Source organism: Lygodium microphyllum, chromosome 9, assembly GCF_053477565.2.
Source record: "Lygodium microphyllum isolate KBCC chromosome 9, Lygodium_microphyllum_v1.1.10, whole genome shotgun sequence".
Lineage (NCBI taxonomy): Eukaryota > Viridiplantae > Streptophyta > Polypodiopsida > Schizaeales > Lygodiaceae > Lygodium > Lygodium microphyllum.
Window position 1 is genome coordinate 48,711,240 of NC_141143.1, and position 288,358 is coordinate 48,999,597.

The window sequence follows — 288,358 nt, forward strand, 5'->3', positions numbered from 1 at the left end:
GAGCCTGGAGGAGCCTTTGCTGCGATGGAAGCTTCTTGTGGCCAATCGAGGTGATACCTCTCCTTTACGAGTACCTTTCTTTCCTGTATATGTGTATTTGTACTTGTCGAGGGGATATATTTTGTTGGGGACCGGCAACCAAGGCATGAAGTCCCAAGTTTAGGCTAAGTATGTTTGAGGGAGGTCGGAGTAGTCCTTGCCTCCTGTAAAGACATTGTCAGGCATCGAAAGACGTGTTTTGGAAGAAAGTCCCAGTGACCCTGTTCTGCTAGCTTGCTAGACAGCCGTTCTAGGAGTTCTTGTTAGTAGTGAGGCAGTTAGAGAAGCCTGCCAAAAGATAATAATGATGATGCCAAGAAACCCTGAACATCCTAAAAGATGAATATAAATACGAAGGTGTGTAAAAAGGGGTTCTAACCCCTATCAAAGAAAAGAAAAGGAATGAAAATGTATAGGCAATTGATCATTGCCTTGCGAAGGCCTGGTAGGTCCCTGGGGACGAGTCAGACCCAGGGCCGATACCTTGTCTTCCTAGGGGTGGCTTCTTGCTGGAAAAAAAAAAAAAAACTAATAACAAAACAAGGAAGGTTGGAGCGAGAATAAAAGTGAGCATTAGAAAAGGATTAAGTGTCGCCTTGCGAGGGCTTGGTATGTTCTTGGGTGCCGAGACAGGTCCTGAGGCCGATGCCCTGTTCTCCTTGGGTCACTACGCTCAGCTCCCTCCTTTTAACATGCCCAAGTATGTTAATAAAATAAAAACCCTAAAAGAAGAAATGTACTGAAAGAAAATACTCCTTGATCAGGCTATAGGAGTCCTCGCCTTGTAGGAGCTCCTAGTTGTGTTGTCTTTAGTTGGTAGGTAGTTCAGACCACCACTTAGGGTGACCTCTTTGATAGGTTTTTTAGTTTGGCTGTGTTGGAGCAGTTGGTTAGTCACTCGCTTTGGATCTTCTATTAGATGATGCTAGGCCTACTCCTTGTGGATGTCATGCCTTGGTTCTGTCTAGGGGTAGGGGGAGCATTGTGCTAAGTTTTATCGCATATTTGTTTTGTATCAGCTTGATGCTTCTTTGGTTGTTTACGTGCAGATATGTTCGTGGATTCGACGGGTTGAGTCGCCCTATCCCGTGGTCGCCAATGAGAGTGGAATTTTGATGCCGGGAATTGCTTAAAAATAGCTAAAAATTATGAATATCAAGGGAAAAATATCCAATGTCAAAGGCGGCGGCTCGACCTAGGCCGATTTTAAGCGTCAAAGTGCTCTAAGGACGCCCAGGCAACACTTGCAGATTTTTAGTAATTTTTCCATGCGCATGTGGCAGTCAGTGGAGCTGTCAGTCAGTGCGGGATGCCGAGACGAGCTCACAGAAATTTTCAGATCGGGATTCGGACACCGTGTGCGAGAGAGGCGGGAAAAGGGCCAAAAGGCCGGTCAAAATTTGGGAGGTGCCCAAAAAAGAGAAGTGAAGGGGTGCCTTTGTGAAGGGGCACCCCCCCTTCCAAAAAAAAACACGATTTAGGAGGGGGGCGGTGGCTGCAGCAGGCCGTCGCGAGAAAAACGCCCCCCCCCCCCCCAAAATGGAGATGATGGCTTGAAAGCAAGCCATGAAACAAATGGCAGCAGGCAACTACTCTCACTCCGCGCTCCGCATCGCTCTGTTCCGTGCAGTCAATGGTAGCCTGTAGAGGGAGAGAGAAAATTAGTCTTTCTCTCTCCTCCCTCACTCTCCTCTAAGGGGGAGTTCATGTGGGAAGAGAAAGGAAGAAGAAAGAATGGTGGAGGCTTGTCCGGTATCGATTGGATTGCTTCACAGGCTGGAGATGGTGACGTGTGATCATCATGAGCATGAAGTGCTGCTGATTTTCAGATTTGCAGCCATGGACATGAAACCCGAAACACGCAAATAAGCGGTAATTCAAATTTTTCAAAGGAAATTTGAGATTTCATGGCTTTTGATTGATAAAATGTTGTTCATGTGGGCCAAAATTTGTTTATGTTACTGTTTTCCATGAGTATTTGTTGATCATAATCAGAAAATCAGAAAAACATGCATCTTATGTCTCAAACTAATACACTAAAACACGTAAAATGTGGAAAATCAAGGGAAAATGATGTTTTTGGGCATAAAAATGGAGGAATAAATAGGAACACCAACTAAAATTTCATTTTTGTTGCAAGAAGGAACTAAGGGCTATAGCCCATAACCTATTTTGAATTTTTAGTAATAAAATAATGCAAAAAATAAGGGAAAATACAAGGAAAATAGAGAAAAACCACAAAAAATAGGGAAAAGATGCATTTTGGGTGCGAAAAATTAATGAAAATTAAGAACAATGTTCATGAATCTTTGGTGGGACTGAAGCATGAGGATTTGCCTCAGTTCAGCCCCACTTTCTTGTTCTAGTGTGTCTTTTTCCACTTTTTACACATAAAATGATGGCAAAATGCCTTATAAATCTATGCAACAATGCAACATTTGATCGATGGGAGGGTAGAGTGGTTAAAATGTGTCTAAATGCGGAGTAAAATGATGAAATGATTGCTGGTTTTTTTTTGCGTGCCATATAGGTCGGTGAATAATTATAGAATGAGAACCTAGTAGCACGAGGGTTCCCTCGGTGCTAGGTTCGTGCAACGCCGCATAAGAACGGTAGTTGAAAATCATTAAAAGGAGGTTTTCCACATGTGCACAATATTGATTTTATAATTGTTTGAGCACTTGGCATCCACAATATTCATAAATCATGGAAATATTTAAAGGTATCAGAAATCCTGGATGCACAGCAATTGCTTTCATTAGGACCTTGACCCACGTCGAGTGAGAGACAGGACACCCTAAGCCATAGGCTAGTCGTGGGGTCTGGGGGAAAGGGAAGTAAGGACAATGGTACATTCCTGTATATGATTAAATGGTACCTTGAGTGGATTTTGTGTGAAATGTTTATATGTTGAGCGATGCACCGAGGGGCCAATCCCCAAAGTGTAGGAGAGTCGCAGAGGGGTGGCAGCACTCAGCCGTTGGAGGACCCCCTATGTTTGTGCTTCGTGCCATTAGGCAATGTGTAAGGGACTCCCTCTGAGGAGTAGTGGGTGAGAGAAGAGTGGACTACAAGCAACGTAATACAAACGCAAGATATTTAGGAAGGCAATATATGGGTCATCAACGCTCCTGGCCGCAAGGCCGTGGGGTTGTTGAGCGCGTGAGATAGAGGTCCGGCTAGTGCATGAGCCAGTGCCGGCCCGTTCTAGGTTCCGTCAAGGGCCAAATGGCCAAGCGGTCCAAGGGCCGATTTTGGGAGTCGGCCCAAAATCGCGATCACTCGGACGAGCCGAGCACGACGCATTTTTTTCGTCGGACTTCAAAAAATTTGTTACGCCGATCGATGGAGGCCATCCTATTGGTCCAACAGCTCTAGATCCAACCTACTCATGTAGTTGAAGGTGTGGAATTACCTGGGCTTGGCAAATAACTCCTGGATGGCAAGATCAAAACCGATCCACTCAATGAAGCTTCCTTCCTCTCTCTTGCTCTCCTGAAACCCTACAATGCACAATGTGGCCTTTCTTGCCACTCTTGGCCCCTTATTACCTTGTCCAGGCCTGCATTCACCTTAATCTTGCTTCCCTTACTAACATTTAACCCAAAATCTCATTTCTTGCCCTTCTTTTTCCTATTTCAGCCTATTATACAACAATAGAAAACCCTACTGTTTGCTCCAACGTTTTTCTCCTATCCTTTCTAAATGCAAGGAAAAATTATAAGGAAAATACCTACACTACTCCATCATGCTTTCCCAAGTCCAAAACAACAAAAACCTACTTGATAAGGAGATCGAATACCTCTTCAAACTCCCTCGCTTCCTACCTATCTACCGCAAGCACCAGCTCGATTCGAAGTGCGCATGTGCTCAAGGCTTGAATCTATTGGTCCCAACAACCGAACCAATATGTGGGAGCTTTCGCTCAACTGCCAAGACCCACAGACCGCTTATTGCTTTAAGTATTCCAAGCCAAGCACTAATGGCTACCTCTCACATAGCCGACGCGCCATTCATATCTATGGGTGTAGTGAGATTACCTCCATGCCGATCAAGTTACCTCCTCCTCCCGTGCACTCTGGTAGCTCTACCATCCAAGTGCAAGCTTCAAGCAAGCTCCATCCTCAAGCTCCACGCTCCAAGTTCCATAGTTGCAAGCAAGAGAAGAGAAGAGAAGAAGAGAGGAGAAGATGGAGAGCTTCTCCCCCCCTGTAATGTCCCCCCCCCCACGTGACCCCCGTACTTTCCCCCCCATGAGAACACCCCCTTCAAAATTTCTTAAATTTTTTTGAAATTTTTTTAATCCCTCCCTCTCTCCCCGCCGACAGCACGTCAGGGAGAGAGAGAGAGGGAGTGAAGTGTGTGTGATGGGGGGGCATGAAACCCCCCCAGATGGCGGGGAGCGCCGACTCCTTTCCCCCTTACCACCTCCCTCTCTTCCATATAAGGCAAACCCCCCCCCCCCTCGTGAGACATCGCCCCCTCCTACCTTGACGGTATAGGCCCCCCCTTGCCGAGGAGTCCAACGCGCCACCCTCATGCCCTATCATAACGCCATCTTCCTAGTCAAAACCCTACCTTGCCACGCTATCATCACCACCATCATCATCATCTTCTTCACACCTGCCCTGCAGCTGTAATAAAAAAAAGGGAGAAGGATGCCATTCAAATTAGCAGACAGAGGAGAGAAGAAGCTAAGGAAGCTTCTTAGAAGCTTCCAAAGAAGCTTCTATTGAAGCTCCCCTACACCAAGTTCACCCGTAGTTTTCGGGTTTTTCACAAATTGTGTTTCTCAAGGTCTATTTCCCGCGAAGAAGGAGATCTTGGCCTATTCGTAGATTTTTAAGGAGTCCAAGGGAGAGTTTTTGATGGCCCCTAAGTGAAGAATGAGAGGTGCACATGCAGGTGTTGCCACACGCCCCACTAGGGTAGTCAACACATCAAACGATGATGCCCAGCAAAGAAGAAGAGGGAGAGAGAGAGTAGGAGAAGGAGAGAAGAAAAGAAGAAGAGAAGGAGAGAGAGAAGAGGAAGAGGAGAGGGAGAGAAGAAGAGAAGGAGAGAGAGAAGAGAGAGGGAGAAGAAGAAGAGAAGAAGGAGAAGAAGAGAAAAATAAGTAGAAGAGGAAGAGGAGAGGGAGAGAAGAAGAGAAGGAGAGAGAGAAGAGGAAGAGGAGAGGGAAAGAAGAAGAGAAGGAGAGAGAGAAGAGAGAGAAGAAGAAGAGGAAGAAGGAGAAGAAGAGAGAGAGAGGGGGAAGAGAGAGAGAGAGAAGAAGAAGAAGAAGAAGAAGAAGAAGAAGAACAACAACAACAACAACAAGGAGAAGAAGAGAGAGAGAGAGAAGAGAGAGAGAAGGAGAAGGAGAAGAGAAGAAGAAGAGGAAGAAGAAGAAGGAGAAGAAGAGAGAGAGAGAGAAGAGGGAGAGAAGAAAGAGAAGGAGAAGAAGAGAAGAAGAAGTAGAGAAAGAAGGGAAACAAATTGGGGAGAGGGTGAATGAAGAAGAAAAGTTATTCATGTTGAAGTTACATTGTTTGGCCTTAGATTCCTTGCAAACCCACATACCACTTCCTTCTGCGAAGGCAAGAGTGGTCGATTTACCTCAAGGATTGCAAGACCGGGAATGCACAAGGATGGCACCCAAGAGGCGAGTTACAAGAAGCACAAGTGCTGAAGTTGCAAATGGGGCTAGGAACATATCCAATGCAAGCGGAGACATGAATACTACCAACCCTCCAGCAACTATAGCTCATATCCAAGTTGTACCAAGATTTAGATTCTTCTCACACATCTTGAATTCTTAAATAGAGGTAGAGTTGCATGTTTTTGCCATTAAAGGGCTTAGGATGGGTTGATCTTCTACCCTAAATAGGTAGCCCTGATTAATAAAGGTCAAGGTGAAACCACTTAGTTCATTTAAAGGATCTAGAAGGATTTTTTTCAATCAACCTTGCAAAGCCCTAACCCAAGGGGGATAGCAAACTTTAGGATAGTTGATTTATGCTAAGCATGTTGCTTGGAACTGTTGAAATGGTTTTAATGAGGGTTGATCTTGTTAAAGACGGATTGTTGATCCAAGTTATGATTGGTTGTTTGAAAAGGGTAACTCCAAGTGAATGTCGACTGGTTGTGTTGGTAAGAAGAGAAAATCTTACTAAGGATAGGTGGATCATAAGCAAGGTGATTGCTTGATGTGGTTTTGGATGCTAATCCAAGTTGTTTGTGATTGATTTTTGCATGGCCAGATTTGAGATGATTGATTGCCATGGAAACAAAAGGGATGTTTTCCTTAGTAAATGTTATTAAGCTAGTTGCTTCAGCTATGGTTGATTTCCTAAAGGGATAATTAAGGAAGGATGGCTCTAGCTACCCCCCACAAACCGCCAAACCCTAACCAAGGAGGTTATGAATCTGCGCCGGGAATGTGGACTGAACCCACCGCGAGAGGTCTCTCCTTGGAAATTACTTGGCGTAGGAGGATGCTTGGGTGCCAGTGGGGGCTTTGGCTGTAAATCCCAATGCCTCCAGGCCCTACACAAGTGTTCTACATGACTCGAGATGGGATCTCGAGGCCTTGATACTAGTTGCAAGGCGCAATCTTGGTAGGATAAACCTTTAGGTTTTTATTTTTGGGGTACGGAAGGATTTTTTTGCGAAGGCAAAATGAACACTTAATTCTCCTATATGGGCAGGAGACAAACATTAATCTGAAGATAAAACAAGGAAGTGTTTAATCTTGTTTAATCTTGTTTTCGTGTCAATGCCCTGAAGTACGTAAAGGAACTTGTGATTAACATGTTAATTAAGAAAGCTGCTTTTATTTGTCAAACATAATGTGGTTAGATAATTAGATAACTAAAACAACCATCGAGGGAATCGTGGTGGATGTGACCAATGGGTCTATCCTATGGAAGGGTGGTATCAGTTAGCCGAGAGCTTTCCTCAAAGGAAATGTTAACGAGAAATGTTAGGAAAAGTCAGAAGATGACCTTAGACAATGTTGGTTAGAACCCTGATTCATACCATTTTAGGGGACCAAAATGGGACTATGCCCTACGGGTAGAGAGGTCAAGCGATGCATCCCTCTCGGTTCCCATTCTCTTTGAACCAAGTGCGGTATGAGTCTACTTTGCCCAGTTGTGTCTGCGCAAAGTGGAGCAGTTGTAGACCGACGCTAGAAGGCTGTTAGGAAGACCCAATTTACAAGGAACCCGGACTTCAGGTCGATCCTAGTGGAAACAGCTGGATAAGTTCTGTTGTGAGACAGACTCGAGAGACCCTAGTTGGCAAACCCCATGTCATTCCTTGGGAGTGCCGGGCAGCATCTTCTAGATATATCTTTCGCTGGATTGCTAAGACGTGTTTTGTAATTTGAGGAGAATGTTGAAGGGGGGCGTTCTCATGGGGAGAAAGTACAGGGGTCATTGGGGGGGGGGGGGGGGGGGGGAACATTACATCCTCTCCCCCTTAGAGAAATCGAGATGTCCTCATCTCAAATGCGCTTAGGGTTCATTGATGACAAGTTATCATTGGGTTCAAGAACGTGTGGGTTAGGACCCATCACGCTTCTACTGTGCAACTCTGTTCATGTAGCATAGCTCTTAGCTTAAGCAGTTTTGCTTTGATACCAATTGTGACATGCCCGCTTCTCAAATCACGGGGAACGTATTAGCAGTCCATCGAGAGATATATCTAGAAGATGCCGCCCGACACTCCCAAGGAATGACACGGGGTTTGCCAACTAGGGTCTCTCGAGTCTGCCCGGCAACGGAACTTATCCGGCCATTCCCACTAGGATCGACCTGAAGTCCGAGCTCCTTGTAATTGGGTCTTTCTAACAGCCTTCTAGTGTCGGTCTACAACTACTCCACTTTGAGCAGACACAACTGGGCCAAAGCAGACTCATATCGCACTTGGTTCAAAGAGAATGGAAAATGAGAGGGATGCATCGCTCGACCTCTCTGTCCGTAGGGCATACTCCCATTTCGGTCCCCTAAAATGGTATGAATTAGCAGGGTTCTAACCAACATTGTCTAAGGTCATCGTCTAACTCTTCCTAACATTTCTCGTTAACATTTCCTTTGAGGAAAGCTCTCGACTAACCGAGACCGCCCTTCCGTAGGATAGATCCATTGGTCACATCCACCACGCTTCCCTCAAGGGTTGTTTTAGTTATCTAATTACCTAACCACATTATGTTTGACAGATAAAAGCAACTTTCTTAATTAACCCGTTAATCATAGGTTCCTTTATGTAATTTAGGGCACTGACACGAAAACAAGATCAAACACTTCCTTATCTTATCTTCAGATTAATGTTTGTCTCCCATCCATATAGGGGAATTAAGTGTTCCTTTCTGCCTCTGCAAAAAAATCATTTCGTACCCCAAAAATAAAAACCCAAAGGTTTATCCTACCAAGATTCCACCTTGTAACTAGTATCAAGGCCTCGAGATCCCATCTCGAGTCACGTAGAATACTTGTGTAGGGCCCAGATGCATTGGGATTTACGACTAGAGCCCCCACTGGCACCCAAGCGTCCCCTACACCAAGTAATTTCCACGGAGAGACTTCTCGCAGCAGGTTCGGTCCACATAACCGACGCGGATTCATAACCCCCTTGGTTAGGGTTTGGCAGTTCGCGGGGGATAGCTAGTGCCATCCTTCCTTAATTATCCCTTTAGGAAATCAGCCATAGCTGAAGCAACTAGCTTAATAACATTTACTAGGGAAAACATCCCTTTTGTTTCCATGGCAATTAGTCATCTCAGACCTGGCCATGCAATCATCAATCACAAACAACTTGGATTAGCATCCAAAACCACATCAAGCAATCACCTTGCTTATGATCCACCTATCCTTAGTAAGATTCTCTCCTCTTACCAACACAACCAGTCGACATTCACTTGGAATTACCATTTTCAAACAACCAATCATAACTTGGATCAACAATATGTCTTTAACAAGATCAACCCTCGTTAAAACCATTTCAACAGTTCCAAGCAACATGCTTAGCATAAATCAACTACCCTAAAGTTCGCTCTCCCCCTTGGGTTAGGGCTTCACAAGGTCAATTTAACAAATTCCTTCTAGATCCTTTAAATGAACTAAGTGGTTTCACCTTGACCTTTATTAATCAAGGCTACCTATTTAGGGTAGAAGATTATTAACCCCAAGTCAAGATGGTGAAAAAATGAAGGAAAAAGCAAAAGGAAGATGGAAAAAAAGGAAAGACATGTAGGTGGCCTCTAAAGATGAACAGGGGAAAAAAGCGCAACTTTAAATAAAACGGTGCCTCAAAAAACTCAGAAAGCTCTTGTAAAAGAGTGCTAGGCTCCCTCCTCTGCCAATTGTAAAATATTAGATGGGTGTAGGCTAGAGGAACAAGGCTAGAAGAGGGAAATGAAAAAAGGACCTTGCCACAATGGCCGGTCATGTAAAAAGGAGATGGGCACCCATGCGGTTTTAGGGTTTGTATATATAAAGTTCAAAAAGTGAATAAGAGATCATTCTTTGGTGTGTGGCAACAAGAGTCTTCTTCTTCTTCTCTCCTTCTCATCTTCTTTCTTGTGTGTGCTCTTGAGAGAGGGAGTGTGAGAGTGTGAGGGAGTGAGTGTGTGAGAGTGAGGGATCAAGAGGGTGAAGCTCTTCACCAGCTCCCCTTCTCTTTTTCTCTTCTCTTCTCTCTTCTTGCGAGTGCGGCTATGGAGGATGGAGCTTGGAGGTGGAGGAGGCTTGAGGATGCTTGAACTTGCATCTAGAATCGTGGAGCTACCGGCATGTGTGAGAGAGGAGGCAACTCATATCGGCACTAAGGTAAGCTCACTACACTCGTAGGATTGACGGCGCGTCAGCTAGGTGAGAGATAGCCATTAGAGCTCGCTTGGAACCCTTGAAACAATAAGCGGTCCATGGGTCTTGGCGGTTGAGTGAAAGCTCCCACATTTTGGTTCCGTTTTTTCTGGGACCAACGGATTCAAGCTTAAGCACTTGCTCGCCTCATATCGAGCATCGAAGTAAGGGATTTATCCCCGAAACGGAACTTGAAATAGGTAGAAAGTTTGGCTGTTTTTTATCTTCAAAACAAGTAAGTATTTTGGGTTATTTCATTTGTTTGATGATTAGGAAACATGGAGAAATCATTTTAGTGTTTTGCTTTCGATTCTTGTTGCATTTAGAGTAGGATAGGATTAGGAAATTACACCGGAGAAAGGTAGGGTTTACTGTTGCAAAACAAGGCAAAAATCATGCAAAAATGGCAAAAAGCTCGCTTGTGATGCCTTAGATCTGCAAGTGAGTGATTGGGGGCATCAACATCATACTCGGGAAGGGGTATAAGAGCCAAGAGGCCAAGAAAGGACTCATTTGCAACCATTTCACAGAGAGAGAGAGAGAGAGAGAGAGCTATTGCCCGATTTGATTCAAGCACCAACACGAGCCCACCACTCTATCCAGGTATATGAATCCCTTCTTTTATCCCCTTAGCTAGGATCAGAAGGTTTGTGCCTGATACGATTGAGTAAATCACAAGAGACGATCGAAATCAAACTCGCACTATTGATGTGCACCGCACTCGGCCTGTTCGAATGGTCACTTCTGGGCCGAGTCCCAGAATCAGCCGTCGGCCCCTTGCCATTCGGCCCATTCGGCCAAAACCCTAATCAGCCCACTCGGCCCGTCCGAGTCTACCATTTAGACCGTGGACAAATTCAGCCCTCTACCACGTGTCAAACTTGACCCTCGGCCCAATTGCCTCGGCCCGTCCGAGCAACCTTGTCCGAATCGACCACTCGGCCCATCCAAGCCAACCTGTCCGAGTGACTTCGTCCAAGTCTGCTCCTCAGCCTATTCGAGTCCTGATGGGACCTAAAATGGGCCGGCACTGGCTATAGCACTAGCCGGACCTCATGCTCATGACACACAAACACCCTCACGGCCTCACGGACCAAGAGCGTCAATCTAATACTAAAGGACACTTCCCTAAAGCTTAATCTATGCGTTTATAGTTTATAGTCCAACGTTTCCCTTTTTATAAACTCCTCAAAGAGAGAACCCTTACACATTGGCAATGCATCACACACATGGAGGTAACCTCTCAGTAGAAACACCGCAGCCCCACTAGAGCTCTCCTACATCACAGGGATTAGCCCTTTGATGCACTGCTAAACATATAAAACAAACGAACACAAACTCCTCTCTTTTATATTTCTTGTATTTCTAGGAGATATACCATGTGTTCTTACTTAACAGCCCCTTAGGAAATCGACCCTCTATCCTATGGCAAGGGATAATCTCACACTCTCAATCGTGGGTCAAATTCCTAAGAAAACAATTGCTATGTAGTCCAGGAGATTTTCCTTTGATAACATGAACCATGCATAGTGCATAATGTAAATGGTTTACTATACAAACAGAAGAAAATCAGCATTGTGCATCGTGCGAAACCAATCTTTTCATGATTTCCATGCTAACGTTTATGTACTGAAACAAGGAGAGACACCAAGCCTTACACTCATGCTGCCTTTTCCTTTATTTTAAAACAATGGCCTATAGACATGATGCAACACATAAATCAAATTTTAATTTATATTTTGAAGCTCAGCCTCCCCTCTCACCCTACCGTTTAATGTTTTGCATTCGTTGATAGGTGAAAAGATCATTTTATGTGTATTTCTTTATACAAAAAGCGATAAACATGGACAGAAACATAGAAACGAGGGTAAACCGAGGCCAACCTTGTGTTTTACCTTCATTATACATTGCACAAACACACATGTAATTTTTTGGAATTTTCCTTTTACTGTTTCCTAAATTTCTCCCATTTAAACCCATTTTCCACCATTTTTTGGTATTTTTCCTCTATTTTCTTCAATAAAAATGACTAGAAATTAAGATTGATTGTGGGCCGTGGCCCTTAGGTTCTTTGACAATAAAATTTCAAGTTTTGTTGATGTTATGTCTCATATTTCCCATTTATTTTGCAAAAAAACCCCATTTTACCCCTTAAACGCATGTTTTATAGGTTTTATACCATTAATTTTAGCCATATCACTTATGATTTTCTGATTTTCTGATCATAAACTGATAGAACTCATAGAAAACAACATCATGATGCATAATCAGCCCATGGAAACAAGGTTTCATCAATCAAATAGCATAAAAACTCATTTTTTCTTCATAAAAATTGAATTACCACTTAGGTTTCATGTCTCGGGATCTCGGTTTTGCTATGGGACTACAGTCAGCCCATATTCAATGTCCAACATCTTCACAATCAGCAATCTTCATGTCTACACCGATCCAGAAGCAATTCGATTTCAATCGGACAAGCTTTCCTTCACCATTCTTCATTTTCTTCTTGCACACAAGAACAACCCCTTAGGGGAGAGAGAGGGAGGAGAGAGAAATACTAGATCTGGTTCTTCTCATTCCCACAGCCATTTCACGGGCAAAGATAGGGGATAAAACCGGCAAAGAGGGAGAAGATCAGGGGTATCATCGGTTGGATAGGGTGTTTGTAACCTGCCATCACCCCCATCATGAGAGAGGGCGCAAATTTCATCGTGATTTGGTGCCTCCATCTCCACCTTCTTCATCTTCTCTCTCCACATTTTTTGCTTCATAAGGTGCATAAAATTTTTGGCGGTGGGGGAGGTCCAAACTCAAACGGCATGCCCAATTTTGGCCTCCCAAGTGTCCACCTTTTCATATCTTGAACATTTTGTGGCCATTTCCCCATCCTGGCTCTGATTCGAGCTCTAAAAAATCCTGGGCATTCGGCTTGACATCCCGCACTCCCTAAAAACTCTTGACAACCCACACGACATTTTGAAGAATTATCAAAAATCAACAAGTGTTGCTCGAGCGCCTTTTAAAAGTCGTATTTCACTTGGTGCTCACAAGGATACTTGTCAACAGTTGTAAGCAGTGATGGCAGAAGACTTTGATCTCCAGCACAAAGGTTCCATCTTCTTGCTCAATCACTTTGTATCCTTTTCTCTACCAGATAAGTTTCCCCTGATGGTATCTCTGCTCCAGATATGGGTGCTCCAAATAAGGAATTAACCGACCCATCAACCAGCTTTAAGCTCTTTTGCAGGTCTCAAATCATCCCCAGCATGGACCTGCAATGCATTTTTCCCATGTTAGCATACTCAGAAATAATAAGGTTTAATCTTATTAAGATTAACCTTATTTTTAAACTCTAGTCCCTCTGCAGATCAGCTAGTAAAGCTGTAGACCTATTTTTCCCTATCCTGACAATCTTGTAGGGGCCATCCCATCTAGGTTCCAGCTTCCCTGGAAACAGCTTCCTACGTGCATCGTAGTACAGAACTAATTGCCATTTTTTAAAGGTATACTTCTTCTCTCTAAGGTCGTGCAATTGCTTCATCCGACATTTAGCTATCTCCTGGTGTAATAAGCTCTGCAACTTCAGTTCATCCAGATGGGCTATGGTCATAAAACGTTCAAAGAGCGAATCCTCATCTCCCAAAGAATGGTTAATTTCAAATCATATGGTTGGCAACTCAATTTCGAGGGGTAGCACACACTCTTCCCCATAAACTAATTTAAATGGAGTATGGCCGATAGCTCGCTTGAACGTTATATTGTACGCCCATACTGCCACATACAACTTCCTATCCCAGTCTCGTTTCTTCTCAGAGACTATTTTAGACAAGATCCCCACAAGCTACTTATTAGTACTTTCGACTTGTCCGTTTGCTTGCGGATCATAAGGGGTCATTTTATTATGCTTGATTTGCCAAGCTTCAGTCAAGCTTTTAATCATTTTATTCAAAAAATGGGTTCCACGGTCTGACACTAATTCCTTCGGTGGACTGAAACGACAGATAACCTGCTCTAAAAGAAAACTTGCAGTCTCTTTTGCATTTTTATGCCTCGTCACCCGCACTTTTGACCATTTTGTAAAATAATCAGTTGCTACTATAATGTGTCTCTTCCGGGTAGTAGACGACGGGGTGATAGGACCCACAAAATCAATGCCCCACTTCTCAAATGGAAGGATAGCCATGATAGGTGTAAGTGGGCGTTTCCTATTCTCTCTCATGTCATGTCTTTGACAGGTATCACATCTCTTAACATACTCAAAAGAATCTTGGAATATGGACGGCCACCAATATCCATCTCATAAAGCTTTCTGCGCCATCAACCGTCTAGCGAAGTGTCCTCCACATGCAGAGTCATGGCACTCTTCCAAGATGAAAGGAACCTCGTCAAGCATCACACATCGGCGGTAGATATCATCAACACCCTATTGATATAGTGTTCTTGCGATCAAGGAAAACTTCAAAGCTTGTTGTTTGATTTTCCTCTTTTTTGATTTTGACAAACTAGCTCTAGTCTCTCCTATTGATAGATAATGCGTAATAGCAACATACCAAGATGGGATAGAAGTTGTATCGATTTTAAACATTTCTTCAATATCATTTCCTTCAGCCAAAGTCTCTTTCGGCTCCCCGAAATCCACAAGGCATTCCACAATTCCTTGCAACCTCGGTGGCTTACTCTTAATCTCATAATCGAACTCCTGCAAAGTGATTAACCACTTTGCCAAACGATCAGGCGGCTGTAGCTTGTTCATAAGCAATCTAAGCCCTTCCGCCTTCGTATAGAAAATTACCTTCTCATAGAGGATGTAGTGCCTGAATTTTTTAGTCCCAAAGACCATTGCAAGACACAACTTCTCCATGTAGGTATAGTTAATTTCTAATATGCCCAATTTTCGACTAGCAAAAGCTATCGGATGATACCACTTTTCCTCCCAGATTTGGGCTAAACAGCAGCTGATACTATGCATGGTGGCTGTTGAATATATGTAAAATACCTCGCCTCTTTTAGGTGCTTTTAAAACTGGTGCTTTTACTAGCTCCTGTTTCATATCCTCAAAAGCTACCTTACAAGGATTGCTCCATTCAAATAGACAACTAAAGGATAATAAATTCGTTAGTGGCAACATCCTTTCTGCCAAGGCATTTATAAACCTACCCTATCGATGACAAAAGCCTGTGTACCTCTTTCGGAGTGCGTGGTGGACTCATAGCAACTATGATCTTGATCTTTTTAGGGTCAGTGGCTATTCCTACTGAAGTGACCACATGGCCTAGCAATAGCCCATAAGGTACTCCAAAGACACACTTTCGTGGGTTAAGAGCGATACAAAATTGTCTGCAGCGCTCAAAGCACTTTCTTAAGATAATCAACATCCTTTCTCTTACAGTGGCTGCCCCCAGGTCATCGATAAATACTTTCAACTCATTTGGGGAGATGTCACCAAAGGTCTTGTCTGTTGTTCATTGCCATGATCCAGGTGCATTGCACAAACCAAAGGCCATCACATGGTACATAAAAGTACCAAAGACAATAATAAAAGTCATTTTCAACTTGTCCTCTTTTGCAATTGCCATCTGATTGTATCCTGCAAAGCAATCCATAAAAGAATATATTTTCCTACCCGCTAATTGATCCAAAATCTGGTCAATAAATGGCAACGGGTAGTAATCCTTAACCATCTTCTTATTCAACTCTCTAAAATCTACATAGAGTCGGATCTGGTTTTTTTTCTTCTTCTTGATGACAACTAGTGAACACCATTCTGTGTGTTGTACAAGGAAGATTAAACCAGCTTTTCTTAACTTCTGTAGCTCCTCAAACAACCCGTCCCTCAATTCAAAAGGCATACGTTTTACCTTCTGACGCATAGGATGACTGCCTTCTTTTACAGGAATAGTATGAACAGCCAGGCTGGGAGGAATGCCTCTCAGCTCATCATAACTCCAAGCAAAGATGTCGCGGAATTCTTGAATCAAGGACACATAGTCCTCCCTTTCTGCTAAACTGAGCATGAAACCTAATTTAATCGGCCGTGAATCATTCGGCGTGCCAAGGTCTAACTCAATCACATCCGCTTCTCTTATCCTATCTTGTGGCTCTATCGGCTCATTTAGAGTTATCTGATAAATATCCTCTGTAGTGGACCCCTCTTTAGATTCATCATTGGATGATGTCTCACTACCAGATGGATCATCTGTTGTTTCTAAAGTATAGGATAAATGAGCTCTCTCACTCTAAGGAGACTCAGGGTAAGCATCGACTATTACTCGATTAGCACCTCTACCTAGAACCACTCGACCGGCGGGTATATTGACTTGACAGTCTATTCATAAGATCCAAGGCCTACCTAGCAAGACTTGATAGCTAGAACGTCCTGCGAATCTTATCACCCTAAAGTCCAAGAAGCATTCTACACTTGCCACTGTACTGTAACATGGACCTTAGTAATGCAACCTTTTGATTGCCTTAGACTATCATCAGCCATTCTAAGAAGGGTGGAGCTATCTTTTTGGATGCCTAGACCCAGCCTCTCCATCAACTCTGAACTCATGATATTGACGGAGGACTCAATGTCTACAATAGCATGTTCCACTAATATTCCATCTACATATGCCAGAACCCTAGGGAAATTCTTTTCAGCATGATCAAACCAATCTTCCCCTACTCGTGCTATGCCCAAAGGTTCTACAATATACCCAATATGCAGGATCTTCTTAAATTCCTTACGTACTCCTGGAGATAATTTGATCAACTGTAGAAGGTTTACGTCTGGTTTGACTTCGCAAAGAGAACTTGCTAAATCAAAATCATGACAGGTAGACAAAGCTCTCTTTTCTCGCCAATCCATTCTTTCTTTTGGTCTCGGGACCGGCTTTGGTGCTTCTTTTTTAGCTCTTGCCTTCTTTCTTGGCACTTCCTCATCCTTCTTAGGATCGACTTTTTTGTCAACCGGCCTTAGAGGTCAACCTTCCACGCCAGGATTCTGGACTTGCATCCCCTTATCCCCTTGTTTAGGGTTTCCCTCAACCGGTTTTTCCTTATCTTTATCACCCTCTTTAGCCTTTTGGCCTCTTGTCACGGCTCTTAGGTTAGAGGTTTTAGTGTCATTGACTCGTACACCCTCAATAAGGCTGACTCCATTGCCTTGTGGCAGCTCCTCTATAGTGGTCTTTCCCCTTTGCAGTATTTGTCTTGGTACATCATTTTGCTGTAGGTTATTACCTTGCGCTCTATGATTAACTGGACTTGGCTGTTTACTCCCTTGTTGGACGGAACTAATCTTACTCCAATAGGTAGCGGCTAAATGGCCCGACTTCCCACAAATATTACATTTAACATTTGGGCAGTTTCTAGGGAAATGTTGTCCCCCACACCACTTACATCTGAATCTTGAGGGTCCACCCTCTTCAGGGCGTCGACTCCCTATTAGATTCTGTTGCTTCTTCAAGAAATTGACATCAACAGCTATTTGCTGATATTGTTCAGAAATCATGTCAGTGTAGTGTTTCATCATATCCTTAACTTCGCCAAGGACATTAGATGTACTCGACTCATAGCCTCGATCATCTACCCATCGTTCCATTGGCCTAACAATTTGATTGGGCATTGGTTGTTGACTCACAGTAACAACATTAGGGTTCGAAACTTGGCCTCCAACATTTGGTGGAGCCAACTGACTTGCCATATGCATTGTCACATTGGGAGGAGTTGGTAGCAAAGGTACATTATGAACCATGCTTCCTCTCCCATTAGGGCTAGTCATAGGCATCCCTTGACTTCCATTCGTTAATGATAGATTGCCTCCAGGTACTAAACCTGCATTAACATTTATTCGAGAGGAGTAGGCCGTTTGTAATCGTGCTTCTACTCCTTCTGCCCGTGCAATGGCGGTGTCGTTATCAGTCAAAGCCACACTGCTCAATTGTACTTGAATATTGAAATCCAATCCATGCAAGAAGTATTACAATTGGGCAGCCGGTGGAATAGAAATGTAAGTTTGTAACTTACGAAACACTTCCTTAAGCTTCTTAGCATAGGCTTTCACATTCTCATGGGGGTCTTGGCGTGTTACATTCAAGACACGCAACCAATATTGGCCACCTCTTTCAGGGGCATACTCTCCTCGGAAAGCTGCATAAAATTGATCGATTGTGGTTATGGTTCCAAACTCTATGTTGTGATACCATACCGCAACCCTTTCTTTTAATGTCATGTTGAAGAACATCATAAGATGTCCCTCATCTTGGATGCGATAATTAAACATTAGTCTTTGGAATTCACAAATGTGAAACTCCGCATCTTATTCGGTTAACCCATTAAAAATGGGCAAAGGAACTCCTAAAGCTGGCAAATCCGGCGTCCCTGCAGGAATTTCAATGGGTTGTGCCATGGCGACAATCGGATTAGCAATGGGAGTTTGAACTGATGGAATCACACCCCCACTTGAAGTGGGCAGACTTGGTGGAAGAGAGGAAGAACTTGCGCTTCCTCCTGCACCTAACAAACTATTTGCAACAGTTGGGTCAGTAAGACCACTGCCTCCTATGCATATCGGGCTACTCCTTTGAGGAGAATAACGACTTACGATCTCTAACCGCCGTCTAGCCCTCTCAACATGTTCTGTTTTTTGTATTTCAGCTTGATGGTCCTTGTTAGAGAACATAAACCAACTTTCTTTTGGTCCCCAGAAACCCTAAATTTGAGAACCACCACGTATTGGTAGCTCCCGGCAGACGCACCACTGATGGGACCTGAAATGGGCCGGCACTGGCTATAGCACTAGCCGGATCTCATGCTCATGACACACAAAACACCCTCACGGCCTCGCGGACTAGGAGCGTCAATCTAATGCTAAAGGAAAAACTGCCCTAAAGCTTAATCTATGCGTTTATAGTTTATAGTCCAACGTTTTCCTATTTTATAAACTCCTCAAAGGGAGAACCCTTACACATTGGCAATGCCGCGATCACACACATGGAGGCAACCTCTTGGTAAAAACACCGCAGCCCCACTACAGCTCTCCTACATTGCAGAGATTAGCCCTTTGATGCACTGCTAAACATATAAAACAAACGAACACAAAATCCTCTCTTTTATATTTCTTGTATTTATAGGAGATATACCATGTGTCCTTACTTAACACTCCCTTAGGAAACCGATTCTCTATCCTACGGCACAAGGGATAACCTCACACTCTCAATCGTGGGTCAAATTCCTAAGAAAACAATTGTTATGCAATCGAGGAGATTTTCTTTTGATACCATGAACCATGCATAGTGCATAATGTGAGTGGTTTAGTGCACAAACAGAAGAAAATCAGCATTGTGCATCGTGCGACACCAATCTTTTCATGATTTCCATGCTAACGTTTATGTAGTGAAACGAGGAGAGACACCGAGCCTTACACTCATGCTGCCTTTTCCTTTATTTTAAAACAACGGCCTATAGGCATGATACAACACATAAATCAGATTTTAATTCATATTTTGACGCTCAACCTCCTCTCTCACCCTACCGTTTAATGTTTTGCATTCGTTGATAGGTGAAAATGTCGTTTTATGTGTATTTCTTTATACACAAAGCGATAAACACGGACATAAACATAGAAACGAGTGTAAACCGAGGCCAACCTCGTGCTTTAAATTCATTATACATTGCACAAACACACATGTAATTTTTTGGAATTTTCCTTTTACCGTTTCCTAATTTTCTCCCATTGAAAACCCATTTTCCACCATTTTTTGGTATTTTTCCTCTATTTTCTTCAATAAAAATTACTAGAAATTAAGATTGATTGTGGGCTGTGGCCCTTAGGTTCTTTGATAGTAAAATTTCAGGTTTTGTTGATGTTATGTCTCATATTTCCTATTTATTTTGCAAAAAAAACCCATTTTACCCCTTAAACGCATGTTTTACGAGTTTTATACCATTAATTTCAGCCATATCACTTATGATTTTCTGATTTTATGATCATAAAATGATAAAACTCATAGAAAACAACATCATGATGCGTAATCAGCCCATGGGAACAAGGTTTCATCAATCAAATATTATAAAAACTCATTTTTCTTTCATAAAAATTGAATTACCGCTTAGGTCTCATGTCTCGGGATCTCGGTTTTGCTATGGGGCTGTAGGTTAGCCCACATTCAATGTCCAACATCTTCACAATCAGCAATCTTCATGTCTACACCAATCCGAAAGCAATCCGGTTCCAACCGGACAAGCTTTCCTTCACCATTCTTCATTTTTCTCTTGCACTTCTGCATGACCTATCATGTGGTTTGATGCACCTGAGTCAACATACCATACATCGTTGCTTTCTTATGTACTTGTCACAGAATTGTTCATGTGCTGCACCATAAACAGATGCTCATTTCTGTCATCACCCTGTCTACTAGAGGATGCATAATTTCCTTGTTGCAGTTTTCCATTCATGATGTCATTCTGCTTTTTATAGCAGTCTTTAGCCATATGACCCATTTTACCACAATAGTAGCATTCAACATTACTGTTTGCATTTTGGCCTCTTTGCCATCCACCACGACCTCTTTGGCTCCCCCTGCCTCTAGAGTTACCACGTCCTCCTCCATAGGACTGGTTTTCTTGAGTTTGCTGCATATTCTGATTTCTACCACGGCCTCCATATCGGCCTCCTCTACCTCTGCCTCTACCTCTTCCAGCATTGGAGTAGAAGACAGCTTCTTTTGAAGTTCCTCCTGAAGAAGATGCACCACCATTTCTCTGCTCCTCAGAAATTAGAAGAGCAATCAGCTCCTCAAAATCAGGAAATCTTTCACGAACTGAAATGGATGTCCGAAACTGTGCATAATCCTTTCCTAGACCATTCAAGGTCACAGAAACTAAATCATCATCTTCCACTGGTGACCCAATGGAAGCAAGTGCATCTGCAATCTTCTTCACCTTCATGTGGTAGTCGTTGATGCTCATATTTTCTCTTTGCACATTGTGTAACTCTTGCTTGAGCTGCATTTTCCTGGCTTGCGTATTTGTGCTATACATTTTTGACAAAGTATCCCATGCCTCCTTTGGCGTACTTGCATCCTGAATATGCACAATCATAGAGTCTGAAATGCTGATAGACAGCCAATACATAACTTTCCTGGCTCTCTCATGCCATGCTTTAAATGCCTGCATTTGCTGTTGATTGGGAACATCAGGAAGAACTGGTTCTTCTTCATTTCCTGCAACAAATTCCCAATATCCTTTTCCCATAAGGAAACTCGTCATTCTAAACTTCCATGCTTGGAAATTGTTCTTGTCAAGCTTTTCAGTGACAATCTGTGAAAGAGAATCAGATGCCATTACAGAAGACTGCAAAAAATTCTGTCACTGCAAAAACCACAGCTTCACCCTCACAAGGGAAAATCTGCAAAACTGGCGAAAGTGGTATTTGACCACACAGTCACTTCCTAGTGACAATTTTGCATCAACAGGCAACAGGGATGATTCTGTAACTCCCAATGTCTCTGCGCACAAGCATACAAAGCAATTTTTACAGTAACTATTCACCGACCTGTAGAACAGTGGCTGCACAGCATAAAACTGGGCCTTTTCCTGAGTGCATGCGGAAAACTTCCGCCTCCAAAACAGGCCCCGAAATGGCCTCAAATAAAAAAAACAAGGTCGCCAAGGGCTAACACTACGAGCTTGGCTTGCTTTCTTGAGCTTCTTACCACGAACAAGGCTCTGATACCATGTCAAGATTGTGGGAGAGAAGGAAGGAGTCTCGCTTGAAGCTTTCTTGCTTGCACAATGGGGGAAGACACACAAGGGTGGAGGCTGAAAACAGTTTTCCTCTTCTTAGTTGTGTAAGCCAAAAGAACTCTAGTACAAAGAAATAGAAGAACCCTATATATGGGTCTCAAACCAAACTCAACTAACTAAGGTGGCATACTAACTGAGCCACGAACTAAAGTAGATAAGGATAGCTATCATGTAGCTATTATTCATGGGCGGTGTACCAACCGCGTCTGCAACTGACAAGTCGGTGACATAAATACACAACGGTCACCCTGGCATATCACGAGTGGAGCTCGATATCTCAACATGCCCTGTTCTCCTTGGGTCACTACGCTCAGCTCCCTCCTTTTTACATACCCGAGTATGGAAAATAAAAACCCTAAAAGAAGCAATGTGTTAAAGAACATACTTCTTGATCAGGCTATAGGAGTCCTCGTCTAGTAGGAGCTCCTGGTTGTGTTGTCCTTAGTTAGGTAGGTAGTTCAGACCACCACTTAGGCCAACCTCTTTGATAGTTCTCTTTAGTTTGGTCGTGTTGCAGTAGTTGGTTAGTGACTAGCTTTGGACCTTCTATCAGATTATGCTAGGCCTACTCCTTGTGGATGTCATGCCTTGGTTCTGTCAGGGAGTAGGGTGAGCATTGTGCTGTGTTTAGTATGTATCTACTTTGTATCAGCTTGATGCTTCCTTTGGTTATTTTGTGCAGATCTAATGTGGGATTCGACGGGCTGAGTCGCCCTATCCCGTGGTTGCCAATGAGAGCGGAATTTTGGTGCCGATAAGTGCTTAAAAATAGCTAAAAATTACAAATATCAAGGGAAAAATATTCAACGTCAAAGCCAGCGGCTCGATCTAGGACGATTTTAAGCGCCAAAGTGCTTTAAAGGCGCCTGAGTGACACTTGTTGATTTTTCATAATTCTTTAGACTGTCGTGAGGGTTGATAAGAGTTACTAGCCAATGCGGGATGTCGAGTCGGATGCCCAGGATTTTTCAGCGCTCAATTCGAAGTCCGGACGGGGAAGGAGCCAAGAAACCGGTCAAGATTTGAAGAGGTGGACCAAAGTTTGGCCAAGTGGTCATGACCTTTGGGGGGGACATGCAACTTTTAATGTAGCATGACATTTCACATGAAGAAGGAGAGGAAAAAATGTGGAGGAGGCATGGAGGAAGATGGCGCCGAAAAATGCGCTTCATGGCATGGAGAGGGTGATGGCTGGCTGTGAGCAACCATGCCAATTGACATTGGGTCTTCAATTCCCCCTGGATGCTGACTCTATCGCCGTGCTTCGCTCCTCCAATGGCGGTCTCTATGAAGAACTCTGATTTCAGTCTTTCTCGCTCCTCCCTCTCTCTCTTCTAAGGGCAGATTCATGTGGTGAAGAAGAAGAAGAAGAATGGATGACGAATGCTTGTCCAATGAAGACTGGATTGCTCCGTGGTTCAAGAGGAATGAAGATTGCTGATTGTGGACTGTCATGAGCATTAATGGTGGCTGGAAATCAATCCCGAGATATGGCAAATAAAAACCCGCAACCTGCAAAGAACGGTAATCTCATTTTTACAAAGGAAATTGATGTTTTATGCAATTTACTTCATGAATACTTGTTTCCATGGGATGATTATGCATTATAATGTTGTTTGCAATGTCTTCCAACTGTTTGAAATCAGAAAATCAGAAAATCACAAGTGTTGTGATTGAAATTAATAGTGTAAAACCCGTAAAACACGCTAAATATAGGAAAATTGGGTGTTTTTGAGATATAAATGGAAAATATAATAAGACATACCAACTAAATTTGTGTTTTTGCTGCAAATGAATCTAAGGGCCACAGCCCACAACTCATTTTGTATTTTTAGTCATTTAATATTGCAAAAAATACAAGAAAAATAGAAAAAATTGGGTAAAAATAGGGAAAAAATAAATTTTGAGTGTCGAAAATTAAGGAAAAATAAGAACCATGTTTGTAGATGTATGGGGGGTCTGAAGTATGAGCTTTAGCCTCAGTTCAGCCCTACCTTTATGTTTTAGTGAGTTTTTATTACTTTTCATACAATAAAAATGTGGGAAATGAACCCTAAACCTATGCACCATGCATAATCTAAACGGGTGAGGGGGTAGAGTGTATAAAAGGTGTTTAAATGCTGAAGGAAGTGATGAAAAGATTGCTGGTTTTTATGCATACCATTTAGGTTGGTCGATAATTTCAAATTAAGAACCTAGTAGCACGAGGGTTTCTCGGTGCTAGGTTCATGCAACACCGCATACGAGCGATAGTCAAAATCATTGAAAGAATGCTTTTGTACTAAACACAAATGCTGATTTTCTTAATTATTTGAGCATGTGGGCATTCACAATTTGCATGAATCATAAAGAAATTTAAAAGGTATCAGACAATATCTCCTAGATGCATGGCAATTGCTTTCTAGAGGAATATGACCAACGTTGAGTGAGTAAAGTTGTCCAAGCTGTAGGCTAGGCGTTGGGTCTAGGGGAAAGTAAAGTGAGGAATGGTACATTCCTGGATACGATCAATTGGTACCTTGAGTGGAAATATGTATGATATTGTGATATATATGTTTTGCGACGCATCGAGGGGCCAATCCCCAAGGTGTAGAAGAGTCGCAGTGAGGTAGCAGCAGTCAACCGTGGGAGGACCTCCTATGTTTGTACTTCGTGCTATTGGGCAATGTGCTGGGACTCACTCTGAGGAGTGTTAATTGGGTTAGAGTTGGACTGCAAGACGTGATACAAATGCAAGATGTTTAGGAAGATGATGTATGTGTCATCCACGCTCCTGGCCGCGAGGCCGTGGGGTTGTTGAGCGCATGATAGAGGTCCGGCTAGTGCATGAGTCAGTGCCGGCCCATTTTAGGTCCCATCAGTGTTCAAGCTATGACAAATTCAAAGATTTGACCACATGTCCCAAACTTATGGAGAATTCCCATATTCCCCAATATGGTATTCAAGGAGGGTATAATTCAATCATGGTGATTGTGGATATGCTGACAAAGGTCACTCATCTTATCTGAGTCAAGACCAACTACAAAGCTTCAGATATTGCCTTTAGGCTTCATGGATTGCCTAAATGGGTCGTTAGTGACTGCAACTCTCTGTCTATGTCACATTTTTGGAGAAGCCTATTTGAAGCAATTGGAATCCAACTTTGCTTTACATAGCTTACTATCCCCAAATTGATGAACACAATATTAATGAGTTTGGGAATCTCCCAATTCCCATTTTTTGAATACTAAAAGGTGGCACCTGGATAACATGCCCATAAGTTTCTCAAAACCATATGATGTGACCTATCAATGAAAAGCACTTGAAAAATGGAATCTATTGAGCTATAGAGCCCTCGATTAGAAGTTATAGTGTTCAAGTTATAACAAATGCAAAGATTTGACCACGTGTCCCAAACTTATGGAAAATTCCAATATTCTCCAATATGGTGTTGATGGTTTAAAAAAGTGGGTTAATAAGGTCATTGAAGATATACTGAGAGCTTACTATTCCAGAGAACCGACAAGGTGGATACAGTATTTGCCCTTAGCAGAATTTTCCTACAATGTGTCATATCACCAGAGTATTCAAATGACTCCATTTCAAGCATTGTATGGGCAAGATTATTTGACACAACTGAATTTGTATGATCCAACCCTAAAGGTTGAGGCTTCTAAGAAAATGCTAGAAGACATGGATGAGCAAGTCAAATCTTTTAGACAAGACATCTAAGCTGCCAAAGACCATTAGAAAGCTTATGCTGATCTAGGACGGTAAGACCATATCTTCCAAGAGGGAGACCTGGTTTTCATCCATGTATGCCCAAAGAAGAGTCTCTATCATTGGGAAAATTTAAAAAGTTGAGTCCAAGGTATTGTGGACCATACAAGTTCTCAAATGCCTAGGAGCTAATGCCTACAAATTGCAACTTCTTGATCACGTGAAAGTCCACAATGTATTTCATATTAGTGTTCTGAAAGCTTATGTGGCAAATCAAGATCATATTCTTGATGACCATCAAATTGTAATACCTAGTCAAGGAGTCCTTCAACTCTAGCTTGATTAGAATCTAGATGTAAAAGAGAGAGTATCTTATCCCGTAGTTAAAGACTATCTTGAGGAGAATGCCACCTGGATAGAAGAGACAGCTCTAGAAAAAATAGTTTTCCCAATTCTTTTTCAAGATGACGACATCTTGACTCCTCTAAGGAGGAGAGGATGTAATATTCCTGCCACAATGCTTCATATAAAGAAACAAATACAAGCTTGAGGCGTTTTAAAAAATTACTCATTGAGCTATCACATAAGTGATCATACATCATTTTTTTAACATCGAGTCTTGCATTAAATCAATTTCGCAATTCGACACAAGAAGATGTCTCAATGTTCCCAGTCAACAAAAATAAAAGATGCCTCATAAATAATATTATGATGGCTTGATCATAAATTTTCCCGCATTATATTAGATTTAGCATTCCCGATTCCATTTAATGCATCAAAGATCGCATTGATTTCATAACAGCAAAACAAATTGCAAAAGCCTTAATTGGTAGACAAAGAATGCACAAGAACGAGCATAATATTGAGTAAGTTAAGTATTAAAGAGTATGGCATGACTTTATAAACTAGATAAGTCATGAGGTAACATGGCCAAGAACTACCAAATGAAGTCATTTTGAAAAAAAATATATGTTTTTAAAAAAATAAGCCAAAATTCTTGACGTTTTTAATGCTTGGAGGGAGAGAAAGCATAAAATAATCATCCCCATGCCATCAACCAACATGTAGGAAATCAAAATGCATTTTTAATAAATCTCACTTGGCTCTTGACAAGTAGCCAAAAGAATGAGTCGACTGCATATTCCCCCTCATGCCTATAAATACACCCCTTCTCCTTCACAAAGAAAGCAAGAAGGAAGACCTACTGATGATGGAAAATTTTCTCTACTTCTCTTATCCATTGAAGCTTTGAGCTTGAAAGAGGAAAACACCCCCCTTCTACCTCATTTTCATTTTCTCTACTCCCTGCTATGGCTTCGTCCCATACAACCATACCGCTAAGCGAAACATTGGTGAAATTTTTCTAGACAACCAACAACTCTCCTTGAACTACTACGTCAATTTCACCTGACATCCATGGCTCTGCGTGGTCGTAGAAATTCAAAAGGCCCTTTTGAATCAAGGGAAGCAAGGAATGTGGCCGATGGAGAAAATGGTGCAATAGGAATTGATAAAATCCCCGTTACTGCAAAACTGATAGAGGTAGCATCTCCTCGGTTTGGAAAAACTTAATGTTTTATAGGCTTATTGCTATATTTGGCTTGAAACTATTATAAACACATTCTAAAGAAAATGCATATGAATTGTCACTTAGGAAAATAAGCTAAGTAATATAATAATTAACTATTCAGTGAAAAGACACTTTCACTTGGAAAATGATTATATGCCTATCATTAAGAAAATATCATAATTATGATTTATTTTTGTGGTATTTATTGTCATTTTATTAATGACGCATGCGATCAAAACAATAGAAACAATGTAGACGGTGTTAGGAAAGGGAGTATTTTATAAAAAATTTCTAAAAGTGATTATCTCTATTTCATTTTTCTAATGATAAATAGATGCATATGAGTTTTATAATAATTTATAGAAAATAATTTGGATAATATTAGTTAATAATCAATGCACTAAATCAACAAAAAAATACATAGAAAAATATATACTAGACGCACATAAATTAGATGCATAGTAATATAATTCGATGTCTAAAAGATGAAAAAAAATTACACTTATAATTTTTACATTGCCTAGAATAAAGTTTTCAGAAAAACAATCAGCATTGCACTTAGGGCATAGCTAAATGAAAATTGATCTTTCTAGATAATGTTGAAAGTTCATCATACATTGTTGATTAAACCATAGAATATTAATAGAATAAAATAAACATTATTTTTCTACTAAAACACACACAATGTTAATATTAATGATTATATTAGCGAGAGCATCAATATCATGAGTTGGCCCATGTATGAATCAACATGAAAACCTAACCTAAAATATCAAGAATGTTGAAGCAAAAATACTTATGAAATACTTGACAACCTAAAACTATTAGTATCAAGAAATTAAATAAATATCGAAAGTCTATATGACTTATTGGACATTGACAAGAATTTGTCGATACAAATTCTAAAGTCTAAAAAAACTTGGAGAAGCATTTGAAATACTACTAAGTGTAAGTTAGCGCAAGGAAACAACCATGAATTGCCTACCATAGGTATAAATGTCCATATTATCTTTTAGGATGAAAATACTAAATTTTTCATAAGGGTAAAATAGACTTAAGATTCGTGAAATAACTTGCGGATCCCAAAAAAGAGTTGCAAGTAGGAAGTGTAACCCTAAGAATAAGGTCAGACCCTAACAAAGAAACCCTAGATTTGGGTGGGGCTGCTTCCTATGCTAAAAAAAACTTGTTGCTGTTACTTTTTTATTTGTGCATGCATTGATGGTTGCATAGGAAATATTGATTGTGCTTGCATTAGTTAGATTTGATTGTAAATATCTAATCAGGATAATAAGAGGAAAGATCATGCTATGCCTCTCCCACGGCTAGACGCAGAACCCTGCTCCAAGGGGGATTGTTTTGTACCATCGTGAGGGGCTTGGGCTCTGGCCGTAAATATCTAAATCACTTCTAGGAACTGCATGACCCTCACACAAATCAAGATGGGATCCTTGAGTCCTTAGTACTAGTGAAGGATGGAAATCTTGGAGCCTTCGAAGTCGAAGGGTTGAAGGCCATTTTCTTTTTGCTCCCACACTATGAGCTCCGTACTTGAATCCACTAGGAAGCAATCCGCTTGTGGTGGAATGGGCGCTTTAGGGGTGATTGTTGGTTGGGCTTTTAATCTTCTATTTTCCTGCTCCAATATTCTCACCCTTTTCTTATTGAGTTCTATTTTTCTCTCGGTAGTGGTGTCTCTACTTCTTGTTGTATTTTTTGTGTGGAGAGGGAGGTCGCAGTAGTAGTTTCTCTTCTTGCTATCCCAATTCAAACACTGGCCCAACTTTTGGGAGTGGCATCTGCCTTTCAGCTTCTCTTCTAGGCTCTTCTGGCTCTACTTCCTTGGGTCCTACAGCTTGCAATTGGACATGCAGCATGTGTCTAGGAGTCCTGCAAGCAATCTCTGGCTTTTTCTTTAGAGATTCAATGGCCTCCTCCTCCTTTGACTATGTGACATCCATTATAGTGCTAAGGAAGGCATGTTATTGGGCTTCTAGTATTATCTATGCAGCTTCGGCCACCTTACTCTCCACAAACACCCTACTTCCTTCTACAAGGGCCAAGCGGTTTGCTAGGTCTTTCGCCCTTCTCTCACTCTTCATCACTTATTCGTTAGCCTTTTGTTGCATCTCCTTTAGGCTCTAATCATGTCTTTGTACTAGGGCCACTATGGTCGGTTCTTATGCTTTCCACTTTTTAGTTATTGTCTCATTCTCCTTCTTCAAGTATTCGATCTCTCTCTCTCTAACCTCCATTGCTCTTCCATTTCCATCGATAGCCTATTTATCGTTTCATCTATTTGTTTTTTATGCTCCTCCCCTCCTAGGGTTTTCACTGCTTCTTCTGTTGCAAGTTGATCCATGGCTTGTTGGATCTTGTCCATTTTCCTTGTTAGTTCTTCATTCTGCACTATGAGGAGTTTGTATTGCCTTGCAGGCTAATAAGTTCCTGATGCTCTTCCTCAAGCTCCTTTCACCACTTATCTTATTCTCCTTCTATAGCCTTGAGCTCTACTTTTAGCTCACTTATTTCATTCTAGTAGCATGCCACTTGGTGTGTTTTTTGAAGTTGAAAGATTGCCATATCCTCCTTTTCAACTTCGAGCTTAGCAACAATGATTTTCTTTTCTTCTTTTTCCTTCTTGAGTTGAGACAGGAGTTTCTTGACATAGTCACCATAATGTGTAGATGACGATGGCATTGTAGGAGTAGTCGTTTTGTGGATGCTTCTATTTTTTGTCTTTTGGGGTCTTATTTGGACTCCGCATTCGCAGTAGCTCTTCTTTTTGTTCCAATAACAAGGGTTCCTCCACTTCCACCTTGAACTATGTCTCTATCAATCAAAAACTGCACCTAGGCCACAAGGTTGCTGGCATCCATTGTGGTAGTAGAGCCTTGGGTGGGTTTAGAGGCTACGGTGGTGGGCACTAGGACAGGTGGGATGGGGTTAATTAGACCCTTTCCCTTGCCCTCTGCTATTGGAGGTGGTATTTTGTTGGGTGCTTGGGAGCTTGTGCTTAGGTTTTCTTCTTTGTGAGGGCTCATGGGTGCCAGCTCTTCTTGCCTTAAAGAATGCTCCACTGATGAGAGGAAAATGGCTAGGGTTATGTCTTCTTCTTCCTTCCTCTTGAGCTCCTTGGCCTCTCACTCCACTTTTCTACTCCTAATGCCAGGAGGCATATTCCACGGTGGATTTCGTGAGGTTTTTCGGTGGATTACGTAAAACTATTTATTTTCGAAGACGCGTACACAAGGTGGATTCCTTGTGTGAGAAGCTGAGGGGACGCCTGTCCTTTTCAGGCATCACATTAATTTAATGTGCACATGGCTGATTCCACAGCGACTGATTCCGCAAAATACATATCAAATTAATGGATGTTTATGAGTTTAGAGTGTGCACTCAAATTAAATTAAGGTTAGGATAGTGTTCCAACCTATTTTAATGATTTGTAGCTAAACATTGCTAGGTATTCACTATTGTTTGTTTGCTTTATTTATAAAGAAATGTGAATGCTTCAATTGATGTGCAGAGCAGGTAGCGGTGGCTTTGGGTAGCACTAGGCATTACCGCAAGTCCAAGCATAAATTTTATAGTTATGATTAGTTATCTTAAGTATAATATATAATATTACATATTTATATGATATTATATTATTCAAATTATTACTCTATTTATAAGTTATAAGTTTAAACTTATTTAGTAATAAAGATTAATTTAATGTGCACGTGGGTGATTCCAAAAAATACATATCAAATTAAAGGACATTTATGAGTTTAGAGTGTGCATTCGAATTAAATTAAGGTTAGGACAATGTTTCAACCTATTTTAATTATTTGTAGCTAAAGACTGCTAGGTATTCATTATTGTTTGTTTATTTTATTTGTAACAATTGTGAATGCTTCAGATGATGTGTAGAGTAGGTAGTGGTGGCTTTGGGTAGCACTAGGCGCTAGCATAAGTCCAAACGTAAATTTCATCATTATGATTAGTTATCTTAAGTATAATATATCATATTATGTATTTATATGATATTATATTATTAAAATTATTACTCTATTTGTAAGTTATAAGTTTAAACTTCTTTAGTAATAATTAGATCATTGTCCTTAGTACTATTAATTTATTTATTTTTAATTTAGATTATTTTAGAATATGAGATTTAAAATATAATTTTATTGAAATAAGATTTCTTAATGTGGTTAAGTTTTAGAAGGTTTTTCTATCTTTCTTAATAAAAGCAACAACATCACGCGCAGAATAAGAGAATAGTGTGAAAACTGATTTTTTCATTTGTTCCTCATCGAAAATCAAAATTCAAAGCTTCAAGAGTCGTTTTGGAGGTTTGACTCTTAAAACTTTGTATTTCAATTGATATTTATACTTTCTTTATAATTATATGTAAGATATGAATGCAAATATCCATGAAAAACTATAATATATAATTAAGGATGGCAAACCATGGCTTTTGCCATGGGGGAGGTTAGGCCGAATCGTGTGTTTTTCTCTTGTCTTTCTCAATCTATTGAGTTATTCAAATCCTCTTATGTATTATAATGTTGTTTGTATTTAATAGTTGAGATGTTTGATTTGCTAGATTTTTCACGTGTTCCGCTTCGTAACATTAGTATCAGAGCTTGTCTACGCTCCGAGTTTTCAATTGTATGATATCAATGTATAAAGGCGAATACCGTGGAACAATCGCAATCTACAAGAAAAATCACTACATATGAATATTGCAGCTGCATTTCTTGTGTTTTGGACAACCTTATATCCACAGTTGATTGACTCAAATTTGATCCAATTTGTTCTTCTCTGAATTTGGATTATAGCATGGACTTGGCTATGCAAACATGATGTTATAGCCAAAAATCTTTTGAAGTTTATTTCATAGTAAATCATAGCCTTGTTTTATTTTATAAAAGTTTCAATTTTAAGCATGTTAAGTCTTTATTTATTTAGCATGCTATATAAAAGAGGCACTTGAAAGTAGTCTAGCTATTGCATATGCTTCACCATAAAAATCCTCTCGAAAAACTATTTTTTAGGTAATGTAACTTTTTATGGTTCATATTTTGAGGATGGTGTAAAAACAAAATTTTTAGCCCTCAGAAAGATCTACAATTATTATTACACATATTTTATAAATTATGAATATTTAAAGAATTATTTGAGTCCTAAAGTGACCCTGGATGCAAATTTTATAGTAGTATGCAAAAAGCTGTATAATAGCTAACTTTGAGCCATATTTTTATGACCTTACCTTCAGATTTGGTAATCCATCATAAGGACATGAATTGTAGACCTTTTTGCTATCTACAACTCTCTAGTTATCATCATGAGCTAATTCTCTACAAAGAAAGTTATTTATCTTGAAAGTAGGTCTCACAATTTAGTGAATTTTGTAAATTTCAATCTATACAAACATCTAATTTCCTAGTAGGATAGCTTTTAATCCATTTGGAATTTGAGTATACTCCCAAAAGAAAAATTTTTAGCTTGTTCAAAGATATAAAACTTATACTAGACATGGTTTTGTCTAAATATGTATATATTAAAAGATAATCATATCCAAAGATGCCATAGAACTTGAATATTACTATTTTTAGCTAAGAGACTAGTATTTTATCCAACTTTAGCCTTATCTTTAATATGTTTCTTTTTAAATTTTAGTCTTAGTCATTAGTAAATGTTTTGTAAAATTTCTTATAAGCTCCAAATCTCTAGTTATAGACTAACTTGATTCACTAACTAAATTTTAGTCTTAGTCATTAGTTATTGTTTTTATTCAAACTAGGCCTTCAATATGATTCTCGCTAATTTTTTACGATTATAGTATTCCTTTAATGTTGTTATCTTTTGATTTGATAAACATTGAGACTAACAAATTTTTCTTAAAAGTACTTTGGAAATTCTTCAACTTCCTAATTTTGTTGTGAATTCATGCTTTTTAGTAAAGATAGAGATCTCCAATCAAGGTAAGATAGGTAAGTCTTTTACTTTTTTTTCTAGAATTCTTAGGTAAATTTTTACTTACTACTAAACTAGAATAACAATTTTATTTGTTATTGTCAATGCTTTGAGTATGAGACCTAGCATTCATAATCTTTCTATCTAATCTTTTGACTCTCTTACTCCCATGAAAGACATCTACGGCACTAACACTAGTTTTTTCAATCTTATTAGAATCAATTTTTTGCTAATAATTAGAATCCGATTGATTCATTGTCCTATACTAGATACTTGCTATAAAAAAAAAAAAAAACTCATTCAGTTGAAGACGTGCAACGGATGACTGCCCGTGCCCTTAGTGCTTACCCTACACTGCTAGCTCCACAGCTGCTAATAGCAATTGATGATAATTTCTATCCCATCTCGAGGGTATGATACCAGGAGACATATTCCATGGTGGATTATGTGAGGTTTTCTGGTGGATTCCATAAAACTATTTATTCATCTTCCACACAAAGTCGTTTAGGTTCACCTCATTGAAGGACTTGGAAATGATGCTTTTCAACATTAGCACCTTGATTATGCTCATCATTGCATTGTACCTTTGGTTGGAGAACAAGGAGTGCACCATTTTTGCTTATAGTTTGACTTCGGGGTCAAGGATGTCAGCTAGGCCGATGCCATCATTGGTGTGGACCATCACCTTATCCATTCCCAACATGTTGTACGTGTCCCTTTTTTGTCATCTTTCAACTTTGTTGGGTAGGCCTTGTGCTCTTTGCACCAACTCGGGACTTAACTCGATTTCCACTTGGCCAGCTTCATTCTCTTGACGCAGGGTGATGGTGTCACGGTCCCTATTGAAGGTCCGGATGAATTTTAAGAACTTCTCGTAGTCCACGGCTTGGCCCACCTTCTCCACATACTTCTGTAGCAGCTTACACTACTCACGAGTCGCTTGATGATTGGCTCCTCCATGACTGTGTCTTTCAAATTTAGGATGTGTCTGAATTTGAATTGGGTGTAGGCCCTTGTGTCCACTGAGAGGCCATACTTAGCCAGCTCTTCCTCCGAGAATGGCAGCTTGCTGGTTTTCTCATGTCCTGTCATTGTAGGTGCCTGCTATCATGAAGCCATAGCCCACCATTAGTATTATTTACATAATTTTTGTGAAAAGACGCATAGGAAATGGAAGAAATGCTTATGAAATTTAAAATTCTTAATTATATAAAGAGAATTTTTCTTTAAACAGTGCATGCATTTCACAAAACTTTTAGCACTTGTTCTTAATCATGAGTTCATTTTTATACATTCTTTTCCATTTTGAAAGTTGATTGAGGTTTTCGAGTTTGTTTTTATGGTCCACACCTTTTATCATTCACATCCTCCCCCCTTAGAGATGAGAAGAATCCTTCCTAGGATTAGAGGTTGAAGGGGAAAGACTATTCAGCATGTGCTCACTTGTATTTCACTTTTGCATGAGCCAAGCATAAAAGTGTGGGTTGTACTCCATTTGAGCATAATGGTCCATGTCAATAGGTTGGATGCTTACGTGGGTAAGGTAAGTGGGAACATCCATGAGGAAATCATCGGAGTCCATTCGGTTGGCAATTTATAGCTCCTCTTCAGTCAATGTGCAATCTAAGTAGGGGTGAGTCATGATGTGCTCTTCAAGGGGCTGGTTGCAAATGATGATCAATACCCTATAGGAGGTTGGTGCTATGTAAGTTGGGTTGTATTTCGAGGTCTTGATTACATGTCTCTGCTCAAGGTTGGTCATAATTTGGTAGCCCTCTTGCTCCCATTGAATTAAGATAGCATACCATTTTTGCAAGAAAGAGGAGTTGTTGTCAGTAAGCCATTTCAACTCCTCAACTTCTTGGTCGGTGGCAAGGAACATGCCCTTGTTGTTGTAGGATATAATGAGGTGTTGCTTGCGTGCATGTTCATGGGAAATTTTGAAGTCTACCGATTTCTCAACTTCTTGGGGAGCCTTCATGAATACAAATTCTGATTCTTTCCATGAGCAAGGCAGTGTGTGTACCTCCGTTGCTAAATGTTCAAATAAGAGACCTAGGTCTAATCGATCATAGCTTTTGGCAAGTGTGGGGAATGTGACATCCAAGTATCGAAGGCAACCAACTAAGTCATCCCCTATATTTTTGGAGAAGTTTGCGGCCAAAGTAAGAATCGATTCTCGTTTGTAAGAGGGTTTAAGGCCTTGAGATGTTGACGTTGTGCTACTAGCTATCTATGAGGCTTGAGTAGCACTAATAGTGCTAGGTTGGGTTAGTTTGGAGTTAGTAAGTTGTAGTTTTGGTTGATAGGCTCGTTTTTTTAGGTTCTGTAGGTTTAACAGTGTTGAGCTCTATGGGCTTCATAGCTTGAGTTTTTTGCAGTCATAGTGCATGATCCATTGTGCAACTCTATATAGTCAACTTTGAGGGTGGCGTTTGAATAATGCTGCTAGCCAATTGAGCTTTAGGCACTCATATCCAGGCATTGCCCTTGTAATAGCCTTGCGCTTGCAATAAGGTCTTGGGGACCCATCGCAGGTTGATTGTTTGTCGGTGCCTATAGTTTCTTCTTTGCCTTCTAGGTCTCATGTAAGAGTTCCTAGACTTGCAAGGTCGTAATTGCATGCTCCTAGGCATCAGTCCTTGATGTTTAGGCACCCACTTGAACTATGGTTTAGGGGCTTTAGCTTTGATCTCTGTAGTGTGTTGATTGTGTGACATGGTGGGTTGTCTCGACCCCCCTCCTTAGACTTGGTGGTGGGTTTCTCTATCAGTGGCCTCACAAGCTTTGATGGAGCTACACTGCCCTTGCTAAAAGCTATGACTATGCATACATTGCCGATAGCAAGGTGAATATGCTATGACTTGTAATGGACACTACAATGTGCTTGCTTTTTAAATGAGCATCCTAATAGTGATTCCTGACCAACATCTTTTGTTTTTGGAAAAATGTAAAAGATTAAGAATATGTTTTTAGACTGGATAGAGGTACGACTTTGCACTTTTCTAAAAGGGCATACAATCGGCCCTAAAAAGGACCGAGTTTAGCGTTGGTGAGTTGTACTTGTGGTGGGCGGCCAATTTGAGTCCAAAAATCACGAGTTAAGATATTAAAATAAACTCCCTCATCGATTAATGCATCAAAGGCATGTGTCTATTGGGCAGTAACCGTTATGTGCATAGGTAAGTGGGTGCTACTACCTCTTCATCTTTCTCCTCAATTTCTATTATTGTGGCAACTCGAACTTTCATAGGGGACTCTAGCATGGGAGGCTCGTGTAGTGGATGTGTAGGGGGTTAGTACTTCTTTATGCAGCTCCTGTTGAAGAAGCCTATACCCTCTCCATCTAGGGTCTCAAGCTCTACATTGTCGGTTTGACTAAAAGTGCGAACTCAAAAAGGCCCTAATCCTCTAAAGTTCATCTTCTATTTGTGGCCTTTTATTGAGTACAACAACACTAAATCACCCTATTCAAATTCTCACTATTTGATGTGCTTGTCAAACCAACTCTTGTGATGTGCCTTTTCACTAAATTAGGTCATTGGTGGCTAGAAGTTGAAACTTTGATAAGTGTTCTAGCTTGATTAGGCAGTTAGTCCATGCCTCCTTTCCATCCCATCTTTCCTGGGTGGCTACTCTCAAGCTCAGGACAAGAACTCTACAAGTAGGATGGCCTTAGTCCCGTAGGTTAACTTGAAGGGAGCCTATCCTACCACTATTTTATAGATTGTTTGATAGGCCCATAAGGTTGCCATTAGATTGTTGTTGTCCCAATCACTATGCGCGACAAAGAGCACTTTGGTTAGGACGTTCACTAAGGTCTTATTAGTAGACTCATCCTGACCATTTGGTTGAGGGTAGTAGGGTGAGTATTTTTTATGGATGATTAGAAAGGTTGACATGAGAGGTGAGCGATCACTTCATTGATGAAGTGTGTGCCTTAATCACTAACTACTTCAATGGGGTAGCCAAATCATGAGATCACTTGCTTCCAAAGGAGCTTAGTAGTAGTTCTAGCATCATTTTTCATTGTGGTTTGTGCTTTTGCCCATTTTGTGACATATTTGGTAGCGATGATGATATACTTGGCATGTGAATATTGTGCCGATAGGACTAATCAACCCAATGAAGTCAATTCCCCATTTGTCGAATGGTTGTCTAGCAATGTTTGGACTTAGCTACATTTTTTCCTTACGAATGGGTACCTTGGTCCATTGGCACTCGTCACAATGCTTTACAAATCCTACTCCATCTCGAAAAAGAGTACATTCTTTGACACCATGTGCCCTAGGATGCATCGGTGCTTCACCAATAAGTGGCACTTCAAGGGGCGCAACGAGAGATGATACAATCTATATCTTTCAAATACTTCTTGGAGCTTATCTAGGTGTTCCTTTCAATTAGAGTGAATGCATAGATCATCAACAAATACCTCTAACTCTCTCCTTAGCATGTCCTTGAAAATGGCACACATGAGCCTTTCGAATGTGGCTAGTGCATTCGTCAAGCAGAGGGCATGACTATGTAGGCAAAAGTGGCCCACTTGATAGCAAAAGCGGTGATGAATGAAAGATTTAAAATCCATAAAATTTTTGGCATATCATTCCCTAATGGAGGTGAATGCCTATAGACAAGTCAAATATATAGGAAAATGTATATGTAGATATGGTGTAATTACTCTTGTAGAGATTAAATTAAAAAAATTGGAGAGCACACATTGTGTGCCTAGTTCATTGAAGGTTACAAAATAATTATTAGGTGATATTTATTTTACTTTTTGTTGGGAGATTTTATCATTGGCAGCTTCATAGAAACCCTTATGTCTTTGACTAGTTTCCCTAAGGAACTTCTGAGTAAATTGGGAAAGGAATATTACAATTAGCATTACTCAAGTGTTGTGGATAGTGGCTACTCTCTATTCTATTGGTCAAGTAATTTAGCGACTGATGAATCTGTTGCAGTTAGCATTATCTTGGCACATCACTTGGCAACCAACTGATATAATCTATTAGCTATACAAATAATAATCATATAATGTAAATGAATAAATAGAAAGAATAATACTAAGTCCACCCATGTAGAAAATCACAACTAGCAACAAATTATTCTTTTATGCTAGACCACGTGATGCCTTGAGGATTTTACCTATAACATATCATCCATATCTGTGGGAGCTTTCACTCAACCGCCAAGACCCACGGACTGCTTATTGTTTCAAGCGTTCCAAGCCGATCACTAATGGCTACCTCTCACATAGCCAACGCGCCATCCATATCTATGGGTGTAGTGAGCTTACCTCCATGCCAATCGAGTTACCTCCTCTCTCGTGCACTTCGGTAGCTCCACGATACAAGTGCAAGCTTCAAGCAAGCTCCATCCTCAAGCTCCACGCTCCAAGCTCCATCACCACGAGCAAGACAAGAGAAGAGAAGAGAAGAGAAGAAGAGAGGAGAAGATGGAGAGCTTCTCCTCCCCGGTCCCTCAACCTCACACACTCACTCCCTCACACTCTCACACTCCCTCTCTCAAGCACAAGCTCAAGCAAGCAAGAAGAAGAAGAAGAAGAAGAAGAAGAGGAGAGCCACTTTTGGCCACACACAAGAATGAGCTTCTCATTCACTTTTCAACTTTATATATAAAACCCTAAATCCATTTTGGGCAATCATTCCCTTATCCCCTTTTTTACATTGCCGGCCGTGGCCTAGGCCCTTTTTCCCATTGTCCTCTTATCTTCCTAGCTTCCTTCCTACCGCCTATCTACCTTTACAAATTGCACGGATGAGAGCCCGGCGCTCCTTAAATTAAATCATGATGAGCTTGCTCTCTTTTACAAAAGTATTGAATTGCGCTTTTCCTTGTGCGCCTTTTTTCCTTAATTAGGACTTTTCTGTGCTTCTTGTGTCTCTAGATTTTTCTTGGCACGCCTTCGCCTTCCATTTTACTTTGCCTTGGCTTTTGTCTTCTACTTTAGCTTTTCTAGATTTTCCACCTTATTCGTCTGACGATTAACATTATCTCCCTCCTAGACGAGTGCCAGTCCCATGGCACTCACCGTCGTAGGTAGCAGGCTTTTGCAAGCACCGAAGACGTGAGTGGCAAGGGCGCCTGTGGTTACCGTGGAGAAGTGTTGGTGGTGGTGTAGAGGACAGTCCTTGGGGGACATGTTGGTGGCCTAGGTGGCTGGTGGAAGGGTTGTTGGAGGTGGTGGTAGGGTTGTTCTTTGTTGGGGATTGCACTGATGGCCAGCACAAGTGTTGGCTTGTTGGAGATTCTGCACATGATGATTCTTTGCGGGCTTGTAGGATGATAAAGGGTCGATAAAGAGCAAACAACACTTTCGTTGGAGTTTTCAATACATGCAATTTGAAAACCTCTCATAAGTGGTCTCTCCCTAGGGGTAGTGCTAGTCTTCTCTATTGTGCACAAGACATAGTTCAATTAGTTTGGGAGACAGGTCGAACTCTAAGCAAGCTGAGAGTATTGTCCTGAACTTGAGGACCGAAACTGTGTATATATTTTGGTGCAGATATTATGTGAGTGCTCGTGTATACTTAGATATTACGTAGTTAGAAGACCATAGGCTGGTTTCTCGTAACAATGTGTGGATGAAGCAAAGTTGTCCATGTTGAGAAGAAGTACATGTGAAGGTGTATGAGACATCCTTTGCATTGTGATTACACGACGTAGCATAATTGAATATAGGGACACCACACTTTCGATAGCTGGGAGCTATGGGACTTGCTTGATGAGGACGATGTATTTTAATGGCCATTCATGTGGTGTGCTTACCCCAATTGATTGCAATGGTATTAAGGCAGAGTGTAAGAGGGAATCGTGCGAATGGGTCAGGGTGACAGGTCTAACCATAGGCAAGACAAGCTCCCTAGGTATGTCCTGCCCTTGAAGTGCCCTGAACAATTGTGGGTAATGCTAAAGGCTAGGGGACTAGGGACAGAGCCATCCGACCAAGGTCACTGGACGTACCTAATTTGAGGACCCCTAGGTGTTGTGCTGTGATCGTGGGTGCTTTATATCTTTTTGTTCTTTTCTTTTCTTATATTTTCTTTTCTTTTCTTTTTTCATTTCCTTTTCTTGTTCTTTTTTTTTGGGACTTGCCTCACTACAAGATATAGGCCTTATACCGACGTTTAAAGCGATGAAAATGCAAATAACAAAATTTACGCTCGTCGTCGCAAAAAGCGTCGTTATTGGCGACACCATAGAAGAGTCGGTATTACCGTCGGTATCAACATCAGTATTTGCGATGCTGATACCGATGCCAATATCAACACTGATAGTGATGGTTTGCGACGTACATAACGACGCCAATAACGACGCGAGCTATAAAATTTGCGACGCTAATAGCGACGGTAACAGGAAAAAAAAATTTGCAAACAAAAACAATGTATACTGAAATCATAAAACTGATACATGAAATAAATACATGATCGCATAAAAAGCGATTGGTACAATCATGACAGGATATCACTAATACATAGAAAATGTCTACATAGATCAGGCGACTCAAAAATAAAGGTGTGTGAGCTCCAAGGTCCAAGGGCGAGCTACAAATCCTTGTTCCCCGAAAGCTCGTTCCGTTGCAAAGGAGCATCGAACGGACTCTACAGAAAAAGAAACAACATATCAGTCCACCATAAAATAATGCATTCAAATATCTCATGGTAACTACGGACAAGAAAGATGAGTGACTTACAGGGCCGCCGCGTCTATAAAATCGGTCGATTAATGCAGTGAGACCGTGCTTCTCTGCATATCGAGTCTCAAGGCCAGTTGGATCGCGATTTGTAATGGAGTGCTGCAAAGAAAATAAAAATGCTAACTGTTAGAAACATAATTGTCAGTACAAAGAATATTTCAAAAAAATAAACAAGCAAAACAAAAGAAAAACTTACAAAATCCTCCAAATATGTCATGTGGCCGCCACTCCCAAGATGATGGACCACTCCGATCTTGAGTCGTGCCCTCACCACCTCGCGCTGCTAACTCCAACGTCCTGGAGAATCTGTAGCCTCCTCCCTCAATCGGTGCCAGTTGTCTGCATCTAACCACTCGGGCTTTGCAGCCCCACTCTTGATTGCCTTGCATGCGTCGGATCGTCTATGTGACATGTATGCACGCATGCAATCCATCATCCAGCCTATAGAGAATCTATCTATTGCGGCTTGCACCGGAAACTCCTCGTGCAAGGATGCTACTATGTAGTCCTTGCTCCCCTCCGATATGTTCTTCCAATTATCCAAGAGGTTGTGCCAAAAAACTTATTGGCAAAACTCTCTCATGAGAGCCATCACCCTCCTCCCCTCATCATTCATGATGATGGCTCCTGACCTACTATCGACTAGATATCCATAACCCCCTGGAGTTTTCCTAAGATGGGTCCTCTCCCATGTACGTCCACGCTCCTGGGCATATCCAGGAAACCCTTGTGCATCCGATGTACCAACAGGGGTAATATCTCTCGAAGTGGCACCCACATGGGTGCCGCCTCCTGACGGCTGCGCAAAAGCCGGAGTAACTGGAGTAGACGTCCCCACAGGTGTGACAAATCCTGGAGGTGACGCAGCTCCAGCTGAACGACGAGATGGAGACATCGCATCCGTGTCTCCACAGCATCCACCTGAGCTTGAGGCACGCTCCCTGGAAGGGCCACGAGAGCGAGGAGTCGCACTTATATCCCGTGTCGACCACGGGCTCACTGCCTCTGTATCTATGCATCATCCCCCTGATCCCGATGCACTCCCTCCCTCTAGCCCAAGTCGTGAGCATCGAGCTCATTTGCTCGAAGCCGAAGCATCTGATTGCACTGAAGCAGATCTAGTAGAGTGCCCTGACGAAGACCGAGACTGCTATCTCTCTGAATCTGGTGATTTGGTTTGGAGACATGTGTGCGAAGATGTCCTGTAACTCCTCATCTCTCATTCCTCGACTCATCCTGAAAATGTCACTTGCGCAGACAAAAAATGATTTTAGAATAATCAATTTAAATCATACAAAGCACAGTAATATAAATCATTTAAAAAAAATCTCACTTTAAATGCATATCTTATGTACCCTTATAAGCGATTGGTCAACGAATTGAGTAAGTGGATGCTCCAAGTATGAAGTATCCTATGGTCCCATGTTAATCTCCTGACACAACTCCGCATACACTGGAAGGTCGATAGACATGTCACCACAAAAGAACGAGTCCGCCTCGTTCTCAAAGAATTCTTGGACTCTTGTATTTCCATCATTGTTAGTCAATCCTGGCTCCAAGCTTTCGACGGCCTCCACCCCTTGCAATATCAACCCCTCTATTTGCATATTATCTTCATCTATGCTCGGAACATCGCTTTGATCATATACTCTCGCACTTCGGGGTGTTGAATGTATAAGATACCAACCTTCGAGGTTGTCGGGGGTTAGGATAGAAGATTACTTGTTTACAAACACGTATAAGAGAGTTCAAACCATTATGACATAAATCATGTCGTAATACAATTAGCAAGCAAATGAGTCTATGGCGCACCTATTCACAATGGGCCGGAAACACAAGCGTGTCGTGCAAATCCGTCCATTTTTTTTCGGAATCTATTTCGAGAAATCCAGATAGACCCCCTCGAACTGTTGCTCTAGCTCCTCCAAGTACCACTTTGAACCACTACACATCGAATAGTATCATGGAGAAGCTATGCTAATCCACCGTAATAATACTTTGCAAGTTCCCAAAATGCTCCATCTCATCCACAACCGTGTTTGGATCCGTTGCTCGTCGCCGGCTCTCTTGCTCAAACCTTGCCATGACACCACAGTCCATTGTGGAGCGCATTTTGTCAATATGCTCCACGCAAAAATGCCATCCGCGCAACCACGCTGCACTATATATTTTGTACTGTACATTGAAACACTCAAATTAGATGTCTTATATAAAATTTAGATACGACAGATTCTAAACCCCTCATCACCTTTGGACTACATCCCCTCGAGAATTCCCACTCCTCCATTGAGACCTCTGTCCCTTCGCGAGACACTGTGGTCAAGGCTCCATGCAGCCATCGCATTGACATAAGCCGCGGCATCTCCTCCATGCCTTCAGGATATCGAATCGGTCGATGACGCGTACTACGTCGGAATTCAGCTCACGCTTCCTCTCGATCTTGCCTAGCGATCTGATACTTGGCGAGCCATGTCTCCATAGAGGCATGGTGCAACATACAAAAGCGATTCACCTTCTCTTCCATTGAGACATCCATTCTTTTTTCTACCCCATTTTCAACCACCACATCTCTAGTCAGTCTATCATCGTCCTTCAGCGACCATAGCATTTCATTGTCTGGTTCCACCATTGGTAGCCATTGTGAAATATGCACTAGCACCTCAAACACCAACCAACCTTCGACCATGCTACCTTCTGGCCGAGCTCGTTGTCGCACAAAGCCTTTCAGGGTTTTCATGAAGCACTCCAAGAAGAACATCCATTGCGTATAGACAGGTCCAGCAATCTCCACTTCATCCATAAGATGCACAAGAAGGTGGATTTGTATCATGAGCATGCTGGTGGGCGGGTATTTCTCAAAGAGACAGACTATCTCCACTGCTCCCTGCCTCGCGGATTCAATAGAGGACATCTTAATCTCCTTCTGTGAGATCCATTGCACCAAAGACGACAACTTGTAAATGGCCCTGCGTATTTCTGGAGTAAGACATCCTGTGATCGCGATCAATAGTACAAACTGCTACAAATGAGAAAGCATTATGAATAATGGCTACATTCCAAATAGCAAAATTTCCACGCTAATTACAATCCATTCGTAGTACAAACCTGACATATCTTATGCCAGTCATGGGATTTTAGCCCTGATAATTGGTCATCTTTAGAAAATGCGAACCTGAGAGAACACATCATACCCATCGAAGTGCAGATAGACTTGATTACTTGCTTCACAATGTGCTCTTATTTAGTGGATAAAACCCAAGGAGCGCGAGGAAGCTGCACGCGACCATCAGCACTTGACAAAGCACCTCCATCTTACCTACCTCCTTCAAATCCATTCGTGCCCCTATAGTGTCTCTCTTTCCTATAATGTGATCCCATAATAAGCTACCCACATTCTTGAAAATATGCATGGGATCCAATAAGTGATTGACTAGTAAGTGAGTCCAATATGGCAACTCGTAGAAAACTGAGAACCATCGCATTCCATTTGGATGTGATTCCACGTGGACCATTTTCAGCTCATACCAGCTTGCGGCGTTCATACGTGTTGGAGGTCGTCCAAGGAAACCTTCCCTGAGTTCATAATCCTCTGACAAGAAAGCAGCGTGTCCTTGATATACCATCTTCTTCATGGTTCGTGACCTTCAGGAGTCCAACTATTGCCCACACAATGGACATGCATGATAACTTGAGGTAACCAGACCTGTTCCAACACCAGGACCTAGTGAATACTTGGTTGAACGAGATAAAATATAGATATTACTAGTGAGAATGGAGGCCTGCTCACCTGAGCACTCTCCCAATCCCAGAAAGTCATGCATCGTCCACATGAGAATAGCTCGAATATTGGCTGACTGCCGACCATCGCGCCTGCTCATATCTTGCACGGTGACCCCCTGCTCCCACAAAATCTTAAGCTCGTCGACTAATGGATGAAGATACACCTCCATATTTTTTACTTTGTAGTGGCCTGGGACGAGCAAGCTAAGGATGAGATGTCCTTTCTTCGTAGAAAGCCATGGTGGGATATTGTAATTGACAAGGATTATAGGCCACACATTGTAAGAAGTTGAACTCAGACCGAATGCGTTCACGCCATCCATTGCAAGACCGAGCCGAAGATTCCTTGGCTCTCGGGCAAAGCCTGGGAAGGTTGAGTCAATGTGGCTCCATGCGTGCAAATCCACTGATATTCGTTGAACTCCATCCGTGGACTTATTCTGTGCATGCCATGTTGTCAAGCTTGCCATGCCGGACGCACAAAACATGTGGTTTATGTGGGGGATGAGCGGAAAGTGTCTGAGAACTTTTTGAGGGATGGTTTGCCCTTGCAAGTCCTATAGATACCTGTGAGCACCACACTTTGGACATGTCTCCATAGTCTCCTATTCTCCTCGAAACAATATGCAATCGTTGATACATGCATGGATGTTATTGTAGTCCATGCTAAGCTTCCGTAAAACATGTCGTGCGCATCATCACGAGACTCAGGCATGGTATTTGTAGATGGTAATATATGATATTTCAATAACCTGAAAAAAATCATAAAACACCTTGAAAGAGGACAAATGTTTGTAATAATAGTGCCGAAAAGAAAAATCAATGAAGCGTATGTACAAGGTACCTGAACAACTCGGTCACACTCCTATCGCTCCACCCATATTTTGCTTGCACACTTAAGAGTGCAAGCAGTGTCTTCAGCCAAGATACTCGGCACCCATCATATAATGGTATGGATGCTTCCTCTCTAAGCGGATTAGAAGTCTCAACATCCATGGGAATCAATGCATCGATCATTGCCTCCATCTCAGGCTCTAAGATTGTAGATAGGTCTGGAAGGTTGCCTATCTCCTCTGGCATTGACGGTATAGATTGGCCTTGCAAGTGGTGGATTGGCTCCTGCACTCCATCCATCGCACACCTACATACTCTTCTAATTGGCCGCAAAGGGTGCACTCCCCCTTGGGACGAGACATCACCTCCCTGGATAAAAATTTTGCCAACAAGACCCAATCTTATTGTATATGGTATTCAATTTGCTTCAAATTACCGTTTGCTGAAAATCCGCAATCGCCTGATCAATGATCTTAGATTGAAACTCGCCAACTTGCCGTATGTGTTCTATAGACAATCGGTGTTTTCATCTAATTGCCAACTTACATTAAGACCAAGGACATGGGACATGCTAATTAAGATACGCCTCGTGATCTTGAACAACAGGACCTTCTTCGTTTTCCATTTTGTCTACGTTACAAGAAACAATTTGTTTTTGTTATCATTCTTTTCTTTTCTTAGATTGTTATCCTCTCCTTCCATCTCTCTCTTTTTCTATGACCTAGCATATAGTATCATAGAGCACTAGTATTTAGTACCTAGTACTCAGTACCTAACACATAATATTTCATTTTCTCTCTTCCTCTCCCTCTCTCATTTCCTCTCCCTCCCTCGCCCTCACCCTCTCTTTCTCTCTTTCCCTATTAGGTTTAATGATATTTCTCTTTTTATCTCTCCTCTCTCTCTCTCATTTTCTTTTTCTCTCTCCTCTCTCTCTCTCTCATTTCCTCTCCCTCCCTCACCCTCACCCTCTCTTTCTCTCTTTTCCTATTAGGTTTAATGATATTTTTCTTTTTCTGTCTCCTCTCTCTCTCATTCCTTTTCTCTCTCCTCTCCCTCTCATTCCTCTCCCTCCCTCTCTCTTTTTCTCTCTCCTCTCTCTCTCTCATTCCTCTCCCTCCCTTGCCCTCTCTCATTCCTTTTTCTCTCTCCTCTCCCTCTCTCATTTCCTCTCCCTCCCTCGCCCCTCACCCTCTCTTTCTCTCTTTCCCTATTAGGTATAATGATATTTCTCTTTTTCTCTCTCCTCTCTCTCTCATTTTCTTTTCTCTCTCTACTCTCCCTCTCATTCCTCTCCCTCCCTCTCTCTTTTTCTCTCTCCTCTCTCTCTCATTCCTTTTTCTCTCTCCTCTCCCTCTCTCATTTCCTTTTCTCTCTCCTCTCCCTCTCATTCCTCTCCCTCCCTCTCTCTTTTTCTCTCTCCTCTCTCTCTCATTTCTCTCCCTCCCTTGCCCTCTCTCATTCCTTTTTCTCTCTCCTCTCCCTCTCTCATTTCCTTTTTCTCTCTCCTCTCCCTCCCTCGCCCTCACCCTCTCTTTCTCTCTTTCCCTATTGGGTTTAATGGTTCTTCTCTCTTTTTCTCTCTCCTCTCTCTCTCTCATTTCATTTTCGCTCTTCCTCTCCCTCTCTCATTTCCTCTCCCTCTCTCACCCTCACCCTCTCTTTCTATCTCTCTTTCCCTATTAGGTTTAATGATTTTTCTCTCTTTTTCTCTCTCCTCTCTCTCTCATTTTTTCTTCTCTCTCCTCTCCCTCTCTCATTTACCTTTCTTTCTTTCTCTCCCTCTCTCATTTCTTGTCCCTTCTTCACGCCGACCCTCTCTTTTTCTCTTTCTCTATTATTTTTAATAATTTTTTCTATTTTTCTCTCTCCTCTCCCTCTCATTTTTTTCTCTCTTCTTCTCCCTCTCTCATTTCCTCTCCTTCCCTCGCCCTCACCCTCACCCATACCCTCTCTTGCTCTATTTGCCTATTATATTTAACATCTTATCTCTTTTTCTCTCTCCTCTCATTCTCTCTTTTTTCTCTCTCTCCTCTCCCTCTCTCATTTCCTTTTTCTCTCTTCCTCTCATTCTCTCATTTCTTCTCCCTCCCTCTCCCTCTCTCATTTCCCTATTATGTTTTCGTCTCTCCCCCCTCTCCCTCTCCCTCTCCCTCATTTCTTCTCCCTCTCACATTATATACAAATTATATAAAAATTAAATAAATAAGAGAGAGAATACACTCTCCCTCTCTCTCGTTCTCTCATTTCATCCCCCTCCCTCTTTCATTTCCTCCCTCTCACTCTCCCTTCCTCCCCCTCTCCCTCCCTCCCCCATTTCCTCCCTCCCCCTCTCTTTCTCTCTCATTTCCTCTCCCCTCTCAATATATATACACAAATTATAAAAGCAAAAGGGAGAGGGAGAGAGAGAATGCACTCTCCCTCCCTCTCCCTCTCCCTCTCTTTCTCTTTTCCCTCTCTCGTTTCCTCCCCCCTCCCTCTCCCTCTCCCTCTCTTTCTCTTTCTCTTTCTCTTTCTCTCCCTCTCTCTCGTTCTCTCATTTCATCCCCCTCACTCTTCCATTTCCTCCCTCTCCCTCCCTCCCCCTCCCTCTCGCTCTCCCTCTCTTTCTCTCTCATTTCCTCTCCCTCTCTCAATATATATACACAAATTATAAAAGCAAAAGGGAGAGGGAGAGAGAGAATGCACTCTCCCTCCCTCTCCCTCTCCCTCTCTTTCTCTTTTCCCTCTCTCGTTTCCTCCCCCCTCCCTCTCCCTCTCCCTCTCCCTCTCCCTCTCTTTCTCTTTCTCTTTCTCTCCCTCTCTCTCGTTCTCTCATTTCATCCCCCTCCCTCTTCCATTTCCTCCCTCTCCCTCCCTCCCCCTCCCTCTCGCTCTCCCTCTCTTTCTCTCTCATTTCCTCTCCCTCTCTCAATATATATACACAAATTATAAAAGCAAAAGTTAGAGGGAGAGAGAGAATGCACTCTCCCTCCCTCTCCCTCTCATTTCCTCCCTCTCCCTCTTCCTCTTCCTCTCTTTCTCTTTCTCTTTCTCTCCCTCTCTCATTTTCCCCCTCCCTCTCCCTCTCTTTCTCTTTCTCTTTCTCTTTCTCTTTCTCTCCCTCTCCCTTTCTCTTTCTCTCCCTCCCTATCCCTCTCCCTCTCTTTCTCTCTCATTTCCTCTCCTAAACAAGCAAAAGAGAGAGAATTAAACCCTAAACAAGCAAAAGAAGGAGAGAATGGACTCACCGATGAGATATGGCGAGGGTTTGGTGGCTCCTCTTCGCGATGAAGGCTTCTAATACCATATTGGGGAATATGGGAATTTCCCATAAGTTTGGGACACGTGGTCAAATATTTTTATTTGCCATAACTTGAACATTATGACTCCAAATCGAGCGCTCTATAGCTCAATAGATTCCGTTTTTCAAGCGCTTTCTAATGATAGGTCATATCATATGGTTTTGAGAAACTTATGGGCATGTTACCCGGGTGCCACCTTTTTAGTATTCAAAAAATGGGAATTGGGAGATTCCCAAACTCACTACTATTCTATTTTCTCCTCTCCTTCGTGAACGACGGCTGCGGCGGCGGCGGCGGCAAGCCTTCTTCCTCTCCCTCTCTCACTCTCCCTCTTAAAACAATCGATGAAAATGCACGAAATGAACCCGCACTCGGTTTCAGCCTGTTTTTTTTTCCCTGTGGAGCGTCGCTATTTGCGTCGCAAATAGCGACGCCGCTACCTGCGTCGCTACCCGCCGTCGCTATAGGTTTATTTCCTTGTAGTGCCTGAGTACAACCATTGCAATATGTTGAGGCTATCTGCCTTTCAATGGGTTGGAGATGTCAAGCTTCGAAGGCTCAGGAAATGGATATTAGAGTGATGATTGTACCCTAGCCTTGTTGTTTAGAGAAGCAATCAATGAGATGGGGAGATACACTTGAGATGTTGCAACCCTCTTTGGAATGTGCGATTTTGGTACAATTGAGGTAACAACTGCCGGGAGTGTTCGATGTAAAGTGTAACCCAGATAGAGATAGTGGTTATGATCATGCTTTGAGCCATGAGATGTGAGTGATCAGCCAAGGTGCTTTTTTCTTTGGGCAGTGTGGCTTTGTCGTGGCTCTTCGTGGGGTTGGCAGTCTTGCGATGTCTTGGGTATTGAATGCTTTCGCACAAAGATTTCTATCATCTTGCATCCACTTGTCACTTCATGAGAGTACATGCAAGTTGCATGCATCAAGTACAATGAACAGATGCAATCATGTCAAGATATTACTTTATCGAAATCCTATGATGCTTATTGTGATGCATATTCTGGTGCTTGTTAAAGACATGTCATATATTAGCAATAAGTAAGGACAGTGTATACAAGTGGGGAGTCTTCCCCTTTAACCTTTTAAAGACAAAAAGTTATGGCAGGATGGCCTTGTTAAGCTGCTTATATATCATAGGGACTACTCTATTTGCATGAGGCGGGGCGAGTCCGGGTGGTCAGGCAACTGAGGCTCTGCTCTGGTGAGGGGCTCCTATGAGGTTGGGTAGGGAAGATGTCAGCCGGGACCTGAATGGTGTAGTCCCTGACCGCAACTGTTTCCAGAATGCTTTTGAACAAGGCATCAAATTCTTCCTTGTCTCGAGTTGTCCTCTCCTCTTTCAAGCACCTAGTGCTCGAGCATCTGGTGGGGGCCCGCATGACCGGTGTTGCTACGCCCCATGTGCTCCCTTGAGCTTCTATTCCCCTGGCCTGGGGATTTTTTGGCCTACGTCCAAGGTGGTGTTGCTTGGGGCCTCGTTTCTTTGCATACCTTTTAAGGGTAGGTACATAGCGTTCGGGCAGAGGAGCTTGTGCTACATTCTCCCTTCGACGGCGGATAGTGTCCTTGCAAGCCAGCTGCACTGGGTGTTCCATGTTGCCTACCGTAGAGGGACCTACAAAATGTGAACCAAGGATTAGGCCTTGAGGCATGATAAAACTATTTGCATGGAAGGGATTATACAGTGGGTTATCAAGAGCATATGATGAGGAGGGGAGAGGTGAGGCATGCAATGTTTGTTGTAGAGAGATGGCCCCCATGATGATGTCCATTTCGCCTCTAGCCATTAGCAGATCTTGGCTTATGCTAAGTTTCATGGACTGGTTGTCATGGAGTGGAGCAAGGCTCATCCCTGGAAGGATAGACTGAAAAAGGGAAAAGATGTATAGAAAGAGACGGTGCCCCATCTACACCATCAAAGATGTTGGTTAGAGCTTCATATAGCGATAATGAGGGTTGCATGCCCTCCTCCTGTAGGTGGGAATGGTCACACGACTTCTCAATGTGTGGTGAGAGGAGGACCTAAGGAGCTCAGCTTGTCAAACCCAACTCTTCTCCCTGCGCTTGACTATGATTGCTTGTGTGTGTTGATCTTATCTATACAGGGTCACAAAAGTCATTGTTTATTTATATACATATTTACGAATCCATGTCACTTCACGAGGATAAAAACCAAATTGTAGAACTTGGGATTGTACTGGAGTGTGGCACATGCATCTAATACTCATGGTAGCATTCTTAATAACATCAGGTATTTTGCAACGTCAAGTATCATGGTACCTTGTCCGAGTCTGCTTGCAACATGTAGCTCCTCCTCAATGAGAACCTTATCAGCCAGAGAGTTCTCTTGGTTAGTTCCAGCTAAATCCATACCCCGAATGGCAATTAGCACTCGAAAGGAAGTTGGTGCCACATAGGTTGGGTCTCTTTGAGACCGCCATTTGGCCAATCGCTCCTCTGAGACTGTCATAATCTGGGCTCCTAGTTCAGCCATTGCAACGCGGCTTTCAAACCAACATTTTTCAAATTGACGTCGACCCTCTGATTGTCGCTTTAGCTACTCTATCTCTAAGAGATTTTGTTGGCAGAGCATATCATTGAATGTTACAGTTAAGCATAGCTCGTCGGCTTCCTCGTCAGAGGTAAGTCACATGCATTCATGCAAGAGCCTGTCATAGTGCTCGTTAAGATGTTCTTACTCTTCCTAGGATAGGGAAAATGGCAAGTATTCTCCAAGCTGCTCCTTAGGGAATTCACCCATATCTGCAAGGACGTAGACACGTGCGAACACCTTGAGCTTAACATCCAACTCAGTTAAGCATTCTATGACACTTCTATGTTCAACGAGGGCTTGCTCGGTTGCTATCTCATGCAAGGTTCTAGGAGTTTGCCTAGGCTTTAGCATAGCTGGGGGCTCAGGCCTAAATGAGCAAGATTAGTCAACACTAGGATTTCTTATGCTCTCGGGGTTTCCATGTTTCTCTTGAGGATTTTTTATTGCCTCATGGTTCTCCTTGGATGTGACTGGTATAAATTTGTCACCCTGTTGTGATAGCATTGTATCCACTCTTGATTGGTCAATGCGAGTTCTATTGTCGGTGGATTGAGTGTTGCAAGCAACCGTTGATGGTAATGGCTGCTTTGATTTTTCAAAGCACACGGATGTGTATGAGGTTTCCTGGCTATTAGGAGAGACATCAAAGGGTTCATTGGTGGATGGACTCGATGCTTTATTCCTCAGCTCTCCAGTGCTCTTGGTCTCAATGTTCTTGGGGTCCACAACCACTTGTAACTACTGTTGTCACTGTTTTCTTCTCTTTTTCTTGGTCAGTGAAGGTGAATCTCTCAACGACTCAGGTCCCTGGACTAGATCAACCGTTGATGTGCTTGGTTGGGCCTCAGCATTCTCTTTCTCTAGTGTGTCCTCATGGGACATAGTTGTGGCTTGCTAAATAGCCTCGCTAGGTTGTGAGGGTACAACTGCCTCCCTTTTTGGAGAGTCTAGCTCTTCAGCCAATTCCCTTTTGTTTAACTCCTCCAACCTAGGCTTTAAGAACTTTGGAAATGTTGGAGTTGTCAAGGACACTGGTTGCGGCACCTCCTCCCCAGGTAAACAGCTAAGGACACGTTCCACAAGGGGCGTTGTCACAGCCAAGGGCTGTGACTTTTGTGATCCCTGATTGGAAGTAGTAGCAGCTATTTCAATGGATTGGCTACTGCTAGTAGATTGCAGTGTCAAGTCCTTAGGGCGATTGGAAGTAGTCGTGTCTTTTGTTGCCCTTTGAGCATTCACTTTTGTAGATCGAGCATGAGTTGATCTAGTCACATTAGGTTGCACATGCATATCCTTAGACCGAGAGCTAAGGGTGGTATCATGTCCTGCCTCTTGGATATTTGGATAGGTAGAGATTGGGATTGAGTAGCCGCACTTGACGACTGTTGTGCTTCCTGTGTCCGTTTAGGGGAAGAGGGTGTAGGAGACTTGAGACTCCTAATAAGTGGCTTTGACACTGGCTGGGAGATTTGCTCGTGGCTATTAGATGATTTTGCTATTTGCTTTGTTGAGCATTTAACCTTGCCACGAGCAATGTTGTGCCTATGATTCTTGTTATCCTCTTGGAAAATCAAAGGCTTTTTGGGCACTAATGGCTTTTGCATATCCTCAAGGATTACATCTGATATCTGCTTGTCAAGCATGCTAGGCTGAGGATCTACTCTTTGAGTGGTCCCGTTTGGTTTCTTGATTTCTATTGTGAGGGCCTCGGTCACTCCATTGTTTTTGACTCAAGACTTGGGTTTTTGTTTAGATCTCCTCCTACTCTTCTTTACTCTTAATGCGATCTGACCTTCAATCAATAAAGGAGGTTTAGCAGGGGGTTTTGGCACCCAAATCCATCAGTTACATGCGTAATACCCTTGAGCACGTAGCAATGCTTTGGATATCCATCGCGGTGCTGTGTTGACTCTCCATCGATGCCTTCGTCTATAAGGCTTGGGCTTCTTTTGGGGTCTTCTATTATATTTGTATGTCCAAAGCCCATCCTTGGCATTGTCTCTTGACCTTCTTGTTTTAGGCATGGCATCACTCACTGGTTCTCATTGTTCTACCTCTGCTTGTATCAACTCTTCCAAAAAGTCATTGCTCTCATTAGTAGGCTTGGCTGTTATGTCAACACCTTCCTTGCTTTTTCCGCAAGGTTCGATGAGGTCACCCTTGTTGCTAAAGGTTGTGACTATCCTCACACCCGGTAGTGTCAGGTGTATCCTCTGTGCTACATAGTCGGTCTCACACTTGGTCGCCCTTTTGAAGGGTCTTCCTAGGAGGGTTTCCTTCCCGTAATTAGCACTATTTGGAGGAACATGAAATAGGATAGGCAAGCATTTAGTTTCAATTGTAACAAGGATATTGCACTTCCCCTTGGGTGCTTGTGGGTGGCCCCCATAAGGGCTAAGAGTTGCATTAGTCGGTGTGAGCTCTAGTTGGCCTAGTAGGGTCCATGATTCGTAGGTCAAGATATTAAAATTTGCTCCTTCATCAATCGGAGCATTGATAGTATGCTCTCTTTTCACGCTGAGTTTGACCCTAAGATAAGCACGTGGTACCATGTCTTCGTCTTTCGGGTCTTGGCATATAAATTTAAGCCTTCTAACAAATGCCCTTGAGTCCCCAACTGCACGACCAGATGTGGATTCTCCACTGATATCTTGCATCACCTGTGCAGTGCTATTCAAGGTTCATCTATCGTTAGGACTGTCGTATCTAGTCATTCAAGGTTCATCTATCGTTAGGACTGTCGTATCTAGTCATTCAAGATTTATCTATCGTTAGGACTGTGCAGTGCTATTCAAGGTTCATCTATCGTTAGGACTGTCGTATCTAGTCATTCTCGCTATTGTAGCTTGATGTCATTGTTTTCTGCTTTGACTAGATGCAATCCGAATGCAACACACATGTGTTTTTGCAGGGTGGCCTTTTTGCTCTTGTTGGCTAGATTGGCCCATTGAGGTTCTAGGGTCTCTATTTGTCTCTGTTTGAGTACGAGCTTTTAGTTGCTCTTTTGCAAGTGAGAATCCATGCTCATGTAGAGCCATTACTACACTAGGGTCTGTTTTGAAGGACTTGTTACAGCGCACGTTTTCTCTCCAATCTACTCGGGGGAGGTGAGGAGGGGATAGAGCCCCCTCTGCGAGGGTCTGGGGGGGCAGTCCCCCCTGGCTCACAGGGCCGTTACGGTAAATGCCATACGTGATTTAAAAGACCGTTTATAGCCAAATTTTGAACTACTTGCTCTAAGTTTCAGTCCAATGATCGATCTATGATATGGTTTTGGCTCTATATGGTCTCTTGGTCTATTTCACTGTCTTCAAGTTAAAATTTGAAAAAATCTAGATTCGGCCCAACATGTCCAAATTGCAGGGGCCGAGTACCCAATTCGGCCTGTCCGAGGGCCTAGTAGAAGGGTCAAATGTAACTGGTCCGAATGTCAAATTCGGCTAGTCAAAATCTAGTTGTTCGAGGGCCGAGTCAGGTGGGCCAGTCAAAATCTAGTTGTTCGAGGGCCGAGTCAGGTGGGCCAGTCAAGTTGGCCGAGGCTGAATTTCAAAGTTGGTCCGAATGCTCAATTCGGACGGGCCGAGCAGTGGGTGTCCAAGTCAAGTGGGTAGGGCTAGGGCCAAATTTTCAAGCGGTTCGAGGGCTGATTCTAGGACTTGGCCCAAAATCTCCGTCACTCGGACACATCGAGCGTGGCACGTTTTTTTGCCGGACTTCACGAAATTCGCCACGCTGAGCATTGTCGACTCGAGATCCAACCTACTCATGTAGGGGAAGGTGTAGAATTACCTGGGCTGGGCAAATAACTCCCAGATGGCCTGATCGAAGCGGATCTATGCGACAAAGCTTTCTCCCTCTCTCCTGCTTTCCTGAAACCCTGCAATGCATAATGTGGCCTTTCTTGCCACTCCTAGCCCCTTATCACCCTGCCCAAGTATATACTCACCTTAGTCTTGCCTCCCTTACTAACATTTAACCCAAATTTTCATTTTTAGCCCTTCTTTTTCCTATTTCAGCCTGTTATACAGCAACAGAAAACCCTACTGTTTGCTCCAATGTTTTACTCCTATCCTTCCTAAATGTAAGAAAAAATCATAAGGAAAATATCTACCCTACTCTATCATACTTTCCCAAGTCCAAAACAACAAAAATCTACTTGCTAAGGAGATTGAATACCTCTTCAAACTCCCTCTCTTCCTACCTATCTACCTCAAGCACTGGTTCAGGAAAAACCCTACTCCAATGCTTGATTCGAAGCGCACAAGCGCTCAAGGATTGAATCCGTTTGTCCCGACAATAGAACCAAAATGTGGGAGCTTTCACTGAACTGCCAAGACCCATGGATCGCTTATTGTTTCAAGCGTTTCAAGCTGAGCACTAATGGCTACCTCTCAAATAGCCGACGCGCCATCCATATCCACGGGTGTAGTGAGCTTACCTCCATGCCGATCGAGTTACCTCCTCTCTCGGGCACTCCGGTAGCTCCATGATCCAAGTGCAAGCTCCATGCTCCAAGCTCCATCGCCATGAGTAAGACAAGAGGAGAAGAGAAGAGAAGAAGAGAGGAGATGGAGAGCTTCTCCTCCCCGGTCCCTCACCCTCACACACTCACTCCCTCACACTCTCACACTCCCTCTCTCAAGCACAAGCTCAAGCAAGCAAGAACAAGAAGAAGAAGAAGAAGAAGAAGAGAGCCACTTTTGGCCACACACAAGAATGAGCTTCTCATTCACTTTTCAACTTTATATACAAAACCCTAAATCCCTTTTGGGCGGTCATCCCCTTATCCCCTTTTTTACATGGCCGACCTAGGCCCTTTTTCCCATTGTCCTCCTATCTTCCTAGCTTCCTTCCTACCGCCCATCTACCTTTACAAATTGCACACCCGATGCTCCTTAAATTAAATCATGATGCGCTTGCTCTCTTTTACAAAAGTATTGAATTGCGCTTTTCCTTATGCACCTTTTTCCCTTATTTAGGACTTTTCTGTGCTTCTTGTGTTTCTAGATTTTTCTTGCCGCACCTTCGTCTTCCGTTTCACTTTGCCTTGGCCTTTGTCTTCTACTTTAGCTTTTCCAAAATTTCTACCTTATTCATCTGACGATTAACAATATCATTTATATTTAAAGTATATTTTAAAAAATCATTCTCTTACATGTTATAAGGCTAAAAAAACCCCTTATCCTCATGAAACTCGCAATTTTTCTTCCAACTATAATGAACAAACATTCATGTAAAAAAATTCTATGAGCTTTACTAAATAACACTTTTTGAGGTGCATCCCCTTAGGGAATGCTCATTATAATATGCTAATAGAGCATATAGCTTGTCCTACAGGTTAGGGAAATATTAACCAAAACATCCTCATAGAGTAGATTACCTTAGCAAATCAAATGATGAGCCCAGAGTACTCAAGTAATGCTCATTGTCATCATGCTTGTGTAGTTAACTTGGGAAGTTACTTTAGGGAAAGTAGCTAAAGCCATTAGGGTTTTTGTGAGCATCCCAATAATGAAAACCTCCCCAAAATAAAAATAAATATCACCTACTAATCAAATTTGTTAACATTGAATGATAGAACACTTGGGATTCTCCATGTCCTAGGGTAAAAATTATTGTAGCACACTTGCAAATTGTAGCGGAAAAGATGGATTTGATTTCAACAATCCTTAGTATTTACCTAGACATAAGTATTCAATTTGAAAATATTACCCAAAAGTATTATCCCTTGTAGGGAAAGTAATAATTTAGCAACATATACAAGGAGCTCAAACTCAGCTAATATAGTTATCCATCATAAGTAAGATTTTTCTTGTGTAGCCACAAATTTAAATGAACATCCTATAAACCATTCTAGAAGTACTAGATGTTTTTACCACTAAACGTAGATTCATTTAACAAGGGTGCACTTTTGCATGCAAGAGCATTACCCTTTTTTTTTTAGAGAGAGAGACAGAGACAGAGAGAGAGAGAGAGAGAGAGAGAGAGAGCTCTTCTTTCTTAAAAAGCAAGATATTCACACATTTCAAGGCTAACTCAACCACTTAACTGAAGTTAATAGTGGGTACGTTTTTTGAGACACCATTGCATAAGCACATGCCACCCCAGAAGGCAATGCTAATAAACCTTCATATTATTCAAGGTTTAGGGAGGATTTTTTGATCGATATGCTTACAAAACAGTGAATTGTTGTGTAATATCCCGAAGGCACACGTGAACTGCCTCAATAAAAATGAAATTGGATAAATGAAATTTTTTTAATTCCCCTTATCCCCCAACCGACTGACGAGTTGGAGGGGGAGGGGAATAGAAGGAGTGATTAAGCTCCTTGGTGGAGCTTGGAGTGAGGGAGAGGCATGCATGATGCCACGCAGGGGAGGGAGGATCCCCCTCCCCTCCCCTATTTAAATCAAGGGGGTGCAGGCTGGGAGAAAACGACTGAGACGGGGTTGCCATGGAACAAAAGAAGACATTGTCACCACCATGAAGTAGAGAGAGAGGGTGGTCGTGAAGGAGAGAGGGAGGAGCTAAGCTGGACGCTGGGAAACGAGACACGCCAGCAGTCACCTCTGAGCTGCCGTAGCAATCCGACCCCCTGCCCATATTCACGCCACCAGCAGCTTGAAGTGCAGTCTGCCCTGCCGTCAACACGTCGCCAACTGTCGCCTGGATCGCAAGCTGCCGCCATCAACATCCCTTTTCTTCCACGTGGCGAATTCACCCTCTAGAAGCTTTGGAAGCTTCTTGGGAAGCTTCCAAAGCCCTTAGGTAGCCCCCTTTTACCCCCATGTCCTAAAAACCCCCAAGGCCCCCCTTCTTATGTTTTTTTTTGAAACCTCACACCCCCCCCCCCCCCCGGGTTTTTAAAAACCCTTAAGGCCCCTTTCACCCTCGTGCTAAAACCCCTTACCTTCACTTTGGAGTCACTCCCCCCTAGAGCACGAAGGCCTTAAGGGTCTTATTACTTTTTCCCCCGTGTATAATCCCTAAAAGCCCCTTTCCCCTAGTTCAAACCCACCTTACCCCCCCCGTATCTTAAACAAAAAACCCCCTAGGGCCCCTTCCTGTGGGATTGGAGATTTTCCCCCATAAAAGGATTTTTTACCATAAAGGTCTTATCTTCCCAGTTTTTATTTCCCCCTTAGGGCCCTTGCTCATTATAACCCTCGGACTACCCCCTTATATCTTCTCCTAAGGCCTCCTTAGGCCCCCTTTTCCAATAACCTTTAAGGCTACTTTCCCCCCCCCCCCCCCCCCCTTGGAGTTCCTCCCTTAGAATTCTATAAGGCCCTTTTCCCCCCAAGAGAATTTTTCCTTAGCCTTTCCTTCAAACTCGCAAAATACCTTGAAGTTTTGTTCTTCTTCCCCCACTTGTTAAAGGGAAGAGAGTGCTGAGTGTTTTTTTTTAAAAACACCTTCCTTTCACGCTCTAAAGCCTCGAGGAAGCCTTCTAAAACTACTTTCGACGGAAACGGTGCAAGGGAGCGACGGTGGAGTTTCGAAAGAAGTGTAAAGCTGCTTCCACGTTCGACGGACTACAATTGCAATGCCTCCTAAGAAAGTCCAAGGCGTAGCCGTGGGAGGGTCATCTCCCGGTATCCATGTGGATATATCACCCCAAAACCAGGTTTTTCTTCTTGACTTTAATTCGGTTTTAAGTCGATCATGCAAAGAGAAATTGTTAGGGATAGGATATATTGGTCCGAGTTATTTGTAATGAAGGAGTCTAGCTTATTTGAATGATTGATAATGTATAGAACTTAGTTTCCTTCAAATTGCATCAAGCATTATAAATTACGAGCAAGATTATCCATTTACTATAGTAGTATATTTTAGTTAAATCCTACAGGTATAGAAATTATATCTTGCACCATTAGTCTTATTCCTTCGCAACGAATCATTGTAAATGATTAAATTCATGAAAGGTTTCTTTCGTTGCTCAAATTACTAGGGAGTTATCATTGCTAATTGCACATCTTAGCAAGGGAAATGTTTGTTATTTGGCATGAGTTCATCTACAAGGAAAAAGGAAGTTTAAATTGAACTGTATTGGCTGAAAATGAAATTGTCACAAGGATAGCAAAACTGTGACAAGACGATTAATATTACCTTCCAAAAGTTATCCAAACCAATCTAAACATAGAAATATTCATACCCTAAACACTTGACTACTTTCCTTATTGTAGGGTCAAAAAAAAAATTCGTAAAGATAAAGAACTAGGGCTGTCCCCAAGATCCTTAAATAGAAACCCTAGGCCTGACATACGTCAGCTTAAAGGATCTAAAACGGATTATTCCATCGCAGGACTTGCGCAGCAAGTACGAAATCATTTAGTCTTGTGATTGATTCATAAGGAGAAAGGGTAAAAACCCTCAATAAGGATGGCAGATCCCTACGCAAGTTATCTTGCAAAAGGACGTATTTTTGGATATCCTTCTAAATAAGGAAAGTTGTAAACCGAAAACTAGCATATCTAAGGAACTTAAGGGTTGACCAAGTTGGGTTAATAAGGTACGCCCTACACCGGAATCTAAAGGATCTTGCCAAATTACAAGACACCTTGGGAACGAGTGCTGATACACTCAAAATGAAAGAACACTTCCTTAGCAGTTTGCCAAACAACACGGTTGATTAATGAAAATGTTTGTGCTTGCTAGAGATTTTAGCGCTCTGTTTGAATTATGAATTACAAATTAAATGAGTACCTATACTTCAGGTTAAAGGCCTGAAGGAAGAGACAGTTCAGTTACCCCCGACTACCTGCCTAACCCTAACCAAGGGGGTTGTTCACCGCGCCGGGAACGTGGACCGAACCCGCTGCGAGAGGTCTCTCCGTTGAGCTCTACTTGGAGTAGGAGGATGCTTGGGTGCCAAGGGGGGCTCTGGCCATAAATCCCTCGCCTTCCGGGTCCTGCACAAGAGGCTAACGTGACTCGGGATTGGATCTCGAGGCCCGCATACTAGTTTACGGGCGGAAGCTTGGAATAGTGATCCCTAGGGATTACTGGATAGCAACCTTCGGGCGGATTATGGACAAGCCTACGGGCGGAACTCCTTGTATTTCAAAGATAAAATGATGAAATGCTTAAAAAAAAAAGAGAACTTGCTTGATATTGTTTTTCTATGTCATGTGATAAGATTACGTGAAGAAACCAGTGCTTAACAAGATTAATTAAAGAAGCTGATTGTTATATGTCAAATTAATGTGTTAGATAATTACATAACTAAAACAAACCGAGGAAAGTGCGGAGGATGGGCCATGGATCCGTCCTATGGTTGGGTGGTCCCGATTAGCCGGGAACTTTTCTCAAAAATCTCGAAGAACAGCGGGATGATCATCATCATCAAAACGAATAACGAGAGCGATGACCTAGAGTTACATCTTACCCGATTTACATTGTTTTAGGGGAACGGAATGGGACTATGCCTTATGGCAGAGAGGTTGAGCCTTGCATCCCTCTCATTTCCCATTCTCCTTGAACCAAGTGCAGCGTGAATCCGCTTCAGACCTGGTGTTTCTGCATAAAGTAGTTCGCTCGGGTCTGACGCTAGTTGCTGTTAGCTAATGATCAATCAGGAAAACCCTAATTCCGATCGATCCTAAGTGGGAATGGCCAGGATACTTCCGCTACGTGGCAGACGCGGGAAGACCTAGATCGCAAAACCCATAACATTCCATGGGAGTGCCGGGCGGAGTTTTCTAGACATCCTTTCCGATGGACTGCTAAGACGTGTCCTAGATGATACTAGTGGACATGTTACAGTTGGTATCAGAGCCGACCAACAACGGAATTGTTTTTATGAGATCTCAATAAAATGAAGTAAACAAATTGTTGTTGTCCAAACATTTTCTCATCTTCAATGCTGTCTTGCAGAATTATGAAGCGTGGAACAAGTTTTTGGTATTTCGGGTCATGTTTATGACTGCAATGCATTCTCCCCTTTATAGACAAAGAATTGGGATGATGAACATCCTGGAGCAGATTTATAATCCATCACCTTTATACATAGAACGAAGATGGACGGGGTCTTCAGGAATCTACTATATAGCCGCCCACCAGTTTGCTTATCTACAGACCAACCTAAAGAGGATCAAGTGGTTGGAAGACTTGAAAGTCGTGAAGCTATTCATTTTTGTGGAAGCTCACGTAAATTCAACTTTAGATATTCAAGGTCGGAGGGTTGAAATGAACTCATATGTATATGAGGAAGTAACCCGTGTAATCCCAGCCGACAGGATTTAAGTGTTGGGCCGCCATGAGAAGTATGGATTCCAACGGAAAGGGTATCCTGAACTTCCAATGAATTATCGATTCCTAAAGATCCATGACCCAAAACCCTAATATTACACAGTTCCTGTAGACAAATGCAATACAACATTGTTCTCCCCAAACTGAATGTAATGATTGGCTTATCATCACATGAAACGTTGTATAAGGCTATGCCCATGTAAATACAAATAAAGTCATCTTTTTATCAATATCTGGCTGTGCATAAGAGTTGTTAAAAAAGTTAAGTAGCTACATTGTTTACGAGATAGCTAAACAAAAAATGAAAGATAAGCTAACGTCGATTATCATATAATAACGTTAAGAAAACTTTTATCCAGGCACAACCCCAGGTACAGGTTCCAAATTCGCCTCCTACATCAAGTACTGCTGTGACCCAGGAGAAGAAGTTCCTCCTCAAGTAGATAAAGCCACCCGAGTTTGACGAGAGAGGCAAATTCGTCCAGGCTGATGCTAAAATTTGGATTGAATCCATGGAGGATTACTTTGAAGCAGCTAGTACTGCACCTACCAATCAGGCCATGCTCACCAAGTTAAAGCTCACCGGCGAAGCCAGACTTTGGTGGAAGCAATGGTGCAAGGATCAAGGGATTTCAGAGGGGTCCATTACCTGGGAGAAGTTGAAGAAAGCCGTGCAGGGAAGATATTTACCAGTTGCATATCGTACGCAGAAAATAAATGAGTTCTACGAGCTAAAACAGCTAGGACTCACTCTTGACGCATACTACTCTAAATTCGTCTCACTTTTAAAGTATGTGCCACAGATGGACATGACGCAACAGGTGTCGAAATTTTGTGCGGGCTTAAATCCACCCGTAAATACCCGTCTCGAATCTATGCGTCCATCAGATCTTCAGGATGCACTTATTAGAGCGGTGCCTATAATTCAGGAGGTGCAAGCTAGACCAAGGGGTAACAAAACTTGGTCCTATAGTGACCCGAACAGAGGAGCATTCAGACCTCAAATGAAGAGAGTTCAAGGTCATAATCAGGGACAAAGGAAGAAAGGAAGGATAAATAACGTTAAGACCAAGCACCTCTAGAGATAAACAAGTATTATATGTTGGCAAGATGGACCAGCTTTTAAGTGATTTTTGTGAAGGGACCAGACACACTGAGAAGTTCTGCCATGCCAAAAAAAGGTCCCAAAAATCCTATCTTGTTGTAGTTAAAGAAGAAGAAGACCATGGAGCAAAGGAAGAAGAAGAAGAAGAAGACCACCAAGGAAGCCTCATTAGTCATTCTATTCTGATAGATTGTTTTAGCCTTGTAATGTCTAAAGCCCAAATTCCTTTATCATAAGCTTGTAAACTTCTCATGTAGCCATGTACTACAGCCTTTGTATACTTTGTGAGGCCCCTGTTACAGCCTCTGGATAACCACCATATTTGTGGTACCCACACTTAGCCTTTTTTGTGATGCCTTTGGTGTTTTGCCATGTCTATGGTGTGCCCACACTTTGTAGGTGTTGCTCTCACTAAAGCCTCTATATACTTTGTATCTCTAGTTGTGATCGAGGAGGGGTGTTGAGATTTGCAATCACACCTATTGTAGCCTCTTTGGATAAGGTAGTTCTGGGATGAGGACATACAGACTATAGTAATCCCATAGGCATAGAGGAAAAGAGTGTCACCTACCCAACTCTATTTAACATTGTATTTGCTTGTTATTTTCATATGAGATGAATATAATGTCATTGTCATGTCTCTCCTTAGTATAGTATACATGATGATTGTCATTTACTCTTGAATCAAGGTTCTTGGTCTCTATCATGTTAGTATCTTCATGTTTCTAGTCAAGGTCTAAGAGCCACCATAAATGGCATGCTCTAGATCTTGTGTTTTTGACAAGAGTTTGGTCAAACCTTAGGCCCAAGCCCGAGGTTTTGTCCCACACTTGATGACTAAATTCGTGTATAGAGAAAGTGCAGTGAGTATGACTTAGAGAGACAGGTGTGACCTCCCAAGGTGTGTCCTACCCTTGATGTGCCCTAAGCATGAAGTGGAGGCAAAAGGGCTAGGGATTTAGGAATGAAGCTAGCTAAACATAGCCACCAAAGGTGCCTAACTTGAGGACCCCTATGTGCATTGATTATGACACTCATCAAGTGAGGTGTGTTTTCTTGCTTTCTATTTTATCTTCTTTTCCTTCCGTATTCTTCTCTTTGTACTTTTTCTTATCCTTTCCTTTCTTTCTTTCTTTTTTCTTTTTATCCCCTTCCTTTTTCCATTTTTTTATTTTTATTTTTCTCTTTTTTTTGAATGAACAAACTTAATAAGTGAGAGCAGAATTTAGGTGACGGGAAGTGCTTAAAAATAGCTAAAAATTATGAATATCAAGGGAAAAATATTCACCGTCAAAGGCGGCGGCTCGATCTAGGACGATTTTAAGCGCCAAAGTGCTTTAAAGGCGCCCGAGCGACACTTGGTGATTTTTCATAATTTTTCAGAGAGTCGTGCGGGTTGACACAAGCTACTGGCCAATGCGGGATGCTAAGCCGGACGCCCAGGATTTTTCAGAGCTCGATTCCGAGTCCGGACGGGGAGATGGCCAAGAAACCGGTCAAGATGCGAAGAGGTGGACAAAATTTGGCCAAAATGAGTAAGTGACTCTTGGGAGCCCAAGATTAAAAGTCACATGAAATGTTAGATGCAAAATCGTGGTGAGAGAAAGGAGGAGGAGATGGCGCCATCACGTCCGAAAAATGCGCCCTCAATGTTGATCATCTCATCTCCAGCCTGCAAACAACCCCCCCCAATCATCATTGCCCTTCATTCCCCTCTGTATCTTGACTCTATCGCCGCCCTTCGCTCGCGCAATGATGCCCTCTTTGGAGAATTCTGATTTCAGTCTTTCTCTCTCCTCCCTCTCTCTCTTCTAAAGGCAAGATCATGTGGGGAGAAGGAGGAAGAAGAAAGAATGATGGAGGCTTGTCCGGCATGGACCGGATTGCTCCACGGGCTGAGAATGGTGATTTGTGATGTTGCTGGACATGAAGTGTTGCTGTTTTCCAAATCTACAGCCATGGAAAAAAAACCCGAAACACGCGTTTAAGCGGTAAACCAAAAAATTACAAAGAAAATTTAGTGTTTTATGCTTTTGATTGATGGAATGCCGTTCATATGGACTAAGATTTGATTATGTTGCTGATTCTTCTGAGTTCTTACTGTTTATAACCAGAAATTATGAAAACCATGCATTTCATGGCTCGAAATAATGTCAAGAAACCCGAAAACGCATGAAAAAGGGGGAAAAACAAGGGTTTTGGGCATATAAATGGGGAAAATCGTCGATACACATCAACTAATCTTTCAATTTTGTTGCAAATGAACTAAGGGCCACAGCCCACAAACTGGTTTTCATTTTCAGCAATTTAAAAAATACAAGAAAATGAAGAAAATGGGGGAAAATGATAAAAAAAACCATGAAAAATAGGGGAAAAATACATTTGGGGCTACGAAAAATATAGAAAAATAGGGTTTATGTTTGTTGATGTAAAACAAGATTGGGGCATGAAGTTATGCTTCAGTTCAGCCTTGTTTATATGTTTTAGTGCGTGTTTCCTTCTTTTCTACACATAAAATGACAAGGAAACCCTAAAAGAAATGAATGCAGTGATGCACTATCAACGGGGGAGGGTAGAGTTGTGGAAAAAATGGTTAAATGCCACTGAGCATGAGGAATAATTTTCTGATTTTATATGCATCGCATCTAGGACGGAATAATAATGATAAAAATTAAAACCTAGTAGCACGAAGATCACTTCGGTGCTAGGTGTTGCAGCGAAGCACAAAGCGGTTAGAAAGAAAAGCATGAAAGAGATGTTTTTGCACTTGCACGCTGCTGGTTTTTAAAATGTTTGAGCACTAGGCATATACCTCTTTGCATGATCATTTAGAGGAAATTAAAAGTATCAGAGTTAGCTCCTGGATATGCATAGCAATTGTTTTCAGTAGGCCTTTGACCCACCGTTGAGAGCGTGAGGTTCCTATGCTGTAGGATAGACGAGGGTTATAGGGGACAACAAGTGAGGAAATGGTACATTCCTGGATACGTTTATTTGGTACCTTGAGTGACGTTTGTGCGAAATGTCTAAATGTTGAGCGGCGCATTGAGGGGCCAATCCCCAAGGTGTAGGAGAGTCGCAGAGGGTTGACGGCATTCAGCCGTAGGAGGAACCCCATGTGTATGTGATTCGAGCCTTTTGGCCATGTGAAAGGGACTCCCTCTGAGGAGCAATATTGGGTTAGGATCTGTTGGACTACAACATATTACAAACGCAATGTTTAGGAAGGCAGAGATTTTGATAGACGCTCCTGGCCGCGAGGCCGAGGGGTTGTCTTGCGCGTAGTGACGAGGTCCGGCTAGTGCATGAGCCAGTGCCGGCCCGTTTTTAGGTCCATCAGTGGTGCGTCTGCCGGGAGCTGCTTAAAAGTGGCGGTTCTCGAATCCTGGTTGTTTAAGGACCAACTAGCAGTTTATGCCAAGGGATACTGAGATTGATCCGTTATTTATTGATAAGCATCGTCTAGCAGAAATCCAAAAGCAAGAAAGAGACGAAAGAGCTAGGCGACGTGCTGAAATTTTTAGGAGATATTCCCCTAAGCGTAGCGGTGCTGAACCCTTACGAGGGAGTGGATCTAGTGGTCTTAGTACCACGAGCAATAAGTTAGGAGAAGGTGGAAGCTCTAGTGCTCCCCTTCCTTCTATAAGCCAGTCCACGTCAAGTACGGGAGGTGTAACCCCACCGGTCCCTATTCCTAGTGCAAATCCAATCCTCGTCATGGCGCAGCCTATTGCAATTCCAGCAGGAACGACGGATTTGCCGGCTCTAGGTTACCCGCTACCCATTTTTAATGGGCTAGTTGAGGAAGATGCGGAACTCCACATTAGGGAGTTTCAAAACCTGATGTTTAACTGTCGCATTCAAGAAGAAGGGCATTTAATGATGTTCTTCAACATGACTCTCAAAGGAAGAGCCGCTATATGGTATCATGGTTTAGAAGCCGGAACTATATTGAACATTGATGCATTTTATGGAGCTTTTCGAAGGGAGTTTGCCCCTGAAAGGGGTGGGCAGTATTGGTTGCGTGTACTCAATGTGACCCGCCAAGATCCACACGAGGATATTCGTGCTTATGCGAAGAAGATAAAAGAGGTCTTCCGTAAGTTGGACACCTCTATTCCTATCCCCGCAGCTGCCCAATTGCAATATTTCCTACATGGTTTGGACTTTAATATCCAATTGCAGTTGAGTAGTGTCCCCTTGGGGGATATAGATACTGCCATTACACGAGCACAAGAGGTGGAATCCCGACTACAAGCAGCCTATGCTTCTCGAGGCAATTCGAATATGGGTTTAGTATTGGGAAACAATATGGCAATAGCCAATGGCAGTAGTGGCCAAGGGATAGCGATGGCTAATCCTAATGGGAGAGGGAACATGATACAGAATGTCCCTTTATTACCAGCTCCCCCTAGCATGTCGATGCCGACGGGCAGTCAAATGGCTCCGAATGGTGGAGGCCAGGCGGTCAATTCTAATACCATGCCTGTGACTCAACAGCCTGTGCCTAATCGAATTGTTAGGCCGATTGAACGACATGGTAATGACCAAGGCTATGAGTCGAGTTCTTCCAATGTTCTTGGCGAGGTTAAGGACATGATGAAGCATTATACCGACATGATTACGGAGCAGTATCGACAAATAGCTGTTGATGTCAACTTCCTTAAAAAACAACAAAATTTGATAGGAAGTAGATACCCAGAGGAGGGTGCACCGTCGAGGTTTAGTTGCAAATGGTGTGGCGGGCAGCACTATCCAAGAAATTGCCCAAATGTTAAGTGCGACATTTGTGGAAAATCCGGCCATCTAGCAGCTACTTGCTGGAGTAAGATCAGTTCTCTCCAGCGTGGTAGTCGGCAACCAGGGCCTGTTAATCATCGTGCCCAAGGAAATGATTCCCAGCCAGAAAATGGGCCTAAACAAATACTTCAACGACCAAAGACTACAGTGGAGGAGCTACCAAGTGGTAGTGGGGTTAGTTTGATTGAGGCTGTACGCGTTAACGATGCTGAAACCTCTAATTTGCGAGCTGTCCTTACAAGAGGTAAAAAGGGTAGAGAAGCCGACATGGATAAGCCTGTCGACGGAAACCCTAAACAAGGCGACAAAGGAACGCAAGTTTTGGATCCTGCCCTAGAAGGGGGACCTTTGAAGCCCGTAGAGAGTAAAGCCGATAAGGAAGCACCAAAGAAGAAGGTGAAAGTTAAGAAAGAGGCAATAAAGCCAGCTCAGCGACCTAAAGAGCGGATGATTTGGCGTGAAAAGCGAGCTCTTTCGAACTATCATGAATTCGATTTGGCGGGCTCTCTTTGCGAAGTCAAGCCGGATGTGAACCTTTTGCAGCTTATTAAGCTTTCCCCAGGAGTACGCAAGGAATTTAGAAAGATCCTACGTACCGGGTATATCGTAGAACCTTTGGGTATTGCGCGAGTTGGTGATGACTGGTTTGAGCATGCTGAGAAGCATTGCCCAAGGGTTGCAGCCTATGTCGATGGGATATTAGTAGATTATGCCATTGTCGACATGGGATCATCTGTTAACATTATGAGTTCTGAACTGATGGAAAGGTTAGGTCTTGCAATTCAGAAAGATACCTCCACAATTCTCAGAATGGCAGATGACAGTTTGAGACAGCCGGAAGGCTGCATTACTAAGGTCCATGTCACTGTTGCAAATGTAGAATGCATGTTGGACTTTAGGGTGATTCGTTTTGCAGGGCGGCCAAGTTACCAAGTATTACTTGGACGACCTTGGATCTTGCAAGCGGATTGCCAAGTGGATATACCCGCCGGTCGATTAATATTTGGCAGAGGTGCCCAGCGTGTGGTGGTTGATGCTTATCCTGAGTCCCCGCAGAGTGAGAGAGCTCCTCTATCTTCTACAGAATTGGAGACATTAGAAGATTTATCTGCTAGTGAGACATCATCGAGTGATGAGTCCAAAGAGGGATCCACCACGGAGGACATCTATCATATCACTTTGAACGAGCCGATAGAGGCCCCAGATCGTATAAGAGATGCAGATGTTATCGAGCTAGACCTTGGTACGCTTGATGATTCGCGGCCAATCAAATTAGGCTCTATGCTCAGCTCAGCAGAAAGGGAGGACTATGTGGCCTTGATCCAGGAGTTCCGTGATATTTTTGCCTGGAGTTATGATGAGTTGAGAGGCATCCCTCCGAGTCTTGCTGTTCATACAATTCCGTTGAAAGAGGGCAGTCGTCCTGTACAGCAGAAAGTAAGGCGTATGCCTTTCGAATTGAGGGACGGGCTGTTTGAGGAGTTGCAGAAGCTTCGAAAAGCGGGTTTGATTTTTCCTGTACAACACACGGAATGGTGTTCGCCAGTTGTGATTAGAAAGAAGAAGAATAATCAGATCCGTTTATGTGTAGACTTTAGGGAGCTGAATAAGCAGACAGTTAAGGACTACTACCCATTGCCATTTATTGACCAGATTTTGGATCAATTAGCGGGTAGGGAGATATATTCGTTTATGGATTGCTTTGCAGGATATAACCAAATGGCAATTGCAGAAGAGGACAAGTTGAAAACAACTTTTATCACTGTATTTGGCACTTTTGCTTACCACGTGATGGCTTTTGGTTTATGCAATGCGCCTGGTTCGTGGCAACGAACAGCCGATAAGACATTCGGTGACATATCCCCTGAAGAGTTGAGGGTGTTTATTGATGACTTAGGGGCCGCCACCGTGAGAGAAAGGCAGTTGATCATTTTGAGAAAATGCTTTGAGCGCTGTAGACAATTTTGCATCGCCCTAAACCCACGGAAGTGTGCTTTTGGAGTACCTTATGGGCTATTGCTGGGCCATGTGGTCAGTTCGGTAGGAATTGCGACAGACCCTGAGAAGGTCAAAGTTATAGTTGCCATGGGTCCACCACGCACTCCGAAAGAAGTTCATAGCTTTCTGTCTTCGGTTGGTTACTACCGTAGATTCATTAACGCCTTAGCAGAAAGAACGTTGCCACTTACAAATTTATTGTCCTTTAGCTGTTCATTTGTATGGGGTGACCCTTGTAAGGTAGCATTCGAGGATGTGAAACAAGAGCTAGCAAGAGCGCCCATTTTAAAAGCACCTAAAAGAGGTGAGGTGTTCTATATATTTTCGGCAGCCACCATGTATAGTATCAGCTGCTGTTTAGCCCAAATTTGGGAAGAGAAGTGGTACCACCCGATTGCTTTTGCTAGTCGAAAGCTGGGGGTATCCGAAATCAATTACACCTACATGGAGAAGCTGTGTCTAGCGATGGTCTTTGGGACCAAGAAATTCAGGCATTACATTATCTATGAGAAAGTCGTACTTTATACGAAGGCGGAGGGACTTCGACTATTGATGAACAAGTTACAGCCGCCTGATCGTTTAGCGAAGTGGTTGATCACTTTGCAGGAATTTGATTATGAAATCAAGAGTAAGCCACCAAGGTTGCAAGGCATCGTGGAATGTCTAGTGGACTTTGGGGAGCCGAAAGAATCTGTGGCTGAAGGTAGTGACATGGAGATGATATTTAAAATAGATACGGCATCTATTCCCTCTTGGTATGCTGCAATAACGCATTATTTATCAACGGGAGAGGCGGGATCCGAGTTATCTAAGGCTGAGAAACGGAAAATTAAGCAGCAAGCGTTAAAGTTTGCCTTGATCGCAGGTACATTATATCGGCAAGGGGTTGATGATATCTATCGCCGATGTGTGACGCCTGACGAGGTGCCATTCATTTTGGAAGAGTGCCATGATTTTGCTTCCGGTGGCCATTTTGCTGGACGGCTTACAGCACAGAAAGCTTTGAGAGCAGGTTATTGGTGGCCTGCCATCTTCCAGGATGCGTTTGCGTATGTTAAGAGATGCGATATTTGCCAACGACATGATAGTCGAGAGAATAGGAAACGACCACTCACCCCTATTATGGCGATACTTCCATTTGAGAAGTGGGGAATAGACTTTGTGGGTCCTATTACTCCGTCATCGACTACGCAAAAGCGGTACATCATTGTAGCAACTGACTACTTCACAAAGTGGTCAGAAGCACGTGCAACAAGGAAAGATGATGCTAAAGAAACTGCTAGTTTCCTTTTAGAGCAGATAATATGCCGGTTTGGTCCTCCGAAAGAATTAGTGTCGGACCGCGGAACCCATTTCCTGAATAAGGTGATCAAAGGTTTGACAGAGTTGTGGAACATCAAGCATAACAAGACAACCCCATATAATCCGCAAGCCAATGGGCAAGTCGAAAGCACCAACAAGCAGCTTGTGGGCATCCTGTCCAAAATTGTGTCGGAAAAGAAACGGGATTGGGATAAAAAGTTATACGTGGCAGTGTGGGCTTATAATACGACCTTCAAACGAGCCACTGGCCATACCCCGTTCAAGTTAGTATATGGGGAGGAGTGTGTCTTGCCTCTAGAAATTGAGCTGCCGACTATTCGGTTTGCCATCAATCATTCTTTGAGCGATGAAGACGCTCTTTTTGAGCGCTTGACGACACTGGCACATTTAGATGAGCTTAAGTTGCAGAGCTTATTGCACCAAGAAGTGGCGAAGCGCCGAATGAAGAAGCTACACGACCTCAAAGCCAAGAAATACACCTTCAAGAAAGGACAGCTTGTTCTGTATTATGACGCACGACGAGAATTATTCCCAGGCAAGCTAGAACCCAAATGGGATGGGCCCTATAGGATCGTTAGAATAGGAAAGAATAAATCTACAGTGTTGTTAGCTGACCTTGAGGGGATAGAATTTAAAAATAAGGTTAATCTTAATAAGATTAAACCTTATTACTTCTGATTGCACTAATGCTATGACTGCCTTGCAGGTCTAGGCAAGATTGATCAAACATCTGCAAGGAAATCGTGATAGAGGTTGATGGGTCGTCTGATCCCTTATTTAGAACACCCATATTTGGAACAGAGGTATCATCAGGGAAAGCTCATTTGGTGGAGCAAAGGATACAAGGTGATTGAGCAAGAAGGCGGGACATTTATTTGGGAAATCAAGGTCTTCTGCCATCACTGCCTACAACTTTTGACGAGCCTCCCTGTTGAATTCAATGATGATGGAGGGATGGAGCCTACAGTCCACCCATTGAATATGTTGAATTTCGATTACCATAATTACGAGTAGAGTTCCGGATGGCGGGATGTGTAAACCCTTTATGGACGTATACCTTGTACTTTGATGGGGCGTCCAGGGGTGCATGCAAAAAAGGAAGTGTAGGAGTTGTCATCCGCGACCCCCGACGACACGTTGTCATGAAGTTAGCTGCTTATCTCGGGGCGAATTTTACCAATAATATGGCAGAATACAAAGCCCTAATTATGGGTTTGAATATTGCAAAGAAGGGTGGTATCTGCCAGTTGTTGGTGAAAGGGGACTCTCAGTTGGTTTTAAATCAACTCAATGGGACGTACATGGTGCGGAACCCGATCCTTTGTATGTACCATCATACTGCCATAGCCCTGCTAGACGAATTCGATAGAGTGTCTTTTCAGCTGATTCCACGGAATTGGAATCAGTTTGCCGATTCATTGGCTAATCTTGCGTATGAAGAGGACCTCTTCTTTAATTGTGGCCCTTGTCCCGATATATCTATTGATGGTGAGACAGGACCTGGTCGTTTGTGGGGTATGCTTTCTGAACATGCCCTCTTTGGCAGACGATGGTTGATTTGGGTGATGCAGAGGGTAAGCGAGACTCATCTACCTTTATTATCTCAGACCCATAGACTGATTCGACGACATGTGATGCGAACACCTCTTGCGATATACGCAGGAGGGATAGGTCATAATTTAATGCACCTAGTTTAGGGCTACAAGCCCTGTTCCCCTGGGAATAGTATGCTTTGATGTCTATCATGGTTGTTTCCAGGTGGATGTTCTGCATAGTATTGTTTTATTTCATTAGGCCACGAGGGCCGATTTAGTTTTGTAGCAAAGTCATGTCTGATTTCATTAGGCCAAGAGGGCCATTTCCCTGTCTAGTGCGGGTGCGTTTAATTGGGTTTTTGTTTAGTGTTGTGCTGGACAGGTTTCGCGGGTTGTGGAATTTTGTGGAGCCTGGAGGAGCCTTTGCTGCGATGGAAGCTTCTTGTGGCCACTCCAGGTGATATTTCTCCTTTACGGGTACCTTTCTTTCCTGTTATATGTGTATTTGCACTTGTCGAGGGGATCTATTTTTTTGGGGACCGGCAACCAAGGCATGAAGTCCCAGGTTTAGGGTAAGTATGTTTGAGGGAGGTCGGAGTAGTCATTGCCTCCTGTAAAGACATTGTTAGGCATTGAAAGACCTGTTTTAGAAGGAAGTCCTAGTGGCCCTGTCCTGCTAACCTGCTAGGCAGCCGTTCTAGGAGTTCTTGTTAGTAGTGAGGCAGTTAGAGAAGCCTGCTAGAAGATAATAATAATGATGTCAAGAAATCCTGACTATCCTAAAAGATGACTATCAATGCAAAGGTGTGTAAAAAGGGGTTCTAACCCCTATCAACGAAGAGGAAAAAAATGAAAATATATAAGCCGTTGCTCATTGCCTTGCGAGGGCTTGGTAGGTTCCTGGGGACGAGTCAGACCCGGGGCCGATACCTTGTCTTCCTAGGGGTGGCTTCTTACTGGAAAAATAATATCGAAACAAGGAAGGTTGGAGCGAAAATAAAAGTGAGTGTTAGAAAAGGATTAAGTGTCGCTTTGCGAGGGCTTGGTAGGTTCTTGGGTGCCGAGACAGGTCCTGAGACCGATGCCCTGTTCTCCTTGGGTCACTACGCTCAGCTCCCTCCTTTTTACATGCCCAAGTATGTTCATCCAATAAAAATCCTAAAAGAAGACATGTACTGAATGAAAATATTCCTTGATCAGGCTATAGGAGTCCTCGCCTTGTAGGAGCTCCTAGTTGTGTTGTCTTTAGTTGGTAAGTAGTTCGGACTACCACTTAGGGCAACCTCTTTGGCAGTTCTTTTTCGTTTGGCTGTGTTGGAGCAGCTGGTTAGTGACTCGCTTCGGATCTTCTATTAGATGGTGCTCGGCCTATTCCTTGTGGATATCATGCTTTGGTTCTGTCCAGGGGTAGGGGAAGCATTGTGCTGAGTTTTATTATATATTTGTTTTGTATCAGTTTGATGCTTCGTTGGTAGTTTATGTGCAGATATGTTCGTGGATTCGACGGGCTGAGTCGCTCTATCCCGTGGTCGCCAATGAGAGCGGAATTTAGGTGACGGGAAGTGCTTAAAAATAGCTAAAAATTATGAATATCAAGGGAAAAATATTCACCGTCAAAGGCGGCGGCTCGATCTAGGACGATTTTAAGCGCCAAAGTGCTTTAAAGGCGCCCGAGCGACACTTGGTGATTTTTCATAATTTTTCAGACAGTCGTGCGGGTTGACACAAGCTATTGGCCAATGCGGGATGCTAAGCCGGACGCCCAGGATTTTTCAGAGCTCGATTCCGAGTCCGGACAGGGAAATGGCCAAGAAACCGGTCAAGATGCGAAGAGGTGGACAAAATTTGGCCAAAATGAGTAAGTGACTCTTGGGAGCCCAAGATTAAAAGTCACATGAAATGTTAGATGCAAAATCGTGGTGAGAGAAAGGAGGAGGAGATGGCGCCATCACGTCCGAAAAATGCGCCCTCAATGTTGATCATCTCATCTCCAGCCTGCAAACAACCCCCCCCAATCATCATTGCCCTTCATTCCCCTCTGTATCCTGACTCTATCGCCGCCCTTCGCTCGCGCAATGATGCCCTCTTTGGAGAATTCTGATTTCAGTCTTTCTCTCTCCTCCCTCTCTCTCTTCTAAAGGCAAGATCATGTGGGGAGAAGGAGGAAGAAGAAAGAATGATGGAGGCTTGTCCGGCATGGACCGGATTGCTCCACAGGCTGAGAATGGTGATTTGTGATGTTGCTGGACATGAAGTGTTGCTGTTTTCCAAATCTACAGCCATGGAAAAAAAACTCGAAACACGCGTTTAAGCGGTAAACCAAAAAATTACAAAGAAAATTTAGTGTTTTATGCTTTTGATTGATGGAATGCCGTTCATATGGACTAAGATTTGATTATGCTACTGATTCTTCTGAGTTCTTACTGTTTATAACCAGAAATTATGAAAACCATGCATTTCATGGCTCGAAATAATGTCAAGAAACCCGAAAACGCATGAAAAAGGGGGAAAAACAAGGGTTTTGGGCATATAAATGGGGAAAATCGTCGATACACATCAACTAATCTTTCAATTTTGTTGCAAATGAACTAAGGGCCACAGCCCACAAACTAGTTTTCATTTTCAGCAATTTAAAAAATACAAGAAAATGAAGAAAATGAGGGAAAATGATAAAAAAAACCATGAAAAATAGGGGAAAAATACATTTGGGGCTACGAAAAATATAGAAAAATAGGGTTTATGTTTGTTGATGTAAAACAAGATTGGGGCATGAAGTTATGCTTCAGTTCAGCCTTGTTTATATGTTTTAGTGTGTGTTTCCTTCTTTTCTACACATAAAATGACAAGGAAACCCTAAAAGAAATGAATGCAGTGATGCACTATCAACGGGGGAGGGTAGAGTTGTGGAAAAAATGGTTAAATGCCACTGAGCATGAGGAATAATTTGCTGATTTTATATGCATCGCATCTAGGACGGAATAATAATGATAAAAATTAAAACCTAGTAGCACGAAGATCACTTCGGTGCTAGGTGTTGCAGCGAAGCACAAAGCGGTTAGAAAGAAAAGCATGAAAGAGATGTTTTTGCACTTGCACGCTGCTGGTTTTTAAAATGTTTGAGCACTAGGCATATACCTCTTTGCATGATCATTTAGAGGAAATTAAAAGTATCAGAGTTAGCTCCTGGATATGCATAGCAATTGTTTTCAGTAGGCCTTTGACCCACCGTTGAGAGCGTGAGGTTCCTATGCTGTAGGATAGACGAGGGTTATAGGGGACAGCAAGTGAGGAAATGGTACATTCCTGGATACGTTTATTTGGTACCTTGAGTGACGTTTGTGCGAAATGTCTAAATGTTGAGCGGCGCATTGAGGGGCCAATCCCCAAGGTGTAGGAGAGTCGCAGAGGGTTGACGGCATTCAGCCGTAGGAGGAACCCCATGTGTATGTGATTCGAGCCTTTTGGCCATGTGAAAGGGACTCCCTCTGAGGAGCAATATTGGGTTAGGATCTGTTGGACTACAACATATTACAAACGCAATGTTTAGGAAGGCAGAGATTTTGATAGACGCTCCTGGCCGCGAGGCCGAGGGGTTGTCTTGCGCGTAGTGACGAGGTCCGGCTAGTGCATGAGCCAGTGCCGGCCCGTTTTTAGGTCCATCAATAAGGGAGAATGCTAAGAGGCATCCCATTGTGGAGGAGCAAGTGCCAAGCTATGTGGTGGTTTGAGGGCTTTACTGAGGAATGCCCTACTTTGCAGATACCTCCTTAAGCTACTTTTTACATTGAGTGGAGTAGATGATAAAAATGGATGGTTACACCTGGTGAATTTACTATCACTCATGTCCTTTAAGATGTTCATGAAAAATGTTGGTAGGAGGGTGGCTTTCATCATGAGGCACACCATTGCACTGCTATAAATCCCAACATTGAGGTAAAAAAAGAGGTTCTTATGGCCACCTAGTGAGGTGCCTCCTTCAATCCTCTAGTCATCTCCTTCCTAGACTAGCTAAGAGCTTGATGACATCCTCCACCACCCTAGGAGATAGTACTCTATCCAATGAGCAAGGGTAGGTGAAAGAGAACTCAAAGGGGCTGCGGTTCTCCCATTTCTTCCACACCGCAAGTTCATGGCCCGAGTTGATGGGATCACACTCCTCACTTTGAGGGATGGCTGCTTGGGGAACTTGCAGTGTCCTAGCTTGAAACTTTCTACGAGCCCATTGTACTTACTCCCTATGCATGTGCCTTTCCTCCACCATTTGTTCAGGTGGCCTTGATTCCTCCCCTTGCTTGTTTGGTTGCTCTTCTGGTGGCATAGGGGGGTTTCATTCCTGCATTAGCTTCTCCTCTTGATGATCTACTTTGAAATCATGTCCTTCCTCTTGAACCTGCTCTAACGGCTCCTATTGTAGTGGTTGTATTGGTTTCTCTGGATCCTCAAGCCCTAAAAAAGTGAGCTCTTGTGTGTTCAAGCCAATTGAGAGTAGGTGAGTGCTTGCTCTTCTAGTCCCAAATTGGTGCTAGTCTGAGGTGCCCTCCATGTAGTCCATGCTATAGAGCCCTCCTTCTCAACTCTAATTTTCTCCCAATTTACTCTTCCATCTCTTCTCCTCCTAGTTGTGTGGCATTCAACACTACTTTTGTAATAATCCCCCCCCACATATCATAGGACCCCCCTAAAAAAATAAATAAAATTACTTGATTTTTTTTAACTTTCCCCTATCAATGCCGCCAAGCTGGTGAGAGAGAGGGAAAGTAGGAGATGACGTCAAGGAGTTGAAGAGGATGACGACAACGATGTTGATAATGGAGACAATGATGATAAGGATGGGGAGGAGGGGCACATGTGTGCCACCTCCCTCTCTCTCCCCCCCCCCCACTATCTATTCCCCCCCCCTCCCAAATGCAAGCTGCATGGCAACGGGCCAATCTAGCCACCCATATGGAGGGTAAGGAGAGAGGCTCCATCATGCCCCCCCCCCCCCCCAAATACCCCTCGTCCTCCCTATAAACCTCCCCTCCTTGGGGTGAATCGTTACCACCTTCCCCCCCTATCAAGCTATGGAGAGAGAGAGAGAGAGAGAGAAGGAATCTTCTAAGAAGCTTCCAATTTCCCCCCCTTGAGAGGGGTTCCCACTTCTGATCTCTCGCAAGGAGCTAGCTTCCCTAGTAGTCCGTGTGCGCCTCTATGAAGAAGGCCCAAGCTAAACAATGGCTCCAAAGTGAAGCAAGGTGCAAGAGAATGCTAATCCTACGTCAAATGATGGAGCTACGGGTCAAGGAACCACAACACTTAATAACCAAGTGAACTCAATTAATTTCACTCTAGTAGAAATCGTCTTAAAGGAACAATAAACGTAGATGGACTACATTAAGTAGGAGAAACTTGTTCATGCTAAAATTTATGACAATAAGCCACCAATTATGTTGCATTAAAAATCATATTGGAGATTGTACTTATATTCACCTTAGCAAAAAAAAAAGGGGATTTTATTGCACTAAAATCATGTTATAGAATGTAACAAATTCCATAATAGACTTTGCATTGGTGCACATAGAAATTAGGAGATTTTGTATTGGCTTTTGTTCTTGGAGCATTAAATTTTATGTGCTAGCATTGGCATGCATGAGAGATAAAAGGAATTGATAGATGTTTGCACTGGAGTGTGTAGAAAAATGATACGGACTGTCAAGGATTGACGTTCTACATCAAAGATATCATGAAGGAGAATTGCATCTAGGAAAGTTGTGTTGTATGATTGCAAGGCAAGATCCTAAGTATCGTAGTCAATAAAGAAATATTCACATCTGTTTTTGTAAGAAATAAATGCATCCATGAAAACCAGTAAATTCTTGCTTCACTACATGAGCAAAAGAGATAAGTTCTTATTCGCTTGCATAAGTAGTGTATTCAATTTCCGCTTCACTTGCAAAGAGGATGGAATTGAAGGAGATAAAAGTGTTTTTCGTTTTTCCACAAAATTGTATTTACACCTCATGATTGCAATGTGCATGAATTAGGATACTTACGTTCACTCAAGCATTTTAAAAAATGTATCTACAATAATGAATACTTGAAAGATATACAAGTTTTGATCTTCTTGAGGTAATGATGTAGATAATTAGACTATTTAAAATTGTCCAAGTAAGAAGGTCAACTCACTTAGGTTATTCCTCCCAAGGATTCACGATCAATAGATAAACCTTAGAGTGATGTTTGTGACCCAACCATCAAAACAATGGAAACACTGGGCCGACCCATAGGACTACTGAGCTCTCTTTCCACACTTGTTGGCAAGAGCATAGTTGCCCACAAACATGCGACTACTCATAGCAAACTAGGGTTTGCTATTGTGGAAAAATAAAACCCCATGCTAGTGGTGGTCATACAAACTACGGTAGAGTTATTTTTATCATACATGGGGGGTAGTTGATAATGATTTTTGCCAAGGAAAAATCAAAGGAGCAAGATAACGAGAATACGAGGGACCCTAAATAGGGCCTAGAGTGATCTAGGATGACATAATTCAACTTACACGAAAACTCTAAATCCTAGAGGATTGGGGTAGGGTTTCGTGGGGATAATAATGGGGAGGGTAATGCCTACTAAAGGCAAATTTCAATTCCTATTGCAAGAATAGTTGAGGGATGAAGCATATATTACTCACCCAGGAATAAGAGGACTTGTACCTAGAATACCCCTGTCATGCGAGAGATATGGACAATAACATCGAGGATTTGATGCAAATTTACCATGACCTATCTCTCCAAGGCAAGAAAATCGAGCAGTTGAATGCTAAGCGTTCAAACGAGAACTCCACCTTAGTAGGTATTCTGAGCACTCACCCACATTATTGTTTGTATTTGTAATTTTAGGAGCACTGTCTATGAAAGGATTGTTTGACCCAAGCTCTCATAAGAAACTAGTACAATGAATCACATTAAATTACTAGAGGGGCATGCCAAACCACCCCCAACTGGCCGTCAACCCTATCCAAGGGGGTTCTATATAATCGTGATGAGAATATGGACCGAACCCACCACAAGAGGTCTATCCATGGATTAGTTTGAATGTAGGAGGACACTTGATTGCCATGGGGGATCTAGCTGTACATCGTCTGCCTCCAGATCCTACTCAAATGGTCTACACGACTCGAGATGGATTCTGGAGGCCATGTTACTAGTTCAAGGGCAAAAACTTAGAGGAAAATAATATGCATCCTCATGGGTTTCGGGAATGGTCCTTTGGACGGGACTTGTATCTCGGTTGAAATGTTAATATAAAGTTTACTTCCAAGGAACTTGTCTGAACTATTTTAGTGTCAATGCATAAATTTACATAAAGAAACATGTGGCTAACGGATTAATTAAGGTAGCTACTTGTATGTGTTACCAGTAATGTGTCTTAGGTAAGTAGAAAACTAAAGATATCAAGGGAAGCGGGTGGATGATACCCCCAATGGGTCCATCCTATGGCAAGGTGGTTCCAGAGAACTAGGAGGCTTCTCAACATTCAAATTGTAATGACGTATTGACCTTAGATAATGTAGGGTAGAACCCTGGCTCATATCATTTTAGGGGACCAGAATGGGACTTTATCCTATGGATAGAGAGATTAAGATATGCATCCATCTTGTTTCCTATTTGAACCAAGTGTGATATGAGTCCGCCTCACTTTAGATGCTCTGTGCAAAATAGATTGTCTGAAGACCAACTCTAGAAGACTATAGCATGACTTGATTGTTAGAAAACCAGAAAGATTCAAGTCAATCCTAATAGGTTTGGCTAATATGCTTCATTGTGGAGTGGACTCGGGATTTTCTATCCGACAAAACCTGTGACATTCCGTGGGAGTGCCAAGCGGCATCTTTTAGGTAGACTACTAAAACGTGTCGTGACCCAGGCATGTTACAGCTGGTATCAGAGAAAACCAATGAATAAAAAAATCAAGATAAGAATAATCAGGAAGAGTGAAGTGATGTTTTCACTAGAAAACATTTTTTCTTTTACTCACTTCTGGATTGTTGTTGCTTCCAGACCTACGAGGCATGGAGCAGGTTACTCATATTTCATATCATGTTCAGGACGGCTATGAATTCTTCAAGTTATCCTAGAAGAACTGACATGATGGGGACCCTAGATCACCTCTACAATCCTTCACTACTGTATGGGAAAAGGCATTGGACTTGGAGTGCAAGTTACTGCTACATAGATGCCAACTGGCTTGCCTATCTTCAAAACAATCTGAAGAGGCTAAAATGGTTGGAGGGCTTGAAGATTATCAAGCAATTCATCTTCCATGAGGTAGTGTGAACTCAATCCTACACATCGGACACTGGTAGGTAGACAAGCTCGCTGCATCTATGAGGAGGTGGTCAAAGTCTTGCCAGCAAATAGAATTAAAGTAATGGGGCGAAATGAACGTCATGGCTATCAAAAATGGAGATTTCCTAAACTTCCCACGACTTACCGCTTCTTGAGAATCCATTTCCCAAACTTGTATTACTATTCTATTCCCATAGCTAAATCCAATAAGGAATTATTAACCTGGCACTTATGTATCTCTTGAAAGAAAAAACATCCCAGCCTATCTCTATCTATCCCCAAATAATTGTACTTGAGGCTTATTCTTCTTTATGGACAAATAATAATTTTATGATTATTTGTCTTGTTACACATTATTGATGAAAAATAATCTATGCATTGAGATAAGTTGTGGAGAGATGTGTAAATGCAATCTTAATGGAAAATTTTTAATTGAAATCAGATACAACCCCAAATGCAGAATTAGAATTTTGTTCTCACAGCAAAGGCACAAGAGAAGACGTTTCTTCTCAAACAAATCAAATCATCGGAATTTGATGGGAAAGGGAAGACTATTGAAGCTAATGCCAAAGTATGGATTGAATCCATGGAGGATTACTTCAATGCAGTAGGAATAGCACATGCAAACTAGGCTATGATTGCCAAGCTCAAACTCATTGGTGAAGCTAGGCTCTGGTGGAAGTAGTGGTGTAAAGATTGATCAATCACACAGAAAGCACAGTAACTTGGGTTAAGCTAAAAGAAGCAGTACAAGGAAGGTACATGCCACCCACATACAGAACTCAGGAGATGAATGATTTCTTTAATTTGAAGCAGTCGAGCCTATCTCTGGAGGCGTACTACTCGATATTTGTCTCTTTGTTAAAATATGCCCCAATAATGAGAATTTTCCAACAAGTCTCAAAGTTTTGTGATGGGCTGAACCCACCAAGGAACAGTCGATTGGAATCAATGCATTTTTTAGATTTACAAGATGCACTGATAAGAGCGGGACCCATTGCCCAAGAAGTCTAGTTCAAAGAATGATAGACCCTGATCTCACAAAGATCAGAATCTAGGGATGTTGAAGGCTCAATTTAAAAGGGTGCAAGGACAGAGTCAAGGCTAATAGAAGAAGCCAAGGGAAAATGTAGTTAGTGACTTTGTCTCCACTCAAAGAAGCAACCAAGGCTTGCGATGTTTTTACTACAAGGAACTTGTGCACTTCAAAAGAGTATGTCCTAATTGGCTAAGATCATCGTTAAGGAAAATTTTAGGGTCAAGCCAGGGTTCTCCATGGTCGTGGTTGTGGTCATGTTGTACCAATGGGAAGGGTGAAAACTTCCAATATCACCATTAAGGAAATCGATAAAGAAGAAGACCCGTCCATGGAAGCTAAGATTGAGAGAGCATCAGTTCATGCTACCCTCCATAAAAAGGGGCCAAACCACTAATTTTTGATGATCCAAACTCCATCGGACCCTAGTTGACTGTGGTAGTACTCATTCTTTCATTTCACAAGCTTGTGAAAGAAGTTTAGGGATAGCCAGTGTAGCTGCACCTACTTTTCTTGTCAAACTAGCAAATGGGCGAGCAATTATTTACACTAGACAAACTCCTAAGGTGGAATTTCCACTTGGAGAAGAGCCCATGTCTGTTAAGTCTAGGGTAATGAACTTAGGAGTCCATGAGTGCCTACTTGGGATGGATTGGCTAGTCCCCTATCACATCCATTGTCAGAAGGGCCAAGTTTCCTTTCAGAATCCTAAAGGTGAGTTAGTTACAACACAAGGAGAAGCAGGTAAACCAAAAAGTTTTGGATTGTACGAATTGTCTGGTTATTCCAGCACAGAGTTTACTTATGATTTAGAATGATCAATATGTTGAGTCACAACATATTATTGCAGGAGTACGAACCAGGGAGTTCCCTCTTAAGGAACGTATTCTAAAATCCATTTATCCAAACCATAAAAGCAACGGGAAAATTTGCACAAATACCATTTAGTAATTCTTTCTTAGGCCTTTAAGCCAGTAAATGCTTTGGCCCCCAACCGATCGATGGAAAGGGTCAAATCCCAACTTCTGAGTCTAGATCTAGCTATCCAAGGCAACCCGAATAGCTCAAGGGATAAGGAAAGGATTACTCATCTATCTAATCAAACTAAACAAGCTGGAACATGTAGATGACCTCAATGAAGAACTATCATGGTTAAAAGAGTACGGGATGTATTTCTGGAAGAATTGACAGAATTATCACTATCTAGGGAAGTGGATCATGAGATTAAGCTAATACCACGTGCTACACCAGTTGTAAAAAGGCCTTACAAGATGTCCATTCCTGAAGCTATTGAGTTAAAATAACAACTCAAACAGCTATTGGACAAAGCGTACATACACCCCAGCAGTTCTCCTTGGAGGGCTCCAATATTATTCCAGAAGAAGAAGGATGGAACACTTCGCATTTGCATCGATTATAGAGGCCTGAAGTAAGAAACCATCAAGAATAAATATCCTATCCCAAGGATAGACGAGTTACTTGATCGATTGTAGGGGGCAAAATTATTCTCCAAAATTTACTTGAGGTTAGGATACTACTAGATTTGCATCAAGGATGAGGATATGATGGGACCTAAAATGGGCCGGCACTAGCTATAGCACTAGCCGAACCTCATGCTCATGACACACAAACACCCTCATGGCCTCGCAGACCAGGACCGTCAATCTAATGCTAAAGGACAAACTGCCCTAAAGCTTAGTTTATGCATTTATAGTTTATAGTCCAATGTTTCCCTTAAACTACTCAAAGAGAGAACCCATACACGTTGGCAATTCCACGATCACACACATATAAAGGTACTCCACGGACTAATAGTCGAAGCCCCACTGCAGCTCTCCTACATTGCATGGATTGGCCCTTTGATACGCTGCTAAACATATAACACGAACGAACACAAACTCCTCTCTTTTATATTTCTCGTATTTCCAGGAGATATACCATGCTTCCTCACCAAACAGTCCCTTAGGAAACCTCCCCTCTATCCTACGGCAAGGGATAACCTTACACTCTCAATCGTGGGTCAAAGTCCTAAGAAAACAATTGCTATGCAGTCCAGGAGATTTTTCTTTTGATACCATGAACCATGCATAGTGCATAATATGAATGGTTTAGTGCACAAACAAAAGAAAATCAGCATTGTGTATCGTGCAAGACCAATCTTTCCATAATTTCCATACTAACATTTATGTATTGAAACGAGGAGAGACACCAAGCCTTACGCTCATGCTGCCTTTTTCTTTATTTTCAAACAACGGCCTATAGGCATGATACAACACATAAATACGATTTAAGATTATAATTTGACGCTCAACCTCCCATCTCACCCTACCGTTTAATGTTTTGCATTCGTTGATAGGTGTAAGAGTCATTTTATGTGTATTTCTTTATAGAGAAAGCGATAAACACGGATAAAAACATAAAAACGAGGGTAAAACGAGGCCAACCTCATACTCTACCTTTATTATACATTGCACAAACACTTATGTAATTTTTTGGAATTTTTCTTTTATCGTTTCCTAATTTTCACCCATTTAAAATCCATTTTCCATATTTTTTGGTATTTTTCCTCTATTTTTTTCAATAAAAAATGACTAGAAATTAAAATTGATTGTGGGCTGTGGCCCTTAGGTTTTTTTACAGCAAAATTTCAGGTTTTGTAGATATTATATCTCATATATCCCCCTTTATTTTGCAAAAAATCCCCATTTTACCCCTTAAACGCGTGTTTTACGGGTTTTATGACATTGATTTCAGCCATATCACTTATGATTTTCTGATTTTCTGAGCATAGACTGATCAAACTCATAGCAAAAAACATTATGATGCATAATCAGCCCATGGGAACAATATTTCATCAACCAAATAGCATAAAAACTCATTTTTTCTTCATAAAAATTTAATTACCGCTTAGGCTTCATGTCTCGGGATCTCGATTTTGCTACGGGACTGCGTGTCAGCCCTCATTCAATGTCTAGCATCTTCAAGATCAGCAATCTTCATGTCTACATTGATCTAGAAGCAATCCGGTCTCATCCGGACAAGCTTTCCTTCACCATTCTTCATTTTCCTCTTGCACACAAGAACAATCCCTTAGGGGAGAGAGAGGGAGGAGAGAGAAATACTAGAATTGGCTCTTTTCATTCAGGCCACCATTGGATGGGCGAAGACAGGCGATAAGACCGGCAAAGATGGAGAAGATCGGGGGTATGATCGATTAGGTGGGTTATTTGTAGGCTGCAATCATGATCTCCATCTCCGCATGGCGCATTTTTCGGCGTGAAGATGGTGCCTTCTTCCTCCATTCTCTCTCCACGTTTTTTGATGGCCCCCAAACTCAAAAATTGAAGGGGGGTTAAGATTCCTCCAAAGGGCACTCCTTTTGGCCCTCTCAAATGTCCACCTTTTCATATATTGCCCCTTTTGTGGCCATTTTCCCGTCCTGGCTCGGATTCGAGTGCTGTTAATTTTTGCGCATCTGGCTTGACATCCCGCATTGATTGGAAACTCCTGACAACCCGCACAGTAGTCTAAAAAATGATCAAAAATCCACAAGTGTCGCTCGGGCACCCTTTAAGAGTCGTATTTCACTTGGTGCTTAAAATCGTCCTAGCTGGAGCCACCGCCTTTGATGTCAAATATTTTTCCCCTAAATTTCAAAATTTTTGGTAAATTTTAGGCCTATCCCGGGCTCAAAAATCCGCTCTCATTGGCGACCACGGGATAGGGCGACTCAGCCCGTCGAATCCCACAATAGATTTGCACAAAACAACCAAAGGAAGCATCAAGATGATACAAAATAGACACACAACAAAACACAGCACAGTGCTCACCCTACCCCTTGAAAAAACCAAGGCATGACATCCACAAGGAGTAGGCTTAGCATAATCTGATAAAAGGTCTGAAGCTAGTCACTAACCGACTGCTCCAACACGGCCAAACTAAAATGAACTATCAAAGAGGTTTCCCTAGGTGGTGGTCTGAACTACCTAGCTAACTAAGGACAATACAACCAGGAGCTCCTACTAGGCGAGGATTCCTATAGCCTGATCAAGAAATATTTTCCTTCAGCACATTTCTTCTTTTAGGGTTTTATCCTTCTATACTGAGGTATGTAAAAAGGAGGGAGCTGAGAGTAGTGACCCAAGGAGAATAGGGCATCGGCCTCAGGTCCTGTCTCGGTACCCAAGAACCTACCAAGCCCTCGCAAGGCGACACTTAATCCTTTTCTGATGCTCAATTTTATTTTCGCTCCAACCTTCCTTACTTTCTTCTTTTCCAGCAAGATGCCACCCCTAGGAAGACAAGGCATCGGTGATTCGTCCCTAGGAACCTACCAGGCCTTCGCTAGGCGATGATCAACTGCTTATAAATTTTCCTTTCTTTTCTTTTCTATTTTTATAGGGGGTTAGAATCCCTTTTTACACACCTTCATATATATTTATTGTCTTTTAGATATTCAGGGTTTTGTTTCATCATCATCATTTTTCTGGCAGGCTTCTCTAATTGCCTCACAACTAACAAGAACTCCTAGAATGGCTGCCTAGCAGGCTAGCAGAATAGGGTCACTAGAACTACCTTCGAAAACAGGTCTTTTGATGCCTGACAATGTCTTTACAGGAGGCAAGGACTACTCAGACCTCCCTTAAACATACTAAACCTAACCCTGGGACTTCATACCTTGGACTCCGGTCCCCAACAAGAAAATAAAATCCCCTACAAGTACATAGACACAAATATCATAAAACATGGTACTCATAAAGGAGAAATATCACCTGGATAGGGCCACGAGAAGCGTCCACGCAACAAAAGGCTCCTTCCAAGGTCTTCTTTAAACCTGTCTAGCACAAAACTAAAACAAGAAACCATTAACTGCACCTGTACTAAACAGACAACTAGCCCTCTTGGCCTAACGAAATCTGGACGTAATATCCAAAGCAACTAGCCTTCCTAGCTTAAAACTAGATAGGTCATTTTAGTCCACGTAATACTTATGTCCTTGGCATATACATCACACCCTATCAGACTACCCACGGTGCCTAGGATAGCATATCATAGGTCGACTAGCCCCATGCTACTCATGCAAGTTAGCTAAAAGATTGATCTTGTATTTTTTTTATCTTAGGTTTTTTTTTGTAGAGCTAGAAGTCCAAGCCTTTCCACGAATAACTCGTCAATAAGGCCAATCCCTTCTAGGACACTATGAGCTGAATGAACGGCCTCAGTAGGCTCACATGTTCCACATTTATTGTAATCCGAATAAAGTGGTCGTTCAAGCGGCTGAGTGGCTCCTTTGGGAGAAAGAATCATAGCTTTTTACTCATTCAAACCTCCCCTATTTGGGTTTTCACCTAAATTAGTGCTGTGACCCAAACTAGGTAGAGCTTCAAGCCTAGGCACATCACATGGGTGTATCCCAAGGCAATGTATATTGTCAGATGTATATCCAGTCTTATCCTCTTGGGGGTTCGACAAAATATATCCAGATGTGATCCTTGGCCTTGCATCCGACACTCCTGCCATACTTTTGGAGATTTTGGGTCTCCAAACCCATCTCACATTTCCTTTAATATTCTTGCATTTCCTTGATTTGCTGCATTGGTCTAACAAACTCAATGCAAACTTATCCCTATGGCCAAATGGCCTCACATCCTTATGACCTTTGTGAAGCACAGGTGGACTTTTAGCATTTTTCATCCTCTTTACAAAAGATGTCTTTACTTGTTTATGTCCATATTGCAAATTTTTTCCCATAAGATTCATGCTTTCACTGAAGGGAACAACATCCACCCGAAATAATGATTCTGACACCAAAGGTCTCTCAATAGCCTTACTAGCAACAAAATTAGAACCACACATAGAATGCTTATCAACACTCATAGGCCCATTGGTGCGATCCATATTGCCATCACAACCACCTTTCGTGGAAGTGTTGCAAGCCCTAATGGGTCTTACATGGCTTAGAATCTTTTCACTGATAGGCATGTCATTACTACTCATAGGATGGCCATTTTCTGCTTTGAAATTTTTGCCACCAAGGTTCCCCTCATAGGCTACCTTGGTATCAAAAAGTGAGCTATCTTCTTGCACGAATGGTTGGAAGCTAGGATGCACTTGTACTGAACGGGGAAAACTCCAAAAGTTTTCCCAACATCTCTGAATATGACCCTCGTAATCAATGGCATACATTTTTTCTTCCCTTAATGACTTAAGATTCCGCAGTCCCACTTGGATTTGTGTATTAATCTCTAGGCCATTTAGAAAGATCTCACATAGCACATCATCCGGTAGTGCATTGGCTCCTCTTGGCCAAAGCTTAGAAGTACTATCAAAGGCTCTAGCATACTCTTTAACAGAAAGATAAGACTCCTCTCTAAACTGCATAAGCCGCCCTAAGACATGAATCATAGGGAGCTTCTTTTCATACTCATCTAGAAATCTATCACAAGATTCTTCAAATGATTTGATCGACCCTCTTGGGAGGCTCCAATACCATTTCCTTACCTCTCCCTTTAGGGTACTTGGGAATACGAGCATCCGATGTATATCGTCGAACCCACTTGCAATTCAAGTTAGGTCATATTCTCTTAAATGAATCATCGGATCCTCATTTGGCAACCCATAAAACACTGGGAGATCCCTATAAAGAGGAGGACATTTAGTCCTCCCTTTTGGGATCAACACCGGGTCATTAAAATCTTCATATTCATCATGATCTAGGTCCAACATCTTAGGATCTTTAACCTCTTCCATCCCCACCCTTTCTAGTGTGGGGAGGTTAATATCCTCATTGACATCCCTTTCTGCCAACTCACTGAGTGGTCTAGGGAGTCCTATAAATTTCAACATGTCCTTTTGATTCCCTCTTAGAGGGCCTTCCATACCAATCCCTTTAAAAGGAAAGTCCATAACGGGTTTATATAAGAGCTTTTGGTCCTTATCTAAAGCAGATTTATCATTACCACTTCTTAAAACTTGGGAACAATGCCTTTTAAGCAACGGTTTTCCCTTGACAGCTAGGGCTTCTAACATCCTTGTGATGCCTACTATGTCATCATGGTGGCCCATTAGACGGGATGTTTCAACCACAAGCACATTCCATCGTATATCAGCACTTTCCCATGGCATCATGGCTCTAGCATGATAACTTGTTGATGCCATAACTACCCTAGTTTCCAACATGCTTGTTTCATTTCCTCTAGGTTGATGGATGGTTAAATATGATTTCTATTGGGTAGAGACCACACCAAGGCGAACCTCGGCCCATGCCATCGTATTAGAGGATGGGGTAACCACTAATGGGCTACTCTTTTCATCACATAAATTATCTTCTGCAGAGGACTCATGCTCTACATAACTAACTAAGTCCATTAGTAAGTTTTGTATGGGGAAAGCCAAGTTTTTCCATCCTCGAACAAACCCCATTTTATGGATAATTTAGGGTCCCTTGAAACCCTAGATTCGAAAAAAACCACTTATAGGCAGCTCCCCGTAGACGCACCACTGATGGGACCTCAAATGGGCCGGCACTAGCTATAGCACTAGCCGGACCTCATGCTCATGACACACAAACACCCTCACGGCCTCGCAGACCAGGAGCGTCAATCTAATGCTAAAGGACAAACTGCCCTAAAGCTTAATTTATGCTTTTATAGTTTATAATCCAACATTTCCCTTAAACTCCTCAAAGGGAGAACCCATACATGTTAGCAATGCCACGATCATACACATATGGAGGCACTCCACTGACTAATAGTCGGAGCCCCACTGCAGCTCTCCTACATCGCATGGATTGGCCCTTTGATGCGCTGCTAAACATATAACACAAATGAATACAAACTCCTCTCTTTTATATTTCTCGTATTTCCAGGAGATATACCATGCTTCCTCACCAAACAGTCCCTTAGGAAACCTCCCCTCTATCCTACAGCAAGGGATAACCTTACACTCTCAATCGTGGGTCAAAGTCCTAAGAAAACAATTGCTATGCAGTCCAGCAGATTTTCCTTTGATACCATGAACCATGCATAGTGTATAATGTGAATGGTTTAGTGCACAAACAAAAGAAAATTAGCATTGTGTATTGTGCAAGACCAATCTTTCCATGATTTCCATACTAATGTTTATGTATTGAAACGAGGAGAGACACCCAGCCTTATGCTCATGCTGCCTTTACCTTTATTTTAAAACAACGGCCTATAGGCATGATACAACACATAAATCAGATTTAAGATTATACTTTGACGCTCAACCTCCTCTCTCACCCTACCGTTTAATGTTTTGCATTCGTTGATAGGTGTAAGAGTCATTTTATGTGTATTTCTTTATAGAGAAAGTGATAAACACGGACAAAAACATAGAATCGAGGGTAAACCAAGGCCAACCTCGTGCTGTACCTTCATTATACATTGCACAAACACTTATGTAATTTTCTAGAATTTTTCTTTTATCGTTTCCTAATTTTCTCCCATTTAAAACCCATTTTCCACCATTTTTTGGTATTTTTTCTCTATTTTCTTCAATAAAAAATGACTAGAAATTAAAATTGATTGTGTGCTGTGGCTGTTAGATTTTTTTACAGCAAAATTTCTGGTTTTGTAGATGTTATATCTCATATTCCCCCTTTATTTTGCAAAAAATCCCCATTTTACCCCTTAAACGCGTGTTTTACGGGTTTTATGACATTGATTTCAGCCATATCACTTATGATTTTCTGATTTTCTGAGCATAGAATGATCAAACTCATAGCAAAAAACATTATGATGCATAATCAGCCCATGGGAACAATATTTCATCAACCAAATAGCATAAAAACTCATTTTTTCTTCACAAAAATTTAATTACTGCTTAGGCTTTATGTCTCGGGATCTCGATTTGCTACGGGACTGCGTGTCAGCCCTCATTCAATGTCCATCATCTTCAAGATCAGCAATCTTCATTTCTACATTGATCCGAAAGCAATCCTGTCTCATCTGGACAAGCTTTCCTTCACCATTCTTCATTTTCCTCTTGCACACAAGAACAACCCCTTAGGGGAAAGAGAGGGAGGAGAGAGAAATACTAGAATTGGCTCTTTTCATTTAGGCCACCATTGGATGGGCGAAGACAGGCGATAAGACCGGGAAAGATGGAGAAGATCGGGGGTATGATCGATTAGGTGGGTTATTTGTAGGCTGCAATCATGATCTCCATCTCCACATGGTGCATTTTTTGGTGTGAAGATGGCACCTTCTTCCTCCATTCTCTCTCCACGTTTTTTGATGGCCCCCAAACTCAAAAATTGAAGGGGGGTTAAAATTCCCCCAAAGGGCACTCCTTTTGGCCCTCTCACATGTCCACCTTTTCATATCTTGCCCCTATTGTGGCCATTTTCCCGTCCTGGCTCCGATTTGAGTGCTGTAAATTTCTACGTGTCCGGCTTGATATCCCGCATTGATTGGCAACTCCTGACAATCCATATAGGAGTTTGAAAAATAATCAAAAATCCACAAGTGTCGCTCAGGCGCCTTTTAAGAGTCGTATATCACTTGGTGCTTAAAATCGTCCTAAGCTGGAGCCGCCGCCTTCGATGTTAAATATTTTTTCCCTAAATTTCAGATTTTTTGGCAAATTTTAGGCACATCCCGGGCTCAAAACTCCACTCTCAGGATATTCCTAAGATGGCCCCTACCACATTTAATAGGCTAATGCATGAAATTTTCAAACCATATCTCGATGATTTTATACTTGTCTTCTTTGATGACACCTTGGTTTATTCCAAGGAAGAGGGGGTGTTGAGATAGTTGCAATCACACCTACTTTAGTCCCTTTGTATGGAACACCTAGGCTAGGAAGATGCGGTCCATTCTAGGAAGAGAGACAGATCCCATAGGCACAGTGGATGTTAAGTACTACCAAAGAACTCTATATAATGATGTACTTGAACTATTACTTTGACATGATGATAATGCAATAGTACTCGTCTCTTTCTGTCAAGTATCTGTGTCATTATTGTCCATACACAAGATTGTGTTTATGAGTTCAAGTCTCAATCTTGAAACCTAATTCAGTTGTGTAACAGTTGTCTACATTGTCATGTCAACATGAGTTGTGTCTTTATCTTCCATCCTCCATAGATTCCGCATCTACCATGCTCTAGATCCCGCACATCTTGACATGGTATCAGAGCTCAGTCAGGCATGGCATAACTCCCTTCTCTGCTCTCTCATTCCCTCTTAACCTCAGGTCAACTCAAGTCCAGCTCATGGTTCCATTTCTCACCTCCATCTCTACTTGACCTTCCTTGGCAGCCATAGCCAGCAGCACCCTGTCAACTTGAAGCTACTCGATCTCTCTCCATAGGTCATATCTGAACGTGCTCTCTTTTGGACATTTCTTCCTTGACTCCCAAGCTTTCTCTATATCACTTAAGAGCTTGACATTGGCCACTCCATAGCTCAGCATTGCTCGAATTGTCAGTCACTACCATAGCCTAAATCTGTGACCTGCAAGATATACCTTGATTGGAGTCCCTCGATCTCCCAACACAAAGCATATCTCCTCTTGCTTCCTTCTAAGGAATCATTCTTCACATCAGGGCACTTCATCCCAACACCAACAACCATAACACTGGCCATTGTATGCATCGGCATTGCAAGAATTTGTGCTCGCAGTTTTGAATTGTGCCTGTTCACGGTCTTCTTCTTTGTGCACGCAGTACGGGCCACGATCTGGACGAGGAGGATAGGGCTTTGGTAGATCATCACATAAGCTTCATTTCTATTTTAAAAAAATTAAAATGATCCACCATAACTGATGCAATGTCAGAAAAACCAGGCCCCTGTCATGAAACCCTAAAATCCACCATAGCCAAATTTTCACTCAAGCTAAAAAATCTCATCATTTTCTCTCTCCTACCACTGGAGCAACACACTGACACTTTGATCTATTGTCCCAACATTAAATCAAGGAGGGGAAGGACCTGGAGAGATTGAAGAAGGATCGATGACCCTGAATAAAGAAGATTCAAGCTCAACATCAACACAGACATAGTCTCTGCATAGTGTGTTTTCACACTGTCATTACTTGTGTCTCTTAACACATTGTAATCTGCTCTTCAACTGATAAATCTCAAAATTCTGAAGTTGATTTGCTATTGTTCCCATAAGTCTAACATGGGCAAAGACTCTCTAATTGCTCGCTTCAAAGGAGTCGGGTTTCACACCTGGCAAACCCGCATCAAACTGAACCTGATGAAGAAGGGCCTCTAGGCCATTACCATTGGAAAAGAAAAGAAGCCTCGTGATGCGGATCTTGCTGTAACTTGGCAAAAGGTTGATGATAAGGCCCACGCCATTATCAAACTGAAGCTAGACGACAGCTATATCCACCATGTGGATAATTGTGAGACCTCACAGGATACATGGAAGAGACTTGACACCTTGTTCGGTGCACTATCTAAATCATCAAAGTATGGTCTCCTGATTGAATTTTTCAGGCTTGAAGTGAAGTCCAGCACATCACTTGCCACACATCTAAATTACATGGAAGGACTTCTAACCCAACTTGCAGGAATCAACATTAAAATGGAAGAAGATGTTTGCATCGGTGTTCTACTTAAGATTTTGCCTCCTGAATATAATAATGTATCAACAACTTTAATCAACATGCCAAATCCTGAACTTGTTGATATCCAGACATCACTGTTAGAAGAGGAAAAGAAGCTAAAAACTAAGGAAGAACCAGGTATCTCTAGAGATGAGCATGCATTATATGTTGGCAACAGGTACAAAGGCAAGAAGGACTTTTGTGACTTCTGCAGAAGGACCGAACACACCGAGAAGTTCTTCCACGCAAGAAAGAGGTCCCAAAAAGCCTATCTAGTTGTAGTCAAAGAAGAAGAAGAAAATGAAGCAAAGGAAGAAGAAGAAGAAGAAGACCACCAGGAAAAGGACAAACCTCGTCAGTACTTCTATTCAGATAGAATTTTTTAGTTTTGTATTTCCTAGCCCTAATGTCTCAAACATAAACTTGTAAACTCCTTAGTTATCCTTGTACTACAGTCTCTGTACACTTTGTAAGGCCATTGCTACAGCCTCTAGATGTCCATCATGTTTGTGGTACCCACACTTTGCCTTTTCTGTGAGACAGCCTTTGGTGTTTTGCCATGTTTATGGTGTGTCCACACTTTGCAGGTGTTGCTTTAACTAAAGCCTTTACACACTTTGTATTTTTTGTTGTGATTGAGGAGGGGTGTTGAGATATTTGCAATCACACCTAATTTAGTTTCTTTGTATGGAACAAATAGGCTAGGAAGATGTAGTCCATTCTAGAAAGAGAGACAGATCCCATATGCACAGTGGATGCTAAGTACTACCAAGGAACTCTATATAATGATGTACTTGAACTATCACTTTCACATGATGATAATACAATCTTGACATGTTGAGATATCGAGCTCCACTCATGATATGCCAGGGTGACCATTGTGCATTTATGTCACCGACTTGTCAGCTGCAGATGTGGTTGGTACACCGCCCATGAATAATAGCTAGATGACAGCTATCCTTATCTACTCTAGTTCGTGGCTCAGTTAGTATGCCACCTTAGTTAGTTGAGTTTGGTTTGAGACCCATATATAGGGTTCTTCTATTTCTATGTACTTGAGTTCTTTTTTGCTTACACAACTAGAATAGGAAAGCTGTTTTCAGCCTCCACCTTTGTGTGTGTTCCCCCATTGTACAAGCAAGAAAGCTACAAGTAAGACTCCTTCCTTCCCTCCCACAATCTTGACATGGTATCAGAGCCTTGTTCGTGGTAAGGAGCTCAAGAAAGCAAACCAAGTTCACAGTGTTCTGGTAAGAGGACCAGTGTTGATTTCATTTCTCTATTTTGGGAGCAAGTCTCTGCAGGTACACAGTCGGAAAGTGCAAGAGTGCATTGTCTCAAATTGAGACGCCCTTCCCGGTGTAACAAGAGGGCAGTATATGCTATTTTTTTGATTTGAGGCCATTTCGGGGCCTGTTTTGGAGGCGGAAGTTTTCTGCATGCACTCAAGAAAAGGCCCTATTTTATGCTGTGCGAACACTGTTCTACAGGTCGGTGAAAAGTTACTATACAAATTGCATCGTATACCTGTGCGGAGAGACATTGGGAGTTATAGAATCATCCTTGTTGCCTATTGATGCAAAATCGTCACTAGGAAGTGACTGTGTGGTCAAATACCACTTTCGTCAGTTTTGCAGATTTGCCCTTGTGAGGCTGAAGCTGTGTTCTTTGCAATGACAGAATTTTTTGCAGTGTTCTATAGTGGCATTTGATTCTCTTTCACAGATTGTCACTGAAAAGCTTGATAAGAACAACTTCCAAGCATGGAAGTTTAGAATGACGAATTTCCTTATGGGAAAAGGATATTGGGAATTTGTTGCAAGAAATGAAGAAGAACCAGTTCTTCCTGATGTTCCCAATCAACAACAAATGCAGGCATTTAAAGCATGGCATGAGAGAGCCAGAAAAGTTATGTACTGGCTATCCAGCATTTCAGACTCTATGATTGTGCATATTCAGGATGCAAGTACGCCAAAGGAGGCATGGGATACTTTGTCAAAAATGTATAGCACAAATACGCAAGCCAGGAAAATGCAGCTCAAGCAAGAGTTGCATAATGTGCAGAGAGAAAATATGAGCATCAATGACTACCACATGAAGGTGAAGAAGATTGCAGATGCACTTGCTTCCATTGGGTTGCCAGTGGAAGATGATGATTTAGTTTCTGTGACCTTGAATGGTCTAGGAAAGGATTATACACAGTTTCGGACATCCATTTCAGTTCGTGAAAGATTTCCTGACTTTGAGGAGTTGATTGCTCTTCTAATTTCTGAGGAGCAGAGAAATGGTGGTGCATCTTCTTCAGGAGGAACTTCAAAAGAAGCTGTCTTCTACTCAAATGCTGGAAGAGGTAGAGGCAGAGGTAGAGAAGGCCGATTTGGAGGCCGTGGTAGAAATCAGAATATGCAGCAAACTCAAGAAAACCAGTCCTATGGAGGAGGACGTGGTAACTCTAGAGGTAGGGGGAGCCAAAGAGGTCATGGTTGATGGCAAAGAGGGAAAAATGCAAAGAGCAATGTTGAATGCTACTATTGTGGTAAAATGGGTCATATGGCTAAAGACTACTATAAAAAGCAGAATGACATCATGAATGGAAAACTGCAACAAGGAAATTATGCATCCTCTAGTAGACAGGGTGATGACAGAAATGAGCATCTGTTTATGGTGCAACACATGAACAATTCTGTGACAAGTGCAGAAGAAAGCAACGATGTATGGTATGTTGACTCAGGTGCATCAAACCACATGACAGGTCATGCAGAATGGATGGAGGATGCAAGGAAAATGGAAAAACCAGGATTTGTGGAGACTGGTGATGATACTGCACATCCTATTGTGCAGATTGGAAAAATTCCTTTGTCTATGCAGGATGGGAAAAAGAAATACCTGTCCGATGTATTTCATGTCCCAAATATCACCAAGAATCTGGTTTTTGTTGGTCAAATGGTTGAGCAAGGCTTGCAGGTCAGATTTAATCCTCATGGATGCTTTGTTGAGGATATGAAAAATAAAGGTCGCTTGATAGCAAAAGGAAAGAAGAAGGGTAGAATGTTTACGTTGGATGCGAACATGTCTGAATTGAGTGCAGCAATGTTTGCACATGGGACCGGTGTAGTTGCAGATATTGATATCTGGCAGAAACGCATTGGTCATGTTAATGTATAGTGACTTAAATCAATGCAGGCCCAAAATATTGTTGCAGGATTGCCAAAATTCAAGATTGCAAAAATGCATAAGGTATGTGAAGCCTATCAATTTGGAAAACATGCAAGGAAACCATTTTCTAGACATGTTCAGGAGAGTAAGAAGCCATTGGAATTCATCCACTCTGATGTGTGGACTACTAAAGCTGCATCTCTTGGAGGCTGTCATTAATTTGTCACTTTTATTGATGACTATAGTAGAAAAGTTTGGGTGTATTTTATGAAAAAGAAAAGTGAATTTTTTGGGCATTTCAAAACTCTTAAAGCTATGGTTGAAAAAGAAACAGGCTTGCAAATAAAATGCCTAAGGTCAGATGGAGGGGGAGAGTACCTCTCAAATGAGTTTGCAAGGTTCTTGCAGGAGCATGGCATAAAGCAGCAATATTCATGCAGTCATACCCCACAACAAAATGGAATTGCAGAAATGAAAAATAGGCATATTGGAGAGGTATCTTGTGCCATGCTCAATGAAAAAGACCTGCCAGATTTTTATTGGGCTGAGGCAGTTGCTACAGCAGTCTACATAATGTACAGGACTCCCACTGCAGCAATACATGGGATGACTCCAGAGGAGAGGTATACTAGCAGGAAACGAGAAATTTCTCATTTGAAAACTTTTGGTTGCATTGCGTATGTTCATGTGCCAGATGAGTTGAGATCCAAGTTGGATCCAAAAGCTGAGAAGTGCAACTTTATTGGTTACTCTTTGCAGCAAAAAGGGTATAGATGCTATAACCCTTCTACTCGTAAGTTTACAGTGAGCAGAGATGTTGTTTTTGATGAGATGAGTAGCTGGTATAAACCAGTAAATGTGATTGATGATGTAGATGCACAAAATGGTAATGCTGTACAGAATTCATAGCAGCAGTCATAAGATATTAGTGGACCTAGAGCATCCTCTAGCAGTGGTTCACATTCTTCGCCATGGACAGGCAGATTGAGATCAGGAGAATCTTCTCAAAGCAATGCAGATAGTGGTATGCAAGTATCATGAAAAGGAAAAGAAAAGGTAGATCAGCCCATGTTTGATGTGAATGAAGGTCACTCTTATGTGGATGGTGAATCCAGTTGCTCAGAACAGAGCATTGATGATGAGTTGGGTATTCCTTCTATTGTTACACCTGGAGTAAGGAAGACCACAGATGTTTTGAGAGTACCTGGGAGTGAACCTACTTTGCGCAGGTCTACCAGAGCTAGGTATCCTGTGGATAGGCTGAAATATGATGGATTTACAGCCATTCACTATGCATATATGATCAAAGTGATATAGGAACCAGAACCCACTTCTTTTGAGCAAGCCACGGGAAAAGAAAAATGGGAGAAAGCCATGGATGAAGAAATGGATGCCTTGGAAGCAAAAGCTACATGGGAATTGGTACCTTTGCCTAAAGATAAGAATGCAATTGGTAGTAAGTGGGTTTATAAGGTGAAACACAATGCATATGGTTCTGTGAATAGATACAAGGCAAGATTAGTAGTCAAGGGGTATGCACAAACATATGGCATTGATTATGAAGAAACATTCAGTCCGGTTGCAAGGATGGCAATTGTAAGAGTAGTCATTGCTATGGCTACATCAAAGGGATGGTCTTTACATCAGATGGATGTAAAGAATGCTTTCTTGCATGGTGATTTGCAAGAAGAGGTCTATATGGAGCAGCCAGCAGGTTATGTGCATGCTGTTCATCCTGAGTTTGTTTGCAGGTTAAAGAAAGCCTTCTATGGCTTGAAGCAAGCACCTAGAGCATGGTCTGACAAGATAGGACAGTATCTTGTCACTATTGGCTTTCAGATTTTCAAGGCAAAATTTTCACTTTATGTGAGAAAAACAGAGAAAGGTATTATGCTACTTGTCATTTATGTTGATGATTTGATTATGACAGGCGACAGTGATGAAGATATCCTTCATGTGAAAATGCTATTGAAGCAGAAGTTTGAGATGAAGGATTTGGGAGAGCTGCGTTATTTCTTGGGCATTGAGGTGATTAGATCACCAAGTGGGATACAGCTCTTGCAGAGGCAGTATGATTGGACATGCTATCCAAATATGGGATGACAGGCTGTAAGCCTATTTCAATTCCTTTGGAGCAGAATGTGAAGCTGAGTGCAGATGCAAGCGAGCTTCTGGAAGACCCTACTATGTACAGACACATAGTAGGAAGTTTGATTTATATGACTATTACCAGGCCAGATTTGAGCTATGATGTTGGATTGGTAAGTCAGTTTATGAAGGCTCCAGGGAAACCGCATTTGGATGCGGCTAGACGCATACTCAGGTATGTGAAGTCCACATTGCAGTATGGACTACTTTATGAGACTGGGGTTCAGATACAGTTGTATGGATACACTGATGCTGATGGGGCTGGTAGTATTTCTGATAGACGATCTACCAGTGGATATGTGTTCTCTTTTGGGAGTGCTGCAATCACTTGGAGCAGCAAGAAACAGCCTACAGTTGCCTTATCTAGCACAGAGGCTGAGTACAGGGGCGCAGCAATGGCTGCATGTGAGGTAGCTTGGTTGCATAAGCTACTTTATGATATGAATCAGTCACAGATGGGCCAATTGTCATTTATTGTGACAACATGAGTAGTATACACTTGGAAAATAACCCAGTCTATCATGCTAGAACAAAGCACATTGAGGTGCATTATTACTATGTGCGGGAGAGGGTTTTACTAGGTCTTATTGATCTAGTTTATGTCAGCATAGAGGATCAGTAGCTGACATATTCACGAAGGCATTGGGCGCAGAGAAGCTGCACAAGTTCAGAGACCTGCTTGGTGTGTAGGAATTGGGATTGAGCTCGAGGGGGAGTGTTGAGATATCGAGCTCCACTCATGATATGCCAGGGTGACCATTGTGCATTTATATCACTGACTTGTCTTGCAGATGCGGTTGGTACACCGCCCAGGAATAATAGCTAGATGACAGCTATCCTTATCTACTCTAGTTCATGGCTCAGTTAGTATGCCACCTTAGTTAGTTGAGTTTGGTTTGAGACCCATATATAGGGTTCTTCTATTTCTATGTACTTGATTTCTTTTTGGCTTACACAACTAAGAAGAGGAAAACTGTTTTCAACCTCCACCTTTGTGTGTATTCCCCCATTGTGCAAGCAAGAAAGCTACAAGTGAGACTCCTTCCTTCTCTCCCACAATCTTGACAGTAACCCTATCCTTGAATTAGCTAAGGAGGAAGCTAGCCATGACCCAGAATATCTAAAGATGATAAAGGAGATTTTGGAAAAGGACCAGAACCCTAGACTTAAGATCAAGTATCAAGAATTCTCTGTCAATGGGAGATTTGTCTATTTTAGGACAAGATTATCCATTCCCTCAAGTAAAAACTCAAATAGAGAATACCCTGGGAAGCACATGACTTCCCCTTTTTAGGCCACCCTGAATATGTCAAGATCCTTAACAAAACCATCAGGAAGACCTACCATTGAGAAAGACTTAAGGGAGATGTACTTAAATATATCATGGAATGTTTGTCTTGCCAGCACATTAAGGCAGAGCATGTCAAGATGACTAGGAAGCTACAACCTCTTGACATTCCTCAACTGAAGTGGGAATTTATCAGCATGGACTTTGTTGTTGGGTTACCTTTAGTTCAAGAAGGATACAATTCAATTATGATTATAGTAGATATGCTCACCAAGGTTGCACATCTCATTCCAGTCAATACAAAATCTTGGGTAAGTTACTCATGAATATATATGTGCATCACGTGGGTTCAAAATAATGTATTTTTAAAATACCATTTTTCACATATAGAAAGGTGTAATATAAAGGGATTATTTATAGAATGAATAGAAAAGAGTTATGTTTTACTCAAAAAAAATCACAAATAAGGATATTTATAAACTGGTCTTGAACGCACGTGATGTAGAGGATATACATATAGTAACTTCCCCGAGGACAAACTATAAAGCTTCAAATATTTCCAGATTATTCATTAAGGAGATATTCAGACTCCATGGGTTGCCTAGAAGGATCATTAGTGACTGCGACTCCCTCTTCACATCTCACTTCTGGAAATGGATATTTGAGACCATTGGGACTCAACTCTGTTTCAGTACAGCCTATCGCCCTCAAACTAATGGCCAAACGGAGAGAGTCAACCAAGTCATTTTGAAGATATTCTTAGAGCATATTGCTACCACAAACCCAAGAAATGGATCCAATATCTACCATTGGTAGAGTTCATCTATAATGCTTCTTACCAGCAATGCATTCAAATGACACCTTTTCAAGCATTGTATGGGCATGACTGTCGTACTCCATTGAATTTTTCAGATCCTACCTTAAGGGTAGAGGCTTCCAAGAAAATGATAGAGGAAATGGATGAGTAGGTCAAGACCATCAGAGAAGACATTAGAGCTACCAAAGATAGGTAGAAAGCCTATGCAGATCTAAATAGACAAGAAGAGTGATTCTTAAAAAAAGAAGATATGGTTTTTATTTGTGTACGACCCAAGAAGAGCTCATTATCATTGGGAGAGTTTAAAAAGCTAAGTCCAAGGTATTGTGGACCCTATAGAATCATCAGGTGCCTAGGGCCCAATGCCTACAAACTCCAACTCCTCGAGAATGTAAAGGTTCAAAATGTATTTCATGTTATCCTACTAAAGAAATATGTATCTTAATAATCAACAAGTTGTGATGCCGAGTTAAGGAGTCCTTGAGCTCTGGCCAGATAGGATCCTAGGCATTCGGGAGAAGCGATTGAGGAGTAGAAGTCTCAAAGATTACATCATCTAGCATAAGGACTATCCAGAAGAAGATGCCACATGGATTGATGAGAGTACTCTCAACCAACAATACCCCCAAATCCTTTCGAGATGAGGACATCTCGACTACTTAAGGGGGGAAGGATGTAATAACAACCCCCCTTCGCATCCCATAGAACCCCCCCTTTAAAAATAAATTGAAATTTTTTTTATTCCCCCCCTTGTCGACGCCGCTTGGTAGGAGGGAGGGAAAGTAGGAGATGATGTCGAGGGAGTTGAAGAGGACGGCGATGACAATGCTGATGATGGAGATGATGATGATAATGATGGGGAGGAGGGGCACATGTGTGCCACCTCCCTCCCCCCAACTATCTCTTTCCCCTCTAAAAAATAGGCTGCATGGCAGCGAGTGAATCTAGCCACCCATATGGAGGGTATGAAGGTCATGCCCCCCCCCCCCCCCCCAATACCCCTCTTCCTCCCTATAAAACCCCCTCCTTGGGATGAATCATTACCACCTCTCCCCCCTATCAAGCTTAGAGAGAGAGAGAGAGAGAGAGAGAGAGAGAGAGAGGAGGAATCTTCTAAGAAGCTTCCAAGTCCCCCCCTTGAGAGGGGTTCCCATGCCCAATCTCTCGCAAGGAGCTAGCTTCCCTAGTAGTTAGAGTGCACATCCGTGAAGAAGTCCCAAGCTAAACAATGGGTCCAAAGAAAGGCAAGGTCCAAGCAAACACTAATCCCCGTCAAAGAGCTACAGGTCAAGGAACCGCAACACTTAATAACCAGGTGCAGTCAATTAATTTCACTCTAGTAGAAATCATCTTAAAGGAACAATAAATGCAAATGGACTACATTAAAAGTAGGAGAAAATTATTCATGCTAAAACTCATGATAGTAAGCCACCAATTATATTGCATTAAAAATCATGTTGGAGATTGTACTTATATTCACCTTAGTAAAAAATTATGGATTTAATTGCACTAAAAGCATGTTATAGAATGTAACAATTTGCATAATAGACTTTGCATTGGTGCACTAAAAGCATGTTATAGAATGTCCGCACCAATCATCTGTGTCTAGCCACTCAAGCTTTGAGGCCCCACTCTTAAGTTCCTTGCATGTGTCCGATCTTCTGTGTGACATGTACGCACGCATACACTCCATCATCCAACTTGTGGGAAACCTATATGCTGTTGTGGGTACCAAAAAAACCTCATGCAAGGATGCTATTATGTAATCCATACTCCCCTCCGGTATGTTCTTCCAATGATCCAAGATGTTGTGTTGAAAAACTTGTTGACACAACTCTCTCATACGAGTCATCACCTTCTCCTCTCATCATTGATGATGGCAATTCCTGTCCTATCATCTACATGGTATCCATATCCCTTTGGGGTATTTCTAAGATGTGTCCTCTCTCACCTATGACTATGCTCTTGGGGCATATCTAGGAGACCTCTATATATCTAATGTACCTATGAAGGTGGTATCTCTTGGAGTAGCACCCATAGGGGTGCCACCTCCGAACGGTTGAGCAAAAGATGGAGTGATTGGAGTAGACATCCCCATAGGTGTGACAAATCCCATAGGTAACACAACTCCAAAAAGAACAACGAGATGGAGACAATGTGTTGGTACCTCCACAACAACCACTTGAGCCATGCTCTCTCGAACTTGCATGAGAGCAAGGAGTAGCACCTGTATCTCGAGCCCACCATGGGCTCGTTGCATCCACGTCTCCATAGCATCCCTCAAAACCACTCCCTCCGTCTAGTCCAAGTCTAGAGCATCAACCTCATCTACTAGAAACCGAAGCATCAAAGCATACCAAAGTAGATCTAACAAAACGGCTTGATGGTGTCCAAGACAGCTTCTGGTCCGCCATATCTCTGAATCGAGCCATCTTATCTAGAGACATACGTATGAAGATCTCCTGTAGCTCCTCATCGCTCATCCCTCGACTCATAGTGCGAATCCAAATATCCACAAAGGTCACCTGCACATATAAAAATTGATGTTAGCACAGTAATATCTTTTAAAAATTATCTTACTTAAAACGCATATCTTATGTAACCTTATAAGCAATTCATCAACGAATTGAGTAGGTGGATGCTCTAAGTATGATGTATCCTATGGTCCCATGTCAATATCTTGACAAACTCTGCATACACTAGAAGGTTGATAGAAAGGTCACCACAAAAGGATGAGTCCACCTCGTTCTTAAAGAATTCTTCATCTCCTGTCTTTCCATCATTGTTATCCAATTTTGACTCCTCTACATGCTCCAAGCTTTCAGCGGTCTCCACCCCTTGCAATATCTGTTGAGATGGCAAGCTCAACACGTGCAGACATTGATGATGGACCACCTAGCTAGATGGGTCCGCATGTCTACACTTAGCACGCTGGTGGTCATTATGATACTCACATGGCCACTGACTTATTACTTATTATATTTAGTTTGTTACACCTACCTTTATGCTCAACCATGGATTTAAATGTAGTCATGTAGATCACTCCTTCTACACTAAATAGGCTAATGATGGAAGCCTTATTGTGCTGAATTTATATATGGATGATATGGTGATTGCAAGAAAGCATAAGAGTACTTTGAATACTCTTAAAAGGCAGTTGAGTTCAGCCTTCTCAATGAAAGATTAGGGGGTATTTGAATACATTTTGGGTATGCGCACTAAAAGAGATAGAGAGTAGCACTTGTTGTTTCTCTCGCAAGACAAGTACATTAGCAAAGTACTTGATAGGTTTAATATGGTTGATGCTAAGCCTCTTGGTGTGCCTTTAATGTCACATACAAAGCCTAGCAAAATCGATTGTCCAAAAGATGATGCAATTGCTAGTACTATGAAGGGCATACCTTATGGATCAGCTTGTGGAACTTTGATGTATTCCATGGTTATGACTCTGCTCATGCAGTGGGAGTTTTTAGTAGATTCATGGAACTTGGGCAAGCCACATTGGAAAGTAGTGAAATGTATCTTCAAATACTTTACAAGGTATGCAAGAGAAGTGTACATACTATGGAAAGGGCACACTAGAGTTGTAGGGATTCTATGATTCGGACATGGTAGGAGATCTTGACACTATGAAATCTACTAGTGGGTATATCTTTACTTTGGCTGGTGGGGCTATCTCTTGGTGTTCAAGGTTGCAGAAAATTGTAGTAGCGAGAACTACAGAGGCTGAATATATTTCAGCTATATAAGCTTCTAAGAAAGCTATTTTTCTTGGCCATTTGGTCAAGGATTTTGGTGTCTTTTCACGTACTTCAATTGTTGGTTGTGATAGCTAGAGTGTAGTATGTTTGGCTAAGAATGCCATTGTTCATGCATGCACCAAACACATAGATGTTCGGTACCACTTTATTGGACAGGTCTTGGAAGATGGTCTTGTCACATTGACTAAGGTCAAAATCCAAGATAACCCTATAGATGTTCTCACTAAGAGTCTTGCAAAGGCTTAGCATGATCATTGCATCCGATTGGTGCGAGTTGACTAGCTTAAAGGTACCACTTTGGGTCTTTAAGTGGGAGGGAACACATTGTATTAGTTTATACACGGAGATTAAGAGACTTCACATCCGAAGGGACTTTACATCCAACAAAATCTTGGTGCCCCTTTGAGTATTTCTTTATATCATAGAAATTGTGAAGAAATACCCAAGCACAAAAACATAAATAACACTTTAAGAGAAAGCATAGTCTGATAGAAGAACACAATTAGGGTTAGGGTAACTCAGAGACAATGAACACAGAGAATGAATGAAGTGATATGACTACTGAATATATAATGCTCATGCAACAAATACACTATGTAGTGAATGAATACTGTACCTCAAACTCCTATATCTCAAGGATCAGGGCATGGATAATGAGCTAGAGAGTGTATCGTATTCTGAATAAATCTTGAATTGCAGCAAGGCAACCTTTGAATATTGAATACCAACAAATGTAGCCAAGGAAAGGCTAAATCTAATGTAGACGGCATTGCAGGAGAGAGAGATAAAAAACGCAAGCAAGGAGAGAGAAAGACAAAACACTGGCTGTAGGAGAGACAAAATAGCAAACGTAGGTTGCAGGACAGAGAAAGACTAAAAACGCAACAAAAACCAGCAGTAGCAGTAAGCATGTTGAAATCAGCTACGAATAGTATGTGGTAAGCTGGAAACATGTGCCAAATTGTTGTAGATAGCAATTGCTAGCTTGGACCGTGATGTCCTCCGTGTGCAGATATGGGCGACAAGCTGAAATACTTGAAATTTACCAAAACGAGATTAAGGCTGAATGAAGGGTAGTATAACTATTTATAGAAAGTTTGGGCTCTCCCAAGTGGGTTTGTGCTTATGGGATACAAACACTCTCTAGAAATGCATTTCTTTTTAAATAAACAAGGTTTCTTTCTTAATTAAGCATTTTTTGGGATTGTATAAGTGAAGCTAATGCATTTTTAGCTCAACACCTTCGAGCCCAACAACAGTGCCATGAGAATTGGCTAGCCAAATCCCCCCCCTTTTTCTTTATTCTTTATCCCAAGGTGTCCCATTCGAAAGTACCTAGAGCTTCAAACAAAGGGTGTGTGTTGATTGCTTAGTGGCCTAATAAGACTACAGAGGTGATGGTGATCTTACCAAGGGAGCCCAAGTGATCACCCCAGAGAGACTAGGACATTAGACGAAGGATGCATATCGGCTGCATAATGGCCTACCAAGTCCTTCAAAGGCGGATGGAATCAGTTATGGGTTTTTTCAAAAAAGGGCTTTGTAGTTTGATAGATTTAACATTAAGTGAGGGTTTCAAAACAAGCATACTATCCCCACCATTACTCGGTGTTGGTAAAAAAGGAAAATTGCTAATGTGTGGGTGACACATATAGCAAAGATGTGAAGCAAGCAAGACGAGCAAAGCAAGAAAGCAAGCTAGGAAGATTTGCCTTGGAGAGCGCCATGTATAATGCCATGGATATGGTGGATCCAAAGTCGGCCACTCCAAAAGCCCAAAAAGAGATAAATGCACACATATACATGTTTACATTAACAAAATGCCAATCCATGGGTTAATGCAAAGGGAGATGCAAGATGTCATGCTCATGCAAAATTTAATGCAATTGTGTCACTTCCATAGTGCCCTTGTAGGGGAATTGTTCACTTGTCTAAGTGCCCTTCTACAATCATGTCATCTTGACAATGCAGATGAAGTTACAAATGTCTTTAAGTACAATACAAAAGAATAAATAAATGAATGAATGTCTAAAAGCTGTAAGCATCATCACTGTTACTATCAAGAGAAGTAGCCACCCCCTCTCAAATTGGAAGGGAAAGCAAGAGGGAAACACCCTCTTCCCATCAATATGAAGAAGTAGGAGAGGGTGTACCCAAGCCAATCTTGGGTAAAAGGTACTAAAGAACCAGCCGGTTGACCACTTTAGTTAAAATGTTTGCAAATTTTTTTGATGAAGGCACAAACTTTAGAGGGATAGTGCCTAGCTCAACTTGCTCTTTGGAAAAGTGGAAGTGGACTCCCACATGCCACGTGTGTGGTGTGATGGGTGGATTTCTCGTAGTGGCAATGTTACTTTGGTTGTTGTAGTAGACAATGGTGGGAGAATCACAAGGGAAGTGAAGTGTCCCCAATAAGCCCCTCAGGTAGATGGCCTCAATGGTGTCATCAAAGAGAGCCCTATACTCAGCCTTGGCTGTGGAAGCCGCCATCCTCTCTTGCTTATGGCTGGACCAAGGAATGGGACGCGTGTCCAAGGTGAAGAGGTAGTTGCCATGGTAACACTAGGTGTCAGGATCTCTTGTTTGATCAGAATCAGTGTGCTCTTGTAAACATAAAATAGAACCATAAGTGAGGCCATAAGAATAAGTACATCATAAATAATGCAACATTTGAAGACATGCAATCCAATGTGATATCTTAGGTACTGTAAAATACTGATTGAGAATGTTGACTGAGTAAGCTAAGTCTGGCCTAGTATGAATTAACCAAAGAAACTTTCCTATTTTATCATCAAGCTTGTGTGTGTATGTATGGCATCTGAATACTCTGAAGTGGGATATGATAGGTCGAGAGCCACAGAATGCCTCGTACAAGATCTTTTGAGGAAGAGCCATAGTCGGACACTGGTTGAGGATGTACATTGCAGTGTTAGCAACCTCAACCCAAAGGCGCTCAGGGAGCTATGCTGCGAATAACATAGAGCGTGCCACTTCCATAACTGTCGACTTCATTCTAAGAGGGAGAGTTGGTAGAGGTAAGTTAACGAGAGATGCCATGCTGTTGTAGGAACTCGGAAAACTCGTCGGAGATGAACTCACCACCGCTATCATTCCTCATGCAACCAACACGATGACCCGTTTGGTTATGAACCAGTAATATCCAAATAGAGAAATATGGGAAAGCATTGGACTTATGCTTCGGGAAGTACACCCACACGGATCTTGAATGATCATCCACTATTAAAAAGAAGTACAATGCATTGTTCAATGCGGCAATGGATGTGGGCCCACAAAGATCAATGTGAATCAATCTAAGAGGTGCCTCAAATCTATGTGTAGATTGTTGAGGAAATGGGATATGATGCTGCTTCTTCAGCTGACATGCTTTACAGACATCTTGAACTAGTTTTAGGTAAGGAAGGCCCTCAACCATCTCACGGCAAGACAACTCATAAAGAGAGTCATAGCCAAGATGCCCTACGTGGAAATGCCAAAGACACTCATTGTTTGTAGGCTTCCAAGGGGTCATTAGGCTATGCCTCATCGCGAGCAATCACTAAACTAGTCTGAGAGTCAAGGACCTTGACTGTGGTCACTATAAAGAAAATTGCTCACCCCAACTAGAAAAGCTGTTGAATAGCTAACAAGTTCACCCCAAGCTGAAGGACATGGTATATATTGTCTAGTAAATCTAGATCCAAACCCTTGTCAGTGACAAAACTGACGCAACCTTGAGCTTGGATCTTGATTGAGGAGTTGTTTCCTATGGGGACAGACCTGACTATAGGGGCTATAAAGAAAAATACCCTACCACAGAAATATAAACAGAAACTGTACGACAAAGCATAGACTAATTAAAAAGAACATAGTTAGGATTAGGGCTAGAGTAACCCAGAGACAATTAATAGAGTGAATAAATGAAATGATATGACTACTAATAATACGACGCTCATGCAGCAAACACACTATGTAGTGAATGAATACTGAACCTCAAACTCATGTATCTCTAGGATCAGGATAGGGGTAATGAACTGGAGAGTGTGTTATACTCCGAACGGATCCTGAATCACAGCAAGGCAGCCTCCGGGATGTCGAACACTAGCAAACGCAGTAGTGAGAAGCTGGATCTAATGTGCAGACAGTGGTGAGGAGAGAGAAATACTAAAATGGAGCCTGTAGGAGAGAGAAAGATTGAAAACGCAGGCAAGACAGCTCGTAGGAGAGAGAAAGACTAAAAACAGAGCGTGCAGGATAGAGAAAGACTAAAAACGGAGCATGCAGGATAGAGAAAGACTGAAAACACAGGCAAGACAGCCTATAGCAGAGAGAAAGACTGCAACGACTACAGACATGAGAGAGAAAATTGTCAGGGCGGTAGCTGGTGCCTGCAGACACAACAGTTTGCAAGCCTGGCAAGCACAGGTTGTACGATAGGAGCGCATATGAACAGTTGCCAAGCAGAAGCAACAGCACATCAATGTGTGGAGGGTTGGAAACATGCCGCTAGACTGTAGGGAACATTGATGGACAACAAGGATTGAGATGTCCTCCGTGACCGGGGTGTGTGCAGCAAGCTGGTAATGCCTGAAACTTGCAAAAACGAGATTGTAAAAGAGTAGAGGGTTGGCTACCAATTTATAAAAAATTAGGGTTCTAGATCCTCTCCCACTTAACTTTCTCGATCCGCTCCCTGTTTTAGGATTTTGGCTAAAATAAGCCTAAAATAAGCATGTTTTGGGGTTGTTTACGTGGCTAAGTGCATTTCTTAGCACAACACCCCCTCTCAGGCCCAAAATAGAGCGAGAAAAGTAGACCATCCTAAATTTTGATTTATCCCAAGGCATCCCACCCCAAAGCAGCCAGAGCATCATGCAAAAGATGCACGTCGGCTGCCCAGTGGCATACCAAGACTACAGAGGCGATGGATATCTTACCAAGGGAGCCCAAGTGATCACCCTAGAGAGGCTAGGGCATCAAACCAAGGGTGCTCGTCGGTTGCCCAAGCGCTTACCAAAGCCTACAAAGGCGGATGGAATCAACAATGGACTTGTTTGTTCTGTTATGTTATGTTTTGTTTTTTTTTTTAAAGTGTTTTGAAAATACATAAGTAATATAGGGGCAGGGGCCTATCAAGTGCCAGATAGGAAAAGATAAAGAGAGTTTTAAACTCAAGTTATTCACAAAACTAGCAAGCCAATCCCTCGCACTAACGAGGATAAGTGCCTAAGGATGATAAAAGTAAGTGTATGTGCCAATCATATGTTGAATATGCTAGAGGAAAAAAAAAAGATGGGCTTAGCAAGAAAAGCAAAGCAAGCAAGCAAGCAAGGGTAGGGAAACTGCCTTTAGGAGAACTGCCATGTGTTATGCTACGAATATGGTGGATCCTAGAGTCAACCACTCCAAAAGACCAAAAAGGGATAATGCGCATAGATGCATGTTGACATGAATAGGATGCCAATGCATAGGGTAATGCAAAGGGAGATGCAAGATGTCATGCTCATGCAATATGCTATGCAGTAGTGCCATTGGGAGAGTGCCCTCGCAGGGGAAGCGTTCACTTGTCCAACTACCCTTTTACAATTAGGCCATCACGATAGTGCGGATGAAGTTACAAATGCCCATAATACAATACAAAAGAACAAGTGAATGTAATGTCTAAAAAACTGTAAGCATCATCACTGTCACGATCAAGAGTATGAGCCACTCTCTCTCAAACTGGAAGGGAAAGCAAGAGGGAAGTACCCTCTTCTCATCAAGCTGAAGAAGTAGGGGAGGGTGTACCCAAGCCAATCTTGGGTAGCAGGTACTAAAGAACTGGCCGATTGACCTCTTTGGTCAAGATATCTGCAAAATTATCTGATGAAGGCACAAACTCTGGGCGAATAGTGCCTAGCTCAACACACTCTCTGAAAAAGTGGAAATGGACTCCAACATTCCGTGTCCGTGGTGTGATGATTGGATTGCCCATAAGGGAAATGGCACTTTGGTTGTTGCAGTAGACAAATGTGGGAGAGTCACATGGAAAATGAAGCGCCGCCAGTAAATTCCTCAGATAGATGGCCTTCATGGTGCCATCGAAGAGAGCCTGGTACTCAGTCTCGGTCGTGGAAGCCGCCACCATCTCTTGCTTACGGCTAGACCAAGAAATGGGAGCCGTATCCAAGGTAAAGAGGTAGCCACCATGGAAACGCGAGGTGTCAGGATCTCCTACTCAATTAGAATTAGTGTACCCCTGCAAACATAAACCAAAACCATATGTCAAGCCATAAAAAAAAGTACACCGCAAATAACGCAACACACGACATGCAATCCAATGTGACATCCTAGGTGCTATGAAATACTGTTTGAGTATGCTAACTGAGTAAGATAAATTTGGCCTAGTGTGAATAAACCAAATAAGTTTTCCTACAATAGAATGATAGGTATGTGCATCAAAGGGTTGTCCTAGGGTATCCCTCTCGTCAAAAACAACATCCTGCCTAACGATCATCTTGTTTGTCAAAGGATCAAACAAACGATAGGCTTCCGCTTCAGAGGAATATCCCACAAAAATAAGGAGATCAGCTCAAGGAGTAAGATTACCTATCTTGTCATCAGGCGTGTGTATGTACGCACGACACCCGAAGACTTTGAAATGGGAAATAACAGGCCGAGAGCCAAAAAATGCCTCATATGGGGTCTTTTGAGGAAGAGCCACAGTCGCGCACCATTTGAGGATGTACACCGAAGTATTTATAGCCTCGACCCAAAGACGCTCAGGAAGCTCTACTGCAAACAACATAGAGCGTGCCATTTCCATGACTATGCGGTTCCTACACACTACGACTCCATTCTGAGAGGGGGAGTTGGTAGAGGTGAGCTAGCAAGAAATGCCATGCTTCTGAAGAAACTCGAAAAACCTGTGGGGTTCTCGGCGTAGGTTGATCTGGAGACTGAATCGGTGCTGATGTGTTCGAAATCATTTGAACCTACTGTTGTTCTTGCTTCTTGCAGAGAGCTTTCAGATCAAAGGCCTAGGTTTCTCAGAGAGTGCGAGGCTCTAATACCATGTAAAGAAAAATACCCTAACACAGAAACATAAACAAAAACTGTATGACAAAGCACAGACTAATAAAAAGAACATAGTTAGGGTTAGGGTTAGAGTAACTCAAAGACAATGAACACAGTGAATAAATGAAATGATATGACTACTAATAATACGATGCTCATGCAGAAAACACACTATGCAGTGAATGAATATTTAACCTCAAACTCCTGTATCTCTAGGATCAGGGCAGGGGTAATGAGCTGGAGAGTGTGTCGTACTCCGAATGGATCTTGAATCGTAGCAAGGTAGTCTCTAGATATCGAATACCAACAAACACAGTAGTGAGAAGCTGGATCTAATGCTGACAGCAGTGAAGAGAGAGAAAGAATAGAAACGCAGGCACGATAGCTTGCAAGAGAGAGAAAGAATAAAAACGGATCTTGTAGGAGAGAGAAAGACTAAAAACGTAGGCAAGACAGCCTGTAGGAGAGAGAAAGACTGCAACGGCTGCAGACAGGAGAGAGAATTCTGTCAGGGCAGCAGCTGGAGCCTGCAAACGCAGGAGTTTGTTGGCATGGCAGGCTGTATGACAGCAATGCAGATAAATAGCAGTCAATCGCCAGGAAAAAACAGCAGCAATCAGCGGTGTGGAGGGCCGAAAACAGGTGTCAGACTGTAGGGAACAGTGATGGACAGCAAGGACTGATATGTCCTCCGTGACCAGGGTGCGGACAATAAGCTGGTAACATGTGAATCCTGCAAAAATGAGATTGTAAAAGAGCGGAGGGATGGTTGCCAATTTATAGAAAATTAGGGTTCTAGATCCTCTCCCACTTAACTTTCTCCATCCGCTCCTTGTTTTAGGGTTTTGGCTAAAATAAGCCTAAAATAAGCATGTTTTGGGGCTGTTTTAGTGGCTAAGTGTATTTCTTAGCACAACAAGGGCTTGGGTATGAAAGATGTCCTCTATAGGAGTCATGTGATGTGTAGCTCCACTATCCACACTCCATATAGGTTCTGATGTGTTCGGCTATGACGATTGGGCCTCTGCGGTAATGTCGTTAGGAGGCAACTCATAGATGTGGATGAGACTCGCATTGGATGTCTCTAGGGAGATGATGTGGGCCTCTATAGACCAATCAGACAAGCCCATCAGAGTTGAGAATGTTGTTGACTGAGATGGCTGACCGGTGGCAATGTGAGTGTGGCCTTTCCACTGCCCCTTGCCATCATCTTGCCTCCTTTGATTTGGGTTGCCTCACTAAGGGGCAGGGGTTTGTGACTTGGGTTTTGGTGTTGTGCCTCTTGCCTTTGATTGAGACTGGTCCTCAAAATGGTCAACCTTTTGACAATGTTGACAATACCTATTGTTCTTAGGTACATTCTGCCACCCGGGTTTGAGTTGAGATTGGGAGTTCCCTTGTGATTCCCTTGCTTGATTTTGATTTTGATTTCAATTTCAAGTTTGATTTGGTTTACTTGTCCCTTGTTGCCCCTTTTGAGAATGAGAAAGAAATAATGTTGGCATGCTGACCATTAGGAGAAGATGCCAAAGGAGCCATCATAAGGGAGATATAGAGAAGATGAGGAAAGGTAAGGGATCTTCAAAGAGAAAAGTATTCCAAAAATACAGACTCACAAGGTTTGCACAAGTTCCAAGCAATAAAGAAAGCACATAGAGAAAATATCTACAGTAACCAGAGTATAGTGATGAGAACATGACAACTAGATGCACATGAACCCTCTAAAGCTGAGTAGTGTACCACATAGTGAGAAGACTAACCAAAAATAACCAAAATCAGCCTGAAAATACTATTGCCCAGCCTTACACACGGAAAATAGTCAAAACACAGGGGTTGATCAATAAAAGATAGGCAGCAGATACCAAAAGGAAGATTTGGAAGGGTTAGTTAATAGGTCCTCAGCCCTGAGACAGGCCTAAAAAGTTGAAAATGAAAATGATAGTCTGCAAAACGTTGAGGAAATAGGCCGAAAATGATTAGAAGATGGCCACTCAAGCTATAAGTTGGTCGTAGAAGTAAGAATGTGTCCAATCAATAGTAGTAAAGCCAAAACCAAGACTTGAAATAGTGTAAAACAACATCATGAACAATGATCCTGCAATTGTGAGAGTGGAGGTCAGGATCGAAGCTCAACACAGAAAATAGTAGACAGTAGAGAGTGAAGCGTGACACTCAATGCAATAGACTGAAAGAGTGTAAACTGAAAGTACAAGGTACAACCCTTAAACCTTAGGGTTGTAGGGGGGTGTTCACACCCGAACATAGTAAGTGCCCGTAAGTGTGTGTCATAAGCACATAAGAAATAATACCATAAGTTTGGGGAAAAAAACCTCTCCTACCGAGAGTAAAAAGTGCCCCAGTGTCATACTAATCACCGACACTCCGATGCGAGTGTAGGCGTAAGTGAGGCGTGAGTGAAATACCCAACAAACCCCCCTAGAGTGAAGAGTGATCAAGTGTACAAGGATCATCCGCGCCACCAAAGGAGATTAAATTTAAAGCATGGCAAAATGCTTCAAATTTCTCTCACAAGGAAGAGCTTTGGTGAAGATCTTTGCCACATTACTGGTGGTAGGACAATAGATAAGGCTGATATCATCTGCATGTACTCTCTCTCTAACAAAGTGATAATGTATCTCAACGTGTTTCGTGCGCGCATGAAACACTAGGTTCCGTGCCACTGCAATGGCACTCTGACTATCAGTGAAAAAAGGAGTAGGCTTCGTAACACATACATCCATATCAATAAGCAACCGTCTGATTCATATGCATTCAACTATGGTAGTGAAACCTGCCTTGTATTCAGCTTCACATGACGTTGTGGCAACAGTGGACTGTTTCTTGCTAAGCCAAGATACGCAAGACGAGCCAAGAAAGAAACAATTGCCACTAGTGGAGTGACATGAATCATAATCACCAACCCAATCAAAATCACTGTAAGCATGTAACTGCAGTGGTTCCCCCTTGGCATAAAGCAATCCAAGAGATCTAGTACCCTGCAAGTAATGGAAGACACGCTTAACAGCTTGCCAATGTGACATACGTGGTTGATGCATATATCTGCTCAGGGCTGAAACTGCAAACTGTATGCCTGGCCTAGTGTTGCATAAGTAAATAAGACATCCAACTACTGGAGCATATGTGCGTATATCAAACAAATCATTGTCATCATGTAATGACAGTTTAAGTCCAAGTTCCATTGGTGTACAAATTGGCTTGCAATCCTGTAAGCCAAACTTCTCACGAATTTTACAAATGTATCTTGACTGTGATAACCCAATACCTCTAGCATCATGTATGAACTGAATGCCCAAGTAATAATGCAGAGACCCCAAGTCTGACATGTCAAAAGTTTGTTGCAAATTTTGTTTAAATGCTAAAATTTGATCATCATGTGTCCCTGTAAGCAAGAGATCATCAACATAAAGACAAATGATCAGCATGGGTCCCCCCTCTTTACATACGTAAAGGGTAGACTCAGATGAGCTGTTCATGAACCCTTGGCTAAGCAAGAAAGCATCTATCTTTGCATATCAAGATCTAGGAGCTTGTTTCAAACCATATAAAGCTTTTTTTAGCTTGCATACCAAGTGTTCCAAGCCCTCAATTGCAAAACCAATGGGCTACTGTACATATACTTCCTCATGAAGTTCCCCATGTAAAAATGCAGTTTTAATATCCAATTGATGCACAGTCCATCCATAATGAGCAAGCAAAGCAACCATAGACTTGATGGTCATCATACAGGAGGTAGGAGCAAATGTCTCCTCATAGTCAATGCCTTTTTTCTGTGCATAGCCTTTAGCTACAAGCCTTGCCTTGTATTTGTCAAGGATCCATCCGCATTCCGTTTGAGCTTGTAGACCCATTTTGTTCCAATGGCTTTCTTCCCAAATGGCAAAGACACCGAATCCCATGTTTGATTCTTAGTGATAGAATCTGATTCAGCTTTCATTGCTGCCATCCAATGCACAATGTGTTGTGCATCTTCAAAACATTTAGGCTCCTCTTCATCATCAAGGGTGTGTGCCGCCATAACAAACTCCATGGTATGTGCAGTATCATGCATAGGAGCTTGCCTTCTAGTATGACCAGCCATGGGTGCATCCAGATGACTATCTTTCATAGTCTGTAAATACCATCTAGGCATTTGTCTTGCCTCCTAACTGTGCAGAAGCTCTTGCTAAATTTCAATTTCAACACTTTGCTGAGTATTTAGATCAGCCAATGGCTGATTTTTTGCATTTTCCAAAGGAGTAGTTAGCTGAGCATCGAGTTCACTTGCTGAAACTCTAGCTGAATCACCAAATGTAATGGGCAGCAGCCCTTCAAATACATCACGGGAAACTTGATATGTATCTAAACCAACCAGGGACAATTCTGATTTTTCATCAAATAGTGCATCCCTACTGGCAAACACCTTTTTAGAAATAGGATCATAGAGTCTATAGCCTTTGCTCTCACTGCTATATCCCATAAAAATGCATTTAACAGCCTTGTTATCCAACTTTTTTCTTAGTACTTTTGGAATATGTGCATATGCAAGGCACCCAAAGGTATGAAAGTGTCCAACAGAAGGTTTTCGACTGTTCCAAGCCTCAAAAGGTGTAATTTTCTTCAATGCTTTGGTGGGGCATCTGTTCAAAACATGGCAAGCACACATGATGGCTTCCATCCAGAAACTGTGAGGCAAACTCTTTGCCTTCAGCATAGATATGGCCATCTCTATGAGTGACCGATTATTTCTCTCTACAACCCCATTCTGCTGTGGAGTATAAGCAGTAGTGTACTGATGGACAATGCCCTTTTGCTTCAAAAAAGAATTCAGCATAGAGGACATGTATTCCCCCCCTCGATCCCAACGGAGAGTCTTAATTTTACAACCAAACTAGTTTTCAAAAAGTGCAAGAAAAGCCAAGAATGCATCATACACTTCTGACTTTTTGACCAAAGAGTAGATCCAGCAAAATCAAGTAAAGTCATTGATAAAAGTCACAAAATAGTAACATCCTCCCAATGACTTTGTCTACATAGGTCCACATACATCTGAATGCACTAACTGCAACTTGGTTGTTGCTCTAAAAGCAACATCACGGGGAAACGAAAAACGATGCATTTTTTCCAAAATACATCCTTCGCACAAGTGCTCAGGAGGTCTCTCTAGTAGAGGTAATCCATCTAGCATCTGCGTACACTGTAAGAGCATCAAGCTGCCAAAGTTTACATGCCCCATCCTAGCATGCCATAACTCTACCTGTATCATAGCAGAAGTAAGGGTGGATGTCAAATAAGTTGACTGATCAACTAAAAGAGCATCCAACTTCTATAACCCATGACATAAAGTGCCTGTCAAGACCAAAGTCATGTGTTCTTTGTCTCTCACCATGCATCAGTCATCGTCAAATGTGACTTGCAATCCACAACATGCCAAAGAAGAGATAGAGAGAAAATTCTTCTTTATGCTTGGAAGAAATAAAGCATCTTGTAGGCGGAGAATAGAGCCTTCAATGGCTGTGAGCACAATCTCCCCAATACCTCTAATAAGTTATGATGCATTGTTGGCACACTGTACAGACTTGCCAATTGGAGTTGTATGAACAGATGCAAGTAAATCTCTGTGAGGTGTAATATGCCTAGAAGCACCACTATCAAAAAACCAAGTGCCCACATCCTTAGTAGAGCTAAATGCTTGATCTGCCCAAGAGGTGTCGTAACTGCATGTGTAAAAACAATAGTCCATGTCTGCAACAAAGGACAAGGACTCCGTAGCAGTGGAAGGAGCATCAGAAACAAACATTCCTGACTCCTTTTTCTTCTCTTTGGTAATGCGCTTTCTGCACTCAGTGATATAGTGTCCTGGTTTCTTGCAATAATGACATTTTCCTTTTTTGGCTTACATGCCCCCTTGTTTTTTGTTTGCCTAGGATGTGCTAGAAGTCCTAGAACTCTATGGAGCATTCTTCACTTGGTTGGCTCTGCCCTTTTGTCTAGCCATAAAAGCCTGCTTAGAGGATATAGCATCCACACCACTATTCCTCCGTGTTTACTCCTCCTCTAGAAGCAAACTGACTAACTGAAGAAAAGTGATTGGCTGTGCGGCAATCCTCATTGTGAGGTTTAAGGCCATATGAAAAGCCAAGTACGAAGGAGGTAATGAGTTCAAAGTGGTGGATATCATTTGTGCATCCAAATAGTACTCATCAACATTCATGAGTTGCTCTTGCAAGTCTTGAATTTTGTTCAAGTGATCCTAATTAGAATCACCTTCATCCATTTTCAATGTCTCTAGCTCTTTCTTTAGGAAAGAGATGTGAGTCTCATTCTTGCATGCAAACATCTACTCCAAAGTTAGCCAAGCTTCTCATGAAGAAGCTGTTGAACGAATGTGGGGGATGATTGACCGCTGAACTGCCAATGCAATCAGCGACAAAGCCTATGCATCCCGTGTATCCCATGCTTTTTGAGCTATTGTTCTTTGGGGAAGTGGCTGAAGTGGAGTAGGCTGAGATGCCCATGGTGCACGCCCTCCTAGAGGAGGAGTAGCTGGAGCCACAACTCCAGGTCGAGCTTCTTCTCCACTGACATAATCCCAAAGTTTTTTTGTCACAAGTACATTATTCATCATGAAGGACCAAAGTGAATAGTTATTTTCATCCAATTTGTCCTCCTTGGATACATAGGTAAAAACATCTCCTCCCTGATTTGCAATGATTTTTCAATTACCGAAAATGCAAAAGAGCAATGTCAAAGCTTCTTCATTGGAAATTTGAAAATTTCCAAAAATTGCAAGAAATAACTTTCTGCAATTAGTGTACAGAGGTGCATTCTGTCAAAACTATCTGTTATGCACGCAGTCCAATGTGCAATCAGTGTTCAGCAACGCCGTACCAACAAAATCCCCAAAATTTCCTTGCCTCAAGTTTATCAAAACAGTCTGTCAGTGACCATAACTGCTGTACTTATGCCAATATCCTCAGAAAACATAAAAGCCCCAAAAAAAATTTATGAATGTGCCTAAAAATTTTGCATCCAATGTGTCCCAGACACATTTCCTAAATTCTATGCTTACTGCCTAGGAACCCCTCCTTCCAAAAATTTATTCTAGAGAATAAAAGGATAAAAAATTTTGAAAACAAAAAACCTATTTGATGGCAGGCTGCCGCTGACGACAGGCAAGTGTAGGGGGGGTGACATGGCTAATGTAAGGACTGTCGGGCGGGTTGGACGTTAGAGGCTAGCGGGCATGGCTTGGCAAGAATGACGCAGCATGCAAGGGTGGGGCACTGGTTGAGGCGAGCACAACACAAAAGGCGGGTACATGCGGCACTGTAGACAAGGGTGCAAGTGGCACTATGGCACTTCAGACGCGAATAGTTGACGGGCGTAGCGACTGCAGGCAGGTGCTATGGTTGCTGTTGACGGGCAGACCGACGTCACATCTAACGAGTGGCAGGGCAGACTGGACTAGTGTGGCAACAACTGACGTCTAGCTCTTCAGGCTGTGACTGACAAGAGTGTTGTTAGGACGTGGCCAATATAGCAGATTGGCATGTGACACAAGGAGTAATCAAGCTGCTGCAGGTCGTGGCAAATTTGACAGGGTAGATTTAAGCTGAGGAGAACCTGAGCTTCAACTAAACAGAGCCAATGCTGCTCTGATACCAAATGTGAGAGTGGAGGTCAGGATCGAAGCTCAGCACAGAAAATAGTAGACAGTAGAGAGTGAAGCACAACACCCAATGCAATAGACTGAAAGAGTGTAAACTAAAAGTACAAGGTACAACCCTTAAACCTTAGGGTTGTAGGGGGTGTTCACACCCGAACATGGTAAGTGCCCGTAAGTGTGTGTCATAAGCACATACAAAATAATACCATAAGTCTGGGGAAAAAACCTCTCCTACAGAGAGCAAAAAGTGTCCCAGTGTCCTACTGATCACTGGCACTCCGATGTGAGCATAGGCGTAAGTGAGGGGTGAGTGAAATACCCAACAGCAATCTGATACCATGCTAGCAATGGATGCAGTGATGGAAGTGTGTGGAAATTTTCTGAACACAAGGGACAAAGGAAAGAGAGAAACACTACAAAAGAAAAGAACACTGCATAAGGAACTTTGAAGCAAGGAGATACTCGAGAAATGGAATGTATCTACCAAGATATGAGACAGTACAAAACCAATGTGAGTTATTGGCTGTGATGGCACTGACACTTGCTCCTTTCTCTCCACTAGAACTAGTCAGGTGATGAATGAGATCACAATGTGAATGAGAAACCTAAGTAAATAGGAAAAAATAATGCCATAAATAATGTCAAGTTGGCCAGCATTTATATGCTAAAATGACCATCATAAAATGCTAGGAAAAATGTCTAAATAATCAGGATAATGTCTTGGTGCTCTAGCCCACTGACATGCACTGACTCAGCCCATGAACTGATATATTTGCTAACAGATGGATGGGGCAGACTTTAGACTATCCTTAGTCACTTTACAAGAGTTTACAACCAAGGAAACTATTGTATAATGAAGTAAAGCAAGCTCTATTTATAGTAGAAAGGGGAGAGCTTGTGAAAAAAGGAAAAGTGGATCAACATAAGACTAAGTGTCTAGTCACATGTCATGAGGTGTGATAAGTAGTAGGACGCTTGGAAGTTTGTGTGACAAGTGTCTTGACACTTGTCTCTTCTCTATGGCCTTCCTCTTTGGGTTGAGTATTGTTGCGAATAGAAACTACCAAATTGAGTAAGTATTCTATAACACAAAATTTGCTATTTTCAAAATGTTATCCCTATTTTTTAGGACTAGCGTTTTTAGACTAATTTGAGGCTCTTAAAATTTAGGGACCTCCTAAAATTTGGAGATCCTCTAAAATTTAGTGGAGTCTCCCACTCTCCAAATATGAGCTTTCATATGAAAGTTGTTTACAAGTTATTTAAAAAACAATACTGAAAATTTTATGAGTTTTCTATGCAAAGATATGTACACTTTAAGCTTTCAACTTACTTATGCATATTATACAAATATTTCATGATCATGTCATCTTGCTAATTGTAATTGTTTGTTTTGGTGGATCTAGCCCACACTTCAAGACATTAATCCTTTCTTTGTGTGAGCTTGACCTTGATATACTTGAGTTTCAATCATAAGCGTCCAATTGGGCCATACAGGTGGAAGTGTGTACTATTTATTTTCTTTAATCCAATATGTGGGTCCACCATAACCAGTGACCACTCATTAGTGGCTAGCTCTAATGTACTTTTCATTATATCTAGTAAGTTTAAGGAAAAAATTTTGATAATCAATTAAATATGTTCTAAGTAATGGAAAGGATACAAATTCTTTTTCTGTTGTGTTATGATAGTTGAGGTGCTAGAGGGGGAGCTTCCTTTTCGTTGTCGTGCCACTGCATGGACACGGTGTGAAAAAGCATGGAATGCATCATCATTTGACTTTCTTATTGATCAAGAGAGTGAATGTGATCTGAGTCATTAGTACTAGTGTGAGTGGCATGACTATCCAAAAATACTAGATTTTTGGATAATTTTAGTCTATTTTTTATATTATTTATTGTAAAAATCCAAAAAGTTAGAAAACCTTCTAGATTAGGATGGTATGCAAAAAGCAAGTTGCTTTTTCAGCCAGTTATGAATTTTTTCACAAAAAAACGAGATTGATGGCGCGTTGCGATCGTTGTTGATAGACTGAAAACTGTAGTTTGAACTGGAAGAGAAAGAATGAGTGATCTGGGAGATCCGTGATTGGATGTCTTGGAGTTTTACCCCACTTTCGGAGCCAACAGAGCCATCAGATTTGGGTTCCAAGTAGTAGAGAAGGAGCTGTAATTTTGATGCACATTTTGTTCTATGAAGAAGTCCCAAGAGATCTAATGCCTAGAGATTGCTTCTGAGTAGTGCAAGGATGGTTCTTTCAATACATATTGATTCAATTTATTGTGCTTTGTCTTTGTCGTGTTTACCTCTTGTCTATTCTATTTCTTCTCTTTCATCTCCTATTTCTACTTCCTTTTATCTCTGATCCTCGGTGGATTTGACCTTTCGACAAAAACCCCTCTGAAATTGGTGAGCTCGATGTGAAAGGTCATCAAAAGAAGGAAAGACAAGATGGGAGAAAACCTTTGAACACAATCTTTAGTGACGTTTTGCAACAGTTGGTGCAAAATATGAATATGCTTATGCAGGTACAATAACAGGTGATGCAAGCTTCTGCTCAAACAAAAAGTGTTGTGATGAATGCTTTGCAAGCATTTGAGCGTGTGGTGAAGTTATTCAATGGCAGAAATGTATCTGTATATATATATACCTATGCTTAGAAGATGAAAGTTTTTGCGATGGCTCAACCTGCATGGAATCGGTATTTGGTACATGTTACTGTACATAAACTGAAAGCATGAATTACTGAATTATACATGCAGGATGTTGACTACGTAGCCTTCAAGAAGACACTAAGAGAATAATTTTATATTGAAGATACCAGTTTGATTACGCGCAAGACTTTTCACGAGTGGGTTTTACAACCCAATAAGGGTCTTGTGGCTACAAAATTGTTAAGAGAATTTGAACGTCAATTTGAGCAGTTGGACCTTGCAGAACAACAAGCTCTTGCAAGTCAGAAAATTGAATTGTTTCTACAGGCAGTTGATCTTGAGCTTCAAGAGAAGCTTGATGATTTGCTGGAGGATCAGACTACAGAGACAGGTCTTAAAATAGAGTGGAGACATGTCAAGGAAGGTGTTATTGCACTTGTGAAGAAGCATAGAAGAAGAGAAAGATTGCATGTCTCTAGCTTGCCCACTGTTACGGGCAAGACAGTTGATGCATCCAGTAAGCCATCTACTTCTGTGGCTAACCCTATGGTTGACCTGCTATTGTTCCCTCTGTTAGGGAAGATGTCTTAGATGAATTGGTCAAAGGTATGCGGGATCTTCAATTGAAGGTTGCAAAATTGGATGAAAAAGGACAAGAGGAAAGGGGACAGGCAGCATCTCCTAAGCCAGGAAAAAGATATATGGGTGTGACAATTTGGAGCATGAGAGAAAGGATTGTGTTGCTTATCAGGAGACCTTGGCACGACAGCTCATCTTTTGGAAATATAGCAAGATCCATGCACAAGAAACAAGATTGCCTCTTGCTTTGAATTTCGGAAAGGGAGGTATGCAAAAGTTGTTGGAAGACTTGATAGTTCGAAATGCTTATGCGGTGGCACATGCTTCTACATTTGGTCTACAGTTGGATAGAATGCATGACCAAGTGATGGTTGTGGTCCAAAGGCTCAAATATGGACACATGCTTTATATGCAGCTGAAAAGAGAAAGGTCATTGATAGTGAAATGTCTCATGCAGGGCAAGACATTGGTGGCATAACTAGTTGGGAATCACCGGTAGATGCATATTCAGTGTATGCATATTTAGCAAAGGTATAAAACACGGATGTACTTGTGGAAGAAAAACAAAAAAGAGATGAAGATAATGCAGGGATATCTAAAAGAATGACAAGAAGAAGTGTGGATTAGCCTAAAGCTGCAAATCAGCCACTTCTCGAGCATGTTATGAAAGAGGTTATTTAGGAGCAAAAATAGGATAACAAACAAGAGAGCAAAAAGAAGGGCAAGCAGCCAGGATATAAGTTGCAATCTGACATTGAGACAACCTCAGATCTTAAGAAGGTTCTTGAAGAATGGATCTTAAGCAGTCGGGTGGAATTCACCTTGGGAGAGGTGCTTGGCATTGTGAAGCAAGAATTTCATGATGAGATCATTGACATAATTAAGATAAAGTGTCAATTTCTTGGTGATACCACTAGTGCATTGCTACAATTTGAAGAGGAAACTGGTTTGTTGGGTATTCAGGCTGAATATGAGCATGAAGTAAGTATTGGATTATCTATGCAATATGCTACTAATCAGTGACAACATGTGGAAAAGAGAAGAAAGCCGCTGAAAATGCATTGTCTTGTAGCAATATGCATGGTGGAGTAAGATAGATGCATCAATATTGGGAAGAGACTCTAGGATTTATTCCTTGAAGACATTACGCAAGGAATCATTGGGCTAGGGCCACCATTGAAATGGTAGTGAAAATAGGAGAATGTGAAACTCCTTGTGTTGCTTTACTTAACCATGGGTCTGAGATAAATGTCATTGAGCATGGATTGTATAAAAATGATACATGGCCTGTAGACACTGATCATGGTTGGCATATGAGGGTTGCAAATAGTTCTTCAGGAGAGCTTTATGTTGGATGTCCTAATGTAAAAGTGACAATTGGTGATGTACAAGAAGAGCAACACTTCTTTATGCAAGATAATTCCTCATATGCAGTGATTTTGGGTCAACCCTATATTACAGGAATGCATATGGAAACAAAGGTGCTTGATGATGGTTCTACTTATGTAGGAGTCAAAAGCAAGGATGGGAGGAAAGTAGTCCAATTTCTTACTGTTTGTGTTAATCATCATAGAAATTGGGATATGCTTCGAGAGTCTCCTTTGGCTCCAAATGTAAGGGAATTCAAAGGCCTGTATTTTCATTAAGCACTGCTATAATGTGGGGCTAGAATAGTGTTGTTCAGAGGGTGTACTCACCTCTTGATGAAATAAAGTATGTATTTCCTATTGGTTATTCTCAGTTTATAGCAAATAATTTACTTTGGTTTAAGCATATGGAATCTATGTGCAAGGCTAAACGCATATCTAGGAAAGGGGCTACTAAGGAATTGAGAGCATTGGGGTTGTTAGTTGAAAATGATGGCATTTCAGGCATCTTTTATGGGCTGAATAGTAATGACAGTATGGCTGAAATTTCAACAACTATACATGCAAAAAATGAGGCTGAAAATAGAGTGTTGTCAGTATGTTCTTTGGACATGTATGATGTCATAGCATTGTTTGCTTAGTAGGAAGGATTACAACGGGCTGAAGCACTTGTCGAGACAAAGTATAAGACAGTTGACAAAAAGGTGAAACTAATTGCTTTGCCACTTTCACTAGAGAGTGAGGGTTTGTATGAAAAAGTGTCAAGACAACCAAGCTTATGGAATCCTAAAGATATAGGTCATCAGTTTACCTCTGAAACATTACAGGAATTGATAGTTGGTGCAAAAGGATTTCTTTTGCCTGCTGAGAGAGACTGTTTTATGCAGATGTTGGCTAGGCATGGAAAGCCATTTGCATTTCAGCCAAGTGAAATAGATTGTGTGGATCCAAATATTGTCTCTCCTATGTTAATATTTACTGCGCCACATGTACCATGCAACTTAAGGCCTATTCCAGTGCCTAAAGCTTACTTGCCAAAGCTGATGGATTTGCTAAATGAAAAGATTCACAGGAAGATCTTGGAGCCCTTTTCAGCCCCATACTCAAATCATTGGTTTATTGTGCCCAAAAAGAATGGGGCTTTGAGATTTATTCAAGACATACAACCGGTCAATAAAGTGACCATAAGAAATGTGGGTGCAGGTCCTGTGGTTGATGAATTTGCAGAGGCTTTTGCAGGCAGAGCGATCTATTCTTTGGTTAATCTTTACTCGAGGTATGATCAGTTTCAGCTTGCAATTGAAAGTAGGGATATCACAACCATGAAGACTCCCTTGGGGTTAGTACGGATGTGTACTCTTCCATAGGGTGCAACAAAATCAGTGGCACACATGACAAATGCTATGAATAGGATACTTAGGGATTTTATACCACAATTGACAATGCCCTTCTTGGATGATGTTCCAATCAAAGGATGTGCAGTGGATGAAAAGAATGAAGAAATGGATGCTCATGGATGCAAGTAGTTTGTTGTAGACCATATTGTGGATTATGAGAGGATTTTAACGTGTTTAGAAGAGGTGCATTTAACTCTTTCTAGACAAAAGTATGTCTTGGGAGTTGAAGAGGTTTTGATTGTTGGGCATATGTGTGGGCCCTATGGGCGAAGACCATCACTAGCAAAAATAGATGGGATTGATAGAATGCAATTTTTATGCACAAATGTATCAGAGGTGCGTAGATTCTTGGGAGCATGTGTATTCTATTTGATATGTATTTCTCACTTTTCACATGTAGCCGATGCTCTATATCAACTTCTAAGGAAAGGTCAAAGATTTCATTGTGAAAGAAATCATCAGAAAGCAATGAAGAAACTCTTAAAATTTGCTCCTACATTGAGAAAGATTGACTATTCATATGGAAAGCCTATCATTATTACTGTTGATACAAGCCCAATCGAGATTGGATGGGCAATTGGGCAAGATGATGAGGAAGGGCAAAGATATGCAATATGATTTGGTGCTAAATTGTTGATTGAACGATAGAGGTGGTATCCACAGGCTAAAAGAGAATTATGGGGAATTGTGATAGCCCTTAAATGTGATAAGGAGTATTTTATGGGTGCTCATGTAGTCACTGAGACTGATTGTTTGCCGGTATTGGGTATGATTACTAGTTGTGCTACCCTGGACATTGCTATGCTCCGGTGGATTGCATACATTAAATCTTTGAACCTTGAATTTTAGCATATTGCAAGAAGAGATAACCTAGTGGTAGACATGTTATCTCGAGCACGTTATGAGAATGAAGATGGGATGATGGATGAGGAGGAAGAAGATGACTTTCTTGCGACCGAAAATGATGTTGTAACAGTGAATTTAGCAATACAAGGTGTTGCTACAACATTAACACAAGCTTGGACAACAAAGAGAAGAAACTTTAGATGTTTTGCATCTTGTGTAGAAGTGTTTTTGGAAGACAAATATGCAAGAGAATGGCTGAGAATTGGTCAATATCTCAGAATGTTTACAAAGAAAGATGAATGGTCAAATGAGGAGTTTAAGTGTTTACCTAATGTTTACCGTAGCACAGAGGAGCAGGAAATGGAAAAAAGGAAATAGCAAAAGGTGCAGGACAAAAGGAAGAAAAAGGCGCCTTAACTGGTAACCAGACCCTGAAAAAATTAAAAGCACGGGCACGATCCTCAGGAAGTCTTAGAGTCACCCAAGGAAAGTAAAAGAGTAAAAAGCGCACCATTAAGTGTGAAAGCACTCCCGAATCCTTGTAAAAGAGCGCCAGGCTCACTCCTATGCAAATTGTATGCATTAGTTGGGAATAGGATAGATTAGAACGGTGGGAAATGAGAAATGGGCCTAGGCTAATGACAGGTCACGTAAAAAAGGGGATGACCGCCCATGAAAAGTAGGCCATGTATATAAAGTTCAAAAAGTGAATGAGAAGATCATTCTTGTGTGTGGCAAAAGCTTCTTCTTCTTCTTCTCTTGTTTCTTGCCTTCTTGCTTGTGCTTGAGAGAGGGATTGAGAGAGTGTGAGGAAGTGAGGGAGTGATTGTGTGAGAGTGAGGGATCTTGGAGAAGAAGCTCTCCATCTTCTCTCTTCATCTTCCCCTCCTCTCTTCTCTTCTCTTGTCTCATGCATGGCTATGGAGGATGAAGCTCATGGGAGAGGGATTGAGGTTGCTTGAGCTTGCCTCAAGGATCGTGGAGCTACTGGTGTGCAAGAAAGAGGAGGGTACTCGATCGAGCATCAAGGTAAGCTCACTACACCCGTAAGGTAGGCATTGCGCGTCGACTATGCAAGAGGTAGCCATGGCCGCTCGGTTCGAAACACTTGAGCAATAAGTGGTCCGTAAGTCTCCGGGTAGAGCTTCTAGCTCCCCTTCATTTTGGTTCCATTGCCGGGACAGATGGAATCGATCCTTGAGCGCCGCGTGCATCAAATGGAGCATATAAGTAGGGTTTGCAGCCCGAACTGGTGCTCGAGATAGCTAGGAGATTTAGAAGGTTTTCATCCGTGAAGAAAGTAAGTGTTTTGGTTTGTTGGAAGTATTAGTGTAGGATTACCATTCTGCATCTATGTTTTGCATTTTTCCTGCACTAGATTAAGGTTAGATTAGGTTAAGAAAAGAGAAAATAGAAGGTTTTGGCTGCTGCTGGAAACAGGAAAACAGGGGGCCAAATTCAAATTTCTCGGTAAAATAGGGAAAAGGGAACTGGCTTTAAGGTTTGGTAGTGCTAGGAAAGGACCTTAAGAGGCTTGGGAGGCCAGGACAAACCTCATTTCACTGGTTAGCTTTGTGTGAGAGAGAGAAAGAGAGCTTCTGGCTGCCAAGAAGAGGGAGCGCTATCACAATTCTGGGTGCCATCGATTTGTGCTACTCCAGGTGAGTTTGGTGCTTCTTAGTAGTGCCCTAATCATATCTGGAAAGTCTCTTGTGATTGTGTGTAGCAGGCGTCAAGTGGGATCGAAACGCGTCGAAATCGCGCCAGTCGCCAGACGCAGTCGGACCAGGTCTCAGTGGTCCAATTCCCAGAATCAGACCACCCGAGTCCTGGAGTTGGACCGCCGTCCAACTAAGGGAGTCAAACTGTGTGCTAGTCAGACCATCCAACATTCAGATCGGACCAAACAATTTTAGAATTGGACCCCACTACCAGATCCGATAGTCCGATCGGACGTGCCACGTGGCACTCGGACCACCCATCATAGTCGGACCATCAAACTTTAGGAATCAGACCCGACCTATCCTACTGCTGGACTCGGACCACTATGTCCAACTGTAAGAATCGGACCGTCTGACTACTAGAGTCGGACCAGCCCTGTCTGATTCTGGGAATCAGACCATCCTGCCAGAAGGAAAAATAAGTATCTTTAGTTAACCCTGCCACAGACCTGACCCCTAAGACACAACCCTGAACACCCCTAAGACCCAGTTTGACCATTAGAACCTCAGAGACCAATCAAACTTAGAGCAGAATAGAAAACGCAACACAGGCCTTCAGAAAGACCATAGAATAGTCGGGAATCGAGCTTAGAACTCAAATCAGGCTAAGAATGTGGAGAGAAATAGAGTGGAGTTCGCATTAAACGCTTTGTGCATCAGCACTTCACTCTTGGGTTCCACTAAGTTTGCACTGCAAGAAAAGAGAAAAGCTTGTTTTCACACCAAGCACCACGAAAGCACTAAGCATAACGTGTGAATAAGGATTGCAGCTGCTTTCAAATAATAAGGAACACATCAGGATATCTAATAACATTAAGGAACCCACTAGTAGGAGAAGACCCCAAGACTTAGACAGGTGCCTCAGTGCCCTACTAGTAGGACCTAGAGAAGACACGAAGACACGTAAAGCAACAATATAGAGGATTGGACACTGTCGGAGTTGCTTGGATTTATTGACAACCTCGTGGAGCTGGAAGTAGAAACAATGTCGGGATTAAGAGGCGAACGAGGAGAGGACCAATTAGACTTCGGAGAATTTCCAACCTCAGTCCAGGAACTCGTCCACAACTATGATCTACTCACTAGGACCGTGATCCAGGGCAGACCTATAGAGGAAGTGGTAGCAAACCTGGAAGAAGAGAGAAGAGCAATCAAGAGAGCGCTAGAAGGCGTAATTGCCTACAACCATGACAAAGGGCTAGGAGGCTACAACAAGATGTAGATATGTACGAGGCTAGACGAGTGCTAGACTGCTGAGCTGGAGCAGCCAAATCTGGACCAAATGTAGAGAGGGAACGGGCATCAGAGGCTGACATGACATTGAGCGAACTAGTAGCAAAGCGACTCTTGGACAATACGTCCATTGAACAGAGCATTACTGCCCTAGCCACCGCCCTACTATCGGGACTGGGAGTCACGCAAGGGGATAAAGGGCAGGCTAGAATCCCCATCATAGCAAAACAACTAGCTAGATACGAACCTAGTAGTGATCCATACAACTTCATGGAGCAGTTCAAGCAAGTATGTGAGGCAAACGGTCTTACTGACCCTGCGCAGCAAGCTCCAGCTTTCGGCCTGTGCTTAGGCAATAAGGGGAGGACCTCGTATTTTAGTCTAGATGACGCAGAACATACGAACTTTGTTTGCCTTAAGGGCCTCTTCATCAAGAGGTTTTCAGAGGCAGGGTATTCAGACAACCTCATCGTTAGGTTGATGAATATTAGTCAAAGGGAGAAGGAGACGTTAGGGATTACATCACTCAGGTGCGTAGCCTCTACAAGAGAATCCCTACCAATGTGCCACCTACAGAGAGCGTAGTGTCTACAGTGTTCATGAATGGGATTCGGAGTGAGGAGCTCTACAAGGCTTTGGCCAGTAACTCCACCTTGCAATGAGACGTGCTAGCTAGAGTTTTCGAGGAGGCAATACGCATAGATTATCAACTTAGGGAACGCAGCATGAGGACTACCAACCGAGAGAGTGCAAGCCAAAGGGACCCTGAGAGATCAACTACTTCGGGGGAAAAAGCAATTGCTAGTGTGCAGGATAAGGGAAAGAGTGTAGACCATGACCAGGGGATGGTAGAAATGAGAATGGAGATTGCACAGTTGCAAGAGCTGGTAAGGAAGCCTGTGAGATCGCATGTACAATCTATATACTGCGGCGGCAATCACCTCCCAGTTGAGTGCCAAGATCCTAGATCTCGGCCGTGCTCAAATTGTGGTAGATTTGGGCATGATGCAGTGCTTTGCAGAATGCCGAGGAGATTCCCATATGCACAGCAGTACAACCCTCTATACTTAGGTAATAGGCCACCCAATTTCTTTGGGAGGGGAGCCCAGTTAGCTCTCCCAGCACCGACTAACTCAAGACTTCCCGTACCTAGGCTGGAGATGAACCCAACTAGTATACTCAGACCACCAGGGCCTTTTGTAACCCACCCATCTAGCAATGCTCCTGTTCACTTTGTGGAGGAGCCTAATGAGAAAGAAACATATGTCAACCCGTACATATCCTATGACAAGGAGGGCAACCCAGTCCTGATGGACTATCAGCCGGTGCCGGTGATGGCTTTAGGAAGAGGAAGAGGCAGAGGCTTTGGAGGGCCAAGCCAAGATCTAGTCAGATGCTGGACTTGCAGCCACCCAGGCCACATTTCATCACGCTGCCTAGAATGAGAACAAGCTAACAAGGACAAAGCATATCTCCGATGCACACAGTGTGGAATCACACATCTGTTTCCTGACTGTCCTAGGCCGAAGCCATCAACCAGCTCTACCAACATGCCATCGGTGCCTTTGGGGCTTTTTGGAGTGGAAACCTTTGACAGTGAGGATACACCCATAAAACTACATGTTATGACATGAGCTCAAACAAAACAGGCATGCATCTCTTTGCCAGGGCCAAGTAACCTTGACGCAACCTCAATAGGAAAGAAAAGTCGGAGGAGACAAAAAAAGAGAACCGATGCAAAGATAACTCTTAATACTGAGGAAGCGACTACGTTAGTAACAGGAAAGAGGGTCACAGACGTAGAGGCAGAGACCTCAGCTCCTAAGACAGCTGAGCTAGGGAGTGCCAAGGTAGGGGAATATCCCCATCCCAAATGGTAGCTCGAGGCTATAGCTAAGGTCAAGGAGTGGATCAAGGATGCCCAAAAGCACCTCAAGGATGCTGAACCCATATTAGAAGATCCTATTGACGATTTCTCCAGAGTGAGCACACCAGTCTCACCTTCAAAACCACAAGCTGCGAGCATACCTGCACCACTGGGGGCAACTCAACAGCAAGGCCAAGGGGAAACTTGCCAGGGCAGACAGAACGCATGGCCTAGAAATGTTAGCCTCAAGGGAAGACAAGAGCCCAAAAGCCTCCTCACAACCTTGTTGTCTACTCCAGTAACTCTAAGCTTAGAAGACCTGGTTAGGCAGAATCATTCCTTATGGCAGGAGTTAAAAGACTTGATGGAGGGACACACAGGACTTGTGGGTGCTGATCCGCAAGATCATGATGTGGTTACACAAATCCCAAGTCCAACTCTACACTCAACTCCTAAGTCTTTGCACATCAATGCTTTTTGGGAAGGCACTGAAATGCATGCAGTTTTACCCATCCTAGCCTTAGGAGATATGACGCGAAAAGGAATTGTAGACACAGGCGCAGGTGTTACTGTACTAAGCCATGCAGTCTTAGAGGCATGGGGAAACCATCCTGTAGAGACTGCCAAGTTTAACGTCACGTTAGCAAATGGAATGAAGGTAAGACCATTTGGGGTCTTAAAGAATTGGCCAGTAAAGATTTCCGGTGTACAGTTTTTCGTAAACTTCATTTTCATGAAGGGATTGGATTACGACATACTATTAGGCCGACCTTGGATGAGGAATGCGCGTGTCATTGAGGACTGGGGCAATGGTTTGATTTTCCTAGGGAACATAACTAGTGCAGTAGGGGTAGAGATAGACACTTAGAAGACGACCCCTGTTGACCTAGATGCCATCTTAGCTATGTTGAAAGGCGATACTCAAACGACCAAATCCTATGGATCACTCACTAAATATATTCCTTGCCCTGAGGATGAGAGGGATTGGATGCACGTTTTGGCAACCATTGACCTACCATTCTCGGATGAGGAAGAACTATATCGGCAGGCTGCTAAAGTCGCAACCATGCCAATTGAGGAGCCAATTGTGCCACTCTGCATGATAGTAGGAAGCTCACTCAACCTAGGCAAACCAGCCTTGTTCCATATCCCCAACAACAAACTAAAGCTTTAGGAAATTGTAGAGTATTTGACCAATAAACTGGAAGGCAACTTGGCTGCTAACTTAAAACCTCTACATGATCTATTAGCTAAGCCAGAATGGAAATGGACCAAGGTCCAAGACCAGAATTTGTTATATAACTGGGCTTTAGTTACTGATGACAAGGAGACTAGAGAGGAAAGCTTAGGCGATGATGAACAGTCAGAAGGACATGACTCTGATGATGAGGAGTATGAGGACTGTCGCTCTACGGGAGAGAAGAGTGAAGAAGAGATATATACAATAGAGTACGACACGGAAGAAAAAGCGATAGAACAAATCAGGGCAGACTCGAGGCCTAGGAGAGGAAGGACCAGTCAGAATAAAAAAGGAGTCATGCGAATGGAGTGTGACAAATCCTAGCTAGAACACATAGGAGCCATGGATTACGAGCAAGCCGGAGTGGCACGACCATGGGTAATCCTAGTGCTCAAGACGGATGCACCTACTGAACTACGATCCCCTGGGGAAACACCTTCCTCAAGTGAGGGATGCGAGTTTAACTCAGAGTCGGAAGTCAGCACTGAAAGTGATCCCGAGATACCACAACCTTCTAAAGTCAAACGCACCAAGGGAGACTTGCCAGTCCACCTAAGGCGCAGGAGGCTAAAGGAGGAGGCCATGAAGCAAGCAAAGGACTCACAAAGAGAAAGGCAAAAGAAACCGCATGATCTACCCAAATGGTTTACAAAATTTAAAAAGGATGATAGAGTGGTGATTCTGCTAGGTGCGAAAAGACAAGGCCAAACTAGTGAACCGATCGAGGGACCCGCCAAAGTCAAGGAAGTTAACTTGGCTAGGGAAGGTGAAAAGCCAAGGCTTGTATTCATTGCAGATGACTTGATGAAGGATGAGGATGTTGAGATATCGAGCTCCACTCGTGATATGCAAGGGTGACAGTTGTGTATTTATGTCACCGACTTGTCAGGCAGATGCGGTTGGTACACCGTCCATGAATAATAGCTACATGACAGCTATCCTTATCTACTCTAGTTTGTGACTTAGTTAGTATGCCACCTTAGTTAGTTGAGTTTGTTTTGAGACCTATATATAGGATTCTTCTATTTCTTTGTATGAGACTTCTTTTTGGCTTACACAACTAAGAAGAGGAAAATTGTTTTCAACCTCCACCTTTGTGTGGATTCCCCCATTGTGCAAGCAAGAAAGCTACAAGTGAGACTCCTTCCTTCTCTCCCACAATCTTGACATGGTATCAGAGCCTTGTTCGTGGTAAGGAGCTCAAGAAAGCAAGCCAAGCTCGCGGTGTTCTGGTAAGAGGAGCAGTGTTGCTTTCATTTTCTGTTTTGGGAGCAGATCTCTGCATGTAGCTTGTTTTGCGACCCTGTTTTTTTTATTTGAGGCCATTTCGGGGCCTGTTTTGGAGGCGGAAGTTTTCTGCACGCACTCAAGAAAGGGCCCAGTTTTATGCTGTGCAGTCACTGTTCTACAGGTCGGTGAAAAGTTACAGTAGAAATTGCATTGTATGCCTGTGCGTAGAGACATTGGGAGTTACAAAATCATCCTTGTTGCCTGTTGATGCAAAATCGTCACTAGGAAGTGACTATATGGTCAAATACCACTTTCGTCAGTTTTGCAGATTAGCCCTTGTGAGGCTGAAGTTGTGTTCTTTGCAGTGACATAATTTTTTGCAGTGTTCTGTAATGGTGTCTGATTCTCTCTCACAGATTGTCACTGAAAAGCTTGACAAGAACAACTTCCAAGCATGGAAGTTTAGAATGAAGAATTTCCTTATGGGAAAAGGATATTGGGAATTTGTTGCAGGAAATGAAGAAGAACCAGTTCTTCCTGATGTTTCCAATCAACAGCAAATGCAGGCATTTAAAGCATAGCATGAGAGAGCCAAGAAAGTTATGTACTGGCTGTCTATCAGCATTTCAGACTCTATGATTGTGCATATTCAAGATGCAAGTACGCCAAAGGAGGCATGGGATACTTTGTCAAAAATGTATAGCACAAATACGCAAGCCAGGAAAATGCAGCTCAAGCAAGAGTTGCACAATGTGCAAAGAGAAAATATGAGCATCAACGACTACCACATGAAGGTGAAGAAGATTGTAGATGCACTTGCTTCCATTGGGTCGCGAGTGGAAGATGATGATTTAGTTTCTGTGACCTTGAATGGTCTAGGAAAGGATTATGCACAGTTTTGGACATCCATTTCAGTTCGTGAAAGATTTCCTGATTTTGAGGAGTTGATTGCTCTTCTAATTTCTGAGGAGCAGAGAAATGGTGGTGCATCTTCTTCAAGAGGAACTTCAAAGGAAGCTGTCTTCTACTCAAATGCTGGAAGAGGTAGAGGCAGAGGTAGAGGAGGCCGATTTGGAGGCCGTGGTAGAAATCAGAATATGTAGCAAACTCAAGAAAGCCAGTCCTATGGAGGAGGACATGGTAACTCTAGAGGCAGAGGGAAAAGGAAATACATGTCCGATGTATTTCATGTCCCGAATATCACCAAGAATCTGGTCTCTGTTGGTCAAATAGTTGAGCAGGGCTTGCAGGTAAGATTTAATCCTCATGGATGCTTTGTTGAGGATATGAAAAATAAAGGTCGCTTGATAGCAAAAGGAAAGAAGCAGGGCAGAATCTTTACGTTGGATGCAGACATGTCTGAATTGAGTGCAGCAATGTTTGCACATGGGATCAGTGTAGTTGCAAATATTGATATCTGGCATAAACGCATTGGTCATGTTAATGTACAATGACTTAAATCAATGCAGGCCCAAAATATTGTTGCAGGATTTCCTAAATTCAAGGTTACAGAAATGCATAAGGTATGTGAAGCCTGCCAATTTGGAAAACAGGCAAGGAAACCATTTTCTAGACATGTTCAAGAGAGTGAGAAGCCATTGGAATTAATCCACTCTGATGTGTGGACTACTAAAGCTGCATCTCTTGGAGGCTGTCATTATTTTGTCACTTTTATTGATGACTATAGCAGAAAAGTTTGGGTGTATTTTATGAAAAAGAAAAGTGAAGTTTTTGGGCATTTCAAAACTCTTAAAGCTATGGTTGAAAAAGAAACAGTCTTGCAAATAAAATGCCTAAGGTCAGATGGAGGGGGAGAGTACCTCTCAAATGAGTTTGCAAGGTTCTTGCAGGAGCATGGCATAAAGTAGCAATATTCATGTAGTCATACCCCACAACAAAATGGAATTGCAAAAAGAAAAAACATGCATATTGGAGAGGTATCTCGTGCCATGCTCAATGAAAAAGACCTGCCAGATTTTTATTGGGCTGAGGCAGTTGCTACAGCAGTCTACATAATGAACATGACTCCCACTGCAGCAATACATGGGATGACTCCAGAGGAGAGGTATACTGGTAGGAAACCAGATATTTCTCATTTGAAAATTTTTGGTTGCATTGCCTATGTACATGTGCCAGATGAGTTGAGATCCAAGTTGGATCCAAAAGCTGAGAAGTGCATCTTTATTGGTTACTCTCTACAGCAAAAAGGGTATAGATGCTATAACCCTTCTACTCGTAAGTTTACAATGAGCAGAGATGTTGTTTTTGATGAGATGTGTGGCTGGTATAAACCAGTAAATGTGATTGATGATGTAGATGCACAAAATGGTAATGCTGCACAGAATTCACAGCAGTAGTCACAAAATATTAGTGGAACTAGAGTGTCCTCTAGCAGTGGTTCACATTCTTCGCCATGGACAGGAAGATTGAGATCAAGAGAATCTTCTCAAAGCAATGCAGATAGTGGTATGCAGGTATCACGAAAAGGAAAAGAGAAGGTTAATCAGCCCATGTTTGATGTGAATGCAAGTCACTCTTATGTGGATGGTGAATCCAGTGGCTCAGAATAGAGCATTGATGATGAGTTGGATATTCCTTCTATTGTTGCACCTAGAGTAAGGAAGACCAGGGATTTTTTGAGAGCACTTGGGAGTGAACCTATTTTACGCAGGTCTACGAGAGCTAGGTATCCTGTGGATAGGCTGAAATATGATGGATTTAAAGCCATTCACTATGCATATATGGTCAAAGTGATACAGGAACCAGAACCCACATCTTTTGAGCAAGCCATGGGAAAAGAAAAATGGGAGAAAGCCATGGATGAAGAAATTGATGCCTTGGAAGCAAATGCTACATGAGAATTGGTACCTTTGCCTAAAGGTAAGAATGCAATTGGCTGTAAGTGGGTTTATAAGGTGAAGCACAATGCAGATGGTTCTGTGAACAGATACAAGGCAAGATTAGTAGTCAAGGGATATGCACAAACATATGGCATTGACTATGAAGAAACATTCAGTTCGGTTGCAAGGATGGCAACCGTAAGAGCAATCATTGCTATGGCTGCATCAAAGGGATGGTCTTTACATCAGATGGATGTTAAGAATGCCTTCTTGCATGGTGATTTGCAAGAAGAGGTCTATATGGAGCAGCCACCAGGTTATGTGCATGCTGTTCATCCTGAGTTTGTTTGCAGGTTGAAGAAAGCCTTGTATGGCTTGAAACAAGCACCTAAAGCATGGTCTGACAAGATAGGACAGTATCTTGTCACTATTGGCTTTCAGATTTCCAAGGAAGATTTCTCACTTTATGTGAGAAAAAAAGAGAAAGGTATTATGCTACTTGTCATTTATGTTGATGATTTGATTATGACAGGTGAGAGTGATGAAGATATCCTTCATGTGAAAATACTATTGAAGCAGAAGTTTGAGATGAAGGATTTGGGAGAGCTGCATTATTTCTTGGGCATTGAGGTGATTAGATCACCAAGTGGGATACAGCTCTTGCAGAGGTAGTATGGATTGGACATGCTGTCCAAATATGGGATGACAGGCTGTAAGCCTATTTCAGTTCCTTTGGAGCAAAATGTGAAGCTGAGTGCAGATGCAAGTGAGCTTCTGGAAGACCCTACTATGTACAGACGCATAGTAGGAAGTTTGATTTATATGACTATTACCAGACCAGATTTGAGCTATGCTGTTGGATTGGTAAGTCAGTTTATGAAGGCTCCAGGGAAACCGCATTTGGATGCGGCTAGACGCATACTCAGGTATGTGAAGTCCACATTGCAGTATGGACTATTTTATGAGACTGGGGTTCAGATACAGTTGCATGGATACACTGATGCTGATTGGGCTGGTAGTATTTCTGATAGACGATCTACCAGTGGGTATGTGTTCTCTTTTGGGAGTGCTGCAATCACTTGGAGCAGCAAGAAACGGCCTACAGTTGCCTTGTCGAGCACAGAGGCTGAGTACAGGGGTGCAACAATGGCTGCATGTGAGGTAGCTTTGTTGCATAAGCTACTTTATGATATGTATCAGTCTATAGATGGGCCAGTTGTCATTTATTGTGACAACATGAGTAGTGTATACTTGGCAAATAACCCAGTCTATCATGCTAGAACAAAGCACATTGAGGTGCATTATCACTATGTGCGGGAGAGGGTTTTACTAGGTCTTATTGATCTAGTTTATGTCAGCAAAGAGGATCAGGTAGCTGACATATTCACGAAGGCATTGGGCGCAAAGAAGTTGCACAAGTTCAGAGACCTGCTTGGTGTGCATGAATTTGGATTGAGCTTGAGGGGGAGTGTTGAGATATCGAGCTCTACTCGTGATACGCCACGGTGACCGTTGTGTATTTATGTCACCGACTTGTCAGTTGCAGATGCGGTTGGTACATCGTCCATGAATAATAGCTACATGACAGCTATCCTTATCTACTCTAGTTCGTGGCTTAGTTAGTATGCCACCTTAGTTAGTTGAGTTTGGTTTGAGACCCATATATAGGGTTCTTCTATTTCTTTGTATGAGACTTCTTTTTGGCTTACACAACTAAGAAGAGGAAAATTGTTTTCAGCCTCCACCTTTGTGTGTATTCCCCCATTGTGCTAGCAAGAAAGCTACAAGTGAGACTCCTTCCTTCTCTCCCACAATCTTGACAGAGGAGACCAAACTTGTTGCACTCTTGCAAGAGTACATTGACGTATTTGCCTGGACATTGGATGAACTTAAGGGAGTCGACCCTAGGGTTGGGTCTCATAATATCCCAATGGTCCCTGATGCAGTGCCAAAGAAACAACGACCTTACCCCATGAATCCCAAACACGCCCATGCAGTAAAAGAGGAGATTGATAAACTCATGAGGGCAGGATTCATATATGAGATCGAGCACACGGACTGGGTATCACCTATCATGATTGTCATGAAGAAAAATGAAAAAATCCGACTGTGCGTGAACTATAAGAAAGTGAATGCCGCTACAAAGAGGGATAACTATCCTTTACCTTACACCAAGCACATGCTTGAGAGGGTAGCAGGTAAAGAAGCCTATAGTTTTTTGGATGGTTTCTCGGGCTATAATCAAGTGCAAGTGTACCCCGACGACAGGCACAAGACTGCCTTTGCTACGGAATGGGGTGTATTCGCCTACATTATCATGCCTTTTGGGCTGATGAACGCACCTGTGACTTTTCAACGCCTAATGTGCACTATCTTTAAGGACATGCTTAAGCGCGAACTGGAAGTGTTTGTAGATGACTTATGTGTACACTCTAGTTGGGCCGAACACTTAGAGAAATTGAGAGCTGTCTTTGAAAGGTGTAGGTTGTACCACCTCTCGTTGAACCCCTTAAAGTGCCAGTTCTAGGTGAAACATGGATGCATCTTAGGGCACGTAGTGTCAAGGAACGGCATTGCCACTAACTTTTCTAAAGTTAGAGTCATTGTTGACTTACCACCACCCGATAACTACAAGGGAGTTCAGTGCTTCTTAGGACACACTGGATATTATCGACACTTTGTACTAAATTACGCACTAATTGCTAGACCATTGTACAAGTTGTTGATAGTGTTCGAGTGGACTGAGGAATGCCAGCGCTCATATGAGGAGTTGAAAAAGGCTCTTACTACTGCACCAATCTTACGAGCCCCAGACTGGAACATAACGTTTCATGTACACATAGACGCCTCTAAGTTCGCTATTGGAGCCGTGCTATGCCAACCTGGTGAACATAACTTAGATTACCCGGTGAGTTTTGCCAGCAGGCAGCTCACAGAGGCTGAGATGAACTATTCCACGACAGAAAGGGAGGGGTTGGCCATGGTATTTGTGGTAAAGAAATTTATGCATTACCTATTGGCCACTCCCATCTTCTTTGTTGACCATCAAGCCTTACTATATCTTGTGAACAAGCCTTGCGCTACGGGACGCATAGCTAGATGGTTACTCCTTCTACTGGAGTTTGACTTCTCTGTGGTTGTACACAAAGGAAAGCAACATTACATGGCTGACCACATGTCCCGCATACCCAGAGGAGAAGCCGCTGGACAAGGCATACCTGACGATTTACCGGATGCTCATCTCTTTAACCTATCTAGTGAGAGAGAATTGTTTAAAGTTGATCTGACGCCGTACTAGGCCGATGACATAGTGCAAGTGCTAGAGAGCGGACTACTTGAGAGACCCATTGAGAAGGCCAGGCTGAGAAGACTTATCCTGAAATTCAGCCATACCAACTGATATCCGGCCAATTCTACAGGTTGGGACAAGACGGTTTATTGCGCAGATGCGTATGTGAGCACGAGATGCATGATGCATTGAAAGAAGCACATGGCGGAATCATTGGAGGACACTTTAGCGGGGACACAACAGCCCGAAAGGTGCTACAATCCCAACTATGGTGGCCCACCCTTTTCTGTGATGCAGCTAAATTCGTAAAGCACTGCGATGAGTGCCAAAGGACAAAAGTGCCTGTGCGGAAAGACAAGATGGAGTTGACCCTTGTCATAGCCCGACAACCCTTTGAAAAATGGGGCATCGATTTTATTGGCCCTATCAGTCCTGCGGCACAATATTCCCAAGCTCGCTACATCATAGTGGGACTGATTATCTAACAAAGTGGGCAGAGGCACGAGCCACGAGGAAGAATGATGCTACAACCACTGCAAAGTTCTTGTGGGAGCAAGTCATTTCACGGTTTGGCTATCCAATCGAACTTGTAAGCGACCAAGGCACACACTTCATTAATGAGGTGATTTCCCACCTTCTCTCTACCTTCCTAATAATTCATCGAAAGTCCTCTCCCTATTACCCTCAGACTAATGGCCAAGCCAAATCCACGAATAAAATCTTAGTCAATGTGCTAACAAAGGTAGTGTCTATGTCAAGAAGTGACTGGGACAACAAGCTAATGGAAACCTTGTGGGCCTATCGCACAGCTTATAAAACGGTTGTAGGACAGATGCCTTTTAGGCTGACGTACAGAACTGAAGCCATTTTACCCTTAGAATTCTTCATCCCTAGCTTAAGGATAGCAGTCCAGGAGCATTGGGAGGGAAGAGAGTCTTGGACCAATTGCTTAGTGGAGTTAGAGCGCTAACGGAGACCCGACTCCTTGCCATTCACTCTCTGATTTGTGAGAAGGCTCGACGAAAGATGTGGTTTGACAAGCATGTTAAACAATGAGACTTTGAACAAGGGGACCTTGTTCTGCTATACTCTGTAAAAGGACATAAACAGAAGATGAAGTTTTCGGGGCTAGGGCCTTTTAGAGTACGCATGATTGGTAGAACAGGGAATGTTGAGTTAGAGACACTTGAAGGCGAAGGAAAAAGCTTTTTTAATGGCAACCGCATAAAGAAGTACTATCCTCCTTCCCATCCATTACATGAGCCACCCATGCTAGAACCCCAAATGAATGTCTGCATGGCTACTATAACCGACCTTATAGATCAGGACGAAGAAGGAGTGGCACTGGCGTATCTACAAATCACAATCACAGCAGGAGCGATGTATTCTTTCGATGCCTTGATTGATGAAGGTGCCGACTACAACATCTTGACGCATGACCATTGGACACGCATTGGTCAACTGAAACTACATCCCACTAATGCCAAACTCACCCCATTTGGGGGTAATGCTTATTCACTCCTAGGGAAGTGCAAGGTAGTTGTTTCTATCGAGTTTGAAAGTTTACCAGCTTTCTTCCATGTGTTGCCTGACACTAAAGGAGCTGGTAATATGTCACTATTAGGTCGTACTTTCAAGAAGCAAACGAACTGTAATGTGGATTACAACCTAAACCGCATTCATCTTGTAGGCAATGTGCGTATAATGACGACTTTTAGCAAGGGATATCCTGACTCCCCACCATTACAAAGCCACCGGTAGAAACCCCTACGACCACGCTTCAGCCCAAGTCTAAATAGAAGAAAACTAAGGCCTCATGCCAGGCTCCCGACCCTAGGCCCAAACCCACCAAGAGTGCTCACAAGGCCAAGGAGTCCAAGCTTATATGGGTGCCAAAACGGCAAAGACCACATCTAGGTAGACCACCCAAATGTGATTCTAAACGCCAAAATAATTAGCCACACGGCCTAAGAGGCAGTCTAGACGCTATCGATGTAGACACACAACCACGCCGCGATGGATCCCCAAAGATCTCTTGCGCGCACAAGGATACTACGAGGGCAATCCCTAGATTTGGGTGCCTAAAAATGGCAAGTTTAAAAGCTCATCTACAAGAAATCTCACCCCAGTGAGGGAGGCTTGCACACATGGTGCCCAGGGCATAGTCAGCAAACCATTGCCCGCTGTGGCTAGTAAGCCCCAACTCATCTATCGACCAAAGCAAACGCCACAAGCCTTAGAATTACCTAATCCAGAGAACTTAAATACCCCCATGACTACTCACTCAGAACCCAGCACAACTCCCATGCCCCTAGAGCTTCCTACAGCACCTCAAAGTGCTTCGGAGTGCAAAGCCACACCTGTGACACCAATGATGGAGTCACCACTATCCAATCCATTTGCACCATTCCCACCAGCAGGTCTTAAAACTTCCTACGCGGTACGACCTTTCCTTTCCTTGGCTAAAGACCTCGCCACGACTTCTGGGGATGACTTAGTAACATGCATCAAGATGTTGGACAAAACTTTCACTACATTCACTAGAAGTTATGAGAGGCTAGACCTAGGTCTTCTTGACAAAACACTTGCTTCGGATGTTTGTGCATTAACATGCACTTGGGAAGAATACGAACTTATGACCGGTAAATTCCCCAAAATTGCTGCTGAACTAATAGCAAACGACGAAATCTCAAAGGAGCAAGCTGCCCTGAGAAGACTAATCACTTCATATCGTAAGCCTCCTCGTTCTGTTCTTGAGCACGAGTTGTAAGAGCTCACGCAGATGGCAAGCTCACCTTCCACGTTCTTGCAGTAGTGGTTTGCTCTGAGAATCCAATGGGAGAAAAAAGGTTGCCAGATAATGACCAATGCTGAGCAACGCTGGGCAGTTAAAACCATTGAATATGACCCTACTTATGTGGCACCTATCTCATTTAGGGTTTTGGCCATCACCTGCAACCAGCATTTAGATGACCATGTTCTCGCTCACCCTTACATTGACCAATTCCTTACGGAAGAGGAATTACATGTTGCAAGCCGCCTTAATACTGGAGATCTCTTTCACGATGTCTTGACCTACATCTCCCAAGTCTCCATCCAACCATCTGCTCTTGATTGTCATGCCCAACTTGAATACAATCTAAGCTTCTATGATTGGTTATTGGCTAAGTAAGTCAATCCACGAAAAACAGTGTTTGCCTCGTACTTCCTGATTCCTTGAAAAATCCAAGACGGGGGGGAGCAATGTGAGCAAGAGCAGAGAAAAATGAGAGTCAGCAAAATGAGAGTCATGCTATCTAGCAGAATGTTATGATTAATTGAGTTTGAATGGAAGATATTGCAAAGGGAAAACAATAGCAATTGCTGTTGTGAGCCTCTCTCTAAAATTCAAGCCTCTAAGTAAGTATACCAATTTTTGACACATACATTTTTCTCTCAAAATTGAGTTTTGTTAGAAATAAGCCGATTTTTAAGCATTAATGTTGGCATGATGTGTTGATAGGTAACCACCATGGCAGGACAAGATAAAGGGGGCAAACTCCCATTTTTTGAAGAAGAGATGACCAAGTTCGGCATCAGCGTTGAGACATGAGGATTCAGTCAATTCACCTTCAAGCACATGCTGAACCTGGATGAGGCCATCTTGGAGGAACCTGCAATCAAAGAATTGGTGGACAGATGCCACCTCCACAAGTATGTGGAAAAGGTGGGGCAGGCCGTGGATTACGGCATGTGTGCTAAATTTCTGAGGAACTTTGACAAGGGATAGAACTTTGGCACTATCACAGTGAGGACAGGGGAGTAGAAAACAAGAGTTGAAGTGCCCCTCAATGCAGCAATCGTAGAGAAGGCCTTGGGGCTCGTACCCAAGAAAGAGAGGCGGCCGAGAAGGGATGTTTACGCCATGCTAGGGGTAAAGAAAGAAGAGGTGCACACAGTGGATGGAATCAGCTTGGCTGACATCCCAGATCCAATAGTGAAGGTGCAATTGAAGATGATCCACACACTCTTCTTGGGCCAAAGGTACAACGCATTGATGAATAGGATCAGGGTCCCTCCCTGAGGAGGTAGACTGGAACGGGTTCGTGCAGAAAACCATTTAAAGCTCAGCTACTGTAATATTCCCACCCGTGAATATTGACGTCCCGCACACGACGTAAACCTTGTGCAAAGGTTATCTCTTGTATTGAAATTATTGGCGGTGTAATGTGTGACCCGCACGCGAGAAATGGGGTCCTCCGCGTTGGTAAATCAAACCCGAAAGTTCGAAACCGCTAGTCTCACAAAAACACCCTCTTGGGAGGGGCAATTTGAATATTTAAGGCAAATTTTTTTATTTCTATCCCTTTTTCCCCAGCCGATGCACGATTGGAGAAAAGGGAGTGTGGGGGGGATGGGATATGAAAGTCGTGGCCTGCATGGGAGGGGGGGAACCCATGCAAGGGGGCCACGTGGTGGAGGCCTTCTCCCCCCCCCATGCCTATAAAAACATCAGTTACGAAGGGGAGAGGGGGACCGTGCTGTGTGAGGGAAAAGCTGCCGCCGTGCTGGTGGGATCGAAGGGAGAGAAGGATTGGACAGATGAAGGGAGGCTGCCATGCTGGTGGGATTGAAGGAGGAGGGAAGCTGCCGTATTGACGAAACGCCGCCAAGGGCTGCCGGACCATCGACTGCTGCCGCCACCAGGACGCCGCCACCTTGCTGAAGGCCCCAGGCCGCCGCCCATCCTCGCCTTGACCACGACCTCCTTCCCAATCATTGGGACCCCCCCTGACGTGGCTGCTGTTGCCTAGAAGCTTCTTAGAAGCTTCTTCAAGAAGCTTCTAAGGTTTAAGGCCATAGGCCTTGATCCTATGCGGGCCTCTCAGTTTTAAAAAACGGGTTCGAGAAACTCCTATTCCTACGCGAGGAGAAGGTATCGACCTCCTAGCCGTCTCAAAAAGCAAGAGTAAAGGATAGAGGGAATCTGCGAAGTCCGTAACCACGACTACAATGGCTCCCAAGAAGTTGCAAGGCGCGCCTGCGGGAGGTTCATCTCCTAGCATTCAAGTGGACATCTCCCCGAGCCCACAGACCCAGGTTTTTTTTTTATTTTTGATTCTACGCAAAAGTAATGCATTAGGTATGATAACTCTCACGGAATAGAAAGCACCTATGCATGTTCAAATTTACCAAGCCAAATTAAAAAGGAAATTGAGGAAAATCTGTCTATTTGATCGATTACTAGAATTATCTCATGACATGAAATGGACTTATTAACATTTTTAATATGATGAACGTGAGTTGTCTATCCATCTTACGACCTTAGTATTATGTTGCCTTATCATGCATTTCAAAGTGACGAGCCTAGAACACCTACGGACTATCATTATAAGGCTGAAGTTATTAAGCGTATTTTTGACTAGACATGGAAAGAATAAGATTATGTCGCAATTTAGGAAAAATCCTTATTGTAGTGGTTCATGGGGAAAAGTTGTTAACACCCGTAGGAGGTTATCCGAAAAGTAATGGTGGTGTATCAAAAATTGAATCTAGGGATTGGCATGTGGCATGTGCTCGCAAGAAAGAATATACCAACACTAACTCTACAATAACCTCATTCAACTACGTTGTAGTTATGAAAGGGTTGCATGTTGCACTTTCATCGTGCATAAAATTGATTCATCAAGTGTTGCATTTGGGAAAGGTTGCAGAATTTAAACAAAGCATGAGATTCTAAAGTGTAGATAACAAGGTAGTAGTCATGATTATTTGAAGTGAGTCCTAGTAGGTCCTAAGAAAGTTGGTATCTAGCTTATCATGTATTTTTACTTTACCAATAAAAGATAGAGTGAGTCGCATGTTTACATGTATTGTGGTAGTCGAAACCATTTTTCTTCTTTAGATCTAGTTTATTATCTCTATGAAGGATTCATCCTTGTCGCGAGACAAGCATAGTGAATTACCCAAATCACCTAGCCGCAAAGGATTCGTATGGGCATGGTTCAGTCAATACGATAGATACCCCAAACACTAACTAGGGATTAGCACGATAAGGATTCGGCCAAGTTTTCCAATTGTCGTTAAGTCGAAACCTTCAAGCCTAATTAGTCCTAACCACATTCCCAAAATGTTGAGCTAATTGGATGCTAATGCAAACAATAATCTAGGATTCCTACCTTAAGGACCAATCGTTCAAAATGATGAGACTCGAATCGAGTTGGAACCCTAGGACTAAACGTTGTCGATCTAGTGAAATTAGGGATGGGATGGGTAAAAAAGACGCCCTAAACACTGCTTCTCGTCTGAAGATAATTCCGTGTCTAGAAAATGCCATTCAATAGGTGAAATGATCTCTTGGAATGGAGGTGACACTTGTGCAACTAGTTGCAACGTCGCATAGCCTTGTGGTTTGATCGTAAGAAAGTTTTGCCATTCCTTGGAATGAGGTTGGCAGGTTCTTGCGTAAGTTTAACTTGAAAAGGGATGGGTAGTCATCCTGTTACATCGCCCTCATTAAGGGAAAAATTTGCCAAGTTAAGGGAAGTTAAGTAATTGCTCGGCGCAAATGATTAAAGCGACATAGCCGCCGGAATCTACTATTAATAAAACCTAAGGTATTGACAGGGTATGACCCTAACCCAAGGACGATAGGAATCTTGCCAAGTTGCAATTGATTCCGGATCGAATGCGGGATGCATTCGGAGAGAAGGAGTCACTCCTTAACAGTTTGCCAACTAAACGTCCACTGGAATTGATTGTGCTTGTAACAGTTTAGAAAGCACTGTTTGCATTGTTTGTTCAAGGAACTAAAGGATGAAAGATATATAAATGCTTCAGGTTGAAGGCCTGAAGGGAGTGGCAGCTCAGTTACCCCCGACTGCCTGCCTGACCCTAACCAAGGGGGTTGTTGACCGCGCCGGGAACGTGGACCGAACCCGCCGTGTGAGGTCTTTCCGTTGAGCTCTACTTGGAGCAGGAGGACGCTTGGGTGCCAGGGGGGGCTCTGGCCGTAAATCCCTCGCCTTCCGGGTCCTGCACAAGAGGCTAACGTGACTCGGGATTGGATCCCGAGGCCCGCATACTAGTCTACAGGCAGAAGCTTGGAATAGTGATCCCTGGTGGATTACTGGATAGCCTTCGGGCGGATTATGAACAAGCCTACGGGCGGAACCCTTGTATTTCAAAGATAAAAGGATAAAATGATAATAAAGAAGTTGTTTGACATTGTTTTCTTTATGTCCTGTGATAAGATTACGTGAAGGAACCAGTGCTTAACAGGTCTAATCAAGGAAGCTGTTTGTTATATGTCAAATTAATGTGGTAGGTAATTACATAACTAAAACAAACCGAGGAAAGTGCGGAGGATGGACCATGGGTCCGTCCTATGGATGGGTGGTCCCGGTCAGCCGGGAACTTTTCTCAAAAATCTTCAACGAACAGAGGGATGATCATCATCGCCGAGCAAATAACGAGAAGGATGACTTAGATTTACCTGTTACCCGATTCACGCTGTTTTAGGGGAACGGAATGGGACTATGCCTTATGGCAGAGAGGTTGGGCATGGCATCCCTCTCGTTTCCCATTCTCCTTGAACCAAGTGCAGCGTGAATCCGCTTCGGACATGGCGTTTCTGCGTAAAGTAGTTCGCTCGGGTCTGACGCTAGTTGCTGCTAGCTAATGACCAAACTAGAAAACCTTAATTCCGGTCGATCCTAAGTGGGAATCGGCAAGGACACTTCCGCTACGTGGCAGACGCGGAAAGACCTAGATTACAAAACCCGTAACATTCCATGGGAGTGCCGGGCGGAGTTCTCTAGACAGCCTTCCGATGGACTGCCAAGACGTGTCCTAGAGGATTCTAGTGGACACGTTACAGCTACCCTTCTCACTCCAGCGAAAGCACTAGTAGGAGGAGAATCCCCTGCCTCAACAACACGCTCCACAAGGAAGAAACTTGCCTCAAAGACGGCCACAATTAGATATGGTGGTGTTTTGAGAGCCATCATAAATGAAGCAATGAAGGATGCTGGAGTCATGGAAGAGCAAGCTGCACATCAAAGCCCACCGCATCAAAACCCACCTCACCACGAAGGAGAAGAATCAAGTGAAAGAACGATAAGTGACAAGGGAGAACAGGAGGTGCCGCCTACACAAGCAAGCAAACCAGAAGGACAAAAGAAAGAGGACAAGAGACTGAAGGAAAGGAAAGAGGAATTAAGCAAAGAAGAACGAGATAAAATCAAGAGGGCTCAAAGAGAGTCTAGGAGGGCTGAGGAAGAAAGAAGGAGGAAAGAGGAGGAAGAGCTTGCAAAGATAAGAGAAGAATCAAAGAAGGCAGAAGAGGACACGAAAAGAATGGCGGAAGAAGAAGCTAAAGAGTAGAGACTGAAGAAGCTAACTGAGTTGGCAAAGGCTACACAAAGATCTGTGGAAGAGACCCACGGGGGTGGAGAGCTCGAACCTGTGAGCCCCCGTCATAAAGCCGAAGCTAGTTCAAGTGTGGAAGCAGCTCTAGTGGTGGCTGTAGGCAAGGGCAAGTCCCTACTACATCCACTTCCTTCCTCTTTTGTGCCTGCAATGACTGAAACCACGACTACAACCACCACACAACCCACACCTCCCCTCAACATGGCACAGCTAATGAACATGATGCAAATGCTAGTGAGCAAAGTGGCCGAGATTGTGCCAAAAATCGGATTGAAAAGGCCCGCTGCCACAGATGCAGAGTCATGGCAAGCCCCTAAAAGACAAAGGCTAGAGGCATCAACCACCACACCCCATACTTCCATGCCTGCCAACACTGACTATGACACATATGTGGCTGAGCTACTGGCACAACTAGACAAGGCGAAGGAAGAGAAGAAAGTGGCCTTGATGGAGCTAGAAAAGGAAAAAGAATTGTTAGCTGCTCTTAGACTAGAAGTCTCAAGACAAGGAGCCGAACGACGAAGAGAAATGAAGGCCTTGCAGGACCAGCTAGTAGCAAAAGCAAAGGAAGCCCAAGACAATGAAAGCCGCCTTAGACAAAGGCTGGAAGACAAAGAGTAGAACGTGGTGGGCAGAGCAAAGGAGTCTAAAGCTACTATTGCAGCAATACAATGATCTACAGCAAAAGGTCGCTCAAGTGGAAACGTTAAGACAGGAGGTTCAGGAAGGCGAAGTCAGTACACCACAAGAACATACCATGGAGCTCCGTTTGTGGCAGGAGCTAGAAGAACAAAATAGATTAATAAGTGAAATCGATTTTTTGAAGAGTGAAGGGCCAGGAGTCTCAGCAGTAGCAGAAGCAAAATAGCTACAAGATGAAGCACAAAGATTACAAGATGTGTTGGAGACCTCCCAGGAAGATGTAGAGGCCCTCATGGCCATGGCTTTCAATTAAAAAAAGGCTATTCCTTGCTGAGATCCAAAGCCAAGAGCAGCTGGTGCAGGAAAAATCAGAAGTACTAGCCGAGATGCAATAAAGGCTTAGCATTGTAGATCAAGCCAAAGGGATTGTTGAAGAGTAGCTGGCTCAGAAGTCAAGAGAAAGGAACCAGTTGTGGTTTTTAACAAATGAGCAGCAACAGGTAGTGACCACCCTGGCGAGCCAACTGGAGGAAGAGAGAAAAAGGATGGAAGAAAGAGCTATGGATTGGGAAAGGAATCATTTTGACAGGGTGAGAGACTTGAACGAATGCTTGGCAGTGGCAGAATGCAAAAGGGTGCTTGTAGAAGCCAGGGTTGAAGCTGCCAAAATAACTACTAAAACACTGCGGCAGGCCTTCCTCAACATGGTACTCCGTGTCACACAAGCTGAGGGCAATGATCCAGTGGAAAAGGTGAAAAGAAAGTTGGAGCTGACCACCTGATGGGACCTAAAATGGGCCGGCACTGGCTCATGCATTAGCGAAACCTCTATCATGCACTCAACAACCCCACGGCCTCGCGGCCAGGAGCGTTTATTACACATACATCATCTTCCTAAACATCTTGCGTTTGTATCACGTCTCATAGTCCAACTCTAACCCAATTGACACTCCTCAGAGGGAGTCCCAGCACATTGCCCAATGGCACAAATTATAAACATAGGAGGTCCTCCAACAGTTGAGTGCCGCCACCCCTCTACGACTCTCCTACATCGTGGGGATTGGCCCCTCGGTACGTCGCTCAACATAAAATACAATATCGCACATATTTTCACTCAAGGTACCAATTGATCTTATCCATGAATGTACCATTTTCCTCACTTTCTTTCCCCTAGGACCCTCGTCTACCTACAGCTTGGGATATCCTGTCTCTCACTCAACGCGGGTCATGTTCCTCTAGAAAGCAATTGCCATGCATCCAAGAGGTATTGTCTGATACCTGTTATCATTCTATGCTTCATGCAAATTTTGAATGTCCATGTGCTTAAACAATTAAGAAAATCAACATTTGTGTACATGTGGAAAACATTTCTTTCAATGATTTTGACTATCGCTCGTATGCGGCGTTGCATGAACCTAGCACCGAGAAACCCTCGTGCTATTAGGTTCTTATTTTAATTACCAACCAACCTAAATGGTATGCATAAAAACCAACAAGCTTTTCATCATTTCATTCAGCATTTAAACACCTTTTATACACTCTACCCCCTCACCCGTTTAGGTTGTGCATTATTGATCGGTTTAGAGTTCATTTTCCACATTTTTTGTGTATAAACGCAGAAAAAACCAACTAGAATAAAAATATAGAGCTGAACTTAGGAAAATCCTCATGCTTTAGACCCCACAAAATTCACAAACACGGTTCTTATTTTTCCTTAATTTTCGGCACTCAAAATCCATTTTTCCCCTATTTTTCAGTGGTTTTTTCCTATTTTCTTTGTATTTTCCCCATTTTTCTACATTTTTTCATGATTGAAGACTCAAAACAGGTTATGGGCTATGGCCCTTAGTTTATCTGCAGAAAAAAATACAAATTTAGTTGGTATGTCTTATTATATTTTCCATTTATATATCAAAAACACCCAATTTTCCCCTATTTCGTGTGTTTTACGAGTTTTACACCATTAATTTCAGTCAACACTTATGATTTTATGATTTTCTAAGCATAAACTGATCAAACTCATAGCAAACAATAACATAATGCATAATCATCCCATGGGAACAAGTATTCATGAAGCAAATTGCATAAAACATCAATTTCCTTTGTAAAAATGAAATTATCGTTCTTTGCGGGTTGCGGGTTTTTATTTGCCATATCTCGGGACTGATTTCCAGCAGCCATTAATGTCCATGACAGTCCACAATCAGCAATCTTCATTCCTCTTGAACCACGGAGCAATCCGGTCTTCATTGGACAAGCATCCGTCATCCATTCTTCTTCTTCTTCTTCACCGCATGAATCTGCCCTTAGAGGAGGGAGAGAGAGGAGAGAGAAAGACTAAAATCAGAGTTCTTCATAGAGACCACCATTGGAGGAGCGAAGCACAGCGATATGACCAGCAGGCAGAGGGGAAGCAAGGGCAACGATCACTTGGGTAGGTTGTTTGCAGGCTCGATTTTTCCCCTCCATCTTCTTGGCGCAAATTTCGACGCCCTCTGATGGCGCCCTCCTTCACGTTTTTTTCCTCCTCTTTTTGATGTCACAATTTCTTGTGGCATAAAATGCCCCCCAAGGCCCCCAAAGGTCATCACTCCTTTGGCCAAACTCATGTCCACCTTTTCAAATCTTGCCCACTTTGTGGCCATTTCCCCGTCCGGACTCCGAATTGAGCTCTGAAAAATCTTGGGCATCCGGCTTGGCATCCCGCATTGGCCGTAACTCTTGACAACCCGCAGGACAGCCTAAAAATTTATGAAAAATCACCAAGTGTTGCTTAAGCGCCTTTAAAGCACTTTGACGTTTAAAATCGTTCTACGTCGAGCTGCCGCCTTTGACGTTGAATATTTCTCCCTTGATATTCGTAATTTTTAGCTATTTTTAAGCACTTCTCGGCATCAAATTTAGCTATTTTTAAGCACTTCTCGACATCAAATTTCCGCTCTCATTAGCAACCACGGGATAGGGCGACTCAGCCCGTCGAATCCCTCAATAGATATGCACAAAACAACCAAAGGATGCATCAAGCTAATACAAGGGTTTCTTTCCTCGTATCATCTTTATTTTTCTTCTTTGGCAGGCTTCCCTAACGGCCTCACAACTAACAAGAACTCCTAGAACAGCCGCCTAGCAGGCTAGCAAAACAGGGTCACTAGGACTTCCGTCTAAAACAGGTCTTTCAATGCTTGACAATGTCTTTATAGGAGGCAACGACTACTCAGACCTCCCACAAACATATTGAACCTAAACATGGGACTTCATGCCTTGGACACCAGTCCCTAATAAGAAAAGAAAATCCCCTTAACAAGTACACAACCACGTATAGCATTAAAACCACAGTACTCATAAAGGAGGAATATCACCTGGATAGGGCCACAAGAAGCTTCCATGCGACAAAGGCTCCTTCCAAGCTCTTCTTCCGAACCTGTCTAGCACAAAACTCAAACAAGAAACCATTAACCGCACCTACACTAAACAGACAACTGGCCCTCTTGGCCTAATGAAATAAAGCACTTCACTACCAAACTTAATCGGCCCTCTTGGCCTAATGAAATAAAACATTCAAAACCTCGCAAAACGGGCCCTCTTGGCTTAATGAAATAAAACAGAATAGCACCTACACATCCCTCCCTGAAAGAATCTAGGTATACAATAATGGGCTCCTTCCCAAGGAGGAAAACACAGGGCTCGTAGCCCTAAACTAAATGCATAAGGTTATGGCCCATCCCTCCTGCATAGATAGCACGAGGCGTACGCATAACATGTTGTCTAATTAACCTATGGGTCCAAGATAATAACGGTAGATTCGTCTTGGCTACTCTTTGCATCACCCATATCAACCATCGTCTGCCATCTATTGCATGCTCTAATAACATACCCCACAAGCGACCGGGTCCTGTTTCATCATTGATCGCAATATCCAAACTAGGACCACAATTAAAGAAGAGATCTTCCTCATAAGCAAGATTTGCCAACGAATCCACAAACTGATTCCAGTAACGTGGAATCAGCTGGAAAGACACTCTCTCAAACTCCTCAAGTAGGGTCATAACAGTCTGATGATACATACAAAGAATGGGATTCTGCACTGTGTATGTCCCATGTAGCTAATTCAGGATCAACTGGGAATACCCTTTTACTAACAACCGACGAATACCACCTTGTTTGGCAATATGCAGTCCCATAATCAAGGCTTTATACTCCGCCATATTGTTAGTGAATCCTACCCCAAGATAAGCAGCTAACTTCATTGTAACTCTACGTCAGGGATCTTGGATTACTACTCCAACACTTCCTTTTCTATTAGGGCCCCTGGACGCTTCGTCAAAATATAATGTATATGTCCACAATGGGTTTACACAGCTGGCCATTACGAACTCCTCTATTCGTAATTATGATAATCAAAGTTTAGCATGTTAAGAGGATGAACTGACGGCTCCATCCCACCTTCTTCATTGAACTCAACAGGGATACTTGTCAACAATCGTAAGCAGTGATGGTAGAAGACTTTGATCTTCCACACAAAGGTTCCATCTTCTTGCTCAATCACTTTGTATCCTTTTCTCCACTAGATAAGTTTTCCCTGATGGTATCTTTGCTCCAGATATGGGTGCTCCAAATAAGGGATTAATCGACCCATCAACCGACTTTTAAGATCTTTTGCAGGTCTCAAATCATCCCCAGCATGGACTTGCAATGTATTTCTCTATATTAGCATACTTAGAAATAATAAGGTTTAATCTTATTAAGATTAACCTTATTTTTAAACTTTACTCCCTGTAGATCAGCTAAGAGCGCCGTAGACCTATTTTTCTCTAACTTGACAATCTTGTAGGGGCCGTCCCATTTAGGTTCCAGCTTCCCTGGAAACAACACCCTACACGCATCATAATAGAGAACTAACTGTCCTTTTTTAAAGGTATATTTCTTCGCTCTAAGGTTATGCAACTGCTTCATCCGACGCTTGGCTACCTCCTAGTGTAATAAGCTCTGCAACTTTAGCTTATCCAGGTGGGCTATAGTAGTGAAACGTTCAAAAAGGGAATCCTTATCTCCCAAAGAATGGTTAATTGCAAACTGTATGGTTGGCAACTCAATCCCAAGGGGTAACACACACTCTTCCCCATAAACCAATTTGAATGGAGTATGGCCGGTAGCTCGCTTGAACATGGTATTATACACCCATATTGCCACATACAGCTTCTTGTCCCAGTCTCGTTTTCTCTCAGAGACTATCTTAGACAAGATCCCCACAAGCTGTTTATTAGTACCTTCAACTTGCCCATTCGCTTGTGGATTATAAGGAGTTGTTTTATTGTGCTTGATTTGCCAAGCCTCAATCATGCTTTTGATCACCTTATTCAGAAAATGGGTTCCACGATCCGACACTTATTCTTTCGGGGGACCAAAACGGCAGATTATCTGCTCTAATAGGAAACTTACAGTCTCTTTTGCATTGTCCTGGCTCGTCACCCACGCTTCTGACCATTTTGTGAAATAATTAGTGGCTACTATAATATAACTCTTTTGGTTAGTAGACGACGGAGTAATAGGACCCACAAAATCAATGCCCCACTTCTCAAATGGAAGGATAGCCATGATAGGCGTAAGTGGATGTTTCCTATTCTCTCTACTGTCATGCCTCTGACAGGTATCACATTTCTTTACATACTCAAAAGAATCTTGGAAGATGGACGGCCACCAATATCCAGCTCTTACAGCTTTCTACGCAGGTTGTTTGCAGGCTGGATTTTCCCCCTCCATCTTCTTGGCGTAAATTTCGCCACCCTCTAGTGGCGCCCTCCTTCACGTTTTTTTCCTCCTCTTTTTGATGCCACGATTTGTTGTGGCATAAAATGCCCCCCAAGGCCCCCAAAGGTCACCACTCCTTTGGCCAAACTCATGTCCACCTTTTCAAATCTTGCCCACTTTGTGGCCATTTTCCCGTCCGGACTCCGAATTGAGCTTTGAAAAATCCTGGGCGTCCGGCTCGGCATCCCACATTGACCAGTAACTCTTGACAACCCACACGACAGTCTGAAAAATTATGAAAAATTACCAAGTGTCCTTCGGGCGCCTTTAAAGCACTTTGACGCTTAAAATCGTCCTAGGTCGAGCCGCTGCCTTTGATGTTGAATATTTCTCCCTTGATATTCGTAATTTTTAGCTATTTTTAAGCACTTCTCGGCATCAAATTTAGCTATTTTTAAGCATTTCTCAGCATCAAAATTCCGCTCTCACCACCCAAGCTCTAAGGTATGGTCTTCAAGAGCGGGACCTCCCAATGAGTACAGGGATCACTAAGGAGCAAGAATTCCACTACTTACACTGTACGAGCCTTTCCACTGCTAAGCTCAAGGAGCAAGGTTTTGAGGAGCATGAACAGCCACCACCACCACCGCTAGTCATCCCATCTGTGGTTGAGCGACATGTCGAAGAGGATCCGGATTTCGACCAAGGTGATAAAGAAGAGCAACAAAGAATGCCGAGTTCGCCTCAACCCGATCTCCCACAGGAAGAACCTGCAGATGCCCATCTACCTGAGCGTATAGTTGCAGCAAGGAGGAGAAGACAAGAATTAGTTGAGGAGGCCCAACGCCAAGCACGCACAATTCCAAGACAACTTCCTGAAGAGCCCATGCCACTGAGAGGTGATGCACATCCTGTAGACTGGCCCCAGGAGTTGGTCATCTGGCATCAACAAGAGTTCCAGAAAAGGCTGTTTGAGCTCTCATTTACTTTCCCACGCTCTCTGGACTGGTCTCTATCTCTAGGAGTCTTAGCCAAGATCAAGGATCTGGCTAATGAACTTGCAAACAGGTGGATTGAAGAGAGGACCCTGATAATAACTAGGTGACGACAAGAACCACAAGATTACTAAGACGATAAGGTCAATCTGGTTCCCGAAACCGTCCAAGGGTACAAGGCACAGCCGAAATGGCGGAGGAGGATTTGGGACACCAATTTTGATGCATGGACCGCCTTTTGCAGTTCACTCCCCGAAGAGCGCAATGATCCTATCTACATGCCCTACCCCTGTAGGCATGGAGTGGACTATGATAGAGACTTGCATGGGGATTACAACTTCCCAAAAATATATAATGTAAATGCTAGAAGCCCTGAGGAATGCTTAGTGTTTAGGTTAGAAGATATACTTCCTTCTATAAATCGTTTCCTTGCAGACTTCTCTTCCTGCCCAGATCCAGTGTTTTTGACCACTTGTAATTACCTCCGACTTATCAAAATCCTGCTACTCCAGAAACCCACAGCAGAGGAAGCCCATCTCCCCCCACTCTTCTTTGATATCAACCTAGGAATAGATAGTAGAGCTATGACTAGGTTAATGATGCGGGCTACTCTCCTTCCTTCCTTCTGTCTAGAGCTCTTAGAAAATATGAGTGACACCCACTTCACAAGGTGTAATCACCCTTTCTTGTCAACCACTCCTCTGAGAGCTAAGGCCGATATTAAAGAATACCTACAAAGTCACTCATTCTTATCTCAATGCCTGCGACGACCGCCCCCTGATTAAATGGGTGTGATATGCCTTGACAATTGTACTCCCTCTCTCATTCTCAAAAGAAAAGAAAAGAAAAGAAAAGAAAGCAAAGAGAGAAAAAGCCACAAGGAAACAAAGACAAGGTGACTGGAGAGAAAGACAAGAGCAAAAAATAGCAAAGCTGAAAGATGAATCTACTACTAAGCAAGTTAACAAGGAGAACACTGCACATGTGCTTGCAGTCTCCCTTCATTGTTATTGTGCACCACACTCACTGCATCTAGGGTTCTCCCTAGCCCCTTCCCCACTTCACACTTAGGGTACATCAAGGGCAAGACTTTCAGACCTGTCACCCTAAGTTATGCACCGCACCTCCAACGATGCACGAACTGGGTCCTCAAGTGTGGGACATTACCAAGAGCTTGCCCAAGGTTAGACCCATCTCCCAGTTCCACTGGCATGGGCACCATGCACTACAAAGTGAGATAGACACACCCCCTAGGAAGTGCACAACTTTTCTTGCAGGTTATGTTCGTATTTCAAGAACTGGCTGCTTGGCTGAAGAAGATCATCTACTACATCCTCCAATGACAAGGAATTTTTCCATGAGTCGGACATGACTCCATTACTGCAATTTCAGAAGCTTCGCTGCGAAGGTTTAAATTGCTCAACAGATTTCATGTTGCCAATCATCCGCCTACTGATAGCTACCATGACTGAACCAAATCAAGCAGAAGGAAAACCCAGTGATGGATCTGCCATTGGCTTAGATTTTGGAAACTCATCTTCTAAAGATGCATGCCTACCGCCTCAAGATCTACGGATCGCTTATTGATTCCACAAGCCTGAGGATTTTCAATGCAAGGTTCAAGATCTTTAGCTCAACACTGAAGATCTTGAAATCAAACCTGAAGATCTTGAAATCAAAGCTGAAGATCTTCAAATCAAAGACAAGGATCCTCAGGATAACAAGATCTTCAAAACAAAGACAAAGATTGTAAAGTTCTAAATCTCCTTCCTCGTGTGAACTACCCCTTATAGGAAAGGGGGATAATATTAAGGCAATTTTATTAATTTCTTGATGATAAATGCAATTTTTTTTTTCTTATTCCCCCCCAGCCGACAGTCATGCTAGAGGGGGAGGAATAGAAACCATGCGGAAGCTCCTCGGTGGGAGCTCGCAGGGTGTTATGGCCATGCCTCGCGACACGTTGGAGAGGAAGCATCTCCCTCCCCTCCCCTATTTAAATAGAAGGAGGCACTGCCATAGGTTGGGGGGCTGGATATACATGAAGAGTGAGGGGATCTTGCCATGGGAGAGAGAGCTGCGCTTGTGCCGCCTGAAGAAACAGAGGAGGATGCCATGGTGCTACTGAAGGAGGAGACGCTATTGAGGCCATCGCCCTACTGTCAGTTTGCGCCCGCCGCTGTTGTCTGGTTGAGCCGTCAACTAATGGCCTTATTACCTCCTCCTCCCCCCCCCTCCCCGGGTTTTTAAAAACCCTTAAGCCCCCTTTCACCCTCGTGCTAAAACCCCTTACCTTCACTTTGGAGTCACTCCCCCCAAGAGCACGAAGGCCTTAAGGGTCTTATTACTTTTTCCCCCGTGTATAATCCGTAAAAGCCCCTTTCCCCTAGCCTTGAAACCCCCCTCCCCCCCCCCCTGTCAAGATTGTGGGAGAGAAGGAAGGAGTCTCGCTTGAAGCTTTCTTGCTTGCACAATGGGGGAAGACACACAAAGGTGGAGGCTGAAAACAGTTTTCCTCTTCTTAGTTGTGTAAGCCAAAAGAACTCTTGTACAAAGAAATAGAAGAACCCTTTATATGGGTCTCAAACCAAACTCAACTAACTATGGTGGCATACTAACTGAGCCACGAACTAGAGTAGATAAGGATAGCTATCATGTAGCTATTATTCATGGGCGGTGTACCAACCGCGTCTGCAACTGACAAGTCGATGACATAAATACACAACGGTCACCCTGGCGTATCACGAGTGGAGCTCGATATCTCAATCCCCCTGGTGAGTTAACCTTTAAGCCCTTTCTTATGGGCTTCAAAAACCCTTTCACCCCCTTCTTGTGCCTTACAAAACCCTTTTTATTACCCCCCCGTGTTTAAAGCATTATATACCCCTTCCCATAGTTGGAACCCAACCCCCATTTTTTTTTTAAATTTTTCTTTAGCCCTTCCTCATTGGCCTCGGAATCATTTCCCCCTACGTGTGTAAACCCTCATAAGCCCCTTTTCTCCTAAATTGCCTAAGGGTCCTTAGACCCTTACTTATAACCTTTACAGTTATTATTTTCCCTTAGCTGCACCTTGTGTCTTTTCCACACCTTTTTATTCCCGTTCGTGCGAGCTTACAAAGGCCATTAAGCCTTCCCCATGGCTTCAATGGGTCTTAGTTGTAAAAGATTCTAAAACACCCTTTTGAATTCCCGAATTCAAGGAGGGAGCCTTCCAAAAAACTACTTTTGACGAACGGTGCAAGGGAGCTGCTGTTAGCTAATGACCAATCAGGAAAACCCTAATTTCAGTCGATCCTAAGTGGGAACGGCCAGGATACTTCTGCTACATGGCAGATGCGGGAAGACCTAGATCGCAAAACCCGTAACATTCCATGGAGTGCCGGGCAGAGTTTTCTAGACATCCTTTCCGATGGACTGCTAAGACGTGTCCCGGATGATACTAGTGGACACGTTACAAAGATCTTCCATGCGAAGACAAAGCAAACCTTTATCAAGACAGAGTTCAGGGGGGTTTCTCCAAGATAAATCCCTCCAACACCATTCTCCTAAGGGATTGCTTATTGATCGAGCGTTTCTGTTGACCAAAGGATAACCAGCTACCTATTTTCCACCAGCCAATTGGAACCTCTATCAGTCGTCGCAGAATGGGAGCCACAACTGTGTGTGAAATCCCAAGCATTTTCATGAAGTCTAAAGCACGCCGAAATCTCTCCTGATCATCGTCATCAAACTCCATCACCTTTCATTCACAAGCATCAGTGTCATCTACCCACCACTTCCACCTAGCAACAACATCATCTATCCCACTACTTCCCACCACAGTGCCATGGGACTGGCACTTGGCTAGGAGGGGGTGTTGAGATATCGAGCTCCACTCGTGATACGCCAGGGTGACCGTTGTGCATTTATGTCACCGACGTGTCAGTTGCAGATGCGGTTGGTACACCGCCCATGAATAATAGCTACATGATAGCTATCCTTATCTACTCTAGTTCGTGGCTCAGTTAGTATGCCACCTTAGTTAGTTGAGTTTGGTTTGAGACCCATATATAGGGTTCTTCTATTTCTTTGTATGTGAGTTCTTTTGGCTTATACAACTAAGAAGAGGAAAACTGTTTTCAGCCTCCACCCTTGTGTGTATTCCCCCATTGTGCAAGCAAGAAAGCTACAAGTGAGACTCCTTCCTTCTCTCCCACAATCTTGACATGGTATCAGAGCCTTGTTCGTGGTAAGGAGCTCAAGAAAGCAAGCCAAGCTCGCGGTGGTCTGGTAAGAGGAGCAGTGTTGCTTTCATTTTCTGTTTTGGGAGCAAATCTCTACACGTAGCACAGCCGGAAATTGCAGGAGTGCATTGTCTCAGGTTGAGACCTTGTTTTTTTTATTTGAGGCCATTTCGGGGCCTGTTTTGGAGGCGGAAGTTTTCTGCACGCACTCAGGAAAAGGTCCAGTTTTATGCTGTGCAGCCACTGTTCTACAGGTCGGTGAAAAGTTACTGTAGAAATTGCGTCGTATGCTTGTACGCAGAGACATTGGGAGTTACAGAATCATCCCTGTTGCCTGTTGATGCAAAATCGTCACTAGGAAGTGACTGTGTGGTCAAATACCACTTTCGTCAGTTTTGCAGATTTGCCTTTGTGAGGCTGAAGCTGTGTTCTTTGCAGTGACAGAACTTTTTGCAGTGTTCTGTAATGGCATCTGATTCTCTCTCACAGATTGTCACTGAAAAGCTTGACAAGAACAACTTCCAAGCATGGAAGTTTAGAATGACGAATTTCCTTATGGGAAAAGGATATTGGGAATTTGTTGCAGGAAATGAAGAAGAACCAGTTCTTCCTGATGTTTCCAATCAACAGCAAATGCAGGCATTTAAAGCATGGCATGAGAGAGCCAGGAAAGTTATGTACTGGCTGTCTATCAGCATTTCAGACTCTATGATTGTGCATATACAAGATGCAAGTACGCCAAAGGAGGCATGGGATACTTTGTCAAAAATGTATAGCACAAATACGCAAGCCAGGAAAATGCAGCTCAAGCAAGAGTTGCACAATGTGCAAAGAGAAAATATGAGCATCAACGACTACCACATGAAGGTGAAGAAGATTGCAGATGCACTTGCTTCCATTGGGTCGCCAGTGGAAGATGATGATTTAGTCTCTGTGACCTTGAATGGTCTAGGAAAGGATTATGCACAGTTTCGGACATCCATTTCAGTTCGTGAAAGATTTCCTGATTTTGAGGAGTTGATTGCTCTTCTAATTTCTGAGGAGCAGAGAAATGGTGGTGCATCTTCTTTAGGAGGAACTTCAAAAGAAGCTGTCTTCTACTCAAATGCTGGAAGAGGTAGAGGCAGAGGTAGAGAAGGCCGATTTGGAGGCCGTGGTAGAAATCAGAATATGTAGCAAACTCAAGAAAACCAGTCCTATGGAGGAGGACGTGGTAACTCTAGAGGCAGGGGGAGCCAAAGAGGTCATGGTGGATGGCAAAGAGGCCAAAATGCAAACAGTAATGTTGAATGCTATTACTGTGGTAAAATGGGTCATATGGCTAAAGACTACTATAAAAAGCAGAATGACATCATGAATGGAAAACTGCAACAAGGGAACTATGTATCTTCTAGTAGACAAGGTGATGACAGAAATGAGCATTTGTTTATGGTGCAGCACATGAACAATTCTGTGACAAGTGCAGAAGAAAGCAATGATGTATGGTATGTTGACTCAGGTGCATCAAACCACATGACAGGTCATGCAGAATGGATGGAGGATGCAAGGAAAATGGAAAAGCCAGGATTTGTGGAGGCTGGTGATGACACTGCACATCCTATTGTGCAGATTGGAAAAATTCCTTTGTCTATGCAGGATGGGAAAAAGAAATACCTGTCCGATGTATTTCATGTCCCGAATATCACCAAGAATCTAGTTTCTGTTGGTCAAATGGTTGAACAGGGCTTGCAGGTCAGATTTAATCCTCATGGATGCTTTGTTGAGGATATGAAAAATAAAGGTCGCTTGATAGCAAAAGGAAAGAAGAAGGGCAGAATGTTTACGTTGGATGCAGACATGTCTGAATTGAGTGCAGCAATGTTTGCACATGGGACCGGTGTAGTTGCAGATATTGATATCTGGCATAAACGCATTGGTCATGTTAATGTACAGCGACTTAAATCAATGCAGGCCCAAAATATTGTTGCAGGATTGCCTAGATTCAAGGTTGCAGAAATGCATAAGGTATGTGAAGCCTGTCAGTTTGGAAAACAGGCAAGGAAACCATTTCCTAGACATGTTCAAGAGAGTAAGAAGCCATTGGAATTAATCCACTCTGATGTGTGGACTACTAAAGCTGCATCTCTTGGAGGCTGTCATTATTTTGTCAGTTTTATTGATGACTATAGCAGAAAAGTTTGGATGTATTTTATGAAAAAGAAAAGTGAAGTTTTTGGGCATTTCAAAACTCTTAAAGCTATGGTTGAAAAAGAAACAGGCCTACAAGTAAAATGCCTAAGGTCAGATGGAGGGGGAGAGTACCTCTCAAATGAGTTTGCAAGGTTCCTGCAGGAGCATGGCATAAAGCAATAATATTCATGCAGTCATACCCCACAACAAAATGGAATTGCAGAAAGGAAAAACATGCATATTGGAGAGGTATCTCGTGCCATGCTCAATGAAAAAGACTTGCCAGATTTTTATTGGGCTGAAGCAGTTGCTATAGCAATCTACATAATGAACAGGACTCCCACTGCAGCAATACATGGAATGACTGCAGAGGAGAGGTATACTGCTAGGAAACCAGATATTTCTCATTTGAAAATTTTTGGTTGCATTGCCTATGTACATGTGCCAGATGAGCTGAGATCCAAGTTGGATCCAAAAGCTGAGAAGTGCATCTTTATTGGTTACTCTCTGCAGCAAAAAGGGTATAGATACTATAACCCTTCTACTTGTAAGTTTACAGTGAGCAGAGATGTTGTTTTTGATGAGATGAGTAGCTGGTATAAACCAGTAAATGTGATTGATGATATAGATGCACAAAATGGTAATGCTGCACAGAATTCACAGCAACAGTCACAAAATATTAGTGGACCTGGAGCGTCCTCTAGCAGTGGTTCACATTCTTCGCCATGGACAGGTAGATTGAGATCAGGAGAATCTTCTCAAAGCAATGCAGATAGTGGTATGCAGGTATCACAAAAAGGAAAAGAGAAGGTTGATCAGCCCATGTTTGATGTGAATGCAGGTCACTCTTATGTGGATGGTGAATCCAGTGGCTCAGAACAGAGCATTGATGATGAGTTGGGTATTCCTTCTATTGTTACACCTGGAGTAAGGAAGACCAGGGATGTTTTGAGAGCACCTAGGAGTGAACCCACTTTACGCAGGTCTACCAGAGTTAGGTATCCTGTGGATAGGCTGAAATATGATGGATTTACAGCCATTCACTATGCATATATGGTCAAGGTGATACAGGAACCAGAACCCACTTCTTTTGAGCAAACCATGGGAAAAGAAAAATGGGAGAAAGCCATGGATGAAGAAATGGATGCCTTGGAAGCAAATGCTACATGGGAGTTGGTACCTTTGCCTAAAGGTAAGAATGCAATTGGTTGTAAGTGGGTTTATAAGGTGAAGCACAATGCAGATGGTTCTGTGAACAGATACAAGGCAAGATTAGTAGTCAAGGGGTATGCACAAACATATGGCATTGACTATGAAGAAACATTCAGTCCAGTTGCAAGGATGGCAACTGTAAGAGCATTCATTGCTATGGCTGCATCAAAGGGATGGTCTTTACATCAGATGGATATAAAGAATGCCTTCTTGCATGGTGATTTGCAAGAAGAGGTCTATATGGAGCAGCCACCAGGTTATGTGCATGCTGTTCATCCTGAGTTTGTTTGCAGATTGAAGAAAGCCTTGTATGGCTTGAAGCAAGTACCTAGAGCATGGTCTGACAAGATAGGACAGTATCTTGTCACTATTGGCTTTCAGATTTCCAAGGCAGATTTCTTACTTTATGTGAGAAAAACAGAGAAAGGTATTATGCTACTTGTCATTTATGTTGATGATTTGATTATGACAGGTGACAGTGATGAAGATATCCTTCATGTGAAAATGCTATTGAAGCAGAAGTTTGAGATGAAGGATTTGGGAGAGCTGCGTTATTTCTTGGGCATTGAGGTGATTAGATCACCAAGTGGGATACAGCTCTTGCAGAGGCAGTATGGATTGGACATGCTGTCCAAATATGGGATGACAGGCTGTAAGCCTATTTCAGTTCCTTTGGAGCAGAATGTGAAGCTGAGTACAGATGCAGGTGAGCTTCTAGAAGACCCTACTATGTACAGACGCATAGTAGGAAGTTTGATTTATATGACTATTACCAGGCCAGATTTGAGCTATGCTGTTGGATTGGTAAGTCAGTTTATGCAGGCTCCAAGGAAACCACATTTGGATGCGGCTAGACGCATACTCAGGTATGTGAAGTCCACATTGCAGTATGGACTATTTTATGAGACTGGGGTTCAGATACAGTTGCATGGATACACTGATGCTGATTGGGCTGGTAGTATTTTTTATAGACGATCTACCAGTGGATATGTGTTCTCTTTTGGGAGTGCTGCAGTCACTTGGAGCAGCAAGAAACAGCCTACAGTTGCCTTGTCGAGCACAGAGGCTGAGTACAGGGGCGCAGCAATGGCTGCATGTGAGGTAGCTTGGTTGCATAAGCTACTTTATGATATGCATCAGTCTACAGATGGGCCAGTTGTCATTTATTGTGACAACATGAGCAGTATACACTTGGCAAATAACCCAGTCTATCATGCTAGAACAAAGCACATTGAGGTGCATTATCACTATGTGCGAGAGAGGGTTTTTACTAGGTCTTATTGATCTAGTTTATGTCAGCACAGAGGATCAGGTAGCTGACATATTCACGAAGGCATTGGGCGCAGAGAAGCTGCGCAAGTTCAGAGACCTGCTTGGTGTGCAGGACTTGGGATTGAGCTCGAGGGGGAGTGTTGAGATATCGAGCTCCACTCGTGATACGCCAGGGTGACCATTGTGCATTTATGTCACCGACGTGTCAGTTGCAGATGCGGTTGGTACACCGCCCATGAATAATAGCTACATGATAGCTATCCTTATCTACTCTAGTTCGTGGCTCAGTTAGTATGCCACCTTAGTTAGTTGAGTTTGGTTTGAGACCCATATATAGGGTTCTTCTATTTCTTTGTATGTGAGTTCTTTTGGCTTATACAACTAAGAAGAGGAAAACTGTTTTCAGCCTCCACCCTTGTGTGTATTCCCCCATTGTGCAAGCAAGAAAGCTACAAGTGAGACTCCTTCCTTCTCTCCCACAATCTTGACAGGGGGGTAATGTTTACCTAATGTTTACCGCAGCACAGAGGAGTGGGAAATGGAAAAAAGGAAATAGGAAAAGGCGTAGGACAAAAGGAAGAAAAAGGCACCTTAGCCGGTAACCAGATCCTGAAAAAATTAAAAGCATGGGCACGACCCTCAGGAAGTCTTATAGTCGCCCACCAAGGAAAGTAAAAGAGTAATAAGCGCACCATTAAGTGTGAAAGCGCTCCCGAATCCTTGTAAAAGAGCACCGGACTCACTCCTGTGCAAATTGTATGCATTAGTTGGGAATAGGATATATTAGAACGGTGGGAAATGAGAAATGGGCCTAGGCTAATGCCGGCCATGTAAAAAAGGGATGACCGCCCATGAAAAGTAGGGCATGTATATAAAGTTCAAAAAGTGAATGAGAAGATCATTCTTGTGTGTGGCCAAAGCTTCTTCTTCTTCTTCTCTTTTTTCTTGCCTTCTTGCTTGTGCTTGAGAGAGTGTGAGGGAGTGATTGTGTGAGAGTGAGGGATCTTGGAGAAGAAGCTCTCCATCTTCTCTCTTCATCTTCCCCTCCTCTCTTCTCTTCTCTTGTCTCGCGCGTGGCTATGGAGAATGAAGCTCATGGGAGAGGGATTGAGGTTGCTTGAGCTTGCCTCAAGGATCTGGAGCTACCGGTGTGCAAGAAAGAGGAGGGTCCTCGATCGAGCATTAAGGTAAGCTCACTACACCCGTAAGGTAGACATTGCGCATCGGCTATGTGTGAGGTAGCCATGGCCGCTCGATTCAAAACACTTGAGCAATAAGTGGTCCGTAGGTCTCGGGGTATGCCTATGGGTTTTTCTTAAAAGATCAAGAAGAAAGCCTATGGGTTTTTCTTAAAAGATGGATACTTATGGAAGCATGCTAAAAAGAAACAGAGTATGCCATTGCGAGTTTTGGGTGACAGAGCTTCACAAGTAAATGTTATGCAAGAATTTCATGAAAGCTTATGGGGTGGTCTTAGAAGTGTTTGGAGTAATTTTGCAAAGATCAAATAAAGATATTGGTGGCAGGGTATGTATAAGGATGTTGCTCACTTTTTGGAAACATGTATGACATATCAAATATATTCATCTGTGAGACATCGGGATGGATTGTAGCCCACATATCCATTGTCTCTTCGTTTTAAGTGGGTGATGGATTTGGTCACAATGCCTACAGGTCTTTGGCAAATGAGATATCTTGTGCTTGCTCATAAAAACTTGAATAATCAAGTGGAAGGGAGAGCTCTACATACTAAGACAACAAATGTTGAGTGTACTTTTCTCTCAGAAGAGATCTTTTGTCGGTATGGCTGTGTGGGCAAAATTATAGTAGATAGGGGTGAGTTGGATGCAAATGAAGCTCATGATTTCTTTGCATGGTTTGGGATAAAGCTTGCTTTAACTGCAGTCTATAACCCTGAAGGAAATGGAAAAAATGAAAGAGGTCATCCACCTATTGTGAAGGCATTGGGAAAAGCATGTGGAGAGAAGGTAAAAGAGTGGCCACAATTGTTTCCTTATGCTTTGTGGGCTAACAGAGTAACTCATAGTGCCGTTATAGGATATATGCCTGCAAAATTGATGTATGGTGAAAAACCTATCATGTCAATAGAAAGATGATAGTCACATGGAGTGTGCTACCTTGGGAGGAGGAGCTAAATCGAGAGGAGTTATTAGCCTTACACATTAGATAATTGGAAAGAAAGTCAGAAGACATAGAGGCAGCAACTGCAAAGTTAAGGGCAACAAAGATACATAACAAGAAATGGTTTGATAAAAGACATAGATTGAAATCAAGAACCATACAAGATGGGGATTGGGTATTGATTTATGATAGCAATTTAGACAACCAACATAGTGCCATGCGTAAAGTTTCCAAAATATGGTTTTGACTCTATGTGGTAAGACAGGTGTTTGATAATGCTACTTATGCATTAAATGAATTGGATGGGACAGCCATAAAACTTCCGGTAGCAGGAAAAAGAATCAAATTATTCAAGAGGCAAGAATCTACTGCCTATGAGTTGCTAGAATTGGAAAAAAGAGTGGCCATGATACAGGGGCTAGCCAGGAAGATATGGAAGATGAAAAAGCAAAGGATATGGTTGCAGAGGATGTGGAGGACTTAGAATATAGTGACAACTAGGATTTTGACACATACCGGAGGATGTGCAGATTCAGAGGGGGTGGATGGCGTGCCACTACGCGGACACGGTGTGAAAAAGCATGGAATGCATCATCATCCAACTTTCTTATTGATCAAGAGAGTCAATGTAATCTGAGTCATTAGTACCTATGTGAGTGGCATGGATTATTCAAAAATACTAGATTTTTGGATAATTTTAGTCTATTTTTTATATTATTTATTGTAAAAATCCAAAAAGTTAGAAAAGCTTCTAGGTTAGGATGGCATGCAAAAAGCAAGTTTCTTTTCTAGCTAGTAATGAGATTTTTCACAAAAAAGACAGATTGACAAAATCACGCGCGTCGCGATCGCTGTTGACAAGCTCAAAACTACAGTTTGAACTGGAAGAGAAAAGAAGAAGTAAATTGGGAGATCCGTGAGTAGGTGTCTTGGAGTTTTACCCCCCTTTCAAAGCCAATGGAGCCATTAGATTTGGGTTCTGAGCAAAAGAGAAGGAGCTGTAATTTTGATGCACGTTTTGTTCTACGAAGAAACTCCAGGAGATCTAATACCTGGAGATTGCTTTTGAGTAGTGCAAGGATTCTAGGTTCTTTCAATACATATTGATTCAATTCATTGTGCTTTTTCTTTGTCGTGTTTACCTCTTTTCTATTCTCTTTATTCTCTTCCATCTCCTATTTCTACTTCCTTCTACCCTTGATCCTCTAAGGATTCGACCTTTCGACAAAAACCCTCTGACATTGTGATGAGGGGGAACCAAAATTCACCTAGTGAAGGGGAGTACCTTACTCAAATAGGTATTTTGCATGTTCCAAAGGTCCGTAGGTCTCTTTCATAGCAAGATCAGCCCATTGTCATTCTCTGGTTGTTTAGAGGGCTTATACACGATTCGAGAGCCTCTCATTTCCCCAAGGCATCAGCAGACCGATGCAGATCAGCTAGGCTTTAGGCCAAGTAGAATAGTTCACTCTATGTGAACTATGCGCTTATGTGATGGATCCTAGAAGATCGAGAGTGTAGCACTATTGAAGAGGCTTTGGCACAAGATGTTTGGCACCATGCTATGTAGGAGGAGCTGGACTTCATTGAGCATAATTAGACTTGGGAGTTGGTTCCGCATAGCAAGTAGAAAGTGATAGGTGTGAAGTTGGTCTATAAGACCTTGAGGGCTGGCCCCTTTGTCTTGAGGCTCATCTTTAGAGCCTATACACTCTCCATTGCTTCTTACTCTTTTTGTATTCAATCACGTCCACTTGGAGAGAGGGAGACTAGAGGTGCTGCTGTCTTGAGGCTGATCTTTAGAGCCTATTCACACTCCATTGCTTCTCACTCTTGTTGTATTTGATCACATTGACTTGGAGAGAGGGAGAATAGAGGTACTGTTGGTCACTACATGCCATTCACCTGTGTGGTTTGTATGGTACATCTCATGTATTGGGTTATGGACTCTGTTCTCATCAATTCGTTGTTTGAGTTCTTGTGTTCTTTTTTTCATTGTTCATTCAGTGTTCAGCAGTTGTGATTCTTCTATTTCCATTTCTCATTCTCACATGTGCATACATGAAAGAAAACACTGCCACTCAGATAGTTCATATTCTTCATGTATACATTGCTAGCTCATCTCGTTCATGTCTACATTGCTATCTTTTATTGTCTTGTATTTCTTGCCAGTTTAGAACTGAGGTTTTTCAATATTTTTGTGAGTAGCTGAGAGAGAGAGAGAGAGAGAGAGAGAGAGAGGAGGCTCTTGATCTTCTTTTGGTACAGGTTGAGAAAGTAGAAGATATAACCAGACAACAACTACTTGCTTTGCGAGATGGTCAGGTAAACTATGATGATTGTAGTCTAAGTCAATTAGCCTTGTGTTTTGGCTTTATTGTCACAAAAGAACCAAAAGCTGGTTTGGGTGAAGAGGTCAAAGTACACTTGTTTGATTTTCTGGTTATGTGTCTTTTGAAGTGTATCCATTCTGGTGAAAGCCCATCTTGATTCCATGGATCTGACTTATACTCATGTACGAAATGCCTGAGGTCATTGTTTACTCATTGTCAGCTGCCAAGTGTTTTCATTGTTTTTGTGAATGTAGCTGATAATGTATTGCTGTGAATATGCAGTTTATGCTTGAAAATGAGGGGATTCAATGGAGTCATGTGAGGTTGAATTTACATTTGCAGGAAATACAAGGAGCTGATGCCTTGAAGAAAAGGAATCTAATCAAACGCCAGTATTGACTCAGTCCTAATACTCCTTTTAAAAAAAGAAAATTGTATTTTCCATGCAAACCTTAAAAACACTATGATTTGCTGGGAATAGGGACTTTTTATAATACTCATGTCATTTCGGCTATTATTTCATTCTCTTCCATCTTTGAGCTCTTAAAATTAGTGTGAGTTGTCAATCAGTTTTATATGTTTGTTTTGAAATCTATTACTTACGTTTCTGAATATGAAAGTTTGGCAAGGATGCCCTGTAAGAAAAGGTTCAAAATTTGCTCCACGTAGGTGGAAGCCAGCAACAGATCTTACACGAGATCTATACAGAAGTGAGTTCACTTGTTTTTTCTTTCAAACAACTTGTTGTTTCTACACAAACATTCAACTGCTCAGGTTTTTATTCTGATTTCCAAGCTTTGGCATTTCTAGCCAGGGCATGCATGAATAATACCATCTGCTTTCAGGTTGGTTGTGTAGAAAGCTTGTAGGTTCTACACTTTCGTGAAATGATTGGTTTGCAGTCTGCAATAAACAATCTTATTCTTGCTGATGTCAATTTTCTTTTTCAAGGTTTGGAAGGTTGCTATGTATATGCATGACCCTATATTGTTTTAGTCTATTTGTCAGCACAGTTTTTTTGTACATGTTTCAACTTCTTATGCCCTCACAAGTTCTAATCTTAAATGCCTCTTTTCTAGTTTATGAGAAGGCTTAGAGAGGGAAGTTAGAATGATGATGGTATTTTGAGCTGAATATGTTAGGCTATGATAATTGAGTTAAGATGTCATAAACACACCTTAAGTTTGTAGATTTCCAGAAAGCAATAGACTATTGTATATGGTTCTGTTTTGCATGCCCTTTTTTTTTGGGTTGGCTCTGCTGAATTCACAGGGGATCCCAGAAATGAACTTTCTTTATCAGGTTGCATAGGGTTGCATTGAGTTTACATACCGTTTTTTCTTTCCCTTGTTCAACAAACCCTTCAGACTGCTGCATATAGATGTCTTCATGCAGATCACCATATAAAGACACAGTCTTGACATCCATCTATATGAGCTTCATATCCTCAATTGCAACCAAGCCCAAAATGGTTCTCAATGTTGTCATCTTGACTACATGAGAGAAAATCGTATCAAAGTCAATTCCATGCTCCTACTTGTATCCCTTTGCAACCAATCTGGCTTTGTACTTTGGGGAGGAACCAGAAGTGACCTTTATCTTGTAAACCCATTTGCATGAAAATGTTTTCTGCCCCTTAGGCAACTGTACCAAGTCCCAAGTGCCATTTTTCTCAAGAGATTCCATCTCTGACAACATGGCTTTATACAATTTCTTGCTTTCCTGTCTGGCCATTGCTTCCTTGAAGCAAGATGGTTCACCACAGTCTGTCAACATGACATAATTAGCCACATTGTTTGCACTAGGAACAAATCTGTTAAGTTGTCTAGTAGCCCTAGATGATCTCCTAACCCAATGGTCATTGTTTGGTGGCTGTTCCTGCAAATTTCCATTTTGAGCATGCTGTCTTGGCATTTCAACCTGCAAATTAGCATTAATAGCTTGCTGTCCTGGCTGTTCCTACACATGTAGTGGCTCATTATCATGGGAAATATCTGGTTGATCATTTCTTGCATCATTTCTTGCATTTTACAGGTTCATTTACAATAGATATTTGCTGTTGTATAGCAGGCACATTTTGCTGTCCAAAAGGTATTTTTTTTCGGAATACAACCCTACAGACCTCATTTTTTAAGGTTGTTTGTGCGTGCGATCTTCCCAGAAGATAACTTCATGGCTGCATACTACTTTACTTTTCTCGGGATCCCATAATCTATACCTCATTTCACACTCATCACCATATCCTAGGAAAATGCATTTATAGGACTTTGGCTCAAGTTTGCTGCGTTTTTCTTTACGAATATGCACAAAAGCTTCGCAACCAAACACTTTCAGATGAGCATATGAAGGTGGCTTGCCCCACCACGCTTCTTGGAGAACTCCTCTCCCTTCCCAACGACGTGTTTGGTGACCGGTTAATTAAGTGAACGGCTGTTTATAACAGCCTCTGCCCAAAAACCATGGGGTAATGCAGCATGAGACAGCATCGTACGGACCTTATCTTATATGGTTCGATTCATACGCTCTGCAACTCTATTTTGGGGTAGATTATGAGGGGCAATGAGCTTCTTCTTTATCCCTTTGTTGTCACAAAATGCCTGAAAGGCCTTGGATACATATTCTCCACCATTATCAGAGCAAAGACACTTAAGTGTCTTATTTGTCTGATTTTCAGTCAATGCCAAGAATTTTTTAAACTGGTCAAGCACTCCATTCTTGTTACGAATAGGGTAAACCCATACTTTCCGTGTAGCATCATCGACAAAGGTGACAAGATATTTATTTCTCCCTAAAGATAATCCTGGCATTTGACATACGTCCGAATGTACTAACTCTAGAGGAGAAGATTTCAAAGAAAGAGACTTTTTGTGAGACGTCTGTGCATGTTTTCTTTAAATACAATGATCAAGATAATGCTCAAAATCAACATAATGAAGATAAGGCAAGTAACCCAAATGAGAAAGCACTTTCATTCTTATTTGACTCATATGTCCCAACTGGCCATGCCACAAAGAAACGCTTGGCTGCTCGGTCACGGCAACAACATGGTCACACACGCTAGATACATGAAGTGGATACAAAGTATCTCTCTTGCAACTTTTGGTAATAACCCTAGATCCCTTACAGATCTTCCATTTTCCATCACCAAAGGTGGTATGAAAACCATCATCATCTAGCTGCCCTGTGCTAATCAAGCTCTTCTTGAGCTGAGGGACATGCCGTACATGCTGAAGTGTAAAGACAAAGCCATGCTGAAACTGTAACTGCACACTGCCAATACCGGAACTATCACATGCATACTTGTTCCCAAGATGGATAACACCATGGTGACCCCTTGTATAGGCAGAGAACCACTCACGATGAGGGGTGATATGAAAGGAAGCACCTAAATCGAGAATCCAAGTATGCATGTCATTATGCGTATCTGCAAGTAAAGCATGTGCACCAAAGTGTGAAGAGACAAAGAGTACATCACTCCCACTATCATTGTCATGAGTGACTACATTCACCTCTTTAATTTTTACACTACTCTTCTTAGGTTGGCTGTCCTTCTTCTCTTCCTTGCTATCATCTATCTTCTTGCCTTTTCCATTATCTTTCTTCCATTTGTAGCAATCACATTTAAAGTGACCCTTCTTGCCACAATGATGACATTCAACATCTTTGCCACGTGATTTACTGCATCCCTTGATATTATATTTGCCCTTTTGCTGTGATCTGCCCCTAGTATGCAAAGCACTGGAAGACTTACTGGATGCATTGTTCTACCGATTCATCTCTTCCTTAAGTAGAGCGCTCTCTACATCAGCATACAAAAGGATTACATTCGAATTGCTCATAGCAGTCCTGAATATATCCGAACTCTCTGGTAGAGTGCAAAGCAAGAAAGTAGCCTTGAATTCCTCATCAATCATGAACTTCAAGGCAACTAGCTGGATGAAAATGGAGTTAAACTCACTCAAGTGAGTAGACATTGTTGTACCCTCTTTCATACGCAAATCCATAAGCCTTTTCAGCCAATACACTTTACTTTGCAGCACTTTTTTGTGCATACAATTTTTCCATTCTAGTCCATATAGTATATGCAGAATCCAAACCTTCAATGTTAAACAAGGCATCAGAAATCGATAGCTCTATGGTTGAGCGTGCAAGCTCATTTAACTCATCCCAATAGTTGTGTTCCATGTCCACGGGCTTTGCGCCTTTGGTTTTGATCGGCTTTGCCTGCTTCTTTTGCAACAGGATATTGTAGCACTGCTTTTGCCAAATTGCAAAGTTATGTGTGCCTTTAAGCTTCTTTTATGTGCATCAGATTACTGTTGTCATTGCTGCTAGCCATGATTTTCAGCCCAAAATGCGACCAAAAAACAGCAAATGCAAGCCCAAAACTGTAACTCGAGTGGCCAAGGTACAATTAAGTACCAATCAACAATAAATGACCACGTAGAAGCGCAGATTTCAGATTTGTAATTAAATTTTCAGAAGCACCAAACCATGTGCTATAACATTCCACAACTGATTACAGCTGTTCCAAGGGCATATGCATCACATTACATGAGAAATCGCAAATTTTAGCTACAATTTATGTTGTACATGTACCCACGGGCATAAAATTTGACATGAACAGTCAAAAGCCCCAAAATTTTTGTGCTCAAAGCATCAACCGCACATCTGCATTTTCTCTACCATGCATAGAACAGGCCAATTTTGCCAAAATAGAGCAATTTCAGTAAAACCCCCAAATTTTACCAAAAGTGTTGATGTCCAAATTGCTTGGAAATCAACCTACATGTGCATAAAATAACCAAATGTTGCATAGATTTTGCCTAAATTGTTGGAGCTCCAAATTGCACGGGTCCAATGTGTATCAATGTCGAGAAATTGGGTAAATTTCAGCCCAATCTGTGCATGTACATGAAAAGCCCCAAATGTGGGGGACAAAATGTCACAAATTCTCGCAATTTTTGAGATAGTTTTGCTTGTCCTGCATCAAATTCCCCAAATTTGGGAAAAGCCCCAAATTTTTGGATCACAGTTGTACAAATCTGGCCTTTTGTGCCTGGCGCACGAAACCCCGTCAAGGAAGGGGTAGAATTTGATTTTTCCTTTAAAAAAAAGGAACGTGAAAGGGGGGGTCTGTTGACCCATAAGACGGGTCGTCGAGTGAATGTCGCCCCATTTGAGGTGCACCGTTGAGTGGCGTTGTCGATGCCCGTTGGTCGCCGTTTGACGCCGTGCTGCCGTCTCCCGTCCGTAGTGTTCTTCGTTTGCAAGTTGCGCGCTACCCGCTGCCCGTTGCACCCCCGGTACCCCGCTGGTCCTGTCGCACACTCTCCTCATCGCTGGAGCTTGGCCCTATCGCCTGTGATAAGATGCTGCCTGATTCTGCTACAATTGTCGTTAGTCGCCTATCCGACTAGCAACACGATTGCTTCTCTTGCACACAAGCTTGCCTTTGACTTGTCTCGCCTATGTGCTTGGGAATTGGAATTGTTGCCTTGGCAATTGCCTCCTCACCGAGCTCAAGCTCGACGTTTCGAGAAGTGTGCAGAACTTGATGGCTCTGATACTAGTTTGTAGTGACGGGTTGGGCACAGAGATCGCGATAGACAGTCATTACGCGCAGTGAGAGGCAGAGAGAGTGAGCCCGTTTGTAGGTACAATGAGGCACGAGGTCTTATTTCCAACATTTTCTACTTTCCAATAGATGATGAATGATTTGCTTCGTTCGTATCTGAGAAAGTGGATTCTCTCTTTCTTTGATGACATACTTATTTATAGTACGTTGTTAGGTGAGGTATAAACCATTTGGATATCATCTTATACATTTGAAGATGAGAACACTTGTTTGTAAAGCTATCCAAGTGTGAGTTTTGTCACATAGAGCTTTTGTATCTCATATACATAATCTCGGTTGATGGCATTTGAATTGATCCCAAAAATATTTGAGTAGTGCTTGATTGGTATATTTTGAGGACTCTAAGGCAAGTCAAACCTTTATTGGGTTTTATAGGTTTCTTTTGAAAGTTCATTGAGGATTATGCTTACATTACTAAAACTTTGATACCTTTGCTTAAGGGTATCTATAGCAAGGAGAAGCAGGTTAGTTTGCTGATTATTGCACTATTGAGCTTGATTAATGTTTTCAAACATTTAAAATGGTTGGTTACTCTTGCATTGATATTGCAGATTATTTATCCAAATAAATATGAGTGATGGTACTAGAGGTGTTATTCTTTATTAAGATGTTTGAGCTACTGTGTTTAAGAGTCATAAGCTCATGGATGCCTAAATATGTTACACAAGTTAGGAGGAGGATTTATTGCTAGTTATCCATGCATTTAAAATTTAGTGGTATTATTTATAAGTGGCACCTAATTCATTAGTTGGATTGACCGCTATTCATTGAAGTACCTTTGAGATTAGCCTGATCTTCGTGGTGGTAAGGCAAGATGGGTGGAGCCTATGCAAGAGTTGGGAGTTTAAGACTCCTTACCAGAAGGGCATAACTAATGTGGTTGCCGATACTCTTAATTGGATCTTTGTCTTTCTCTAAATTTTTGATTGATTTCTATCTCTCTCAATGGTGTTGCCAAAACGATTCTCATTTTGATAGGAATTGGCAATTTGTTCAATATAAACATAGTAGACATAGAAGCTTAAGCGGTTTGGACATGTAAAAGTTGGCTATTAAGAGAAAGACAATAAAAAAGTATTTCATTTGGGAAGGGTTACTATTCAAACAAGGCAAACTATGTGTGCTCGATGATGAGAATATCAGCAAAAAGATTTTGTACGAGTGCCATGATGTGTTGAGTCCAAGGCTCTTGTAGCATATATTGGACTTTGGCCTTGGTTGCACACTATTTTTATTGGTTGTACATAAAGACTAGATCTTGGTAAAATAGATGCCTTCTATTGCACACAATGCCTTCGATCTCACGCTCACCTTCTTGAAGTATGAGAGGATAGTGAATTTGGTGATGAGGAAGGTGGCATTGTCAAAGGAGGTGGTGGTGGTGTGGCCTTTGAATGCTAGCCAATGATGAATGACATATCCAACATGACCATGAAGGTGAAATTAAGCACAAACATGCTACTAAAGGGCATGGCCTCTACTAGTCTTACATGCGCAAGTGCCTTCAATGCCATTTTTATTAAGTTGAACAACACAAATAAGCAAGGATGTTACATCCTTTACAAATTCTTGATAAGAAGTGGTGTAGCATTTTTATGTTTTTGTAGTAGGATTACCTTGTACATATTGAGGTCATGATGCAATTTGGGTCGTGGTTGATTAATTGACAAAAATGGCTTGTTTCATTCCAAAAAAGACGACCGTTTAAAGCCACGATTTGGCTAGTCTCTTTCTTGAGCATTGTATAAATTTTATGGTTTGGCTGATGAGATAGTCAGTGATTGTTTTTTATTGTTTATTGGTCATTTTTGGTAAATGTTCTTCCAAAGGTTTGAGACCCAATTGTCCATGTTGTCTTGACAAGATCATAAAACTGTTGGACAAACCAAGAGAACAAATCAAACTATGGAGGATATGCTACATGCATATGTCTCTTGTAGGCAATCTAATCGGGAGCATTATCTTTCTCAAATTGAGTTTGCTTACAATAGTGTTGAGCATTCGGCTATAGCCTATTGGGCATCGCGTGTTTATGCTAATGTATGGTTATGAGCTGAAACCACCAATTACTGTTGAGCTCAAGGGGATAAAAATGTAGTCCATGGAGGACTCTTTTGCATGATATGCAAGAAATGTTGATAATTCCGAGGGAAAGCATTAAGACGGCCTAGGAATGTGCTATGCTGCATGCTAACCAAAATCATACTCCCTGAGAGCTCTAGGAGGCCATGTTGGTTTGCCTTACCCAAAGGACTCTAATTCAATAACTATTGGTAATACAAAGTGCTACAAGTTCTTCGAGGTATGTGGTCCTTGTGAGATTACCCAGAAGATAAGCAGCATGTCCTATGAGCTTGATTTACCTTTGGACATCTGAGTCTGGTGTTCCATGTGAGTCGTATGAAAGAACGATTGGGGTGAGGTGAACTAAAAGTGAGGGACAATGGCTTGATTGGGGTTTTGGCAACTATTTCTCGAGGGGGTATCAGCTATCAGCCTTGTACTGGTAAGCCAACATTAGAGTGATTATTGGTGGTCGGACGGGAGAGGATTTTTCACTGGAGAGGGCAGACAGGCTGGGTTGAGCTGGGCAGCAGATCATTGTTGAAATGTACAACAAGTTATGATAGAGCTATATAGGCAATGTTGAGTTGTAATTCAATTCATTGAATTTGGATGAAGTTTAAGAATGGTATGCAAAAGTTAGAGTAGCCTGATTTCTAGTCTGTCTGAGTTGCAGGTTTAATATGCGACAAGGATTTGACTCTAGGTGATCTTATGGGTGTTTTGAACGAGTTTTTCAAACATCGAGGTAAGATCATCATGTGGCATATGCTGTTGGCTTATCTCTCTTGTTGATTATTTGTATCATTTATTGTCAGGTATTACAAATCTCAGGTTCAAGCCAGCATACAATCCTTATACAGAACCTAGCATGGAGATATTTAGGTTTTTGTCAACATACAACCCTCCTCCAACCATCTGAACTCCTTTGATGTTCTTTTTTTTTAATGGGGGGGCCTATCAGTTTGTATTATGCAGGTAGGCTTCACTCACTTTGGTGAAGCAGATTGAGCCTTATTGATGTTGTTTAATGCAGTTACCATGATCTGCTGAAGAAATGGGTAGAGGTGGGGAATTCTGGGATGTTTCGACCTGAGATGTTACTCCCAATGGGTTTACCTGAAGATGTATTAGTGATTGCTTGGGGTTTATCACTAGAAAGGTACACTTTTCAGTGTGATGTACACGGGGGATTCACTAGTAATAATAAGGAGACGTCACTTGCATGCAAGAAATATATGAAAATACCCCTTATCTACCCCCTATTTATGGGACCTTACCTTATAAAATGTACATTCCTTCCCTTAAATAACCCCCCTCCCTTACACTCACGTGGTACCATACGGTAAACCCTAGTGGACCTCCCGGGGTGATGTATTTGTTTTGTCAAGATTTCTAGGATTTGAAAGCTCAACAAGTTTCATGGTAATGATTAGCGAACTAATCTATCCCACTGGATAATATTGTTAATATACCTAAGGCCCTATGTATGGAAGCAAGTGCTTGCTTAGTTTTGTGAACATGGATGTGGTTTCTGTCTTTTGTTGTTATGACCTAGTATATGGTATTGTTGTGTCTCTTACTTTTCTAGCTTATTAGTTGGAAGGTGAGACTGTGATATCACCTATATCCAAATTATAGGTAGTGCTAGGCTGCTGTAACTCATAATGTTAAATCCAGTGCTATGTGTAGTACCTTTCCCCAGTCCATCCCCTATTCAAATAGTCTCTGTATGTTAACAGTTATAAATATTGTGCTCTGTCCAATGTAGGTATTGTGGGACACACTAGCCTTTGGCTCTAGGAGGATGGCACCACACCATGAGAGGCTTTTAATAATAATTGATGACCTAACCTGCTGTCTGGCAAACCTGTTAACCAGCCGTAGACCGACTCATGTATGTAGTGCTCAATTCCTTGCCGAGGGCGTCTCCCACTCTGAGCCCAGTACACACGCACAACCATTTAAGTTTAGTATTCTTCTTTCAGTTCTTGTTTCATACCTACTCTGTTTTCCTGAACCATAAAGTTGCAACTCTGGTGATTGTGCATAGAATGACATTGACAAAGGGAGTTTTCGTATACCAGATTGCATAAGCTGAACTATTTCACAGTCTCTGCATTTGTGAAGACTTTGATGTATGACTGCCTATTCTGCTTTCTAGGCCAACGATGATCCTTTATGGAATTGACAACATCCGTGATCTATTTGGACACAAGGTTAGCTGTTCTACTAATTCTAATTGATCAGAGAATACTCGGACATCCACAATTAACTAATACTTACGAACTTTTTTATTTCGTAGGTGGACTTGAAGTTAATAAAGTCTAATCCAATCTCTCGCCTTGGATTGCATCTGTAGAAGGCAATGACAATGGTACGTCCATCATTGGTAGTGACAGGTGGATCAGCATTCTCCTGAGATGAGCGTAGTTTTAACCCTTCAGTTACCCTCCTCTGATATCCTCTCATTGTACAGGGGTTCCGTAACACAGAGCCATACTTGGCTTGGTGCCTTATCCAATCAAGGAAAATGAGATTGATCCTGTACCGGTTAGTGCCAAATTGCTTAATGCTATCTACTGATAACACAATTTTGTACTCCTGCTAGATTGCATAGTCAATGCAGCTTTAGTAACAGTTTTATCACACAATTTTACTAACAGTTGCAAAGAACTGTGAGACTCAGGCCTGTAACAGTCTAATTTGGGCCTTTATTCTTTTTTGTGTTCATGGAAGAAATTGATTGTTCGAAATATTTACTTCCATGTCTTGTTTTGGACAGAGATTGATCAATGTGCCATTGTCAATCTTAACTGCTCTTTTGTGTCCCTTTTCATCATGCTTCGTTGTGGTTCCAAGTTTATCTAAACAGTGTCTATAAAACTGAATTATATTCTTGGAGTGCATTGAATATTTGACAAATGGGGGGTATGGAGTGTTTGTTTGGCCATATGTATAGTTTGGTGGAACGCTGGACAGAGGTGCAATTTCTCCACTGGCAGACTCTGCATGTGTGAAGTAGAAATACAATTGTTCTTGGTGAATAATTTGAAGTATTTGATGCATCTATATCACATTATTATTTTTGTTGTGTGACGGAGCTTTTCCGCCCCCTCATAAGTGTGGCTCTTATAGGATTCTCTCTCTCTCTCTCTCTCTCTCTCTCTCTCTCTCTCTCTCCACACACACACACACACACACATGAAGGCATGTGTGCAGAAGGCGTGCGATGGGTGTGAGATACAGTGGGTGTGTAGGTGGAAGGCGCACAGGGGGCGAGGCATGACTGGTGACTCTCTCTCTGTCACTCACATGCTTCATAGTTTTTGACCATAGTTGTTCCATTGTTGGGATACCATCAAATCCCTTGACTCGGTAGGCCAATGGCGCATGATTGGAGGTCAGAAGCTTTGCTCTAGTGTTGAGATTGTATTCAGTTGAGCATTATACCAAGAATGTCTTCAAATAGTGAGATGGGATTAAACTTTTGCTATGAGGAAACTAAAATACAATGTAGGGGGAGGAATTGAGGGAAGTGATGCATGACAACCTCGCTTCCATCACGAAGTAGCTTCACGGCATCTTGGTGCATGGCGGATAAGTAGGTGGAGGGTAGGTGGAAGTAGTGGTGAGAGAGGGAGATAGGGGGGTGGGGAAACCAAAATACAATGTATGGGAAGTGAGGGAAGTGCACGACATCTTTGCTTCCATCTTGAAGCTATTTTGTAGTAGCTTTGGCGAGTGGCCTAGCGTTTCTTGTGCACAAGGAATGCTAGTTGCATGTTATTGTCGCTACTGCTGGAGTATTCTACATGACAACACCTTTTAAAACATTTTCAAAAGTTTTACTTGTTTGTGATGTGAACATAGTTTAGAACTTCATGTATCTCTATGACATTGATGAGTCATCCAATGTTTGTCTTTCACCTTGTTTTTGGCTCTCATTACATTGATCCCTTAATTGTATCTTATGCTTCCTAAATGGGATCTTACATCATCTATAAAGTTAGAAACCTAATTTCATGTCTTAGTGAGATCTAATGTTTGGGTTCATATGCAAATGCACATAGCGAAAGGAAAATGAAGCCGTGGTGCAAAATAGCCATGCAATCAAGAAGTTGTATGAAAATACAAATAAGGTGGGGATATTAAAACTTCCATATGCTTTGACCTTAAACTTTTCATATTAGGAATATGGGGATTATAAAGCATCTAATTCTTTAGATTTGCTCAAGCTTGATGTATTATAATCTAATGTTTTAAGCTCCTTCCAGTGCACAAAGTGTAGTGATTTTGGTATAGTGCAATATGTCATTGCATTAAAGTGTCTCTCACCTCTTCTTATGTTTCCACATAATAATGCGCTTGAGTTATTGAAATACTTTTGCTTGTAGGAGTGATGAATTTCAAACATGAGTTGATAAATTAGAAAAAGTAGAGTTTGATATCATTGCATCAAACTATGTGGATATGATTATATTGTTACACACCATATGAGGAGTGCCAAGGTTTATATATATCCTTTAAAATTAATTTGTCTTTTGTATTTACCCAAATATAGCCTTGCATGTGTCAAACTAGCAAAATGATATTTGCATTGAGACTGTCACACACTTTTTGTGATATCCTATGTTGGCAAACACAATTAGCACCCAACAACATTGTGGTGTAGTGGATCAAGTGTGGATTGAATGCCAAGGGGGTGTAAGTTTGATCCTTGCGTCTTGCATCCCTTGAGGCACATTACAAATCCATTCATGTCCAAAACACAATTAGCACATGTTAGTTGGATAGTGAAAAATTATGAAAATTCAAAAATGCTTTAGTAATAATTTTGGTAAACCATGAGTTGCAACCATCTTATGGAAAAGTCTAGGATGTAGAAGTTGTGCAAGCTTTAGCACAGGGATGAAAATATGGACCAACATTAGTATGTTTATGAACATACATAATGAGATTTCATTCATTGTGTAATATCTATTAATATTGTTGTTATGTAGCTCTTTAAGAAGCCTCACCATGTTCTACAAACATAACATGGTTGAATCACAATCTATTACTATCATGAATAGATTGATAATGTGAACCTCACTCTTGGAATGAATGGATTATGTTAACAAATTCAAATTCGCAAATGTTGGATGAATGATGCCCCTTTTTGATCTAGTTTATTGATAAGTATTAGGGATTTTACACACTTTTTTTGGTTGATATTTCTAGTAGCTTTTCTCAAAAATTCCCCTTTAAAATGTTCTAAAAAATGGTTTGAGAAAACTCTTCTTGGAATATATAATAAGGTAGTAGTGTATAGGTACTAGATAAGGTTGTGATCATTTTTTAAAATCTTAAGGTTTTTTGATAGTTTAGCATATAGCATGGGTTTTAGGCAAAGCATGTAGCCATTAGTTGGGCACAAGGATGTCCAACTTCCATCTAGTTGGAACAAGGATGGCTTTGAGGATGTAGTTCTTAATTGGGACTCCAATGATATTGGCGTATATTTGGCTCTTCGTTGGTGCATCTCGAAGGAAGTCCTACTAGTGTTCATTTGTTTTGGGGTCTCTCTTGAGGTATGGGCAAATCTTCACCAAAAGTACAAACCTTCATTATCCATGTAGGCTATCACCATATATGGTCATATTTATAGCATCAAGTATGAACCTATGGATTCCATTGAGTCATTTTGAGGACTATCCAAGGCCAACTTCATAACATGGAGGCTACCCTTCATGATGCACACCCTATGTGTTGGTGCTTTTCAAGCTTCCTTTGGAGTCAGATTGTGCAGCCACTACCTTAAGTGCTCAAGCATCAATGGATCCAATGAGTAGGTTGATCATTTGGTTTTGGTCGTGTTGTTGCTAAGAGATGGATTGAACCAAAATTTAAGGCAAAATAGAAAAAAATCATTGTCTTATCATATTCTTTCTTCACATTACATTTATATTGCTGAAGCATGAGTCTCCACTTAGGCTATAAGAGAGGGTGCCATATCAAGTTGATGCTCCACATCTTTGAAATTTTGCAATTGCAGAGTAGTGACAAGAGAAGAAGTTGAAGTGATTATTTTGTGGTAAGAATTGGCATCTCTAGAAGGATTACAAGAACTTTGTGGTTTTTAGAAGGAAAGGGGAAGAGGTCAAGGTCGACTCCAAATTTAAATCATTCTCACACATGTTTGAGCTTTTGCAATTGCAAGGTCAACTTGGACTTTGCATGTTCAAACTTTTGCAATTGTAGAGAGGGGTGATAAGAAGAAAAAGTTGTTAATCAACAACAACAACAACAACAAAAACAAAAGTGACAAAAAGAGATTGAGCATGATGAAAGAAGAATGAATGTTTGAGAGACCCTATCACAAATGTTTTCTCATAAAATCTCAACACAAACTAGTAATGTAATTAATTTTGATGAGAGCCGAGCTCGCTCCCATGCAAATTGTATTATTTTTCAGGTAGAAAATTAGATGTCTCCATTCTTGGATATGTGATGAGGATTCAAACTTGTAATAGTAACATGTATAAGGACCAAGCCAAGAGCCAGAAAGGGAATAGAGTGCCCAACTAAAAGAGGGTAAACCCTAAAAAGGGTGCCCATGTATATAAGTGGAGAAAATAAATAGAAGCTCATTCTAGTGTGTGCTCAATTACGATTAAGTTCCCTATCTCTACTCTTCTTGCTTTGTGGTTCTAGCTTGTTGTTGAGAGAGTGTGTGCACCAACTTACAATTAAGTTCTCTATCTCTACTACTTGCTTTGTGGTTCTCGTTTGTTGTCGAGAGATAGAGTGGGAGAGGAAGTCAGTGCAATTCGAGAGTGTAAGGGATGAGAAATGAAGCACTTGATGATTCTATTGCCCTTTGCTTCTCTGCATCTTTCTTTCGATGGAAACTTGAGCTTGGAGAAGATTGGATGTTTAGACCAAGAGCTTGGAGATGGAGGTGGTGACGTGAGGATGGTGAGCCTACCATCTGTATCACAATGAGACCACAATGATTGACAAGTTTGAGGTGTGTGATGTGAGGATCGTGAGCCTACCATCTGTATCACAATGAGACCACAATGATCATCAAGCCTTGCTTGTTTGTGAGAATAGCTAATGGTTAGAAGAAGAGAAGGTGAGTGACTAGTTAGCCTTGGATGGTTTGAACTCATGAAACAATAGGAGCTCCACACTTGTCCCTTGGTTGTTGACTTGATAGTTTGATTTTGTTTTGCCAAGACCATGGAGTCAACCATCCAAAGTGCTCTCTTCCCTATTGGCTATAGGAATAGAAGGAGAGAAAGTTCTTTATAAATGATTTTTGAAGTAATAGTTCATTTAATTTTGAGTCTGATGCAAATCATGAGCATTGTTACAATAGATTAGAAAGAGAAAATTCTTTCATACACATCTTTGATGAAGATATTCAAGAAGAAGACAGAGTAGACTTGTGAGGTGGAAGAGAGAAGGAAAGGGGTTTCCTTAACTAGATAGTACCTTGTGGGTTGCATTCAACTGCAACTTATTTGAGTGCCGAGGAGGGCAATGCTAACATTCAAATTCACTTTAGGAACTAGCATTCGAATAATGCAAGCGCTTGAATGTAACCCACATTCAAATTAGTTTGGGGAGGAGAATAGAAAGAGAAGTTGCTTTGAGCATTCACAATATCCTATCATTTGAGAGGAGGATAGAAAGATGTAGGTGGAGAGATGGAACTCGAGAGTAGGAGAGGTAAAGAAAAGTGGAGAATTGGAGCAAATAGGAAGGAGAGACGGTATTGAGCAACACACACTCAACATCTTGGGACCATTGGACACACTCCTATTCTTTTAGGAGCTTCAAAAACACACCAAATCCTTGAGCTAGCTCTCACCTAGCCATTGCACATGGATCAAAACCTAATTGTAGTGAGCATTGCATAGCATACCACAAAGTATGATGGACACATGCATAAGCTCTAGATCTAGGAGTGCTTCTTCGTTCCTCAACCCACTACAACCCTCCACTTGTGAAATAATGAGCATGAGCATGGCAAGAGAGAGTGTTTGGAGAGAAGAATAGTAAAGCTTCACCCTCTTGGTCCCACACTCTCACTCTCTCACTCTCTTGCTCTCAAGCTCTCACTCTCACTCTCACTCTCACCCTCTCTCTCACTCACAAAGAAAGAAGGCAAGTGGACAAAGTTTGCACACACATGAATAGCTTGTTCTATTCATTCTCATATTTTTTATACACTTTTTAGGGTTAGGGTTTTCCCATTCCTCGGGGGCATCCAACCTACGTTCTGGGACAAAAGATCAGTCATATCGTATTATATGTTTTTCCTATGGTGAGAATGAAATAGAACCTTTGCGATTTTTCCTTGAGAGCATATGCTATCATTATAACTTGCACAGAATCATATTTGACTTTGGATTTTCATGATGAATTAATACAACGGTGTAACCACTTAATGATTTAATTGTGCAATCACTTCATGCACATTGCAAACAATTAATCCTTGATTTTTCATGGTATGATTCTAATATGAAAAATGTGCTCCTTTAGGCTCCTTGTTGCTTGCGGTCAACATTATCCCCCTCCTAGATTAGTGCTAGTCCCATGGCACTCTCCATCGTAGGTGGCATGCTTCAGCTTGCACTAAAGACATGGATGCTATTGATTGTTGTGTGATGTCCTTGGAGGAGTCCTTCAAACTATTGATGGTGACAAAATCTTCTTAGTGTAAGGCAAGTTGTGGTTAAAGTGGTGGTAGGTGATCTGGTTGCTGACATTGATGGTATTCTTGGGATTCTCTTGGTGGATTCCAATGGCGATTATTCTGTTGGTATGTTTCAATGGTGAATCAAAGGTTAGAAATGTTGGGTTCGATGGAAGAACTTAAAGAGAGGCTGATGCCACATTAATCCTTGGAATCTTTAGTACCTATTGCAATTGGAAAACTTCTCATGCAGTTTCTTCAAGGGGACAATGCTAGTCTTCATGTTGTGCATAGGACATATTTTTTTTGGCTTCGAAGATGGGTCACAAACCCGAAGTGTTGTCCTACACTTGAGGTCCCCAAAGCATGCATAGGTTATGGTGCATATATTATGTGAGTACATGCGAATTATGTATTACCTAGTTACAAGATAGTCATACGGTTCCTCATAGCTCTGTTGTTGATGAAGCACATAAGATAGATTGGAAACAAGTGTTGCTATTGAGGGAAAATGCACTTGAAGGAGGTCTTGAATACATCATTGATATTCTAGATAAGATGCGTCATAATTGAATAGCTTGAGAATAAAGGTCTTTTGTAGTTGTAGCTTCTAGTAGTGATTAAGGAGAATGGTTTCCTCTTTACTACTTTTTCATCTTACTTCCATTGCAGATTGTGATGACTTTGACATGAAGTAGAGAAAGAAAGCCACAAGTGACTCAAGGTGATAGGTCCTAACCATAGGCAAGGCATACTGCCTAGGTATGTCTTGCCCTTGATGTGCCCTTTGTAAGTGTGGGGGGAATGACAAAAAGGATTAGGGGATTAGGGATGGCCCTCCTAATTGAGGCCACTAAATGTGCCTAATTTGAGAACCCCTAGAACACCATATTGGGGAATATGGGAATTTCCCATAAGTTTGGGACACGTGGTCAAATCTTTGGATTTGTCATAACTTGAACACTATAACTCCAAATCGAGCGCTCTGTAGCTCAATAGATTCGATTTTTCAAGTGCTTTCCAATGATTGGTTACTTCATATGGTTTTGAGAAACTTATGGGCATGTTATCCGGGTGCCACCTTTTTAGTATTAAAAAATGGGAATTGGGAGATTCCCAAACTTACTAATATTGTGTTCCAGGTGCAATGGAGTGATCATGCATGTATTTTTTTAAAATTATTTTACTTTTTTTCTTTTTTTTGTTTTGAATAATACAAGAGCGCTGTACAATGAGGCTTTCAATCTTACAGGAGAGATTAGAGGGATGGCGAAGATTTGGAAGGTTGAGAAGGATTACTCATTGAGTAAGAGGTGCTGGATTCTTAAGCTTTGATTCGATGTTGTGAAGAACTTATTGTTAATGAAGAGTTTGAAGGTTAGGAGATGATTGAACACCTTGGTAGCCATTGCGTGAAAATAATTTGAAGTTTGGGAGATGGTTGAGCTTGAGGTGGTAGACAAGGTTTGAATTTGGCTCCTTGATGTCAAATTTCTTCTTGCATTCCTTTGGAGTTTGTAGAGAATCCTACACATCCATGTCTTTATTCTTTCTTGTATCCATGAGCTCTTTCATAGCTTGTTGACGTGCCGCTTCTTTGTTGTTGCCTTAAGCATATCATTTGCCACTCTTTTTTTTACATTCACTTGAGAAAACTTTAGAGTATATGTAGTCAAGTTCAACGAAGATTTAAAAAATTTGAGAATTATTGCTTATATTACTTACCAGTTCATGTTGTTAATAGTAAGTTGCTTTTGCTTGCTCCCTCTTCCCTACACGAAAAAAATGTTACAAAGCTTTTGAGTGTTACCAAGATACTAATAGTGTGATGTGCAATTAATTTTTATTTTTTTAAAATAAATATAAATTATAATATACAAGTGTTGTGGATTATGATACAGGGTTACTTTGCCAAGGTGTGAGCTATGGATAGAAGTTAGGATTGTACTGGTGTGTAGTGTATGTGTGAAGAAGTTGTGGTAATTTTGCAATTAGAGTTAGATGTAATGCAGCATCAAGTACCACACCTCCTTGATTTAATCTACTTGCAACTTGGAGCTCTTCTTCTATGAGGATTTCATTGAGAAAAAGGGAAGGTCCATTAAGAGTGGTTGAGCTAGTGTGACTCCTCGTACAATGGCAAGTACTCTAAGGGAAGCCAGAGCTACGTGCGTTGCGTTGATTTGAATTTCCATACAGAAGAGAATGTAATATTTTTGCTGAAAATATTACGAGGCCGTATGAAGTCCCGGGCTAATGATAATGCCGGCATTTTGGTCACAGACGGTGCGAACTTTAACACGATGTATCATGATCTCCATTGGCAGAATCGAGACTATAGTCTAATGAAACCCGCATATCTTCATGAGAACCTCCTCTTGGGAGGAGGTCAAGAGGATAATATTAGAGTTAATGCAAATTTTTTTAATCCTCTTCCCCCCAACCGAAGCGTTGCTGAGGGAAGAGGATGGTGCTAAAATGGGAGAGTGTCGAGGTGGAGGGGAGAGACTACATGCGGCCACCACCTGGGGGAAAGGGAGGCGTTACCCCCTTCCTATAAATACCCCCTCTAAGGGGTGAGAAGAAAGGAGTCGTGGAGAAGCAAAGAGTGTCGTGAGGCTGCCGTAGACCATTGTGGAGGGAGGAGGATCGACGCCGCCAGGCCGTGTGAAAGAGAGAAGAAATTCTGCTTCAACCCGCTGCCAATTTAATAGTGGAAAAGGAGGAGGGGACGTTGCAGTCGCCAGGACAAGGGAGGAAAACAATAACGTGAAGATACCGTTGTGAGGTTGAAGGGGGGGAGTTGTGGAGGAGCGTAATGCTACTGGTCGTGAGGGAGGGGAGCTGGGTAGTCAAAAGACTGTCAGAGAGGAGGAATAGCAGAGGAAATCTTTACGTGAGGAGGGAGGTGAGAAGTACGCCAGCCGTCACCGCCTGAAGTCGAGTACACTGCCAAGGTCTCCATTTGCTGCCGCCTGAAGCCGAGGATCCCACCAGCAGCCAAATCGATGGCTTCCTCTTCGTCCACATGGATAGGTGTCACCCATAGAAGCTTCCAAGAAGCTTCTTGGGAAGCTTCTAAGGGGGGGGCCTCCTTAAGGCCCTTTCCCTTGCGTTCTTACACAAGGGGATTTTTACCCCGGGAAATTAAGCTTTTCCCTTGCTTTTTCCCCTCGAGAATTTAGCCTTTTCATTGAAATCCTTCCCACACAAGTCCATATTTTATCCCCTAGAATTTAAGCTCCATTGCCCCCCAAAACCCACCTTAGGTTAGGTTTTAAAGAACCTTCCCGTGGGAAATCCCCACTCAAGTTCATATTTACTTACGGGCTCTTAAAACCCTTCCTATTTCCCTTCTCAAGCGGTCTCTTATACCCTAAGAATTAGGCTTTTCTCCCCCTTGCATCCCCGGGAATTAAACCCTTTCGGCCTTGGTTTCCCAAAAAGTCAACTAGCTCGGTTTTTTTTTTTAAAAGCCCTTTTCATAGCATTTCCACAAGGCTATTTAACCCCCGTATCCTTTTAAATCCTTCCCTTGCATTCCACAAAGCCATTTTTAACCCCTTTCGTGGATTTTTTCCCCCACACAAGTTCTTTAAAGGCTCCCATGGCATTCCCACTCAAGCCATATTAGCAAGTTTTAAACCCTCTTCTCATTGGTTCTATTGAATCTTCCCCAAGTTTTTCTAACCAAATTAAAAGGCCCTTCCCTTTTGAACCCTCCGAAAGCCCAAAGTTCTTTCCCCTCATAAGCTTCAAGAAGGAAGCCTATAAGGTCTTCCAAAGCCCAATTCCACAAGACGAGGCATCGGTCAAGGAAGCCAAATCTCAAAAGGAATTGTGCATGCGAGGGAGATGGGCCAAGATCATAAGTCTGCGGCCAAGGCAAGAAGGTTGAATTCGCAATGGCCCCTAAAAAGGCACAAGGTGCAACCGCAGGAGGATCATCTCCTAACATCCATGTGGACATTTCACCACAAGTCCAAGTTTTCTTCCTATTTTTGATTTACGTCATAATATTGTAATTATGCATGGTTAATTCATGAAAGTAAGATGCACTTTTACGATTGAAAAACATTGGCTATCTTAGGGGAAATAACTCAAAATTGATGAATTGGTCATTTGTATTTCTCAAAGAAACAAACGAAAGAAGGACATAAGACATCTATATATTCTTAACAAATTGTTCTTTACATTACAAAGTAACGATTTTAGATCAACTAATGACCATTATCTCAAAGTCGAAATTATTGTAGTACACTTCGATTATTCATGGAAAGATAAAATCACATGTTGCATTATTAGACATCTCTTTCTTTGCAAGGATTCATTAAAGAATATTGCTAACAACCGTAGGAAATTGCGAGGCATGGAAATGATTCTAGGGCTACATGAAGTAGATTAAAAATCTAGTTAGTTGGCATAAATCTCAATCAATTACGTAAGTAGTTACGAAAGTTTGTGTAATGCTCATTTAGCATACGAATAATACATTCAAAAATGAAATTAGGAAAAGGTTGCATGGTTCATTTTAACATAATCCCCAAAAGCCTAACAGCATGAATCATGAATGCATGTTTTAGAAGGATCAATGAAAATTATGCTGTAACTTAACCTACGCTTTGATCTTAACCAGGAAAGTTAGGGTTGGTAAATCTAATCATACGTAGGCAATGAATCATGTGATTACGAGAATGGTATCGTAAATATCTTCAAGAATAAACAAGTAAATTGGTTTACTCTAAACACCTAAACCGCGAGGGACTCGCTTAGGAATGGTTAAATCAATGCAACATATCCCAAGTGCTAACTAGGATTTAGCACGTTGAGGACGTGACCTAGTCGCTTTTATTGCCAAGCTGAAACTCTCATACCCTAAAGACCTGCCCACATTCACGAAATGTAGCGACAATAGGACATACTTGCAAGAAACGATCTAGGGTTTTTACCCTAAGGATCGCTCACTAAAAGGATGAAACTCGGTTTGAATTGGAACCCTAGGACCGACAATGTCGGCCTAGTGCAATCAGGAATGGATTGGATATGAAGACACCCTAACCCTAATTCCTATTAATCATGATTTCCTGATTAGAAGACGCCATTCGATGGGTAAAATAGTCCCATGGATTAGATGCGACACGTGCAACGAGTTGCAGAGTTGCATGATCTTGTGGGTTGACCACAAGGGAATGGCCAATTCCTCGAAATGAGATTCGTAGATTCTTGCGCAAGTTTATCTTGCAAGAGGATGAGTGGTCATCCTGATAGAGCACCTTTCTTGGGAAAGGTGACCAAGATAAGTGGATTAGATAATTGCTTGGAAGCAAAAGACCAATCAGTAATTTGGAATAACATATTTACTGCTAATAGAACTTAAGGTATTGGTTAAGTTGGGTTAATAGGGTACGGCCCTAACCCAAGGACATAAGGGTTGACAAACAAACCCTTGGGGATCTTGCCAAGTCACAATTGATCTCGGATCAAGTGTTGGATGCATTCGGAGAGAAGGATTCACTCCTTAGCAGTTGGCCAAATAAACAACCACTAGAATTGATTGTGCTTGTAACAGTTTAGAAAGCATTGTTTGCATTGTTTGCTCAAGGAACTAAAGGATGAAAAGATATCTAATGCTTCAGGTTGAAGGCCTGAAGGGAGAGGCAGCTTCAGTTACCCCTGACTGCCTGCCTGACCCTAACCAAGGGTGTTGTTGACCGTGCCGGGAACGTGGACCGAACCCACCGCGAGAGGTCTCTCCGTTGAGCGCTACTTGGAGCAGGAGGACGCTTGGGTGCCAAGGGGGCTCTAGTCATAAATCCCTTGCCTTCCGGGTCCTACACAAGAGGCTAACATGACTCGAGATTGGATCGCGAGGCCCGCATACTAGTCTACGGCAGAATCTTGGATTAGTGATCCCTGTGGATTGTTGGATAGCCTTCGGGCGGATGGTGGATAAGCCTACGGGCTGGAGTTTATGTATTTCAAAGATAAATATGATAACCTGTTAAAAAGGAACTTGTTTGACATTGCTTTTCTATGTCAAGTGATATGATTACGTGAAGGAACCTGTGCCTAACAGGTTAATTAAGGAAGTTGATCCAACTAAAATGTGCTAGGTAATTAAATAACTAAAACAAACCTCAGGAAAGTGCGATGGATGTGGGCATAGATCCGTCCTACGGATGGGTGATCTCGGTTGGCTGGGAACTTTTCTCAAAACACGAGGAACAGCAGGATGAGCGCCAAAGGACATGAACAACAAAAGCGTTGACTTAGAGTTATGACTTAACCCAATTTATGCTGTTTTAGGGGAACGGAATGGGACTATGTCTTATGGTAGAGAGGGTCGTTTCCCATTCTCCTTGAACCAAGTGCAGCGCGAATCCGCTTCGGACCTGGCGTTTCTACGTAAAGTAGTTTGCTTGGGTCCGATGCTAGTTGCTGTTAGGAAATGACCAATCAGGAAAACCCTAATTCAGGTTGATCCTAAGTGGGAACGGACGGAATACTTCCGCTACATGGCAGACGCATAAAGCCCTAGATCGCAAACCCCGTAACATTCCATGGGAGTGCGGGACGGAGCTTTCTAGACATCCTTTCCAATGGACTGCTAAGACGTGTCCTGGATGATTCTAGTGGACACGTTACACATTTCCATTCTCTCCTTTCTGTTCTAGTGTTAATATTTCCTCAATGGTTTGGGGGACAAAATGCATTACGGAATGTGGGGACCAAACGATGTTCCTCAACTTCCTCAGCAAGGATGAGTCTTAGAAGGTTCTTTGGGTGGTCACCATAATTCTCCTTGAGGTGTTCATGCTCTCCCCAAAATAGTGTCTATAATAAGAATTCCTTAAATTCCTCAAGTAGGATTCCAACATCGAATTAGACATATATATGAGCAAGGAACATGATTTTATCACTCAATTACTTAAGGCAAGGAGTCATTGTTTGATTTTCATTTTGGGAAATTTCAGCTGCAATGTCGTTTTGTTCTCTTAGCTTTGCATGTTAGGTTTGAACTGAGCTAGAGGCTTTGGTCAGGTTGAGATGACTTGAGAGGTACTAACTCACTTGGGCTCATTGGTTTTATGCAAGGATCACTCTTTTCTAAGGCATTAGGAGTATGCTCCTTAGCAGAGTTAGTGGATTTAGTCGTAGTTGGGAAGTGCAACTGTTGTGCTTCCACATCTTGATGGGAAGTAGTAATTATTGAGTCAATGGGTTTGGTATTGGTAGTAGTTGAAGGCAATTTCCATTTTAGATCTTGGGTTTGTTTGGTAATATTTTTGGATTTAAGGAGTTTGTGTGTATATCTAGTTCCTTGTGGATGTGCCCTTAAGGATTGTGGTTTGTCCCAATTAGAGTCTCTAGTAAGGGTTTCTTCAGGAGGTGTAGATTTTTGGCCTAGGTATCTAGGATTATTGCTCTCTACTCCTCTATCATTGTGAGGGAAAGTTGTGAGTAATTCACTCTGCCTTGCATTCTTAGACAAAGGATTGGGTTGTGTTAGGGTAAAATTAGAAGATAGATTAGGTTTTGTATTGCACATCCATGGATCAAACCACTTGAAGAAGTCAGGGTTATATTGAAGTGAAGCATAGCCATCCAGAATTGTCGATTCTTGGTTAAGGCAAAATACATATGCATTGATATCAAGTACTATGCTTCCTAATTCTAGTCTCCTAGCCACATGTAGATCTTCCTCTACAAGGAATTTATCGTACAAGGGATATTGTTGGATAGTGGATGAAATCTTGATATCATGGATAGTTGATAACACTCATAGGGTTGTAGGGGCGACATATGTGGGGTCATGTATAGAGGTGCATAGAGCTTTCCTTTGCTCGGCTATTGCCATTAGTTGGTGGCAAATTTTAGTTGTCGAATTGTAGTGAGAATGCCATTTGTACTCCAAGGTACATTGTCCTTTCCCTTTCCATTCTATTACCTTGAATTTTTATTTGTTTGTCTCACGAAGGATGGTGTGGAAAGAGAAAATTAAATGTAACTCTCTAGTTATGGCTTTTCGCATACCTTTCATGACTTCTTCTTAGCAATGGATGGATAACATGAGTAGTTGTGATGTTGCTCGTTCCATGTCAATGGCTTTTCTAAAATCTTCATGTGCTCGGTCATCAATTTTCCAATGTTGTTGTAGATATAGCTTGTATAAGCGATGTCAGCTTATTATCTACTTAGACTAAACACTTCATTGTTGGCTCATTAGTTTGTTGTGCTATCTTGTTATCCATCTCCTCAAGAGTTTTCTTCTTGTGCTTAGGCTTTAGGTGTGTTGAGGGTACTAGATGTGATGAGAACAATTTTTGAAGCATCACTTCTAAGAATGGACTGATAAGGGTTTGTTCCTCTATGGATGTGGCCACTGTTGTCATGGCCAAAGGCTGTGAGTTTGGAGATCCCCATTTGGAAGTAGTAGTAGTATAGTCAAAGGATTCGCTACTTTTTTTGCCGAGGTTGATTGCTTGGTTAAATCCTTAAATTGAGAGAGTGATAGTATCTTTAGTTGCACCTTGTGTATTTACTTTCTTAGACCGAGTAGGTGAACTAGGCTGTTGTTGCCATACCTCTTGTTTTCTGCTTAGGTGAAGAGTATTTAGGAGACTTGGGACTCTTAAGAGGGTTAGTTGGTGCCTCTTGTGGGTGGTTGATCATTGCTTTGTGATGGTGCTCCTTTTTCCTCATTTGAGCATTCATATGCAGCTAGAGTAGTACCATTTTGGTCCCTCTTTTGCAGTTGTTGTTCCATGAGTTATTACCAACTTCTCTTTGGATTTGACAATTGCATCAAGCGGTTGTACTTCAATCATGTTTGGTTGATTTTCCCTTTTCTGATAGGTGAAGTTTGGCTTCTTGGTTTCTGATCGATTGGTTTTTGCCCTAGACCTTGACCTACATTTAGGTATTTTCCTTCATTTCCTTGCTCTGGGTGAATTCTAGGCTATGTGACTGATAGAGGTGGTGATGTAGGTGGTTTGGATAACCAAATCCATCGGTTTCTTGCGTAATATTCTTGAGCACATAGTAACAATTTCGGAACCCATCGTGGTGTTGTGCTAACTCCTTGTCAGCATTTATGGTGGTATCCCCATGGTCTTCATCTCTTTTTGCATAAAGGCTCTATTGCTAGAGCAGCATTGAGAGCTGCTGGGGAGCTGTTAGGTATGTTGACCTTCACACTAGGATTGGGAAATTGCATACTGATGGGAATCTGATTTTGTCATTGTTGCTTCAAGAGTTGTTTGAGAATTGTTTGACTCTCCTCCCTAGGATTTCTATTGAGCTCAGAGATTGGTTGCTTACCCTTGTCTTGAGTAGGTGGTAGGTTGCCATTGCTAAACATGATAATTATCTTGACACCGAGTAGGATCAAGTGTATTCGATGCACTTCATAGTCTACATTGCACTTAGTTACAATCTCCAGGGTTATTATTAGGATCTTGCATTATCTTAGGAGAGAGTATGGGGATCCCCCATATGGGTTGATTGTGGCATTGGTTGGCACAAATTTAGGTTGTCCTATGTAAGTCTAAACATCATGGGTGAGGATATTGTAATCAGCTCCATCAACAAATGATAGCATCAATGAAATGCTCTCTTTTCACAACTAATTTGACCCACAAATGCCTTGCAGCTCACTCAATCAGAATCTGTGTATTGGAAAGCCTTTGGCTTAGTAAGAATAGCCGTGTGTTCTCAAGATCTTGTAATTCAATAGTATGCAGGGACATTGTCTTTTTCTTTAGGGCTTTAGGTAAATGGGAGCTCTATGGTAAATTGGGTAAGCTGAAGGATATGACCAAGATTTCAGTTTTCATTAGGCCCTGAACCTCTATAAGTTGAGTGGATTTTTTTTTTGATTTAATACACATCTTTTTGCGTCTAAAAATGTGGATTTCAACAATATAAAACATTTTATGGCACATAGTAACTAATATGAATGTTGCTAAATTTCATGCATTTATAAGCTCAATTTGACTATGTTAGTCATTTTGTGCATGATTAAAATATAACATGGAAAATGATCAAGAAATTGCACATGTAGCTCCACCCATAATAAAGAAATGAATGATGTTTAACAAGGAAACATACTTTTCTAATGTCTCTAGTCTCTAATAATATAATAAAAGGTATAACCTTACCCAAAATCAAATTGAATGAAGTATAACCTTATCCAAAATCAAATTGAATGAAGTATAACCTTATCCAAAATCAAATTGAATGAATTATAACCTTACCTAAATATAAATTCAATCAAGTATAGCCTTACTTGGAGGAAAATCAAACATTTGACAAACATGCATGTCTCGAGTTGCCTTTATTTGTACCAAGGCTTATCACTGAGGCCAATCAACTTAATAATTGAAAATTTTTATGGCCCACAGTATAAATTTGTCAATATAACTCTAACATACATGTAATGCAGAAAGTCAATTGCACATAGTATAAATTTGATTGTTTAACTCTAACATGCATGTATAAAGTCAATTTTAAAACTAGATGAAAATGTTTCTTAAGAATTCGAAATATCATGTTCAAGTTACCAAATTGTAGTCAATCTTGATTCTCTAATATCGGTGCATAAAGTCAAACTAATCACTTCCAAGACAACAATACAATGCTATGATAACCTCTAGAGCTCTATGCAACCGATTCCTACATAAGCATGAAGTCATTTTGCAATGCATGATTACATCTTCAATACATCCAACACCCATTCATGCAGATCTTCTTTGATAGCACCAACAAATCGACTATCAAACCATGCTCTTCTTAACTGCAAGTATAAAATATAAACATGATTAACCATTCATGCATAGAAAACAAAAAGCTGAAGTATATTGTTTGTACAAAAGTATATTTATGATATGCCTACCCAATTCTAAGGTGGTTCTCTGATGACACCACCCTCAATGATGGCTTTCATGTGTGATACCACATAAAAGCCACAATCCATCACATTATATTGTTGGGTACTCTATGAAATAAAAGAGAACAACTAACTTAGCAAAGGAGAAATTGAAGGAGGCTTACATGCATACTTTCCCTTTAATGGCCTACCCTTACATTGATGAGCTTTAGTTCATAAAGAAAAGCTAAAGCCTTGAGACACTCATTGTCCATGTAGTGCTTGTTTGGATAATGCAACAATGGCCTTACCACAAAAACAATCATTTTAAATTTTTTGTATACCCCGTAAAAAGTATCAATATAAATGCAAATAGTAAAAAGTATCTCCTTACAAAAGATAGGCACTCCATAAGATCTATTATATGTCCTAGAGCATCCAAGAAAATGATGGTGAGAGGTAGTCATGTAACCTCTCTTACCCATGGCTTGTACACAACAAATAAGCACCAATGACCTTTGAAATGACAACTCCCTCCTATGAGTGAATATTAACACTAAATACATATTGACATAAAAGTGACAATATTCTTACCAACACTACATGTAGAAAAATGAATACATAATGGCTAGCATCAATGCCCTCGAAGTAGTATTGTAATAAAATATCGTCATCCTTTTTCTCAATAAGATTGATCCCAAAGCAAATCTCATAGAGATACTATACTCTGGAAGTACATATTGCATCCATCTATGAGAGCAAATAGTTCTAAGCGATCAAAGAAATAATATGAAACACGTATACTGGCCATTGCGAAAATTGACACTCACATAGCAAATAAATTCAATGTTTAACCTCTCTTACCCATGGCTTGTATACAACAAATAAGCACCAATGACCTTTCAAATGACAACTTCTTCCTAATTAACACTATATAAATATTGACATTGATCCGGTTTTTTTACAAATCGGATTTCTACCACAAATTTTGGCCAAAACCCCTATCAAGAGCTTTACCATATCACTTTGGGTTTACTATTCAAGCACTAGGTATGCTACATCACTTCTTGATTATGATAACTTTAGCAAATGGGGGGAACAAGTTCTTAGGAGGGATGTCAATGTAAAGGGTAAAAGGGATAGTTATCTTAGTGAAGATGGAAATGGATTACACCTAGGAGTTGAGTGAGTGCATAGATTTTTCAAAGGACTAGCCTCCAACTACATGCGGGTTCCGCCTGCATCACTAAGATTTGAAACCTATCACCATCATTAGAGGACACCTCACCCTAGCACACAAGTCAATATCCACATCATGGTGTCATTTGGATCTTACACAAAAGATTACAAGCATCGACCCCTTTTGTCACATGCTTATATGTATTTATATATATATGGGAGACTAAAGTCAAATCAGCTTTTGGAAGCTGTTTTTTATAATCTCAATAAGTCCCAAGGAAAAGCGAATTTCAAGAAAATTCTCATGTTGCTTGATCCGGTTCAACATGGTCTACAAAGTTGCAGAAGAATATTTTTTTAGATTCTTCACCGATTTGAAGCTACGAAGGCGCAGACTGCTGGCTACATGTAATTTTTTTCTCTCTTTCACCACACCAACTTTCCATTCTATCCTTCTTATAAATATATTATAATAATGTGCTTTGAGCATCCACCTCTTGTAATCTAGCTCCCTTTCTCTATTTTGTCTACCACCACCCTTGGCTTCTTGCATGATGAGCAAGGTGTGAACTTGTCCCATCCACTATTCTCCATATTTTCAAAGATGCCATACATCTTCTAGGTATGTTAATCAAGAAGATTAGCTTAATCTAATTCCTCATGGAGGCTATATAAAGAGCCCATGGAGAATGGAGAAGGGGGAGAAGGACAATGACAAGCACATGAGAGCACTCTAAAATACCCTCATGATAGTCCATCTCTTTGAGGTAAGCTATGAGTAAGTTCTTTTCTTATGTAACATAATGGCAAGCTTTCTCTACCTCTTCTCCTCTTGTCTCCCTCTCTTCTCATCTTCTCATTCCATGAATACATAATGGCAAGCTTCATCTTCTCCTAATGGCAAGCTTTCTCTACCTCTTCTCCTCTTGTCTCCCCCCCCTCTCATCTCTCTCTCTCATATTCTAATAGGGTGTCTAGTACATATATTCTATCTTGTAAATTTGTGTCTTGGTTCTTTTGATTCTCTTTGAGAAAAGGGATGTCCTAGCCCATCCTCCCTTTGGCTAGGTGGTGCCCCTCTTTAGTTCTCTTAGTGAGAATTGGAGATTGGATGGGTAAGAGGCAACTCATTCATCATTTCAGTTGTTGTCAACCCCAATTCGGGATGGCGAAAAAAGGAAGGAAAAAGCAGAAAAAAATATGGAAAAAGAGCAAAGACACGCAGATGACCTCCAAAGATAAGCCGGGGCAAAATGCACAATTTTAAATGAAAGGCGCCTAAAAAAGCTTGGAAAACTCTTGTAAAAGAGCGCAAGGCTCCCTCTTGTGCCAATTGTAAAATATTAGATGGGTGTAGGCTAGAGGCATAAGGCTAGAAGAGGGAAATGGAAAAAGGACCTTGCCACAATGGCCGGTCATGTAAAAAAGGGATGTGTGCCCATGGGATTTTAGGGCTTGTATATAAAGTTCAAAAAATGAATGGAAGCTCATTCTTTGGTGTGTGGCTAACAAGAGTGCTCTTCTTCTTATCTTCTCCTCATCTTCTTGCTTGTGTGTGCTCTTGAGAGAGGGAATGTGAGAGTGTGAGGGAGTGAGTATGTGAGAGTGAGGGATCAAGAGGGTGAAGCTCTTCACCATCTCCTCTTCTCTTCTTCTCTTGTCTTCTCCTTTCTCACGCGTGTGGATATGGAGGATGGAGCTTGGAGGTGGAGGAGGCTTGAGGATGCTTGAGCTCGCATCTAGGATCGTGGAGCTACTGGGGTGTGCAAGAGAGGAGGCAACTCATCAAGGTAAGCTCACTACACTCATAGGATCGACGACGCGTCGGCTAGGTGAGAGATAGCCATTAAAACTCGCTTGAAACACTTGAAGCAATAAGTGGTCTGTGGGTCTTGGCAGTTGAGCATGAGCTCTCACTACATTTTGGTTCCATTGTCGGGACAATGGATTCAAGCTTGAGCACTTGCACACCTCATATCGAGCATCGAAGTAAGGGATTCATTCTCGAAACGGAGCTTGAGATAGGTAGGAAGTTTTGGTGTTTTTGATCTTCAAAACAAGTAAGTATTTTTGGATATTTTGTTTGTTTGATGATTGGGAAACATGGAGAAATTATTTGAGTTTTTTTCTTTCGATTCTTGTTGCATTTAGCGTAGGTTAGGATTAGGAAATCGAACCGGAGAAGGGTAGGGTTTGCTGTTGCAAAACAGGCAAAAACATGGCAAAAATCGTGCAAAATGGTAAAAAGCTCGCTTGTGATGCCTAAGATCAGAAAATGAGTGATTGGGGGCATCAACACCATACCGGGGAAGGGATATAAGAGCCAAGAGGCCATGGGAGAGCTCATTTGTGACCATTTCAGAGAGAGAGAGAGAGAGAGGGCCATCTCACGATTCGATCCGATCGCACCATCGATGAGCCTACCACTTTATTCAGGTATATGAATCCCTTCCCCTATCCGCCTAGATAGGATCTAGAGGTTTATGCTTGCTATGATTGATTAAATCGCAAGAATCGAGCAAAATCGACCTCTTGCTGTCGTCATTGTGCCACGTTCGGCCTGTCCGAACGGTCGCTTCTGGGCCGAGTCCTAGAATCCGCCCTCTGCCCTCTTTTGTTCGGCCCACTCAGCCAGAAACCCTAATCGGCCCTCGGCCTAGACCTATTCGGCTCGTTCGAGTCGACCATTTGGACCATCGACTAATTCGGCCCTCGGCCCCCGTCCGAGCCAAACCGTCCAAGCCATAGGATTCGGCCCTTGGCCACATGTCATATTCGGTCCTCGGCCCGTCTGAGTCTACCCTGACTGAGTCACGAATTCGGCCCTCAGCCCATGTACCTCGGCCCGTCCGAGTGACCCACTCGGACCTTGCAATTCAGAACAGTTAGGCCGAGTGTAAATTTTTATCAAATTCTCAGATATTTGACCTGACCTAGCTAGAGCTCAGCAGTGCAAACTGTCGAAAGTCCTTCTGACGATCAGAACTTGATTCTGGCACACGGAATAGACGAAATCGTAGGGAGCAGCCACTTAGCAGCTTGAAGTAGGTAGCAGCAAGACCCAGAGACCTAGACGCCAGCGCTGAGCAGTTAAAACTTGATTGGCAAAAAATAAACGAGGCAACATATTAGAAAAACCCTAAACCCTATCAAGGTGGCCAAAAAATTGACCAACAAGCCTATCAGGCCCGAAACAAAGCGAGAGTGATGGGACCTAAAATGGATTGACACTCGCTCATGCACTAGCGGGACCTCTATCATGCGCTCAACAACCCCACGGCCTCGCGGCCAGGAGCGTTGATGACACATACATCATCTTCCTAAACATCTTGCATTTGTATCACGCCTCGTAGTTCAACTCTAACCCAATTGACAATCCTCAGAGGGAGTCCCAGCACATTGCCAAATAGCACGAAGTACAAACATAGAAGATCCTCCCATGGCTAACTGCCGCTACCTCACTGGACTCTCCTACATCTTGGGGATTGGCCCCTCGATGCGTCGCTAAACATAAAACACAATATTGCACATATTTCCACTCAAGGTACCAATTGATCATATCCAGGAATGTACCATACCTCACTTTACTTTCCCCTTAGACCCAACGCCTAGGCTACAGCTTGGGACAACCTTACTCACTCAACGTTGGTCACGATCTAGAGAATACAGATGCTATGCATCTAGGAGGCATTGTCTGATACCTTTTATCATTTTATGTTTTATGCAAATTATGAATGTCCATGTGCTCAAACAAAGAAAAATCAGCATTGTGGTTAGTGCAAAAAAATTCTTTCAATGAATTTGACTATCGCTCGTATGCGGCGTTGCATGAATCTAGCACCCAGAAACCCTCGTGCTACTAGGTTCTTAATTTTTTAATTATCGACCAACCTAAATGGTATGCATAAAAACCAGCAAGCTTTTCATCATTTCATTTAGCATTTAAACACCTTTTATACACTACCCCCTCACCTGTTTAGGTTGTGCATTATTGATCGGTTTAGGGTTCATTTCCATGTTTCCACTCAAGGTACCAATTGATCGTATCCAGGAATGTACCATACCTCACTTTACTTTCCCCTTAGACCCAACGCCTAGGCTGCAGCTTGGAACAACCTTACTCACTCAACGTTGGTCACGATCTAGAGAATACAGATGTTATGCATCCAGGAGGCATTGTCTGATACCTTTTATCATTTTATGTTTTATGCAAATTGTGAATGTCCATGTGCTCAAACAAAGAAAAATCAGCATTGTGCATAGTGCAAAAACATTCTTTCAATGAATTTGACTATCGCTCGTATGCGGCGTCGCATGAACCTAGCACCGAGAAACCCTCGTGCTACTAGGTTCTTAATTTTTTAATTATCGACCAACCTAAATGGTATGCATAAAAACCAGCAAGATTTTCATCATTTCATTTAGCATTTAGACACCTTTTATACACTCTACCCCCTCACCCGTTTAGGTTGTGCATTATTGATCGGTTTAGGGTTCATTTCCATGTTTTTTGTTGTATGAAAAGCAATAAAAATTCAATTAAAAAAAATAAATGTAGGGCTGAACTGAGACTAAACCTCATACTTCAGACCCCCCATACATACACAAACATGAATCTTATTTTTCCTTAATTTTCGGCACTCAAAATCCATTTTTTCCCTATTTTTCAATGGTTTTAATGTCCATGACAGTCCACAATCAGCAATCTTCATTCCTCTTACATCACGGAGCAATCCGGTCTTCATAGGACAAGCATCCATCATCCATTCTTCTTCTTCTTCTTCACCACATGAATCTGCCCTTAGAGGAGACAGAGGGAGGAGAGAGAAAGACTGATTTCTGTCCTCTCTCTACAGTCCACCATTGGACACGCGAGAGACGGCGATACAGAGCGGAGAAGGAGGAGATCAGCCTTGCCTTGTCATTGATATGGCTTATTCACAGCCCAAAATCTCATCCATGGGGGGGAGAAGGGGCATTTTTTCTGCGTGCGCTGCCTGCACGCCGCCCTCCTCTTCTTGCATTTAATTTTGGGGGATAGGGGGTCCCAAGAGGCACCCCCTTTGGCCCCCTCCTTGGCCACCCTTTCATTTCTGGCCCTTTTTTGGGCACCCTCCCGGGTTTTTCCATATCTCCCGTATCCGGCGTCCGATTCAAGCCCGAAAAAATCCTGCGTGGCTGTCTTGAGACCACAAACTAACCGGCAACTTTCGTCACTTGCACAAGCGCACGTAGAAATTACTAAAAATCCGCAAGTGTTGCACGGGCATCCTTAGAGCACTTTGACGCTTAAAAACGTCCTAGATCGAGCCGCCGCCTTCGATGTTGAATACTTTTCCCTTGATATTCATAATTTTTAGCTATTTTTAAGCACTTCTCGGCATCAAAATTCTGCTCTCATTAGCGACCACTAGATAGGGTGACTTAGCCCATCGAATCCCATAATAGATCTGCACAAAACAACCAAAGGAAGCATCAAGCTGATACAAAATAGATACATATTAAACACAGCACAATGCTCACCCTACCCACTGACAGAACCAAGGCATGACATCCACAAGGAGTTGGCCTAGCATAATCTGATAAAAGGTCCAAAGCTAGTCACTAACCACCCGCTCCAACACGGTCAAACTAAAAAGAACTATCAAAGAGGTTGCCCTAAGTGGTGGTCTGAACTACCTACCTAACTAAGGACAATATAACTAGGAGCTCCTACTAGGCGAAGACTCCTATAGCCTGATCACAAAGTACTTTCTTTTAGCACATTTTTTCTTTTAAGTTTTTAATGATTTTCATACTCGAGCATGTGAAAAGGAGGGAGCTAAGTGTAGTGACCCAAGGAGAACAAGGTATCGGCCTCAGGTCCTGTCTCGGTACCCAAGGACCTACCAAGCCCTTGCAAGGCGACATTTAATCCTTTTCGAACGCTCACTTTTGTTTTCGCTCCAACCTTCCTTAATTTCTTCTTTTCCAGCAAGATGCCACCCCTAGGAAGACAAGGCATGGGCCCCAAGACTTGTCTCGTCCCCAAGAACCTACCAGGCCTTCGCAAGGCAATGATCAACTGCGTATAAATTTTTCTTTCTTTTCTTTTCAATTTTGATAGGGGTTAGAACCCCTTTTTAGATACCTTTGTATATATTTTTATTTTCTTTTGGGATATTCAGGGTTTCTTTTCCTTTATCATCTTTATTTTCCTTCTGCAGGCTTCCTAACGGCCTCACAACTAACAAGAACTCCAAGAACGACTGCCTAGCAAGCTAGCAGAACAGGGTTACTAGGACTATCATCTAAAACAAGTCTTTCAATGCCTGACAATGTCTTTACAGGAGGCAACGACTACTCAGGCCTCCCTCAAATGTACCCAACCTAAACGTGGGACTCCATGCCTTGGATGCCGGTCCCCAATAAGAAACAAAAAACCCCCTTAACAAGTACACAAACACATATATCATAAAAACCACAGTACTCATAAAGGAGAGATATCACCTGGAGAGGGCCACAAGGAGCTTCCATGCAACAAAAGGCTCCTTCCAAGCTCTTCTTCCGAATCTGTCTAGCATAGAACTCAAACAAGAAACCATTAACCGTACCTGCACTAAACAGAAAACTGGCCCTCTTGGCCTAATGAAATAAAACAGTAAAGCCTCGCAAACTAACCCACTTGGCCTAATGAAATAAAGCACTTCACTACCAAACTTAATCGGCCCTCTTGGCCTAACAAAATAAAACACTAAAGCCTCGCAAAACTGGCCCTCTTGGCCTAATGAAATAAAGCACTTCACTACCAAACTTAATCGGCCCTCTTGGCCTAATGAAATAAAACAGTAAAGCCTCGCAAACTGGCCCTATTGGCCTAACGAGATCAAACAAAATAGCACCTATACATCCCTCCCTGGAAGAATCCAGATATACAATAATAGGCTCCTTGTGAGGAGGAAAAAGAGGCTCGTAGCCCTAAACTAAATGCATAAGATTATGACCCATCCCTCTTGCATAGATAGCAAGAGGTGTATGCATAACATGTTGTCTAATTAACCTATGGGTCCAAGATAATAACGGTAGATTGGTCTCGGCTACTCTTTGCATTACCCATATCAACCATCGTCTGCCATATATTGTTGAGATATCGAGCTCCACTCATGATACGCCAGGGTGACCATTGTGTATTTATATCACCGACTTGTCAATTGCAGACGCGGTTGGTACACCGCCCATGAATAATAGCTACATGATAGCTATCCTTATCTTCTCTAGTTTGTGGCTCAGTTAGTATGCCACCTTAGTTAGTTGAGTTTGGTTTGAGACCCATATATAGGGTTCTTCTATTTCTTTGTACTTGAGTTCTTTTGGCTTACACAACTAAGAAGAGGAAAACTGTTTTCAGCCTCCACCCTTGTGTGTCTTCCCCCATTGTGCAAGCAAGAAAGCTTCAAGCGAGACTCCTTCCTTCTCTCCCACAATCTTGACATGGTATCAGAGCCTTGTTCGTGGTAAGGAGCTCAAGAAAGCAAGCCAAGCTCGCGGTGTTCTGGTAAGAGGAGCAGTGTTGCTTTCATTTTCTATTTTGAGAGCAGATCTCTGTAGGTAGCACAGCCGGAAAGTGCAGGAGTGTATTGTCTCAGGTTGAGACGCCCTTCACGGTGAAGCAAGAGGTCAGTATATCTTGCGGGACAAGGGCTTTAGCCCTTAGCGACCTTGTTTTTTTTATTTGAGGCCATTTTGGGGCCTGTTTTGGAGGCGGAAGTTCTCTGCACGCACTCAAAAAAAGGCCCAGTTTTATGCTGTGCAGCCACTATTCTACAGGTCGGTGAAAAGTTACTGTAGAAATTGCATCGTATGCTTGTGCGCAGAGACATTGGGAGTTACAGAATCATCCTTGTTGCCTGTTGATGCAAAATCGTCACTAGGAAGTGACTGTGTGGTCAAATACCACTTTCGCCAGTTTTGCAGATTTTCCCTTGTGAGGGTGAAGCTGTGTTTTTTGTAGTGACAGAATTTTTTGTAGTGTTCTGTAATGGCATCTGATTCTCTTTCACAGATTGTCACTGAAAAGCTTGACAAGAACAACTTCCAAGCATGGAAGTTTAGAATGACGAATTTCCTTATGGGAAAAGGATATTGGGAATTTGTTGCAGGAAATGAAGAAGAACCAGTTCTTCCTGATGTTCCCAATCAACAGCAAATGCAGGCATTTAAAACATGGCATGAGAGAGCCAGGAAAGTTATGTACTGGCTGTCTATCAGCACTTCAGACTCTATGATTGTGCATATTCAGGATGCAAGTACGCCAAAGGAGGCATGGGATACTTTGTCAAAAATGTATAGCACAAATACGCAAGCCAGGAAAATGCAGCTCAAGCAAGAGTTGCATAATGTGCAAAGAGAAAATATGAGCATCAATGACTACCACATGAAAGTGAAGAAGATTGCAGATGCACTTGCTTCCATCGGGTCGCCAGTGGAAGATGATGATTTAGTTTCTGTGACCTTGAATGGTCTAGGAAAGGATTATGCACAGTTTCGGACATCCATTTCAGTTCGTGAAAAATTTCCTGATTTTGAGGAGCTGATTGCTCTTCTAATTTCTGAGGAGCAAAGAAATGGTGGTACATCTTCTTCAGGAGGAACTTCAAAAGAAGTTGTCTTCTACTCAAATGCTGGAAGAGGTAGAGGCAGAGGTAGAGGAGGCCGATTTGGAGGCCGTGGCAGAAATCAGAATATGCAGCAACCTCAAGAAAACCAGTCCTATGGAGGAGGACGTGGTAACTCTAGAGGCAAGGGGAGCCAAAGAGGTCGTGGTGGATGGAAAAGAGGTCAAAATGCAAACAGTAATGTTGAATACTACTACTGTGGTAAAATGGGTCATATGGCTAAAGACTGCTATAAAAAGCAGAATGACATCATGAATGGAAAACTGCAACAAGGGAATTATGCATCTTCTAGCAGACAGGGTGATGATAGAAATGAGCATTTGTTCATGGTGCAGCACATGAACAATTCTGTGACAAGTGCAGAAGAAAGCAATGATGTATGGTATGTTGACTCAGGTGCATCAAACCACATGACAGGTCATGCAGAATGGATGCAGGATGCAAGGAAAATGGAAAAACCAGGATTTGTGGAGACTGGTGATGATACTGCACATCCTATTGTGCAGATTGGAAAAATTCCCTTGTCTATGCAGGATGGGAAAAAGAAATACCTGTCCGATGTATTTCATGTCCCGAATATCACCAAGAATCTGGTTTCTGTCGGTCAAATGGTTGAGCAGGGCTTGCAGGTCAGATTTAATCCTCATGGATGCTTTGTTGAGGATATGAAAAATAAAGGTCGCTTGATAGCAAAAGGAAAGAAGAAGGGCAGAATGTTTACGTTGGATGCAGACATGTCTGAATTGAGTGCAGCAATGTTTGCACATGGGACCGGTGTAGTTGCAGATATTGATATATGGCATAAACGCATTGGTCATGTTAATGTACAGCGACTTAAATCAATGCAGGCCCAAAATATTATTGCAGGATTGCCAAAATTCAAGGTTGCAGAAATGCATAAGGTATGTGAAGCCTGTCAGTTTGGAAAACAGGCAAGGAAACCATTTCCTAGACATGTTCAAGAGAGTGAGAAGCCATTGGAATTAATCCACTCTGATGTGTGGACTACTAAAGCTGCATCTCTGGGAGGCTGTCATTATTTTGTCACTTTTATTGATGACTATAGCAGAAAAGTTTGGGTGTATTTTATGAAAAAGAAAAGTGAAGTTTTTGGGCATTTCAAAACCCTTAAAGCTATGGTTGAAAAAGAAACAGGTCTGAAAATAAAATGCCTAAGGTCAGATGGAGGGGGAGAGTACCTCTCAAATGAGTTTGCAAAGTTCTTGCAGGAGCATGGCATAAAGCAGCAATATTCATGCAGTTATACCCCACAACAAAATGTAATTGTAGAAAGGAAAAACAGGCATATTGGAGAGGTATCTCGTGCCATGCTCAATGAAAAAGACTTGCTAGATTTTTATTGGGCTGAAGCAGTTGCTACAGCAGTCTACATAATGAACATGACTCCCACTGCAGCAATACATGGAATGACTCCAGAGGAGAGGTATACTGGTAGGAAACCAGATATTTCTCATTTGAAAATTTTTGGTTGCATTGCCTATGTACATGTGCCAGATGAGTTGAGATCCAAGTTGGATCCAAAAGCTGAGAAATGCATCTTTATTGGTTACTCTCTGCAGCAAAAAGGGTATAGATGCTATAACCCTTCTACTCGTAAGTTTACAGTGAGCAGAGATGTTGTTTTTGATGAGATGAGTAGCTGGTATAAACCAGTAAATGTGATTGATGATGTAGATGCACAAAATGGTAATGCTGCACAAAATTCACAGCAGCAGTCACAAAATATTAGTGGACCTGGAGTGTCCTCTAGTAGTGGTTCACATTCTTCACCATGGACAGGCAGATTGAGATCAAGAGAATCTTCTCAAAGTAATGTAGATAGTGGTATGCAGGTATCACGAAAAGGAAAAGAGAAGGTTGATCAGTCCATGTTTGATGTGAATGCAGGTCACTCTTATGTGGATGGTGAATCCAGTGGCTCAGAACAGAGCATTGATGATGAGTTGGGTATTCCTTCTATTGTTACACCTGGAGTAAGGAAGACCAGGGATGTTTTGAGAGCACCTGGGAGTGAACCTACTTTGCGCAGGTCTACGAGAGCTAGGTATCCTGTGGATAGGCTGAAATATGATGGATTTACAGCCATTCACTATGCATATATGGTCAAAGTGATACAGGAACCAGAACCCACATCTTTTGAGCAAGCCATGGGAAAAGAAAAATGGGAAAAATCCATGGATGAAGAAATGGATGCCTTGGAAGCAAATGCTACATGGGAGTTAGTACCTTTGCCTAAAGGTAAGAATGCAATTGGCTGTAAGTGGGTTTATAAGGTGAAGCACAATGCAGATGGTTCTGTGAACAGATACAAGGCAAGATTAGTAGTCAAGGGGTATGCACAAACATATGGCATTGACTATGAAGAAACATTCAGTCCAGTTGCAAGGATGGCAACTATAAGAGCAGTCATTGCTATGGCTGCATCAAAGGGATGGTCTTTACATCAGATGGATGTAAAGAATGCCTTCTTGCATGGTGATTTGCAAGAAGAGGTCTATATGGAGCAGCCACCAGGTTATGTGCATGCTGTTCATCCTGAGTTTGTTTGTAGGTTGAAGAAAGCCTTGTATGGCTTGAAGCAAGCACCTAGAGCATGGTCTGACAAGATAGGACAGTATCTTGTCACTATTGGCTTTCAGATTTCCAAGGCAGATTTCTCACTTTATGTGAGAAAAACAGAGAAAGGTATTATGCTACTTGTCATTTATGTTGATGATTTGATTATGACAGGTGACAGTGATGAAGATATCCTTCATGTGAAAATGCTCTTGAAGCAGAAGTTTGAGATGAAGGATTTGGGAGAGCTGCGTTATTTCTTGGGCATTGAGGCGATTAGATCACCAAGTGGGATACAGCTCTTGCAGAGGCAGTATGGATTGGACATGCTGTCCAAATATGGGATGACATGCTGTAAGTCTATTTCAGTTCCTTTGGAGCAAAATGTGAAGCTCAGCACAGATGCAGGTGAGCTTCTAGAAGACCCTACTATGTACAGACGCATAGTAGGAAGTTTGATTTATATGACTATTACCAGGCCAGATTTGAGCTATGCTGTTGGATTGGTAAGTCAGTTTATGCAGGCTCCAAGGAAACCACATTTGGATGCGGCTAGACGCATACTCAGGTATGTGAAGTCCACATTGCAGTATGGACTATTTTATGAGACTGGGGTTCAAATACAGTTGCATGGATACACTGATGCTGATTGGGCTAGTAGTATTTCTGATAGACGATCTACCAGTGGATATGTGTTCTCTTTTGGGAGTGCTGCAGTCACTTGGAGCAGCAAGAAACAGCCTACAGTTGCCTTGTCGAGCACAGAGGCTGAGTACAGGGGTGCAACAATGGCTGCATGTGAGGTAGCTTGGTTGCATAAGCTACTTTATGATATGCATCAGTCTACAGATGGACCAGTTGTCATTTATTGTGACAACATGAGTAGTATACACTTGGCAAATAACCCAGTCTATCATGCTAGAACAAAGCACATTGAGGTGCATTATCACTATGTGCGAGAGAGGGTTTTACTAGGTCTTATTGATCTAGTTTATGTCAGCACAGAGGATCAGGTAGCTGACATATTCACGAAGGCATTGGGCGCAGAGAAGCTGCGCAAGTTCAGAGACCTGCTTGGTGTGCAGGAATTGGGATTGAGGTCGAGGGGGAGTGTTGAGATATCGAGCTCCACTCGTGATACGCCAGGGTGACCGTTGTGTATTTATGTCACCGACTTGTCAGTTGCAGATGCGGTTGGTACACCGCCCATGAATAATAGCTACATGATAGCTATCCTTATCTACTCTAGTTCGTGGCTCAGTTAGTATGCCACCTTAGTTAGTTGAGTTTGGTTTGAGACCCATATATAGGGTTCTTCTATTTCTTTGTACTTGAGTTCTTTTGGCTTACACAACTAAGAAGAGGAAAACTGTTTTCAACCTCCACCCTTGTGTGTCTTCCCCCATTGTGCAAGCAAGAAAGCTTCAAGCAAGACTCCTTCCTTCTCTCCCACAATCTTGACATATATTGCATGCTCTGATAACATTCCCCACAAGCGACCGGGTCCTTTTTCATCATTGATCAAAATATCCAAACTAGGATCACAATTAAAGAAGAGGTCTTCTTCATAAGCAAGATTTGCCAAGGAATCCGCAAACTGATTCCAGTAACGTGGAATCAGCTGAAAAGGCACTCTCTCAAACTCTTCAAGCAGGGTTATCGCAGTCCGATGATACATACAAAGAATGGGATTCCGAAATGTGTATGTCCCATCTAGCTGATTCAGGATCAACTGGGAATCCCCTTTTACTAACAACTGACGAATACCACCTTGCTTGGCAATATGCAGTCCCATAATCAAGGCTTTATACTCTGCCATATTGTTAGTGAATCCTACCCCGAGATAAGCAGCTAACTTCATCGTAACTCTGCGTCGGGATCTCGGATTACTACTTCAACACTTCCTTTTTTATTAGGGCCCCTAGACGCTCCCTCAAAATATAATGTATACGTCCACAATGGGTTTACACAGTTGGCCATCACGATCCTCTATTCATAATTATGGTAATCAAAGTTTAGCATATTAAGAGGATGAACTGATGGCTCCATCCCACCTTCTTCATTGAACTCAACAGGGATACTTGTCAACAGTCGTAAGCAGTGATGGGCAGAAGACTTTGATCTCCCACACAAAGGTTTTGTCTTTTTTCTCAATCACTTTGTATCCTTTGCTCCACCAGATGAGTTTCCCTTGATGGTATCTTTGCTCCAGTTATGGGTGCTCCAAATAAGGGATTAACCGACCCATCAACCAGCTTTAAGCTATTTTGCATGTCTCAAATCATTCCTAGCATGGACCTGCAATGCATTTCTCTATATTAGCATACTTCAAAATAATAAGGTTTAATCTTATTAAGATTAACCTTATTTTGAAACTCTACTCCCTGTAGATCAGCTAATAGGGCCGTAGACCTATTTTTCCCTAGCCTGAAAATCTTGTAGGGGCCATCCCATTTAGGTTCCAGCTTCCCTAGAAATAGCTCCCTACGCGCATCATAGTAGAGGACTAATTGCCCTTTTTTAAAGGTATATTTCTTTGCTCTAAGGTCATGCAACTGCTTCATCCGATGTTTAGCTACCTTCTGGTGTAGTAAGCTCTGCAATTTCAGCTCATCCAGGTGGGCTATAGTCGTGAAACGTTCAAAAAGGGAATCCTCATCTCCCAAAGAATGGTTAATTGCAAACCATATGGTTGGCAACTCAATTTCAAGGGGTAACACACACTCTTCCCCATAAACCAATTTGAATGGAGTATGACCGGTAGCTCGCTTGAATGTGGTATAGTACGCCCATACTGCCACATACAACTTCCTGTCCCAGTCTCGTTTCTTCTTAGAGACTATCTTAGACAAGATCCCCACAAGCTGCTTATTAGTACTTTCAACTTGTCCATTTGCTTGCGGATTATAAGGAGTCGTTTTATTGTGCTTGATTTGCCAAGCTTCTGTCAGGCTTTTGATCACTTTGTTCAAAAAATGGGTTCCACGGTCCGACACTAATTCCTTCGGTAGACCAAAGCGGCAGATAATCTGCTCTAAAAGGAAACTTGTAGTCTCATTTGCATTGTCCTGCCTCGTCACCCACGCTTCTGACCATTTCGTAAAATAATCAGTGGCCACTATAATATACCTCTTCTGGGTAGTCGACGACGGGGTGATAGGACCCACAAAATCAATGCCCCACTTCTCAAATGGAAGGATAGCCATAATAGGCGTAAGTGGACGTTTCCTATTCTCTCTACTGTCATGCCTCTGACAGGTATCACATTTCTTTACATACCCAAAAGAATCTTGGAAGATAGACGGCCACCAATATCCAACTCTTAAAGCTTTCTACGCTGTCAACCGTCCCACGAAGTGCCCTCCACATGCAGAGTCATGGCACTCTTCCAAGATAAAAGGAACCTCGTCAGGCATCACACATCGGCGGTAAATATTATCAACACCTTGCCGATATAGCATCCTTGCGATCAAGGAAAACTTCAAAGCTTGCTGTTTGATTTTTCTCTTTTCAAACTTTGATAAACCGGCTCCCATCTCTCCTGTTGATAGATAATGCGTAATAGCAACATACAAAGATGGAATAGAAGTTGTATCAATTTTAAACATTTCCTCAATATCACTTCCGTCTCTTTCGGCCCCCTGAAATCCACAAGGCATTCCACAATACCTTGCAACCTCAGTGGCTTACTCTTGATCTCATAATCGAACTCCTGCAAAGTGATTAACCACTTTGCCAAACAATCAGGCGGCTGCAGCTTGTTCATAAGCAATCTAAGTCATTCCGCCTTCGTATAGAATACTACCTTTTCATAGAGGATGTAGTGCCTGAATTTCTTAGTCCCAAAGACCATCGCAAGACACAACTTCTCCATGTAGGTATAATTGATATCTGAAATGCCCAATTTCTGACTAGCAAAAGCTATTGGATGATACCACTTTTCCTCCCAAATTTGGGCTAAATAGCATGATGGCAACGCTCAAAATATATAGAACACCTCGCCCCTTTTAGGTGCTTTTAAGACAGGTGCTTTAGTGAGCTCCTGCTTCACATCCTCAAATGATATTTTGCAAGCATCACTCCATGAAAATAGACAGTTATAGGATAATAAATTCGTTAGTTGCAAGGTTCTTTCTGTCAGGGCATTGATAAACCTCCGATAATACCCTACTGATGCAGAAAGCTGTGTGCCTCTTTTGGAGTGCGTGGTGGACTCATAGCAACTATAACCTTGATCTTTTCAGGGTCAATTGCTATCCCTACTGAACTGACCACATGGCCCAGCAATAGCCCATAAGGTACTCCAAAAACACACTTCCGTGGGTTAAGAGCGATACAAAATTGTCTGCAATGCTCAAAGCACGTTCTCAAAATAATCAGCATCCTTTCCCTTATAGTGGCTGCCCCCAGGTCATCAATAAATACTTTCAACTCATCTGGGAAGATGTCATCAAAGGTCTTGTCTGCTGTTCGTTGCCACGATCCAGGTGCATTGCATAAACCAAAGGCCATCACATGGTACGCAAAAGTACCAAAGACAGTAATAAAAGTTGTTTTCAACTTGTCTTCCTCTGCAATTGCCACCTGGTTATATCCTGCAAAGCAATCCATGAACGAATATATCTCCCTATCCGCTAATTGATCCAAAATTTGATCAATAAACGTCAACGGGTAATAATCCTTAACTGTCTGCTTCTTCAGCTCTCTAAAATCCACACATAATCGGATCTGGTTGTTTTTCTTCTTCCTGATAACAACTGGTGAACACCATTCTGTGTGTTGTACAGGGAATATTAACCCAGCTTTCCTTAACTTCTGCAACTCTTCAAACAGCCCATCCCTAAGTTCAAAAGGCATACGCCTTACTTTCTGACGCACAAGACGACTGCCTTCTTTTACAGGAATAGTATGAACAGCCAAGTTGGGAGGGATGCCTCTCAGCTCATCATAACTCCAAGCAAAGATATCGTGGAATTCTTTAATCAAGGACACATAGTCCTCCCTTTCTGCTGAATTGAGCATAGACCCTAATTTAATTGGACGCGAATCATTCGACGTGCCAAGGTCCAACTCAATTACATCCGCATCTCTTATCCTATCTTGCGGCTCTATCAGCTCATTTAGAGTTATCTGATAGATATCCTCTGTAGTGGACCCCTCTTTAGATTCGTCACTAGATGATGTCTCACTACCAGATGGATCATCTGCTGTTTCTAATTCAATAGAAGATAAAGGAGCTCTCTCACTTTGAGGAGACTCAGGATAAGCATCAACTATTACTCGATTAGCACCTCTACCTAGAACCACTCGATCGGCGGGTATATCGACTTGACAGTCTGTTCGTAAGATCCAAGGCCTACCTAGCAAAACCCGATAGCTAGGACACCCTACAAATCTTATCACTCTAAAGTCCAAGAAACATTCTCTACTCGCAATTGTAACATGGACCTTAGTAACGCAACCTTCTGGTTGTCTTAGACTATCATCAGCCATTCTCAGAAGGGTGGAGTTGTCTTTCTGGATGCCTAGACCCAACCTCTCCATCAACTCTGAACTCATGATATTGACGGAGGATCCAGTGTCTACAATGGCATGTTCCACTAATATTCCATCCACATAAGCTGGAACCCTAGGGCAATTCTTTTCAATGTGGTCAAACCAATCTTCCCCTGCTCGTGCTATGCCCAGAGGTTCCACAATATACCCGATGCGCAGGATCTTCTTAAATTCCTTGCGTACTCTTGGAGATAATTTGATCAATTGCAAGAGATTCACATCTGGTTTAACTTCGCAAAGAGAACTCGCTAAATCGAAGTCATGAGAAGTAGCCAAAGCTCTCTTTTCTCGCCAAACCATCCTCTCTTTTGGTCTTTGGACCAGTTTTGGTACTTCTTTCTTAGCTCTTGCCTTCTTTCTGGGCCCTTCCTCATCCTTCTTAGGGTCACCTTTTGCGGTCCCCCTTTTATGCTAGGATTCTGGACTTGCGTCCCCTTATCCCCTTGCTTAGGGTTTTCCTCAACCGGCTTTGTATTATCTTTGTTAACCTCTTTAGCCTTTTGGCCTCTTGTCACGGCTCTTAAGTTAGAGGTTTCAGCATCATGGACGTGTACAACCTCAATAAGGCCGACTTCGTTGCCTTTTGGCAACTCTTCTATATTTGCTTTTCCCCTCTGCAATATTTGCCTAGGTGCATCATTCTACTGCAAGTTATTTCCTTGTGCTCTATGATTCACTGGGCCCGGTTGTTTACTCCCTTGTTGGAGAGAACTAACCTTACTCGGACAGGTAGCAGCTAGATGATTAGACTTTCCACAAATGTCACATTTCACATTTGGAAAATTCCTGGGGAAGTGTTGTCCACCACACCATTTACAACTAAATCTAGAGGGTCCACCCTCTGCAGGGCGTCGACTCCCTATCAAATTTTGTTGCTTCTTTAAGAAATTAACGTCAATGGCTATTTGTCGATATTGCTCGGAGATCATATTGGTATAATGCTTCATCATGTCCTTGACTTCGCCAAGGACATTGGATGCACTCGACTTGTAGCCTTGATCGTCAACCCGTCGTTCCATTGGCCTAACCATCTGATTTGGCATTGGCTGTTGACCCACAGGAACAACATTAGAATTTGAAACTTGGCCTCCAACATTTGATGGAGCCAACTGACTTGCCATGGGCATAGTTACACTGGGAGGAGCCAGTAATAAAGGTACATTCTGAACCACACTCCCTCTCCCAATAGGGTTAGTCATAGGCATCCCTTCACTTCCATTCGTCAATGATGGATTGCCACTAGGTACTAAACCCCCATTAACATTCATTTGAGAGGAGTAGGCCGTTTGTAATCATGCTTCTACTCCCTCTACCCGCGTAATAGCGGTGTCTATATCTGTTAAGGCCACACTTCTCAATTGTACTTGGATATTAAAATCTAACCCATGCAAAAAGTATTGCAATTGGGCAGCTGGTGAAATGGGAATGTAAGTTTGCAACTTACGGAATACTTCCTTCAACTTCTTAGCATATGCTTTTACATTCTCATGAGGATCTTAACGTGTCACATTCAAGACCCGCAACCAATATTGGCCACCTCTTTCAGGGGCATATTCCACTCGCAAGGCTGCATAGAATTGATCAATGGTGGTTATGGTTCCAGACTTTATGCTGTGATACCATACCGCAGCCCTTCCTTTTAACGTCATATTGAAGAACATCATGAGATGTCCCTCGTCCTGGATGCGATAATTGAACATCAATCTCTGAAATTCACAAATGTGAAATTCTACATCCTCTTCCGCTAACCCATTGTAGGAGCTTGAAGTAACGGATTCACACCCCCACTTGAAGTGGGTAAACTTTGTGGGGAAGAGGAAGAACTTATGCTTCCTCCTACCCCTAATGGAATAGGTGGAGAAGTTAGTGACTAAGACCACTTCTTTGTATACATACTGGACTACTCCTTTGAGGACAATAACGGCTTATGATCTCTAACCGACGTCTAGTCCTCTCAGCACGTTCGGCTTTTTGGAGTTCGGCTTGACGGTCCTTGTCAGAGGACATAAACCAACTTCCTTTTGGTCCCTAAAAACCCAAGATCCGAAAACCACCACTGATGGGACCTAAAACGGGCTATCACTGGCTCATGCACTAGCCAAACCTCTATCATGCACTCAACAACCCCACGGCCTCGCAGCTAGGAGCGTTGATGACACATATATCATATTTCTAAACATCTTGTGTTTGTATCACATCTCGTAGTCCAACACTACCCAATTGACACTCCTTAGAGAGAGTCCCAGCACATTGTCAAATAGCATGAAGCACAAACATAGGAGGTCCTCCCACGGCTGACTGTCGCTACCTCACTGCGACTCTCTTACATCTTGGGGATTGGGCCCTCGATACGTCGCTAAACATAAAACACAATATCGCACATATTTTCACTCAAGGTACAAATCGATCGTATCCAGGAATGTACCACATCTCACTTTACTTTTCCCTTAGACCCAACGCCTAAGCTACATCTTGGGACAACCTTACTCACTCAACGTTGGTCAGGATCTAGAGAATACAGGTGCTATGCATCCAGGACGCATTGTCTGATACCTTTTATCATTTTATGTTTTATGTAAATTGTGAATGTCCACGTGCTCAAACAAAGAAAAATCAGCATTGTGCTTAGTGCAAAAACATTCTTTCAATGAATTTGACTATCGCTCGTATGCGGCGTTGCATGAACCTAGCACCGAGAAACCCTCGTGCTACTAGGTTCTTAATTTTTTAATTATCGACCAACCTAATGGTATGCATAAAAACCAGCAAGATTTTCATCATTTCATTTAGCATTTAAACACCTTTTATACACTCTACCCCCTCACCCGTTTAGGTTGTGCATTATTGATCGGTTTAGGATTCATTTCCATGTTTTTTGTTGTATGAAAAGTAATAAAAACTCACTAAAACATAAAGCTAGGGCTGAATTGAGGCTAAACCTCATACTTCAGACCCCCCATACATACACAAACATGAATCTTATTTTTCCTTAATTTTCGGCACTCAAAATCTAAATTTTCCCTATTTTTCGATGGTTTTTCCCTATTTTTCTTGTATTTTTTGCAATATTAAATAACTAAAAATACAAAATGAGTTGTGGGCTGTGGCCCTTAGGCTCATTTGCAGAAAAAACACAAATTTAGTTGGTGTGTCTTACTATATTTTTCATTGATATATCAAAAACACCCAATTTTCCCATATTTCGCGTGTTTTACGGGTTTTACACCATTAATCTCAATCACAACACTTATAATTTTCTAATTTTCTGAGCATAAACTGATCAAACTCATAGGAAACAACAACATAATGCATAATCATCCCATGGGAACAAATATTCATAAAGTAAATTACATAAAACATAAATTTCCTTTGTAAAAATGAAATTACTGTGTTTGCGGGTTGCGGGTTTTTATTTGCCATGTCTCGGAACTGATTTCCAGCACCCATTAATGTCCATGATAGTCCACAATCAGCAATCTTCATTCCTCTTGCATCACGGAGCAATCCGGTCTTCATTGGACAAGCATCCGTCATCCATTCTTCTTCTTCTTCTTCACCACATGAATCTGCCCTTAGAGGAGAGAGAGGGAGGAGAGAGAAAGACTGATTTCTATCCTCTCTCTACAGCCCGCCATTGGACGTGTGAGAGATGGCGATACGGAGCGGAGAAGGAGAAGATCAGCCTTGCCTTGTCATTGATATGGCTTATTCACAGCCCAAAATCTCATCCATGGGGAGGGGGGGCGTTTTTTCTGCATGCGCTGCCTGCACGCCGCCCTCCTCTTCTTGCGTTTAATTTTGGGGGATAGGGGGTCCCAAGAGGCACCCCCTTTGGCCCCCTCCTTGGCCACCCTTTCATTTCTGGCCCTTTTTTGGGCACCCTCCCGGGTTTTTCCATATCTCCCGTGTCCGGCGTCTGATTTGAGCCCGAAAAAATCATGCGCGGCCATCTTGTGACCACGAACTAACCGGAAACTTCCGTCACTTGCACACGCACACGTAAAAATTACTAAAAATCTGCAAGTGTTGCACGGGCGTTCTTAGAGCACTTTGACGCTTAAAATAGTCCTAGATCGAGCGGCCGCCTTCGACGTTGAATATTTTTCTCTTGATATTCATAATTTTTAGCTTATTTTAAGCACTTATTGGCATCAAAATTCCACTCTCAGAGAGTGCGTAAGACACTTCGAGATTGTTTGCTGCACTCACCTTGAATTTCCGCACTTGAATGCACTTAAGGAAATTGAAAGCCTGATTGAGCATAAGTGCACAACAAGCGACACGCACACTGAGTGACCATAAATTGAGGATTGTATTTAATAACTGAAGGAACTCACTCAGATAAACCACTCAAGGAACCCACCAGTAGGAGAGGACCCAAGACGTAGACAAACCATCAACGTGGGAAGTAGGACCAAGTAGGTGGCGTCAACGACGTGGATTTGACAAATCTACCCAACCTGATCGACAGCTTGGTGGAGCACGATAACATGACTATGGCAGAAGGAGGCTCATACCATAGGTCTAATGAGGAACTTGACTTGAAAGTCTTCGCGAAGGCTATTCAACAGCTATGATGCACATGCCCGGTACGAGCACCGCCGGCAGGACGGCAGACGCTATCATCGCAGACCTAAAGGGAGAGAGAAAACTAGCCCACAAGCTGGCTTTGCAAAGCATAGTTGAATACAATAGGGACCAATAGGCTAGGAGCCAAAGGCAAAGAACGGAGTTGTGTGAGGTACAGTGAGTGCTGAACTTAGTAGGTAAAAATCGAACAGATCACGAGAGAACCCTAGAAGGAAACTTGACGTTGAGCAAGCTTCTCATGAAGCAACTACTAGATAACACGGCAGTAGAGCAAAGTGCCGCGGCACTAGCAACATCATTGCTCGCAGGATTAGGAGCGAACCAAGGCTCAAAGAGCCAGTCTAAAATCCCTATTGTTGCCAAGCAACTTGACAAATACCAACCCCATGATGATCCATACAGCTTTGTAGAGTAGTTTGAGCAAGTCTGCGAAGCCAACGGCCTCAACGACTTGACTCAACGCTCTCAAGCGTTTGGGCTCTACTTAGGTGACAAGGGAAGGACTTGATATACAAGCCTAGATGCCGCAGAGCGAGCCAACTTTAGTGGCCTCAAGGATCTATTCATTAAGAGATTTTTCGAGCCTAGATACTCTGATAATCTGCTAATACGCTTGATGAATGTCAAGCAGAAAGAGAAGGAGGACATTCACGACTATGTAACCCACGTGAGAAGTCTCTTCAAGAGAATCCCTATGGGCGAGCGATCGATTGAAAGAACAGTCTTGACTGTATTCATCAACAAAATTAAAGATAAGGAGTTATATAAGGCTTTGGCAGGCAATTCGATCTTGTAGCGAGACGTGCTAGCTAGAGTGTTTGAGGAAGCCATCAGAGTCGATGATCAGTTGAAAGAGCGGAGCTCCAGGAGCTCGAACCTAGAAGAGACCAACTTGCGAAGCTCAGAGAGAGCGTCAGCCTCTAGTGAGCGATTAGTCCTATCATCCCAAGATAAGGGGAAGGCCACCGAGACGAACCAAGACTTGGCTGATGTAAAGATGGAGTTGGCCAAGTTGCAAGACATGTTGAGACGACCAACACGCCCACATGTTCAATGCGTGTATTGTGGCAAAAACCACTTGCCAGCCGAGTGTCAAGACCCTAGGTCGAGACATTGTGCTAACTGCGGTAGGTTCGGTCATGACGTCGCACATTATAGATTACCAAGAAGACTTCCGTACTCGCAACCCTACGACTAGCCTTACTACCTAGCGAACAGGTCGCATCCATTCTTCGAAAGGGGAGCCCCATTGGCCCTTCCTGCGCCTAACGACATTAAGTCAACTGTTCCTAGGATGGACATAAACCCTACTAGCATACCCAGACCACCTGGTCCTTACGTGACCCATCCCACTGAGTGATGCTCCAGTCCACTACGTGGAAGAACCAAATGAGAAAGAAACTTACATATGCCCTTACGTCTCACATGATGATGAGGGCAATGCTGTCCTCATGGATTATCACCCCGTGCTAGTGATGGCATTAGGAAGAGGATGAGGTAGAGGCCTAGGAGGGCAGACGCAGGATCCAACTATGGTCACCCATGTCATGTCTCATCATGCTGCCCTGAAAGGGAGCAGCAAAACAGAGACAAGGCTGACCAAAGGTGTGCTGAGTGCGGAATCACTCATCTCTTCGTTGATTGCCCAAAGCAAAAGCCATCTTCTAGCTCAGCCAACGTACCATCTGTCCCATTGGGGCTGTTTGGTGTCGGGAACCTCGATGGGGAGGCTACACCTATCCCATTGCAGGTCATGACCCGTGCCCAGACAAAGCAGGCAGGCATATCACTACCAGGACCTAGCAACCTTGACGCAGCTTCAATAGGGAAGAAAAGTCACACGCGGAAGAAGAAGAGGTCGAAAGCTAAAATCGCACTAAAAACAGAGTGTGCTACAACTCTGCCTGCTGGAAAGAAGGTCTCTGATGCAGAGGCAGAGACTTCAGTCCTCCCTAAGATGGCCGAAAAGGGAAGTGCTAAGGTAGGGGAATACCTGCATCCGAAGCGATAGTTAGAGGCCATTGAAAAAGTGAAGGAATGGGTGAAGGAGACTCAAGAGCATCTAAAAGACGTTGAGCACATCATAGAGGATGAGATCGATGATCTCTCCAGCATAAGCACACCAATCTCACCTCCTCAACCAAGGTCGGGAGAAGCAACTGCACCACAAGCAGTGCCGCTAAGGACAAGCCTTGATGCTACAAGGCTGTAGATCAGTCACGGCCATTGGCCATGACAATCCAGGTTAGGAGAAAGACAAGCACTCAATGATCTCCTGACCACGTTGGTGATTACCCCTGTAACACTTAGCTAGGGATATCTGCTTAGGCAACATCCCACCCTATGGCAAGATCTTAAGTAGTGGGTTGAAGGGTCACGAGAGTAGGTCATGGCAGACCCTCATGATGATGATGCAGAGACGAAAATCTAGAGTTTGACGCTACACTGTATGCCTAAATCCTTACACGTCAATGCGTTCTGGTAAGGTTCCGAGATGCATACGGTCTTACCAGTTCTAGCCCTAGGCGATACAATGAGAAAGGGAATCGTGGACACAGGAGCTAGGGTTAGTGTGCTTAGCTACGCAAGGCTTCAGACTTGGGAAAACCCACTTGTCAAAACTTCTAGGTTTAATGTCACATTAGCAAATGGTATGAGAGTCAAGCCATTCGGGATGCTTCAAAATTGGCCAGTGAAGATCGCAGGTGTCCAATTCTCTATGGACTTTATAGTCATGAAGGGAGTGGACTACGATATCCTATTAGGCCGACCCTAGATGTGCAATGCTAGAGTCATCAAAGATTGGGGTAATGGCTTGATCTTCCTTGGCAATAGAACGGATGCCGTGAGAATAGAGATAGACACTTGGAAGACCTCACCAGTTGACTTAGATGCCATCTGTGCTATGCTCAAGGGTAAGACCCAGGTCAAGAAGTCCTATGGGCCCTTGACTAAGTATATCCCATGCCCAGAGGACGAGCGTGATTGGATGCACATCCTTGCTACAATCGACCTACCATTCTCAGATCATGAGGCGTATGAGCAAGCCATCAAAACAATTGGCAAGTCTAACGACACACCCTCCGTACCAGTTTGTATGATGGCAGGAACCCTTCGTGGGAAACCTAAGCCTGTCAACTTCCAAGTCCCAACCAACAAAAGGGAACTCCAGGAGATACTAGAATACTTAACGGAAAAGCTAGCTAGCAATCCAATTGCAAACTTCAAACCACTCCAGGATATCTTAGATGAATCCAAGGGGCAATGGACCAGAGTGCATGACTTAAACCTTATGTATAACTGGGCCCTGACCAAAGACAAGAGATATACCAAGCCCTAGATGATGAGCAGTCTGATGAAGAGTATTTTAACGATGAATACAAAGACTGCCAATCCTTAAGTGATGAAAGTGAGGGTGAGGTAGATACCATGGAATACGACACTGAAGGACAAGAAATAGAGCAAATACGAGGAGACTCCAAGCTGCAGAAAAAGAGTATCTTCAGGATAGAGAGAGGAGTCATGCGCATGGTATGTGATCGTGTCTAGTTGGAACACGTAGGCACCATAGACCTTGAGCAAGCAGGCCTAGCCCAACCAGGAACGACATCAGTGCTTAGGACATAGTCGTCATCCTAATTGTGCCCACGAGGGGAGACCACCTCTTCTAGCGAGGACAGGGAGTTCAACTTTGAGTCAGAGGTTAGTTCGGATAATGATCCGGAAATCCCTAGGCCGCCCAGGTGCACCAAGGGGACCTACCCATCCACCTGAGGCACAGACGATTAAGGTAGAAAAAGGCAAAACAACCTAGGGATACACAAACAAAAGAACAACGAAAACTGTAGGACCTCCCTAAACGATTTATGAAATTCAAAAAATGAGATAGGGTAGTAGTTCTGTTAGGTGCCAAGCGTCAAGGGAAAATGAGCGAACCAATCGAGGGACTAGCTAAGGTCAAGGAGGTGAACCTAGCCCAGGAAGGGGAAACACCGCGACCAGTCTTCATTGCCGATGACTTGACTGAGGAAGAAGAAATGAGTCTTGTCACTCTCTTGCGAGAGTACATAGATGTGCTTGCTTGGTCCTTAGAAGAGCTTAAGGGGGTAGATTCGAGTGTTGTGGCTCACAACATACCCATGACGCCAGACACAACGCCGGTCAAGCAGCAACCGTACCCTATGAATCCAAAACACGCTCATGCTGTCAAAGAGGAGATTGATAAGCTGATGAGAGCAGGATTCATTTACAAAATTGAACACATAGACTGGGTATCGCCCATAGTTATCGTGATGAAGAAGAATGGAAAAATCTGAGTGTGTGTCAATTACAAGAAGGTGAATGCTGCTACTAAGAGGGACAAGTATCCATTGCCGTACACCGAGCACATGCTTGAGAGAGTGACAGGAAAGGAATCCTATAGTTTTCTAGATGGCTTCTCAGGGTACAACCAAGTGCAAGTGCATCCTGCGCGGACAGGCACAAGAGTGCCTTCGCCACTGAGTGGGGCATCTTTGCTTACATAGTCATGCCCTTTGGGTTGACTAATGCCCCTGCCACCTTCCAACGCCTCATGTGCACCATCTTTAAAGACATGCTTCGCAAGGATTTAGAAGTATTTGTCGATGACCTCTATGTCGACTCGACCTGGATTGAACACTTAGACAAACTCTGCACAGTCTTTGAGCGGTGTCGCTTATATCATCTCTCCTTGAACCCCTTAAAGTGCTAGTTTTGGGTAAAGCATGGATGTATCTTAGGGCACATGGTGTCAAAGAACGACATTGCCACTGACTTCTTGAAAGTTAGGGTTATTGTTGACCTTCCACCCCCAATCAACTACAAGGGAGTTCAATGCTTCCTAGGCCATATGGGGTACTATCGGCGGTTTGTAGTGAACTATGCATTGATTGCCAGACCTTTGTACAAGCTGTTGATCGTCTTCGAATGGAACGAGGCATGCCAATGAGCATATGAAGAGTTGAAAAAGGCTCTAACCACAACACCAATTCTAGGAGCCCCAGATTGGACCATTACTTTCCACGTGCATATCGATGCTTCTAAGTTTGCCTTGGGGACAGTGTTGTGCCAACCTGGTGAACACAACTTAGACTATCCAGTGAGCTTTTCTAGCAAACAACTCACTGACATAGAAATGAACTACTCGACGACACAAAGAGAAGGATTAGCCATGGTGTTTGCTATGAAGAAATTTCGGCACTATCTATTGGCCACACCTTTTACCTTTTTTGTGGACCATCAAGCCCTGCTCTATCTAATAAACAAACCTTGCGCTACATGACACATAGCTTGGTGGCTCCTTCTGCTCTTGGATTTCAACTTCTCCGTGGTTGTACGAAAAGAAAAACAACACTACATGGCTGACCATATGTCACGCATTCCCACGGGAGAAGCCGCTGGACAAGGCATTGTTGACAAATTACCCGACACCCATCTAGTTAACTTGTCCAGCGAGAGAGATTTATTCAAGGCAGATCTAACGCCATATTGGGTGGATGACATAGTCCAAGTGCTTAAACACGGACTGCCTGATCAACCGATAGAAAAAGCCTGACTTAGGCGATTAATCCTTAAGATCCAACCCTATCACCTGATCGCAGGCCAACTCTATAGGCTAGGGCAAGACGGATTACTACGCACATGCATATGCGAACATGAGATGCACGATATGCTCTTGGAGGCACACACCGGCATTGCTGGAGGGCACTTTAGCGGAGATACGACAGCACAAAAGGTGTTGCAATCTCAACTGTGGTGGCCTACACTTTTCCGCGATGCAGCACGATTTGTCAAGCATTGTGACGAGTGCCAATAGACAAAAGTCCCGATTCACAAGGATCAGATGGAGTTGACCCCAGTTATTGCATGACAACCCTTCGAAAAATGGGAAATTGACTTCATAGGACCCATGAGTCCTACGGCACAGTATTCACAGGCCAAGTAAATCATTGTGGCCACGGACTACCTCACGAAATGGGCAGAGGCAAGAGCGACATGAAAAAACAACACTAGGACGACTGCCAACTTCTTATGGGAGCAAGTGATCTTGCGATTCGGTTGCCCCATCGAACTAGTTAGTGACCAAGGCATGCACTTCATCAACGAAGTGATAGCGCATCTCCTGTCCACCTTTCTCATCATCCATTGCAAATCCTCGCCATCCTACCCTTAGGCAAATGGTCAGGCAGAATCCACGAATAAGAATCTTGTCAATATCCTGACCAAGGTGTCTCAGCCTCATGTAGGGACAACAAGTTGATGGCAGCTTTGTGGGCTTACTGCACATCTTATAAAACAGTTGTCGGCGGTCAAACCCCCTTCAAGCTGACCAATGGAACTAAAGCGGTTCTACCATTAGAATTCTTCGTTCCTAGCTTGAGAATAGCACTTCAAGAATGATGGGAAGGGAAGGAGGCATGGTTGCAATGCTTGGTTGAACTCAAATGCCTCTCAGAGACTCACCTTCTAGCCACCCATGCGCTTATATGTGAGAAGGATTGACGCAAGAGTTGGTTTGACAAGCATGTCAAGCAGCGCGACTTTGAATAGGGCAACTTAATGCTCCTCTACTCAGTTAAGGGGCATAAGCAAAAAATGAAATTTAGAGGTCTTGGACCTTTCAAAGTTTGTGCGATCAGCCACACAGGCAATGTCAAGCTCGAGACCTTAGACGGTGAGGGCATAGGCTTCTTCAATGGGCAGTTTTGTCAAGAAGTACTACCCTCCCACCCATCCTTTGCACGAGCCCCCGATGTTAGAACTGCCTGTCAAGATACGAGTGGCCATAATCAGTGAGATTGATGATGAGGATGAGGAAGCCATAGAGCCCGCATACCTCCATATCACGGTCACTGCAAAACAAACATGCGCTTTCAACGCTTTGATCGACAAAGGAGCAGACTTCAATGTCTTAACTCACAATCATTGGACTCAACTTGGTAGACCACCACTTCAACCCACTAATGAGAAATTAAGCCCATATGGGGCCCATTCCTGTGCACTTCTTGGCAAGTGCAGAGCCGCCGTTTCTATCAAGTCTGAGACTGTCCCAATGATTTTTTACATGTTGCCAAATGCTAAAAACGCAAGCACGGAGTCGCTGCTGGGGTGAAGTTTGAAAAAGCAGACTCGCTGCAATGTTGATTATGAGTCGCAGCGCATCCACCTCGCAATAGGCAACGTTCGCATTGTCATAGCTTTCAGTAAGGGCTGCGTGACCTCATCACTATTCGCAACACCACCGGTAGAAATATCCATAACCAAGTCCAAGGAGGGGGGTAGTGCGCGGCCGCCACCTCCCAAATTTCATGAATCACAGCCCACAATAGCAAAACCTAAGGCCCAATAGCCTAGATTTCAAAGGCAGCCTAAACAACCGCAATCGCCACCTAGGAGTTGATGCTCCTATCCTCATAAAACCAAAAACTCTAAACCTAGGAGGCCAAGACGCAGTCACAGAAAGCGCCGCATGATCAAGCAAAGATGGGTCCCTAAAGCCCTCTTGCATACGCAAGGCTACTACGTGGGCAACACCTAGCTGTGGATCCCTAAGGCCTATATGGCTAAAGGCACTACTCATACGCTGCCCTCAAGCTTGATCAACCCAAGTCCCATAAACCCTCCAAACCATAAGCTGCAGTGCTCTCCAAAACCACAGCCATTCGATTCACCCATGCCTAAACCCAAGAGAGTCACACAAGCCTATCAGCCCAAACAATAGACTCTGTCACAAGAGTCATCACCCGACGAAGTCAATCCGACTCCCCAAATCTAACCTGAGTGTAGCAGTCCGTCTATCGTGGCTGCTCCTAATCCACCCATAATGCAAGTAGCTCAACTGCAGACTCAAGAACACTCCCAACCGCAACTCTTCGTTGTCACAAGATCTAGTTCTAGCAAACCTTGACCACCCATTGGCCTTACGCCCTCCTATGAATGCAAATCCTTTTTAGCGCTGGCCGCCAAACTCGCTGAGGACACCAGGGATGATGTGATGGAATGCATTAAACAACTAGACACCACCTTCATGTCGCTAGCACTAAGCTACGACCGCTTGGACGTAGGACTATTGGAGGAACCCTTTGCAATTGAAGTTAAAACAATGCCATGCTCCTAGGAGACCTTTGAATTCACATTCGCAAAAGCTTCTCGCTTCGCTACCTACTGAATGGCTCAACACCGAGATCTCCAAGGAGCAAGCCATCAAACAACGCCTCATCACGACATACGATCAGCGAACCACTTCTGCTATCATTGATCAAGAAATCACATCGTTATCAAAGCTCCCTAATACTAACTCCCCGTCTCCTCCCCGTTCTTGAGGCATTGGTACACTCTTAGGCTGCAATAGGAAGTTGAAGGGTGCCGCATAATGACCAACACTGAGTAGCGCTGTGCTATCAAAATAGCGGAATACGACCCCACATATGTCGCGCCAACCTCGTATAGAGTGTTAACCACTCTTCGGGGCCAACCCATGGAAGAACACATCAAAGAACATCCCTACCTCGATCGCTTGTTGATTGAGGAAGAGTTACACATTGCTAGCTGTGTCAACTTTGGTGAATTCCTAACAGATGTTCTCACATACATCACACAAGTGGGGATTCGACCCTTTGATTTGGACCACGAAGCTCATTTAGAATACAACCCCCAGTTCTATGATTGGCTCCTTCACAAGTAACTCCTACACCACCATGCTGAACGCCCTTGCCCTTCTAACCCTAAATCCTAGGAAGGATTCTTCTAAAGCTGGAAGGGGAGAGGGTAAGGTGAATCAAATCAAGCCAATCAAATCGTAATTAGTGAAACACATAAACATATATTATGAAAAACGGATGGGATAGGAAAAAGGGCATGGAAACTTTGAAGTAAAGGGCAAAATGTCAAAGTCTGAAAAGGAAAATCTACATCTGTTATTAATGAATTCATTAAAAAATCAACAAATTACTATGTGGAAAGCACTAATGAAAATTACGATTTATGATAGGAACATAAAATGTCGCAACAAGACCGTGCCCAGCGACTCCCATTCACTGAGGAGGAAAGAGCGCAGTATGGCATATCCCTAGAAAACCACACCTACAATCAACTAAAGTTTCAAACCATCCAGAACATCGAAGTAGTGTCGAAGGAGGAAGCAGCCAAGAGAGTCGTCGAGGAGTGCAACCTCACCAAGTACCTAGAGAAATTTGCACAAGAGCCTGACCACACGAAGTGTGTGGAGTTTCTCAGGACATACGACCTCAACTAGGAGTACGGCACCATGACAGTGGGAAGGGGAGAAAATGCTAAACAAGTACATGTGCACTTGAACCCAGCCTTGGTGGAGAAGGCATTGGGATTGGAACCGAAGATAGAGAAAAAACAGAAAAGGGATATCTACACCATGCTGAAAATGAAAAGAGAGGAGGTGCTAACCAATGACGGGATCAGCATCCACGACATCCCTGATGCTGAAGCCAGGCTACAGGCAAAGCTAGGGCATGCGCTCTTTTCCAGCCAGCGCTACAATGCCTTAATGCATCAAATTAGCATGCCTGTGCTGGAGAATGTAGCAGCCCACACCTTAGATGAAGTTGACTGGAATGAGTATGTCCACAAAACCATCGATTAAGCGGCTAAAGCACTAGCTTTGGGAACAACAAAGCAGGCAGATGAATTGGGGAATTTGAGCCTGCAAAGAGAAGAAGGGCCTGTTTCTAGCACACAGGCATCGAAAATCATGCCGCGCGCTGTCATTGAGGGCAAGGGCAAAGCCCCAATTCACTCGATTCCTCCCCTCATGGTGCTTCCCACCGAACCAACCACCATCACCCCCAACATCTCGACCAGTGCCGATGTTTTGAATTTGGTGGCATGGATGCAATACTTCATCAACAAAGAAATGGCCTAGGGACAAAGCACCAAAACTACGATCACAGGGCAAAAGAGGCTAGCCACTGATGCAAAATCAAGGCAAGACCCTAAAAGGCAGAAGGTGGAAGCCTCGACATCACCAATCCACACAACGATGACGCCATCAACTAACTACGACGAGTTCACCGCCGAGCTACTCTCCCAATTGGAGAAAGCTAAGGAGGAATGAAAGATAGTTGTGGTTGAGTTGGCGAATGAAAAGGAGTCACTAGATGCCTTCCAACTCGACAAAACTATATTGATAGCCATGCAACAAAGGGAGATCTCGGATCTCAAGCAAGAAGTGAAGGCTAAGGATGATAGGGAAGGCACTGGAGGCAGCTACTAGACAATGAAACACAGGAACTTGTGAAAATGCAGAGAGAACACAAGCTCTTGATCATGCAGTATGAGGAGCTCATTGCAAAAACCAACAAAGTCAAAGCACTTATGGCTGAGCTCAATGCCATGAACGAGGAAAGAAAACAAAACATGGAGTAGCAACAGAACGAGATTGAGTCCCTGACCGTCAATTGAACTCCAAAAAAGAACAGGAGAAACTGGTGAGAGAATGGGAAGACCAAGAACAAAGGCTCACGACCCTGGCTCCAAGGAGAGAGGTAGGGTCATGAGCCAAGGTCAGAGAACGGGAAGACCAAGAACAAAGGCTCATGACCCTCGCTCTAAGGCAAGGAGAGAGCTTAGAAGAGATGAAAAAGAGAGTAGAGGAGTGGGCCACATAGAATGAAAGCAGGGTGAAGACACTGGCACGACGCCTTGCTCTGGTGGAAAAAGAGAAGATCATCGTAGAGAATAAGGCAGAAGCCGCCCAGGTGGCCTTCGGTGCCCAACAAAAGGCCTTTCTCAACACAATCATGGACATCACATGCCCAGAGGAGGGAGAATCATTGGAGGTGGCACAAAAGAAGCTTAACATTACACATAGAGCCATGCATGCAGGACTGCAGATGCTACCCCAACCTGTGGAGGCTAGACTAAGCCTGGAAGAGCAAAGGAAATACCTACTGCTGGCCGGCCTAACCCCCCAGGAAATAGATGCCATAGGATTTGAAGAGGGAGCACAACAAGGATACCGGCAGGGGGAGGAAGCAGAACTCGAATTTGACTGATCCCATAACCCCCCTCGCTGCAGTCTCAAGAGCAACAACAGGAGGACCCATCTACCGGAGAGACAAGGCGCACTTAAAGAGAGATGCAGGAAGTTAGTCAAAGAAGCCAGGAAGTAGTTAAGGGCCAAGCCAACTGTGTAGCCGTCCGTACCCCTCCCACCTTGCCCTAATGACATCCCAGCTGGATTCCATGTAGAGCTAGTGGTTTGGGAGAGACAAGAAAAAGAAAATTATACATTCACCTTTAGCTTTCTCCTGCCCAACAGCCTGTGGAGGGTCTTGCCGCTTAAGGTGATGGAGGAGGTGATCGCGACTGGTGGCCGACTAGGGCAAAAGTGGCTAGAAGAGAGAGAGAAGACCCCCACCTCTTGGGGAACTGAAGAGGCCGACTACTGGCAAAACAAAGTTTTTGAAGTTCCACATATAGTATATGGCTATAAAAGCCAACCCTTGTGGAGGAGGCGAGTATGCAACATTAGTATGCTTGCCTAGATGTTGTTTTGTAACACGCTACCCTTCGAAAGGAACAACCCCACATACATGGAATATCCTCGAAGGGTAAGTGTGGATTTTGATGCCACCCTCCACAGGCATTTACGACTTTCCCATTATCTATAACTCCAGTATAGTATCCTTCAAACATGCCCTCCTCTTTAACTTAGAAAGCCTAGATGACTCTATGACGTGCTTCCTCACAGATTTCTCTTAATGCCCCAATCCATCTTTTGTAACTACATGTAACTACCTTAGATTACTTAAGCTATTACTTAAGCAGGACCCGACTCCACAAGAGCGCGGCCTACCTCCCCTCTTCTTCGACCCTAACGCCATTGACAGCTATGCCATGGCTCATCTAATGATGAGGGCTAGTCTCCTCCCCTCTTTTTGCTGAGCCCTCCTAGAAGACATGAATGACAGCCAGTTTACTAGATGCAATCACCCTTTCCTCTCCACCAACTCTCTCCACGTCCGCATGAATCTGAAAGGATACATGCAAAGCTACCAATTTTTGAGCAAATCCATCTGACCTCCTTTCCCTCCTCATTCAGATGAAGAGAATTAGGCCCTAGCTGTCATTCCACTACTGTAACTTCAAAAAAAAAAGAAAAAAAGAAAAGTAAAGTAAAGTAAAAGCGAAGAAAAGAACAACATGAAAGGAAAAGCACAAAAAACACTCTCCAGTGATGACTGGGCAACGTAGCCCACTTGCAGAAGCACTTACCACCACATAAAGCACAATCACTACACCTAGGGGCTCTCAAGCTAGGCGTGCCCAGTGGCTTTGGTCGGCCGGCTCCACTCCTTAACCCCCTAGCCCTTTTGCTCCTCCACTTCATGCTTAGGGCACATCAAGGGCAGGACATACCTAGGGAGGTAACACTCACCTATGGTTAGAGTTGTCACCCTAAGCCACTTGCAACGCACCTCCCTTGGCACAAATGGGGTCATCAAGTGTGGGACATCATCCAAGCTTGCCTGTGGTTAGACCCACCTCCCCATTCCACTAGCACGAGCACAATGCACTAACACAATGAGGTAGGAACTCCCCTTAGGAACAACACTGCACCTTTTTCTTTCAAGCATCACAAAAAGCAACAAAACACCAACTTCGGGGGTCCCCATCAACCATGCAATATCCATTTCGCTTCTCTGACAAAAATCATTTCACAGCTTCCACAAGCACCTGAGTCTCCAAGTGGCCCTCACCTTTACACCACTTGGCCAATTGCCGGCCAATCTACAACAAACAGAAGTGCCATGGGACTGGCACCCATCTAGGAGGGGGTAATATTAACCCCAAGTCGAGATGGCAGAAAAAGGAAGGAAAAAGTAGAAAAAAACATGGAAAAAGAGCAAAGACACGGACACGACCTCCAAAGCTAAGCCGGGGCAAAAAGCGCAATTTTAAATGAAAGGCGCCTCAAAAAACTTGAAAAACTCTTGTAAAAGAGTGCCAGGCTCCCTCTTGTGCCAATTGTAAAATATTAGACAGGTGTAGGCTAGAGGCATAAGGCTAGAAGAGGGAAATGGAAAAAGGACCTTGCCACAATGGCCGGTCATGTAAAAAAGGGATGGGTGCCCATGGGATTTTAGGGCTTGTATATAAAGTTCAAAAAATGAATGGAAGCTCATTCTTTGGTGTATGGCTAACAAGAGCTCTCTTCTTCTTCTCTTCTCCTCATCTTCTTGCTTGTGTGTGCTCTTGAGAGAGGGAGTGTAAGAGTGTAAGGGAGTGAGTGTGTGAGTGTGTGAGAGTGAGGGATCAAGAGGGTGAAGCTCTTCACCATCTCCTTTTCTCTTCTTCTCTTATCTTCTCCTTTCTCGCGCCCGCGGTGTTACCGTGTTTCCGACCACATTACCGCAGCACAGAGAAGCGAAAACTGGGAAGAAGGAAAAAGAGCAAAAAAGGTGTAAAAACAGAAAAAGACGCCTTGACTGGCAACCAATCCCTGAAAAATTCAAATGTTCGGAAACGACCCTCAAGAGGCTTCGGTCTTGGGCCACGGCAATGAAAGACGAAAAGGCGCATCATTAAAATGCGGGAGCGCTCCCAAATCTATGTAAAAGAGTGCCAGGCTCGCTCCTGTGCAAAGTGTATGCATTTGTGGGAATAGGATAAATTAGAATGGTGGAAAATGGGAAAAAGGGCCTAGGCTACGACCGGCCATGTAAAAGAGGAAAAAGGGGATGACTGCCCGAAAGGGATTTAGGGTTTTGTACATAAAGTTGAAAAGTGAATGAGAAGCTCATTCTTTAGTGTGTGGCAAAAGGAGTCCTCTTCTTCCTCTCTTCTTCTCTCCTTCTTACTTGTGTGTGCTCTTGAGAGAGGGAGTGTGAGAGTGTGAGGGAGTGAGTGTGTGTGAGGGTGAGGGATCAAGAGGGTGAAGCTCTTCACCATCTCCTCTCCTCTTCTTCTCTTCTCTCCCCTTCTCTTCTCTTGCGCATGCGGCTATGGAGGATGGAGCTTAGAGATGGAGGAGGCTTGAGGATGCTTGAGCTAGCATCTAGGGTCGTGGCGCTATCGGAGTGCAAGAGAGAGGAGGGTACTCGATCGAGCATCAAAGTAAGCTCACTACACTCGTAGGATTGACGGCGCGTCGGCTAGGTGAGAGATAGCCATTAGAGCTCGCTTGAAGCGCTTGAAAGAATAAGCGGTTCGAGGGTCTTGGCAGTTGAGCAAAAGCTCCCACATTTTGGTTCCGTTGCCGAGACTAACAGATTCAAGCTTGAGCACTTGCACGCCTCACATCGAGCATCGAAGTAGGGTATTCATCCCCGAAACGGAGCTTGAGATAGGTAGGAAGTTGGGTGCCTTTAATCTTCGGAACAAGTAAGTATTTTGGGATATTTTGGTTGTTTGATGATTGGAAAGCATGGAGAATCTATTCCAGTTTTTTGCCTTTGATTTTTGTTGCATTTAGCGTAGGTTAGAGTTCGGAGATCGAACCGGAAAAGGGTAGGGTTCACTGTTTCAAAACAGGGTAAAAACAAGGAGAAGGTCATGCAAATGCCCAAAATGCTCGCTAATGAGGACTAAGATCGACAAGAGAGGGATCAGGGGTGTGAACACCATAGCTGGGAGGGCATATAAGAACCGAGAGGCCAAAAGAAAACTCATTTGTGCCATTTCAGTGTAAGAAAAAGAGAGAGAGAGAGCTAGAAAGCCCCAGGCTGTGTGATTCGATCGCATCACCGACGCACTCACCGACCCATTCAGGTATATGAATCCCTCCCTCAAACCCCCTAGATAGTATCTAGAGGTTTGTGCTTAGAATGGTTGAGTAGATCATAAGAACCGGGCAAGATCGGCATAGCACTCTTTCCGTCGCGCCGCTTTCGGCGCGTCCAAGCTATTGCTTCTAGGCCGAGTCCCAGAATCGGCCTTCGGCCCCTTGCCATTCAGCCACTCGGTCGGAGCCCTAGTCGGCACTCAGACCGTCCGATTCAATCCATCCGAGTGACCCTCCTCGAACCGTCCGAGCCAGAACTTTTTGACCATGTGGCACATTTGTCCTTGTGCCATTCGGCCCGTTCGAGCGACCCGTTCGAGTTCCAAAATCGAAACTCGGCCACACTCGGGATTCGACCCTCGGCCAACTGCGGTTCGACCCCGTCCGAATTAGTCTATCCGAATCTGTGAAACCTGCCATTCGGCCCATCCAAGTAAAAATCATCCGAGCCAGATTTGGAGATTCGGCCCTTGACCCTGTGCCATTTGGCCCGTCCGAATGACCCACTTGGACCCTGCAATTCGGATCACTTGGTCCAAATGCAACTTTTTGTCAAAGCTGTCAGAAATTTGACCCAATCGACAAACGCACATTAGCGCAACTTGTCGAAACCCTTCGGGCATTCAGAACTTGATTCTGGCACACGGGATAAGAGAAATTGTAGTACACAATCGCTTAGTGGTGGGTAGTAGACAGTTGAGGGATCCACGGACTAGGACGCAATCCGTTGAGCCACAAAGACCTGATTGATCGGAGCAAACAAGGAAACATATAAAGAGTCCTAAACCCTGACTAAATGGCCGAAAAATGGGTCTACAAGCTTACCAGGCCAGAAACGAGCGAGAGTGAGTGAGGCCCTGAGGAATTGCTTGCTACACTCACATTGAATTTTGCACTTGAAGTACACTTAAGGAAACTGAAAGCCTGATTGGGCACAAGTGCACGAGGAACAACACACTCACCGAGTGGCTGTAAATCAAGAATTGTATTCAGTAATTAAGGGAACTCACTTAGATAAATCGCTCAAGGAACCCACCAATAGGAGAGGACCCAGGATGTAGACAAACACACGAAGTGCAGGAGAGAACCAAGCGAGGAGCGCCAACGACAAGGACCTGTCACGACTAGTCAACCTGATAGATAGCGCAGCGAGGCGCTAGAATTCGACCATGACGGAGGAAGGCTCAGACCATCGGTTTACCGAGGAGCTCGATGTGAGCGCATTCCCAGACGCTATACAGCAGATGGTGAGCAGTTACGATGTGCATACCTGGTACGAGCACCGTGGTAGGACGGCAGATGCAATCATTGCAGACCTAGAGGAGGAGAGAAGGCTAGCCCGCAAGGCATAGCTGAGTATAATAGAGACTAACAATCCAGGAGCCTAAGGCAAAGCATGGAGCTGCATGAGGTGCAGCGAGTGCTAAACCTGGCTGGCCAAAACCGAACAGACCAGGAAAGAGCACTAGAGGGAGACCTGACGCTGAGCGAGCTCCTCATGAAACCACTGCTCGATAACACCATAGTAGAGCAGAGTGCCACTACACTAGCGACGTCGCTGCTTGCAGGATTAGGGGCAAACCAGGGCTCAAAGAGCTAGGCCAAAATACTGATTTTTGCCAAGCAACTCGACAAGTACCAGCCACATGACGATCCGTACAGCTTTGTTGAGCAGTTTGAGCAAGTCTGCAAAGCCAATGGCCTCAACGACCAGACTCAACATTCGCAAGCATTTGGACTTTGATTAAGCGATAAGGGTAGGATGTGGTATACAAGCCTGGATGTCGTAGAATGAGCAAACTTCAATAACCTCAAGGATCTCTTCGTCAAGAGGTTTGCCGAGTCCAGATACTCCGACAACCTGCTAGTACGCTTGATGAATGTCAAACAGAAGGAGAAGGAGGGCATCCGCGACTATGTGACCCATGTGAGAAGTCTCTTAAAAAGAATCCCCTTAGGCGAGTGACCGACTGAGAGAGTAGTATCAACTGTATTCATCAGTGGAATTAGAGACGAGGAGTTATATAAGGCACTGGCAGGCAATTCAAGCTTGCAGTGAGACGTGGTGGCTAGGATTTTTGAGGAAGCCATCAGAGTCGATGACGAGCTGAAAGAGCGGAGCTCTAGGAGCTCAAATCTAGAAGAAACCAACCCGCGGAGTTTAGAGAGAATGCCAGCCTCTAGTGAGCAGTCGAACCCATCATCCCAAGATAAGGGGAAAGCCACCGAGATAGACCAAGGCCTGGCGAAGGTCAAGATGGAATTAGCCAAGATATAGGACGTGCTAAGATGACCAACGCACTCGCACATCCAGTGCGTATACTATGGCTGAAACCACTTGCCGGCCGAGTGTCAAAACCCTAGGTCAAGACCTTGCACTAACTGTGGGAGGTTCGGCCACGATGCCGCACAATGCAGAGTACCAAGAAGGTTTCCATACTCGCAACCCTACGGCCAGCCTTATCTAGCTAACAGTGATGCCAGGAGGCATATTCCACGGTGGATTCCGTGAGGTTTTACGGTGGATTCCGTAAACTTAGATGACCGGGGCTCATACACAAAGAGGATTCTTTGTGCGAGAAGTTGATGGGGACGCCTGTCCTTTTCGGGCGTTTCATTAATTTAGTGTGTACATGGGTGATTCCATAGCGGGTGATTCCACAAAATGCATATTAAATTAATAAACGTTTATGAGTTTAGAGTGCGCACTCGTAATAAATTAAGGTTAGGATTTATTTCTAACCAGTTGATTTATTTATGTAGCTGAAGATTGCTAGGTATTCACTTTTGTCGGTTTAATTGTATTATTTTACTAACGATTGTGAATTCTTCAGTTGATGTGTAGAGATAGCAGCAGTGGCGGAGGAAAGCATTGGAGTCTAGCGGATTTTCGACTCTTGGACTAGATTTTGATAGGCGCCATGCCTATATTTTGTTATGTCTATTGAGACATCGATTATTTATTATTATTTTGTATGCGCTTATGCACCCGGATATGTTATTTCTATTTGGACATTGAGATTGGGCGTGCCAGACTCTATGGGCACCGTCCATTAGCTTTATTTTCCTATTTTTGTAGAAAGCAAACTCAAAAGCTAAAAAGCTTGTCATATTTTTGTAATTGGGCTATTATTGAGCATGAAGATTGAAAATATACATAAAATACATGCTTTGTGAAGCGCTCACACAAGGCATGGGGGAGATTGAACCCAATTTGTCTCTTGCCTCTTGTCGTGCATGCTTTTACATGGTTTTCTGTGCAAAAAGGTAGAGTACTTTGTTCTTGGGGACCTTCCGGGATTCACCTCGTGAGCTATCTGCAACCGTTCTGCACACCAGTGGTGTTAGAGCGGAGCAGAGATCAAGAGCTTCCAATCACTACAAATCTCGGGCGAAGGCGGAGCTCCAGGAACAAACGGCCTCTACAGTCAATCTCGTCGTGAACCGTCGATACAGGCAGACTTCTGGCGATCAAGAACCCATGTTTCCACTGTCAGATCGCGAAGGACCAGGCTCTGCGGGCGGAGGACCACGCAAACACCTCCTTCATCAAGTCGTTGAAAACCAGAGATAAGTTTCATTGTTTTTATCATAATTTCTTTCAATAAGCTTAGAGAAAGCTTAAGAAGCTTATTAAGCTTCAAAATTTCACGTCGATCTGCAAGAAGGGCCCTCCGAATTTCACGCGCGGCCAAAAAAACGGCCCCCCCCCTCACGAAAAAAAACGGCGGCCTGCTAGTCCACCATTAAGCTACTAAGCTTAATTACCAAGTCAAATTAAGCTAAGTCACACAACTCTCTGCAAGTTACACTGGGCAGACAAGTTCAGTAACTCCAGGTCCTGCACTGTCAAAGTCAAGTTCCGCAAGTCGACGGTAATCAAGTTCTGCAAGTTCTGCAAGTCGGCCTAAGTCCAGCAAGTCAACAACTCTGCAAGTCTGGTAAGTCTGCAACTCTGCAAGTCAGACTAAATCAGAACTGACTAGTGCTTAAAACTCATAGAAGACTTGTTCGTATGCAAAAATTCTGAACTGGAAAGTTGTTCGTAGCAAGCTGTTCTACCTATCTACAAGTTCCTTGAAGTACTTTCAGCAAACGGAGACAGAAATATTGCAGAATTTCTGAAAATTGAAGAAGAAATACCCAAAAACACATAGCCTTGTAACCCCAAATTTGAGCTACGCTCATCCCGCTAACTGATTTTGAGTGAGAAAGGTTTGTTGAGTTTTACAGGATGACTACCCCACATATGGATGATCCTATGGCTGAAGATGATCTACCCGAGCCTACCATGGAACAAAAGCTGGATCTTATCATGCTGCAATTGGAAGAAGAGCGAAGAGCTAGGCAAGCCTTGCAAGCGCAATTGACAAAGCTATAAGGAGCGTCCACCGATAAAGAAGAACCACAAGCTGAAGATTTGATTTGCCATACTATCGACGCCACTCTTGAAGCACAAACCATTCGCAAGGAATCCAAGATAAGTAAACGAAGTTTCAAGTTCCGCACTTTCAATGGCATAAGAGAAGGAAAGACTGTTTTATCATTCATTAGCCAGTTTGATGACTATTTCCATGAGGAAACTTATCCCAAAAAAGATAAAATCAAGTGTGTTACTAATCATCTGATAGACAGAGCATCACTTTGGTGGATTGTAGTCCGCAAGAGTATAGAATGTCCTGCTACATGGGAAGATTTCAAGAAGAAGTTCATGCAAAATTTCCTTCCACCGCAATTTCATGAGAAGGCTATCAAGCAATGGGATTTACTTCAACAGCGAGATCGTGAGCCTATTCCACAGTATACAGAGCGTTTTTGGAATGCACTCCTATAGCTACGCATGCTTGAAGACGTACCAGACACGACACATAAGCGGAAGTATATGTCTGGACTTCTTGGACATTACTATGCTGAAGTAAACATGTTCAAGCCTGCTACCCTTGAAGACGCCATCTCCTTAGCTCACGACACTGAAGATAAGTTACGCGGAAGAGATCGACGACCACAGCCATTCCAAGCAAACGGTAATTATGGATCTAAACAATTCAATTCCAATTTCAGAAGGTTTAATCCAGGTCGTTTCTCATCACCATCTTTCCGCAAGAATTGGCCTAAACCACTTGCATTACCATCCACTGTCAATTCAAATTCTAAGCCTATTCCACAAGCAAATCCAAATATACCCAGACTCCCAGCCATTGCAAATAATGTGACCAAAGCTAAGCCAATAGTATGCTACAAGTGTCACCAGCCAGGGCATCTCGCAGCAAATTGTCATTCAAAGAAGCCATCAGCACATATCAACTACCTTGGAGCCATGGACGAAGAAGAGCATGAGGATATGCCAGATTTCACTGAAGATGAGGATGATCCTACTACTACTTCTGACACTTTACCAGGTATGCTTACTTCACATTCATTGTTGACTATGAAATGTATGGTGCATGGAAAAGAAAGAACTATATTGCATGATGACGGTAGTACCCATGACTTTATTTCAGCAAAATTGGTAAAGGAATTAAAATTGCATACTGTACCTACGCACTATCGCATAAAAGCTGCATTTTTAGGCACTAGGTACAATGGCACACAAGAAGTTCAAGATTTAGAAATTCAAATTGGTCCATACATTGAAAGAAGAAATTTCTTAGTTGTCCCATTACAGTCAAGCGACATTATTCTAGGAATGCCATGGAGACACCAACATAATCCCAATATAGATTATTCCACACACACAATGAATATTAATTTTCAAGGAAAATCTATTACATTATTTGGTATGCATGCATCTCATATTTTTCCACTGCTTTCGCATACTCAAGCAAAACGTGCACTACGCAAGAATACTAAATCATATCTCATTTGGGTGAATGAATTGCATGCAAAGGAAAATCATATGCACCCTAGGCATAAGGAATTTCTCGCATATTTTAAGGACTGTTTTGCAGAAGACCTACCACCAGGTTTACCTCCATCACGTCCAGAAGACCATAAGATTGACCTAATACCTGGCACACAACCACCTTGCAAAGCCCCATATAGGCACAATCAAATAGAGCAAAAAGAAATCCAGAGTCAAGTTGAAGAATTACTAAATAGAGGCTTAATTCGACCTAGCAGTTCTCCATTCGGTGCACCTGTGCTCTTAGTCAAGAAAAAGAATAATACTTATCGTATGTGTATTGACTACCGAGCATTAAACAAGATCACTGTAAAGAATAGGTATCCTATACCTAGAGTTGATGACCTTATGGACAAACTGCAAGGATCTTCTATATTTAGTAAAATTGACCTTAAGTCTGGATATCATCAGGTGAGGCTAGATAGATCCGACATATTTAAGACTGCATTCAGAACACAGTTTGGCCATTACGAATTCTTAGTCATGCCATTTGGAATAACTAATGCACCTGCCACTTTCAGTAGAATGATGAACCGTATTTTTCTAAAATATCAGTATTGTGTGATTGTTTTCTTTGATGATATTTTAGTGTTCAGTCAAAGTGAAAAAGAGCATTATGAGCATTTATCATTAGTTTTTCAGTTACTGAAAGAAAATCAATTGTTTGCAAATCCTGACAAGAGTGAATTCTTTAAGACAGAAATAGAATATCTAGGTCATATTGTATCAAAAGAAGGAATTAAAGTTGATCCTAAGAAAATTGATGCAATATTGCATTGGCCTATTCCTAAAAATGTACATGAACTATGCTCATTCCTTGGTCTTGCTAGTTTCTATAGGAAGTTTGTACGTAATTTCTCATTACTTGCTTTACCATTAACAAAACTTCTTAAGAAAGGAATTGTTTATCAATGGACTGAAAATCAGCAGAAATCCTTTGACTTACTCAAACGTGCATTAACCAATGCCCCTGTTCTACAATTGCTTGATTTTAATAGACCATTCTTTCTAGTTGTGACCGATGCTAGCGGATCAGGAATAGGAGCCATGCTAATGCAAGACAACCATCCAATAGCATATTCTAGTTCTAAGCTGAAACCCTCTGAGCTTAAATATTCCACTTATGACAAAGAACTCTTAGCAGTTGTACAAGCATTAAAACAATGGAAGCATTATTTAATGGGTTCAGAATTCATGATAAAGACCGACCAGCAAAGCATTAGACATCTACTTAGCCAACCCCAAATTTCTGACCGTCATATCAAATGGGCTTCATTCATTCAAAGTTTCCATCCTATCATTCAATACCAACCTGGAAAAGAAAATGTAGTTGCCGATGCATTGAGTAGAAGACCTGCAATTCATAACATTTCTATCATATCTTTTGATTCTTTGATTGCTATGAAAGACACATATCACCAGGATATTACTTTTCATTCTGATTGGCAAAAATTAGTTCAAAATAATTTCATTCCTGTTGATTCATTGTCATATAATGATGGATTCATGTTCTTTGAAAAGAGACTGTGTGTTACTATTCCATTCCGATCTTTTGTTTTGAATGAAATTCATTGTCCCCCATATCAAGGTCTATGTAGAGGTATCATTTCTACATTACGCATGTTAACTGAAGATTTTTATTGGCCGCATATGGATGCAGATGTATCTAATTTTGTTTCTGAATGTTTGATTTGTCAAAGAATAAAGAGACATCATGGTAAACAGTATGGATTATTAATGCCTTTGTCTATTCCATCTAAACCTTGGGAACATATATCTATGGATTTCATTACTGGTTTACCAAATACTAAATCTAACCATGACATGATTTGGACAATTGTAGATAGATTTAGTAAGCAAGCATATTTCATTGCATGTAAGAAAACTTTAACAGCATCACAAGCAGCACAGTTATTTTTGAAAACTATTTTTACTAACCATGGATTGCCAAAAGTGATTATTTCAGATCGAGATTCTAGATTTTGTAATAATTTTTGGATTACACTGTTTGCAAATCTAGGCACAAAGATTGATTTCTCATCTGCATTTCATCCAGAAACAAATGGACAAACAGAAGCCACAAATAGCACTATTTTAGATCTTTTACGTGCATACACTATCTCTAAACCTCAGACATGGGATACTCATTTGCATTTATTACAATTTGCTTACAATAATACTGTAATGTGTCCACTAGGATCATCCAGGACACGTCTTAGCAGTCCATCGGAAAGGATGTCTAGAAAACTCCGCCCGGCACTCCCATGGAATGTTACGGGTTTTGCAATCTAGGTCTTCCCGTGTCTGCCCCGTACCGGAAGTATCCTGGCCGTTCCCACTTAGGATCGACCTGAATTTGGGTTTTCCTGTTTGGTCATTAGCTAGCAGCAACTAGCGTCAGACCCGAGCGAACTACTTTACGCAGAAGCGCCAGGTCCGAAGCGGAATCACGCTGCACTTGGTTCAAGGAGAATGGGAAACGAGAGGGATGCAAAACTCAACCTCTCTGCCATAGTCCCATTCCGTTCCCCTAAAACAGCGTAAATTGGGTAAAACATAATTCTCGATCATTGCTTTCGATGAACCTCCCGCTGCTCTTCCAGATCTTTGAGAAAAGTTCCCGGCTAACCGGGACCACCCATCCGTGGGACGGACCAATGGTCCATCCTCCGCACTTTCCTCGGTTTGTTTTAGTTATGTAATTATCTAACACATTAATTTGACATATAACAATCAGCTTCTTTAATTAACCCTGTTAAGCACTGGTTCCTTCACGTAATCTTATCACGTGACATAGAAAAACAATATCAAACAACTTCTTTATTATCATTTCATCATTTTATCTTTGGAATACAAGGAGTTCCGCCCGTAGGCTTGTTCATAATCCGCCCGAAGGCTATCCAGTAATCCACCAGGGATCACTATTCCAAGCTTCTGCCCGTAGACTAGTATGCGGGCCTCGAGATCCAATCCCGAGTCACGTTAGCCTCTTGTGCAGGACCCGGAAGGCGAGGGATTTACGGCCAGAGCCCCCCCTGGCACCCAAGCGTCCTCCTACTCCAAGTAGAGCTCAACGAAAAGACCTCTCGCGGCGGGTTCGGTCCACGTTCCCGGCGCGGTCAACAACCCCCTTAGTTAGGGTCAGGTAGGCAGTCGGGGGTAACTGAAGCTGCCTCTCCCTTCAGGCCTTCAACCTGAAGCATTTAGATATCTTTTCATCCTTTAGTTCCTTGAGCAAACAATGCAAATAGTGCTTTCTAAACTATTACAAGCACAATCAATTTCAGTGGTCGTTTATTTGGCCAACTGTTAAAAAACGAATCTTTCTCTCCGAATGCATCCAGCATTCGATCTGGGATCAAATTGCGACTTGGCAAGATCCCCAAGGGTTTGTTTGTTCACCCTTTTATCCTTGGGTTAGGGCCATACCCTGTTAACCCAACTTAACCAATACCTTAGGTAATAGTAAATCCTGGCGACCATGTCGCTTCAATTTATTGATTGGTCATTTGCTTCCAGGCAAATACCTAACTCTCCTTTTTCTTGGCAATTATTTTCCAAGAAAGGTGATGAAACACGATGATTACTCATCCTCTTGTAAGTTAAATTTGCGTAATAACTTGCCAACCTCATTTCAAGAAATGGCAAAACTCTCTTGTGAACAAATCACAAGTCTATGCGATGTTGCAACTTTTTGCACATGTGTTGCATCTATTCCACGGGATCATTTCACCCATTGAATGGCGTTTTCTGGTCACGGAATTACCTTCAGCCGAGTAGCAGGGTTTAGGGTGTCTTCTTACCCAACCCATTCCTAATTATATTAGGCCACGGTCCTAGGAATTTCCAACTCAGTCGGAGTTTCATCATTTGAACGAGTAATCCTTAGGATAGAAACCTTAGATCATTTTATGCATGAGCATCCAATTGACTCAACATTTCGTGAATGTGTGTATGATCTTTGGGTTTGAGGGTTTTGACTTGGCAACAAGTGTAAAACTAGGTCGAATCCTTATCGCGCTAAACCCTAGTTAGCACTTGGGATATTTGTCATATCGACTGAACCATGCCCATATGAATCCCTTGTGGGTTAGGTGATTTAGACAACTCAATATACTTGTCTTGCGACAAGGATGAACCTTTCCTAGGGATAATAAACTAGATCTAAAGGAGGAAAAATAGTTACAACTGCACCAATACATGTAAACATGCGATTCATTGCTTCTACGCATCACATGGTTCACAATAACCCTATCTTTCCTTGGTAAAGTAAAAATGCCTGATAATCTGGACACTAACTTTCCTAGGTCCTACTAGGACTTACATCAATTAATCATGCCTACAACCTTGTTGTCTACACTTTAGAATCTTATGCTTTGATAACCCATGCAACCTTTCCTAAATGCGGCTCCTGATGAATGACATTTTTGCATGACGACTATGCAATACGCAACTTTCTCCTAGCTACAATGTAGTCACTGAAGTTCATACAAAACTAAAGCTAGTGTTAACTTATTCCATTTTACATGCCACTTGCAAGTCCATAGATCATTTTCGTGCCCTTCTATTTCTTTTCGAATAACATCTTATGGGTGTTAACTTTTCCTCATGAATCATTACAAGGAAGATTTATCTAAAAATGTGACATGCCATTAATCTTTCCATGCCTAGTAAAAAGGTGTACCTCAATAATTTCAACCTTGTAATGAGGTAACAGTTGTCCTAGGCTCGTCACTTTTGAATGCACAAAAGGAAACTTACTGATAAGGTCCTACAAATGCATAGACACCTTATGCTCTTTTCATTAATTCCATTGAACGTACCAATGACCAATTTTCATATCTTAAGCTATTTCTAATAAATGTTCAAATAGCCAATTCATTTTCCAATTGCATTTAACTTGACTAGTTGAATTTGAACATGCATGAGTGCTTCCTAATCCATGAAGTTATCGTGATTAAATCAATGCTTTTGTGTGGAATCCAAATAGATCAAACCTGGACTTGTGGACTCCGGGAAATATCCACGTAAATACTAGGAGAAGATCCCTCCGCAGGCGCGTCTTGTGACTTTTTAGGGCCCATTGTAGGCGTGATTTTGGCTTCCGGATTGCCTTCGCGGCCTATAAATTTACTTGCCTTGGTATGCAGCCTCAAGATCTTGCCCTTCTCCCTCGTACGCAGGAGATCCCTTTCGAAATGTGGATCCTTGAGAATACCAGCTTGCGGAATTTGGCCTTATGGAAGGCCTTGCGGGGTTGGAGCTTGGTTTGTGGAAATGGGCTCCTATAAGATTCTTGGAAATGGGGATTTTATGAATGGAGTTTCAACAATTGAGGCCTTACGATGATGTTCGCGGAAAGGGCTCTTGCGAATGAAGTTGCGGGAAAAACCTTTGGGAAATGGGCTTTAAGGCGGCTTGTGTGAAAGGGCCTTATAGAAGTCTCCTTAGAAGCTTCTTAAAGAAGCTTCTAAGAAGCTTCTAACGTGGCGTACGTGTCAAAATGGGAGGAGTACGAATGATCAGCTGGCAGTGGTCCTCGCAACGGCATCAGCGGCGCCTTCGACCTCCCCTTTCTCTCACGATGCAGCACGCCATTGCCTTCCCAGTCCTTCTCCACGGAGAATGGCAACATGGCGTCATCACGCGGCATGGCCTTCTGCGTCCTCCCCTTCATGACAATCTCAACTTATCAGCCTTCCCACCTCCCCTTTTCATCACGGCATCAGCGGCACCTTCCTCCTTCACAACACGGCGACATTACAATCTTCCCCCTCTCTCATCACGTAGCGTGGCCCTGTGCGTCCTCCTCTTCACGATAACTTCTTCACGTCGGCCTTTCCACCTTCTCCTCCACAGTTTGGCACCGTCCTCCTTCTCTCACGCTTACCTTGCTTGGCGTGGGCAGCGTTACGCTCCGCCCCCCCCTGGTTCAACACCTTAGAAGGTGTTCTTATAGTTTGGGGGGAAAGAGAGGACCTTTCCCTATGTGGCCCCTCGCATGGCCTCTTCCCCTCCACCTCTTAAATTTCTATAATAGCCCATCCTCTTCCCTTAGCCACGCATCGGCTGGGGGAAGGAATATATTAAAAAATTTCAACAATTTTGTCCCAACATTATCCTCTTGACCTCCTCCCAAGAGGGAGTTCACCTATGGTTATGCGGTTTATTTAAACCTTGGTCCCGTTTTGCCAGTGGAGAGGTCATGATTCTTCGGTCCCAATTTACCAATGCGGAGTACTCCTTTTCCCGCGTACGATCATAAATCAGCTACCGAAAATGGAGATAACCTTTTCACAAATTTACGATGTGCAGGAGGTTGGTCTCGTAATATTTCAAACGGAAATATTACATTCTCTCCCCCTTGGAGGAATCGAGATGTCCTCATCTCGAGATGAACTGGGGATATTTTTGGTTGAGAGTGCTTTCATCCATCCAAGTGGCATCCTCCTTGGGATAATCTTTCCACTGGACGAGGCATTCTCTCAAGGTTCTAGATCTCAGTTGTCTCTCCCCAACATCTAAGATCCTGTTAGGCCGTAGCTCAAGGACTCCTTGGCTGGGCATTACAACTTGTTGGTCATCAAGTACATGGCTAGGATTAGGTACATACTTGTTCAATAGGCTGATATGGAATACATTATGAACCTTTAGGTTCTCAGGGAGTTGCAGTCTATAAGCATTAGGTCTTAAGCACTCGAGGATCTTGTATGGTCCACAATACCTTGGACTTAGCTTCCTGCAATCTCCTAAGGATAGAGAACTCTTCTTTGGGCATACGTGAATGAAGACCATGTCTCCTTCCTCAAATATTCTATCTTGACACTTCAAATCCATGTATGCCTTCTGTCTATCCTTCGCAGCTTTGATGTCCCGAGAAAGTGAAATCATGAGCTTCGCACAATCTCTTCTGTTTAAGTAACTGGCTTGCCGGTATACATGCTCTCATTCTATAGTAGACATGTCCATTATTGACAGAGAATTCATGACCTTTGGCCTATAGCTTTTGCTCCTGGTCCTCGATAGAGATTTCCCTTGGCATCCTTTTGATAGGCTAGATCATGGCATGCTTCCTCTCTAGCTAGTTTGAAAATAGGGTTGCTTGGCATAGATACCTTTGTAGCTAGAGATCTAGCTATTGATGGATTCTGCAAGATTAGGGAATTTAGGAATGCCTTGCGACTGAGTGCATCAGCAACTACATACTCCTTTCCAGTTCGGTATTTGATCTTAAGGTCATACTCCTCCAGCACTTCAATCAACTGACATTGCCTCATGTTGAGCTTGTTCTAGGTAAAGTTCCACTTGAGACTTTTTATGATCAGTCACTAGTGTAAACTTGTTACCCAGCAGGTAGTGTCTCCAAAGCTTGACAACTAAAAGTTCAAGATCATGGGTAGCATAACTCTTCTCATGGCTCTTCAGTTTCTTGAAGATTATGCTATAGGATGACTTTTCTATATAAGCATGCTAGTATCAGTTATTTCCTCTACTCCTTACCGTGGTCTAGAAGTTTTAGGATCGGTGCTGATACCAAACTTTGCTTCAACCTATCAAAGCTAGTTTTTTTTCGGTAGTTGACCATGCAATGGACGTTTGCTTCTTCAATAATTCTGTCAAAGGTGCTGCAATCAATGCATAGTTTTTGGTGAAGACCCCATACCATCTTGTCAATCCAAGAAAGCTGAGTATTTCTTTGACAGTTGTTGGTATTTGGCCATCCTAGAACATTTCTAACTTAGGCTGGCTCCACTGAGATTCCTTCTACCGATATGATGAATCCCAGATAACCAATTTGATGTTTGGGGAATGCACATTTCGTCATCTTAGCATACAGCTTGTATGACCTCCTTGTCTCAAGGAAAATCCGAAGTTGGGGTTCATGATCTCCTTCTGTTTGGAATAGTCTAGAGTGTCATCAAAGAAGACGAGCACAAAGTTTATCAAGATATGGTCTAAAGATATCCTTCATTAACCTATTGAATGTGGCAGGCACATTCGTAAGTCCTAATGACATAGCTAGAACTCAAAGTGTCCATATCTAGTGTTGAAGGTCGTCTTTGGGATATCTTCTTCCTTGATTCTTATCTGATAGTAACCAGACCTAAGATAATCTTGGAGAAGATTTTGGCACCCTGAAGACTATCAAGAAGCTCATCTATTCTAGGAATATGATATTTGTTCTTGACTATTGATTGATTCAACCTTCTGTAATCAATACATAGCCGAAGTGTTCCATCTTTCTTTTTCTGGATCAGTATTGGTGCTTCCCATGGTGAACTGCTAGGACGGATGTAGCCCTAATCTAGTAGTTGCTTGAGTTGTTCCTTCAACTCAATTGCTTCCGATATAGACATTCTATAGGGTCTCTTCGCAATTGGCGCAGCTCCTATTACTAGCTTGATCTCATGATCTACTTCTCTTTGAAGCGGAAGTTCTGTTAACTCTTCAGGAACTACCTCCGCGTATTCCTTTAGCCAAGTGACCAAATCACTTTACTTCTCTATCAATATTCACAGTCAAGACAATCGTTGATTTTTTTAACAAAAATTTATTCCATTCATATCAGCATAGCCCTTACAATTATTTCTTGGGGCGATGGAACAAGTTGATACATTAATTCGAAGAGAATAAGATATTGTTGCATTCAGCTACAGGAACTGAGTAATAGTATGGATTGGGGTCATCGATTTTCAGGAATCGATAGTTCATTGGAAGATTAGGGTATCTCTTCCTTCGATATCCATTCTTCTCATGACGTCCCAAAACCTTGATTCAGTCGGCAGAGATTCTTTGAATCACTTCTCCGTACACATACTTATCCTGGTTAACCCTTCGACCTCCGACCTGTAGGGTCGCGTTTACGTGAGCCTCAACAAAGACGAACAGCTTCACGATCTTCAAATCCTCCATCCACTTGATTCTCTTCAAGTTAATTTGAAGGTACGCAGGTTGATAGGCAGTTATGTAATAGATCCCTGAAACACCCATCCATCTCTGTTCCATGTACACAGGCAATGGATTGTAAATGTGGTCTAGGATGTTCATCATCTCAACCCTTTGTTGATAATCCGTGGAATGCATCGCGGTCATAAACATGACTCGGAACACTAAGAACTTATTCCATGCTTCGTAATTCTGCAAGACAGCATTGAAGATGAGGAAATGTTTGGACAGCAACAATTTCTTTACTTCATTTTATTGAGATCTCACGAAAACAATTCCGTTGTTGGTCGGCTCTGATACCAACTGTAACGTGTCCACTAGGATCATCCAGGACACGTCTTAGCAGTCCATCGGAAAGGATGTCTAGAAAACTCCGCCCGGCACTCCCATGGAATGTTACGGGTTTTGCAATCTAGGTCTTCCCGTGTCTGCCCCGTAGCGGAAGTATCCTGGCCGTTCCCACTTAGGATCGACCTGAATTTGGGTTTTCCTGTTTGATCATTAGCTAGCAGCAACTAGCGTCAGACCCGAGCAAACTACTTTACGCAGAAATACCAGGTCCGAAGCGGAATCACGCTGCACTTGGTTCAAGGAGAATGGGAAACGAGAGGGATGCAAAACTCAACCTCTCTGCCATAGTCCCATTCCGTTCCCCTAAAACAGCGTAAATTGGGTAAAACATAATTCTCGGTCATTGCTTTCAATGAACCTCCCGTTGCTCTTCCAGATCTTTGAGAAAAGTTCCCGGCTAACCGGGACCACCCATCCGTGGGACGGACCCATGGTCCATCCTCCGCACTTTCCTCGGTTTGTTTTAGTTATGTAATTATCTAACACATTAATTTGACATATAACAATCAGCTTCTTTAATTAACCTTGTTAAGCACTGGTTCCTTCACGTAATCTTATCACGTGACATAGAAAAACAATATCAAACAACTTCTTTATTATCATTTCATCATTTTATCTTTGGAATACAAGGAGTTCCGCCCGTAGGCTTGTTCATAATCCGCCCGAAGGCTATCCAGTAATCCACCAGGGATCACTATTCCAAGCTTCTGCCCGTAGACTAGTATGCGGGCCTCGAGATCCAATCCCGAGTCACGTTAGCCTCTTGTGCAGGACCCGGAAGGCGAGGGATTTACGGCCAGAGCCCCCCCTGGCACCCAAGCGTCCTCCTGCTCCAAGTAGAGCTCAACGGAAAGACCTCTCGCGGCGGGTTCGGTCCACGTTCCCGGCGCGGTCAACAACCCCCTTGGTTAGGGTCAGGCAGGGAGTCGGGGGTAACTGAAGCTGCCTCTCCCTTCAGGCCTTCAACCTGAAGCATTTAGATATCTTTTCATCCTTTAGTTCCTTGAGCAAACAATGCAAATAGTGCTTTCTAAACTATTACAAGCACAATCAATTTCAGTGGTCGTTTATTTGGCCAACTGTTAAAAAACGAATCTTTCTCTCCGAATGCATCCAGCATTCGATCTGGGATCAAATTGCGACTTGGCAAGATCCCCAAGGGTTTGTTTGTTCACCCTTTTATCCTTGGGTTAGGGCCATACCCTGTTAACCCAACTTAACCAATACCTTAGGTAATAGTAAATCCTGGCGACCATGTCGCTTCAATTTATTGATTGGTCATTTGCTTCCAGGCAAATACCTAACTCTCCTTTTTCTTGGCAATTATTTCCCAAGAAAGGTGATGAAACAGGATGATTACTCATCCTCTTGTAAGTTAAATTTGCGTAATAACTTGCCAACCTCATTTCAAGAAATGGCAAAACTCTCTTGTGAACAAATCACAAGTCTATGCGATGTTGCAACTTTTTGCACATGTGTTGCATCTATTCCACGGGATCATTTCACCCATTGAATGGTGTTTTCTGGTCACGGAATTACCTTCAGCCGAGTAGCAGGGTTTAGGGTGTCTTCTTACCCAACCCATTCCTAATTATATTAGGCCACGGTCCTAGGAATTTCCAAACTCAGTCGGAGTTTCATCATTTGAACGAGTGATCCTTAGGATAGAAACCTTAGATCATTTTATGCATGAGCATCCAATTGACTCAACATTTCGTGAATGTGTGTATGATCTTTGGGTTTGAGGGTTTTGACTTGGCAACAAGTGTAAAACTAGGTCGAATCCTTATCGCGCTAAACCCTAGTTAGCACTTGGGATATTTGTCATATCGACTGAACCATGCCCATATGAATCCCTTGTGGGTTAGGTGATTTAGACAACTCAATATACTTGTCTTGCGACAAGGATGAACCTTTCCTAGGGATAATAAACTAGATCTAAAGGAGGAAAAATAGTTACAACTGCACCAATACATGTAAACATGCGATTCATTGCTTCTACGCATCACATGGTTCACAATAACCCTATCTTTCCTTGGTAAAGTAAAAATGCCTGATAATCTGGACACTAACTTTCCTAGGTCCTACTAGGACTTACATCAATTAATCATGCCTACAACCTTGTTGTCTACACTTTAGAATCTTATGCTTTGATAACCCATGCAACCTTTCCTAAATGCGGCTCCTGATGAATGACATTTTTGCATGACGACTATGCAATACGCAACTTTCTCCTAGCTACAATGTAGTCACTAAAGTTCATACAAAACTAAAGCTAGTGTTAACTTATTCCATTTTACATGCCACTTGCAAGTCCATAGATCATTTTCGTGCCCTTCTATTTCTTTTCGAATAACATCTTATGGGTGTTAACTTTTCCTCATGAATCATTACAAGGAAGATTTATCTAAAAATGTGACATGCCATTAATCTTTCCATGCCTAGTAAAAAGGTGTACCTCAATAATTTCAACCTTGTAATGAGGTAACAGTTGTCCTAGGCTCGTCACTTTTGAATGCACAAAAGGAAACTTACTGATAAGGTCCTACAAATGCATAGACACCTTATGCTCTTTTCATTAATTCCATTGAACGTACCAATGACCAATTTTCATATCTTAAGCTATTTCTAATAAATGTTCAAATAGCCAATTCATTTTCCAATTGCATTTAACTTGACTAGTTGAATTTGAACATGCATGAGTGCTTCCTAATCCATGAAGTTATCATGATTAAATCAATGCTTTTGTGTGGAATCCAAATAGATCAAACCTGGACTTGTGGACTCCGGGAAATATCCACGTAAATACTAGGAGAAGATCCCTCCGCAGGCGCGTCTTGTGACTTTTTAGGGCCCATTGTAGGCGTGATTTTGGCTTCCGGATTGCCTTCGCGGCCTATAAATTTACTTGCCTTGGTATGCAGCCTCAAGATCTTGCCCTTCTCCCTCGTACGCAGGAGATCCCTTTCGAAATGTGGATCCTTGAGAATACCAGCTTGCGGAATTTGGCCTTATGGAAGGCCTTGTGGGGTTGGAGCTTGGTTTGTGGAAATGGGCTCCTATAAGATTCTTGGAAATGGGGATTTTATGAATGGAGTTTCAACAATTGAGGCCTTACGATGATGTTCGCGGAAAGGGCTCTTGCGAATGAAGTTGCGGGAAAAACCTTTGGGAAATGGGCTTTAAGGCGGCTTGTGTGAAAGGGCCTTATAGAAGTCTCCTTAGAAGCTTCTTAAAGAAGCTTCTAAGAAGCTTCTAACGTGGCGTACGTGTCAAAATGGGAGGAGTACGAATGATCAGCTGGCAGTGGTCCTCGCAACGGCATCAGCGGCGCCTTCGACCTCCCCTTTCTCTCACGATGCAGCACGCCATTGCCTTCCCAGTCCTTCTCCACGGAGAATGGCAACATGGCGTCATCACGCGGCATGGCCTTCTGCGTCCTCCCCTTCATGACAATCTCAACTTATCAGCCTTCCCACCTCCCATTTTCATCACGGCATCAGCGGCACCTTCCTCCTTCACAAAACGGCGACATTACAATCTTCCCCCTCTCTCATCACGTAGCATGGCCCTGTGCGTCCTCCTCTTCACGACAACTTCTTCACGTCGGCCTTTCCACCTTCTCCTCCACAGTTTGGCACCGTCCTCCTTCTCTCACGCTTACCTTGCTTGGCGTGGGCAGCGTTACGCTCCGCCCCCCCCCCTGGTTCAACACCTTAGAAGGTGTTCTTATAGTTTGGGGGGAAAGAGAGGACCTTTCCCTACGTGGCCCCTCGCATGGCCTCTTCCCCTCCACCTCTTAAATTTCTATAATAGCCCATCCTCTTCCCTCAGCCACGCATCGGCTGGGGGAAGGAATATATTAAAAAATTTCAACAATTTTGTCCCAACATTATCCTCTTGACCTCCTCCCAAGAGGGAGTTCACCTATGGTTATGTGGTTTATTTAAACCTTGGTCCCGTTTTGCCAGTGGAGAGGTCATGATTCTTCGGTCCCGATTTACCAATGCGGAGTACTCCTTTTCCCGCGTACGATCATAAATCAGCTACCGGAAATGGAGATAACCTTTTCACAAATTTACGATGTGCAGGAGGTTGGTCTAGTAATATTTCAAACGGAAATATTACAAATACACCGCACACATCTACAAAGAAAGCACCTTTTGAAGTTATTTATGGATATAGATTATCTACACCTATTGCATCTTTGTCTAATAGAATTCAGAGTGCTGATGATATTGCTGTTATGCATAACACTATTTTTGATGAGGTAAAGGATATGATTGCTAAAGCCCAACAATCATATACCAAACAAGCCAACAAGAAAAGACAAGCCATGAATTTCAAAGTTGATGATTATGTTTGGCTTAGAATAGAAAAGCGTAGACTGCAAAGTGTAGATAGACATCCAGTTGTCAAATTAGCTCCTAGATTCTACGGACCATTTAGAATCATTCATAAGATTAATGACAATGCTTTCAAGTTAGAACTGCCATCTCATTGGAAAATTCATAATACATTTCATATTAGTTTATTGAGACCATTTAGAGGCCAATTACCTATCCACCCTGTCTATGAAAACCCACCTTTACTAGAAGAAGAGACTGAAATACTTGAACCCGAAGCCATCATAGACACTGACTACATGACCACTAGAACTGGCCGAAGGTATTCTAGATATCTAGTGAAATTTAAGAACCATCCTGTAGAGGAAGCACAATGGATGCACGCTAGAGACTTAAATGCTTTCCCCACTCTGTTAGCTCCACATTGAGCTAATAGCAATTGAGGTCAATTGCTATCCCACCCCGGGGGTATGATGCCAGGAGGCATATTCCACGGTGGATTCCGTGAGGTTTTACGGTGGATTCCGTAAACTTAGATGACCGGGGCTCATACACAAAGAGGATTCTTTGTGCGAGAAGTTGATGGGGACGCCTGTCCTTTTCGGGCGTTTCATTAATTTAGCGTGTACATGGGTGATTCCATAGCGGGTGATTCCGCAAAATGCATATTAAATTAATAAACGTTTATAAGTTCAGAGTGCACACTCGTAATAAATTAAGGTTAGGATTTATTTCTAACCAATTGATTTATTTATGTAGCTGAAGACTGCTAAGTATTCACTTTTGTTGGTTTAATTGTATTATTTTACTAACGATTGTGAATGCTTCAGTTGATGTGTAGAGATAGCAGTAGTGGCAGAGGAAAGCATTGGAGTCTAGCGGATTTTCGACTCTTGGACTAGATTTTGATAGGCGCCATGCCTATATTTTGTTATGTCTATTGAGACATCGATTATTTATTATTATTTTGTATGCGCTTATGCGCCCGGATATGTTATTTCTATTTGGACATTGAGATTGGGCGTGCCAGACTCTATGGGCACCGTCCATTAGCTTTATTTTCCTATTTTTGTAGAAAGCAAACTCAAAAGCTAAAAAGCTTGTCATATTTTTGTAATTGGGCTATTATTGAGCATGAAGATTGGAAATATACATAAAATACATGCTTTGTGAAGCGCTCACACAAGGCATGGGGGAGATTGAACCCAATTTGTCTCTTGCCTCTTGTCGTGCATGCTTTTACATGGTTTTTTATGCAAAAAGGTAGAGTACTTTGTTCTTGGGGACCTTCCGGGATTCACCACGTGAGCTATCTGCGACCGTTCTGCTCACCAAACAGGCCGCAACCATTCTTCGGAAGGGGAGCCCCATTGGCTCTACCCCGCCTAACGATATGAAACCCGCCATCCCTAGAATGGACATAAATCCCACCAGTATTTCTAGACCGCTAGGTCCTTATGTGACCCACCCACCGAGCGATGCTCTAGTTCATTATGTGGAGGAGCCAAATGATGAAGAGACCTACATATACCCTTACATCTCGCATGACGACGAGGATAATGCGGTCCTCATGGATTATCAACCTGTGCCGGTGATGGCGTTAGGACGAGGACGAGGTAGAGGCCTAGGAGGGTAGCCACAGGATCCAGTCACTTGTTGGACTTGCGGCCACCCCGGTCATGTCTCATTACGCTTCCCTGAAAGAGAGCAGCAAAACAGGGACAAGACTGATCAAAGGTGCGCAGAGTGCGAAATCACCCATCTTTTCATTGATTGCCCAAAGCGGAAGTTGTCCTCTAGCGCAGCTAATTTGCCATCTGTCCCATTAGGGTTGTTTGGTGTTGAAAACCCCGATGGGGAGGCCACACCTATTCCCTTACGAGTTATGACCTGACCCCAAACCAAGCAGGCCGGCATCTCTCTGCCAGGACCTAGCAATCTGGACGCAGCCTCAATAGGGAAGAAAAGCCGCAGGCGGAAAAAGAAGAGATCAGACGCTAAGGTCGCATTGAAGATCGAGAGTGCTACGACTTTAACTGCTGGGAAGAAAGTCTTAGACGCGGAGGTAGAGACTTCAGCCCCTAAGACAGCCGAAAAGGGAAGCGCTAAGATAGGGGAATACCCGCACCCCAAGCGACAATTGGAGGCCATAGAAAAGGTGAAGGAATGGGTGAGGGAGGCTCAACAGCACCTCAAAGATGCTGAACCCATCACGGAGGATGAGATCGATGATCTCTCCAACATAAGCACGCCAATGTCACTGCCTCAACCTAAGTCGGCCGAGGCTACTATGCCGCAAGCAGTGCCACTGAGACCAAGCCTAGACGCAACAGAGCCGCAGATCAGCTACGGCCATTGGCCCGGGCAGTCTAGTTTAAAGGAGGGACGAGTATTTAGCAATCTCCTGACCACACTAGTGAGCACCCCTGTAACATTTGGCCTGGAAGATCTGCGTAAGCAGCACCCTGCCCTATGGCAAGACCTTAGGCAATGGGTTGAGGGCTCACAAGAGCAGGTCACGGTAGACCCTCAAGACCAGGATGCAGAAACACAATTGCCTAGTCTAATGCTGCACTCTGTATCTAAATCTTTGAACGTCAATGCCTTTTAGAAAGGCTCTGAGATGCACGCAGTCCTGCCGGTCCTAGCCCTGGGTGATGCAACAAGGAAGGGAATCGTAGACACGGGAGCCGGGGTTAGTGTGCTTAGCCACATGATGCTGCAGACTTGGGGAAACCCACCTGTTGAAGCTGCTAGGTTTAATTAATGACATGCTAGCAAATGGTATGAGAGTGAAACCATTCGGGGTTCTAAAAAATTGGCCAGTGAAGATCGCATGAGTCCAGTTCTCCGTTGACTTTATAGTCATGAAGGGAGTGGACTGCAATGTCCTATTAGGCCGACCCTGGATGCGCAACGCTAGAGTCATCAAAGATTGGGGTAACGGCTTGATCTTCCTTGGAAATAGAACTAATGCCATACGAATAGGGATGGACACTTGGAAGACCTCACCAGTCGACCTGGACGTCATCTGTGCTATGCTCAAAGGGAACAGTTAGGTCAGGAAGCCCTATGAGTCCTTGACCAAGTATATTCCATACCCAGAGGATGAGCGGGATTGGACGCACGTCCTTGCTACAATTGACCTACCATTCTCTGACCAGGAGGCGTACAATCAGGCCATCAAAACGGTCGGCAAGACAAACGAAACACTTCCTACGCCACTCTACATGATGGCAGCAAGCCCCCATGGAGGGCCTAAGCCTGTTACCTTCCAAGTGCCTTCCAACAAAAGGGAACTCCAGGGAATACTGGAATACTTAACGGACCAGCTAATGGGCAACTCAGCTACCAAATTCAAGCAGCTCCAGGAGCTCTTGGAGGAGTCGGAGTGGCACTGGACCAGGGTGCACGAGCTAAACCTCATGTATAACTGGGCCTTGGTCCCGACCAACGAGACGAGGCAAAGAAAGCCTTGGGAGATGATGAGCAGTTGAGTGATAAAGATTCGTGTGATGAGTAAGAAGATTGCCAATCCTTTGGTGATGAAAGCGAGGGTGAAGTGGATACCATAGAGTACAACACTGAAGGATGAGATATTGAGCAGATATGGGCAGACGCCAAGCCGCAGAAAAAACAGGCCCTGAGAATGGACCAAGGAGTCATGTGTATGAAATGTGATCATGCTTGGTTGGAATGCATAGGAGCCATAGACCTTGAGCAAGCCGGCCTAGCCCAACAAGGAATGACATCAATACTTAGAACCGAATCGCCATCTGAACTGCGGCCACCAGGGGAGACCACCTCTTCTAGTGAAAATGGAGGGTTTGACTCTGAATTGGAGGTTACTTCTGATAGCGACCCAGAAATCCCCAGGCCGCCCATGACCAGACGCACCAAGGGGGACTTACCCGTCCACCTGAGACACAGACGGTTATGGCAGAATGAGGCAAAGCGTCCCAAGGATGCACGATTAGAGAAACAGTGAAAGCCACAAGACCTCCCTAAACGCTTCACTAAATTCAAAAAAGGGGATAGGGTAGTGGTTCTGCTAGGTGCCAAGCGCCAAGGGCAAACAAGCGAACCAATCGAAGGGCTAGCCAAGGTCAAGGAGGTAAACCTAGCCCTGGAAGGGGAAGTACCCTGACCGGTGTTCATTGCCGAGGACTTGACTACTAAAGAAGAGTTGAGTCTTGTCGCTCTCTTACAGGAGTACATAGACGTATTTGCTTGGTCTTTAGATGAGCTACGAGGGGTAGATCCGAGTGTTGTGACCCATGACATCGGATGCAACGCCGGTCAAGCAGCGACCGTACCCCATGAATCCAAAGCACGCTCATGCTGTCAAAGAGGAAATCGACAAGCTGATGAGAGCTGGATTCATTTATGAAATTGAGCACACAGACTGGGTGTCACCCATAGTCATTGTGATGAAGAAGAATGGAAATATTCGAGTGTGCATCAATTACAAGAAGGTGAACGCTGCTACGAAGAGAGACAACTACCCCTTTCCGTACACCGAGCACATGCTTGAGAGAGTGGCAGGCAAGGAAGCCTACAGTTTTCTGGATGGCTTCTCGGGGTACAACCACATGCAAGTGCATCCTGCAGACAGCAGGCACAAGACCGACTTTGCCACTGAGTGGGGCGTCTTTGTGTACGTAGTCATGCCCTTCGGGTTAACCAATGCCCCTACCACCTTTCAATGCCTTATGTGCACCATATTCAAGGACATGCTTCGCAAGGAGTTGGAGGTCTTTGTTGATGACCTGTGTGTCCATTCGACCTGGATTGAACACGTAGACAAACTCTGCGTGGTCTTTGAACGGTGTCGCTTATATCGCCTCTCCCTGAACCCCTTGAAATGTCAATTTTGGGTGAAGCACGGATGCATCTTAGGACACGTGGTGTCGAAGAACGGCATTGCCACGGACTTCTCGAAGGTCAGGGTTATCGTTGACCTTCCACCCCCAAGTAATTACAAGGGAGTTCAATGCTTCTTAGGTCACACAAGATACTATCGGCGGTTTGTACTGAACTACGCACTGATCGCTAGGCCATTGTACAAGCTACTAATCGTCTTCGAGTGGACCGAAGCATGCCAACGAGCATATGAACAATTGAAAACGGCTCTAACAATGGCACCGCTTCTACGAGCCCTGGACTGGACCACTACCTTCCACGTACACATTGACGCCTCTAAGTTTGCCGTGGGAGCAGTGTTGTGCCAACTGGGTGAGCATAACTTGGACTACCCAGTGAGTTTTGCTAGCAGACAACTCACTGAGACGGAGATGAATTATTCAACAACAGAAAGGGAGGGACTAGCCATGGTGTTTGCTGTGAAGAAATTCCGGCACTATCTATTGGCCACACCTTTCATTTTCTTCGTGGACCATCAAGCCCTACTCTACTTAGTGAATAAACCTTGTGCTACAGGACGCATAGCTCGATGGCTCCTCCTGCTCCTGGAGTTCGATTTCTCCGTGGTGGTACGAAAGGGAAAACAGCATTACATGGCTGATCACATGTCCCGTATACTCACAGGAGAAGCAACTGGACAAGGCATCATTGACGAGTTACCTGATGCCCACTTATTACACATGTCCAGAGAGAGAGACCTATTTAAGGCTGATCTGATGCCATACTGGGCAGATGACATAGTCCAAGTGCTCGAGCACGGACTACCTGAGCGACCAATAGAAAAGGCACGACTTAGGCGCTTGATATTGAAGCTCCAGCCCTACCAGCTGATTGAAGGCCAACTCTATAGGCTGGGGCAAGATGGATTGCTGCGAAGGTGTGTGTGTGAACATGAGATGCATGATGTGCTCTCAGAAGCGCACAGCGGCATTGCAGGTGGACACTTTAGCGGAGACATGATAGCATGGAAGGTGTTGCAGTCCCAACTATGGTGGCCCACACTTTTCCGCGACGCCAAGCAATTTGTCAAGCATTGTGACGAGTGCCAGTGGGCAAAAGTTCCGATTCGTAAGGATCAAATGGAGTTAACCCCAATTATTGCTTGCCAACCCTTTGAAAAATGGGGAATTGACTTCATAGGACCAATCAGCCCCGCAGCGCAGTACTCACAAGCCAAGTACATCGTGGTGGCCACGGATTACCTCACGAAATGGGCAGAGGTGAGAAAAACACGAAAAAACGATGCTAGAACGACTGCCAAGTTCTTATGGGAGCAAGTGATCTCGTGCTTTGGTTGCCCCATCGAACTGGTTAGTGACCAAGGCACACACTTCATCAATGAAGTGATAGCACATCTCCTATCCACCTTTCTTATCATCCATTGCAAATCCTTGCCATACTACCCTCACGCTAATGGCTAGGCAGAATCAACTAACAGAATCCTTATTAACATCCTGACTAAGGTAGTCGCAGCCTCGAGAAGTGACTGGGACAACAAGTTGATGGCAGCCTTGTGGGCCTACCGCACAGCTTATAAATTGGCCGTTGATCAAACCCCCTTTAGGCTGACCTATGGGACTGAAGAAATTCTACCGGTAGAATTCTTCGTCCCTAGCCTAAGAATAGTACTCCAAGAACGATGGGAAGGGAAGGAAGCATGGATGCAACGCCTGACCAAGCTAGAACGCCTATTAGAAACTCGTCTTCTAGCCACCCACGCGCTCATCTGTGAGAAGGCTCGACGAAAGATGTGGTTTGACAAGCATATCAAGCAGCGAGACTTCGAACAAGGGGATCTTGTTCTGCTATACTCAGTAAAAGGACACAAACAGAAGATGAAGTTCCGAGGACTAGGTCCTTTTAGAGTACGCATGATTGGTAGAATCGGGAATGTTGAGTTGGAGACACTTGACGATGAAGGAGTAGGCTTTTTTAACGACAGCCGCGTAAAGAAGTACTATCCTCCTTCCCATCCATTACATGAGCCACCCATGCTAGAAGCTCCGCTGAATGTCCGAATGGCAATTGTAACCAACCTTACGGATCAGGACGAGGAAGCAGTGGCACCGGCGTATCTACGAATCACAGTCAGAGCAGGCGCGGTGTATTCTTTCAACGCCTTGATTGATGAAGGGGCCGACTACAATATCTTGACGCATGACCATTGGACATGCATTGGTCAATCGATGCTATAGCCCACTAATGCCAACCTCACCCCGTTTGGGGGTACTGCCTATTCACTCCTGGGGAAGTGCAAGGTACTTGTTTCCATCGAGACTGAAAGTTTACCAGCCTTCTTCCATGTGTTGCCTAACACTAAAGAAGCTGATAATGTGTCACTATTGGGTCACACCTTCAAGAAGCTAATGCACTGTAATGTGGATTACAACCTAAACCGCATTCATCTTGCCATCGGAAACACCCGTATAGTGACGACCTTCAGCAAGGGCTGTCATGATTCCTCCACCATCACGACGCCACCGGTAGAAACCCCTAGGAGCACGCTCGAGACCCAGTCTAAACTGGAGAAACCTGTGGCTTTGTGTCACGCACTCGACCCCATGGCCAAATCCACCAAGAATGCTCACAAGGCCAAGGAGCCCAGACTTATGTGGGTGCCAAAACGACAGAAACCACATTCGGGTACACCACCCAAACGGGACCCTAACCGTCAGAAACATTAGCCATTCCGACCTAGGAGGCAGTATAGACGCTATTGCCATAGACAAACAACCATGCTGCGATGGATTCCTAAGGATCTCTTTCGGACACAAGGATACTACTAGGGCAACCCCTCGATTTGGGTGTCTAAAAATGGCCGGCTAAAAAGCTCATCTACAAGTGATATCACGCTAGAAAGGAAGGCTTGCACACGTGGTACCCAGCCCATAATCAGCACACCATTGTCAGCTATGGCTAGTAAGCCTCAACTCATCTATCAACCAAAGCAAACGCCACAAGCCTTAAACCTGCTTAATCCAGAGGGCTTAAAAAGCCCTATGACTGCTCACTCAGAACCCAGCCCAACCCCGAGGCCCCTACAGCTTCCTGTAGCACCTCAATGTGCTCCTGCATACAAAGCCCAACCTGTGACACCGATGAGGGAGTCACCACTGTCCAGTCTAGTTGCACCATCCCCACTAGCACGTCTTAAACCCTCATATGCGATACGACCTTTCCTCTCCTTGGCTAACAACCTTGCCGCGACCTCTGGGGATGACTTAATAACTTGCATCTGGATGTTGGACGATACTTTCACCACATTCGCTAGAAGCTATGAGAGGCTAGACCTAGGCCTCCTTGAGAGAACCCTTGCTTCGGAGGTTTGTGCATTACCATACACATGGGAGGAATACGAACTTATAACTACTAAATCCCCCAAGATCGCTGCCGAACTAATAGCAAACGATGAAATCTCAAAGGAGCAAGCGGAGCTCAGACACCTAGTCACTTCATATCAAAAGCCTCCCCGTTCTGTTCCTAAACACGAGATGCACGAGCTCATGCAGATGGCAAGCTCGCCCTCCACGTTCTTACAGCAGTGGTTTGCTCTGCGAATCCAATGGGAGAAAAAAGGTTGCCGAATAATGACCAATGCTGAGCAATGCAAGGCAATTAAAACCATTGAATACGAACCCAGTTATGTGGCACCCATCTCGTTTAGGGTTTTGGCCATCACCCGCAATCAGCAATTGGACGACCATGTGCTCGCCCACCCCTATATTGACCAACTCCTCACCAAAGAGAAATTACATGTCGCCAGTCGCCTTAATACTAGGGATCTCTTTCATGATGTCTTGACCTACATCTCCCAGGTCTCTATCCAACCGGCTGCTCTCGATTGTCATGCACAACTGGAATACAACCCACGATTCTACACGTGGCTTCTTCACACGTAAATTCCTACCCCAACAGGACCAACGCCACCCTTTAACTCCCAATCCTAGGAAGGATTCTTCTCTCAGCCGGAAGATAGGTGGGTATGTACGTGGGAAATACGGTGAAAGGAATTAGATAGGAAATGAATAAAAAGGGGATATGGTAAAGTAAAAGTAGTGAAAGACATAAGCATTAGTATGAGAAAAATGGCTTCCAAAAATTGAGTCAAGTGTTTAAAAACAGCAAAGTGCTATGTGGAAAATACTAATGGAAGTTACGAATTATGGCAGGAGTAGAAAATGTCGCAGCAAGACTGTGCCCATCGACTCCCATTCACTGACGAGGAAAGGGAGCTATATTGCATCCAATTGGAGAACTGCGCCTTCGACCAGCTGAAGTTTCGAACCATCCACAACATCGAAGTCGTGGTGGCGAAGGAGGAGGCAGCCAGAAGGGTGGTGGAATAGTGCAACCTGACAAAATACATTGAAAAATTCTCGCAGGAGCTGAATCACTTCAAATGCATGGAATTCCTCATAACATACAATTCAGACCAGGAAGGGGGCATTGTAACAGTAGGCCGAGGAGAGTGCGCAAAGAAGGTATAGGTCCGATTGGACCCAGTCTTGGTGGAAAAAGCTCTGGGATTGGTACCTAGGACAAAAAGGCGGCAAAAAAGGGATGTTTATGCCTTGCTAAAAATGAAGAAGGAAGAGGCACTTACGAACGACGGCATAAGCATCCAGGACATCCCTGACACTAACGCCAGGCTGCAGGCCAAGTTGGTGCACGTGCTCTTCTCCAGCCAATGTTACAATTCCTTAATGCATCGGATTAGTGTGCCCATGCTGGAGAATGTAGCAGCCCACACTCTAGATGAGGTGGATTGGAATGGCTACATGTGGAAGACTATCGATCAAACGGCCAAAGCACTAGCCCTGGGAAGTGCACCAACAGGAGGAGAATCTCCTGCTTCTAAGGTGACAGAAAGGAAGAAAGCCTCCTCCAAGGCCTCTTTCATCAGCTACGGAGGAGTCTTGACTGCACTAATTTAGGAGGCAGTAAAGGCAGCACAGGAGCCGAAGGAGGGAGAAGGAGAAACGTCGGAGAAGTCGCCCCCTCGACAGCACAAAGACAGGTCCACCGACAGAACAGAAAGAGAAGAAGAAGGGGAAGGACCAACTAGTAAGAAGGCAATCAGGACAATGAAGAAAAAGGCGGCGCAAGGGAAGAAAAAGGGTGATGAAGGCAGGAAGAAAGAAAGGGAAGACTTGGAAAGGGCGAAAAAGAATCCCTGAAAGAAGCAAAAGAGAGAGAGAGGATGAAAAAACAGGAGGAGCAGAGGGAAAGAGAGGAGTTGCAGAAAGCCAAGGAGGCGTCAAAACAAGAAGCTGAAGCGGAGAAAAGGAGGGAAAAAGAACAGAAAGGGAAAAAATAGGAGGAGCAGAAGAAAAGGCAGGAGGAAAGGAAGAAGAAAGCGGAGGAAGAAGAGGAGGAGCTGCGAAGGAAAGAGGAGGAGGACCTGGCAGAGGCCACACGATGGTCCATCGAATAGTAGTGCCGAGTAGACGAACTAAGAAACCTGAGCCCATGCAGAGAAGAGGGGCCTGGATCCATCACACAGGTGCCAGAGTTTGTGCCACCCCCAGTCTCCGAAGGCAAAGGCAAGGCCCCGCTTCATCCGATCCCTACCCTCCTGGTACCTCCCGCGGAACTCACCACCGTCACCCCCAGCATCCCCACTAGCGCAGATGTGTCAAATTTCGTGGCGTGGATGTAGTATTTTATCAACAAAGAAATGGGCCAGGGATGGAGCATGAAAACTACGGCCACAGGACAGAAAAGGCCAGCCACGGATGCAGAGTCCAGGCAAGAATCCAAAAAGCAAAAATTTGAAGCCTCCACCTCACCTATTCACGCAACGATGATGCCACCGGCTAATTACGACGAATATGTCGCCGAGCTGCTCTCCCAGTTGGAGAGAGCGAAGGAGGAACGCAAAACAGCGTGGCTGAGTTGGCAGCTAAGAAGGAAACCATGGCCGCCTTCCAGTTGGACAAGACAAGAACGGTAGCCTTGTAGCAGCGCGAAATTGCAGAGCTGAAACAGGAACTGAAGGCTAGGGATGAGAGGGAGGAACATTGGAGGCAGCTACTCGAGAATGAGACACAAGAGTTAGTAAACATGCAAAGAGGGCACAAGCTTCTAATAGGGCAGTACCAGGAGCTTGCTGTGAAAGCTACTAAGGTGGATGCACTCAGGGTGGAGCTGAGTGCTAGGGACGAAGAAAGGCAATGAGGCATGGAGGAGCAGGAGGAGGAGCTCAAGCGCCAAACAGATCAGCTGACCTCTGAACAACAAGAACAAGAGAGGCTGGTCATGGAACTAGAGGATTATGGACAGAAAATCATGATGTTGACCTTGAGACAAGGGGAGGACCTGGAAGTAATGAACAAAAGGGCAGAGGAGTGGGATATGCATAACGAGAGGAGGGTGAAGACACTGGCGCGCCACCTTGCTTTAACAGAAAAAGAGAAAATCATCGCGGAGAGCAAGGCGGAGGAAGCCCAAGTGGCCTTCAGCACTCAAAAGATCTTCCTCGATACCATCTTGGATGCTACCCACATAGCACAAGGAGAGCCGTGGGAAGTAGTATAGAGGAAGCTTGGCATGGCAAGAAGAGCCCTACATGCTGGACTACAGATGCCACCACTACCGGCCGAGGTTAGGCTGAGTCTGGAGGAACAGCAGAAATACCTGACGAAAGCCGGCCTAACCCCCCAGGAAATAGATGCCCTCAGGTTTGAGGAAGAAGCAGTACATGCAAAATGGTAGGGGGAAGAAGCAGAGCTAGAAATCAATGTGAATCGCTTCAGGGAAGTTGTGGTCCCGCAACCCCCCTCGCCATAGGCCCAAGATCTGCCACAAGCAGACCCAGCTGTCTGTAGAAAGAAAAGCCATCTCTAAGGAAAGGCGAAAAAGCTGGTGGAGGAGGCCAGACAGAAGATGAGAGTTAAACCAGCCGTGCTACCGTCCGCGCCTCTCCCTCCGTGCCCAGATGACCTCCCAGCGAGATTCCATGCAGAACTGGTGGTGTGGGAGGTGCAGGAACTAGGAAAGGAGCCATTCTCCTTCAGTTTCCTCCTACCCAACAGTCTGCGGAGGGTCCTACCACTCAAAGTGATGGACGAGGTGATCGCGGTCGGTGGCCGACTAGGGAAAAGATGGCTGGAAGAGCGGGAAAAGACCCCAACCTCTTGGAGCACCGAAGCGGCCGACTACTGGCAAGATAAAGTTTTTGAAATCCCCCACACTGTACAAAACTATAGGGACCAACCCCTGTGGAGGAGATGAGTATGCGACATAAGCATGCTCGCTTGGATGGCTTTTTGTAATATCCTGCTGTTCGATCGGAATGACCCTACTTATATGGCGTACCCTCGAAGGATAGGCGTAGATTTTGATGCTACCCTCCATGGGCGATATGACTTCCCCATCATTTATAACTCCACTGTAGCGTCCTTCGACAACGCCCTTCTTTTTACCGTAGAAAGCCTAGACAAGTCTATGATGCGCTTCCTTGCGGACTTTTCCTCATGTCCTGACCCCACCTTTATAACCACCTGTAACTATCTTAGGCTACTTAGGCTACTCCTTAAGCAGGACTCGACTACACAAGAGCGTGGCTTGCCTCCCCTATTCTTCGACCCTAATGCTATAGATAATTGTGCCATGGCTCGTCTCATGATGAGGGCTACTCTCCTTCCTTCTTTTTGCCTAGCCCTCCTAGAGGACATGAACGACAGCTAGTTTACTAGATGCAACCACCCCTTCCTCTCCACTACCTCCCTACATGTTTGCATGAATCTAAAGAATTACATGCAGAGTCGCCAATTTTTGAGCAAGTCTCTCCACCCACCTTCTCCTCCTCATTCCGACTAAGATACTTGGGCCTATGTCTCATCTCCAAAAAAAAAAAAAAAGCACCTAGGGATCTCCCTAGCCCCCTCCCCCACTTCACGCCTTGGGCACATCAAGGGTAGGACTTTCAGACCTGTCACCCTAAGGCTCGCACCGCACCACCAACGAAGCACAAGATGGGTCCTCAAGTGTGGGACGTTACCAAGGGCTTGCCCAAGGTTAGACCCATGTCCCAGTTCCACTGCCACGAGCACAACACACTACATGGCAAGCAGCACACCCCTTAGGGAGGACACAACTTTTCTTGCTGGTTATGTCGACTGTCAAGAGATGGATACCTGCAAAAGACCATCACCCATGGCACCTTTTAAGGACCCAAAGTGTGCCGGCCTCCAGCCACCTGCCTGGTGCTGATGGCCACCATGATAGAACCAGCTCAAGGTAAGATTGCCATTGGCATAGATCTTGGAATTGTATCGTCCGATGATCCATGCCCTACGCCTCAAGATCCACGGATAGCTTATTGATTCCAACGACCTGAGGACCTTCAAATCCAAGGCACGGATCTTCAATCAAAGCCACGGGGTTCAAGCCAAACAGAGTTCAAGGGGTTTTACCAGAATAAATCCCCCCAATACCATCATTGCATTGCTTCAAGCGCTTCTCATACTCACAAGACGACCGGCTACAACCATGTGATAGATGTCAAGTGTCTTCATGGAGCTTAACGCACGCCGGACTCGCTGCGGGTCATCATCCCTAACCACCCACCTACCTGTTCGGCCTACTAGCCGACCTAACTTGCCCCCTTGTCCCACCGCAGTGCCATGGGATTGACACTTGGCTAGGAGGGGGGTAATGTTACCGTGTTTCCAACCACGTTACCACAGGACAGAGGAGCGGAAACTGGGAAGAAGGAAAAAGATAAAAAAAGGTGCAAAAGCAGAAAAGGCGCCTTGATTGGCAACCAATCCCTGAAAAATTCAAATGTTCGGACACGACCCTCAAGAGGCTTCGGTGTTGGGCCATGGCAATGAAAGAGGAAAAGGTGCACCATTAAAATGCGGGAGCGCTCCCAAATCTGTGTAAAAGAGTGCCAGGCTCGCTCCTATGCAAAGTGTATGCATTAGTGGGAATAGGATAAATTAGAATGGTGGGAAATGGGAAAAAGGGCCTAGGCTACGGCTAGCCATGTAAAAGAGGAAAAAGGGGATGACCGCTCGAAAGGGATTTAGGGTTTTGTATATAAAGTTGAAAAGTGAATGAGAAGCTCATTCTTTGGTGTGTGGCAAAAGGAGTCCTCTTCTTCCTCTCTTCTTCTCTCCTTCTTGCTTGTGTGTGCTCTTGAGAGAGGGAGTGTGAGAGTGTGAGGGAGTCAGTGTGTGTGAGGGTGAGGGATCAAGAGGGTAAAGCTCTTCACAATCTCCTCTCCTCTTCTTCTCTTCTCTCCCCTTCTCTTCTCTTGCGCGCGCGGCTATGGAGGATGGAGCTTGGAGATGGAGGAGACTTGAGCTAGAATCTAGGGTCGTGGCACTACCAGAGTGCAAGAGAGAGGAGGGTACTTGATGGAGCATCAAGGTAAGCTCACTACACTCATAGGATTGACAGCGCATCAGCTAGGTGAGAGATAGCCATTAGAGCTCGCTTGAAACGCTTGAAAGAATAAGCGGTTCGAGGGTCTTGGCGGTTGAGCAAAAGCTCCCACACGTGGCTATGGAGGATGGATCTTGGAGATGGAGGAGGCTTGAGGATGCTTGAGCTTGCATCTAGGATTGTGGAGTTACTGGGGTGTGCGAGAGAGGAGGCAGCTCGTATGGGCATCAAGGTAATCTCACTACACTCATAGGATCGACGGCGCATCGGCTAGGTGAGAGATAGACATTAGAGCTCGCTTGAAACGTTTGAAGCAATAAGTAGTCTGTGGGTCTTGGTGGTTGAGCGTGAGCTCCCACTACATCAGCCCTCATTTTTGGTGCCTCCACTGAGGAGTTCTCAAGCTACGCTCTACAACTTCTATGAAGAAAGAAACATCTAAGGAGTTGTCCTCTTCTTCAACGAGTGTTTGTCAAGGAATCACTAAGCAAAAATCTTCATCAAACTCTATTCAAGGGATTCACTGCTCAAGAGTACCACTATGGTCTCCAAAAGAAGCTCAAGAGAAGAAGGATCTTTATCGACAAACGGCACGTATGTGAGTAAAGCAAGTTAATTATACACACCCTTCTTTTCTTCAAGAGAAATCTTGCTCTCATCAAGTCTCTAGGTCAAGGCATTGTGTTGAGTGCTTGGTGTCTAGTGTAAAGACACTCCCTAAGGAGCTTCATCTTCAAGTGGTGAAGGCACTTTCAAATTTGGGGATTAACAAGTTTTTTGATGGGGAGTTACACATCAATGGTGTGTGGTATTGGTGAGAGGCTATATATGGTAATGCGCTTCAACTACTACAGGCAAGAAGACTCAAAGTAATTGAGAAGGTAGCTATCGCAGCCTATGAACTTTACAAGGCTGATGATGGTCACACAAAAGCTATGCTAATCAGTGGTGAGCAAATCCTTTGCATCTCTCGAATGTGGGATCTAAGAGGCCATAGCTTCAACAACACGCTTCATGAAAGTTTGTAGTGAAAATTTGTAGTTAATGCATAAACGACTACTCCTACTTTCTACAACTTTCAATTAGTTCAAAACATTTGGGTGGATGTGTGCATTAGTAGAAATATACATTTTCAGCAAAGGTTGGCCTTCTATTTTGGAGCTGAGAGGTTGAGAGAGATCTTGTTGTCCCTTGATCCCATAATACTCCCTATTTTGGATTATAACATCTCCTTTAATATGCACATATTCATTCTACTCTAAGTGTATCCCATGAACCATAGGGATTTGTACGGACCTATTCGTTGTCGTGGAGTTCGTGCAAGAGCTGCTAAACACGGGGTTCAAGATGCTGCAAGGAAAGAGGCTAACAAGAAGATCTCAATTTTTGATGCCAAAGATCACTATATTGCTTGTCAAGTGAATTACAACAAAGAAACTGCCAACTACTCTTGACAAGAAGTTGCAGTTATAGGCTTACCGCCTTTGAAAAATAACTTGTTCAGGACTCATTATATTAGGGCCTTAACCAACCTCAGAATGTTGTGATAACTGTCACTTTCCTCAATTCACACTGAAAATTGGCCAGAACTATGATCTAATCCAGCATATCATCTAGGTAAATTCTGTTCCTTACGATTCCAAAATCTTTAGACTGCCCCCTTTTTGACTGTTACAGAGTTGCAAATAGTTGCATATTCTGGGCCCTTCAATGAAGCTCCTCCCATGAGGAAGCCAACTATGTCTGCTTGCTTTGCCAGTTCAGCACAGTTTGCTCCATTTACAGAACCGCCATAGATTATGCGCACTTGTGAAGCCATATCTGGAGAGACATTTTTTTACTCATCCAATCACGAAGAGCTGCATGCACCTCCTGTGCTTGTATAGGTGTTGCCACTTTGCCAGTACCAATAGGCCATTCTTATTACCATTTCCCAATGTTCCTTTGCCAAGTTGACCTGAAACTAATATTAATAGGGGATCCCTTTGAGCCACACTGTGACATAATGAGTGGACTGTTTCGCCAATGAAGTTCTTCCAAACAGACCAGTTATCTCAACTTCCAAAGTTTGTGCTACATCACACCCTGGTTAAAGGGGAAAGCATCCATTTCTAGATCATCAATTCTTGCCCAGTGTATGCCCAGCCAGTGATAGTTTTTCTCCTCTTACTAGTTGGATTGGTCTTCAATTTTCTGTGTGCTTGAGAACCTAGGCTTCTCTTGCTCTTCGTGCTGCGCACATCATCTTGCTCCATGATCCAGGTGTCATTTCCTGTAGCTGTCGATGAAGCTTCCTCGCCTTCTTCAGGACTATCCGTTCTATCATCTTCCAATATCTCATCTAGAGCACATCATAATGCTGGTGTCACTGGAGAAAAACGTCAAATTTCAAGAAGTCGTGAAGTAGAGAAAGAAGAGTTTGATTCTAGACTGGAAGACTGGCCTTTTTCGTGCAGAGAGCAGTTGCTGCCTCTCGTCATCTTCCTCGTTCCGCTATCTCCATCCTCCTCCCTATAGCGCATCGTCCTCTCCTGTTGTGTCTGTTAGCCAAAGGAACATTTCACTAGCATGTACAATTGGGTTGTCTAGAAGATATGGATTTTCTAGCACAAAGCTCTGCTAGACCTTGGTCAAAGACAACATCAAAGAAGAGCAGACAAGGCGCTCTCCTTCAGACCCTGCTGTTGCAGTAGTTGCACATCTGATCTCTGTGATGCCTCCTCCTTTGCATTCATTCACGAGATCATGAAGCAATGACTTCCCTAAAACTTTTTCCTTCTCTCTATCAGTTTGTAGTACCTCATAATCATCCTCCTCTCCATAAGCAGCTGCCTGTTCTTCCTCTTGGAATTGTACATACACATTGCGAACCAAGTGATCTGCCAGATTGTCACAAACATTCAAGCTCTCCAATTCCCCATATTTTCTTAACTCCTCCAAGATATCCTCATAAAAATCCTCAAAATGTTCATGCCATTTGCGCAGGAGAAAAATCGACAATAATAGGCAGTCCTGCCTAAAATGGACCCATCATGCCTTGTAAAGCAGCCGCTAGTCGGTCTCAAAACAATCAGCCCCCAGGAAAAGCTCCTCCCCTCCAATATCAGCGCGTCCTTTTTCTCCTTCGACAAGTGCCGTTTTTAAATTTCCCTTCTTGAAATTCTTTTCATAGTGTTCCAGGCCCAAATTCTCCAATATTCCCTTCCCCCTCAAATAGTAGGCATCATCTGGTCGAGGTTGGGCAAGTTTACCAAGCTTATGCATGCCTCCTTGAATGAGAGCAAAAAAAACTCTTTTCATAACTACATTGGATGCCACAATTGGGCCACCGACGCCACTGATGATAGAGAACATAGCCCCAGATCCAAAGGAAGCTACCTTGCTAGTTTGAACATCTTCCACGCCACCACGAGCTCTTCTCATTGCACATGATATTCCTGAATTTACACATGTCATTACTGCAAAGTTTCGAGCTTGAACTAGAGGACCACCTGTCAAAGCCTTTTAACATAGCCTAGAATCAGAAGCCTTGGTCGAGGTAGAATTTTGTTATCTCATAATGTACTATCATTGAGAAGTGGCAAGGGCTATGTTCATCTCATAACCTGTAGATACAGCATCAAAATTGCAGTTTCCTACAAGCCTCCAATTCTCCTACTTCACAGTAGGCTTGTAGAACAGTCATCAATGTAATCTCATCTTGAATTGCATATTCCTCTTGCATATGGTGATACAATTCTAGAGATATTTTGTCTTGTCCCTGCTCTACATATGCTCTGAGCATTGCATTCCACAATAGAGTGTTGAGCTGGGACAAACCAGTAAAAACAGTTTCTGCTTCATTGTCTCGCATGTTACGTTGGCCTTGTTCACGTGCAACCTTTGTCTTCATAGCTTAAATGTCGGCTTCTACAAAGCTTCCTTTGATTCCACAGTTTCCTGCACTTTTCTTGAAGTTCATCATTGAAACTGATGGCATGATAATATTCTTTGGCATCAGTTTTTAATATTTTTCTGACACACACACAACACTCACACAAATAGAAACACACGCAAACACAAACACACAAGTGGAGTTTGTACATTGGATGAGGGTACAGAAAAGGATGGGAAGATAACACAGCAATCAAACACAATGAAACACACGTGAAAAGATAACATCGATGCACAACAAAAATGGAGGTGTTTACGGCTCGGATGCACAGCAGCATGACATCCACCCCCTCTAAACCTGCGCATCCTCTGGATGAGCCAACTATCCATGATCATCTAAGTCCACAAACAGGTCCAGTTCTTCATCAGTTTCCAGTAGACCTGTTTCTCCATTAGCTACATCATCCATATTCTTTGCTTCTTCTGCTAGAATTTCTTCTGACTGCTCTTCTTCTACCAATTCTCCAAGTGCATACTCTTCATCTTCTCTTCTCTTGAAAATCTTGACTCGTTTTCCAGCAATGGGCACCCTCAATACCGTCCCATCCAATTCAGTCAACTCATAGGTAGCATTGTCAAAAACCTGTTTCACTTCATACGGTCCAAACCATCTTTGAACCATTTTTCTCATGCTGATATGCTGATTCTCTAGGCTACTTTCGTAGACTAGAACCCAATCTCCCTCTTTTATGGCTCTAGGCCACAGGCGATGCCTCAAATCAAACCTATCCTTGTTTCTGAGTCGAGCTGCCTTCAAACGATCAACTTCTAGTAGCTGCACATCTTCTGCCCTTCTCTCTAGTTGACGAATCCGAAGAGCTAGAAGCTCCTCTCTTGATAAATTCTCATGCCAAGGAAGAGCACTCCATGTGAGAGCACAAATTTTAGTAGGCATGACAGGTTTTTGCCCATACATCAACTCTGTGGGCATATATCCAGTAGTCATGCTATGTGTAGAGCGGTCTGCCCACAATGCAAAAGGTAGTAATCTCGGCCAATCTCCAATCTGACCTCTACAAGCTTTTGCCAATGCCTTAACTATCGGCGGATGCCCTCTTTCACTCTTGCCATTCCCCTCTGGATTATAGGCAGTAGTAAGAGCCAACTTAATCCCAAGCCGTGAGAAATATTCTCTAGCTTCATCTGCATCTAGCTCTCCATGATCAGCAGTAATCTTGCCTATACATCCATGCCTGCAAAATATTTCTTCCAACAAGAATTTACATACTGTAGTGGTGGTCTTCATCCGCAAAGATCTGCCTTCAACATAGTTTGTAAGATCCTCCCTGGCCAAGACAAGATATCTCATCTACCGAAGTCCCACTGGCAAAGTAACCATGTCAACCACCCACTTATAATGCATACATAGCGGATAGGTCGGATGCAACTCATCACGATGCCACACTAAAGAGTAGAGCTGACAGTCCCTGCAAGTCTCCACAAAGTGGGAAACATCCTTATACATCCCTTTCCACCAGTATCTTTCTTTGATTTTCTCATAGGTAACCCACACACCTCTGTGTCCAGCCCAAGAACTCTCATGAAACTCTCGCATAATCTGTATCTGTGTCACTGCCTCACAAACTACTCTCAAGGGTAGGATGCCTCTCTTCTTTGGGTGCTTCCAAAGAAAACCATCTTTCAAGAAATACCCATAAGCCTTTCTTCTGATTTTCTTGAATGCATCATCTGTCCAATCAGCTCTTCAAGTCAATGAACTTAGATACTGACCAATTTGCAGCCACTCACCAACATAGAGTTCTTTAGTAAAGGCTTCAACAGTAGATACATGACAATCATGAACAAGGACAAAAGCTGCAAACTCTATCTCATCATCTTCTGCAACAAGCAATGACTTCTCATCCTCATATCTCGCTCTAAACAGCATGTCAGCCAACTGGATTATCTTTTCCTGCTATGTGTCGAAATTCTGGATTCAATGATTTGATGTAGGCAATCCACCGAAGAATCGCTATATCTGGAGTTGAACATCTAGTAATCATGCCAAGCAAAGGCAAGAAATCTATTTCCACAAAAACTGGAGCACCAATAAAATACTCTTTATCACACTTTAGTGCAGTGACTACTTCCCACAACTCTCTTTTAATTTGCGGATATCTCCTTTGCCGCTCATTAAGAACTTTAGCTCCAAAGCGGATTGCATATCTGTTCCCATTAGCATCATCCTGTTCCACTGCCCAACCTATGTCAATAGGGCTGGTATCAACTGTCAACATGATTGGCCGTCCACACTGATAATCCACCTTGCGAAGAGCAGGAGCTGACTGCAACAGCTTCTTGAGTTTACGCATGGCTTTCGAATGCTTCTCATCCCAATGAAACTTCTGTCCCTTTCGAAGCAGCTGATAGAGAACATCTGCTATGTGAGAAAAATGAGGAATCCAAATCATGTAAAATACACAAGCTCCCACAAATCTCCGCACCTCTGAAGTAGTCGAGCAATACTCTGCAATCCTACTTATGGCATCCACCTTTGCAGGTGAAGGCTTTCTGCCATAATAACCAACCATATTCCCAACTATGATGACTTCATTAACAACAAATATAGATTTCAGCCCTGAAAGAGTCAAATTCTCCTCCTCTATTCGTGTCAATATTTGCTCACAAGCAACCAAATGTTCAGCCACAAACTGTCTACATCCTCGCAAATCAAGACTCTCATTCTTTTCTTCTTCTGCACAGCCTTTAATAGGCACATCATCTAAAAAGGCATGGTATACTGCGGAATATAGTCTCGCAGAACTTTATGCATAGCATTCATCATATGAGCAACTGAGTTGGTGGCACCTTGAGGCAAGGTACTCATCCTCACAAGACCAATAGGTGTCCGCATAGTAGTAATATCCCTGCTTTCCAAGGCAAGCTGAAACTGGTCATAACCAGAATACAAGTCACCTAGGGAATAGATGGCTCGTCCTGCAAAATCCTTGGCAAACTCATCCACAACTGGTCCTGTTCCCACATTCTTGATTGTCACTCTATTCATGGACTGCATATCCTGAATAAATCTCAAGGTTCCATTCTTCTTTGGAATAGTAAACCACCTGTTAGAATAGGGCGCAGAAGAGGGTTCCAAAATCCCCATCTTAATCTTCTCATTCAGCAACTCTATTAGCTTTGGCAAGTGTGCTCTAGGCACAAGTATAGGACGTATATTCCATGGCACATGAGGAACTGTGAAGATGACCATAGGCGCAACCAAATCGGGACTAATGCAGCCAATTTCATGAGGAAAGAAAGCAAATGCCTTACCATGTCATCCAAGCATCTCTCTAAAACATTCTTTTTCCACTGGAAGCAAGAAATCATCATTTTCAATCTTCAATTCTGCAAGAGTTTCAGCTGTAAATTCATGGCCAATATTTGCAGGATCTCTCAACATAGGCTTCTTCGTAGCTTTTTCCATTTGCTCATCACTATCAGGAGGAAGCGGCCCTGCAACCGGCTTAACCTTCTTATCAACTGTTTTATACTACGTGTCAACCTTGGCATCAGTCAGACACTCTTTTCTTTACTGCAATTTCTACAATTTTTCAGCAACTCTCAACTCTGTTGACTGAAAGATTTCAGCCCTTTGCTCTATGGACTGCATGGGTGCAGCCTGAAATTCTGTATGCTGAAATTCTTCAGCATTAAACTCTGTTGGCTGAAAGGTTTCAGCCCTCTGATCTGTGGACTGCCATGATGCAGTCTCATACTCTGTATGCTGAACTATTCCAGCATTTAACTCTACTGGCTGAAAGGTTTTAGCCCTCTGCAACTCTGAAAGCTAATCAAGATCAGCCATAGACTCGGTTTACTGAGTTTTCTCAGACTCTGACTCTGTTTTCAGCATAAAATCAGAAATTTCCTAATACATATCCAAGGTTTGCACTGGTATGATCCTTGAACCCTTACATACATCAGTTTTCAGCATATTCTCCATCTCAGACAAAGACATTCCATCATACAGCCCATTCACATGCTCTTCTACTTGCAAAATACCTGTAGTCTTCAACTCTTTCTCCTTACGACCAATGTACTACCTGGCAGCTCTAGACAAATCTGAAATTTTCTGATAACTCACTGAACTATCTGAAGAAAAACCAAAAAAATTAATGGAGAAAGACTGGCTACCAGGAGGTGAGATCTCCTCTTTTCTCCGCTCTGTACCACTAGCGTCTCGCAAGACAACGGTACCTAATGAAAATCCAGCTCCTTCGTAGGTAGTGGTGCCTCACGCAAGGAGTCCTTGTTTCTCGGATGATTTACTCCAACAGTCATAAACTGAACAGCTCGCATACCATCCTTACTGCGTATCCGTGCATAGGCTGAGCCATCATCCATCACTTTCGTCTCCATTCTTGCTTCTGTAATGAAAGGCTGTCCAAGAATAATCGGATAAGAGCAAGAATCCTGAACAAAGCAATGATAATCCTCTTCAACATTGCCAATAGAAATTTTGATGCTCGGACAAGCAGCATACATATCACCAGAAGTATTATTGGCTGCTCTCATGCGCCAGCCATGCTCTGCATCCATAGGCCACTTGCCACTCTCATAAACACCTCGAGCAATAAGATTAATCTCGGAACTATGATCGACTAAAGCGACCAAAGGAATCTTTTTCTCTCCAATCCTTACCACCGTCTCAGTGGTTGCTCTAGCCCAATGACTATGTGAAAAATTGCTGCGAGGAATGAGGATAGGGGTATCATCATCCTCATAGTGCATATGCTGAACTATTTTCTCCAACTGCGGGTTGATAGAAGCATTCTCAACCATCACTGCATCATCTTGCTCTTCCCCAAGACCTCCATGCCATAACCCCTGTAAAGCACGTCCTTCCATTGCATCTTGTTTCCTCCGCAAAAGATCCTGCATCTGATCCTGTATTTCTCTTCTAGCAATCCCAAGAGCTTCACCAATAGTAAAAGTTACTTCACTATTTAAAATTCTTTCATGAAAAATCTTACTCATATCCATCTGCATGTCAAGGTCTGACAAGAGCTTGAATCCTGGCTCCTTTCTTGGTTGTCTCTTTTCTTTCATCTGTTTGTCTGCCATAGGTTATTCAGGACCTGATTGTGATGGAGAACTCGTCATAGGTGGAGCTGTAACAGGTGGTGAAACAAAGTCACCCCCTCTAGTCTTTTTGGAGGTGCTGAGACCCTCCTCATCTCTTCTTCTCTTTTCCTCAACCATGGCATCTAAACCCTGTGTTTTTGCCATATAAGCAAAAATAGAATAGCTGTCAACAGGAGAATCCCATCCCATTTCTCCTTGGATGCTGGAGCCCACACAAGTCATAGTGGATGCTTGAACTTTCCCTCTTCTCACTATCTCCAAGGCAGAGGACCATAAGGCAGAGTCTTCATTTGATTTCTGCTCAAGCTAGACTCCATAAGCTGAAGCATCTCCTCTAACACTCACATAAGCTGATTGCGCAGCCATATCATCAACGAGCTTCTTCATGCCTCCCTTACCAAAGTTTGTGTCAAGAGGAGCACCAGTCTCTGTGAGCCATATCTTCCCATCTTGTCCCCAAAACACTACGTTCTTCTTACGCACTTCCTGAAAAGCATCACAATCTCTACAGTGTTGCTGCTCTGTACTATCGCACCAAATACATCGTCTCCCTTTTCTTTGGCCAACTGGGAAAGCAATCACTAGAGCAGGTGCTACAGTAGGTACTAGCATGAGTTGCTCTTTTAACTTCCCAACTTCAGCTTTGACTGCCTCTATCGTCAAATCTGCCAAGCCTTGAATAACATCATTTACTGAAAAGGGCACTGGAGCAGTAGGAACTGATGGATTTACAACATGAGGAGTAGGCTTAGGCATAGAACTTGGATCAGGGGTAGAAGTACAGGTCTCCAAGGATTTTTCAGAAGTAGATCCTGTATTACAATGCAATCGTACCCTCCTACGCTGCTTCTTAACAAGCGCATTCATAGCATCAATGACATGTCTCCACTTGGTCTTTAAGCCTGAATCGGTAGCTTGATCTTCCAAAAGTTCATCCAACTTTTCCTGTAAATCAGCATCAGCAGCTTGTAAAAATAATTCCACCTTCTGCATCTCCAAAGCTTGCTACTCAGTCCCGTCCAACTGATCATAGCGACTCTCGAACTCTCGTAGAAGGGCGGTAACTGAAAGTCCCTTATTAGGCATAGAAACCCATGCTAAGAAATTCCTGCGGTTCATTAGACATGTATCCTCCAGGAAATATTCATCTTTTAATGGCTTCTTAAACTCTGTCCAACCAACATGTGTTCCTTGAATTTCTGAAATTTGGACCTCAAGTGCGCGAACCACGATCCGTAAGAAGTAGCGGCTCCAAACGTCTTGAGAAACCCCAAAAAACTTCATCTTCTCTTCATATAAATGCAGGTAAGTTGAAACTTGTTGGCCGTTGAACTGCTTCATCTCCTATTGGACAGCCTTCAAGGCATCCATGGCATCACTACCGCGTTTCGTGTGTGCTTACTACTGCATATAGGATGTAAACGACTGAAATAGATGCTTCATGACATTCTTGTCCGTCATCTCTTCTTGCCAGTCTCCCATCTTGCTGGAAATTGACGCATTGCTTTCACGTCGGGTTCACCAAAAATGTCATGGAGTTCGTGCAAGAGCTGCTGAACACGGGGTTCAAGATGCTGCAAGGAAAGAGGCTAACAAGAATATCTCAATTTTTGATGCCAAAGATCATTATATTTCCTGTCAAGTGAATTACAACAAAGAAACTGCCAACTACTCTTGACAAGAAGTTGCAGTTATAGGCTTACCGCCTTTGAAAAATAACTTGTTCAGGACTCATTATATTAGGGCCTTAACCAACCTCGGAATGTTGTGATAACTGCCACTTTCCTCAATTCACACTGAAAATTGGCCAGAACTATGATCTAATCCAACGTATCATCTAGGTAAATTCTGTTCCTTACGATTCCAGAATCTTCAGACTTCCCCCTTTTTGACTGTTACAGAGTTGCAAATAGTTGCAAATTCTAGGCCCTTCAATGAAGCTCCTCCCACAAGGAAGCCAACTATGTCTGCTTGCTTTGCCAGTTCAGCACAGTTTGCTCCATTTACAGAACTGCCATAGATTATGCGCACTTGTGAAGCCATATCTGGAGAGACATTTTTTTACTCATCCAATCACGAAGAGCTGCATGCACCTCCTGTGCTTGTATAGGTGTTGCCACTTTGCCAGTACCAATAGCCCATTCTTATTACCATTTCCCAATGTTCCTTTGCCAAGTTGACCTGAAACTAATATTAATAGGGGATCCCTTTGAGCCACACTGTGACATAATGAGTGGACTGTTCCACCAATGAAGTTCTTCCAAACAGACCAGTTATCTCAGCTTCCAAATTTTGTGCTACATCACACCCTGGTTAAAGGGGAAAGCATCCATTTCTAGATCATCAATTCTTGCCCAGTGTATGCCCAGCCAGTGATAGTTTTTCTCCTCTTACTAGTTGGATTGGTCTTCAATTTTCTGTGTGCTTGAGAACCTAGGCTTCTCTTGCTCTTCGTGTTGCGCACATCATCTTGCTCCATGATCCAGGTGTCATTTCCTGTAGCTGTCGATGAAGCTTCCTCGCCTTCTTTAGGACTGTCCGTTCTATCATCTTCCAATATCTCCTCTAGAGCACATCATAATGCTAGTGTCGCTCGAGCAGAACGTCGAATTTCAAGAAGTCGTGAACCAAAGAAAGAAGAGTTCGATTCTGACTGGAAGGCTGGCCTTTTTCGTGCAGAGACCAGTTGCTGCCTCTCGTCATCTTCCTCGTTCCGCTATCTCCGTCCTCCCCCCCTATAGCGCGTCGTCCTCTCCTGTTGTGTCTGTTAGCCAAAGGAACATTTCACTAGCATGTACAATTGGGTTGTCTTGAAGATATGGATTTGCTAGCACAAAGCTCTGTTGGACCTTGGTCAAAGACAACATCAAAGAAGAGCAGACAAGGCGCTCTCCTTCAGACCCTGCTGCAGCAGTTGCGCATCTGATCTCTGTGATGCCTCTTCCTTTGCATTCATTCACGAGCTCATGAAGCAATGACTTCCCTAAAACTTTTGCCTTCTCTCTATCAGTTTGTAGTACCTCATAATCGTCCTCCTCTCCATAAGCAGCTGCCTGTTCTTCCTCTCGAAATTGTACATACACATTGCCAACCAAGTGATCTGCCAAATTGTCACAAACATTCAAGCTCTCCAATTCCCCATATTATCTTAACTCCTCCAAGATATCCTCATAAAAATCCTCAAAATGTTCCTACCATTTGCGCAGGAGAAAAATCGACAATAATAGGACGTCCTGCCTAAAATCGACCCGTCATGCCTTGTAAAGCAGCTGCTAGTCGGTCTCAAAACAATCAGCCCCCAGGAAAAGCTCTTCCCCTCCAATATCAGCGCGTCCTTTTTCTCCTTCGACAAGTGCTGTTTTTAAATTTCCCTTCTTGAAATTCTTTTCATAGCATTCCAGGCCCAAATTCTCCAATATTCCCTTCCCCCTCAAGTAGTAGGCATCATCTGGTCAAGGTTGGGCAAGTTTACCAATCTTATGCATGCCTCCTTGAATGAGAGCAAAAAAAAACTCTTGTCATAACTACATTGGATGCCACATTTGGGCCACCGATGCCACTAACGATAGAGAACATAGCCCCAGATCCAAAGGCAGCTACCATGCTGGTCTGAACATCTTCCACGCCACCACGAGCTCTTCTCATTGCACATGATATTCCTGAATTTACACATGTCATTACTGCAAAGTTTCGAGCTTGAACTAAAGGACCACCTGTCAAAGCCTTTTAACATAGCCTAGAATCAGAAGCCTTGGTCCAGGTAGAATTTTGACATCTTGTAATGCACTATCATTGAGAAGTGGCAAGGGCTATGCTCATCTCATAACCTGTAGATACAGTATCAAAACTGCAGTTTCCTACAAGCCTCCAATTCTCCTACTTCACGGCAGGCTTGCAGAACAGTTATCAATGTAATCTCATCTTGAATTGCATGTTTCTCTTGCATATGGCGATACAATTCTAGAGATATTTTGTCTTGTCCCTGCTCTACATATGCTGTGAGTATTGCATTCCACAACACAGTGTTGAGCTGGGACAAACCAGTAAAAACAGTTTCTGCTTCATTGTCCCGCATGTTACATTGGCCTTGTTCACATGCAACCTTTGTCTTCATAGCTTAAATGTCGACTTCTACAAAGCTTCCTTTGATTCCACGGTTTCCTGCACTTTTCTTGAAGTTGATCATTGATACTGACGGCATGATAATATTCTTTTGCATCAATTTTTCATATTTTTCTGACACACACACAACACGCACACAAACAGAAACACACACAAACACAAACACACAAGTGGAGTTTGTACATTGGATGCAGGTATAGAAAAGGACGGGAAGATAACACAGCAATCAAACACAATGAAACACACGTGAAAAGATAACACAGATGCACAACAAAAATGGAGGTGTTTACGGCTCGGATGCGCAGCAGCACGACATCATCCACTTGCTAGACACACCATGCATATAATTGTTAGCACAAAGCTCAGGCTTCAAAATATTATAAGGGGATTATTGGGCCCTCGTCGTCTTGCTAAGATTAATGCATCTGTGAATCCATTTATTCTACCCTTAATAAGATATGACTTGGGCCTAGACGTGTTCATCTTTATTTTGTATTGAGTTAGATCAACATCTTTCTATCATGACTTTTCCAAGCTTTTTTTAGCACAAAGGGGAGAAATCTCTAGACTTTTTGGATGACTTAGAAATGGCCTTCCTAGTCACAGGTCGGGACAATGAAGCAACCAAAGTACGGGTCTTCCATTTAGTTCTAAAGGGTGATGCTCGAGTGTGGTATCAAGCTATCTCCGAGGCTACAAGGGGTAATTGGGAGGATCTCAAGACCGCATTCATGCACAAGTACCAAGATACAGAGCCACCTGAAGATATTTGAAGACAGCCCTTAGATCTTCGCCAAACCTTACCAGGGGAGTACCAAGCATATGAAAGCATGTTTATAAAATTGTGGGATAAATGGACAGCCTGCTTAGCCGAGGGAGAAAGAGTACCTGATTACCTTAAGAAATATTGTTTTCTAGCCGGACTCCATCCTCTACTAAGAGAGAAGGTCAAAGGAAAGTTTCCCGCATCCTATAAAGTATCAGTCACTTATGCCAGGGAGAAAGATATAAAATTGAAGTATCAAGCCCAGTTGAAGGGGGGAGTTGAGCCCATGTAGGTTTTACCAACCATGCCAAGGCCTAGAGAAATAGCAAATGCCCCATCTGAACCACAGATGCCACAACAAGAGCTCTTACACTGCATTACTAATCAACTTGAAAGCCTTTCGTTGAATTTGGTGCAAGGAGTATAGCCCCCTCCCCTCATAAATGAAGGCAATCAAGGTCCACGGAGATAAGAAAGAGAGTATGTTTGCTATAAACCAAGAAGGAGGGGACAACAAGTGACACCACCTAGGGAGAGGCTTGTTCCACTGAATCCAGGGCCTCCACCACCGGTTCAAGTTCTCCAGCATCCTTGACCACTTACAGAGGTGCTACCCTTGCCTGTCCAGCCGCCAGAGAATCATGATGTCAGGTTAATTAGTTTAGATGAGAGTGATGTCAAAGGGAATACCAAAGTAGTAGAGGTTGAAGCAATGCCAGTGAAGAAAGCCCGTAGAATTGAGAGAATGGAGCCTACACCACCAGAGGAGGTTGAAAATATGGAAGAGGAGGTAGAGTCTTCAAAGGCTGCAAAGACACGCAACAGTAAAAAGAGGAGGGCTCGCTCACGCCGACACATTGAGCCAGATGATTTTTCCTCGGGGAAAGGTACTAGAGCTTATGATTTTCTTGGGATCAAGGGCCAAAAAATTCATGGCCACAATTACTACATCTATCTCCAACAGTGCAGCGACAATGGTCAAAAATGGTAAGCAATAGACCCATGAAGAATAGACATGTGAATGCATTCCAAGCTAGAAAGACGAAAGATATTGTGCCTCTAGTGGAAGCTGAAATCAATGGGCTGAGAGTATCAAAGACATATGTGGATGGAGGTGCAGAGATTTGTGTCATGACAGAAAAGTTGATGCATCGTTTGGATTAGAGGTAAATGAAACTACTAAATTTGTGGCAAAAATGGCTAACAATGTAGTAGTAAATTGTTTGGGAGTTATAAAGAAAGTCAAGGTAAAGGTGTGTGGAGTGCAATTAGAGCTTGACATGTATGTGATGCCAGTGAAGGGGGACAGCTATCCGCTCATTCTCAAGCGACCATGGCTAATGGGAATTAAAGCTAAGGCCACAAAAGGGGTTGCAGAAAAAATGGAAGAGTACTATCTACAACATGAAGGAGGTCTAAGAGGAGAATCTTGTGTTAGAGACCACCGCTGATGAATGGAGTTCCAGCCAGGGTTGGTCATCTATGACAGAGGGAGAGTCTTCTAATGAGGAGGAAGAAGGCTCTCTAGAAGTGATGGGGATTACATTAAAAGGGCCTTCTAGTAGTGAAATTCCACAGTAGCTTCCAAAGGTCGAGAAGGAGGGGTTAGAAAAAATGTTGGCTAAGGATCTATCAGTTGAGGAGAAGGCAGCCTACATGGAAGTGGTGATAAAACACTCTACACTTTTTATTTATGATTATGAACACATCACAAGTGTGACAGCAATACAACATCACATTAATCTAAAAGAGAGAGCAAGGCCAGTGGTGCAGTGACTACGACGGTTGGGAGTAGTTCAACAAAACGCTCTACTCACTGAGGTGCAATGACTTTTGAAGGCAGGCTTCATCTATCCAATAGGGGACTCGGAGTGGGTTTCCCCTGTGGTGATGATATTTAAGAAGAATGGAAAATGGAGAATTTGTGTGGATTACAAGCCGCTAAATGCTGCAACAAAGAGAGATCACTTTCCTCTTCCCTTTCAGGATGAAATACTCAATGAGGTGGCCGGACATGAGAGATACACTATTTGTGATGGGTATTCAGGTTATTTTTAGATCCAAATAGTTGAGGAGGATCAACAAAAGACCACCTTCATTACACCTTGGGGTTGTTTTGCTTACAAAGTAATGCCATTTGGATTAACAAATGCCTTAGCTACCTTCCAATGATTCATGAATTATGTCTTCCAGCCATATTTTGGAAAATCCATCAGGGTCTTTATTGATGATTTTTGTATTTATAGTTCTAAGGCTCTACATCTAGGGAAGGTGGATGAAGCTTTCAACCGCCTCGCACAAATGGGGGGGCAGTTAAACCATGACAAGTATCGCATTGGCGAAAGCAGTGTAACTTTGTTAGGGCATGTCGTAAGTGAGAGGGGCATTAAAGCAGATCCAAACAAAGTTAAGGCCCTATTTGCGGTGCCAGCACCATCTTCTGTGAAGCAACTAACCTCTTTCATTCAGAAGGTGCGATATATGGGACAGTTCATTCATCTCCTCTCCCAATTAGTATTTCCACTGCAATAGTTAACCCACTCTGTGGAGCTCCTGTGGAGTGACAAAAGCAAAAGGTGCTTTCACGAGGTGAAGAAGGCTCTTAGCACCCTTCCTATAATTTTATAGCCTTGCTGGGATCAAGAGTTTTTTGTCAACCCGAGTTTTGGAGAAGATGCTCTAGGGTAGCACTAATACAAAAGGATGCTAAAACTGGCCTCATGAGGCCAGTTTACTTTTCTAGCAGAGTAATGATATCATCAGAACGAGGGTACAAGATGGTGGAGGTGATGGTTTTGTCTCTAATGTTTGCTGTAAGAAAGTTTCATCCTTATCTTCTTCCTAGGGCGTTCACAATGATCATGAAAAAAGAGCATTTTCCCTACGCCTTACAACACATGGATGTTTAAGCCAGAATCGCTAAGTGGGTGATACAACTCCAAGAGTTTGACTACACCTTCAAGGTGGAGGATTCTACTCAAGCTTGCCTAGCTGATTTGTTGACCCATAGATGCCATCAAAAGAAGGAGAAAGAGAAGGGAAAGGTAAAAGATGAGACACCTCCTCTTGAGGAGCCACCATGGGTGGAGAATGCCCATGCCCTCTACTTTGATGGGGCCTACAAGTGTATTAAAGACAGAGCAGCAGCATGAATAGTGGTGTTCAGTCTTGAAGGTGACAAACTTTACGGAGAAGGTATCAACTTGCAGGATGTCCATTCTAACAATGAGGCAGAATATCAAGCCTTGCTTTTAGGTTTGAGGTGGTGTCTCTCACATGGTGTCACTCGACTTAATGTTTTTGGGGATTCTATGCTAATTGTTAAGCAAATGAAAAGAATTTGGGCTTGTAAAAATGATAACTTAGTAGTGAAAATGAGAGAAGCTAAAACTCTCATGAGAAAGCTACAGAAAGCCCAAATCTATTTTGTGCCAAGGTGCACAAATGGCGACGCAGATGCTCTAGCAGATTGAAAATTTGAAAGAGGTAATGGTGAGCAGCATTGCAATAAAGCTTCCCTTGTTTGAGGGTAAGTTTCAACTACAAGATGTGCTTTATTTTCTTAAGCATGGTGAGGCACCTACACATATGAGTAAGAGTGAGAAAAGGTGGCTAGCTACTAAGGCCACTAAATACCGCTTGATAAATGATGTGTTGTATTGCAAAGGAAAGGATGTAGTGCTTAGAAGGGTCCCAACAGCAAATGAGATTATGGATGTGATTAAGAGCTGCCATGAGGGGGTTTGTGGTAGATATTTTGCTCAAGAAATAACCAGCAGGAAGATTCTCCATGCCGGTTTTGTGTGGCCTAGTCTACATCGAGATACGCAACATTGGTGCCGCACTTGTGACGATTGCCAAAAGGCCGGACCAAGGAAGCTAGTGCATGAGGAACAAAATCCCATAACTACATATGGCCCATTTGAGAAATGGGGGATTGATGCAATAGGGCCACTCCCACGAACTTAGTTTGGCAAGGAATACATCATAATGGGTGTGGACTACATGACGAGGTGGGCAGAGGCTTCAACAACTAGTAGGATCATAGTCCAAGAAGTGTGAAAATTTGTGTTTGAAAATATTTGTTACAGGTTCGGCACACCTTTGGAAATTATCTCTTTTTTATGGAGTAAACGACCTCCCCTTCCTCCATTTGAGTGACATCCAACATTGTGCTTAGGAAGACGCCTTGTTGGCTTCGAAATCAAATTGGGCAGTCTCTGCTCTACTCTCAGCTAGCACTTTGTCCTTTTCCACTTGAGCTAGATGGAATGCCAAGGCTTTTACTTTTCTCTCATTTTGGTTCACCCAGTTCTCTCATTTTCGAAAAAGTGAATGGGTTGATTAGCAAGATAATTACCAACCAAGTACACATACACCCCAACACTGGGATAAAAAATTGAGTGCAACTCTTTGGGCCTACAGGACTTCATTCAGAACCTCACTTGGCTACACTCCATTTCACCTCATCTATGGCCAAGAGGCTTTGCTTCCTATAGAGTTGGAACTGGCCAGTTTGCATGTTTTAGTAGCCAGTCAAGAGAAGAATCAAGATAAGAAGTTAGAGGAAAGGATCTTGGATCTAGAGAGGCTAAAGTTAGACAGAGAAGTAGCAGTCCAACACTATTCCATGCAAGCTGAAGAGAGGAGGAAGACATTTAATAAGAAGCTGGCTAGCAAACACATAAGGGAAGGATCACTTGTGCTATACTATGATAACCGCTTTGATAATAGAAAGGATTCTAAACTTGTGTTCAAGTGGGAAGGGCCATTCATGGTCATAAGAAAATATCCAAATGGCAGCTATCAGCTAGGTGACATGGATGGGAGAGTTCACAAGACAAGGGTAAATGGATGGTAACTGAAGCCTTATTTTCAAAGAAATATGAACACTTTGGAGCAGTGATTCAATGAAGAGCCACCAATGAGGGGGTGCAGTCCTCCATGCTCTACTCGACCATCATTATCAAGCTAGAGGCATGAATGCCTCTAGCCTAAGGGGAGGGTTAATGATCAGATTTTTTTACAAACTGGATTTCTACCACAAATTTTGGCCAAAACCCCTATCAAGAGCTTTATCATATCACTTTGGGTTTACTCTTCAAGCACTAGGTATACTACATCACTTCTCTATTATGATAACTCTAGTAAATGGGGGGAACAAGTTCTTAGGAGAGATGTCAATGTAAAGGGTAACAGGGATAGTTATCTTAGTGAAGATGGAAATGGATTACACCTAGGAGTTGAGTGAGTGCATAGATTTTTCAAAGGACTAGCCTCCAACTACACGTGGGTTCCGCCTGCATCACTAAGATTTGGAACCTATCACCATAATTAGAGGATACCTCACCCTAGCACACAAGTCAATATCCACATCATGGTGTCATTTGGATCTTACACAAAAGCTTACAAGCATGGACCCCTTATGTCACATGCTTATATATATTTATATATATATGGGAGACTAAAGTCAAAGCAACTTTTGGAAGCCGTTTTTTATAATCTTAATAACTCCCAAGGAAAAGAAAATTTCAAGAAAATTTCCACGCAGCTCGATCGATTTCAATCTGGTCTACAAAGTTTCAGGAAAAACGTTTTTCAGATTCTTCACCGATTTGAAGCTACGAAGGCGCAGACTACTGGCGACATGCAATTTTCTTCTCTCTTTCACCACACCAACTTTCCATTCTATCCTTCTTGTAACTATATTATAATAATGTGATTTGGACACCCACCTCTTGTAATCTATCTCCCTTTCTCTATTTTGTCTACCACCACCCTTGGCTTCTTGCATGATGACCAAGGTGGGGACTTGTCCCATCCACTATTCTCCATATTTTCAAAGATGCCATATATCATCTAGGATTATGTTAATCAAGAATATTAGTTTAATCTAATCCCTCATGGAGGCTATATAAAGATCCCATGGAGAATGGGGAGAAGGACAATGACAAGCACATGGGAGCACTCTAGAATACCCTCATGCTAGTCCATCTCTTTGAGGTAAGCTATGAGTAAGTTCTTTTAGTATGTAGCATAATGGCAATTTTCCTCTACCTCTTCTCCTCTTGTCTCCATCTCTTCTCATCTTCTCATTCCATGAATACATAATGGCAAGCTTCCTCTATCTCTTCTCCTAATGGCAAGCTTCCTCTACCTCTTCTCCTCTTGTCTCCCTCCCCTCTCATCTCTCTCTCTCATATTCTAATAGGGTGTCTAGTACATATATTCTCTCTTGTAAATTTGTGTCTTGGTTCTTTTGATTCTTTGAGGAAAGGGATGTCCTAGCCCATCCTCCCTTTGGCTAGGTGGTGCCCCTCTTTATTTCTCTTAGTGAGGATTGGAGATTGGATGGGTAAGAGGCAACCCGTTCATCATTTCAGCCCTCAACATGAAAGTGAAAATATTCTTACACAATAATAATTAAAATTTCCAGGCTACTTACATTCCTTTAATAGCTCTCAACAATGCAATTTCATATTCTCTAAATGCAATACTCCCTTTCTGAATCACCTTCTCCATGGCTTTCATCACAAATGCATGTATGTACTCCTCCCTTGCCATGATATACTCATAATATTCCAGTAAGTCCCATAATGAACTTGCCTTCTCATGCTTTTATCAAGAAAGATTCAAATTTCTTTCCAAATTGATAAAATGATTTTGTGGTTGATGGTGCCGTGTATCTACTTTATAGTACAAGCATGTAAATGTATTTTTGTGAGGTGGCCAATCTTTTTGTATAGCATATATTAATGTGCATACTACTCACACACACACACACACACACACACAGAAGATGGAGCCATTAATAAAGCAATGGTAGTGATTCTTCTTCTCTTTATTATTCCATTATGCATAACAATTCACTAAGTCCAACACACAACTGTGAAGTAAGATAGGTCACTAATTGACCAAAGACACTAACCATGGTTAAGTCAAATCAACTCCTTTATTATATCACACATGATTGATGACAACTAAGCTACAACTATCTAACTAGGATCAGTGGTCTTTGAGCTCGATTATCAACATTCCTCCTCAAGCTTAAGTCAACTATTATGTTAGAAGAGAGAGAGAGAGATAGGGGCAATAGAGAGCAATCAACTCTCAATGTTCATCTTCGTTATTATCACACTCAAAAGTATAGATTACATATAACTTAGGTCTAGTGACTAATCACTGACTAACTCTCTAACTCTAGTTAAGTCAGCTATTGACTTATTCAAGATGCACACATGATTGACATCTACACACACCCGATTGTCATGTTGGTAGGTAGTAGGTAGAGTGAGCTTGAATATCTCAACACTCCCCCTCAAGCTCAAGTTACTTCTTGTATCCCAAGCAACGATCTAAATGAGTGAACTTATCTCTACAAAGGGATTTGGTAAATATATCTGTCACTTGGTCTTAAGTCTTCACATGTATGAGGTCTATCTTGCCTCCAAGCACCATTTCCTTGATGTCTTCCACTTGGTCTTCAATCTTCACATATATGAGGTCTATCCTATCTCCAAGCACCATTTGGTAAAGATATTTGCCACTTGATCTTCAGTCTTCATATGTATGAGGTCTATCTTGCCTCCAAGCATCATTTCCTTTACAAAATGGTAATGTACCTTTATATGCTTTCACTT

The 288,358-nt window shown here is 42.8% G+C and overlaps 1 long non-coding RNA gene across 1 annotated transcript; it reads left to right on the forward strand.

Annotated features, from left to right (window-relative positions):
* Window positions 1-177,608: 177,608 nt before the first annotated feature.
* Window positions 177,609-178,821, forward strand: LOC148031009 (uncharacterized). The gene is made up of 3 exons (XR_015691972.1): window positions 177,609-178,276; window positions 178,363-178,434; window positions 178,537-178,821. It is a non-coding gene; the product is annotated as an uncharacterized LOC148031009 (long non-coding RNA).
* The last annotated feature ends 109,537 nt before the right edge of the window (window positions 178,822-288,358 follow it).